At 38.6% G+C, this 288,358-nt stretch overlaps 2 protein-coding genes, 1 long non-coding RNA gene and 1 pseudogene across 4 annotated transcripts; 1 reads left to right on the top strand and 3 right to left on the bottom strand.

Annotated features, from left to right (window-relative positions):
• Positions 1–23,101: 23,101 nt before the first annotated feature.
• On the top strand, positions 23,102–93,377 carry LOC123609123. The gene is made up of 2 exons (XR_006717620.1): positions 23,102–23,612; positions 92,971–93,377. It is a non-coding gene; the product is annotated as an uncharacterized LOC123609123 (long non-coding RNA).
• A 22,992-nt stretch (positions 93,378–116,369) lies between these two features.
• EPM2A (EPM2A glucan phosphatase, laforin) lies at positions 116,370–224,188 on the bottom strand. Of its 2 annotated transcripts, XM_045499927.1 has the most exons (4): positions 223,777–224,188; positions 184,810–184,984; positions 126,832–127,073; positions 116,370–118,766 (listed from the first exon to the last, which is right to left on the bottom strand). In XM_045499927.1, exons 1-4 carry the CDS (start codon positions 224,075–224,077, stop codon positions 118,489–118,491), a joined length of 996 nt encoding a protein of 331 aa, XP_045355883.1. In that variant the 5' UTR covers positions 224,078–224,188; the 3' UTR covers positions 116,370–118,488. The 2 variants fall into 2 exon arrangements, with proteins under 2 accessions (XP_045355883.1, XP_045355884.1); XM_045499928.1 differs by lacking the exon at positions 126,832–127,073 and having other exon boundaries at positions 118,568–118,766.
• Positions 201,619–204,048, bottom strand: LOC123609122 (annotated as a pseudogene).
• Positions 224,189–260,296: 36,108 nt separating the features above from the next.
• Positions 260,297–282,076, bottom strand: FBXO30 (F-box protein 30). The gene is made up of 3 exons (XM_045499929.1): positions 281,970–282,076; positions 271,822–273,859; positions 260,297–267,147 (listed from the first exon to the last, which is right to left on the bottom strand). The coding sequence occupies exons 2-3, from the start codon at positions 273,841–273,843 to the stop codon at positions 266,944–266,946; spliced, it is 2,226 nt and encodes a 741-aa protein (XP_045355885.1). The 5' UTR covers positions 273,844–273,859; positions 281,970–282,076; the 3' UTR covers positions 260,297–266,943.
• Positions 282,077–288,358: the final 6,282 nt, after the last annotated feature.

Here is a 288,358-nt window from a genome sequence, read left to right on the forward strand (position 1 = left end):
TTTTCTAATTTGTATTTTGAAATAATTTTAGATTTATAAAAAATTTGCAAGAATAGTACAAAAACTCCTGTATATCCTGCACCCAGTTTCCCTAACTGTTCACATTTTAGTATATGTGCTTCACCTCTCCCTGTATACATGTACATATATACATACACATACAAATATGGATATATGTACAAATTACTGTTTTGCTAAGCCATGTAAGAGTAAGTTGCAACCATGATGCCTCTTTACCCTTAATGTAACCACTATAATTACCAAAATCGGGATATTAACAGAATATTAATCAATTGCTATTATCAAATCTTCAGACTTTATTTATATTTTACCAGTTGTCCCCATGACTATGTGTAAAGCAGAAAAAATTAATCCTTTCCTTCATTAAAAAAAAATCTCAGTTGTATATTATATCTCTGTCTGAAAGTAATGTATGAATTAAAAGAATGGGATTCAACATTTATCATTGTAGGACCATATCTGTGATTGAAACATTAAGCAATGTGATCATCTCCTTAATAAAAATCACAAAAATTATTATGATTGAGTCCCTTCCTCCATTGATATGTATGGTTGAAACAAATGAATGAATGACAAAGTGATTACAATTTGATGATTCTACTTTATTTTTAAACATTTAAAATTATCATATGCTTCTAAAGACAGAGTTACTTTCAAAAATCTAGTATAAATCCCTAGTGGGCTGAAGAGAAGTGAGAAAGAATTGCATACACAGACGCCCCCGGAAAGGGCACTGAAGGAGGAGTAGCTTGGCTTTGACCCCTGCCACGAAATGAGCTTCCTACCGGTGGTGTTATTACTTACAACGTGCAAACTTCTGTCATGAAGACTGATGGAAAGTGAGCCAGCCCCAGTGGCAGAGGACTTCACAGTAGGACAGTGAAATGCCTTTTAACACCAGCAACATGACCTGATTTGTGCTTTAGCAGAGCATGATATGTAATGTTTATTTTTGCTTTTTCATGAAATCTTTGTGGTATGAAAAGGGGACTCCAGTCACTGATTCTGGCATATATATATTATCAGATAACTTTCAGAAAGAATTTGCAATATTTACCCAGCAACCTTATCCCTTGATCCAGGAATCCCACTCCTGGCATTTCTTCACCCAAAACAGTCTTAGGTATACAACAAAGCTTTAGACACAAAGGTGTTCACTACATCATGACTAACAGTAGTAAAAATTAAATAAATAAGTAAATAAATAAATAAATAAATAAATAAATAAATAAAACAAAAACAGCAAAGGGGAAACAACCTTAGAAGTTTAAAAGTACAGGAAAGGCAAGGCGAATTATTATGTGTTCACAAGATAAAATGGGATACAGCCATCAATAAAGTGTATTAACTAAAAATGCAATAGCAATGGAAAGTATGTAGGCTGAGAAATTTCGTAAAAATTCATTTCCAAATTGAATATATAATATGATCTCAAGGATATGAAAAACAAAAAAGGCGTGGTTGGAAATAGGTCAACAGGGGTGGTAACTGGGTTGTACAAACCCTCTACTGGCAATGCGTGGGGATTAGATCCGGGGGCCTCACTAACCAGACCATTTCTGTTCTCATTTCAAACTGACCTACTCTCCAGTTCCTGGTTTTGTGAAACAGGATGAGAGGAAGCAAATCAGAAATAAGCAAGTAGGGTTCAGGCTGCTTGCCACAAGCACTGGGAAGTCTGTGAGCTATCATATCCTTAAGCAGTCAAGAAATGCCAGGTGGGTGAAATTGTTGACTTTGTGGATACAGAAACTTGATAGGTGGGATGGGTACTGCAAATGACTTTTTCTCTGTGTTCATTATGTTTCGGTTTTCAACACAGAACAATTATTAGCTTTATAATAATAATTTATAAAAGATTTAAGAAAATAAGACCTTTGCTAAATATCTTATAGGGCACATAAAATGATGCTGCAAATTATAAGAATAGAAGAAAAAGCTTATCTGTTGAGTTACTACACAGCTGGAACTGAGAAAAGTACTTTCACAAATGAAATACAAATATAATCTCAATTAACACCATATTATATTTCTGTATTTTTATTATATGCTCATGCATAGTTGCTCAAGCCTAACGTTGACAGCCATTTACATGCCTCCTTTTCCCTAATCCCTCAATTAAGTCAATTACAAATTGCTGCCAATCCTATAGTAATTTTTTTTTCCAGTTTTTCATCACTGCTTTGCATCCCTCATTATCTTATGAGTCAGTTGGTTCTAGGCTATATTGGGTAAGAAATGAAGTCTGAAATCTTAGTGGCATAACAGATTAAAGGCTTATTTCTCTCTCGCACAAGGGCCAGTGGGAGAAAGCTGGTTTTCTATTGTAGCTGTCCATTGTGTCATGACAACAGTTCAGGCTGCTTCCAACCTGTTAGGACATCGTCCCAAGAGTGCTATCCACTACTGCCTTGTAGAAAAGGAAGGGGCAGGATAGAGAAACCACACTCATTTTTCTCTGATTCAGCCTGGAAGTGACAAAGTTGACCCAAACTGGTCATGGTCACAGGGTCCTAACCTAAATAAAGGGGAGGCCAAGAAGCGAGGGGCACTCATGGGCATCTAGCGAGCATCAGATGCCTTGGCCACAGTCTCCTCTGTTTTCTGTCTTAAATCTCCCTTCCACGCTGCTGATAGACTTCTTCTCTCTAAAATGCAAGCTGACTAGTTAGGTCTTTTCTTGATTAGAAAGAAATCTTTTTAATAGTTGTGTACCATCAAGAGTAGCATTTTTGAAACCCCTATTATTTGGTAGTAGTAAATTTTCATTGATCTGAATACACACATGCATACATACATAAATTTAAAATATTTTAAACTGTAATAAACATGCACAAGTAAATATCTGATACACAATTACTCATATCATAGTTTCTATTTCATAAAAACACATTCTCACAGTCCTTTGTATTATATAAATGTCCAACATTTAAAATATACTGCAACATTTTACTTTTATTTGGTTTATTTAATTAGAGTTCTAAGTTAGATTTTATCATGGGGCTGAGGAAGAGGGTTATACAGTGAAATATAGTTGGGAAGCATGGACCAGGGCACTGAGCTACTATATGTGAGAACAGCCTCTACCTGCATCTTCAGCCTGGGTCCTTGCCATGTTCACCTTCCAACATTATTCTCCAAGAACTCTGAGCTGCATATCGTGTCTCTAGGGTGTCAGGCAATCTCCTCTTCCTAGAGCAATATTCTCTTTTCCCACCCCACTTGACCCAAAATATTCCTGCCAGTATTTCAAGACTCTGATCAGATATGTTGGGCTTCTTCTGTGGTCTGATAGCTCCTTGTATACAATGCATTAAAAATTTGTATTTATAACTTTCCCCCCTACTATCTTTCTGTAATTTCTTACGGTCTTCTTTATTTCCTAAATTATAGCCCAGAGCTGGCTTATAGTAGCCTCTCAGTACATGTTTTTTAAGATGCTGAAATGCACATTTTTTTTAGTCAGTCATCCAATAAGTTTTAGTGAACATATTATATTCCAGGCAATCTTCACTACACTCTACACTTGGAGTCCAACAAGGCAAGTCTGTTATCCTTGAGGAGAACTAACACAAGATGGCTACAATCTTAAGTATAAGGCATACTCTATATCAATCATTTTTATCACATACAGCAAGCATTTAAGCATTTAATATCTAAACTTTTTCATAGCCAATAAGATTTTAACGATGATTCCCACATTAATAGATGCAGAAAAGTAAACAACAGGTAGTCACAAGAAGCTTAGCACAGAATTTACAGAGAAATACTTGGTAAAGGCTGGATTTCTTTTGGCAAGTCAATATCATCTATGATCTAGAAAATTTCGGAAGTCTGGAAACCATTTATTTTCCCCAGAATTCCTTGCCCACAAGATTCCTCATATGAAGGTTGCTTTTCCTGGCCAAAAGTATTTGGTATTAGTAGGGATTCCAGGAAGCAGACCATCAAGTTTAGGTACCTACAATTTTCTATCTAACTTAGTTAGATTTGAAGGTAGTAATGACTTCATTGCCAGCAGAAATATGAATATTGATTGTTCATGGCATGCAAGTGGCAAAGTACTTAGTTGAATTATCAACCATGGTTTCCAGGAAGAAAATACCTACTAAACCTCCTTTGTCAGCAGGAGTTGGCCCTCTCCCCTATCTGATGAGGCTGCCATTCCCATAATTAAAAACTCTCTAATGACCTCACTTGATTAATAAGAATAGGATAGGCTATGATGTAGTAATAACAACCATAAGACCTCACTGCCTTAACATAACAAGAGTGCATTTCTCTCTCATATTATATGTCCAGTGCAGATAGGTAGGGACTTTGTTCCACATAGATGCTCATGGACCCAGACTGGTTGAAGTTCAATCAACTTGCAGCTAGTCTGGCAGAGGACATGGTAGCTATTGGTGGAGAAGAGACAAAGGGAGAGTCCCAAACAAGCTCTCAAAGACCATCAACCTAAAAGCATCACATATTACTCCTTGTTAGTTGACAACCTTGGGAAATCTAAAACCAGCTCCTTACAAGGAAGGCAAGGAAAGGCCAAAGGAAGAGTCAGACCACTTCATATTGGTAGGTGGCAGGTTTAATAAGCAAAGGAACTTATATATGAGGCTTGTCTTGGGTGGCCACAAGATGAGTAGATCTCCACACCCACCCACGAGAATCTCAAAAGTTTATATAGAGGCCTTAACTGGGTTTGGTTATATATGCTGTCCAGATGGTCCCAACAATACCTTACTATCTTAAGGCTGTGTCCTTGGGCAGCTCCCACTGTGGAACAGTAGGCAGAGGGTACACCCCAATGACAGGGGAGGAGATGAGGAGCATATGATTGCCCAGGTCCAGTTCGTGGGCCAACCAGAGGTCACGTCCTCTCAATGACTTCCTATAAAACTTTTGTTCATAGCACATTTACCAGAACTAAGAACCCATCATTGCAAGGAAACTATAAAATGTGGTGGAGCGTGGGGGGCTATTTGGTGAGAAGACAGTATCTCTTCCACATCACCAGAGGCAGTTTCCTTACAAGAGGATTATGGTGTTTCTCAGAACCTACCCATAGCGCTCCAGATTTCCTCTGGATTCCATAACTAGAGTCAGATATCAGAAAATCCCAAGGCCTTAATCATAAGTCTCAACTAAGGAGAAACAGGTTATAAGCAAAAATAATTGAAAGATTCTATCTACCTATATCAGGAAAAATATGGGGAATATGATAGGAATTAACTCTAAGGGTAGTAGGCTAGGCAAGAACAAACATAATATTGTACAATGTCACATTTATTGATATACACACATTTACTAAAAAATGTGGATTCGGTGTGTTAACTTTAACAGCCAGATATTTTTAACAATTTGCTGTAATGGTTCTCTTTGTCTGAAACCTGGACTCAACCACAATTTTCTTCAATAATATGGAGCAGTATTTCTCAACCAGGGAAAATTTTGCTCCGCTAGATCCTCCTCATGGGACATTTGTCAACATCTAGAGACATTTTGATTGTCATAAATAGAAGGGAGGAGCTACTGACCTCTATTGGGTAGAGGCCAGGGATGTTGTTAGATATCCTACAATGCATATGGAAGCCCCTCACAATAAAGAATTATTTGATCTAACATATCAGTCATGCCCAGGTTGAGAAATTCTGATTATAGAGTAATTTGGAAGCTTAGGTGATGAACAGGTTAGAGTAAATTTATAATGGGGAACACTTATGTATTTCTAACCATGTCACTTAGGATGGCCCAAAGGTCACTGCCTTCTCCAAGGCATTAAGGAATACATTGCCGGGAGCACTATGTATTTGTAAAGCTCTGCACTGGCTCTCTTCTGACAACCGGAGATGACAGAGGAACAGGTTGCCACTGGGAGGAGTTCCCTAATATCAGTGTGGATGATATGCTCTTATAGTGCAGATGCCACTTATATCCAGAGACAAAGAGGACATGGGTACTGAAGGGGCAGCAGAACTGAGGCAGTAATGAGGGATCCGCAGCCATAGCTGGTAGTGATTATAACTGATCATGGTGTCTGGGACTGAAACGGATGGGCAGCCTACCAAAATATTACTCAGTGTATACACCAAATGCTTGAGGTACCATAAACAGACATGAGATTGAGGCCCCACAATTTCTAGCCTTTCACTGAATTCTCACACTAGAGCCAGGTTCCCTTGAGGAAGGAACCAAAGACACTGCCACATGTTTATACAGTACATAGCTCCTCCTCCTAGCTTTCCCAAAGGAACCTGCATTCATTTACCGCAGTGACTATGTATAATGGGGAGGGGATATGCCAATATTTTTTGAGGATTATTGAGCATTGGCCTTGAGCTGACACTCAAACACCTAAAGATCCAATGCTATTTGGAGCTAGTCAGAGCAGAGATTTACAGAGCCCAGTTATAACTGTCTTTGCCTAATGGGATAGCCAATCAAATGTTACCATATTCCTGGGACAACTGCAGTGATTATTGCCACCATCAATGTCTCACAAGGTGAAGGGGTGGTGATTCCAAACTGAACATATGAATGGCTTTTTGATATTGATGGTGAAGTATCATAAACCCAATCAGGTGACGACTGTAAGTGTAGCTACTATTCTCTAGGCAGAGTCCTGGGGAAGGTGAAGGAATTTCCAAGAGAGGAACCAAACCTGTAACCAAGTAGAATATTTCAGAGACCCAACTAGAAACTGTCCCTGCCTTTCTGAGGACCTACAAGCTAAGAGAAGCTAAGAGCCCAGTCAATGCCTAGTGATAAAATTAAGGAGGAGTAGGGATGGTCAGAAAACAATAGAGATCCCTAAGATCATAAGGGATCCATAAGCCAGTAAGAGGACAGGATAATAGAAAGCATCAAAGAGATTAATGCCACTTGAAATTTGTGCCAGCACGACAGGACTATGATACCACGGGCCTAGCTTAAGTATATCTCATGTATGCCCAGACATTCTTTCACCTGCAAAAAGTAAATATATATGTATAGAGCCTCTGTGGTGCTCTAATAGGGAACGATGTGGCCAGATAAGAAAAAATAGGCAATCGACTTTCCTTCCAAAGGTCTGAGCTTCTGATAGCCTTGGTCTCCCAGGTGGGGACATAAAAGGGTTGCCTCAGGCAAGTGGCAATGTACACGTATTTAAAGGAACCTTGTGCTCGGGACTCTCCAAGGAATATCTCCTGTTATTACAAACAGAGCTGCCCAGAAGTGACATTTCCAAAGACTTTATAATTTTCGTATAACCCATTATCACAAGCAGAAGAGCTTCAAAAGGCACTAATGTAAGAACTCTTTAAATGGCAATAGATATAAATTATTTCTGTCATTGTAAAAAAAACTACCTAATTTATATGATTGGTAGGCAATATCTTTAATATGCTCACTTCAGCGGCATCTGTGGAAGGGAGACAATGAAACACTAAGTGGATAGTGTATTATCCCCGGGAGTCAGGCAGGCACTTAAAGATGCATATTAAAAAATCCCATGTCCTATTTGGACAGAAATATGGGTCTTCTAGGATTATGGTGGATTATCATAAACTCATTAGGTGGTGTCTCTCACAATATCATGTGCTACACTACCATGATTATATTTCTACATGTGGATCTATGAGATACAAAAATAAAACTCAGAATATTCAATTTATAGAAAAAGCCATGTTAGCAACCTACCGGGAAGTCCCTGAGGCCACTCCAATTGATAAGCCACTTAAAAGATTTGCCTACTATTATCATCATGTACATACAAAGCCCATAAACCATAACACTAACTCAATGCTTCTTTGAAGGCTTGACAGACTTTGTACATTGTATTAAAATCACAACTTTACTACTAGAGAATGACCTAATATGAAGGTGAATGCAGTTACTGTTGTACGTATAATGAATCATATATCATTTTTCCAATATCCCAGTTACTTACCTTAGAAGTTTTTGGTTAGGATAAAGGTCATTGTTTTGTGTTCTCAGCAAGAGAACTTTAGCTGATTCCAGAGAAGTGGAGAAATGTACTTTGTTATTGGTCTGATTTATTTTGGGCACCTTGATTTTTAGACTTCATTCCAAAATGGACTCATCTTGTCATTTAATAACATCCTACCATTCAAGCTGCCCAGCCAATTCTGAGAAAAGACTAATCCATTTCAGCATCAGCAGAAAGATGGACACTCTGGTAGAGCAGATGTGCACTCTTCTCTGTAATTACTTTCAGTTCTTGCTTTGCCCTTTACTGTCTGTTTGAAATTTAACCTTAATGGAATCAGAATGGCATTTACCCAGGGATCAGCTCCAGATTGTGTGAAACTCGCAGAAATAAAGGTTATGACATAGTAAGTCTACTAATCACTTTCTGTGACTAGAATTGACTACAGTCATCTTTGACTAGAAGAAATTATGAATAGCACATGTTTATCCTGAGGTGGGAGAAATTAATCATTCCTCTTCTCATTTTGCCCCCTGCCATCAACCACCATGTTAGCCTGTGCTAGGACCTCAGAGTAACAATCAGAACTCAGACACAAAAAACATAGAGAATGGCCCACTCTGTTGAAACATAAATGGTAAACTGTGAGATGCCAAACAGATATTCAGAAGTAGTGACTGAGTTGGCAGCTGGAAAGGCAGGGCTGGCGCCTCAGAGAACATTAAGGATGGAGTGTCCAAACACAGAAAAACTGGAATCAAGAAGTGCTCCAAATCTTCCATACTCTTCTGCCAGAGCCCAGCCTTGGATGAGGATTAAATTCTCACTTTCCTTATAACAATAATAGCTAGATTTGCTCACCCAAGTACATTACAAATGTTGCAGCATGAAGAAAATTTTATTATTTAAATAGTTGGCTCCTAAATTCCTCTGAAAACAATTGCTTTCCTCTGGAGGGATCTTAATAAGTGATTAGGGGGGAAAGCCCCTACTAGGGCTCTATTTTTCAGTGTTTTCCAGACTTCAGAAGAGAGAAAACTCCCCTGTATAATCAACCATGGAGATTTGACTTCTGAAAGCGAACAGGAGAGAGAAGAGACAAGAGGGAGCAGCAGCAGCATGAAAAGAAACTCAGGACTTGGAGAATGTGAAATACCACAGAGAAACGGTACAGGAAGGGTGCCGCTGAATGTTCCTTCCAGGGTTGTTGATATTGCTGATATGATCTCCCCTCTACTTCACTCTTCTCCCTACCAATTTTCCATAAGAATCATTGAATGATTTTTTGATGGTGGCTTTTAAATTGTATTTTACAATTTTTTTAAGGTTTTTTTTTAAGGATGCCACAGAAAGAAGAAAGGTCCTTATTAGAACAAGTACAGCATCAGTAGAAGCTGCTAAGGAGCACACAGAAGAGGGGAACCAAGTGACCCCATAATGTAAGATCTGAGGGGGTCAAAGAGATTTGGAGAAAGGCTTCAGACCTTTGAATATTGTAAAACCAGCAAAGATTTAAACCAATTTGCCCTAGATCTTGAGGGGCAGGTAGGTTTCGGGTTGACATCCAGGTAATGAAACCATCTCGTTCAAACCTCATAATATCTGTATAAGGAAGAATCTTTTGCAATTACATTCTACAGATGAGGAAATTTAGACCCAGAAGCATCCCCAATATCACATATCTAGTAAATTGCACAGCGGGATTACAGTACTAACTCTAACTACTGTGGGCATAATGTCATCCAGTATAATACAAACTTTTTGCCTCATATTTTGAGACTGAATCCTCACACAGCCAAATCCTACCCATTCCTTAAGATTACTTTCCTTCCCCAAACTACACGGATCTCTCCCACTCTGAATTCCACATCCCCCATTGACTATAAAGTTCTTTCCCTTCAGCATATAAACATCTTGCCCATCCTTACAACAAGGCAGCTTTTTCAACTATGTTTTCCTAATTCCTCTTCCTCCTAATCAGCTGTCTTGAGATACTCCTTGCACTTTCTGCTCTCTCTTTTCTATTCACTTTTCTGCCTATTATTCTCTACCTTACTAGGTGATTGCCTCTTAATCCCAACACTCAACAGTCACCATCAGCATTCTCCTCATTTGTTTCCTCTGTCGCAGCTGACACTGTTCACAAAGCCCCACTTCCCCCTCTGTGGCATCTTAGAATTGGTCTCGTACTTGCATCTCTAACCCTCCATTTATCTCCTCCCTATATTCCTTTTTTTCAGCCATTCTTAAAATACTTATGTGCCCATTGTCTTTCACTATTCTTAAATTCTACCTGGGCACTTATCCCAGGGTCAGTAGACAGGCCTCATATGGTAGTAAGGGAGTCTCCTGAAATTAATATAAATTATTTTGTATATGTACATTTTTTTTCTAGGCAAAGGGCTTTCTCATTCAATATTGTTTATTTCCACAAATACTTATGAAAGCTCTGCATTGTGTTAGGCACTCTTCTAAGTTCTTGAAATAAGGCAATTAAAAAAAAACCCACAGAAGGAAAGACCAAAAGTGACAAAGATTAGAAAGGAACAGAGAAAATGTCCAGAAACAACAAAACAAATAATAAAATGGCGCTAAATACATATTTATCAATAATTACTCAGAATGCAAATGGACTAAATGCTCCAATCAAAAGACACAGGTTGTCAAAATGGACAAAAAAACAAGACCCATTGAGGCACCTTGGTGGCTTAGTCAGTTAAGTGGCTGACTTCAGCTCAGGTCATGATCTCATGGTTTGTAGGTTTGAGCCCTACATCCAGCTCTGTGAGACAGCTCAGAGTCTGGAGCCTGCTTCAGATTCTGTGTCTCACTCTCTCTATGCTCCTCCCCCATTCATGCTCTATCTCTTAAAAGTAAATAAATGTTTAAAAATAAAATAAAATAAAATAAAATACCCCTCAATATGCTCTTTACAAGAGACTCCTTTTAGACCTAAAGACCCCTGCAGATTGAGTGTGAGGAGATGGAGAAGCACTTATCAGGCAAATAGACATCAAAAGAAAGCCAGAGTAGCAATACTTACATCAGACAAACTAGATTACAAACCAAAGACTGTAACAAGAGATGAAGAAAGACACTATATCATCATAAAGGGGACTATCCAACAAGAAAATCTAACAATTATAAAGATTTATGCTCTCAACTTGAGAGCACCCAAATATATAAATCAATTAATAAGAACCGCAAAGGAACTCATTGATGATAATACAATAATAGTAGGGGACTTTAACACCCCACTCAGAGCAATGGACAGATCATCTAAACAGAAAATCAACAAGGAAACAATGGCTTTGAATGATACACTGGACCAGATAGACTTAACAGATATATTCAGAACTTTTCATCCTAAAGCAGCAGAATACACATTCTTTTCAAGTGCACATGGAACATTCTCCAGAATAGATCACATATTAGGTCACAAATCAGACCTCAACAAATACAAAAAGATTGAGATCATTACCATGCATCTTTTCTGACCACAGTGCCATGAAGCTTGAAGTCAACCACAAGAAAAAACTTGGAAAGACCACAAATACATGGAGGTTAAAGAACATGCTAATAAAGAATGAATGAGTCAACCAGGAAATTAAAGAAGAAATTAAAAAATACATGGAAACAAATGAAAATGAAAACACAGCATTACAAACTTTGGGATGCAGCAAAAGAGTGAAATTCATAAGAGTGAAATGTATAGCAATACAGGTCTATCTCAACAAGCAAGAAAAATCTCAAACAACCTAACCTTATACCTAAAAGAGCTAGAAAAAAAGAGCAACAACAACAACAACAAATGAAACCTAGGGCCAGCAGAAGAAGGGAAATAATAAAGGCTAGAGTGGAAATAAATGATATAGAAACTAAACAAACAAACAACAACAAACTAGTAGAACAAATCTATGAAACCAGGAGTTAGTTCTTTGAAAAAATTAACAAAATTGATAAACCCCTAGCAAGACTCATGGAAAAGAAAAAAGAAAAGGACCCAAATAAGCAAAATCACAAATGAGAGAAGAGAAATGACAACCAACATCAAAGAAATACAAACAATTATAAAAGAATATTATGAAAAATTATATGTCAACAAATTGGACAACCTGGAAGAAATGGATAAATTCCTTGAAATATATGAACTATCAAAACTAATACATAAAGAAATAGGAAACTTGAACAGACTGATAACCATCAAACGAATTGAATCAGTAGTCAAAAATCTCCCAAGAAACATAAGTCCAGGGCCAGATGGCTTCACAGGACAATTTTACTAAACATTTAAAGACAAGTTAATACCTATTCTTCTCAAACTATTCCAAAAATATATAAATGGAAGGAAAACTTCCAAACTCATTCCATGAGGTCAGCATTACCCTGATTCCAAAACCAGACAAAGACTCCACTAAAAAAAAGAGAACTACAGGCCAAAATCCCTGATGAACATGGATGCAAAAATTCTCAACAAAATAATAGCAAATTGAATCTAACATTACATTAAAAGAATCATTCACCATGATGGAATAGGATTTATTCCTGGGCTGCAAGTGTGGTTCAATATTCACAAATCAATCAATGTGATCCACCACATTAATGAAAGAAAGGATAAGAGGCATATGATCCTCTCAATAGATGCAGAAAAAGCATTTGAAATGTACAACAACCATTCATGATAACAACCCTCAACAAAGTAGGTTTAGAGGAAACACACCTCAGCTTAATAATAATGGACATATATGAAAAACCCACAGCTAATATTATCTTCAATAGGGAAAAACTGACAGCTTTTCCTTTATGGTCAGGAAAAAGACAGGGATGTCAACTCTCACCTCTGTTATTTAATATAATATGGGAAGTCCTAGCCTCGTGATCAAAAAGAAATAAAAAGTCATCCAAATTGGTGAGGAAGAAGTCAAACTTTCACTATTTGTAAATGACATGATACTCTATATTGAAAACCCAAAGATTCCATGAAAAATTGCTAGAATTGATACACGAATTCAGTGAAGTCACAGGATACAAAACCAATGTACCAAATCTGTTGCATTTCTATACATCAATAATAAAGCATCGGAAAGAAAAATCAAGGAATCCCATTTACAATTGCACCAAAACCCCTAAGATAACCTAGGAATAAATGTGACCAAAGAGGTAGTCTGTACTCTGAAAAATATAAAACACTGATGAAAGAAATTAAACATGACAGAAAGAAACTGAAAAATATTCCATGCTCATGGATTGGAAGAACAAATACTCTTAAAATGTCTATCCTATCCAAAGCAATCCACACATTTAATGCAATCTATCAAACTATATGGTCAACTAATCTTCTACAAAGCAGGAAAGAATATCCAATGAACAGAAAAAGACAGTCTTTTCAACAAATCGTACTGGGAAAACTGAACAACAACATTCAAAAGAATAAAACTGGTATACTTTCTGATACCATACACAAAAATGAATTCAAAATGGAGGAAAGACCTAAATGTGAGATAGCAAACCATAAAAACTCTAGAGAACACAGGCAGTAACCTCTTTGACATCAGCTATTGCAACTTCTTACTAGATACATCTCCCGAGGTCAAGGAAACAAAAGCAAAATAAACTATTGGTACTTAATCCAAAAAAAAAAAAAACAAAAAAAAAAAAAAAAAAAACCTTCTGCACAGTGAAGGAAACAATCAATAAAACTAAAAGTCAGCCTATGGAATGGAAGAAGATATTTGTAAATGACATAAAGGATTAGTATACAAAATCTATGAAGAACTTATAAAACTTAATACCCAAAAAATAAATAATCCAGTTAAAAATGGGCAGAAGACATGAATAGTCATTTTTCCAAAGAAGACATACAGATGGCTAAGACACATGAAACAATGCTCAACATCACTTATCATGAGGGGAATACAAATTGAAACTACAATAAGATATCGCCTCACATGAGTAAAAATGGCTAAAATTCACAACACAGGAAACAACAGGCTTTGGAGAAGATGTGGAGAAAGGGGAACCCTTTTACACTGTTGGTGGGAGTGCAAACTGGTGCAGCCACCCTGGAAAACAGTGTGGAGGTTCCTCAAAAAATTAAAAATACAATTATCCTATGATCCAGGAATTGCACTACTAGGTATTTACCCAAAGTATACAAAAATACTGATTTCAAAGGGATACATGCACTCCGATGTTTATAGCAGCATTATCAACAACAGCAAATTTTGGAAAGAGCCCAAAATGATCATCAACAGATGAATGAATAAAGGTGTGGTATACACACACACACACATTTGCAAAGATGTGGATGGAGCTAGAGAGTATTATGCCAGGTGAAATAAGTCAGTCAGAGAAAGACAAATACCATATGATTTCACTCATGGGTGGAATTTAAGAAACAAAACAGATGAACATAGGGGATAGGAAAAATAAAGAGGGAGAGAGAGGCAAACCATAAAATAGATTCTTAACTATGGAGAACAAACTGAGGGTTGCTGGAGGAGAGGTCGGCAGGGGGATGGGCTAAATGGGTGATGGGTATTAAGGAGGGTACTTGTTTTGATGAACACTGGGTATTGTATGTAAGTGATGAATCACTAAATTCTACGCGTGAAACTAATATTATAGTGTAATGAATTGGAATTTAAGTAAAAACTTGGAAAAAGAGGGGCACCCGGGTGGCTCAGTTGGTTAAGCGTGCACCTTAGGTTCAGGTCATGATCTCATGATTCCTGAGTTCCAGACCTGCACTGGGTTCTGCGCTTATAGTGTGGGGCCTGCCTGGGATTCTCTCTCTCCCTCTTTCTGCCCCTCCCCAACTTGCATGCATGTGCATGCTCTCTCTCTCTCTCTCTCTCTCTCACTCTCTCTCTCAAAATAAACTCTAAAAAAATACTTTAAAAAAACTTAGAAAAATAAAATAACAAAAATCTCTGTGAATTTACATTAGGCAACAAGCTATGAACATAATAAATAAGTAAATTATATAGCATATTAAAAATTATAAGGGCTACATAAAAAGTAGAACAAGGTAAAGGGGATCACAAGGGCCAAGGGGCTGGGAGGGCAGCTGGTAAGCCTAACTATGGTAGTTAGGGTAGATTTCATTGAGAAGGTAACGGTTAATCAAAGACTTGACAGACATGAGGAGTTGGCCATGTTTATAACAAGTAAAGCAGAAGGAAGGCAAGTGTAAAGGTCTTGAGGCATGAACATGTTTGAAATATTCAAGGAACAACAAGGGAACAAGTCCTGCAGGGATTTTTAGATTATTGTAAGTACTTTTACTTTGAGTGAGATAAGCAGCCATTGTAGGGTTTTGAGCCTAGAAGGTATGCTATCTGGCTTACATTTTAAAACGATCACCTGGCTGGTATTTTCAGCATAGATGTAAAGAGGCAGGAGTAGAAGCAGAAGACCTATCAGGAGGCTATTGCAGTTATCCACACAAGAGATGGCAGTGGTCTACACAGGATGCAAATGGTGATATGTGAAAAGTGGTCAGTTCCTATTTATGTCTGAAAGTTATGTCCAACAGTATTTCCTAGTGGACCGGATATAGGATATGAGAGACAAAAAAGAGTTAAGGACAACTCAAGATTGTTGGCCTGAACATCTGGAAGAACGGAGTTGCCATCACCTGAGATGAGGAAAACTGTGGGTAGACAATGTCAAGGTGGCAGAGATGGCTGGAAGGTCACTTTGGGACCTGGAAAGCTTGGCATGTCTACTACACAACTAAGTGGAAATATTAAGCAAGCAGGGGGGAATTCAGGAGAACAGTCTAGACAGAAGTTCTAAATTTAGGAGTCATTAGCATATATACCCAGTATTTAAAGTTATGTAACAGGATGATATGACTAAGAAAATGAGTTATGATGGGAAATAAAAAGGACCAAAAACTGAGACCTAAGGCAGTCAAATATTAAGAAGGAAGAGATCAGCAAAGACAATTTAGAAGGAGTAACCAGCAATGGAGGAGAAAAGCAAAGAAGGCTGGGATGCTGAAATCCAAAGGAAATAACAAAGAGCAGGGAGTCATCAGCTATGTCAAGTGCTACAGAAAGGGATAATGAGAGCTGAAGTGGGTTCCACGGAGGCCCCTGGTCACTTTGACAAGAGCAGTTTTGGTGGAGCCCTGATTGGAGGATGAGTAAGAATGAACACAAGAAGGGGAGTTGGAATTTGGCAGCTAAGAGGAGCAAAAATGATGGTGAGAGAGAAGGTTATTTTCCAATGGAGAACATTTCAGTTTGTGTGTTAATGAGAATGGTTGAGCAGAGAGTGAAAAATTGATGAGATAGAGAAGGATTGCCACAGTGATGTCCCCGAGTAGGCGAGAAGACATGGGATCTAGTACATACATATTTGGAACGTCTGGTTTCCAATATGAATGTGCAGACATTATTTATGGCAATGGACAAGAAAGCAGAATATGTGTGCTAGATTCTGATGGGGAGAGAGAGGTGATGGAGGGATTCTATAGATGTTTTCATGTAAATTATCCAATTATCTAATTTTTTCAGTGAAATAGAAAGTAAATTCATCTCCTGGGAGTGAAGAAGGGATTAGGAGTTGTTTGGGGAAGGGGGCAAGGATTTGAAGAGATGACAGAAGATATAAAATAGCCATTTTATACAATAAGAGATAAGGATATATCATCTGATTGTCAGGTAGCACTTGAAGGACCCACCTGAAATCCAAGGTCAAGGATGTAAAAAGGAGACCAGTCAGTGTGATTGTGTGTTTTTCCCCAATCACAATCCGTTGCAGCCACAGGCACTAAAAGTAGGCAAAGGTTGGGACTTAATCAGGGTTATTGTTTGTCAAGTAAGTACAATGAAGCAAGAAGAAGAAAGAAAGTGATTAAAATGATTGACCACAAATTTAAGGTGCATAAGCAGTGATCATGAGCATTGAAGGGGTAGGGGATAGTGAAAAATTGGTGAAATACTATTTGATGAAAAAGATGTAAGCAGGGGATTGTTGGTCCTAGTGGGTGTAGGTACATCATTGGAGTTAGTACACTAGAGGGAGTGAGTTATAAATTTGGGAAGTAGTGGTCAGAGAGTGGGATGGATGAAATTAAGGTTGTGGAGGGGTTAGACGTATTAAAATGACAATGTCTAGAGTATGACCATGAGTGTAATCAGGTTGTCAAAGAAATACCTGCATTAATTTTTCTTTTCTGCGTTAACTGCCCTGGCTCTAAATATCGCATATTTTGAGATGATTTCCTGTCTGTACATTCCAGTCTCTACCTATTGGCTATCTCCAGTTGGATGCAGAACAAGTACCGGAAAGATAACATGCTCTAAGGTTCACTCATTATTTTCCCCTTCCCCTGCCTCCTCCACCAGCAGACCCAGACCACCATGTCTTTCATCCATTCCAGCTAAGGCAGAAATCACGACTTAATTAGACTCCTTCCCTAACCGGCAACATTAAAATAATTAACAATCTCTGATTTCATCTCCTACATCTACATTTTAAACTGTCTTATTTCTCCAGTCCAACTCCCACAAGCTGAAATTTATACCCTGAAAATTTCAAAACTGGATTATTGCAGCAATTTCCCAGCCTCTTCGCTATGGTTGTGTCTATTTTCAAAGCCATTATCTATACTCCTTCTGGAGTATTATTTCCTAAATGCAAACCTGCTTAAAGTCTCTCGGTGGAGGCTTTATATTGCCTTCAGGGTGAAATCCATACTCCTTAGCAAAACTAGGCAGCTGCTTATCTTGTGCCTGCCTGCCTCCAACTCACATTTCACTGCTGCCCAGCACACCACGTTCACCTAGTGCTCCAGCCACACGGAATTACAACCAACTCCTCGCCTCTTTACCATTGAAAATCCTCTTCTGTTTCCAGGAATGCTCATCCCCATTCCCTCGCCTTCTTCAACTGGCTAATTATTGCTCATTCTTTACAGCTAACTCAATCTTGCCTTCTTCCAAAAAGCCTTCTCAGGGGTCCTTAGTGGGCTTAGGATTTCCACCTATGTGTTCCCAAAGCATCCTGTTCCTCTCTACATCAAGTTATTTTCCATACTGTAAATTAGTCATCTTTATTTTTATGTTTTATTTTTTTTTACATTTATTTATTTTTGAGAAACAGAGTGAGACAAAGCGTGAGCGGGGGAGGAGCAGAGAGAGAAGGAGACACAGAATCTGAAGCAGGCTCCAGGCTCTGAGCTGTCAGCACAGAGCCCAACACAGGGCTCAAACATGGGACCAGTGAGATCATGACCTAGGCTGAAGTCAGATGCTTAACCGACTGAGCCACCCAGGCGCCCCTAAATTAGTCATTCTTAATTTGTCTGCTTTTCTTTTACATCTGAGCTCGTTGAGGGCAGAACACTGTTTTCTTAGTTAAACTTTCTGAAGTTCTTAACTCAATGTCTGGGTACATAACAGGTCAACAATATGGGCTTTTTTAATAAATGGTCGGGGCTCTTCACTGAATCCCACCACTGTGGTGGTTTAAACACCTGTTCAAATCCTGAGATCCCAATTACATGAAAATTCCTAAGGACAGTAATTCTTTTGTAGTTCCCAAAGTATGTAGAAAAATGTCAGCAACACAGAGCAGGCACCTGGTAAACACTGAACTGTGTGAATCCCATGGTAGTGTGACAGGGTCAGGACCTACAAGATCCCCGCTCAGGCCAGCTGACTTCAGGTGTATTAGAACAGAACACAAGTGAGTGCAGTGGGCTAACATAGCACAGATCAGGCGTAGTACATTGGTTTCATTCAGTTAGAGTAAATATTTGACTCTAGTGCCAGCAGCTACCATTCTGGCAACCGGTCAAAACTGTTTTGCTACCTCAAATTTAGGTGAAACTAACAAACAAGTCTACTTGAAGACTGTGACAAATACCAAAGATCCCCAAAAGAAATCTTGCAACTTTTTTGCAAACAAATTGCTTGAGGTTATCATCATAATGTGACAAATTTGACAATAGACTCCTGAGAAGGAAAGCTCCCGAACAAAAGGAAATATTCATTTTGATATTTTAAAAAAAAGAACTACATCCTCTGACTCTGTGTAGTTGCCTAATTGCAGCAAACCATGTTCACTTACTTAGCCAAACATTCTCCTCCTTCCACTGCTCCTTCTCCCCAGCCGGTTCCCAAGTGGAGCTTCAGCGGCTGCCAACAACTCAACTGATCCCCAGCACCAGCTCCCATCTTTTTGTCTTTCTCCTGATTAAGACATGCAGCGGGACTCCAATAGAAGGACTTGTGTGGGTTTGAACAATCTGGAATATTCCCCCTAACTCAACAAATGGGCTATATTATTAAAAACAAGAGAACGAGGGGCGCCTGGGTGGCTCAGTCGGTTGAGCGTCCGACTTTGGCTCGGGTCATGATCTCGCAGTCTGTGAGTTCCAGCCCCGCGTCGGGCTCTGTGCTGACAGCTCAGAGCCTGGAGCCTGCTCTGGATTCTGTGTCTCCCTCTCTCTCTGCCCCTCCCCCTCTCATGCTCTGTCTCTCTCTGTGTCAAAAATAAACATTAAAAAAAATTTAAAAAAAACACAAGAGAATGAGAGAGCAATTGAATTGCAGGTTTTTAAGGTTTCTTACTGTAGCTTTGTTTTTAGTGCTCACCATTGTTGAATTTCAGGTTAGTGTGTGCCTGATGGGTAGCTGGGCTAAGCAGGCACCAGGATACATGGCAGAACACATTGAAAAACAAGTGCAGCAAGGAAAAGCGTGTGGTTGAGAGGCAGGCAGATCTGTACTTGAATCTCAACTCTGCTTCCAACCCAGATTATGTCAGTTACTCTGTTCAGCCTCTTTGAGCCTGAAGTTTTCATCTGTAGACTAGAGAAGATTATGTCTTCCAGAAAGGGCTATTGTGAAGTGTAACTGAGATCACACACATCTTGTGCCTAAAAAAGGCTTGACATAGTTGACACCTGTTCTCCCAAGAGTTTACTGTCCACCTAGGAGACAGATATTTACATAACCTACCATAATAAAATATTTTAAATATTATTGAGCAAACCCTATGAGAGTAGAGACAAGGGAATAATTAATTCTGCTGGATGAGGTGGTAGGGAAGACTTTACAACCAGGCTTCCAGATTTTGCCGGTTGACACTAACATTGACCAATTCACCTCTGTAACCATCATTTAATGAACATGTTCTGGTAGCACTACTGTAAATGTAAATAAATCAGTCTTCTCTTGACCTCAAACCACCCCCGCCAGCTTATTGCTCATTTCTCTCAGATTATCTCATCTAGTCCCTTGACATTAAATACAGTTTATTCCCTGATGACTCCCAAATTTACATCTTCAGTCCCATCCTCCCTCTTAAGCACCAAATTTGAACATTCAACTGCCGATTCTACATGAGCACATTAGTAGCCTTCCCAAACTTAAAGGGTCTCACACAACTACTTATTTCACCAAGCACCACCCCCCCAACAAAACTAAACAAAAATATTTGCTCCTTATTTATTCTTCTCTGTCTTGTAAATGTTGCTACCACAGTCACCTTTGACCTTTGATTGTCCTTGTTCCTTTACCCCATTTCTGATCCATCAAGCCCCTGGATTCTACCTTCTTGTTCCTTTCCCTCCATCTCTACTGCATCCATCATCACACAAGTCACCTCCTGCCCCTCCCCTAGATCCTCCGTAGACTCCTAACCCACCTTACAGCTTTCAATGTGGGTTCTCTGCTCTGTTCACAATGTTCCATAGTTTGCACAAAGTAGTTGCAGTGATTTTCATAAAATTTTCATACCCCGTTTTAAAACCCTACATTGCCTCCCCATTTCACTTAGGGAAAAAAAAAATCAGTGCCTTACCATGACCCAGGAAGCCTTGTGCTGTCCAGCCCCACCTACCTCTCTGGCCCCATCCCCTGGTGCCCCCTCCCTTCTGCTCCTCTCCAGTTCACTCACTATGCCTCAGGCACAAAGGCCTTCTTTCCATTTCTCAAATTTACCAACTTATTCCTATCTGGGGGAAAACCTAAATTTGTTCTTTGCTCTATGCAACACTTCCCCCAATCTCTGCATGGCCCAGTCTTCCCCATATTTCAGATGTCAGCTCAGTGCTCCCATCTCAGAGAGGCGATTCTCCAACCATCCATTATGGAGGATCTCTGACTCTTCCCACACCAATCACTCTCTATTATGTCACCCATCTGTCTTCTCCACAACATTAATTCTTTTCTGAATTTGTGCTTGTTTGTTATTTATTTCTCTCCCTCTAAAGTATAAGACTCGGGAGACAACGGGTCTTGAGCTGCTTGTTTATTGCTGTATCTCCAGTGCCTAGATCAGTGTGTGGCACTTGATAAGCATTCACACAATAGGTGTTGAATAAATGAACATAGTTCTGGAACTGTTTAGTAATATATTAATTAAATTTAAATTTTAAGGGGAGGGGAAGGAGAAAGGGGAGGGGAAGGCAGAGCACAGAGGACTTTTAGTGCAGTGAAACTACTCTGTATGACACTCTAACAGGGGATATGTGTCGTTATAAATTTCTACAGACCCATAAAATGTACGACACCAAGAGTAAACCCCAATATAAACCTTGGACTTGGGGTGATAATAATGTGTTAATGTATGTTTATTAATTGCAACAAATGTACTAGTCTAGTAGGGGACACTGATCATGGGGAAGTTATGCGTGTGGGGGACAACAGGCATATGGGAAATCTTTGTACTTTCATTCAGTCTTGTTGTGAACCTAAAACTGCTCTAAAAATGTCTATTAAAAATTTTTTAATTAAAAATTTTTAACTATAATATTCTTTACGGCTTCTGATTCTACTTGCAAATGTCATCGAGAATCTGCTGAATGGTGGAAGCAGTGGTAATGTTGGAGTGATTTTACTAACAGATGAACTTTGTGCTCTTGAAAGAGTAGTCATCAGTTAAGGGAAGCAATAAAGACACAACCCAGCCCGCCAGCGCACCTCACCCAGATCTGAAAGGGATTGTGCCCAAACTGGTACCTTTGGCACACTTATTTCACCTGAGTGGGGGTGCATATTATTCTGTCCTCTTTTATTCTAGATCAACAAGAAGCTCAAAAACAATGAGGATATTTCTATCTCTCCAAATTCTAAAGAAAACCACGCTCATTAACAGGGGACGTGGCTCTAACAGTTGAATGGGTAGGAGAAATGAAGAAACAATCTAAAGCAGTCATTTCTACAAAAACATGTTCAAAGTAAATCGTGAATGCAGAGCCCTTTCTAAGTTATGCACCTGTCAGGAGGCATCAAATGTTGTCCCCAGACATATCTGTTGGAGGAAAGATCCAGTCAACAGAAGCTGGGAGGTCAGACCTCCGCTGCCGCAGGAGCAGACTGGCAACGGGGCCAGCACTCCTGCCATCCTCCTCTAATTGCCCAGGTATGGAGCGTTTTAACAGTTTGATCACACAGTTCTGATTTGCTCTGTCCTGAAAGAAATCGTACTTCGTTTGTGATCTCGTGAATTCTAAAAACCAAAATCCCTCATACAGAGTCGCCTGGTGTTAATTCTGCATTAAAATCTGTGACTGGGGGGCACAGATTCCATGCCTCCAAGTAAGTTTCTCAAGACTTTCTCCATTCATCAGTGCAAAGGTGCCTCCATACCTGTAGGTCCCATGTCCCCTGGGCGGTCACTGGCACTGGTGACAAGACACTGTACTACCTAACAGAGCCAGCATGTCACACTGTGTCATAACTGACTGTTCACACAACCAAGCTGACATGTGATCACTCCTCACCACTTTGCCTCCTATGCCAGCTAGCTAATCATTTCCATGCTGAAAAACTGAAGCAACAGAGAAGGAATAGATAAATGTGCCTTCTGTTGTCCCGTTACTCCAAGTCTGGTTACCACCACCGACAACCACTGCCCTTATCCTGGGACAGCAGCACTGGACACGCCAGGCAAGGCTCCAGGGAGTCAGTTTGTAACATCTGTGTTACCATCTCTTTAAAATGGACAAGGTAGAGGCGCCTGGGTGGCTCGGTCGGTTAAGCGTCCGACTTCGGCTCAGGTCATGATCTCACGGTCCGTGAGTTCAAGCCCCGCGTCGGGCTCTATGCTGACCGCTCGGAGCCTGGAGCCTGTTTCAGATTCTGTGTCTCCCTCTCTCTCTGCCCCTCCCCTGTTCATGCTCTGTCTCTCTCTGTCTCAAAAATAAATAAACATTAAAAAAAATTTTTTAAATAAAAAAAATAGAATAAAATGGACAAGGTAAATGTCGCTTTATTAAATTCTGACAACCCTCAGGCAAAGTGAATACAATTCAAGGTGACATTTACTGTCAAGGAAATCTTGCCCTTTCTAGGAGAGTGGTTTGTCAACACTCTGTGCATATTGGAATCACCTGGAGAGCTATTTTTAAAAACACACTGAGAGGTTATGATCTAATTGGCCTGAGATAGGATGGTTCTAATGAGCTACCACAGTTAAGAACTACCACCCTAAGTGGGTAAATAAAAGCCGCCAGATTCTTAAAAACCCAAGGAGGAACTCTCAGCATTGCAGTGATGACCTCTGTAACCAAGAGTACACAAATAAAGAATGATAAAGTAAATGAAGCTCCATTAGCACTGAAAACCAGTGAGGTGAGGAAGATCCATTCCACAGTTAGAAGGTCTTAATCACAACTGTGTCATGCCTACAGTTATTTTTGGTAAGTGAAACAGTAAAAATGCTATGTTGTTAGTAGTTTTAATTGGGCTTTGTTTCTTCTGATGATGCTTCTGGTAACTTCACTTTGACTTTGTGAGTTTACCTTTTCCAAATTGACTTTCATAGGAGTAAAACTCCGAGTTAGTTCTTTGCCTAAAGCCCTACTTTGATGTGTTTAAGGTAGGGGAAAAAATCCTTTTAAATGAATTTCAAGGCTATGTCAAAAGCAGTTTAAAAGTTAGAAAAATATTGTTATAAAATTGCCAAAGTCAATAATTTTTTGAAATTTCACTGCAGCACATTGGACAGTTGAAAGTACTGCTCGGTCTATATTTTATGGTTCTTTGCTATTGGCTAGCCACCTAGTCCTCTCAGACACCTTTGGGGGAGCTGCACTGCTCTGTTTTTGCCATTTCTATACCCATTCTCTCAGGTTCATTGCTAAGAGGTGAAGTCTGATTGCTTACATACACTCGTGTCTTTACGTTCACCTACTCACACACAAACCCACAGGGCTGTCCACCTAGAAGACAGACGCCATTGCCCAGTCTTGGCAGCCACCAAGTTTTCCCACAGGGAAGGGTTTGTATGGAGCCATCTGCACTCAGCCCTCTCATCCTTCTCAGTACTGTGGAAATAAACGAGCACTAACCAAATAAGGAAATCAAAGACTATTTATTCTGAACTTGCTGTAGCAAGGGAGTCACCATTATTACTTGTGTTTGGGTATAGACTCAAAGGCAGGCAGAGGAGTTGGAAATTTCCAGGTTAAGAAAAAAGGAGGGCTTCAAGTGTACCCTGATTGGAAGCTGTTGGCACAAGGAAGCTGCAGGCGGTCTAACTAGAAGTGCTCTGTGATTGGTTAGGAATACACATTTGGCTTTCTCTTGTTGGTCATAAACTGGACATGGGAAAAAACAGGGAAGGTGTCAGTTATTAATCAAGTTCTGGCTATTTGGAGCCAATTGCTACAGAGCTCATTATTTACCTTCTTGAATTGTCACTAGAGATAGAAATCTGGCTTCCTTCAAGTCTGAGTTATAGCTGGCTGTCTTCCTGGCTTGTTTATTGTAGATGAGGGGTTGGTTTCCTGAGCAGGTTGTTGCTGGTTGTTGGGCAAAGTTCTATATTTATATATGGTCTGGCCATTGTCCCTTTAGATATTCAGTCTCTCAGAACTAACAGAATATGGATTATGGGGGCTGTTTAATCCTCTGCTTTCCAGTCTGTCCCACACCCTGACTTCAGTGATTAGCCACAAATACACTGATAATTTTACCCATTAAATATAACTTAAATTTATAATGCAGAACACCTACGGAAAAGTACAGAAGGACACTATTAGCTACTCCTTTTATTATGATATCATATTTTTGAGTAATCCTAAACTTTGGTTTAAAAGATAGGAAAGGGTTGAAAAGCAGAAGCTGTCCTATGACAGGCCTTTATTTACTTGGTTTGAACCATGCATAGTGGGAGCTAAAGACCTGTTTAATAATTACTTGGAAATAAGGAGGAAGTAGCTATGGAAAAATCAAGGTACCTGGGCAGTGAATTCCTGATTTCTCTGGATGCAAATCAGCAAAAAATCTCTGGCAGCTCTTCATCGAGAGCTCTTCATGCTCCCATTCTGCGTTCTCTCTCTCTGGCTTCTGGAAGCCCCATTTACCTGTTGATGACAAAGCTAAAGCTACAGTTGGCAGCCCAGACCCCATACAAGGGGAGTATCTCACACCATATGACTTGATTACCCCTCCAGTTCAGCTCAAGAGGTTTGTAGCTGATAAGAACATGGGTGAATACATATTTAAAAAGTAAATTTCCGTCCAATTTCTTTTTTTAGAACATCTGAATATTGTAACAAATATCATGCCAATTAGTTTCAGGCAAATAAAAGTGCTTATTATGCTGAGATTTAGATTTCAATTGTACTTGAGATCAATTTAACCAGAGAATGGTAGCCACCAGCAGTACTAAACTCAAGGATAAATGTTAAAATACATCCTTTGGATTAATTTGCACAATAATATGATGCAGACATTATTCTCATTTTGTAGATGAGAAGATTGTATGCCCCAGGAAGATCCAAGGGAACACAGCAAACAAATTACACAGCTTTTATTTCATGTACCAGGAATCCTTGGTCCCAGTTACTCTTGTTGCATTAGTTTTCCAGAGAAACAACCAATAAGGAACCAGGAAAGCTGGGGGTGTAATTCAGTAGAAGTCCAAAGGGCCAAGAACCAGGAGCACCAATGTCCGAGGCAGGAGAGGATGAATGTCCCAACTCAAACAGAGAACACATTTGCCCTTCCTCTTCCTTTTTATTTCCTTCAGGCCCTCAGTGGAGTGCATCAATGCCTACTCATAAGGTGAAAGTGATCTCTATCCACTTCATTAAGTCAAATGCTATCTCTTCTAGAAACACCCTCACAGACATCCCCATGAATAATGTTTTACCAGATATCTGGATATCCCACAGTCCAACCTGGTTAACACGTAAAATTAACCATCACGCATGTCCTGTGAGAGGAGATATTTAAAGATGCTCCTAGGTCATTTTCACAGAAGAACCAAGGACATGTGTGGTATAGAGTCATAAAGACAGCTTTATCCCTCAGAGGCCAATGCTTTGTATACCCAGGAGCCCTTTCTTATGCTTTGTAGCAAACCATCCTTGTTCCCCCAAAGTGATAACACAAATTGCATTGTAATAATATAAGCATATATAATAAATTCCTTCTACACAAGCTTGCAGATCACATCCTGCCTCAGGGAGCAAAGTCTTGGTATGTTTATCAATGCTTCTGCCAAAACTGTCACTTAGGATTCAACAGTGCCACATTCTCCACATTCGCTTCAACTTTATGGTTAATTTAAAATCACTTTTTGCTTTGGTTATTTTCAGTTCTCTCTAGCCAGCTTATCAGTTTGATGGTTATATATGTTTATGATGGTATCAGTATGAGATAGGGAATTTTTATTTTCGTAGCAGTTGAGAGAAGGCCTTATCATAAGAAGAAGAGATCCACCAATGCTCAGAAAATCATTTGAAACTCCTGGTTGAGTAGAAGCTAAGACCTTGGAGGCACTAAATGTAAGAATTTTCCTGCCAGAGGCAAGGAGGGGAAATTGCATCAGACAGGGAATAAGAAGCTAGACAAAGGCAGAAAAAGAGATAAAGCCCACAGGTGTTTATAACTTCTTATAACTTTCCTATAACACTCCAAGACTAAGCTAATAAAATTCTTATTGTGATTAGAACTTTTGTGGACCCTGATGAAGAGCCTGTACTTTCGGTCTAGGTCTATAAGAAGAAGAACCAAGATAGAAAGTTAGAGTGAGTTGTATTACCATATGTCTTTTTAACCACGTATTCTGATGCTTTAACATCTGGGGTTTTGCTGACCCTCCCAGAGTTGGCCAAGTCCTAGGGATAGTAAGCCACTCACTTAGGAGCAAGCTCTTCAAATGCAAACCAAGCAATGCAAAGCCCACACCTCCAACCCCCTCCTTCATTGGCCTCACACTCTGGGCCACTATCCACCTGCTTCAACCACCCCAGACAATGAGAGACCGCTCCTATGCCCCAGAGCCTGATGAAATTGTTCATCTTGCCAGTTCCAAGTCTGCTTACCCTGCCTTGCCTGGTCCTTCTCACAGAAATCACAGTAAAGGCTCCTGCTCACATTCCCTCTGCCACCTCTGTCTCATGCTGACCCTCATGCTTCCCCGTGTGACCCCCCAAAGCTTGGCATGACTCCTTCTCTTGGAAACTGTAACTACTTTTTCAATGGCAATCACCTTCTGATCTGTTGACCTTATTCTACCCCAACTTTTCCATTAATGTACTCTGTCTTTATAACACTAGTGGAAAAAGTCCAGAGGAAACCACAAGGAAGAAATATGTCAGAAGTTACTGACATGGTGATAATTGCTCTGAATTTTCAGACACTGAGCCGGGGCTAAGCCAAAATTACTTTAGTCTCTGAGGGGCAGGAAGGCCTCCCTCCTGCTTCAGAAGGATATGACTTTGCTTTACCCTCAGCATCACCCACCTCCCTCCTCCTTTTACCTGGTATGAATTAGCAATTCAATAAATCAACCCTTAACTGTTTTCTCTCATGACACCAGGAATTCTCATAGATGTGTGAGAATCACATAGTAGGGAAAAATCTGAAAAGTACCTATTTTTAGCTCTGAATGAAAGCAAGAATCTCCAAACCTATGTCCCTGGTCAAGTTTGGTGTGAACTGAGTAGTAAGTAAAGAATAAAACATTTTTCTTTTCAGGGAAATTTCTCTTTCAAGTAATGAGGACACACTTGACAAAACAAACATACATGAGAGGAAGGGAAGAAACATGAAAAACCTATGTGAAAAAAATTCATTCTTTCAGATGACCTTTGGATACGTAGCTAACCTCAATGTTTAGGTTGTTAGAAATTTCCTTTAAGCATATCCTGAAGCTTTAAAAAGATGTAAACACTAAGATTTAATATTATGTGTATGGTCAATCCAGAGCCCTAAAGTCACCTAGAAATATGGATAACTTAGGAGACAGATGTATATGATATAAATTATTTTTAATTTAAAAAAAATGTCTATTCATTTATTTTGAGAGAGAGAGGCTTGGGGGGTTGGCAGAGCTAGAGAGAGAGAGAGAGAGAGAACTCCCAAGTAGGCTCTATGCTCAGTGTGGAGCCCGATGCAGGACTCGATCCCAAAGGCTGTGAGATCATGACTGCAGCCAATATCAAGAGTCAGATGCTTAACCAACTGAGTCACTCAGGTGCCCCGGAAATTATTTTTAATTTCTATTTAAAATGATGTATCAGGGCGCCTGGGTGGCGCAGTCGGTTAAGCGTCCGACTTCAGCCAGGTCACGATCTCGCGGTCCGTGAGTTCGAGCCCCGCGTCAGGCTCTGGGCTGATGGCTCGGAGCCTGGAGCCTGTTTCCGATTCTGTGTCTCCCTCTCTCTCTGCCCCTCCCCCGTTCACGCTCTGTCTCTCTCTGTCCCAAAAATAAATAAAAACGTTGAAAAAAAATTTAAAAAATAAAAAAATAAAAAAATAAAAAAATAAAATAATGTATCAAATTGTGGGAAAATTATAATTATGCAGAATCTGTTCTTATTTCTATTCCAGTACAAAATAAGAATAAGCAATTCGAAGTCAGATATAAATTTTGGCCTCCAGAAGACAGAACCGGCAGCCACTTTGGACTGTACATGAGGATGCCACACTCAACACATGCACACAGTCTATTTTTTTTTATTTCAAAGATGTGAGCAGATTCCTTGTGACCAAGAAATTAAGCATGTATGTGAAGAACTAAAAATAATTATTAACTGTATTTAGGAAAATATATATATTTGTTGTTGTTCTTTATTAGGATAGTCTTTAATGGTAAGCCATTCTAGAAAATAAAAATAGTTTGGATTATTTCTACTCAGTAAGCCAAAATTTTCTGGGGCCATTTTGCGTGCAAACCGTTTATGTAATTTAAGTAGTAAAAATTAAGATTCCATAAGTACTTGACCTAATTTTCAACAAAAGCCTCCATATATGCCAACTGAAGTAGTCCAAATGAGCTGAGCACTCTAGTATGTTCCTCTTTGTGTCCTCAGAACTGGCACAGTGTCTGTCATCTTGTAGGTTAAGTAGGATTTTTTAATAAATGAATGGGGGTGCCTGGTGGCTCAGTCAGTTGAGCATCCAACTCTTGATTTTGGCTTGGCTGATGATCCAAGCAAGGGTCATGGGATAGAGCCCTGTGCCAGGCTCCATGCTGAGCATGGAGTCTGCTTGGGATTCTCTCATTCATTCTCTCTCTCTCTCTCTCTCTTTCCTTCCATCTCTATGCCCCTCTCCCTCACTCATGCTCTCTCTCTCACTCAAATAAAAAAATTTAAAAAACTTAGAAAAATAAGTAAAAGAAGCAGAATTAAGAATACAACTGTAATGATGGCCATTAAATGCTGACGATCCTCCGGAAGTATGCGCTAGATAAATTAACATCAATTTCTCTAAGTTTGATACATTAGAGATTACTGTGCACAAAAATCCACCCAAGCCACATAGAATTCTGGTTTCTGTCCCTTGAAAGTCATAAAACATTATGTGGCAAAAGTATTGAACATTTCCAAGTAACATGCATCATGTTGTAGACTTCCTGCCTTTAAACACATTTATTTTTCTTTAAAAACTTAGCTTTATATTTGAAAGGCTGGCAGTAAATAAGGCTAAACCTTCATAGGTAAAACAGAGAGTTATTTCAAAGGGATCTAGGATAATTGACAGAAAACATTCTCAGGCTACAAATACGAAACACCTCACTGGAAGGAAAGAGTCAGAAAGTCAAGTCTATATCTTAACAAGAATGAAGTTCCAAAGGTTCTGACACTTTGCAACCGTGAAGAATATTAATGATTCTCTGCCAGCCAAATCCCATCTGAGATAAGGGTACCCCACCTTCCTGACCTCCTTTGCCATTACAACTGTGAGGGTTCACTCTTCTTCCTTTTTCAGTGAGGATTTGCTGGCACAGTATCTCCTGGCCTTCTCCTGGAAGATAAGTGGGTTTCAGGTGTATAGGGGGGAAAAAGAACCTCTTCTTCCCTCAAGTTCAGTGGCTGGGGCCTGTGAGTTAAATTAACAAAAGACAGACTAACAGTCTGACAGAAACAGTCTGATGGTCTAACAGAAAAGGCATACAAATTTTATCAATATTTAAAATTTTGTGTGCATGGAGACATCACAGAAAAGAAGTGAAAACCCAAAGGAGCTGTTAGACTCATGGGCTTATATACCATTTTAACAAAGGGCAATGAAGACTGGAGACACGACTAGAAAAGAAAGAGGTTGGGGCTGCCAAGGCTGATAAGCTGTGGGAAGTGACTAGAAAATACATAGGAGGCCTAATCCCAAAAGGTTCATCACACAGACCAGTCTCAGTGCCAGCTCTTCATCTCCAGTGATAGGCTCCTCTCCCATCATCCTCGTGTGAGGTGGGGGGGGTGGGGGGTGGGGGTGGAGATTTATACTGTCCTTTAAGACAGATGGGAGAGGGCAGAAAGCTCTTTCTGTGTTTGCTATTTCACAGTTGCCTTTAGCTCAAGATCATCAAATCTGCCAAAGTGGCATAATTTGGGATGGTATATTCTGGACCCCTTCCCAGGAATGGGTGAATAGTAACACATTCCGGGTGGGGGTTGCTCAAAAGTCACCTTCAGTTCTGTCTGAAATGTCCTTTGAGGTGCCCATTACAGGCAAGTCATCTTCAGAAACGAATCAAGTGGAAGCAGCCTGTGGAGGAGATGCTCAAGTAATGAAAGTCAACTGCTAAAGCAAAGAAATCTTACTGCAAATGCCAAAATGACCAGGAAATTAAATGCTTTTTACAAAGCCAGTTAGATCATATTCACCTGATGTCATTTTGTAGGTAATTTAAGCCAGAGTTCCTTGCTAGATCCCTCTGGATAGTTTAAATCTTGCTTTGGAGTTTTTTGGCCTCTAATATTTTGCTTCACTTTTCGTTGGTTTGTGTGCTTGATTTTGTCTTTGCATTTCATTTTATTTCTTGTGTTTGTACTTAACACTTGCCTTTGCTAGATTTAGATTTGTGAGATTAAAAAGATGAGAAATACCTTGAAAAAATATTAAATAGATTGGAGACAAAGGATGCTCTTTTTTCTTCCTCATGAAAAATGAATGGCACCTAGGGTAATCAATACAGTCAAAATAAATCATTATCAGGTCAAAGAATGATGAGTGAATTCTGAAAGGTGTCTACACCAACAAAAATATCATTGTAAAATAACAGATCCAGACTAGTGTCAACTCCCAACCCATAGAATGGAGAACATAAACTTTTGTCTAACAAGGTCTTCATGGAGGTCAACCAAGAAAATATTCTCAGTTTCCACAAGAGAATTCTGCAGCTCAGAAGTATTACATGACTAGCCCAAGGCCATATAATAAATATTGGCAGAGGCAGAACTAGAAAAAAACAAAGTTGGCTGGTTCCAAATCTCCTGTGTCTTTGATAATTGAAAGAGGGGGGAAAAAGTATTTGTTTTGTATTTGGTTTTACCTAAAAGAAGGAGCTTTTTTCTGGATATGGCTGGTAGAATTTTTAGACCACTTCCAACAATGATCTTTGTCATGTTCTTCCCCTTTATAGGGACATATTTCCCCTAGACTTCCAGAACTATGAAATGAAAAGGATAGAAATACACATTGATATGTTAGTCTTTATTAGCTGCTCCGTTGAAAATCTCAGAGGAATGTTGAATGTATGGAGGGAAAATGGGATATTATATATCTCAACTTTACTCACTTATTAAAACATTTATTTAAGAATTAACTGTAATTAATCTTCCTAATTCTGGCAACAAAATGTAAAAGATGATATTGCATTATTTTTTAGTATGATATTACATTATGTTTTTTAGTAATTTTCATCATGGCTGTGCCCCATGGTAAGGAGAAGACAGACAAACTAAGCTGAAGTTCAATCTAACAGAGACAAATGCAGCAAGCACAACCAAGAAAATCAGATCGAACAGGCTAAATTGCCTGATGAATGACTCACAAATGGTTCTGATTCCCTAACCTCCACAGCAAGCTTGCTGCTGGCGGACCCTTGAAGACGGCAAGCCCCGCCTGCTCAAAGACAGAATGAGTCACACTCTGCCTGGATTCTTGACTTTGTGGGGTTTGCAACCTCATTTTCCCAACAACTGAACTGCCAACCTTTATTTTCTCACTATGTTAATGAAATCCATGCTGCTTCCTGCTCACTAACGGACAGAAAATATTTTATTGCTTCTCTGGAAAAAACAACACAACACAAAATAACCAGCCATTAGAATTACCCAGAACTAATCGGGAAATTGTGTGGGGAAAGGGCAGGCTATAAAGCTGTGGATCCAAGTTCAGACATAAAGTGTGCCTCAGGCAGAAAGCCTGAAAAGCATCTTGCAGTAAAATACAATAAATTGGAGGGAGGGGCGTGCTGCCTTGTAAAAGTGATAGGTTTAGGGCTTCTTAAGAGTAAAAGTTGGCATGCCCATGACAACCCCAAAGCCTTAACAGGACATTAGGTGATCAATCATGACAAAAGTCAGGGTTTGTGCTCTGACTAGCCCCTGGCCACAGGTCCTCCAAAACCTGTGCTGGGATTACCTCCTTGAGAGGAATAGTAAATGCCCAGCGACCTGCAGCCTACCCCATGGGCTTCTAGGAGGAAGAGTCTTGACGACTGAAAATTTTCACCAAAATAATGATCTTCATAGTCACAAGTAAAACAACATAAAGCATTTGAAAGCTCGGGGCATATTCAATTATCTTTAGGATCATAAGGTTAGACAATACGGCAAGCATCTTTGGTTGAAATATCATCTTTTACATTTTCTTTCCCATTACCTCTGCATCCAGTTGGTCATCCCTTTTACTAACTTGAAAGCCTAAATACCTCTGGAATCTATTCAGTACTTTCCATCATCTCTGCACAGCCATTGTCCTAGTCTGATCTACCATTAACTCTTACCTACGCCCTTAATTCGTCCCCTTGCTTTCATTCTGATACCCTCCTGTATGTGTTTGCAAAACCTGCCATGAAATCTCAGTGGCTTATAGACCAAGTCATTCGTATTTCTCACTCGAGACTGGGAGGCTGTCTTAGCTTAGGTCTGCCTGTGTCTCATCCTGGGATCAGTGGAGCATGGGCGTGCTGTCTCATGACTGATGCAGAGGCAAGAGGCCAAGACAAACCATGGACACTGAGCGCCTCAGGCCACATCACATCCGCTAATATTCCTCTGACCAGTGTGCGTCACGTTGCCAAGACTAAATAAACTCTAGCAGGTGTGTACAATTACTCCCCAGTCTAGTGGGAAGGGGTACAAAGTCACAAGGTAAAAAGCAAAGATCTGATCTTCCAACTGTGGAGGGAATGCAGAATTAGAAAAGATAATGCGGTATACCTTACTACCTATTAATCTATTCTCCACATCAAGCCTGAGAGGCCTTTTAAGTAAACAAATTTAAATAAACATGTCACTTCCCTTCCCATACTCTTTAATTGGAGGAATTACCATTGCAAAACAGTGTCCTTCAGGACCCTGCAGGAAAGCACCCTGCTTGCTGCTTCCGCCTAATCTCTTGCCATTTTCCTCCTCCTGTGCTCTAGCCATTCTGAACCTCTGCCCTGCAGGCCTCTCTGCCACCTCAGAATTTTCTCAAGATATTCCCTCTGCCTGCCTGGAATAACTTTCTGCCCTTTCCCTCCATTCAAATTTATATCTGAAGGATGTCACTTCTTCTGAGAAATTTTCCCTGACCAGCAAGACTGGGTCAGGTCCCCTTATTAAACACTAATTCCTTCTAACTCTCTTTAACCACACTTATCCCAATTGAAATTAATGGATATTTTGTAATCTAATGATTGTCTCCCTTGCTAAAATGTAAGCTCCATGACTGTACAAAAATTTTTTTAGTGTGTGTGGGGGGGTGTTATTTTTTTAGTTTCAGGGTTCTGTCATAATGAACACTCAAAACACATAGACACACATACGCACACACACACATACACACACACAGATATATATATATATATATATATATATATATATATATATATTTCCATATGAAAAGCTCTATACTTTTTTCTTTAGTGATCTCCCCCACTCAGTTCTACCCCTTCAACACTTGTTTGTGTAGCAAACTGGAAGAGCTTAGCATTGGGAGCCATGTGTTGAAATCTCTGCTCAGCCGTTTAGTAGCTGTGTGGGTTAATGATTTAATCTTGTGGAGCATTTTCTCATCTATAAAATGGAGATGATAATTCCTACGTTGCAAGCATGAGGGATTTAAATGAGATGTGAATGAGCAAACATTCAACCACTATTCCTTTCTCTCTTCCTGTCCTCTAGCCTAGTTACCATGCCTGAATATTCCAATGCACACCAGACGTTTCTACCCAGATTCCTTAACAGCTACACATACCTCTCAAGCCAAACCTAGCAACTGCCTATCGAAACTGACAAACTGTTCCATCCTGACTCCCTGTTTTGCTTAACTTTTCAACAATTTCAGGTTCAAAATCTGGAACTCATTGACCCCTAAGCCCTTCTGTGCCTCTTATCTCCCCCAAAAGGCAGCCCACCAGCTCTCCTTGGCCTTTCCCAGCTTCTCCTTACTGACCCTGACTCTTCCCCTCCTGAGACCTCTCCTGGGCTCTGGTCACTACGATCCACGACCTCACAGGAACCACAGTCATTCACTTACAGTAGGTCTTGGATCACAAGTCTTCAATAAATAAAGTGCAGCAGCTGACAAAGCAGCATGATATGACAAAGCATCACAATGACATTTTTACTTTTTAAAGTCTGTGTCAACAAATTCTAGACAGAATATAACAAAACATAGGTGGTAAGTTTACCAGGATATCTATTTTCTTTTTTATGTTTTTTCTATATTACTTGGTTTTATATGATAAGAATGCATTATTTTTAGAAGTAATAAAAAATATTGTGTAAATCCAAATAACCACCCACAACAACTATTCTATGACTTTCTTTTCTTTTTTCTAATAAATAAGAACCAAATACTTAATCTTGGCATTCAAGGTCTTTCATACTTTGGCTCTAGATTATTTTTCCAGCCTTGTCTCCTACCACTTTCCTTCATACTCGCCCATATTGTAATTAAATAATGCTCTTCATTTCCTTCTCCATGTGGAGTTGAAATGGTCACCCATCCCTATGCCTCTTTGGCAAGAGCCCTCAATTTTAACAAAGACATGCCAAATTCACTCTGTCTCATGCCTTCTATAATATTTTAATAAGCTCCCAAGCAAGAATAAGTTTATTTGGACTTCAACACTTGCAAGAAAATATAGCCTCAAGTATCTGCTCTGTAACTTTCATTAAGAACCCAGATCAGAAAAAAATTAACATTCACTGCCATCATGATCCCACCCATTAGGAATCAGGGTGTGACTAGGGTCTCTGGTAATAGCCTTGAAGCAGGAAATTGGTAGGTCTAATTCCACAATACATTATAAGTGGATATTTTACAAAATATGTCACAGCAATATGGGAAAGAAGATTCACATGGTAGCAACACCTACCTAAAACCCAATGTGAGTTCCCATTGATCTCTCTTCTTCTTCCACTGAAAACCTCTTCCCTAAAGACACCTTGTTTGTTGTCTATCTATTGAATTCTGCTGCCTTCAAAATCCTCTTTATTCTTCCAAGAGTTAAATCAAGCTCACACTTAACTTTGCTTGCTCTACTCAGTAAACCAAAAAGTCTGGTGCATAGCTGGCACTTGAGTGGCCTCAAAACCCCACCCAAAATAGAATTGTCAGAATACTCATCAAATACAACAAGGTTCTTCCTAGAGGAAAATTCTACTGCTAAGAAAATATGGCTTCTCCACACTAGTATGCACCCTTGGAAGACCAGTTTAAATGCCATGTCCTTCAGAAACTTCCTCTAATGCAACTAAATGTGTAGACTTTCTTATATCCAAACCCCTATGTAATGGGTTGAATAATACACCCTGCAAACTTATATTACAAGTTTTTACTGTGTAAACCACATTGATGACTAGAGAAACCCTACTTGACAGGCAACTCCCAAAATATTACTCTTAGTTCTCTCTTGAAAAATATCAAATATGTGGGCAAAATTATACAGCAAGAGGCCATGGCCCTAACAAATGATGAAAACACACTGGCATTATGACTCATAGACACAAAGATTCTTCCCCACCCTTCTCAGTTCTTTAGATGTTATCATCCGTTACATTTAAAGAAGACAAAAGGCAATTTTATTTCAAATGCCATGTTTATTTTTGGCTTAAAATTTACAAGCCCGCTTGTCATTGCAAAACAGCATAAAGCACTATGACACTGTTGTGAAGAATCAGAATCCTAAAATTGTTTTTATGATTTAAACAAGGTATTTTATCTGCAGTGATGTAATTCCATGTCAGAATTTTACTTCTGTACAGTTGGTGTCAGACTCAAGTAATTGGAACAAGGTATTCATGAGGCAAAACTGAGCAAAGAGCTCAGAGCAAGGGAATATTTTACTCTTCAAATTCACTGACAATAAATTGTCACACTCCTTAGTTCACTGCCAAAAAAAAAATTCCTAACACTGTAAACACTGATATCACAAAATATTCCCAAGGAACAGATGATAGAAGTCTATCCATTATGGTAATGGAGCTGAGCATAGGAAAATTGCTAAGGGAAATTGCCTCTGGATAAGCTGTCCCAGATGGTGCCTTATTTGAAGCAGCCTGCCCTTCCTAGCACAAACTTATGGTCACAAGCCCTCCATCCCAGGGTGAGAGTATGTGTGGTATCATAGCGTTAGGGAAGTTTGCAAAGCCATATGGCCCTGTTTCTCTGCGGCTACCTCACATACCACATACTTCAGTACTCACCTGCCCTGACATGATCAATAATATCTAGGTGAAAGCTGATGGGAGTTGAAATGACTCCAGAAGCCTTCTAACCAGAGTTAATGTGAATTCCCCGTTATTCATACCATTGCAGAGTCCAGTACAACAAAAAGTACATACATTGGTATATGCAATAATAGATTTCAACCCCCAAATCTGAGAACTCCCTCAATACCCTCAATCAGTTCTCCTTTGTGATTCTGTAGGAATGAAGAGATTTCATGTCTTCAAGTCAAATGTCCCTAGCAGAATCTGAGAAAAATTTGGTCTTGACTTTTTCAGCTATATAATAGGTTCTACAACTCGAATGATTTTTCTGAATAAAACAGATAAACTATTTTGTTAGGAATCATTTTAAATGCACTGCTGAACTAGCACACACACAAAATAAGGAATCCAAAGATCCTAAAAATTAGGTATAATAGTGACTGTGGGAGATAAGTAAATACCAAGACTGGCTTTGCCCCAAGAATTTCTGCTAAACGATGGAAAGCTAAGCTTCTGATTTGTTAGCTTCTTGGTACATGAAGGACAGTAGTAAAAGTCTAGTGCCCACTGAATATGTGGAACCCATTAGGAGACCCATGGATTATACATAACCCATTATATATAAAGCAGGGGACCCTAATTACTCTAAAGGAGAAGGTAAGAATACTTGTCTGTCTTGATTATGACCCTGGATGAAGAGGAAAAAACCTACCCTGAGAACTTGAGAGCTCAACCTAGCCTTCAAATGGGTTTTGGCCCAAAGTGCTTTGTAGGCCAAAACTCTTAGGTTAGTTAAATTAAAAGTGAGTTTTGAGTTGGATGTGTCACACAAAAGAGAATGTCATAAATACAAGTAAGTCATCTTTTATGATATCAATTTCAACTCTGACCAAAGATGTGACACAGATATAGGCCAAGACAATAAATAGTTCACAGCACAAAATCCAAAGATTCACAAGAACAACCATAAGGGACCAACCATAGAACAGACTAAAAATAATGGCAGACATTAGAATTATCAAAGAATGCAAAATCACTGTGTTTAATATATTTAAATAATTTTTAAAAGATAACTAAACTTGAAAGTGCAAGCAAAGAACAAGACATGATACAGAATGACCAGATGTGAAGAACCAAATAAAACTATATTTAGATAATATATCTAAAATAAACCCCCAAATTATAATTATATAAAAAAACAAATAAAAATGTAATAATTAAATTTGAAATTTAAGAGAGATTAAACAGCAGACGAGATGCACGTTCACTGAAAATCAGAGAACTGAAACACAGCTAGGAAGAAATTAGATGCAAAATATGAAAGACAGATTGAAAGATATGGAGAACAGAGTGACAAGGGCTATAATAATGCCTGATTGGAAATTCAGAAAAGATAAGGAATTGGGAATAGATAATATTTGAAGATAAAAAGGCTGAGACTTTTTTAATATATACATTTTTTATTTTAGAGAGAGAGCATGCACACAATTGGGGGAGGAACAGAGGGAGAAAGAGACAGAGAGAGAGAGACAGACAGAATTTCAAGTAGGCTCCATGCTTAGCACAGACACCCATACAGGGTTCGATCCCACAACCCTGGGATAATGATCTGAGCCAAAATCAAGAGTCTGATGCTCAACCAACTGAGCCACCCAGGAACCTCAAAAAGGCTTAGAACTTTTCAGAAGTATTGAAAGATCTTCAGATCCAGGACCCCAGTACATCTCAAATAGGCTAAATAAAAACCAGTTGAATTTTAGACACATAATGGGGACACTGCAAAGTGACAAAAGTAAAATATATTTAAAATATTTTAAGGCATAAAAGCAAAAGGAAGATAACTGGAGTGATTGTTGACTACACATCAAAGAATGGAAACCAAAAGAATGCAAAAAAATAGACTGACGGAAAATCACTGCCAACCTAAATTTCCATACCAAACAAAAGTGTCTTTCAAGAACAAAGTGGGGTGCCTGGGTGGCTCAGTCGGTTGAGCGACTGACTTCAGCTCAGGTCATGATCTCACAGTGTGTGAGTTCGAGCCCCGCGTTGGGCTCTGTGCTGACAGCTCAGAGCCTGGGGCCTGCTTCCGATTCTGTGTCTCCCTCTTTCTCTGCCCCTCCCCCACTCATGCTCTGTCTCTCTCTGTCTCAGAAATAAATAAAAACATTTAAAAAAAATTTTTTAAAGAACGAAGAGGAAATAAAGACGTTTTTAGACAAAAGAAAAAGTTAAGTGAGTTTACCACCAAAAGATCCCTATTACCATGGATTCTAAACAATGCATAAATTTCAAACAGAAATAAAGTGATTCCAGGTGGAAGATTTGACATGCAAAAAGAATAGAGTGCAAAGACATTGATTAATATGTTAGTGAAAGTGACCAACCAGTAACTGTATAAAACTATGAAACTAATGGCTAGTTAATGGTGAAATGTAGGTGAAAACTAAAATACCCCCTAACAATAGCGTATATATTTCTGCTCTGCTGTCCTACCCTTTGGGCAGGGCCCTGGCAACTAATCCTTCTATTCCAGCAAACATGTCCCCCAAAATATTGGTTAATTTGATTTTATCTGATTTGGGTGATTACAGGAAAAAAGTGAGTAGAATATGCTCTATGTGAAAGACAGCACCAAGGAGATTAATCTTCACCTAGAAACTCAGAATGCTTTACCTGATTCAAGAAATTCATTCCAACTCCCTTTTAAATCGAACCTTTATTCCTGTCCTCCTTCCCAAAAGTAAGCCTATCTAATTCACAAAAACACTAACAGGACTATTGTATTGCTTAATTCAGGGCAGGAAACAAAATGGCACTCATGCTGCCCGCCCCCCAATCCTCTGCCCAGGGTGGACTTGCTAGTTAATCATGGCTCTCTTTTTTGAGGGGCCGACTGTGGTCACAGTCTTGTCAAGTGCTGCAGACAGCCCCTTCCAATCAATCAAAGCTAGCATTTGACATTGAACCTACTTGCCTTTTCCAGCTCAAGGGCTTCTGGCTTTATTCTATATGGAAAGCAGTCTGTGATTGCTATTTCTTTCTTTAGTTGTCACGAACAGAAATACAATTTTATTTTCTGTCCTGGAAATATTCCTTCACCCCTGGTTGCTGGTAAAGGGTAAAAATTATATCAAGTCATAATCCTGGCTTAGACATTCACACTAATTAGGCATACACAGTCTGACTTTTAGGTACACACATTCTATATATGCTTATAAATAATTGTACCAAAATTATGTGTTTGCTACATAACAGTAAAGTCTCATATTCCGATAGTGTTTTACAGCTATCAAAACACATTACCATAAATCTTTTGTCTCAAATTCTAAAATTAAATATGTATTGAACAATGCCATGTGACAGGTACTGTGCTAGATGTTGGGATATAAAAATTCTTGCCCTCTTGAGTTTAGAGCTTAGTAGAGGACATAAACACATAAACAAATGACAGGAACACAAGATGATACTTTCATAATGAAAAACAAGGAGGGTAGCATGATGGAGTGATTAAAAGTATGAACTTTGGGGGGCACCTGGGTGGCTCAGTCGTTTGGGCATCTGACTCTTGATATCAGCTCAGGTCTTGATCTCACAGTCATGGAATCGAGCCCTGCACTGGTTAAGCATCCAACTCTGGATTTTGGCTCAGGTCATGATCTCACAGTTGTGAGATCTAGCCCTATGTGGGGCTCTGTACTGGGTACGGAGCCTGCTTAGGATTTGCTCTGCCCCTCCCACACTCGTGTGGGTGTGTGGGTGTGTGTGTGCATGTGCAAGCACTCTCTCAAAATAAGTAAACCCTAAAAAACAGTATGAACCTTGGGAGCAGAAAAACCTTGAGTTCCTGTCCCTGCTCTATAATTTTCCAGCTCCCTGAATAAAATTCTGTATTTTAGGGTTCTCTAGAAAAACAGAACCAATAGGATATATATGTACATCTTATGTATATATTTCCTTATATAAGTTCATCTATACATATATGTGTATAAAAATATACACATATGTTTTTATTTTTTTAATGTTTATTTTTGAGAAAGAGAAAGAGAGATAGAGCATGAGTAGGAGAGGGACAGAGAGAGAGGAAGACACAGACAGGAGACACAGAATCCAAAGCAGGCTCCAGGCTCTGAGCTGTCAGCACAGAGCCCAATGCAGAGCTAGAACCCATGAACTGTGAGATCATGACCTGAGCCAAAGGCAGGCACTTAACCAACTGAGCCACCCAGGTGCCCCTAAAATATATAATATATAATATATACATATATATTATATATTTTAAACATACTTTGCACATAATATATATTATATGTATTACACACACACACACACACACACACACACACACATAGTATATACACATACAGGTGTATATTGGGGATATTACAGGGTCAGTTCCAGACCTTCGCAATAAAGTGACTATCACAGGAAAGCAAGCCAAATGATTTTATTTTTTAGTTTTCCAGTACATAAAAAAGTTATGCTTACATTTTACTATAGTCTATTAAGTATATAATAACATTCTGTCTAAAAAAAATAATGTGCACACCTTGATTAAAAAATACCTTATTTCCCAGATGATGAGTGATGTTGAGCATTTTTTCATGTGTCAGCTGGCCATCTGGATGTCTTCTTTGGGGAAGTGTCTATTCATGTATTTTGCCCATTTCTTCACTGTATTATTTGTTTTATGGGTGTTGAGTTTGATAAGTTCATTATAGATTTTGGATACTAACCCTTTATCTGATATGTCATTTGCAAATATCTTCTCCCATTCCATTGGTTGCCTTTTAGATTTGCTGATTGTTTCCTTCACTGTGCAGAAGCTTTTTATTTTGATGAGGTCCCAATAGTTCATTTTTACTTTTGTTTCCCTTGCCTCTGGAGACACGTTGAGTAAGAAGTTGCTGCAGCCAAGGTCAAAGAGGTATTTTCCTGCCTTCTCCTCAAGGATTTTGATGGCTTCCTATCTTATATTTAGGTCTTTCATCCATTTTGAGTTTATTTTTGTGTATGGTGTAAGAAAGTGGTCCAGGTTCATTCTTCTGCATGTCGCTGTCCAGTTTTCCCGTCACCACTTGCTGAAGAGACTGTCTTTATTCCATTGGATATTCTTTAATTTTTTTTTTCAACGTTTATTTATTTTTGGGACAGAGAGAGACAGAGCATGAATGGGGGAGGTGCAGAGAGAGAGGGAGACACAGAATCGGAAACAGGCTCCAGGCTCTGAGCCATCAGCCCAGGGCCCGACGCGGGGCTCGAACTCACGGACCGCGAGATCGCGACCTGGCTGAAGTCTGACGCTTAACCGACTGTGCCACCCAGGCGCCCCTCCATTGGATATTCTTTCCTGCTTTGCCAAAGATTAGTTGGCCATACGTTTGTGGGTCCATTTCTGGGTTCTCTATTCTGCTCCATTGATCTGACTCATCATCCGGGAAATACAAATCAAAACCACAATGAAATACCACCTCACACCTGTCAGAATGGCTAACATTAACAACTCAGCAACAACAGATGTTGGTGAGGATGTGGAGAAAGAGGATGTCTTTTGCACTGCTGGTGGGAATGCAAACTGGTGCAGCCACTCTGGAAAACAGTATGGAGGTTCCTCAAAAAAATAAAAATAGAACTACTCTATGACCCAGCAATTGCACTACTAGGTATTTATCCAATGGATACAGGTATGCTGTTTCAAAGGGGCACATGCACCCCGATATTTATAGCAGCACTATCAACAATAGCCGAAGTATGGAAACAGCCCAAATGTCCATCGGTGGATAAATGGATAAAGAAGATGTGGTGTGTGTGTGTGTGTGTGTGTGTGTGTGTGTGTGTGTGTATATTATATATATATTATTTATATATGTGTGTATATATATATATATTATATATATATTATTTATATATGTGTATATATAAATAATATATATAAATATTACTCGGCAATCAAAAAGAATGAAATCTTGCCATTTGCAACTACATGGATGGAACTGGAGGGTATTACACTAAACAAAATTAGTCAGTCAAAGAAAGACAATTATCATATGACTTCACTCATATGAGGACTTTAAGACACATAACAGATGAACATAAGGGAAGGGAAGCAAAAATAATATAAAAACAGGGAGGGGGACGAAACATGAGAGACTCTTAAATATGGAGAATAAACAGAGGGTTATCGGAGGGGTTGTGGGAGGGGGAATGGGCTAAATGGGTAAGGGACATTAAGGAATCTACTCCTGAAATCATTGTTGCACTATACGCTAACTAACTTGGATGTAAATTTAAAAAAACAAAATAAAATAATTAAAATGAAAAAAATAAAAAAATAAAAGATCTTGAACTCTTTAAAAAAAGGCACCTTATTTCTAGAAAATGCTACCCATCATCTGAGCCTTCAGCAAGTTATAATCACTGAAAACCATAACAAATAAAGTAATGATGAAAAACTTTGAAATATTAAGAGAAGTACCAAGATGTGACACAAAGACACAAAGTGAGCAAATGCTGTTAGAAAATGGTGCTGTAGACTTGCTCAATGCAGGCTTGCTACAAGCCTTCACTTTGTAAAATACAAGATCTGCAGAACCCAACCAAGCGGAGCACAATAAAACAAGGTATTCCTCTGTGTGTGTGTGTGTGTGTGTGTGTGTGTGTGTGTGTGTGTGTAGACAGAGAGAGAGACAGAGAGAGAGAGAGAGAGAGAGAATATTGCCGGAGTCCAGCTCCAGCAGGTCCAGGGGTTCCCGAGGGATGAACGGCATCAGCAAAAAAGTGAAATAAAAATAAAACAAAAATAAAAATGGACACAGACAACAGCAGTGTGTTGAACTGGCCACTTTATTGTGGCAAACGCGGCATTATGTTTGTTAGCAATTTCCTTGCAGTGTATGTCATCTATGTTTTCTGGAATTACCCAATTCTAAAAATGTTCCTATGTGTAATCACCCTTTAAGGAATAACATGGTTATTTTCTCATAATGTTCCCTCCTGCCCTTTGCTTATCGATTAATTTCTTACATGATTTTTTTATGTATCTATGTTTATCTATAATCTATAAAGCATTTGCTTTGTTGTTTTCATGAAAGGTCATCTATCTCTCAACACCTCAAGTGGAACAGTTACAGGGACATGACCTCTTAGTTGTTTCCCCGAACTATTTGTGGTTTGAGGAACAAAAGTGTTCGCCTTGGTCCGAGGTGCCAGGACGGGGCCAAGAGGGCCTTAGAAACCCACGCCTTATACATTCTCAGAGAGACAATGCACCTAGGAGCTAATGAACCATTCTGTACTTTAACCAACTAGGTCCAATCACCATCTGGAATGCCTCCTGAAGGCCAAGTGGGCCTAGGGGTCGGAGTAACTTATGCCCATAGATACACTCCTTTGTTGCCGGAGTGGGGCTTTTAAATCCATTTGTCCCTTCTTGGCTGGGAAATGCATGAGGCTATCCTTCCTTTAGGTAGAGGAGTCTTTATAGGGGGTGGCAAGGGCTAAATGTAGGGCCGCACAATATCCTTGTGGAATTTTATTTCTTTCCCAATGGTTCTTTACCCAGGGGGCCTGTTGAGGGAAATTCCTCAGCAGACAATTCCCCAGGTACTTTTATTAAGGCCAAATTACATAAAAGCGGGAGGACAAGAAGCTTCACTGTTGGTGGACCACCCGGCAGTCCCGATCCATCCACCGCCCGGGCCCTGCCATCAGGCTGGTTGGAGAGCTTGGCTTCTGGCAGAATATATATATATATATATATATATGGGGGCAGGGAAAAGAAGAGAGGGAGAAGGAGAGGGGAAGAAAGAGATTGACTCTAAGAAATTGGCTCACATGATTGTGGGGGGGCTGGCAGGTCTAAATTGAAATTCTGGTAGGAGTTGATGTTTTAGTCTCAAGTTCAAAGGCCATCTGGAGCCAGAATCCCCTCCTTATAAGGGGCCTTCGGTCTTTTCTCTTAATGCCTTCAAATGATTGGAGGAGGACCACCCAAGCTACGGAGGGTAATATGCTTCACGCAAAGTCTAATAGTTTCTATGCTAATCACATCAACTTAGCACTACAGCCTAGTCAAGCTGACACATAAAATTAAGCATCTCAGGCTCATTTCTTCATTAGTAAAATAATAATGAGAAGAACAGAAATTATTCACACCTGCTTCGTAGGATCTTTGTGAAGTTGTACTGGAATCTGTTCTATCAGTGCTTGGCACAGTGTCTGGGAAAGGTGCATGCTAGGGAACACCAGGTTAGTATCAGTGTTAGCTCATCAGCTGCTCCAGGTAATGGCCTCCCAACCACAGGGCAGAGTTCTGGGTGGTGCCTGGCCTTTCCTCCCCTGCCCGTCTTTGTGCATGTGACCTCCTCTGTCTGGAACACTTAAACCAGTCTTTGTGGATGAACTAGCTAACTCCAAATGTAAGGGTGGCCTGGGAAAAATCTGCAATATTTGACCATCCTTGATGAACAAAAATCAGCAATTTTATAGGTTCTGCTTACTAAAACTAAGCCGCTTTGTAGCACTATCAGTATAGTTTAAAAAGAAACCCCAGAACAGTATCTAAAAACAACTGAAAATAAATGAGGGCATTAAATATTTAATCCACAAATGAAATTTCTAAAATTCCTTTTCCTTCTCAAACACACACACACACACACACACACACACATACACAGACACACACAGTTGTGTGTACATGTGTATTTCTTTAAAGAGAATATATACATGTATCTGTATTCCTGTATTGCATGGAATTCTAGGCCAGTAGCCCAAATGTTCCTTTAACCTAGCCTTGCTTAACAATCTTATCTTCCTTTTTCTCCTCCTCTCACCTTCTAGATTTATTCTTCTGTGTTCCTATAAGTAGTTCACTGACCTTCTGATGTAAACAACTCAAGCTTGTGCTTCCTAACGAAGTGCAGTCTAGCAAAGACAAGACTCTGTAATGGAGAACATTAATTAAATTACACATTAACCTTTTTCTGCAGTCATAACATTTTGTGCATACATAATTTCCAGATTCCATTACTTTTGTATCTGCTTAATACAAAGTTTGTGTTCATACTGAATTCTGTGTTACACAGCTAAAGCCACTCAATTAAATGAAAAGAAAAACTCAGATTTTTACATATTACGGTTTTTTTCCCAATACTGTATCTTTAACAAACAATGCCTATTGTGCATAGAGCATATAAAAGCATGCCAAGATTGCCCAGGCCTCAGACTGCTCACTTGTGGAGATACCTTTAAAAAATATGTTTTTTTTACATTTATTTATTTTTGAGAGACAGAGAGAGACAGAGCACAAGTTGGGGAGGGGCAGAGAGAGAAGGAGACACAGAATCCAAAGCAGGCTCAGAGCCCGATGTGGGGCTCGAACCCACAAACCGTAAGATCATGACCTGAGCCAAAGTCAGACGCTTAACTGACTGAGCCGCCTAGGATATATCTTTAAATATATTGTGGAGATATCTTTAAATGAAAACTTGGTGAACACGCTCTTCCATTCCTCTGGGTGACTACCAGTGATGTATGTTTTTTCCCCTCATTTCTTCGTGCAAACCCAGAAGGTTCAAATGTGTTTCTGATGAGCAGAGATCCTGGAAGTTACTTGACCCTGATGTGATAGAATTTTCTGAGCTCAGAAGATGAATCGTCCTTCCAAATTCCCCTGCTGGCCTCGCCACAGCTTTAAGGTTAATAAGGGAGTATTTAGAAGGCAGAAAGTATTTAGAGCTCTGGGAAAATGAGGTAACAAGTGGAGGAGGAGAGGCACTTACAATTATAAGGTAATATTGTTAATACAGAAAGTAAGAGTCAGCCCATTTTCTAGAGAGCAGCCTTTGGCATCAGGCTCTGTGAAGGCCGTCTGAAAACCCTGAGAAGCAGAGCAATTTGAAGGGCTCAGTTTATCGTCCAGCAGTGCAGTTTCTCCCTGGAGTGACGGTCACCTGTTTGCTAAAGAAAGCTGACTCTCCTCTCCTTAAAAATAGATGTGGGCATGGGGCACCTAGTTGGCTCAGTCAGTTAAGTGTCTGACTTCAGTTCAGGTCATGATCTCATGGCTTGTGGGTTCAAGACCTGTGTCAGGCTCTGTGCTGACAGCTCAGAGCCTAGAGCCTGCTTCAGATTCTGTGTCTTCCTCTCTCTCTGCACCCCACCTCCCGCTTGTGCACTCTCTCTCTCTCTCTCTCTCCCCAATATACATAAATATTAAAAAAGAAATAGATGCAGGTATATCATATAACTGCTTATGTCTCTGGTTTCCATTCTTTCTTTGAACATATCTGCAGTATTTGTAATGAGTTTTATTGAGACATTTTGTGTTTGTAGTTACATTTGTTCACAGCAATCTAAGACACTCAGGTGGTATATATATGCAGATATAATCATAGTCATGTCATGCACACAGTCACGTAAAAAAAGCAAGAAAGACCTTTAGCTCACAGCAAATCATGGTATGCCTGTGTTCTAGTCTATCTCCAGTGTTATGATACATTCATATAAAAATAGAAAATAAAAGTATAGCAATTTTAACAGATTATCTGTGTGTACTTCACAGCACACACACAAAAAAGATGTCTCTAAATGTGCAAGCATGGCATCATTACAACAGTGTTTCATTAAATCTTTACATTTAGAAATGCTGTATTTTGAGAGTAATCTCTAAGTCCACTTTCTGGTAGGAATTCATAGAGCTGAAGGGGAAGAAAAAGTTTGCCTTGACTCTCTTAGGGTCCCTAACTGGATCTGAAAATTAAACTGGCAAAGACAGGTTAACAGAAGAAAAGCTTACAAATTGTACTGAATTTTTATGTATACATGGGAAACTTCACAAGAGAATGAGACCTTAAAAGGGATATCTTCGGCATTGGGCTCTCCATGGGCTCAGAGCAGGGAGCTTATATACCCTTTAGATGGAAAGACAATAAATTCGTGAAGAATTAGGAGAAAAGCGTTTGGACTCAGGGTAGTAAATAGTGAAGAAGTAACAAGGGTGATAAGGGTTAGTTCAATGAGGTTGGTTTACGGTGAAAAGAGTATCTTCCTCCTGATACAGCGAGGGCACCCGTCATATGGGAGATTTATCTCCTGCATTCAGGAAAGAAAGGTGAGGTGGCAGGCAAGTGTGACCTCTCTGCTTCTATTATTTTCTCAAACTTGATCTTCATCAGCTTAAGATATTCAATATACCAACGTGTCATATTTTGGGGGTAGCATATCCTGAACCCCATCAGAGCCACTGGCTGAACTACAAGCACAACTATCCGGACTGGCTGCAGAAAATAGAGAGAAGACAACAAGAAACATAAAATCTCAAGGTTAAAGGGTTACCTTAGCTTCCACTTTGCCAAATTGTGATTCTAAATGTCACTGAAGAAAAATAACTTACTAGGCTATAGTTTAGAATTTAGATTTAAATAAGAGATAAAGCTTGATAATGTTCCCAATTGCTAATATTATAGGCATAGTAACAGTCTAAAATGGATTGCTTTCTAACAGGATCAACCATATGCAGAAGCAAAGTCCCACGACTAGAGGTCCTAGGGCTCCCTGGACCCCTCACCCCTACCCCTCTATTATAATTTTATAGAACTACTGGGTGGTGCCTAAAGTTTCATCATTACAACACTATCTCTCTTAAAATGGACATATATACTATGGCAGAAAGAGGATATATGGTCATTATTTGCCCAATATATATGTCTGTGAGCCAGAAGCTCCCTGAGGGTAGGCATGTTGTACTGAATCAAGAGGCAGGCAAATTATGTGATAAAAAAAAGGTCCTCAACAATTTGTTATAGAATGTATAAATAAATCAATCCCCATTGAACACTGAACCTAGTGTGAATTAATTTATTGCAATTTGGACAAGCTATCTGGGAGCTGGTTGTGACGGGAAATAAGAAGGGGACATGAACAGGCAAAGCCCAGAGCTTAGGAAATTGTCCAAAATGACCAGAATTGAATAGATGGTCCTAGAAAGCCTATACACAATAGAGACAAAGAATTTGGAAACATAAATAAAGCTAGGGTTCATCTCAATTTCCCACTTCTTGACTATGTGATTTGGGCCAAGTCCCTTTGCTTTCTTAGTCTCAGTTTCTAAGATCAAAGTAACAGAGTTATGACATTTAAATATAGCATAAGCTTATAGGTGGGTAATAAGTAATGGATACAGACTAACTTGTAGGAGCTCTAAATTGTAATAGTTCCTACAGGTATCTAATACCATTAGTGTCAATTAAAAAAATAATCACCTCCAGGAAAGAGGAAGTATTTTAAAACAGATGGTAGAAGGGAGAGAGAAATTTACTCCTTCATACTTTGTCTGGGGATGGCCCCCTTTTCCAACTACACTTTCTTCCTTAAAAAGATGGCCTTTGGGGCGCCTGGGTGGCGCAGTCGGTTAAGCGTCCGACTTCAGCCAGGTCACGATCTCGCGGTCCGTGAGTTCGAGCCCCGCGTCGGGCTCTGGGCTGATGGCTCAGAGCCTGGAGCCTGTTTCCGATTCTGTGTCTCCCTCTCTCTCTGCCCCTCCCCCGTTCATGCTCTGTCTCTCTCTGTCCCAAAAATAAATAAACGTTGAAAAAAAAAATTTTAAAAAGATGGCCTTTAACAAGTAAACACCAAATTAATACAGTAAATTAATTGATCTTGACTTCATAAGAAGCAAATCTCTTCACCATAGTTAATCTGAGATTGATTGACACAATACCTACATTAAGATGACATTATCCACTCTACTCCCTGTGGTCATAACTCAAACTCTTCAGATATACAATTCACAAAGCCAGGATTCATTCTGCAGACCAAGTAGTTGTGCCAAAAGAAGCACTAGAAGTAGTTTGATCCAATCCCTCACTGAAATGTTAAAAGGCCCCCGCCCTGAACACAAGCCCAACATTAAACAAGTAATAAGAAGGCCACTTCTGGAACACCAATGTCCATCCAGCAGGTTTTTTCCACTTCAAGTACTTGGACAAACAGGTGCAAGGTGCTGTGGATAGACCCTAGTGTTGGAAATCAGCCCGGGGGGCAGCAGTGGCATCAGCAGTGAAATGCATCTAGAAAGATCAATTTGCCTCAATTGTGACTTTCCTCTCAGTAAATCATTTCTGTTTAGTATGTATTCCACCAACTAAGAATCTCCTGATGCAATCCATACTTTTCTACGAATTGAAATCATCAGAGATGTCTCACAACATAAAAGTTATGGAGCACTCATCATATAATAACATGGATCTCAATTTTCCAGTTATTCAGGGCACATTCAAATCAATGTTCTAATTTGGGGTGGGCAAACATTTTCTGAAAAAGAGGCAGACAACAAATATTTCAGGCTTCGTGAGTCATACAGATTCAACTCTCACCAAAGCAGCCATGGCCAATATGTAAATGAAAGGACCTGGCTGTGTGCTTACAAAACCAGGGAGGGGCGCCTGGGTGGCTCAGTCAGTTAAGCGCCCGACTTAGGCTCAGGTCATGATCTTGCGGTTCGTGAGTTCAAGCCCCGCGTTAGGCTCTGTGCTGACCGCTCAGAGCCTGGAGCCTGTTTCAGATTCTGTGTCTCCTTCTCTCTCTGACCCTCCCCCGTTCATGCTCTGTCTCTCTCTGTCTGAAAAATAAATAAACGTTAAAAAAATTTTTTTTAAAAACAGGGAGAGGGCAGGGTTTGGGCCACAGGCCATAGTTTACCAACCCTTGTAAACTCCATATCAACATCTAAATCATGCCGTAAAATTAAATACCTATTTATCATTCTCTCAGGTTTGAAACTTCATCAAACCACCCTGTGATTTTTCAGCAGCTTCAAGTAACTTCAGTAATTTAGAGCTAAGGCTAGCATGGGTGTTCATAGCAGATAATCAAAAACTATTTGTTGGGGTTGCTTGGGTGGCTCAGTCAGTTAAGCATCTGACTTTGGCTCAGGTCATGATCTCACAGTTCATCAGTTCAAGTCCCACATCTCTGCTGGTCTCTGATCTCTGCTGTCAGCACAGAACCCTCTTCAGATCCTCTGTTTCTTTCTCTCTCTGCCCCTCCCCTGCTTGCACTCTCTCTCTGTTTCTCTCGAAATAAATAAATAAACTTGAAAAAAACTACTTGTTGTATGAATAAAAGGATGTATCAAAATATAGGGATATAGTAGTTCAATCATGCTGTATCTCCAGATGCTGAAAATTTTTATTTTTTTAAAGTATATTTATTTATTTTGAGAGAGAGAGAGCATACAGGTGAGCAGGGGAGAGGCAGAGAGAGAATCCCAAGCAGGCTCCACGCTGTCAGCCCAGAGCCCAACACAGGGCCTGAACCCAGGTACCATGAGACCAGGACCTGAACCAAAATCAAGTCAGCCATTTAACCAACTGTGTGCTAGTTAGGTGACTTCAGGTTAGGAGATTGCCTGATGTTTATTTTAAAGCAAAGTCCTAAACCTTGGTGTCTTGGGTTTAGCGGGCTTTCATTGGTTGTAAATTTAAATGCTTGCAGGATCCAGGCAGATAAATGGATTATGTGAAACAAGGCAGGCAGGGACCGTGATATTTGGACAATGTCATGCCATGCAGGCAAGTGAGTTTGGTTTTACCAAAACTTTGATATTCGGGAGAAACTGGAAATCTAGTTCTTTTATGTAAAATTTCCTCGTTGCATTTCCTTTTTAAACAGTGTTTAAAAACCAAAACCAAAAACAGTTGGCAAATTAAGGCAGTTGGCAAAAAGCAAAACCAAAAACAGTTGGCAAATTAAATCAGATAATCTGCTGGATCCTGTCCCCCTGATACTCAGGTACTTACGTGGACTCCAGGTATACATAAGGCTACTGCCCGCCCTTGAGACGTGTTGACTAAAAGTTAGCTCCTTTTCCCTCAAGAACATGGACAAATGGAAGTGTTATTGAGGAACAAAAGGCATGGAGTAGTTCTACCACTGACTCTACTATTAATGCTTGCTCCATTCTCAAGCCGTATTTTTAATAAACACCTTTGTCAAATATTTTTAGTTGATCATAGGTTTCATTTTGAAATAATCACTTTGAATCTTGTCTTCATATGTTAGTTACAGAGCTATAAGCAAATCACTATGGATTCTGAACATTAAGGTGATTGATTTCTAAAACTGATTTTGGTAATACAACTCAGAAAATGTTCCACTAACATTATTCTGGAGAACATGGGTCATAGGATGACAACAATTTAACATGTAGAATCATGGTTCTTTTCCCAGATACATGTCAAGGGAATAAATACTGTGTTAACTCTGGTACAAATAAAGTATCGATCAAAAATAACGCATCGTGTCTCTCTATCCACTTGCCTTTTTGAAAAATTGAACCATTTACTTTTTTTCTGAGTATTAAAAAATATATGTTCATTATGGAAATTTTAGAAAATTATAAACAATAAGTCAAAGTCATCAGGAGTCTCACCATCTAGAGATAATCAGGATTAGGGTTTAGAGATGTAGATATAAATATAGAGAGATATATTTGCATGTATATCCATAAATATGTTTGTAGGGGTGTTTTCTCCAAATACATACACATACAGATATGTAAACAAAATCAGCGTAATACTCTATATACAATTTTGTCCTGCCTTATTTTATTAATGAGCACCTTTTTAGTTTTGATTTTGAAATGGCATTTCTCATTTTATGAACATAAGCACTGGAACAAAGCAAGGAGGGATTGCAGCACAGTCCTGCCCTAGTGAGAACACACAAATGGTGGTTATTATTATAAATGATAGCCCTGAGTCAGGCAAGCCCCAACAACTGACCTGTTTTTTCTCTCACTCCCTGACTCACATATCTTCTCTTATTTCTATAATAACTGTTGGGTTACTGAATGCATGTGAACTACTTCCCAGCACTTGGACCATTTATGAGGACAATGATTACCAAGAGGCTAATTAGAGTCTATGCCAGACGGTGTCCTCAGTTTTTCTGTACACGAAAAACTGATATTATTTATATGCATAAAATTCTACTAGAGTCTGAAATTACTCAGTTCTCCAGGAGTTTTTTATACAGCTGAAGAGATATAATACAAATACAAAAGAAGGATGACTATCACGCTAATTTAATGAATTAAATAAATCATTAGAGTAGTAATGATATAGTAAGTATAAAATAATAAATCCACAAATTCAGGTGTCCAAGAAATAGCACATATCTTTCTTTTCTAGATCAACCTATTTGTCCTAGATTGAAAGGCAATTCAACTCGAGTCAATGCCAAGGGCTTATCACCCTGAACTGATAGAACATCCAGGTCTAGGGAGGCCACCAGTCACCTCTCCACATGAGTTATTTTGAGACACCATTGTCCAGCCTGCATGATTCCTTCAGGTCCAAGGAGCCTGCCACTTTGATGGTCCACTTAGGGCTTGACAGTTTGGGGGGAGACTGAGTTCTGGCACCTTGGGTGCTGCCTTCCTTGGCACACCCCACAGCTACACGTCTGTTTGCCCCTGACCCTGGGATGCAGCCTGGGAACTACTATGCAGTCCCCACTCCCTTTTGAGCTTTAGAGTTCTCTCTCTCATGTCCCATTACAGAGGACACTCTTCATGCTCTCTGGCTTCCTCTCAAAGACATTCCCTTCTCTCTCTTGTGGCTCCAGCATACTAATATAATCAATTCAATGGATGAAGGTTTTGCAAAACACAGGAAAAGCTGTTGACTTCAGGCTTCTCCCACTTTCTCCCTTGGCAAAATTTCAGAGGGTCTGGCTACCTGCCTGAAACAGGGAAAGAGGAAAGTATGGGGAGAAACGATGGCAGCAAATATTTCTGTAAGAGTCTTGAGGTGGGAGTAATCACTGAGCTTTGAAGTTATTTAGCAGAGCTCATAGAAGTAATAGTCCCAATTCTGAGACTTGAGGGATGGATTAATCTTGAACACGTAGGGAAGAGTCAGGGCTTCCCAAGTAAGTGGAATTGCAAGGAGTAAGGAAGGAGAGAGGGAATGTTCATATCCTAGTCAGGAACCACAAAGACCAGTTAGTTAGGAGCTCACAGAGAAGGGAGAGACATGTTTGGAGATGTAGTGGTCACTTTGTGGAAGGCACTGAAATCCAGATTACCGCCACTTTACTTGTTTTGGAAACAACAGGAAGCATTGAAGACTTTTTTGAGGACTAGGACATGGAAAACATGATAAGATAGAGAATTACGGGCAAAGCCATCCTGGGATAATTGTTAGAGAAGGCCTCTCTGAGGAACTGTGTCTTGGGAGTGCACCATAAAGGGTGAGTCACACCCTCTGCTCAAAATTGGTTTCGAGATGGAGATGGATGCAGCTGCTCAGGCACTAAGAGTGTGTGAGAAGGTTTACTAATCACATAATGAGGCCTTTGAAGGAGAACACCACGGATACTCAAGCCAGTTCAAATGCCTTGAACAAAGAAAGGGGCATGTGGTTTTTTGTCGTGTTAGGGGCTAGGGCCAGGGCGGGGATTCCCATGAATGTGTTGGGGCTTACGTAGTTTAAATGCCCACCTGTACCAGTGCCAAGGGAGTGAGAGTATAGGTTTTCTCATAGGCTTTTCCAGAGGAGCAGGGCTTGAAGCTGTCTATGGCTAAGCATTAAAAATGAAGAGATATGGCACAAAAACAGACACATAGACCAATGGAATAGAATAGAAACCCCAGAACTAGACCCACAAACGTATGGCCAACTCATCTTCGACAAAGCAGGAAAGAACATCCAATGGAAAAAAGACAGCCTCTTTAACAAATGGTGCTGGGAGAACTGGACAGCAACATGCAGAAGGTTGAAACTAGACCACTTTCTCACAACATTCACAAAAATAAACTCAAAATGGATAAAGGACCTGAATGTGAGACAGGAAACCATCAAAATCCTAGAGGAGAAAGCAGGAAAAGACCTCTCTGACCTCAGCCGTAGCAATCTCTTACTCAACACATCCCCAAAGGCAAGGGAATTTAAAGCAGAAATGAATTACTGGGACCTTATGAAGATAAAAAGCTTCTGCACAGCAAAGGAAACAACCAACAAAACTAAAAGGCAACCAACGGAATGGGAAAAGATATTTGCAAATGACATATCGGACAAAGGGCTAGTATCCAAAATCTATAAAGAGCTCACCAAACTCCACACCCGAAAAACAAATAACCCAGTGAAGAAATGGGCAGAAAACATGAATAGACACTTCTCTAAAGAAGACATCCGGATGGCCAACAGGCACATGAAAAGATGTTCAGCGTCGCTCCTTATCAGGGAAATACAAATCAAAACCACACTCAGGTATCACCTCACGCCAGTCAGAGTGGCCAAAATGAACAAATCAGGAGACTATAGATGCTGGAGAGGATGTGGAGAAACGGGAACCCTCTTGCACTGTTGGTGGGAATGCAAATTGGTGCAGCCGCTCTGGAAAGCAGGGTGGAGGTTCCTCAGAAAATTAAAAATAGACCTACCTTATGACCCAGCAATAGCACTGCTAGGAATTTACCCAAGGGATAAAGGAGTACTTATGCATAGGGGCACTTGTACCCCAATGTTTATGGCAGCACTCTCAACAATAGCCAAATTATGGAAAGAGCCTAAATGTCCATCGACTGATGAATGGATAAAGAAATTGTGGTTTATATACACAATGGAATACTACGTGGCAATGAGAAAAAATGAAATATGGCCTTTTGTAGCAACGTGGATGGAACTGGAGAGTGTGATGCTAAGTGAAATAAGCCATACAGAGAAAGACAGATACCATATGGTTTCACTCTTATGTGGATCCTGAGAAACTTAACAGAAACCCATGGGGGAGGGGAAGGAAAAAAACAAAAAAGAGGTTAGAGTGGGAGAGAGCCAAAGCATAAGAGACTGTTAAAAACTGAGAACAAACTGAGGGTTGATGGGGGGGTGGGAGGGAGAGGAGGGTGGGTGATGGGTATTGAGGAGGGCACCTTTTGGGATGAGCATTGGGTGTTGTATGGAAACCAATTTGACAATAAATTTCATATATTAAAAAAAAAATAAAAATAAAAAAAATAAAAATAAAAATGAAGAGATAGACTCTATTACAAGGCAATATTTTGGTTGAGACCTAAAGACGGAAGGGCCATGGGAAGAGCTGGAGGAAGAGCATCCAAGAGAGAGGGAATGTATGCAAAAACCCCAAATTGTAAATGTTTGAGGAACAGAAAGAAGCCAATGTGCTTGGAACACAATGAGTAGAAGAAGGTGAGGGTAAAGAGGCCAAAAGAGGCCACATCATACAGGGCTTATTACTGGCTGTGAGTCTGGGGTTGATAGCAAGAGCCATGGGAAGTCATTAAAAGACGGTAGCTTGGTGAAATGAAGTCAGAATTTTATTGAAAGCCTGATAAAACCTGAAATCTGGATATGGAGAAAGAAGAAAAACAGAAAAATCAATAAAACATCTCTAACTTTTTTTTTTCATTTAGATGTTGTGTACCCTAATAAAACTAACCCTCTTGAATCAAAAAGGTTTAGCCTGAGGTTTAGGACAGGCTTTGAATCCCTGCACATATCTCTCCACCCACCCCTCCCCTTCCCATGGTGCTAAATAAATAATTAAACGTGAATGTAAAAACAAGAAAGAAAACAGGTGATATAGAGAAGTAACAAACACATAACCATCCCTTCTTTAATACTATTGAAAGCATGTGCAGCAACTTTCAGTACAGTGCCATTAGTGTTTCTTTCCTCCTCCATGGTTACATGCCTTAGCTCCAGTCTATCGAGTATCCCTTGGAGAAGAATGACTGGAAGTTAAAAGGAAGTTTCTGAAGCTCAAGATCATTAGCATGCACCTGCTAGACAAAATCATGTACCACTGCTTCAATAGGAATGCTTACAACAAAACTTGTATAATTTATTTTTAGCTAATATAGTTAGCTCTTGGTGATAGATTTGAAATAATTGCCCATTTGTTTTCAAAAGCAATTGTTCAAAACCACTATTCCTTTAATAAGAATATAATGTAGTATTTTCCTGTTCATTTAATTTCCCATTTGGAAAACAAAATATGACTAGAATGATTTCTGGAACCTTCAAAATGATTGCACTACATATTCCTTATTATCACAATATTACCTTTGCACTTATGACTTAAGCAGAGTGATAGGAAGCCACTGAACATCAGCATTACATTCTCCCATTTGTACCTGGAAATGGGAAGAAGCCTCTGATGGAGCATGCCCATGCCAATGTGTGTCCTCTGGGAATCCTGATAATTTTGCCTTGGAAGGTAATTAATCTATTTAAGAAATAAAGCTGTGTCTTTGACCTTGCAAACTTCATTTTTCCTGACTGTGTCTCATTTTATTCATCCTCTTAAATTCGTCCTTAATACCATACTGTTTCAGAATTTCTATTCTACTAAATTAAAACTAGGTCAGTGCCAAATTAGTATCATTTTATGCTCAACTTCCTCTGTTGATATTACCCAGAATCTTTTTTAGCTATGTTTCACAATTGTCAATCATCAAGGAACATCCTGACAAATTGGCATGTCTTATGTGGCATTTTATGCAATAACTTCTGAACTTAAGACCTAAGTTGACCCAGGCTTAATGCTTAGAGCAAGCAGATACATATGGAATGGCATTTGGGAGGTGACAAGAAGCATCTCTCTTCTTGCTGGCCACAGTGTTTTACCTAGCAGTCAGGGCCTGAAGAGGGTGTGGTAACACAAGCTCTGAAGGCACAAAATCTAAGGGGCACTCACTCTTCAAGCAGTGCAATCGCCTCCTTAAATTTTGCATCTTAGGCACCTGACTTACCCTCTTCTAGTCCCAGAGAGAAGCACATTTGGGATAAATCTCAGAAGGACTCAGGTAACATACAATTACATTATCCAAAGAGTACGACACAGCAAGTCATTAGTAACCACCACAGAGAACTAGTTTATTAGATTAGAACCAATGTCACCAAAAAGATTCTTAGCAAATGGGACACTGAACAGGTAAATTTTGAGAAATAGAGGGCATTTGAGGTTTCGAGCCAATGGCACTGCCCAAGGCACAGTATGTGACAGATGAACAGTGACGTAGGGGGTAGGGGGGTAGGGGGCAAGGCGGCGATAGCACAAGGAAGGAAAAGATCATCCAATCTCTGAAAAGGACACAGGGTCGTGCAAAATGTACGTGTGTGTGTGTGTGTGTATATGTGTGTATATCACTATGTTGTAATTCATGTTATATGTATATATATGTACGTATATATACATATATATGTACATATATATACATATATGTATTGCTACTCATATATAATACATAAAATAACTATAATGTCTTATATATGTGAAACTCATATAGTATATATATATATAAAGTATATAATACACATATATACATATACATATGCACATATATACACACACATATATGTGTTTGTGTGTGTGTGTGTGTGTGTGTGTGTGTGTGTGTGTGTGTGTTTGGGGGTGTTGGTGGGAAGTCTTATAATAAACCCTGACATAACCAACTAACATCAAAGTCAGTGTCACATTCACATGGAAGGTGGCCCAGCTAACCTGTAGTCCTTTAAATCTGCCTGGAGCTTATTTCTGTGTTCATGCCAAAGGAAGGGCTTAAATCACCACCGCTCCTATAATATAAGCTTCAGCAGTTTTCAGCCTTACCTCATCAGTGACCATCTCTGTCTTAAAGAGGGTTCCCTGATGGAGGCAGCATTGGAACCCCACACCTGGGCAGCTTACAGGAGACCCATGCTTCATGCTCGAGCTAGTCTGAACTTTGATTTTGCTGCCTGTCCTCAAGCTTCCCATCTGCCTCAGTGTCACCTTCCAGTGCTGGCCCTCCAGCACCCCTGACTTGGATTGTCTCCTCTCTCTCTCATCTTGGCATCCTCAAACTGGCCACCCTAGTGGAATGGCCATATAAGATCCCATGATTTTTGAACTTACCTGCTATATGACTCTGCCCCTGAAATGTCACATTCCTAACACATAGTACTAACAACTAGTGCTCAAGGCAACACGATTTTATTGGTGCACCAGATGCAAATGAAAGATTACAGTGGGGCCCCCAAGCAGCTGTAACCTCCTCTGAAAGCTCAGATCAGGTGGCTATTTATGAAGCGGTGGGGAGGAAACGCGTAGGTAAGAAAGAAGCGACATGAACTCAACTTTAGATTCAAATTGGGGTGCCTGGAAGGGGCGCCAGGGTGGCTCAGTCAGTCAAGTGCCCTACTTCAGCTCAGGTGATGATCTCACGGTCTGTGAGTTGGAGCCCTGCGTCGGACTCTGTCTGTGCTGACAGCTCAGAGCCTAAAGCCTGCTTTGGATTCTCTGTCTCCCTCTCTCTCTGCCCCTCCCCCAACTTGTGCTCACTCTGTCTCAAAATAAACAGTAAAAAACAAAAAAAAATAATTAAAAAGAAACACAAAACAAAACAAAAACCAAATTAGGGTGCCTGGAAAACTGTCATCTTACTACATGCATTGGCTCTGCATTGGCTCTCCTGCCCTCACGGTTCCAACCCCCTTCCCATGCAGGGTGACTGCCAGGATCTAGGTCAAGAGACTGTACACAAAATTGTATTTGCTCTCTGAGCCTGACAGATGCCCAGGGCCCCGGGAAGGAAAGCTGTGGGGTAAAAGTACTGCTTTTCTTGGAAGGAGGGTGGCCCTCTGAAATACACAATCCTAAAGAAGGGTGGGTGTCAACCTGCCTGAGTGGTCGTGGGAGGCCTTTCCATCTTCTCTGCCCCTGAGGAGCTCTGGAAGAGTAGAACAGGTGAGCTGAATTCTCTCTATTCATGAAGCAAAAAGAGAAGCATTAACTATTACACCTCGGGACACCGAAATCAGTAACGGGGCACACTGTGCATGATTCTTGCTTTCTTACGTGTTTTATGAGCCCCATGAAACACTGATGTGCTTAATAAGGAAAGGAATATGCAAATCTCTCCTCTAAGCCAATGTCTGGGTCAGTGAATATTATTTTCAAGTAAGAATAGAAGCTCCTTGAGGTTAGAAACAATAAATGAATGAATGAAAGAATGAATGAATGCCATAATAACTTCACATCCTGAGGCTATTTTTCCTTAGGTACGTGAGTTTTACCAAAAATTATCTGCATATTAATGTTGGTGGTATAATACAAAAGGCAATGAATGATTGGAAACTGGGAGACTTGAATGTTAGTCCTGGATCTGTCATGAACCCAGTACACTAAGCAAACCATATCTTTGCTGCTGGTTTTCAAACTCCTAAAATTTTGAGAATTTGGTCTAGAAGAGCTCAAAGCTTCTTCTATCACTAATATTACCAACTAACATTATTAACGTTACTTCTATCACTAATATTGCTGAAGAATTCTTTTGGCATAAAATAGAAATGCCAACCATCTTTCTGGACAGTTCCTGGTTTGTTGTGGCTGGCTCTCTTATTCACATATGTTCACACATGATTTGTTATCCTGAATTTCCTCTGCCTCACTGTGCAGCCCCCAAGCCTGATCTCTTGCCTACATAAAGCCCCTAACACCTTGTTCAAGGTGAGAACAGTAGTCTTAACTATCCGCTGAGCGGTGATCACCTTGACCACTATGTTCATTGCTTTCTCAAGCCTTAACCAGTGAAGGTTATTGAAGGGGCACTTCTTTTCCGTGGTCTGAGAGTAAGATAGTACAAAGCCATTACCCACACCTGAACCAGCAAAGAACATTCAGAAGGTACTACAGGCCACCTTTCAAAATGCTAGTCAATCTTTTGTTTTTCACTGGGGTCAAAAGAAACTATTAAAGTTTCTTAAAAGAAGAGTTTCTGTAAGGTTTTTTAGACCAGTGACTTTCAGCTGTTGCCTGGCAACAGTCCTAAAGGCAAAACTAGCCTACGGCCTGAAGAAATCTAGTAAATTAGGAAAGAAAAGTGTCTGTGCCCATGTCAAAGTCATTCTGGTTTAGTACTACTATAAAAGGACAGTGAAAATCCAATAAACAGAGTCTGGACTCTTCCTTAGAAATCACAAAAGAGTGAGTTGACTTTGGCAAAGTGGAAAACATGCTCAGTACTCTTTCCATAAGCCCATCATTTGTCAGTTAACGCTGTCTTACACTCATGCAGCCCTTCACAGCCGCCATCTTAGTGAGTCTACAGACTGTCAGGGGAACAGATACAGCAGGAGGATCTTGGGAGGCATTTAACGGCATCCTTTGTACACAAACACTCCTTATACGCTGTGGTGACCCAGAGAAGGCTAATTATCTCACTGGATAGGTCAGTATTTTTTTTCTTGACCCATCTATTTTTTTACAGCATCTTTTTTTAATGGTTATTTATTAATTTTTGAGAGACAGAGAGAGAGACAGCAAGAACAGGGGAGGGGCAGAGAGAAAGGTAGAGAGAGAATCCTAAGCAAGCTCTGTGCTTGAAACGGGCTCCATCTCACAAACCCATGAGTTCATGACCTGAGCCAAAATCAAGAGTCAGATGCTCAACCGACTGATTGAGCCACCGAGGCACCCCTTGACCAATCTGTTTTTGAAAAGTTTTCTTAGAATACTCTTCCTTAAGAATTGAAATTGTTTCTAGATAACTTTCATATACTTGTCCTCACCCTCTCATACCCTTTACCCTGTCTTAAATGGGAAAATGAACACTAACTACTGCAACAGACAACCCCCCCCCAATTTGGATGACTTTAAAACAACGAAGGTTTATTTCTTCTTCAGGTAAAGCCCAATCCAAATTGGCCACCTAGCTCCATCTTGGAGCCACACCATCTAGAACACGTTGCCAAGGCAGGATAAAAGAAATTTGGTGGAAGTAGACTGGCTCTTATTGCCTGTATCTGTAAGAGGGACCAAAACATTTGCTCCTACCTCATTGGTCAGAGCTGCGGGGGAGCCTGAGAAACGTAAGAAAGCATATGAGATTTAGAGGATGCTGTGTGTCCCATACCCTGTTTCCCCAACTAAGCACACTGACTGGAAGATGAGGCAGGTACCATGATTTGATCCATCACACTGAAGCTAGAACCCTGAAGCTAGATCATACCAAGGAACAGCTGGTTCTTCTATGATCATGCAGAAAGAGACCAATGGTCACTCCTCCAAAGTCTGACATCTGGCCCCCCTTTCTCTGTGCAGTGCCCAGAATATGTGACTTTCCCCCACTATAGGCCGGGTGGTTAGAGAGCCTAGTGGTAAACTGTGCCGCCATTCACCCTTATTGACTAAAAGCATTTTGTATTCGTATCTCCAGACTTAGAGATAAAAAATTTGACAGGATGAAGGAAGGCTGCCACATACCTAATGTCATTTTATGTCCATTAAGATCATGTTAATTACACTTGTTCTTATAGCTCTATAATAAATATATCTGTTCTGCATTTCAGATTTTCCCAGGGGACTAAGGATGAGATAATACCCAGGAAATGGACATAAGACTTCTCCAACAGGCTGAAAACTCCTGTTTGTATCTTACTCACAAATAGGAAACTGAGACTCAGAGAGACTGAGTGCCTTATCTGTGTTTACATGACCTGTAAACGCAAAGCCAAAATAGGAGCCCAGATCCGTGACTTCTAATCCAGTGCAAAGTGCTTTGCTAAGGGCATGCCAAGCACTAGATTCCAATCTCCTCTATGCCTTCTTTTTCTTTTCAAATGTCAGAATACCAACCTGACACTGCAGGGAAGAAGATCGACAGCCAGACCCTGGCTGATAACAGCACCTGTGGTGTCAGCACCAGGCAAATAATAGGCAGTGGCAAACGCACACTTAAATCATGCAGAAATTAGTGGCATGATGAGGACAATAAGAGTCCTCTGATGGAATAATTACTTCCCCCAGGGGTGTTCAAGCAGCTCCAGTGCACTGGTGCCCAGACTATAAATGAGTTTGCATGGGAGGTATCGACGTAGCCAATACAATGGAATTGAAGGGGGAGGAGGCAGCCATAGGCATGGAGTTTTCAAAACCAAGTGATATATGAGTTGCTGAAATGCTGTTCAGGAAAATTTACACCTCTTTAAATGCTTTACACTTTGAAAAAGAAAAGGCAAAATGGCACGTTAGCATTGACTCTGTTCTGACTCCTGCCAAGTTGGTATAGTCAACAACCACTTTTGTAATAATAGCTTAGACAGGTATTTAAAAAACTGGTTAATCAGCATGAATTTTACAAATATGTTTTACTCTATAGTGGTACTAGAATCATTCCATTATACTATCTGGGCAATCCATGATGAGGTGAAGAGACAGAACACTTGTGACAGAACATTCAAGGGACCTCATAACCCTCCCCCACCCCCGCCCTGCTCGCATACTACCCTATGGCAGAATCAAGCATCAGTTTATGGAAAGCTCCTGATGAAAACTCATGCACCCTTAGTGGCAAGGGCAAATGCATTATGGGAAACAAATGGATTGATTTTCATCTATGGTATGTGTATAGTACTCTTACAATCTCACAGAGCTTCTTGATCATTTTAGAAGGCAAAGTAGTCTCATTTGTCCCAACTCAAAGCATATATTCAAATGCATTGTCTAAAAAACCCCTTTGACTTAGGTAGTTCCTGTATTTTTTATGCAGAGTAATAATTACTTACATTTGATAGTTTTTACACGTACACAGCCAGATTTTAATCATGTCTTATTGAAGACTCCTACAGTGCTTACAAAGTAGACTGGACAGATATTGTTATCCCCATATTTTAAAATAAGTAAATGTGAGGTTCAGAGAATTTAGGTGCTTTGCCTGAAATCACACAGCTAACAGGAAATAAAACTAATATTCTGAGTCAAGGCTTACCTCCTGCTTCCTCTCCGAAGGCTACGAGGCCAGTACAAACTCATCGTCTTAATGTTTACGTCAGACTCATTTTTAAACATACTTCCAGAAGCACATGTTGTGTCTACAGTTCCTGATACATCCCTGAGGGCATCTGAAAACAGGATGATTGAAGATACAGGCTCTGATCCTGGAATCCACGTGCATTTGGGGGTCTGCTTCAGTGGGTCCCCTTGTACTTCTACAAAGCCATATGTGTGGATCCGTTTTCCTAGGGAAAGAAAAAGGGTCTATAGCTCTCAAAACTCCTCAAAAAAGTTAAGGGCCACCAAATAAAAAGTAATAGGAATATCCTAAAATAGTGTTTCTCAGTCTTTATAAAACTTCCTCTCTTTCATGAATATAAAAATTCATGCCCTTCTTTAAACTTATTTAAAAATCAAAATAAGTTAAAAATCAGCACACACACACACAAAAAGAAACCATAAATAGGACATAGATGTGCATTGTTTTTAAACTATATACATCATCCCATCCTCCAAAGATTTTTAATATACTCCGGCTTTCCATTCCCTCCCACCCCATAATTCCTTCCCTGGAAGATCGTCTCTCCAGGCTGATTAAAAATACTGTTTCAGGAGCACATGGATGGCTCAGTCAGTTGAGCAGGTGACTCTTGATTTCAGCCCAGGTGATGATCCCAGAGTCCTAGAATCAAGCCCTGCATCAACTTCTGTGCCAGGCTCCATGCCTACTGGGGGTTCTCGTTCTCTCTCTCTTTCTCTCTCTCTCTCTCTCTCTCTCTCTCTCTCCCCCTCCCTCCCTCTCGCTCTCTCTCTCTACCTCTGCCCCTCTCCCCTGCTCACACTCTCTCTCTAAAAATAAAAATTAATTAACTAATCAATTTTTTTAAATACCGTTCCAGACATCAGAAGCAATGCTACAAGGAGAATGGAAAGAATTCGTCCCTGGTGTTATGGATTTCTGGGGAAGGCTGCCCTCTTCTGTTCTATACTTCCTTCACCTTTTGTAGTCCAATTAATGAGAGATTTGTAGGAAAGAGTTTAGGGGTCAGATTTCAGGGGCAAGAAATATTGTCATTAAGACAACACAGCATCAGCTTACCCTAATTTATGTAGTATCCAAAAGTACAAATTTGGCAGTTTAAAAGCAACTCTTTCTTAAAAACAATTTTATTGCAGTATAATTGCCATAAACTGCACATATTTAAAGTGTACACTTTGATAAGTTTTGATACATGTAAATCCCATGAAATATCACCATAATCAAGATAGGGAACGTATATATCATCCCCCCAAATTTCCTCATTCTCCCTCATAATCTCTCCTACTCTGATCCCCATCCTCAGGCAATCACTCGTTTATTTTTTATTTGCATTTTCTAGGGTTTTATATAAATGAAATCAAACATATATTATGTACTTTTTTGTCTGGTTTCATCTGCTGAGCATAATAATTATTTTGAGTCATTGCCTATATCAATATTTCATTCTTTCATTTACCTGTTGATGGACATTTGAGTTATTTCCAATTTGGAGCTTTTATGAACTGCTATGAATGTTCATGTATAAGTCTTTGTATGGCTGCATGCTTTCATTTCTCTTGGGTAAACATGTGGGAGGGGAATGACTGGATCATATGGTGGGTGTTAGGTTTCAAATTTTAAAGCAGCGCCATATTGTTTTCTTAAGTGTGTGCACCATTTATATTCCCAGCAAGCATTGTATGAAGGTTCTAGTTCTTCCACATACTCTCCATTATTTGATCTGGTCAATAGTTTTAATTTTAGCCATTCTAATAGGTGTATAGCAGTATTTTATCATAGTCTTAATTTGCGTTTCCTTCATGGTAACTGATGTAGACCATCTTTTCATGTGTGATTTGCTCTCCTCTTTGGAAGATCTTTGATGAAATGACTTGCACATTTTTCTTATTGAATTGCTTATTATTAATGTTGAGTTCTTTAAATACCCTAGATGGAAGTCCTTTATCATATGTATCATTTGAAAAGATTTTCTCCCTTTCTAAGACAATGTCTTCATCCTCCTAAAAGTGTCTTTCAAAAGCAGAAGTTTTAAATCTTGATAAAGTCCAATTTATGGATCGTGCATTTCGTGTCATGTCTAAGGAATCTTTGTCTAGCCAAACATCACAATAATTGTTTCCCAATATTTTCTTCTAGTGAGTTTTACTTGTTTAGAATTTCTTTGGTATATTATTTATTTTGGGGTTAATTTCTTATAGGGGGTGAGATATGAATCAAAGATTTTTTATTATTATTTTGGGGCTTTTTTGCCCCTGGACACTCAACTGTTCCAGCACCATATGTGGCAAAGACCATACTTTCTCTCCTGAATCACCCATGTACATTGTTGAAGATCAGTGGTCATAGATATGTTAGTCTCTTCCTTGTCTACTATTCTGGTCCCTTGATTTATATGTCCTTTTCTATGCCAATGATACACAGTCTTGATAACTGTGGCTTTATAGTAAGCATTTTTTTGTAGAGAACAATTGTGAAGCCATCTGGCCCTGGAATTGCCTTATGGGAAAATTTCTAACTACAAAATTTGTTAATGGATAATGGGCTATTCAGATTACGTATTTCATACATGAACTTTGGTAGTCTGTGTCTTTTAAGAAACCCATCCTTTTTATTGGTCAACTTAAGTTGTTCATACTACTTTCTTATTATCCTTCTGGTATCAGTGGAATTTATAATTATGTCACCACCCTCATTCCCGATCTGACTCACTTTTCCTTCTTTTTTTTCCCCTGATCACTATGGCTAGGAATGTATCAATTTCATTGAACTTCTCAAGAAACAATTTTGGTTTAACTGATTTTTCTGTATATTTCTGCTTTCTATCTCCTTGATTTTCACCATAATACTATTATTTCCTTTCTTCTGTGTACTTCAGGCTTAATTTTCTCTTATTTTTTTAGTTTCTTAGAGTGGAAGCTGAAGTCACTGATTTGAGATCCTCTTTTCTAGTACTGGCATTTACTGCTATTCAGTTCCCATTAACTATGACTTTGGAGGCATTCTGCAAATTCTGGTATGCTGAATTTGATTTTCACTGAGTTTAAGTTGCTTTCAAATTTCTCTTTTGATTTCTTCTTTGACCTACAAGTTATTAGATGTGTAGTGTTAGTTCGTAAATATTTGGGAATCTCTCAAAGATTACTTACTGATTTCTAATTTAATTTCCCTTGTCATCAGAAAACATACTTTTCATGACCTAAATCTCTTAAAACATATCGAGACTCTTTTTATGGCCCAGAACATGGTCTGCCTTGGCAAATGATTTATGTGCATTTGAAAAGAATGTGAATTCTATTGTTGGGTGGAATGATCTATAAATGTTAATTAGCTCAAGTTGGTAATATGTTTTCTACATCCTTGTTGGTTTTTTTACTATTTATATGAATTATCAAGAGAGAGACTGAAACTTCCAACTATAATTATGGATTTGTCTGCTTCTTCTTGCAGTCCTATCCCCTTTCTCTTAATGTATTTTGAACCTCTATTTTTTTTAGATCCATAAACATTAAGGATTGTAAATGTCTTCTTGACCAATTTATACTTTTATAATTATAAAATGACCTTGTTTATGTCTCATAATATTCCTGGCTCTGTATCAATTTTAATAAAATACAGCCACTACAGCTTTCTTTCAGCTTTCTTTGATAGTTAGCATGGTATGTAGTTATCTTTTAACTTTTTACCTAATAGTGTCTTTCCACTTAAAGTGCTTTTATTCCAGGCTGCTTATAATTGGGTCTCACAAAGTTTGCCTTTTAAAGGGATATTTAGACCCTTTACATTTATTGTGCTTACTGATATGGCTAAGTTTACTATCGCTATTTGTTTCTTTATTTGCCACATTTGTTTCCCTTGTCTTTTTCTTCAGTCCTTTGGGTTAACTTAATTTTATTTTCAATTTATTTCATCTTGTTGGCTTTTTAGCTGTAATTCTCTGTATTGTTATTTTACTGGTTACTTTAGATTTACAGTAGAAATCCCAAAGTTATAACACCCCACATTTAAGTGATATCATACCTCTTTACATATAATAACCTTATAACAATAGTATACTTCCATTTTTCTTATCCTGGTCTTTGAAATTTGTATTTTGATTTAGATTATAAGCTCTAGACCACATTGTTATCATTTTTGTTTAAAGAGTCATTTTTTTCAAAAATATTTTGAATGGAAAGAAAAATGTCTTCTGAATTTTCCCATGTAGTTACCATTTTCATTTCTCTTTATTCCTAGTTAGATCCATTTTCATTTGGTATCATTGTCTGTCTAAAGGACTTCTTCAATATTTCACATAGTGTAAGTCTGCTATATGACTATAATATATATAGTCTTTTTTAATGTTTATATATTTATTATGGGGGGGGCTAGCAGGGGGAGGGGAGAAAGAGAGACAGAGAGATAGAGAGAGAGAGAGAGAGAGAGAGAGAGAGTATCCCAAGCAGGCTCCACTCTGTCAACACAGAGCCTGACATAGGGCTTGATCCTATGAACTGGAAGATCATGACCTGAACCAAAATGAAGAGTTGAATGCTTAACTGACTGAGCCACCCAGGTGCCCCTATATGATCATTTTTTACTTTTGTTTTGGCATACATTTAAGTTCCATGGAAACAGTTTGTTTTGTTTTGTTTTGTTTTGAGTCTTGTATTTAAAATATTTAAGCAGGACCAGAGTACACTTTAATCTAAGGCTAAATTTGCCTCACTACTGATGGAAAGCCCTTCTATGTACTTACAAAATTTTCCATTAATTAGGTTTTCCAGACTGGTTGGTAGGAACAGGTACAATTTCCAGGCCTGTGTGAATGCTGGGAACTTTCAAATCTCTCCTTTTTTCTCTGTCTAGTTTTCACCTCTCCAGGACTCTGTCCTGCAAACTCTAGCTACTCTGGTCAACCCATACCCTCAGTTCCTTCTCCTCAACTCAGGAAATCTGCTCAGGGGATCAGCTAGATCCCCCTCCCTGGGCACAGCCTGGAAGTTCTTGCTAGGCAGTAAGCTGGGGCAGTCACTGGGCTCAAGTCACTTGTCTCTCCTCACTTAGCATCTTTTATTGCTTGATGCAGTGTCTTAAAAATCATTGCTTTATATATTTTGTCTAGCGTTTTGCTGGCTTAATGTGGGATACTAAATCTGTTTTCCTGTTATATCATCTTCACAGTCCTTTCTTTTAAAAAAAATTTTAAGTCTTTTAAAAATTAATATAGAGATCTTATTCCTTCTACTATTTTTCTGAGCCAAACTTTGGCACTCAGGGAAGAAGCAAGCAGCACGCTGGTGTAATGGCGGGGTGCTCTCAAATACCAAAATATCCCTTCAGAATCGTTTATGCTTTCAAATTATCACTGCTCTGTGTCATTGAGTTGACGGCCCAGGCATCTGTTTTTTGAGCAGCGTTAATATGAATGAAGAGAACAGTGATTATCACTGCATTTGAAAATAAAGAGGTATGGTAAGTTATACACAAGATGTACCAAAGAGGCAGTCCTTTATTTAGATCTTTGTATAACGGGGAGAGAATCATGTGCCCCCCATTAAGATCTTTCCTATTCATTTATTTATTTTAAATTTGAAGACGTAATTGGCTTTATTCAAAGATCCATGAATTGGGCAGCATCCCATCCAGCAAGTAGAAAGGAGCTCCCCATTCCTGTTTGTTTAATGGTAATTTCTAAGTATCCTTCACAACCAAACCCAGCTTTCAAAGAAAAAAACTTTAGACATTAACAGAATAGAAATAATTCCAGATACATCCCCAACCCAAAGAAATGCATACTTCCCACTATATCTAAAACAAAACTCCAAATGAACTCTGATGGTCTATAATGCCAATCTTCTTAAAAGAGTAATCATGGGGCGCCTGGGTGGCTCAGCTGGTTGAGCATCTGACTTCAGCTCTTGTCACAATCTTGCAGTTTGTAAGTTTGAGCCCCGTGTCAGGCTCTGTGCTGACAGCTCAGAGCCTGGAACCTGCTTCGGATTCTGTGTCTCCCTCTCTGTCTGCCCCTCCCCCATTCATGCTCTGTCTCTCTGACTCTCAAAAATAAAATAAACATTAAAAAAATTATTTAGAAAGAAAGAGTAATCAACAATTAACTTTTATCTATTGTAGTATGGCTCTCAAGCTGACTGCAACATTACCAAGAGCCCCCTAATTGCCAAATCAATGAATGTTATTGGGTTGGATTTTTTTTTTTAATTTCCTTTTATACATGACCTCTTTCAAGTATTTGAAACCCTTGACAATTCTTATCTTCTTGGAATGTTCTTATTCCAATCATTTCTCTGCTTCACTCTCACAATGCCTCACCTAGACTCATGATAGCCATGTAATTATGGAAAGCATGCAGTAATTGATAATAGCATAATATAACAGAATATAGAAGCAGCCAAATAAGGGATGTCCCATTTGAAAGAAATATTCTCATCTTACTATGCTGTTCTTATGATTAATGAGAAAAGTACACACGATCCATGTTTCTATTTTGTACTCATTTTATTCAATAAAGAACTGCATTGCACATGGCTCAGAATATATGAATTACTAATATGCCTCAAAGTGTTATTCCTCATGCAGGGAGAAGAAGAGTGATTGCTTGATGTTTACTCTCACATACACACTTTATAATCCACAACACAGGACAAAATATTGAGAAACAAGTTGCGCAAGAGTGAAAAATATCCTCTGCCCAGACTGCTGTGTTTATTCTCCTGCTGTGATCCATTAGTAAACAGCTGTTCCTTGACTTCTGTAGATAAGAATTCTCTCAGCACGGCAAGTTGGGAAAGAAGGGACTCATTTTTTTTTCAAACAGGTGAAGCTAGGGACAAAAAATGATTTGCGATGCTGTGCAATGTGTCACAAAAATTGAGTACCTAATTCATACATTCTAATTGTCATTACTGAGCATCATTCTCACTTTACCCAAGTCTTATATCATCCCCAAGAGGAGAAAAAAAAACAACAACAACACAAGAATTTGGGTTAAAGGAATGAGGTATAAAACATAACAAAATATCCAGAACTTTGAAGAGTATGCCATTTTCTTAAACAAATCCATCCTATTCTCTACAATTCAGTGTATCAAAAGTTTCGAAATGAAAATTTTACACTGGTGAAATCTCATAAATAAAACCTCTGAATTAAATATACGTTATGTATGCACAAATCAGAGAGTAGTCTGTTTGGAAAACCACTTCCATATTTAGCTGTCATTCACTCAGCTGCAAAATGTAAGAAAAGCATGCTTATCCATTGCTGACAATGAACACTAAAGACCTCAGGATAAGTTTTCTGATGAACCATAATGAATTACATAGATGACTACAATGTCTTAATAATGTGTCTTCATTGCTAAATATAGGATTTGTAGACCTCATTGTGTATAGTATTGACATGTTTATCTTCTAGGAAAAAATATATAATCTCATAGTTTAACATTCTTTAATATTGGAAAGAAGCTAATAAAAACTATGAGGGCTGTAGGGAAATAAATTAATTTTACATTAGAGGCCTATTGATTATTCCTGTAATAAGAATGGAGAAATCATGCAATTCATGAATTAAACCCTTAGAGAACAGAATTAAAATTCTTCATGTGGAACATGCTTAACTTGGATAATTGAGTTATTTTTGAGAAAGCCCTTCAGGAAACTTTATTCTAGTTTCATTAGTAATCCCCAAGTTAATTCAAAAGTGATTCAAATTTGGGCAAAGTATTAAGGAAAATTTTAATGTATGAAAGTTTAGTGAAAATCATATTAATTAGCATTCATTGTTCTAAGTTGTTTTTCCTTTGGTATCATAAATGTATACAAAGATTCCCACTTTGTTGATAAAAAAAAAATCACCACGAATAAGTCATTCATTCACTTACCAAACTATTTTTGAGCACTTCCCACATGTCAGGAATAGTACAAGATGTTAAAGATTAAAAGATGACTAAAATATAGTCTATGACTTATGTTTTGTACTCTATAAACTTAAACTTCGTATCAGAGGGAAACAGATAAAGACTCAAGAACAATGTATGTGACAAATGGATGGGTCAGGTTCATCAGGATACAGGATACTGTGCTGTTCTGTAGAAATAACCCAAGTTTCTAGAGTTTGGAGGCAGTCTGGAGGGGGGTTATAAAAGCAGCCTACCACAGTAAAAGAGTGTAGTTGAATTAGAGCTACCCGGAAATGGCCGTTGATGAGGAAAGTAGAATCTAAGGTTCAGCTAGACAGAGCATTTCATTATCTCACTTCCCATTAACAATGTGCTTAGCTCCATAAAATAATAGGTACTCTATTTATGAATCCAACTTTTTTTTTAGAAATGGAAGCTGAGTACAATTGCTGGGGATGATGCAGGTTTCAGAGGAATATCTAAAGCAGAATATCTAAAGTGAAGTAGAATATCTAAAGCAGCAACAGGACAGAGGGACTTTGTAAGGGATGTGTTCAATGGGGCTTTGTCTGGGGTATGATGTGCAGCGTGTGACTGTCATCCTTTCCAGTGCCTCAGGTAGGGACTATAAAATTCAGAAAATTCAGAAAAAGAGAAGAATGATGATGAATGGTAAGTACAATTGGGGTTCACGTGAAAACCAGCAAAGGGTCTCAGTTTCAGGTACTGATTGATGTCAGGCCAAAAGAGGATCAGTTTGAATGGATGAGAAGACCACTAAGATCTCAGTTACTCACGCAATGCATGGTCACTGTACAATTCAAATTTCAAAAAGAAAGAAACGAGACAGAAGCAAAATAAAACTTATGAAAAATAAGCCCAATATCCAGTTTCAGTTCTGACATGTAAAGAGCTTGGAAATTGTCACTGCCATTCTTAACATAAGAAAAAACACTAAACAAATTAAAGATCAATGGCCTCCATCAGAGAATTGAGGTCATAGGGCAAACCAGAATGCTGAGTCTGGAAAGACCAGAGAATACAGAAAACCACAGCCAACATCTGTTTACCCAGAGCAGACACAGCAGGAGCCATGCACTATAGGTACAGAAAAATGACAATTCTGACAAATTGTTTGAGTCTGCACGTGGATTAGAATGAGGATGAGAAAGTCCTGGGGGCCACAGTCTCAGGGAAAGTCTGATTTCTGTGGGTTTTACTGCCAGGAATCTCACAAGGTTCGCACTTGGAACCAAGAACCGAGAGAGATTCCCTCGTGTCCAGGGTGGAAGGAAGGGAGAGTGGTCATATTGAAATGTGCCCACAATGTTCTCCATAACAAGGCGAAAAGACTTTATCAGAGCCTTATTCCCTTGGGAAAAGGGCACTTATCTTATTCCAGCCCCCTCTCCCTCTTCTGTTTCATCTAGGTGGAGGTAAAAAACCCTGAACGCTGATAAAATTCACAGCCCAAGGTCACAGGCCCACTAAAAGACTGAGATTTAATTTTAAGATTATAAAACACTTCCTCTCACTCACACCAAAACACTATGTCAAAACAGGGCTCCAATATAAGAACACTGGATGATAGCCAGCAGAGCTGCAAGGAACAGACCCTACTTTAGAAGGAGTTCTCAGAGAATCCTGAAAACAAAGGGGTGACCACAAGAAGGACACTGAAGAAACTTTAAGCCACTGGCACCTACAACAAACATTAAACACATCTGGTTTCCTAACAGATAACAACAGAGAAACTCACACCAGTGGCCATCTACCACAATTCTTATTATCCAACACATTATGTCAATCTCAAAAATAATAATAATAATAATAATAATAATAATACAAGGCATACTAAAATTCAGTAAAGAAAACAGTCTAAAGATTCAAAACAAGCATCAAAAGCAGACTCAGATATCACACAGGTGTTGGAATATCAGAATATTTAAAATAACTATGATTAATATGTTAAAGAATTTACTAGAAAATAGACAACATGCCAAAACAAATAGGCAATGTAGCACAGAGACGGAAACTCTAAACATTGAAAAGAAATGCAGGAAATTAAAAATACTGTAACAGAAATAAAGAATGTTTTTGATGGGCTCATTAGTAAACTGGACCCAGCTAAGGAAAGAATTAGAGAGCCAGAAGAGGTATGAATAGAAACTTCCAAACTGAAATGCAAAGAAGAAAAAAATTAATAAGAAAATAGGATATACAAGAACTATGGTAAATTCAAAGGCATAAAATGCACACATTTGGAATATAACAATTAAAAATAGAATGGAAATATTCTGGAATAAATATTGAAAGTAGCAATGTCTGAGAATTTTCCAAAATTAATGACAGATACCAAATCACAAATTAAAGAAAGTCAGAGACACCCAACAGGATAAATGTCAAAATACAGAGGCATTTCATTTTCAAACTGCAGAAAATCAAAGACAAACTACTAAAAGAAGCTGGGGGATGGGAACACCTTACTTATAGAAGAAGAAGAATTACAGCAGACTTCTCATCACAAACCATGCAAGTAAAAAAAAAAAATAAAAAAGAGTGCTGTGAAACATTTAAGGTGCCAAAAGAAAAATGTGCCATTCTAGAATTCTGCATGCAGCAAAATTATCCCTAAAAAGTGAAAGAGATACAATTTCTCAGATAAACAGGAACAGAGAATTCATCAGATGTGCCCTGCAAGAAATATTAAAAGAAGTTCTTTAGAGAGAAGGAAAATAAGATAGGTCAGAAATTCAGATCTATTAGGAATACACTAAGGTAAAATAAAATATTTTATTTTTATTTTTAATTGATTTAAAAGATAATTTGTTGTTTAAATTAAGAATAGTAACAATATATCAGATGATTATGACATATGGACAAGTAAAATGAACTTCATAAGAGATTGGAGGGAGGAACTGGGAATATTCTGTTACGAGGTACATGCACTTCACCTGAAGTGGTACAGTGTGATTTGCAGAAGAATTTAGCTTAGATTAAAATGCATATTTTGAGCTCTATGGCAAGCACAAAATGTTTCTAAAAAGAAGCCTAAATTATATGCTAAGAAAGGAGATAAAATGGACCATGAAAAAGGTCCCATCTAAACAGAGAAAGCACAAAAAGATGGTGAATGAAGCAACAAAGAAAAAGTACAACAAATAGGAAACAGTAATAAATATAGCAGATATTAATCCAGCCATATCAATAACCACTTTAAATGTGAATGGTCTGAATACACGAATTAAAAGAAAGGAATTGTCAAAGTGAATGAAAACAAATGAGCTATATGTTGTCTACAAGAAACTCATTTTAAATACAAAAACTCAGATTAAAGCAAAGGGACAGAGAAAGATATGCCATGCTAACAATAATCTAACCTAAAGTGGCTATATGAATTTAAGACAGAGTGGACTTCAGAACAAAGAAAATTATCAGGAATAAAAAGGGACATTACATAGCAATAAAGGACTATAATTCTTCAAGAAGGCATAGCCATCATTAATTTGTATGCACCTAATAACAGAGCATCAGCACAGGTAAGCCTAAACCTGATGGAGCTGCAGGAGAAAACACATAAACCCACTTCGACACACTTTTTCTCAGTAATTGATACATCAAGCAGGCAGAAAATCAGGAAAGATTTTGTGGATCTGAAAAGCACTGCCAATCAACTTGTTCTAGTTGACATTTACAAAATCCTCCACCCAATAACACTGGATGTACCCATTCTTGAGTACACAGTCTTCTCAAGTGTGCATGGAACATTCACCAAGACAGACCACAGACTGGGCCATAAAGCATGTATTATCAGATTTAAAAAAAAGAAGAAAGAAAGAAAGAGGAAGGAAGAGAAAGAAAGAAAGAAAGAAAGAAAGAAAGGAAGGAAGGAATAAGAAAGAAAGAAAGAAAGAAAGAAAGAAAGAAAGAAAGAAAGAAAGAAAGAAAGAAAGAAAGAAAGAAAAAGAAAGAAAGGAAGAAAGAAAGGAAGAAAAAAAGGAAGGAAGGAGGGGAAAGAAGGAAAGAAAGAAAGAAAGAAAGAAAGAAAGAAAGAAAGAAAGAGAAAGGAATGAAGGAAGGGAAAGAAAGAAAGAAAGAAAGAAAGAAAGAAAGAAAGAAAGAAAGAAAGAAAGAAAGAAAGAGAAAGAAAGACATTATACAAAGTATGTTCTCAGACTACAATGGAAGTAAGCTAGAAATTAACAACTTAAAGCTGAAAATCTCTAAACATTCTAAGTAACACATGGGTAAAGTAATCTCTAAGTAACACATGGGTAAAAGTGATCGTCTCAAGACAAATAAACAATTATTTTAATCTAAAACTTATCAGAATTTGTGGAAGTAGCACAAGCAGTGCTTAGAGGGAAACTTGTAGCATCATTAAATGCATATTTAAGAAAGGAAAAATATCTAAAATCAACAATCTAAATTTCTTCCTTAGTAAAGTAGAGACAGAAGAACAATTTAAGCCTAAAGGAATCAAAAGAAAATAATAAAAATTGGAGCAGAAATCAATGAAATGAAAACAGAAAAATAATACAGATAATCAATAAAAACAAAAGCTGTTTCTTTGAAAGATCAATAAAATAATGGGGGGGGGGAGGAGGGAAGGAGGACATAAATTACCAATACATGAAAGATAGATTCTTATTGCTGATCTCATGGATATTAAAAGGATAAGAAAGGGGAGCCTGGGTGGCTCAATTGGTTGAGCGACCGACTTTGGCTCAGGTCATGATCTCACGGTTTGTGAGTTCGAGCCCTGTGTCAGGCTATGTGCTGTCAGCTCAGAGCCTGGAGCCTGCTTCAGATTCTGTCTCCCTCTCTCTCTGCCCTTCCCCCACTCACCCTCTGTCTCTCTTTCTCAAAAAATGAATAAACATTAAAAAAAATTTTTAAAGGATAAGAAAGAAATGCTGAAAAATAACTCTATACCCACAAATCTGATAAGTTACATGAAATAGACCAACTTCTTAAAAGGTATAAATGACCAAAACTCACACAAGGAAAAATAGATATTCTGAATATATTTATTAATATGTAGCTATTAATGTATCTGTTAAAGGAATTAAGTCAATAATTAATAACCTTCAAAAAAGGAAATCACAATACCCAGATAGTTTCACTGGTGGATTCTATCAAATATTTAGGTAAGAACCGATACCAATTCTCCACAATTTCTTCCAATAAATACAAGCAGAGAAAACACTTACTAACTCAACCTATGATGCCAGTATCACCCCAATACCAAAACCAGATGGATATCACAAGAAAGGAAAACTACAGGCCACCATTGCTCATGAACATACATGAAAAATCTTTAATAAAATATTAGCAAACTGAATCCTAAAATATACAAAAAGAATTATCAGGACCAAGTTGGGTCAACATCTTCATACATACATTTTGCATACTTATTCAATTATTTCCTTAGGATAAATTCCTAGAAATAGAATTGCTAGATTGGAGAGTATGTACAACCTGAAGAATTTTAATGCATAGTTTAAAATTGCCTACAATAGAGCCAATTTAATTTTTATTTCCACCACAAGAATCTAAGCTATATGAGCCATTTATGTATCATCTGTAGTGATTTTGTTTTGTTTCCATTTGTTTTTTCCCCAGCTTCTTTTTTGTAGCGATTTATATATTAAAGATTTAATAATCTTTCACATTTCGTAACTGATTTTTATTGGTTTGTCACATGCTTTTAGCTCAATTTTTGGTGTTTTAGCCATAGGAAGTTATTTTTTTAAGACATACGTAATTAAAAATCTGAATCACAGTATGCTGTGGAATAATAATCCCTTTCCCCCACTGACTTTAGTTTTTAAATTTGTTACTCAATTATAAACTTGGGGTTTTTTTAATGTCTATTTATTTATTTTGAGCTAGAGAGAGAGTGCACGTGTGCACACTATCAGCGGAGAAGCAGAGGGAGAGGGAGAGAAAATCCCACGTAGGCTTTGCACTGTCAGCCCAGAGCCCAGCACAGGCTCGATCCCAGGAACCATGAGATCATAACCTGAGTCAAAATCAAGAGTTGGAAACTTAACTGACTGAGCCTCCCAGATGCCCCTGTGGGTCTTTTTTACATTTTGTTTCATTCTTTTGATATGTGTATCTTCTCTGACATCAGAACCATCAGGTTTTAGTTATGGAAACTGGATATTATCTTTTAACTTTAAAATTTTATTCTTTTAGATTAAATGTAAAATTAATAAGTTCTCAGAAAAAAGTTTCATAATGATTTCTTTTTTAAATATCATTAGAAATATGCTGGGGTTTTTTCTTTTTTCAAGTTTATTTGTTTTAGTAATCTCTACCCCAATGTGGGGCTCGAACTTACAACCCCAAGATCAAGAGTCACACACTCTTCTGACTTAGCCATGCAAGTGCCCCTATACTGATTTGGTTTAAGCTGAATTGCAATTTAGAGAGAACCAAGAGCTTTAAGTACACACTCTTTCCACAGATTGTCGCATTTGTTCCAATATATAGAGATGTAACAAGGGCATGATAGGTTTTTTATTTCACGTTTTTGTTACTTTTTAAAGTAACAAAAATATTTAAATTTTTGTTTATTAGCTACTTATTATTCTAGGCAGAGGGCAAAGCTATTGTTTTTTGCATATGGATTTTGAACCCAGACACATTTCAACTCATTCACTTCCAGATAATTTTTTTTAAGTAGGCAGTTATGTTATTGCAAATAACAATGATTTTTATGCTTACTTACAAAAGTCTTTATACCTCCCTTTTCTTCTTTTTTTAAATTTTTAGCTCCTTGAGTACCAGGTCCAGAACAGTGTGCAATAATAACCATTATCTGCATCCCTACCTGCATCTAATTTTAATGGAAAAGCCCACTGATGAATAATGATGCTGCTTAGTGGGATCTGGCCTCTCAGAACACAGTGCAGTAAAACTGGGCATTAATAACAAAATGTTAGCCCAAAACAACAACACTGGAAATGTAACTATTCCAAATAATAATATTCATTTGGGGTGCCAGTGTGTCTCATTTAAGCTCAGGTCTTGATCTCAGCTCAGGTCTTGATCTCAGGACCTTGAGTTCAAGCCCCACATTGGGCTCCATGTTGGGCGTGGAGCCTACTTAAAAAAAGAAAAGTCAAGGAAGTGTCCTTCTACTCCTAGTGTTCTAAAACAACACATCAATAATGTATATTGTGATTCATAAAATGCATTTACTACTATTTATTGGGATTAACAAATAATTATTATCCTTTGGACTTCTTGATGAAACATTCCTATATGGGTTGGTCATTATAAAATGTGTAATGTATTAGGGCTTTTTTATACTGTTGAATAAAATTTGCTAATATTTTACTTAGAATTTGACTCTGTATTTGCAAATAAAATTAAATTGGCCCGCAGGATCTGCATGTGTATGCTCATACCCTCCATTTTCATATTATTGTTATATGGAAATTTTCAATTCTTTTTATAAAATAGTTCCAGTGATGTAGAAATATTCATTCTTTGAAGGTTCCTAGAATTTCTAGAACTTCTATGTAATATAAGCTTTGAGTATATTTTTCTAAATGTGTGTGTTTGGTTTTTTGAAGGTAAATTTTGAGTACCTTATTTCTATGTTATTGTGCTAGGAAAATCATGTTTCATTAAAATTTTCAAATATGTTTGTATGATATGGTACTATATTCCCATTTTTTAAAAATATCCTCTTAATCTGAAGTTTATTTTCCATATAACATATAACTTATTTTCCATATAACATATTTGTAATTTATGAGGTTTTTTTTTTCTTGATTAACATTGCCAGAGATTTCTTAAGTCTTTTGATCTTTCCAAAGAGCCAGATCTTATATGTATCAAGTCTATTTTTTTTCTATTAGTTCATTCATTTGTTTAAATCTTACCTATTTTTCCTAATTTTCTTGGTTTTTATTTGTTTTTTTTCAAGTTTCTTGAAGTGAATGTTTAATTTGTTTCCACTTATATATTTCTTTATAATGAAATTATTTTAGCACTATGGATTTTCTTCTGAGTATACCTTTCTCTACATCCTACATGTTCTATTTATTTCTACAATTAGTTTTTCTCTTTATCAAAGAAATACAATAGTTCTCAGCTGCCAAGTGCCATTTTCCTTCAGAGGGCTTTAGGAAGAGTGTAGGAGTTTTTAGATTTGTCACAAATACCAGGAAGGGCTACTGGCATTATATACTCAAAGATTGGGTTTGCCAAATGTCCCACAATGCATAGGATGCCCCACAGAAAAAAGCACTAGCACCCAAAATACCAATAATGATCCTATTTGGAAACAGTACAATATGTGCGGTATACAGCATAGACAACAAATTCTCCCACATCCCCGTCCCCACTCCCACTACCCTAAAATAATCATTTTTTATTACTTTTGCTATTTATTTTGGGATTTTCTCTACATCGTGAAATAATAGACATCTAATGCATATTGTCAACTATGTTAGACTTCCTACTAATTATTCTGTTAGATGAAAATCTCTTACGTTTCCTCTTCCCCTCTTCCCATTTTCCTAGTATTGTTACAAGTTTTATGGTATAATATTCTTAATATAACTATGTAGATATTTTTTACTCTTGAGTATATTATGACTTAATTCCTTTTCTAGTGCTTCTTCTGGTTCTTCCTGGAATTACATAATACCTCTCTTTTATTTCATTTGCTTTGATGTCTTTAAATCTATGGATGCCTTCTACATCCTCCACAATCTTATAAAAACACTGCTCAATATAATTTTCTACACTGCCATACTGATGTTTTTGGTTCCACTTTTGAACTAGAAATACCTCCATTCCCCTTGGAACTCTCTTACCTTCTGGCTCTCATTTGGACTGGATTCTAAGCCTTCAACAGAGTTGTCATCCTGGGATTCCTCTTTACCTTCCTCTATGCTGTATCCTGTTTGTTGGATCTTAGGTCTTCCTCATTCTTGGTTTATGTATTTGTTTTGATAGGAACGCATTCTTCATTAGGTTCTGAAGAAGTGCTGCATGGGAGATAAATTTTTAAAGACTTAATGTGTCTGATAATATCTTATTCTGCACTTACACTGACTGATAGTTTGGCTAGGTGTAGAATTCACTATTTATTTTGAGTCACTCAGATCCTTTATACCTGACCTGTTTGCTTTTTTTAATATGAAATTTATTGTCAAATTGGTTTTCATACAACACCCAGTGCTCATCCCAACAGGTGCCCTCCTCAATGCCCATCACCCACCCCCCCACCCCCATCAACCCTCAGTTTATTCTCAGTTTTTAAGAGTCTCTTACGGTTTGGCTCCCTCCCTAACTTTTTTTTTCCTTCCCCTCCCCCATGGTCTTCTGTTAAGTTTCTTAGGACCCACATAAGAGTGAAAACATATGGTATCTGTCTTTCTCTTTATGACTTATTTAACTTAGCATAACATTCTCCAGTTCCATCCACGTTGCTACAAAAGGTCATATTTCATTCTTTTTCATTGTGGTAGCTTTTAGGACATTCTGGTATTCTAAAATATCATGATTAAAGGTCTTGATATGATATTTCTAATTATGTGTGCTGAATATTCAGCAAACTTTTTAACATCCCTCTCTTTTGGATAATTGCTTTTATTATGCCTTTGATAATTTCCTCCCCAATGTGTTATCTATGTTCTCTCAATGAAATCTCTACTCTTAGATGCTATACATTTGGAGTTAATTCTCTAATTTTCTTATCTTTCCTGTCTTATTGTCACTTTTTATGATTTTTTATCTTTCCTGTCTTATTGTCACTTTTTATGATTTTCTACTTAGTGGAAGATTTATCTTTTACTTTCAAACTCATTATTGAATTCTTAATTTCATTTATCATATCTTTATTTTTCAATAACTCTATTTTCCTGATTAATTTTTTTGTAGCATTCTCTTCTTTTTTCCATGGGCTCCATAATTTCTCTTATCTTTTAAAAACATAAGTTGTAATTTCTTTCAAATTTTCATTTGTTTTCTATATTATCAGTATCTGTTTCTGTATGGTTTTTTTTTTTAATTTTTACCTTCCAAGATTTATTTATAATCAAGTTAGTTAACATATAGTGTAATATTGGTTTCAGGAGTAGAATTTAGTGATTCATCCTTTACATACAACACCCAGTGCTCATCATAACAAGTGCCCTCCTTAATGTCCATCATCCATTTAGCCCATCTCCCTACCTACTTCCACTCCATCAACCCTCAGTTTGCTCTTTGTATTTAAGAGTCTCTTCTGGTTTGCCTCCCTCTCTGTTTTCATCTTATTTTGTTTTTCCTTCCCTTCCCCAATGTTCATCTGTTTTGTTTCTTAAATCCCATGTATGAGTGAAATCATATGATATTTATCTTTCTCTGATTGACTTATTTTGTTTAGCATAATACCTTCTACTTCCACCCACGTTGATGCCAATGGCAAGATTTCATTCTTTTTTATGGCTGAGCAATATTCCATTGTATGTATATACCACATCTTCTTTATCCATTCATCAGTCAATCACATTTGGGCTCTTTCTATAATCTGGCCATTGTTGATAGCGCTGTTATAAATATTGGGGTGAACGTGCCCCTTTGAATCAGTATTTCTGTATCCGTTGGATAAATACCTAGAAGTGCAATTGCTGAGTTGTAGGGTAGTTCTATATTTACTTTTTGAGGAACCTCCATACTGCTTTCCAGAGTGGCTGCACCAGTTTGCATTCCCACCAGCAGTGTCAGAGAGTTCTCCTTTCTCCACGTTCTCACCAACATATGTTGTTTCCTGAGTTGTTAATTTTAGCCATTCTGACAGGTATAGTTTTGATTTGTATTTCCTTCATGATGAGTGATGTTGAACATTTTTTCATGTATCTGTTAGCCATGTGTATGTCTTCTTTGGAGACATGTCTGTTCATGTCTTCTGCCCATTTCTTAACTGGATTATTTATTTTGGGGATGTTGAATTTGGTAAGTTCTTTATAGATTGTATCTAATATGCCCTTTATCCAATATGCCATTTGCAAATATCCTCTCCCATTCCATAAGCTGCCTTTACTTTGTTAATTACTTCCTTCACTGTGAAGAAGGTTTTTTTCCTGATGAAGTCCCAATAGTTCATGTTTGCTTTTGTTTCCTTGCCTCTGGAGACATGTCTCATAAGAAGTTGCTACAACCAAGGTTAAACAGGTTGCTGACTGTGTTCTCCTCTAGAATTTTGATGGCTTCCTGTCTCACATTTAGGTCTTTCATCCATTTTGAATTTATTTTAATGTATGGTGTAACAAAGTAGTCCAGTTTCATTCTTCTTCATGTCAGTGTTTAATTTTCCCAACACCATTTATTGAAGAGATTGTCTTTTTTCCATTGGATATTCTTTCTTACTTTGTCAAAGATTAATTGACAATATACTTGTGGGTCCATATCTGGGTTCTCTATTCTGTTCCACTGATCTATGTGTCTGTTTCGGTGCCAGTACCATACTGCCTTGATGATCATAGCTTTATAATACAGCTTGAAGTCCAGAATTGTGACACCTTCAGCTTTGGTTTTCTTTTTCGACATTACTTTGGGTATTCAGGGTCTTTTCTGGTTCCATACAAGTTTTAGAATTGTTCTAGTTTTGGGGCACCTGGGTGGCGCAGTCGGTTAAGCGTCCGACTTCAGCCAGGTCACAATCTCGCGGTCCGTGAGTTTGAGCCCGGCGTCAGGCTCTGGGCTGATGGCTCAGAGCCTGGAGCCTGTTTCCGATTCTGTGTCTCCCTCTCTCTCTGCCCCTCCCCCGTTCATGCTCTGTCTCTCTCTGTCCCAAAAATAAATAAACGTTGGAAAAAAAAAAAAAAAGAATTGTTCTAGTTCTGCGAAAATTGCTGGTGTTATTTTGATAGGGATTGCATTGAACGTATCGATTGCTTTTGGTACTATTGACACTTTAACAATATTTGTTCTTCCAATCCATAAGCATGGAATGTTTTTCCATTTTTTTTGTGTGTCTTCTTCAATTTCTTTCATAAGTGTTCTATAGTTTTCAAAGTACATATTTTACCTCTTTAATTAGGTTTATTCCTTGGTATCTTATGTTTTTTGGTGCAATTGCAAATAGGATTGATTCCTTGATTTCTCTTTCTGTTTCTTCATTATTGGTGTGTGGAAATGAAAAAGATTTCTGTATGTCGATTTTATATTTTGCAACTTTGCTAAATTCATGTATCAGTTCTAACAATTTTTTGGTGGAGTCTTTTTTAGTCTTTTCTACATAGAGTATTATTTCATCTGTGAAGAGTAAAAGTTTGATTTCTTCCTTGCTGATTTGGATGCTTTTTGTTTCTTTTTGTTGTCTGATTGCTGAAGCTAGGACTTCCAGTACTATGTTGAACAACCTAGTTGAACAACAGTGGTGAGGGTGGACATCCCTATCTTCTTCCTGACCTTAGGGGGAAAGCTCTCAGTTTTTCCCCATTGAGGATGGCATTAGCTGTGAGTCTTTTGTATATGGCCTTTAAGATGTTGAGATATGTTCCTTCTATCCCTACTTTCTTGAGGGTTTTTATCAAGAAAGGATGCTGATTTTATCAAATGCTTTTTCTGTATCTATTGAGAGGATCATATGGCTCTTATCCTTTCTTTTATTAATGTGGTGTATCACATTGATTGATTTGCAGATATTGAACCACCCCTGCACCACAGGAATAAATCCCATTTGATCATGGTGAATAATTCTTTTAATGTACTTTTGGATTCAATTTGCTAGTATCTTGTTGACAATTTTTGCATCCATGCTCATCAGGGATATTCGCCTGTAATTCTCTTTTTTTTAGTGGGGTCTTTGGTTTTTGAACCAAGGTAATACTGGCCTTATAGAATGAGTTTGGAAGTTTTCCTTCAATTTCTATTTTTTGGAACAGTTTCAAAAGAATAGTTATTAATTCTTCTTTAAATGTTTGGTAGAATTCCCCCTGGGAAGCCATCCAGCCCTGGACCCTTCCTTGTTAGGAGATAACTGATTCAATTTCTTTGCTGATTATGAGTCTGTTCGAATTTTCTATTTCTTCCTGTTTCAGTTTTGATAATTTATATGTTTCTAGGAATTTATCCATTTCTTCTAGATAACCTACTTTGTTAGCATATAATTTTTCATAGTATTCTCTTACAATTGTTTGTATTTCTATGATGTTGGTTGTGATCTCTCCTCTTTCATTCATGATTTTATTTATTTGGGTCCTTTCTCTTTTCTTTTTGATAAGTCTGGCTAGGGGGGGTTATCAATTTTGTTAATTCTTTCAAAGAACCGGCTCCTCGTTTCATTGACCTACTGATTTTTTTTTCTATACCATTTATTTCTGCTCTGTTCTTTATTACTTCCCTTCTTCTGCTGGTTTTAGGCTTTATTTGCTGTTCTTTTTCCAACTCCTTTAGGTAGAAGGTTAGGTTGTGTATTTGAGACTTTTCTTCTTTCTTGATTAAGGCCTATATTGTTATATACTTCCCTCGTAGGACCGCCTTGGCTGCATTCCATTATTTCACACTGCCATGTTTTCATTTTCATTTGTTTTCATGCATTTTTTTAAATTTCTTTTTTAATTTCCTGACTAACCCATGTTCTTTAACCTCCATGTATTTGAGGTCTTTCCAGTTTTTTTTTTCTTCTTGTGGGTGCCTTCAAGTTTCGTAGTGTCGTGGTCTGAAAATACACAAATATGAAAATAGTATGACCTCAATCTTTTTGTACTGGTTGAGGCCTGATTTGTGACCCAGTCAGTGATCTCTTCTGGTGAATGTTCCATATTTCAATACACTTGAAAAGAATGTGTATTCCACTGCTGTAGGATGAAAGGTTCTGATTATGTCTGCTAAGTTCATCTGGTTCAGTGTGTCATTCAAAGCCATTGTTTCCTTGTTGATCTTCCGCTTCAATGATCTGTCTGTTGCTATAAGTGGGGTGTTAAAGTCCCCCACTATTCCTATATTATTATCAATGACTTTCATTAAGTTTCTTATTAATTGATTTATATATTTGGCTTTCTCCAAGTTGGGGGCATAAATATTTACAAGTGTTAAGTCTTCTTATTGGATAGATACCTTTATTATGATAGAGTGCTCTTCTTGGTCTCTTATTACAGTCTTTGGTTTATTTTTTTTTTTTATAAATTTTTTTTTCAACGTTTATTTATTTTTGGGACAGAGAGAGACAGAGCATGAACGGGGGAGGGGCAGAGAGAGAGGGAGACACAGAATCGGAAACAGGCTCCAGGCTCCGAGCCATCAGCCCAGAGCCTGACGCGGGGCTCGAACTCACGGACCGCGAGATCGTGACCTGGCTGAAGTCGGACGCTTAACCGACTGCGCCACCCAGGCGCCCCTACAGTCTTTGGTTTAAAATACAGTTTGTCTGACATAAGTATGGCTATTTTCTTTTGATGTCCCTTAGTATGATAAATGGTTCTCCACCCACTCACTTCCAATTTGGAGGTGTCTTTGGGCCTAAAATGAGTATCTTGCAAGCAGCACATAAATGGGCCTTGTTTTGTTTTGTTTTATCCATTCTGATACCCTATGTCTTTTGATTGGAACATTTAGTCCATTTACATTCAGAGTAATTATTGATAGATATAAATTTAGTGTCATTGAATTACCTGTAAAATTGCTGTTCCTGTGTGCTGTCTCTGTTCCTTCCCAGTCTTTGTTGCTTTTGGTCTCTCTTTCCTGCTCAGAGTATCCTCTTTAATATTTCTTGCAGAGCCGATTTAGTGTTCACAAACTCCTTTAGTTTTTACTTATCTTGGAAACTCTTTATCTCTCCTTCTGTTATGAATTACAGCCTTACTAGATAGAGTATTCTTGGCTGCATTTTTTTCCCATTTAGCATGTTGAATATATCATGCCACTCCTTTCTGGCCTGCCAGATTTCTGTGCATAGGTCTGTTACTAACCTTCTTCATCTACCCTCATAGGTTAAGGACCTTTGTACATAGGTGGTCTCAGGATTCTCCCTTTATCTTTGTATTTTGCAAGTATCACTATGATACGTCTTGGTGTTGACTTGCTTGTTGACTTTAAGAGATCTCCCTGACTCTTGGACTTGAATGCCTGTTTCCTTCCCCATATTAGGGAAGTTCTCAGCTATAATTTGTTCAAATAAACCTTCTTCCCCTTTTCCCTGTTTTTCTTCTTCTGGGACTCCTATGATATGGATATTATTCTGCTTTATGGAATCTCTGAATTCCCTAAGTCTATATTTATGATCTAATGGTTTTCTTTACCTATTCTTTTCAGTTTCATTATTTTCCATAATTTCACCTTCTATATCACCTGTTCATTTCTCTGTTTCTTCCTTCTTCATTGTGATTACAACCAGTTGGTTTTGCATCTCAGTTATAGCATTTTTTATTAGGTCTCATCTCTGCAGCAAGTTTCTCTGGTGTCTTCTATGCTTTTTTCAAGTCCAGCTAGTATTCTTATGACTGTTTTCTAAATTCTTGTTCAGATAAATGTGGATGGAACTGGAGGGTATTATGCTCAGTGAAATAAGTCAGTCAGAGAAACTTAACAGAAGACCATGGGGGAAGGGAAGGGGAAAAAATAGTTTCAAACAGAGAGGGAGAAACCATAAGCAACTCTTAAATTCAGAGAACAAACTTAGGGTTGATGGAATGGCAAGGCAGAGGGGAGAATGGGTGATGGGCATTGAGGAGGGCACCTGTTGGGATGAGCACTGGGGTTGTATGTAAGCAATGAATCATGGGAATTTACTCCCAAAGACAAGAGCATACTGTATACACTCTATGTTAGCTAACTGGACAATAAGTTATACTTAAAAATAATAAAATAAAAAATAAATTCTTGTTCAGATATGTTGCTTATATCTGTTTTGAACAAATCCTGGCTGTGATTTCTTCTTGATCTTTCTTTTGGGGAGAATTCCTCTGTCTTGTCATTTTGTCTAGGTTTCTCTCTTTTGCATGTTATGAAAGCTTCTTATGCTTCTTGCTCCTGAGAGTAATGCTATATTAGAACGGGTCACATACTGTCCAAGACCTGGTGCTTCAGGAAGTGTTTCTGATATGTGCTGTGTGCACCGGCTGTTGTGTTTGGGCTGCTCTTCCCTACTGGTCAGTCCTCTGCAGAGTTCCTCCTTACTTGGAGTAGGGAGTGTTTAGACCTTTAACTAGGTATGCTTTGATTTGTTTGTTAAAATAAGTCTGATTTTTTAAAAAAGTGTGGGGGGGTCTGATCCAAAAGAGAAAAAGGAAAAGGAACAAAGAAAACAAACAGACAAACAAAAAGCTATAAGACTGATTCCAAAGAAAAAGAAAGGGAAAAAAAAAAAAACAGAAAAGGAAGCCTGATCCAAAAACCAAGAAAAGGAAACCAACAAAGAAAGAAAAGAACTATAAGCCCGATTCCAAAGAAAAAGAAAGGGGGGGGGGAGAAAGAAAGAAAAGGAAGCCTGATCCAAAAAAACCAAGAAAAGGAAACAAACAAACAAACAAAAGAACTGTAAGCCCTATTCCAAAGGCAAAAAAAAAAAAAAAGGAAAGTCTGGTCCTATTTCTACTGGAACTGAAGCCCTTTGAAGCACTGCATGATCAGTAGCGTTGGGTGCATGTGGGGGGGCCTGTGCTGGTCCCTGGGAGAGAGGCCTCCTCTGCTGGCTCACAGTCAGACCTGCCCTAGTAAAGGTGCCCCTGCAGAGCACAGGGGGGCAGGGTTTGGTAAGCGGCTCCTGCCCCCCTGGGGGGGAACTGTGTTGCTCTGTGAAGTCAGACCATGCTGGTAGGTGCGATGGGGGGACAGGGATGGGGGAAGATGGCAACACCCCACGCTCTCATCCCCCGGGGAGGGTAGTTTGCACCAGTAGCTGTTCAGCAAGTCCTCACAGAAAAGCAAAAATCTCCCCTCCTGTGTCCCAGGCGGATTCAAAACTCCAGATCTTCCAGGACCAGGCAAGGCACTGACCTGCTCCCCTCCTCCGGAGGACAGACTCACAGCACTTTGCCTGGTGCCATTCTGTCCAGAAAAGCAGCTGCAGGGCCACACAGGTGCCTAGGGTTTGTGGTGAAGCTCAGTGAAAGGCTGCCACAAGGTTATCTGCCCTCTGCGCATGCCTCTGTCCCCTGCTGTTGACGGCCACTCAGTGGCTCCCGCCGGTCTTTTGTCCTTGAAGAGGCAATATACCCTCTTCCAAACCTACTCCAGAGAGAGGAAAGTTCTCTCCCAGTGCGACCCAGAGGATCCCCACACCACACTGTCAGCAAATGGCGCAGGCTTCTAAAACCTCAGAATTTGAGGGGCGCCTGGGTGGCGCAGTCGGTTAAGCGTCCGACTTCAGCCAGGTCACGATCTCGTGGTCCGTGAGTTCGAGCCCCGCGTCAGGCTCTGGGCTGATGGCTCAGAGCCTGGAGCCTGTTTCGGATTCTGTGTCTCCCTCTCTCTCTGCCCCTCCCCCGTTCATGCTCTGTCTCTCTCTGTCCCAAAAATGGATAAAGGTTGAAAAAAAAATTTAAAAAAAAAAAAAAAAAAAAAAAAAAACCTCAGAATTTGAGCTCCACTGTATGCAAAAACTTGCAATAATCCATTCCTCTCCATTAGCCAGTCAATGGTTTTGGAGGAGTGTTCTTCTTGTGTGAAACTGACACTCTGCTCTCTCTCCCCCTCTCTCCTTCTCTGTCTTCTCTCCACAAAAAGGGCTCCCTCCCCTCCACAGCACCATGGCTTTTCTCTCCCACAATTCATGTCTCCACCTCTCCTACCTGCCACATTCTCTCCCTCTGATTAGGCAGATTGTTCTCTTAATCCTCAAATTGATTTCCTAGGTGTTCTAAATGATTTGATGTTGATCTAGCTGTGTTCAAGGGACCAGGGTTCACTGACTACTTTGCTATCTTAACTCCTCCCCATTGTTTCTGTATGTTTTGATATCTTTCTTATATATTGGAAACTTTCCTATATACATGGTAATCCTTAGCTTTTCTTACACATTTAAGAGTGAAACACTAAAAGTCTCATTAGACTCTGCCTTATATATATGATCATAGTTTTTTTGTGTCTAGACGCCATTCTAGACCATTCTAGGCTAACTTTCTTTTTTAACGAATAACAAGTATTTACAGCAAACTTTGTCATCGGTATACATGGTATATCCCTCTATTTGTACAAATTTCCTTTTACTTTCTTCAACAAAGTACAGTATTATAATTCTCTTCAGAAATTACATATATATCCTTTTTGGTAGATAATCTAAGTAAATAATGTTTTTTTATGTTACAAAAGTTATATTTTTTCCTTTTAAATTACATTTTCTAATTTACTATTTCTGAAATGTAGAAAAATGATCAAGTTTTATCTTTTGATCTTATGATTGGCATCCTTGCTAACCTCTTAATTGTTCTAAGTTTCTGTATATTCTATTCTATATTTTAGCCATCAGATCATCTGAGAAAACAACGTTATCTCCTTATTTTCATTCTTAAACTTGTTTGCATTTTTATCTTATCATATTGGTTGTAACACTACTGTCTCTTCATATTTATTGTTTCATGAAACATATTTGAGGCCACATCGATTTTTATCCCTTTATACATAATTTTCTCTTGTTTTGTAACACTTTATAAAATGCATGTTGTTTTACTCTCCTTACTTATCTATGAGCAAGACAAGCTCTGTTCTACTTGGAGTTGTTCACCTAACAGTAATCAATGAATTCAGTTCAGTTCTATGAAACTAAATAAAGGAAACCTCATTTAAAATGGAGTTGGGAAGGGGCTCCTGAGTGGTGCAGTCTAAGCATCTGACTTCAGTTCAGGTCATGATCTCACAGCTCATGAGTTCGAGCCCCACATCAGGCTCCAAGCCTGCTTCAGATTCTGGGTCTCCCTCTCTCTCTCTGCCCTCCCCTGATTGCACTCTCTCTCTCTCTCTCTCTCTCACTCTCTCTCTCTCTCTCTCTCTCAAAAATAAATAAGCATTTAAATTTTTTTTGAAAATAAAAATAAAAATAAAATGGAATTGGGAAGCCAGAAGGGGGAACTCTTACATGATACCACTCACAGCCCTTTGCAGCCTCAACAAGAAAAGGCATACCCTTCATTCCCACCAGGAAGAAGCCTACTTGATTACCCAGCAGGAGGAAGGCAGCTTTTCTCCTTGCCTCGCAAGGAGCCAAGCCACTGAGAGACTGTTGGAACTCAGCCAATGAAAAGCCACTACACTTCAAACTTCCAGTTTACTCCAATGGACTTTTGTTTATAACACTCCTTCCCAACTCCCCTCTTCCTCTATATAAGAGCAATCCTCTCCTTTGTTCTCTGGATCTGCCTACGGCTTTTGCTATAGCTTACTTGTCACAAATTGCAATTCCTCTTCTATTCCCAAATAAAGCCATTTCGCCAGTAAAATGATTGGCTGTTTTCTTCTTCAGGTCAACAGCTCTGCTCTCTGTGTACGGATACCTACAGTGAACAGACTGATAGCAACAAGGCAGGTTGTGTGGCCAGATCTCAATCCACTGAAGTTTCTAGTAAAACTCTTCTCTCATCTCTGCCTAGTTTTGTCATTTCTCACAACAGAAAGCTGGTGTTCCTTACATGCAACAATAACAGGGTTCTTCACTGGCCACCTGCTACTCCATTTCCCAACCTCCCAATCCCACCCTGACCCTTAGGGCACTTTCCTCTCAACATATGCTTATTATATTGTGACTTATAGTAAGAAATAGATATTAGGTCTTTGTTCATGGTTCCTGGCTCATAACTCCTAGAACCCTTGCCATTACCTATATAAGGGCCAAAGGAACTTCTTTTGTTATAATATTTAATTTTCTTCCCTAATTCTGAAATAGGTCCTGAGTGATAAAGGTAAAATGAATTTGTTTTATTGTTCATAATAAGCCCCTTTCAAGCATAGCTGAGTTTATGTTAATGAAACAAGTTTTGGGAAGCCCACAGGACGAAGACCTGGGTTGTAAAGAGGACCAATCTTGTGATTAAACGGTTGGAACTTCCCACACCCCCACCTCCTCCAGGGAGGGGAGAGGGGCTGGAGGTTGAATCAGTCACCAAAGGCCAATAATTTAATCAATTATGTCTATGTAATGAAGCTGCCAAAAAAATCCCAAAGGACAGCGCCTGGGTGGCTCAGTCGGTTGAGCGACTGACTTCAGCTCAGGTCATGATCTCATGGTTTGTGAGTTCGAGCCCCGCGTCAGGCTCTGTGCCGACAGCTCAGAGCCTGGAGCCTGCTTTGGATTCTGTGTCTCCCTCTCTCTCTGCCCCTCTCCCACTCATGCTCTGTCTCTCTGTCTCAGAAATAAATAAACATTAAAAAGATTGTTTTTAAATCCCAAAGGACAGCTTTTGGAGAGCTTTCAGACTGGTGTACACGAAGAGGTGCTGGGGGAGGAGCACACCTGTGGAGGACATGGAAGTTCCGTGCCTTCCCCACATATCTTGCCCTCTGCATCTCTTCCATCCAGTTGTTCCTGGGTTAAATCTTTTTATAACAAACTAGGAATCCAGTAAGTAAACTGCTGCTCTGAGTTCTGTGAACTGTCCTAGCAAATTAATCAAACCCAAGAAGAAGTTGTGGGAATTTCCAATTTATAGCCAGGTGGTCAGAAGCGCAGGTGACAACCAGGACATGGGGTTGGCATTTGAAGTTGGAGGGAGGCAGTCTTGTGGGACTGAGCCCTTAACTTGTGGGATCTCATGGTATCTCCAAGCCAACAGTGTCAAAATTGAGTTAAGTTGTAGGACACCTAACAAGTGTCACAGAATTGCTGGGTATGGGGGGATAAAAGCATACATTTGATGACCAGAAGTGTGAGAAGCAATGCAGTGTTATAGTAGAGTATGGAGAGTAGAAGAGACATACAAGAGGAGCGATTTTCCTTATTTTTCAGTTTCCCCCCCTGGGTTTTGCAGTATCTACCTGATTTGTAGGTTACTGGCAATGATCATTGTTTAGGGGTGTGTTCTGTCATCATCTTATTGCTTCTCAGTTCCAAACCCACCCTTCATTGCCCGTTTGTGATACTAGAAGAGTTTTCCCTTGCCAGTTGGCTTGATGTTAAGCTTGGTCAATGGAGGGACAATGAAAGACAATGGAAGGACAATGGAAGGACAATGAAGGAAGAAAGGGCTTTTCTTCTGGTACCTGGTTATGTTCTTCTCTTTTGGCTCCTACAGCAAGATGCGGCACAGGACACCCTATGGGCAGCTTATGCTGGCACCCTAGAGGGCAATATCCCGGCAGATGGCTTCTCAACGAATTCTTCAGCATGGCGTCTTCTCAGGGATGGCTTCCCTACACCAGAGGACAGAGTCTTCACAGCACTACTGCAAGGTCTCCACCATCCAGTGGGTCATGGCTGCAGAGTCTCCAGTGAAGTCTGAATCTCATGGGCAGGGGAGAGGAGGGTAGGGTCTTCCAAATGTGTTTCTTCCTTGGACGCTCCACCTCAGCCCTAGATGGGGGGCTGCTCCCCACGTCTGCTATTACTCTTCCTTTCCTTATGTTTTCTTTACTCTTTAGTAGGTTATAGTTAATACTGTTATAGTTAATACTTCTTTATATTAAACTTCCTTTGTTTCCATTTCTGTGTGACACTCGTATCTCCAATTGAACTCTAACATAGAATGTGATAAAGTCTTCTTGGTATCACTTTACCTATGCTGTCTACAGCTCTCAGAATTCACCTTCCGTTTTCCTCATTTAGTTTAATTTGGTGCATCGATAAGTATATTTGCAACATTATCAGGTTATACCCAGCAAGGGATGGCTTTCCTTTTGGTATGACATCAATGATAACCCGGTTGTCTGTTTGCAGTATTACAGATCTGATCGTTGGAAGGATTTTCCACAGACTAGCTTCAAGACTCTGTACCTTCCACATCTTGTTTCTCCTCCAAAACCCACAAATATGTGGTGGTGGCCACCAAAAGCCACATTCATATAATGATAGGATTTCTGGCCCTATACCTTCATGTTATAATGCCAGGTGAATCAGCACAGTGAGCAAGAGAAGTATTTGGGGAAGCCATTCCTATATCAGATGGTTGATAGTTTAACTTTACCCAACAGTGGCTGAAAACTATACAAACATGTGCCATTCAATGCAAGTTAAATACCCTGATTCCATTTTCTCTTAGATGAGTCTCATAAATTCTTGGAATCACTTCAAAACTACCTGATACAGAGGAGGGAAAGCTAGGGTAGAGGAATACAGTCTTAACTTGAGATTGAAATTGTCTACTTTTCCAAATTTTAACACACACACACACACACACACACACAAAATTGTTAACCAAATGAATGAAACATCCTGGGTCCACACACAAAAAATTGTTAACCAGATGAATGAAACATCCTGGGTCCAGAGACAGAGCAAAAGAAGTCTTCATGCTGGCATCCATGCCCTGTTTTGCCAAGATTCTCTGTGGCATCTGTACTTGGCCATGGAGAAAACAGCCACTGAAGGCACCCAATGGTACAACCAGGGGCTTCATTTGTGTCTATGACTCCCCCAAGCCTGTGAAGTTGTAAATACCCTTAGTGTATGCCTTTTCTGCACAAACTACACTGGCTAGAAAAGGATTTGTTATTTCTAATTTTTTTTTCATAATTTTTTTCTTTAAAACCTGACTGCTAAAATCAGTGAGTCTGTTCCCTTCGACTTGTGGGTTGTCCCAGTGACCAGATGGAAGGGAAACCTTTCCCAAACCCCAAGTCCAGTCAGGTTCTTTTGTTATGTGCCCTCCTAGAACTTCAGTCAAGGCACTATTTTAGTTTTTACTGTACCTTTTATGTGATTAATTCACTGACTTCTCTGCCCACCCCACCCACCCACTCCCACCAAAGACTAAGAATACTGACATCAGGGACTGTGTCTATTTTAGTTCACTAGTACTTATCACTTGACATTGAGTAAGTTCCCGATGAATGTTCACCGAAGAAAAATAAAAGCGCTTATCCAGTGAGTCAATTCTTTCTTTTATATGTTTCTCCTGTACTTGCCGTTATTACTGTATTTAATAATTACCACATTCTATTGATATTAGCTATGAACATGTCTGCACACCCTACTTGATTATAAGCTCCCAGAAGTTTGACATTATTTCTCAATTGTTTGAAAGTACCCAGTAAGTAATAAATGTTTATTGAACCAACCTGTGCCCTGAACTGGGAATTAGTATATCTGCCATATATCTCAGATGCATTATGTAGCTTCTTTGAGATTCAATTTTTTTTTTATCTGTAGACTGAAAAAGTTATTCTAGAAATGATCTCCTAGGATCCCTTCCAGTTAAAAAAGCTAAAAGTTATGTGATTCTAAATACCAAAGACATTCTCCTATCTCAAACCACTAACAAGATCTTAAGTAATTTAAATGAGGGGGAAAAGGCCTTCAGGTGTATTTAAAGATGTGGGGAGAATTTTCATTAAAATATATGGGATGGAAATTTGTTGATTCATTTTTACCTGGCGGAATTATAAACAATAAAATGTTTATTTACAAAAGCTAAACTGGATAACCATAAAGAGCTTATGCTCTTTGGGGGCATGCAGAAAAATCTCTAAAATGTGTGTATATTTTTAAAAACTTACCATTTTAGGAAAAACGGTAGTTTATACTTCTTGGGAATTTGAGAAATGTTGTATGCTTGCTGGATAATATTACCGTATACAAACATTTGAAAGTTTCCTTTAGGAATCTACTGTCATACTCAAGAAAAATATATTAGATGTTTGGGCCATCGGACCATTTAGGATGATTCTCTTTTAACAAATTTGATTTCTAGTAAAGAATAAAACTTACGTATATTTGAATTCAGTTTTAGCTTCACCCTGCTCTTACAAATGTAAATTTTATATCGACTCTACAAAAAAGCTGCTATCAGAAAATCCATTCAATACTCTATTCAACATGAAATAATGTTTCTCCCATGAAGACAATTTTCCCCATTTAGCTGTATTAAAATCTTCGAAATATATAATTAAAGAACACTAATTTACTTTAAAAATGCACAGTATTTAGTGTCATTTGCTTTGGAGTATGAGAATAATTTTCATAAATCAAATAGTTTATTAAGATCTTTCAAAGAAACAGAAGAGAAAAGGAAGATAATTTAGAGAAAATAGGTAAATGAGAATAGATGCTTTATTTCTCATATTCTCATGCAAAATACATCCTTTAGTCAATAATATTATTACCTCCTTTTAGAAAAATAGAATAAAGCATATCACCTCCAACTCCTCCCAATCTTTCCTTTCAGATAATCATGAGAGTCTTAAATATATGTATGTAGATGGTTTGCTAAAAGGTCTACATTTGAAAAACACTAATAAGGACGACTGGCCTCTAAAGATCACAGAGACTGTCACAGTGCAGCTATTTCACTACTTAGGATCCCATCAGGGATTTTCACAGTGTAAGCAGGTCTCTTTTTGGTGTCTAATTTTGGGGGGAGCATTAAATATATCAAACTTCTACTATTTAATCATGTTGCATCTGGAATTTAGAATGCAGTCTTAGCTCAATCTTGACAGTAAGTCACAAGCCAGAAGGAACATCAGATAACGCGGGAAGAGAGGGGACCTGACCTATACCTGAGGACGGCGGGTTGGGGAACCAGATTGAAGCACTCCTGGCACTCACACGGTGGCTTATTGCCACCACTGGGGGTAGGGAGAGGGAAGGAAGGAATGGAGAAGAGTACCATGCCAAAAGAGTCAGCAAGATGACAGCAAAAATTACATGTACAGTTTTGCCAGGACAGTTTATATTTCTTATGGTTTACTTACCACAGAAAAATTGGTCCTGATAATCAAAAAGTGGCTTTAACTGACAACCTGTACCTTTTTTTTTTTTTTGAGAGAAACCTGTACCTTTTTTGAGAGAGAGAGAGAGAGAGAGAGAGGCTGCTCAGAATTTCCGACAATAATAATTATTCAACAATTACAATTAAAACCACATGCTATATACTTGGTAAGTAAAATACCCGTTGGTATTTTATCTAGAATACCAAATTTCATCATCGATAGAAACATAAAAAAACATACTCTGAACAGCTCAAACACTTGCCCCAACTTTGATATCACTAATGCCTGGAACCTGGCCCTATACTATGATGTGTGTATCTCATCAACTCAGGCTGCTCCATTAGCCTTTCTCTTGTCTGAAACAGGATGGCATACAGGAATTCATTTTGAAGTTCAACCACAGAGAAAGGCAGGGGTGTGACTATGCTGACTGCAAACCCCAAAAAGGAATATATGTGCCTCAGAGGAAGACCAACGTTGCTGTAATTCAAGAAAACTTATACTCAGAATGTTTTCAGGCAGGGAAAGACACATTGCTTATAATGCTGCTCTCCAGAGACAAGGGAGCGGTGGGGGCGGGGGGGAGGGGGGAGAAGGGTAGTTCTTGGCATCAAATTTTTATATTACGTTTTAATATTTAGGTCCATTACAATTAAAAAGATTAAAAATTAAAAGAAAAAACTCCATGGTCAAGAAAAAACATGGTCAAATGAGCAAGTTGTACACCTGAAACTAATGTAGCACTGTGTGGCAATTATACTTAAATTAAAAAAAACAAAAAAGAAGAAACAAAAAAAATCTTTCAAAGTCAGAAGAAATGACTCAAAAAGTGATACATCAAAGAACGGCACATTTAACATGCATGGTTAGGGAGAAATTCTGGAAAAAAACAAAACAAAACAAAACAAAAACGCAGGAAACTCACTGCACTTCGGATGTATTGATAAAGAAGCCCTGTATAATCCTACCTGTTCATCCTACAGCTTTTTATCTTATTCCAGGATACTTCTCGAACCACATGACTAGCTGTGGAAATTTACTTCTGCCAACTGATCATCCCTTTACCAACAGGCTAGATTCTTATTTAATTTCACTTCCAACAAAAAGAAAAAGAAGAAAATGAAAACCAAATCCGAAGTAATTCCAGAAAATTTTGACTCCGGCTGAAAAGAAACCAACTGTTTACGGTTCTTGCCTCCCTATTCAGTTATTTCAGTGCCCTGCATGAACAGCTGTATGCAGCACACACGTATCATTTAATCTGACATATCTTAACTGCATAATTTATTTAATTTCTTAGACATCGTCATTTTTTTCCCCGCTTGTATTTTGTACATATAGACAAAATAACCTCAACACCCTGGTGTAGATAAAAAATGTATGCTCTTAAAAGCATGTATTTACATTTTATATTAATTTTTAATACTTAAATATTTATATATTGCATTAAAATTTCATGTGGAAAACATTTCTAAATTACTAACCAGAATCTATTTGAGCTCTGCCAAGACATAAGTATTTGCTTTGTAATTTTTTGCTCAATATTTTAAATAATATTTTTCTATTTTAAAAACCATGAATATAGTTTGGATTGCCTTAATATAGATTGAAAAGTAAATCAGCGGTAAGGCAACATGGCATAGCGGTGAAGAGCAGGGTTTATGGTATCAGACAGCCTGATTTCATCTGCCTCTAACACTTACAAGCTGTGTGACCTTACAAAAGGTAGTAACCTCTCTGTACTTCAGTTTCCTCATCAGTAAATAAGAGTAATCATAGCACCTACATCACAGAATTGTCAGAAAACCCAATTCATTTTAAACCATCACTGCTACTATCATGTCTAATACCAAAAGGATATTTTGATATTGCTTTTATCCTCATCCCAAAGAATCAATTATATACACGTAACACATGATATTTTGCTAGACCCTTATTTACATGAATCCATTGATTGACTCCTCTTAAAATTTGCAAACTCACATGTGCACAAACAGCCTGTAACAAAGTGGCCAATATATAGCTCTATGATATCCAATTAAGAACATCACCTATGAATGTGCTGTGCTGATTATAAAAAAAAATGTGGTGATTGCTGAGAAATTCATTGATGTTGCTGGGGATCCCGTATTCTACAACACAAAGTGCAGGTCCCCTCTGGTTAATCTAGAAAGATTTCATGGAAGAGCAATGATAGTGACAGTTTCATGACAACAGAGACACAACTAGGTGGGTTTAAAAGAAGCCACTGCTCTAGACTCATGAGGCTGTTTTCTTCAAGGTTTGGCATTTGGACTGGAATGACTGTATCATGGGAATTTGGTACAGGTTTGTCTAACATGAGTCAAGTCCCACGAACCAAAGAATAGAAACTAAGGAAATGAAGTTCAAGGCTTGTTCCTGGCATGCTGTGATGTACAGTCTGTAGATCTTAGAATTCTGGACAACATAATTAATGACAACACACTACAAGTCTTTGAGGGAAGACTGGAAAGGGTGTTTCTGGAAGAACATTAGGAGGCTAAGAGATGGGAGAAGACAACAATGCTAACTGCAAGGAGGACAATGATACATGCACAACAGGTGCAGGCAGGGAGTCCAGAAGAGATTGAAACTGATCAAGATACAACATTTAAAAGTACCTGGGCCAGGTAAAAAATAATAATAATAATAACAATAAGAAAATAAAAGGATGGGGCGCCTGGGTGGCTCAGTCGGTTAAGCGGCCGACTTCAGCTCAGGTCACGATCTCGCGGTCCGTGAGTTCGAGCCCCACGTCGGGCTCTGGGCTGATGGCTCAGAGCCTGGAGCCTGTTTCCGATTCTGTGTCTCCCTCTCTCTCTGCCCCTGCCCCGTTCATGCTCTGTCTCTCTCTGTCTCAAAAATAAATAAAACGTTAAAAAAAAATTAAAAAAAATAAATAAATAAAAGGAAAAAGTACCTGGGACAGGTGTTAGCCATCGGGAGTGAAAAACAGGTGAAACAGATATAAGGGGGGAAAGCATGAGATGAAATGAAATTTAATTTAGCAATAACGTGCGTGAACAGAATGAGGAAGGCAGAGGAAGTGAATGTGACACCAGTTTGTGCTTGGAAAGAGCTGACACAGCTGCTCTGATTGACAGTGAGGCAGAATAGAGGAGGGAGAGACACGACACTGTCCTTTAATCTTCAACGGACATGTGATCTCCATCCCAACTTGTCCAGTGGTCAGGGTAATATAAATCAAGGGAAAGAGCAGGTTAAAGGAAAACTACATACGCACTTCAAAGCTCTTGCTTTCTTGTGAGGTCAGCACTTACCATCATAACTCTCTGCTGCTTCTCTCCTATCCTTGACGTCTGTCACTCCCAGTGGCTGGACACTTGGCCTGTTGGACACTTGGCAGACCATACCCAGGATTCAGAAAGAGTTTTACGTACACACATAGTAAGGCACGCACACACACACACACACACACACACACACACACACACACACACCTTCCAAAGCTAGAACAAGTATTAGGATTAAACTGCTTCATTAACGCGCTTTTCGTGTAGTTTTCTTTCATAAAGTGACTTTACTTTCTGCATTTACTCCTGTGAAAACTCTCTTTGCTAACCCCTTGCATTTGTTTTATGCGTATCCCCTCATAAGCAGTTCAAGATCTTGTTAAATTAGAGAGGAAATGTTCATTTTACCTCCTTAGCTGGTCATCTCTTTTTCTCCAGAGGTACAAGAGAATATAAGAGCATAATCAACACATTTTTAAACAACAGACAGTACAAAAGAAGTACTTCTTTGAGGACTCATTTAAGGTTTGATGTATTTTCAGAGAGTCGTACACAGCTGAAGAAATAGATACGAGTGTGCCACAGAGCAAACAGCAAAATAGTTACTCTTAGAATAAGCATCTAAGAGCCAGCTCACCTCATAAGTTAAGCACATCCACTTCGGGATAGACAACAAGTATCTAATTAACACAAATATCTAATTGCTTTAACCAAACAGGCAGCAAATTATGTCAAAGGGAAGGAATTAAACAGCAGGGAAAACAGAGAAAACAACTCAGGGGATTATTTATTTGAGAATATGATCACATTCACAAGTATCCTTCTCTTTAATGTACTTGGCTGAGACATCATCACAGCAAACGGCTCTTGTTTCACAAAACAGTAAAAGCAGTCAAGTTCTTCCACTGGGAGGGCAGGGATGGTATTTACCCAGAAGACTTGGTAACCAGTAAAATCCTGCCATGTCTAAATATACTTGCCTCAAGTAGTGCTCTGACTCAATTAAATCTTTTTTAATTTTTTTTAACATTTTATTTATTTTTTGATAGAGACAGAGCACAAGCAGGGGAGGGGCAGAGAGAGAGGGAGACACAGAGTCCGAAGCAGGCTCCAGGCTCTGAGCTGTCAGCACAGAGCCTGATGCAGGGCTCGAACCCATGAACCATGAGATCATGACCTGAGCCAAAGTCGGTCGCTTAACCGACTGAGCCACCCAGGCGCCCCATCTGAGTCAATTAATTTGATCTGACTCCATACTTGGCTCAAAGTTAAAATAATACATGGATAGGCAGGCAGGATTTGACCAATCCATATATCGAACCCAACACAGCCCAAGAACTGTCAGCCAATAAGCTAGAACTGGGTCCAAGAATGATCAAATATAAAACTGTTTTACTGACACTGGACCGAATTTTTGTCAGACATGTTTTAAAGTGAAATCTTCATGAAGAATTCTGAATAAAAATCTTACACAGAGGTACATGGAAATGATGACTGACACCCAATCAAGCCAGCTACGTGAACTCTACATGATTTCAGGGGCTGACTCCTGTAGCAAAGATTCTCTCTTGCAGACTCTGACCCTTTGTCCTTTAAAGTTCTTCTTTAGAAGAAGCTACCCTCAGCTCACTCCATTTGGCCCCACACAAGTTATTCCAGTATTCCCTACACACATAATGTGAAACCCTCTGCAGAGCTACAGAATGTTCTCACTTATTTAGGCTGTACATTTTCTTTACCCTGTTTACTCCAACATCACTTGGAAGTGGCAAGAGCCAATGAGTACTGTTTGCTCTTTGAGCATCGTAGAACATTTGTACTTTGCTCCCATGTCCTTCGGTTGCCTTGGTAAATGTTAATTTGTAATGTCTAATGTTTAGGGGAAAAGAGGAAATTGAAAGTTGACATAAATCAATAATTTGAAGCATAGATTGTTAACTATGAAAAGGACCTCAGAAGTCATATGATCAAATCTTCCATCCAGTAATCAATCCTCTTTAAAATATTTTTGGAGGGAAAGGTTTCAACTTCTGGTTTAAACTAACATAGTGATGGGAAGCTCTTTACCTCACAATGCAATCTATTTCTCATCTTCCAATTCTGCTTAGAAAGTCCTTTGCTAAAGGAAGTGAAAAGCTATCTCTCTATAACTCCTGACCGTGGAGCTTACTTCTGCTCTCTGGGGCAGCAAGCACAAGGTAATTGCCTTATTTATATACCAATCCTTCAAACATTTAAAGAATGTTATTTCTTTCCATTGTCTTCCTTTCTCCAAGTGAGTCTTCCTAAGCTCCTTTCCTTCTATTTTGATACTTACGTCCACTGGACAAAGTCACTGTGACAGCTAAGTGAGTGAAGTCCCACACAACACTTAGAAGATAGGAAACATTTGCATGATTGTTCAAAAGGTGAAAGTACTAATGCAAAAAGATCTCGGGGGCTTCTTTTCTTCATCTGTACTTCTGAAGACATCAGAAGTCCCTTTTGGAAAACTGTCTACTCTGTAAATGTCAATATCCTACTTCAAATATGCTGACAGTACTGAACATAATCCTTTAATTGATTAGTGATCAGAGCAAAATTTTTGTGTTTTGTGTGGTCAGGACCTTGATTGTACATTTTTGTGTATCATAAATCAGCCCATCATTTTGTTAGCCTTTTTAGCAGCAAAAACAAATGGCTGGCTCATTTAAATAACCTCGATTGTGTTTACTTGAACTACTACTAACCCAGGCTTCTCCCTTTTGTCTTTTTGCAAAGTATCTTATTGATAATATTTCTACCATGAGTTGTGGGAAGATGGGCTCCTGACTAAAATGTGGATTTCATTTATGTATCCTTTATTTCTGTCATTAAAAATGACAATCAAAAACGAAATAGGTCACAGAGTCCTTCTTTTTGATCTGAAAGAAAAGAGACCACTAAGAGGTAAGATACACTCTGTACTAACTACAAATACCTTTGTGAAAGTAATGCTTGGAGAAAGAAAATTGGCAAATTCTTCAAACTAAACTAGGACATTTGCTTAGGACATTTTAAAATCACCTTGCAAAACAAACATGTTTCATATCACTTGTTATTCCTTATGCACATCCAGAACAATTTTCTAAATAATAAAATAAATTTTCTTTGCACGCAACTCCAATCTTTGCTTGCCAGTGACTATATACAGGGTTTGTTTCTCAGTTTGGTTTGTATATGTAATGATTCAGTATCATCCAAAGAGTGTCACCTCCATTTTCTAATCATCAGCTTAATATATTAAAAATATACAAAACTTGGGGCACCTGGGTGGCGCAGTCGGTTAAGCATCCGACTTCAGCCAGGTCACGATCTCGCGGTCCGTGAGTTCGAGCCCCGCGTCGGGCTCTGGGCTGATGGCTCAGAGCCTGGAGCCTGTTTCCGATTCTGTGTCTCCCTCTCTCTCTGCCCCTCCCCCGTTCATGCTCTGTCTCTCTCTGTCCCAAAAATAAATAAACGTTGAAAAAAATATATATATACAAAACTTTTCTGTGTACATAAATCTTTTTTAAGTAACGAGTTAACAAATTTTGATTACCCTTGGAGCAAATAATATACTATGAATAGGAAAAAAAATTACAACTTGGTGCTAACTTTAAAAGTGACTACTGACAATGCAATAACACTGACTATAAAGTCTGCAGTTTTCTCTGGAAGACAGAATTCCACTACTCAGACATCTGAAATGTAGCGGGTCACCAGGTCTGCCTAATCTTTTAGTCATGAGTTTTATTTATGACTTTCTGAGGCCTGCAGCTGTTTCTATGCTCAACAGAATATATGGAGGAAGAACAGGTGGTCACAACAGATTATTTACTCCACTGATTATAAGAGTAATTATAGATACTAGACAAATTGTTGGGTTAGAAAACGAAAAGGAAAATGGAAACTTAAAACAATGACATAAATTCTAGTTCATTCTAGCTTAATCATGACAATGCATCTATCAATCAAATTAACACATAAGCATGGAGACCTTCTGTAGGTTTTAGACAATCCTCTGATGTTTGTGTCCATAAGGTGAAGGGTAAAGGACTATACTATTTTGAGAGTACCTTCATTTCCAAAAGTTAGAATTTTACCCTGAAACATGTATGACATTTCACCTTTTTTTTACATATATACCAATAGTATTCATGATGTCAGTCTGTATGTGGTGCAACCGCTTCAACATGGCACTATTTTTCTACAAAATATGATTTTATATGTATATTGCAAAATACACACATATCCACACCCACATATGGAAACAAAGGGTTAGACAGAATATGACAAAATGTTAACAGTGTTTCTCTGTTATTTCCTTTTGTTTCTTTTATTTTTTTAATTTTTTTTTAATTTTTTTTAATTTTTATTTATTTTTTTTGAGACAGAGAGAGACAGAGCATGAACGGGGGAGAGGCAGAGAGAGAGGGAGACACAGAATCGGAAACAGGCTCCAGGCTCTGAGCCATCAGCCCAGAGCCTGACGCCGGGCTCAAACTCACGGACCGCGAGATCATGACCTGAGCTGAAGTCGGCCGCTTAACCGACTGAGCCACCCAGGCGCCCCTATTTTTTTAATTTTTTTAATGTTTATTTATTTTTGACAGAGAGAGAGACAGAGCATAAGCAGGGGAGGGGCAGAGAGAGAGAGAGAGGGAGACAAAGAATCTGAAGCAGGCTCCAGGCTCTGAGCTGTCAGCACAGAGCCCGATGCAGGGTTCGAACTCACAGACCGAGAGATCATGACCTGAGCCGAAGTCGGACGCTCAACCGACTGAGCCACCCCTCTGTTTCTTTGATTTTTTAAATATTTACAATTGAAATATAGTTGACATACCATGTTATATTAGTTTCAGGTACACAACCTAGTGATTTGACAATTCCAAACATCACAGAGTACTCACCACGGAAGCGTAATTACTGTCACCATACAACATTATCACATTATTGACTATCTTAACTATGCTGTACTTTCCATTTTCATGACTTATTTTATGACTGTAAATTTGCAATCTTAATCTCCTTTACCTATTCTACCCTTCCCTTGTCCTCCTCCCTTCTTTTTTTTAATGATTTGTATTTAAGTTCCAGTTAATTAACATACAGTGTAATATTAGTTTCAGAGATTCCCCCTCCTTATTGGCAACCATCAGTTTGTTCTCTGTATTTATGAGTCTGTTTCTTTGTTCGTTTTGTTTTTTAGATTCCACTTATAAGTGAAATCATATGGTATTTGTCTTTCTCTGACTTATTTCACTGAATATAATACCCCCTAGGCCCATCCATGCTGTCATAAATAGCAAGATCTCATTCTTTTTTGTTATTCAATAATATTCCATTCTGTACATATATTACATCTTCTTTATCCATACATGTATCAATGGACACTTAGGTCACTTTTATATCTTGGCTATTGTAAATAATGCTACAATAAACACAGGGATGCATATATTTTTTTGAATTAGTGTTTTGGGGTTTTTTGGGTAAATACACAGTAGTAACATTACGCGATCATATGGTACTTCTATTTTTAGTTTTTGAGGAACCACCATACTGTTTTCCACAGTGGCTGCACTAATTTACATTCCCACCAACAGGGCACAAGGATTTCCTTTTCTCTACATCCCTGCTAATGCTTGTTGTTTCTTGTCACTTTGATTCTAGCCATTCTGATCAGTGTGAGGTAATATCTCATTGTGGTTTTGATTTGCATTTCCCTTATGATTAGTGATGTTGAGCATCTTCTCACGTGACTATTGGCCACCTGTATTTCTTCTTTGGAAGAATGTCTCTTTAGGTCATCTGCCCATTTTTAAAATTGGATTATTTTGGAAGAATCAATATTGTTAAAATGTCAATACTACCCAAAGCTATCTACACATTCAATGCAATCCCAATCAAAATTACACCAGCATTCTTCTCGAAGCTAGAACAAGCAATCCTAAAATTTGTGTGGAACCACAAAAGACCCTGAATAGCCAAAGTAATATTGAAGAAGAAAACCAAAGCGGGAGGCATCACAATCCCAGACTTTAGCCTCGACTACAAAGCTGTAATCATCAAGACAGCATGGTATTGGCACAAAAAACAGACACATAGACCAATGGAATAGAATAGAGACTCCAGAATTGGACCCACAAAAGTATGGCCAACTAATCTTTGACAAAGCAGGAAAGAATATCCAATGGAAAGGAGACAGTCTCTTTAACAAATGGTGCTGGGAGAACTGGACAGCAACATGCAGAAGAATGAAACTAGACCACTTTCTTACACCAGTCACAAAAATAAACTCAAAATGAATGAAGGACCTGAATGTGAGACAGGAAACCATCAAAACCCTAGAAGAGAAAGCAGGAAGAAACCTCTCTGACTTCAGCTGCAGCAATTTCCTACTTGACACATCTCCAAATGTAAGGGAATTAAAAGCAAAAATGAACTATTGGGACCTCATGAAGATAAAAAGCTTCTGCACTGCAAAGGAAACAATCAACAAAACTAAAAGGCAACCAACAGAATTGGAAAAGATATTTGCAAATGACATATCAGACAAAATAAAGAGCTCACCAAACTCCACACCCAAAGAACAAATAATCCGGTGAAGAAATGGGCAGAAGACATGAATAGACACTTCTCTAAAGAAGACATCCAGATGGCCAACAGGCACATGAAAAGATGCTCAATGTCACTCCTCATCAGGGAAACACAAATCAAAACCACACTCAGATATCACCTCACGCCAGTCAGAGTAGCCAAAATGAACAAATCAGGAGACTATAGATGCTGGCGAGGATGTGGAGAAACGGGAACCCTCTTGCACTGTTGGTGGGAATGCAAACTGGTGCAGCTGCTCTGGAAACAGCATGGAGGTTCCTCAAAAAATTAAAAATAGATCTACCCTATGACCCAGCAATAGCACTGCTAGGAACTTACCCAAGGGATACAGGAGTGCTGATGCATAGGGGCACTTGTACCCCAATGTTTATAGCAGCACCTTCAACAATAGCCAAATTATGGAAAGAGCTTAAATGTCCATCAACTGGTGAATGGATAAAGAAGTTGTGGTTTACATACACAATGGAATACTAGGTAGCAATGAGAAAAAATGAAGTATAGCCTTTTGTAGCAACATAGATGGAACTGGAGAGTGTTATGCTAAGTGAAATAAGTCATACAGAGAAAGACGGATACCATATGTTTTCACTATTATGTGGGTCCTGAGAAACTTAACAGAAGACCATGGGGGAGGGGAAGGAAAAAAAAAGTTAGAGAGGGAGGGATCCAAAGCATAAGAGACTCTTAAAAACTGAGAACAATCTGAGGGTTGATGGGGGGTGGGAGGGAGGGGAGGGTGGGTGATGGGTATTGAGGAGGGCACCTGTTGGGATGAGCACTGGGTGTTGTATGGAAACCAATTTGACAATAAATTTCATATTAAAAAATAAATAAAATAAATAAAATTGGATTATTTGGGGTTTTGGTGTTGAGTTGGGTAAGTTGTATAGGTTGTATTTGGGGTATTAACCCCTTCTCAGATATATCATTTGCACATATCTTCTCCCATTCAATAGGTTGTCTTTTCATTTTGTTGGCGGTTTCCTTTGCTGTGTAAAAGCTTTTCATTTTGTTGTAGTTCCAACAGTTTATTTTTGCTTTTGTTTCTCTTGCCTGAGGAGACATCTAGAAAGATGTTGCCACAGCCAATGTCAAAGAAATTACTGCCTGTGCTTTCTTTTAGGAGTTTTATGGTTCAGGTCTCACATTTAGGTCTTCAACCCATTTTAAGTTTATTATAGTGTTAGAAAGTGGTTTGGTTTCTTCCTTTAACATAGCAACCCAGTTTTCCCAGCACTATTTATTTGGAAAGACTGTTTTCCACCCTTGTATATTCTCGCCTCCTTTGTCATAGATTAGTTGACCATAAAAACATGGATTCATTTCTGGGGTCTCTATACTGTTCCATTAATCTATATGCCTATTTTTGTGCCAGTACCATACTGTTTTGATTACTACAGCTTTGCATATATCTTAATATCTGGGATTGTGATGCTTCCAGTTTTGTTGTTCCTTCTCAAGATTACTTTGGCTATTTAGAGTCTTTTGTGGTTCCATGCAAACTTTAGGATTATTTATTCTAGCTCTGTGAAAAATACTATTGGTATTTTTTAAGTGGGATCTAAGTCCACTTAGATGTTCTACTTAGAGCATCATGGGGCTCTAACTCACAACACTGAGATCAAGACCTGAGCTGAGATCAAGAGTCAGACACTTAACCAACTGAGGCACCCAGGTGCCCCACTATTGGTATTTTGATAGAGATTACACTGAATGTATCAATTGCAGGGCAACTATTTTACGTGTGTATTTATAGGTACCTCTCTTCCTTCAAAAGGAATTATTTAAATACGACATTTATAATGGATAAGGCAATGTGGTAAAAATGGGTGGAAATACAAAGCAGGCCAAGGAGTAAAGTTAATTCAAAAAAATATCCTACATAATCCTAATTGTTACTGAGAAGAGGAAAACATAATTATTAGTAAGCTTCACAGTTGCATAAAGTATTATTTTTTTATTGCTCAGGGAAATAACAACTGTGCTTAACTCCCTGGCCAGAAGAAAATTTCTTTCATGAGATCACTTACTGGGAGAATACTGTGCCATGTAATACAATCAAAAATATTCTTAGTGCACATAGCAGTGTATTTCATAAGGCTATTCTTTCGGGAAGGTCATCAGTGTTAGCCCATGATGACAAACCATAAAGGAACTGAATACATGCAATTGTCAGCAAGAGACTGGGTTGAAAATGCAAAATAATATTTTATAGGATCATGGCTTTCTGTAGCATATATAGAAATAGTTGTTAAAATGCTTAAAACAAAAAAAAGAACAAAAGCAAACCTTTGATAGTATTTTCATTAAGTAATTTACCCCAATCATTAACTTACATTTTAAAAAAGCTTTCATGAAATATATTCCTCACATGTCTCTTAGATAAAATATAAATTAGATCTGGGCACAGGATTCAAAGAAGTATTTGGCTTACATAACATGGGAGTGCGCACGAGCCTATGTTGTTAAGTGCTATTTTTAAGTCCTAAAGATGTTATAGTGCAGGGTGCTAAGTGCTTCAAGAGCAACAAACATGGGGTCTCATGAAAATGTCTGACAGGAGTAACCTTGAAGACTCATGAGAGTCTTGAAGATATCTCAAAGAGGGTCACTTTGGAGACCCAAAGGATGAGTTGATGTTGGCCACACATAGATGGGAGGAAAGAGGACGCCAGGCAGAGGAAAGAGGATGTGCAAAAACCAGAAGGCACAAAGGTCTTAGAACATTTAAGTAACTCACTGTCACTGAAGAGTACTCTTGGGGGACTTAGGAATAACAAGAGAAACTAGAGGCAAAGGCGTGGTCTAGATCATAAAGTGCCTTATATGTCACAATTGGAACTCTTTACTTTTTCCCAAGAACAATGGGGAGGCATTGGGAAATGTTGAACGAGAAAGAGACAGTATCAGACTTGAGTTTGAGAATGGTTTCTCTGGTAGCAATGTAAAGAATGGACCAGAAAGGAGTAAGAATGGCAGAAGAAAGATAAGTCAGGATCCTTTATTAAATTATGTCAGAGTTGATAGTTGGGAGTGGACATTGCTAAGAGATATGTGGGAGGTATAATTGAAAGAACTTGTTGAGTGGTTATAAGAGGGCTAAATGGAAAGGACATGACAAAAATGACATTCAGTTTTCTGACTTGAGCAACTGGAGAGAAGGTGTTGCCACAGTCTGCCCAACAACAACAACAACAAAATGGGAGACTTGGCAAAAGAAAGAAAACTTTGGTTTGTGGCATATTTACTGGGAGATGTCCAAGTAAAAATGTTTAGGAAAAATTTTTGATATAGAGCCCTAGACCTCAAGAAAGGGCTTTAGAGCCGAGATTGAGATTTGGGTGTCACTGGTACCGATAATGATCGAGAAAACTCTGATTTAAAGTGGCAAACATACTCTACCTCCTGGCATCTGAATGGAAATTACAATGTAAAATTTGAAGGCAGAATTCCACCTGCCACAATGAAGAGAAAGGTAGGAAGGATTACCCAGCAGATAAGCTACTTCAGCACGAAACAACGCTTTTGGAAACGTGCCAGTGGATGAAGCAAAGGAAAGAAAGCTGTGGCGATGAGGAGATGGAGAACATCAGGGGAGGTGGATAATAATATGTTCATCTTCCAGTAACTTGAGAGTCACTGGGCTTCATGTTCTCGATTTTAATGGAAGTTGAGAGAACATAAGAAAGTAAAAATGGGATGGTGTGGTAATTTTAAGTCTAGCATGTGCCCTCACAAATATTTTCTTTGCCATATCTAACAGATTTTTTTAAGCTAAGATAGAAAAGAGAAAGTATATCAAAAACATCTTATAATTGGGGCGCCTGGGTGGTGCAGTCGGTTAAGCGTCCGACTTCAGCCAGGTCACGATCTCGCGGTCCGTGAGTTCGAGCCCCACGTCGGGCTCTGGGCTGATGGCTCAGAGCCTGGAGCCTGTTTCCGATTCTGTGTCTCCCTCTCTCTCTGCCCCTCCCCCGTTCATGCTCTGTCTCTCTCTGTCCCAAAAATAAATAAACGTTGAAAAAAAAATTAAAAAAAAAAACATCTTATAATTATAATAATTTCAACATGAAGGAAGGCAAAGACCAGTGGATATAAGTCAATGTCAAAGTTCTTTCCTTGTAAGGGAGAAGAAATCATTAAAGTCAAAAATAAAAACAAGACAGGAGAAAATAAAACAAAAAAAAAGCAAAAACAATTTTTAAATAAAAGCTAAGCAAATAGAAATAAGCTCAAATACATCAGTAATCACTATATACAGAAATGGCTTACGTCCCGGAACTTGTGAGGTACTGGGCAGATATAAGCTTTGTTTGAACACCATTCTGTAAGAAATAGAGGATGGTTACCTTGTTTGTCCACAATACAAAATCTTCACTGAAATTGTCTGGAACATAAATCCACTTTGGGATTTGTCATTTAACTTTAGAGGGCAAGAAGAGGATCTCTACTGAATGAAAATATATTTCATTTTACTAAACAACCATATAAAGCCAACCAAATTGCATTCCGTGAATTCTGAGTTTTCTCTAAGAATTAATGGAAGCTTTGATAGGTGTGACAATGACAGTTACGTATTCTGTGCTGTTCTAGGTCCAGCTCTCTATTCTATCACTGTCCAGTTTCTTCCGAATTTCTCCTTTATAATCCATACCATTCGGATGCTATGCCAGATCATTTAATACTAATTGGTTACAGTTCAGGTTCTAAATGACAGCCATCCTATTCACTGAATGCTAAGTATTATTTCCTTTAGTAATACTGGTATAGTGCCTGATACAATTATGGGACAGGAATTCATCCTTTTATTTGAATGACCCCACATTTTCTGACTTATGGCTGTCTGGAATTTATTCGTGAGTTTCTGTCCTTTGGTCTAATGATAACTTTCAGGTTGCATTAAGCTTAAAGGTTTTTCCCCATGGACAGATTCTTGGAAATCCTATCATACCCTCTAGTTACAGGAGCCCAACGCTTAACTTTTTAACTATTCCACTCCTACTAGACTGTATGTTAACCACATATTTTATGTCCACACTACATTAATGCTAAGAAATCAAAGATAAACAAATAAAAATGATTACGAGAACATCTTTAAAAAGTGATCAAAGAGCTTCTTGGTACAAGACCAATGATATGAAACATACAAATACATTTTTACCATACTCTCGATGACCTTACCTGAGGGAAAAAACAGCTCATTATTCAACCAAAGAATGTTTTGAATGTGAGTTGTACTAGATTTGTGAATATGTTTTATTAGATAAGAACTTGTTCTAAGTTTATAATGTAAGTGTATAACTGGAAACACTAAACATTGTCATGTGAATCGTCTAAAGTTTCTCTCATTTAAATTTCTACTTGAGAGTTCTACTTTTAAATGAGAAAACCCAATTCATATGTTCAGGGGCTAATGATTCCATTTGTAAAAAAATCTCTTGTTTTTATTGCTTCTTCCTCTGCTTGCTTCTCCTCCTTCTCTTCCTCCTCCCCCTCGCTTTCTTCTTCTTCTTTCTTAACCTTTATACTCAGTATAATTTATTTCTAAAGGTAGGAAGAAGAAGTCAGAAACCTCAAGCCACCTCCATCCATTTCACTTTTTTCTAGCTACTTGGGTAGATATTACGATTACCTGTTTCATATAAGGCTTGGAGACTATCTGAAGGTGTAATTCTATGGAGCATATTTGTCTACTGTCCAAAAAATGGAGAACTTTCAATATCTTCCATTTGGAGTTGGCTTTCAGCTAGCTACATAAGAACCATTGCTTAAAGGACAAGAACTACAAATCCCAAATATACACATGTCCTGAAGTCTAATAAATCCACCTCAAATGGCTTTTCTCCATCACAAGATTTCAAATTGCAGGTCATAATTCAAGAGTTTCCATCTTCCTTTTAAGAACTATCCTCTGAAACCCACTTTTGGGCGCTGCCCCCAGGAGAAGCAAAATGTAAAACATAAGCTGTTCAAATTATATCAGGATCAAAATGTGTTTTCATGCCACAAGTTATGACAAAAATAACTACTACTTTAAAACTAGAATGCATGTATTGGTAGCGTACCAATTACAATGCCTTCTGCTATAAACAACAGAAAACACAACTCTAACTAACTCAAACACAAAGAAGAACACCATCATACACAACAGGAAGCCAAGGAGGTGGGTAGATTTCAGGGGTAACTTAGCAGGTACCTCCAGCTTCGTCAGTCTCTCTCCTCTGTCCTTTTATGACGGCTTATTCCCGGGCTGGTAGGAGCATGATTCTATGAGCTGGGATCACACATCCACACACCAAAGGAAGAAAGAGCGTCTCTGCCTGTAGTTCTTTCTTTCTCCAGGATGAGAGAACTTTATCCAGAAGCCCTCAGAAATTCTTCCAGTATCGCAGGGGCCCGTGGTAAAGCACGTTTTTTTTCCGGTACTAATCTCTGTCACCTGGGAAAGGCTTATTATTATTTTTTTTTTTTTTTTTTTGCTCAAGTCTGGATCCCTGAACCAAAAATGAGAAGGTTTTCTGTCAGTGTTTAGCTGTCTTAGCAATGCTATAAATGTGGCCTGACATCAGGTTAATACCTATAAAAAGGAAAACTTGGCCATTCGGGTCCCTCCTTCCAAATTGCCACTCTCCTCCAACCTACTTGGGGTTTTTTCACTTTCCACAGACTTCAGGTAGCTGTTTACTGTAGTTTTATGGTTTGACTTATGTCCCTCCCCCCCAAAAATTCATATGTTGAAGTCCTAACCTCTAATAGCTCAGAATGTGACATCATTTGGATATAACTAGTTAAGACAAGGTCATACTGGAGTTGGGGATGGGGGGGGACCACTATCCCAAAGTGACTTGTACCCTTATAAAAAGGGGAAATTTGAACACAGACATATGCCCAGGGACAAGACCATGTGAAGATGAAGGCAGAGGCCAGCAAGATGCTTTTACCAACCAAGGACCTGACAGCAAACTCAGAGACAGTCTGGGAACAGATCCTCCCTTACATCCCGCAGAAGGAACCAGCCCTGCTGATACCTTGTTCTCAGACCTGTAGCCTCCAAGATGGTAAAACAGTAAATGTCTGCTGTTTCAGCCACCCAATTTGTGGTACTTCTTAAAGGCCGCCCTAGCAAAGCAACACACATACTATGCCCAGTGTTTATACAGGGAGGTCATCAGATTACTCCCCCAGACCAGGGATGAAACTGTCTTACTTAGAACAAGTTAATGTTTTCTCTACGCTTCTAGTTTTCTTATCTGCAAAATAGGGGCTATGACAATATGTGCCTCATAGCAGTGGTGGGAAACTGAAATAAGCTGATATGCATAAAGCATAGAGAGCAGTACATGAAACACGGATGCTCTCAACAGTTACTAGCTATTCTTGGTCTGCAACCATTGGACCATAATCCAGGCTCTGACAGAGGCACTCCAGGTGAGTCACCAAACAAAACAATCTAAACTGTGGCCCTTCTGAGGCTGACATTGTAGCGAAAGGATGCAGACAATAAAACAAATAAGCAAATTATGTAATGTATGGGCCAGTACTAAGTTCCACATGCAGAAAGGACGCAGAGAATGAGAGGGAGGGAGGGCTGGGGTTGGACATGGCAGCTGTTGATAGGCTGGCCCAGAGAGGCATCCCTGGAGGAGGGAAGAGCCTGAGCCAGCACACCAGGCAGACAGAGAAGCAAGTGCAATTGCCCTGTGGTAGGAGCCAGCCTGGAGTACCCAAAGAGCAAGAAGGCCTGTGCGGCTACAGCAGGATGAGCTGGGAGGCCGTGGGAGAGGAGGTCACAGATGTAACAGAGGACTGGTGTACGTGTCCCAGGAGGGCTTTTGCTTGCACCTTGAATAACATGGCAAGTCATTGGAGGTTTTGAGCACAGGAATGACATGATCTGACATACATTTTATAGGATCACCCTGGCCACTAGATGAGAGTAGATTTGAGGAAGAAGAGATCAGAGAGACTAGTAAGGATGCTGTTTCCAGAGTCCAGTCTAGAGATCACACTGGCTCTGACCAGAGTTGGTCAGTGGAGGAGGTAAAACGTAGATAGTCTCTAGATGCTTTGACAAGAGAAGTGCCAAGTTATCCTGATGGATTGAATGTGATATTTGAATGAAAGAGAGGAGTGAAGAATGGCTCTGAGGTTCAGTCCTGAGCAACATTAACCGAATAAGGAACAGACTCTGGAGCAATGGGTTGGGGAAGGAGAGAGTGAAGTTGTTATTACCATTGTCTTATCTCTTACCTTTAGCAATTTTGCCATTATTATTGTTAGAATGACCAAAGTAGTTGCTACTATTGTCCCTCCTCTTCCTGTTACTATTATTGCTGTTGTTATTGTTAGAATTTGTTACTTTTTGCTGTTATCCTTCCTCTTCCTGTTACTCTTATTGCCATTTTTATTGTTAGAATGAATGAAGTTGTTACTGTGGTCCTTCCTCGTCCCCTTACTATTACTTCAGTTATTGTTATTAAAGTGAGAGGTGGCTTAACCCATGCTGTCCTGTTTAGTCTCAGTCCCATCTCCAATGGCACCTTCTTTTTTCCTTATAGGTAACAAGCCACTTTGGGGTCAGCACATCACATCCAGCTGCCCCTTTTTCCTGCTGAAATCTGGTCCCAAAGGGAAGTCAGTGGACACAGAGTGTGCCCCCCTCTCCTGGGAACATGACCTCATCTCACCCCTGTTCCTCCCATCACACCTTCCCTCTCAATCTCCCAGGACAGTCTTTGTGAAAGGAAATCCCTGCCTTTTCTTCCTTTGGAAATTCCATTGCCCTTTGCTTTTTCTCATTTTAGCCATTTTTCTTCCACTTGCTCCATTTTCCATTAATCCTTCCCCACACACGGTCCTGGCTGTTCTCGCTCATGAATTCTGCTGTAACCCCTCAGTAAATCTGAATAAATTCTGCGATTCATCTTCCCAGCTTTTCCCTTCCCTCTGGCTGTCAATTCGAGCTCTTGCCCCAGGAACTGTTGCTTGGTGTCTCTGAGTGATAGTTTGCTCCTGTGTCAAATAAAGGAATTAACTAGGTCATCTGTAAAGAACCTCTCGGTTGTAACTTCTGAACACCCCGACTCGGTGTTTTTCCTGTGTGGCAAGTTCTCCTTTCTAACTCATCTTCACAGCCTGCCTTTCATACTCTGTTTCCAAGGTCCTAACCACATTTTTTTTTTCATCGTTATTTCACCCACACCTTAAGTTGGTCAAAAAAGGTTTATTTTTCTAGATATTTCCTAATAATACACACAAAATATTTGAGGGACAATGATTCAAGCTTAAAGACGCAAACTTATTTGGACATTTCTTAACCATGAGTGAGATATTGCTTTTCTTTAAGAAATCTGTGACTGGAAAGTTTGGTTAATGCCAGTGACAAGCAGTTAATGGCACGGTTTCTGCTTTGATTTTCTGTGACACACTTTTGAGGTTTTCATCCTCACTTCTTTGCGGTGCCCTCACCTTTGTCTTCCTTTTGTCCTGTAACTGCTGATTTTCATCAACGACCGAAAAAATAAGAGTGACAAGGAAAAAACAATTTAGCTCAGCTGACTGTTTCTTCTACAAATAGGGAAACACAGTGTGTTCTCCTGGATTTCAGATTAAATTAATAAAAAAGTTTAATCCTATAAACAGAGGTCAAAGCTTATTATTTTGAGAGAGAGAGACAGAAAGACAAAGAGAGGGAGAGAGAGAATCCCAAGCAGGCTCTGCACTCTCAGCACGGAACCTGATGTGAGGGTCAAACTCATGAACCATGAGATCATGACCTGATCTGAACTCACGAACTGTGATATCATGACCTGAGCTGAAATCAAGAATCTGACGCTTAACCGACTGAGCCACCCACGTGCTCCAATCAGAGGTCATTTTTAATGCTTTTATTTAGCAAAATTCCAGGTGATTTTGAAATACATCAGACATCCATTTATTGAGGACAAGAGAGGTTATTCTAAAACATTCTTTAATAGCACTAAACTGATTTTTCCTATCAGGAGAAAAAGGAGAAAATCCATCCATAGGGGTCTTTCTATAGTGGTGGTTACATAGCCGAACTTCTTAGGCATTAAAGAAATTCTCACACACATGTACACACACACATAATTAGAAATATTCCATTTTTAAGACTGAGTTTTACACAACACATTATGATCATAAATGGGTCACTTGGATACAATAGTTATCTCTAGTTATTTTTAGCAACGGAGCTAGATTTCATAATACTCAATCCTGCCTTATAAATTTAACTTTGTAAACTTGCAGGAGAAATGTGAGCTGTCTGGCCTTCTCTGACAAATCAAAAGTCATCCCGCGAGTCCCACAGTGAGGACACCCCTCCCTCCTCTGAACTCCAGGGAACTTACCCATGTGTCCCCCATACGTCCTAATTCACAGTCTCTCATATCTATCAATAAATAATTATGGAAGAAAAAAAGGAGCAGAAAAATAAACAGGCATTGTAACTTAATAGAAAAAGCATAGGCATTGAATCAGACAAACCAAGCTTTGTATTTCATTTCCTCTATTTATTCACCGTGTGATGCTGGGCAGTTGATTTAACTATCTGAGCCTTCGTTTCCTCATCTATGTATCAGAAGTAACGAACCGCCCTCATAGGGTACTGTGAAGGTTAAATTAAAATTGTAAAGCACCTGGCACACACGAGGCACCCAATAAAAGTTACTTCTCCTTTCCCCTATTCTGGCATATCATTCGTGGTTCGACCCTGCAGTGTGGTTGACTGAACACACGGCTGTTTCTGTGCTGCGACCTTTTCGAAGGCAAAGTCTTGTTCATCTTTGTATTTCCTACAGAACCTAGGGTAGTGAGCTAGATATCCTGGAGGCACAGTTAACTACGTATTGTTTTAAACTGAGGGCTGAAACAGGATCGCTCCTAAACTGTGCAACAATTATTCATGGACTGGGGCTCTTTTGGTAGGATAGGACAGCTCCCCTCTTGAGCGATGGCTCCGGCCACTTGGGTGTTGAGACAGCCCATCATATTTCAAATTAGGTTGCCCAAAACATAACCACTTTCCTAAATTCTCTGGCAACTAATCAGAATGATGTTCCATTTCTCACTGTAGACACTGCTGCAGAAAAACTGACCCTATTCTGAGAGAAACAGAATCCACTATACTGTGCCGAAAAGACAAGTTGTGTTGAAAGCACTGAGTCACCTCAACATGGGTTTTAAACACCAGCTGGCCCCCGACTAGCCCTCAGACCTCGGGTAAGCCGTCAATGCTCCTTGAACCTCAACTAAAACAAGGAGACAGACAATAACTCTCCTTTGGTTGTCACACAGGGTTGTGGGTAGAGAAGAAAGGTGATTCCCCGGAACCAACTTGAACAACTGTGAAGCAGGATGCCAACACGAAGTCTAGAAAGCCATCACTTTTCAGTCAGTGTGAGCTCTTCCTTCGTCACAGCCCAGGCCTCTCTCCCTATTCCCTTCTCTGGCAACTGACCAGCTCTCATTTTATCATTTCGATTCAGTTGAGCAGGAAAGCGATGCACCTGTGTGTGTGTATGTGTGTATGTGTGTGTATGTATGTATCAACACACAAGTGATCAAATCTACACTCCTGCCTGTCACATTACAATGCAGCAAGAAGATGTCATTAATTCGCACAACAAATCCAGCAACTGTAAAGCAAAGGGCTGGTCTGCAGCCAGGCAGCAGGAACTTGATGCATTACTTTTCTGTCTGATGCTAGAATACTGCACAGCGCAATTGCTTGTGGCTTTTTCTCATGTATCAGTCACAATTTCCACTGTAAAACATTTCAAAGAAAATACAGTCCAACCAAAGCATAATAGAAAGTCAGCCCCAGACTAGAGGGGGCGGGTCGTGGGAAAAGCCAAGTGACCAGTCTTGTTAGTTCTGATGGAATCTTCGTTTCTAGGTCTTTCCACTGACGTCACCTAAGGAAACTGGGTTCCTAAGGACATCGGGAGGGTGGGGAGGCAGATGGGCCATCTACACACTACACACGGAAGAACGAACCTTCCCAAATTTCTGAAAAAAATCTTCTTCTGCCCGGGCCAATGCGTCTTCATCAATGTACACAGCCGGCCTTTTGGCCATGAGGAAGTACTGCACCTTCCTCAGATTCCAGCCCAGCACGTACTGGAGCCAGCCGCACACGGCCGCGGTGGACCGGCCGACGCCGGCGTTGCAGTGAACGTACACGGTGTGTCCATTCTCGAGCAGTGCGTGGAGGAGACAGACAGCCTGAGGCAGCATCTGTACTCGGCCTGGGATTGAGAAAGCACAGCACATACACATGAATGACGAACCCCAATATCGCCACTCGTAATAAGTCCTGCAGCGCCTGGTGAAATGAGTGCCATGCAGACAGAGGCGGGGACGCTAGAGCTGGCTCCATTCCTTTGTTTTGACGGAGAAGGTGGGACGATATCAAAGCCCGCTAATGATAAAGCAGAAAGAGCCCTCCAGAGGCAACGGATCAGCTCTGAACCGTCACTTGCTTTTGCTTTGAGTGATTCTGCATCGGCGCAACTTTCCTTTCAAAGAACAGTTAACCACTGTCTATGGTCAGAAGAACGGATTTTTACATCTATCAGATTGGCTTGTACAGATTGGGCAGAGATTTAGAGGATTTCACCTGGACTTTCTTTAATCCAAATGGATCTTCGGGATAAATGCAAAACACAGAATTAATCCATGTTCGCCAAAGGAGTCAATCTTCTTCACTCAATATATGCTAATTTTCATTTGGCCAATGAGATGCTAACATTAATTGATACACATGTGATAAACGATCATTCATTTGTTCCCTCATGAACCAGTGAGTATTGAAATGATTCCATTTCTCCTTTGCTGTGCAACTGTGATTATAGTTATTATCACCTCGTGACTATTATTTTGATTATCAGGTGATCAAATGTCTTCTCTTTTACACACTGAAAGGATAGGCAATGGTCTGCTCAGGCCTGCTGGACTCTTATCTCATGAGAGGCAGGAGCCCCCTAAAGTCATCAAACTCCTACATGCCTGGAGTTTCTTTTGCACACAGGTTCTCAGAGCAAAGACAGTAAATTTGTGGCAGGGGGAGTGGGGGTGGATGACGGTCACTATAAATTATTTCAAAGGGGAATGAAAGAAGGAAACTATACAGATTACCTAACCTGGATTATGTGCCTGTGACTTGGCACCCTCTAGCTACTCTGTGTTCTCGAATTCACAGGGGCACAATGGTGCTTCACGTTGCTACCCCCCTGGATAACTGGAAAGGTGGGGGAAACTCCTCCCTCAAATGATTTCAATGCAGATCCTCACGGAGGCCTGGAATTCCATGGTGGAGTGGAGCCGCGAGGTCATGAGAACCACTGAAGTAAGTTCAGACTTCCCTCTTTAGATGTCCTCTTTTAAAATGCAAGTGCCCCTTAAGAGGCCAACACAACACATGGGAATCAGGGGTCAGCATCTCAGAAGAACAGATAGATGTTACAAGACCCCATCATGGTTTGAAGGCCCTCTCACTTGCCCCTCCGTCTGGGGTGGGTCCACCTTAGCCTCAGGCTCACCTTGCTCTGAGACAGGAGCAGAAACATCTACATGGAAGCCAGTACAATATTCTACGTTTGCTGCTGGCATTCTATTCATCGCTTTCCAAGGCATCTAAAGCTACAGGTCCCACACAGCAGTTTAGGGCCATTTCTGACTGGAATGTCTTTAGTCAGGGCACCCTTCGCAGTTCCTCAGGCTCCATCTCCTCCTACTGCCTGTTGCCATACGTTCGTGCTCCCTGCCTGATCGCCGAGGGCGTCTGAGGTGGGGACACACCAGCTCCTCTGTGCCACTTGAGTTTGCAGGCTCAAACCCAGCCATCAACTGTAACCGATTTGCACTTCCTCACTAGGCTGTGGGGTACTCTGAGGTTAGAGCTGGGGGGGCATCCCATACAGGCAGCTGCTCATGGCACTTCCCCAGAGGCAGTCACATATCACTGGAGATGGAAAGATGCAAAATGTCATATGCACCAGAGAGCTGTCTCATTGCGTGCCTCAGGGAGAGTACTGTGTACTTGACTTACCATGTGAGCTGGGAGATCAGAAGAGGCAAAACTTCCAAAATATGCTTGAGCAGCCCTGCCAACAAGGGTGAGGCCTGCCCACGTGCAAGGCTTTTGTTCTGCGGAAGGGCTGTTAGAGGTGTAGCCCAAGTAATACTGGCTGGGAAGGGAATGACCATACAGCAAACTGTGAAGCCGGGCTCTTCCTGCTCCTGCCACAGCTGGCATCACGTGCCAAGCTCCCTGTCACAGCCGCCTCTCCAGCTACCGTGTACTTTGCCAGGAGATGAGCTGAAAACAAACTTATTTTCTTGAAACACAGCTGACATACGATGTTAGTTTCAGGGGTACAACCCAGTAATTGGACAATTCTATACTACATGCTAAGCTCAGCACAATAGGTGTAGTTACCATCTGTCACCACACAATATTATAAGATTACTGACTAGGGGAGCCTGGGGTGGCTCAGTCGGTTAAGCATCCGACTTTGGCTCAGGTTCTGAACTCACAGTTCGTGAGTTCGAGCCCTGCATTGCGCTCTGTGCTGACAGCTCAGAGCCTGGAGCCTGCTTCAGATTCTGTGTCTCCCTCTCTCTCTGCCCCTCCCCTGCTCACACTATCTCTCTCTCTCTCTCTCTCTTTCTTTCTCTTTCTCTCTTTCTTTCTCTCTCTCTTTCCCTCTCAAAAATAGATTTAAAAAAAATAATAAAAAAATATAGCCTTGAGAATCATTATTAACATGGATTTTCATTAAGTGTCCAGTGTCCAAATAGTGACCATGTGCTGTAGGAGCTTCTGGAGTCAGAGCCCCAGCCCCTGTGTTCAGCTTACACAGCATCCATGCCACCAACCTGCCCAAGCCCAGGTTCACATGGACCCATCAGGATCCCTTCCCTCAGCGCACTCTCTGGCCAGAGATTCCCGGAGGAAGGGTCTTCATCAAACGGCCCAAATGGGGCAATATCTCTCCCTTTCCTTTTTATCTGTAAAAGGTTCTTCAAGAGGCATGCATACAGCTTAGAAGCTGAAAAGGGAAATGTGTGAGTTTAGAATTTTGTGACCTCGGACATGTAGTCCTGGAAAGTAAGTGGCAGCTGCCATCGGGAAGCTCCAGAAGGCCCCCCGTTTAATTGCCGGTATCACCCTGCAGCGGTCTTCTCCTAGAATCACTTAGCCACCTCACTTAAGAACTGCCACACAAATATTTCAATAACATAACAAAAAACTAAATAAGAAGAAAGGACAGCAGACAAGGACCTGGTCCAGGATGTCCACCTGTCTCGGCCTGGCCTCCACTGGAGCTCTCACTTATTTGTATGTCTAAGGACTACAAATCAGTCTACTTTGATTAATGACAGCTAACATCTACCTGCCCCTTCTACCTGCCAAGTGCTGTTCTAAGCACTGTGCATGCAATAGTTCATTTACAATCACCTTTTAACAACTATGAGGTTGGTGCTATTATTATCCTCCGTTTATACCTGAGGGAACTGAGACGAGGAGATTTGCCCAAGGTGACCATTCAAACCCAGCCAGCACAACTCCAGAGCCTCTGGTCTTAACCACTATACTACTGCCCTTCCCTAACCTGCCTGGTCTGTGGTACTTGCTGGCCCCCATGCTGTCAGTCTGAATCCTCAGCCTCTGACCCCGACCTACCTGGTTACACTGTTGCTCCTAACCCAGGTGAGAGCAACATCCTCGCTGGGGGTTAGGCCTTCTGCCCTACAGGAGCTTTCTGTGCCCAATGGGCCATATCCCTCGATTACAAAACCCATTCTAGGGAGACTGAGCTAATGCAAAACCCACCAAGGAATAAAAAGAGGGTGTCCATAATCAGAGCTTGCACAATAAACCGGTGTCAACAAGGGCCTCTAATTTTTCATGTTTCATATACTTCGGTTCCATATAGAAGTTAATTAGATAAGAAGTTTCCATGCATACAAATGATAATACCTAAAGGCAAGAGAGAAATCCAGATTTTTTATAACAAGTATTCCAAATTTTAACTGTTGGCAACTAAGTTGAAAATTTTAAACCCTGTGCAGGTCTAACAAAACATTTAACTGTCTGTGGTTCTTACTTTGGAATTTAAAACAGGCCTTGGCTCTCAGTGGATGCTCAAGAAGCATTCATTAAGTGCATGAATAAAAAATAAAATGAAACAAAATCCAATAATACTAATTAGATCTGAGACACTACCAGACCCCTCTAATCTAACTTGTGGTCCACACCTCCTCTAGGCTAATCCGACTCTGTAATGATTAAAAGCTTCTTGAAAGCATGCAGTGAGCAAACAAAGATTGGGAGAAAGGGGACAAGGACTTGAAATCAGGGAGAAGAGTGGAAAAGGCCCTGAAGATGCCCTTTACCTAAGGTTGACCTTGAAAGAAATTACTTCTGGAACATCTCTCAGCCTTTCCAACACACACACACACACACACACACACACACACACAAACACACACACACATGCTCACTCCCTCCCTTCCTTTTTTACTCCAGGCAGATTTATGGCAGGATATATGATTATTTTATTTGAGCATATCTCCTTTTTCACCTTTGCAGTGTAATATAGATAAGGTCCATACTGTCTAGTACATCCTCTGGTAGAAAACTAAGAACTTGGGACTAAAAAATATAGTCCCAACTTTGTGATTTTCAAAGCACTTTCATATCAATCATCTTATTCTATTGTTATAAACCTATGAGGCAGAAATAATTACCCCATTTTCCAAATGCAGGAGCTAGCCTGTTTGATATCACAAAGCTCCGTGGTGGCAACAAGGCCCAAGCCCAACGTGTTGTGGCCCCAAGGTCAGTGACCGCCTCATGGCAGGGCTGCACGCACAGGGTAGCGTTGGACAGAACTGTCCAAACAAAGGGGCAGCTGGGGACTCTGGGAAGCACATTAAGTCGTTTGGGAGGCAAGGGCAGACCATTTGTTATCACCAGCACTGCACTGATAGAGGTCAAAACACAATCGGAGTACTTCCTATGTGAAAGAAAACTGAATTTTAATGAACAGACTTGGGTTTTTTTTCAGGTGACTGCTAGATTTGGGAGCTTTTCATGTCTCAGGTGAAAGACACAAACCAATTTTTTTTAAGAAAAGAAAAGAAAAATCCTAACTAACTCCTCTACATATGACAAAATGTACAAGAGTAAGGATCGATAGTACAGTTGATTGTAACAGGCCTGTGACAACCAGTGGTGACAGTCAGGCCTAACACACTGTCTTCTTTCTCAGACTTTATCTGACAGCATTATGCTACAGCTCAAAACACTTCCAGATGGATTTTTCTCTAGAGTTCTAAAAATATTCAGCTAAATTAACCTATATGTTCATTGTGCTAATATTGTGAGCCACACAGATTAATCTATTGGTCCAAACCTCCCCTGCGACTCTGGAATGGTCATTAACCCTTTGATTACTCCCCCAGTTATGCTGAGCCAAAGAAAGCCTTCATTTAACCTTCAGAGTTTGCCAAGTAGGAGCTTTCATTCGCTATCATTGGTGTTGCCAAACTGCCTCAGTGTAGAAGGTGTTCTCCTGTTGTGGTGGGGATGGGGACCTGGTGACCCTGTGACCCCCCAAAAGAATTTAACACAACTACAGTGGGCCTTTGGGGGTGGAGTTTTCCCTCAGGCTTCTGCATACCCCAAACTATCGAGCAAACACCTATTAGTCACCAGGGCCCTCGGGTAATCAATGCCTGGAATGGAACGGGACGCGGCTACAGTTAGCAGCTCAGCTACTCCAAGCTTGTCTCACGTTACACTCCCAACGGGTAACGATGCTATGAAATCAGAATCAAAGCAGCAAGAATCAGAACGCTCTCTGGAAGCTACAGGCACGTGGTCCTTACAATCTTCTCTGTTTTGAAACCAGAAACACAAAGCACTTTCGTATCAATCATCTTATTCTATTGTTATCATCTTGTAAGGCAGAAACTATTACCCTATTTTCCAAATGCAGGAACTAGCTTGCTCGATATCACACAGCTACTCAGGGGCCTTCATTCTGCTGTCACCAGTGTTTGTCAAACTGCTCCGGGGTGGAAGGCACTCCACTGTTGTGGCAGGGATGGGGGCCTGGTGACTGCGTGACCCCCACAAAAGATTTTAACACAACTATAGTGGGCCTAGATTCAACCGATGGTCTTATGTGCAACCAAAGTTATTTTGTTTCCTTGAAAAACAGCACAGCTCTAATGGCTCAATCAAGTTTCTTTGGACCAGCATTACCACCAAGAGTAACGAAACAATCTCCTCTTCAGGAAGAAAAATTACACCTCATCCCGAGTGATGGTTCAGTCCAGCCCGGCCATGAGAACCACCTGAGATTCATAAAGAGCCAAGGCAGGCAACAGCCAGGTTCCCAAGGATCCTCAAGGTCTTCTGTCCCCACCTACATCCTGGACTGTTGACTCTGGGGAGACAAGCCATCTCCCTGGCAAATGGTCTTTGTCTAACTCCAGGTCATCATGAGCACAGGGGACTGAAAGTCCACATGAGCACGCAGGGAGTAGCTCCGTAGCGCTGTGTCTGCAGCCATGATCCAAGTCTGAATGCCTGTGTTGAAATCCAGGCTGTGTGTCTTTCCCTATGACCTTGGCCACATTACTTAACATTTCCGTACCTGTCTCTTCCTCTGCAAAATGGAGATAACTACATGTGCCTGGAGTCTTGTCGGAATTATATGAGTTGGGCATGAAACTGCTTAGGAGAGTGTCTGATACGTTATGTACTTTGTGGGGGGAAGAGGACTGAGGGTGGAGACATTTCTTGGCTAGGCATCCCTGCCTTCCTTCTTTCCCCCAGAATAGCAGTTCACCAAAGTCCCTTGCCAATGCCATTCCCACAGCCCTCTGCTGCCCCCTGCTGACAGCCGGTTGAACTAGTAGTGTAACTTGATTCTCTCAGCTTCACTTCCCCTCATTCCTTTCCCAGAGAGAACCTTACTCTACCGCCGTGCTGAAATACAGAGCATTCCTGTAAAATGCCATGCCTTAGGCCTTGACTTACACTGTTTCATCCACCTGGCATGCCCTTCCTCCCTCTCCATCAACGTGTCAAAGCCACGCCCACCTCAAATGCCATGACATTAATATAGCCTCCCTGTGCTTTTCTCCCCACCTCATAACCCATGAGGAACACGTGACTCGTTACTCACACCACATTCTTCTCTGCATTGTAATTAGTTTTGAGCTTGTCTTATCACCTCTTGCCATTAGATCAAAACTATGCCTTCTGTCTCTCTCATTTTCCCAGCAGCACGCATGTCCTGACCCCTCTTCACAAAGACATGCTCAGCCAGTACTTGTGCAGTAACTACAGCCTCACCATTGCCACCCTGCCCCCAACTGTGTCATCCCTCATTATCTCTCACTTCAACTATCGCAGTAACCTCCTAACTGGTGTCCCCAGATCCACTGAGAGCCCACCTCCATCTTTTGTCCACAGGGCAAACCGCACTTCTGAAGGGGAAAAAAAAAAAAAAAAAAAGGTGATCTTGGCACTAGCCCAGTCTCCCACCCTTTCAACTGCTTCTTACTGCTTTTAGGAGACAGTCTAAAATCCTTATTGTGGCCCAAATCTGCAAGATCCTCTTCCTTCATTCCCTGACCTGCAGCCATACTGGGCTTCTTTTAGAACATTCTATGTTTTCCTGCAGCAGAGACTTCCTAAGCTGCCCCCTCACCCCCAGCAACCCCATCCTTTGATCTAGCTCAAACATACCTAGGAAAACCTTCCTTGACCCTCTTCCTACATCTGATTTGCCTGTGCATATGCTCTCACAGCAGTATCTTTCTAACACAAGTTTCATCGTATTTGTGAATTTCTGTTCGTGGTTATTTGATTAATGTGTGTCTTCCCTTTAGGACTATAAGGTCTATGGGGACAGGAGCTATGCCTGCTTTTCCTCACCACTGTGTTCCCAGCTGCCGGCATAATGCCACACATACATCAGGCACACAACAGACATATAGTTAATGAATAAACAAATCAAAGGAGCCATGTTAAACAGAATCTTGGCCAAATTATCAAAATATGTCAAATCTATTAAACCTAAATACCTTATAGTTATTCCATTTCTATCACTCATATTTAAGTCACTCAATTATAGACATAAAGGTAGGTGGGTAGGTAGATAGGTAGGTAGATAGATGATAGATAGATAGATAGATAGATAGATAGATAGATAAAGACAGACAGACAGACAGCGATGGCTTCTCTGAAACACTTCAACAAGAAGCCAGAAAGATTTTTCTGATGCTTACCTTCAGTGCTCATATCTGGGGTCGGCATCCAGATGTAGACCAAGCCTTCTTCCTTATATAGCTTAATCATGGTGTCTGGAGTCATGGGTTCTGGGTAGCGGTTACAGCCTGAGGAATTCTGTACAATATCCCATTCAGTCTGGAAATTCATTACAGCTGTAATCCCCAATTCGTGCTTCAGTTTGATGGTTACATGCTCCACTTGACGAGGGCAGCTACCCAGCCAGATATTTGGGAGAATTCTAATGAGAATACATAGAGGCAACTATTATTATTGTTACTGTTATGGTTTGAGGTCTGAGGAGCTACAGAAAATATGTGGTAATAAAATGCAATTAACCTTTAAATCTGACACAGGAAAAGCTGCATTAACAATATTAGATGTTGTAACAATATTATTGATATAATATTATTATTGAAAGAAAAAATACCGTAATGTTGTTTTTAAGGAAACAAACAATTCAATTAACTAAAATGCTAGGAAATAGGCAATAGCAAGACAAATCCAGCAACATATTAAAATAAGTCCACCAAGTTGTATTTATTCCTTGATTGTGTATGTGGTTCAACATTTGGAAACTCATCCACATATTTCAAACACTAATAAGTTAAAGGCAAAACTCCCATGATTATGGGAGTAAATCCTGTAAAACATTTACAAAAATCAGTCATCATTCCTGTTTAAAACTCTGCGTAAAAATTTCAAATAGTAAGAGAACTTTTAAACACCAGAAACTAACAAACAATAGTCTTCTTTTAAACAAAATCAAAGTCAAGATTATATCTATTAGTACCCAACGCTGTCTTACATGTTTCACCTAATGCTACAAGTTAAGAAGAAATATAACTATCTGTAAAAAATCAAAAAAGAAAAAGAAAATGTTGTCATTATTTTTCAACTATGTTTCCATATCTAAATATCCCAAAGTCTAGATTCTACCCTCAAAGTTTCTGAGTCAGTAGATCTGGGTTAAGAGTCCAAGAATTTGGACTTCTCTAACACGTTCCCAAGCAATCCTGATGCTTCTAGTTCAGGGCAAAACTTTGAGAATCACTCCTTAAAAGACTGAACTACAAAGCTATACAAAATATTACAGGTATTAGGATATATGGATTAAGGAAAATGTACCAAAATCAAACAGCTTTTCTGTGTGCCAGCAGTAGCCAGGTAGAAATGGGGAGGTGGAGGGGCGCCTGGGTGGCTGTGGCTCAGTCGTCTGACTTCAGCTCAGGTCATGATCGCTCAGTTTGAGAGTCTGAGCCCCATTTTGGACTGGCTGCTATCAGCACAAAGCCCACTTGGGACCCTCTATCCCACACTCTCTCTGTGCCTCAAAAATAAATAGACATTAAAAAAACAGAGGGGTGCCTGGGTGGCTCAGTCGGTTAAGTGGCTGACTTCAGCTCAGGACATGACCTCACGTTTTGTGGGTTTGAATCCCACACTGGGCTCTGTGCTGACAGCTCAAAGCCTGGAGCCTGCTTCGGATTCTGTGTCTTCCTGTCTCTCTGCCCTTCCCCCTACTCGCACTCTCTCTCTCTCTCTCTCTTTCTCAAGAAACAATTTTAGGGGCGCCTGGGTGGCGCAGTCGGTTAAGCGTCCGACTTCAGCCAGGTCACAATCTCGTGGTCCGTGAGTTCGAGCCCCGCGTCAGGCTCTGGGCTGATGGCTCAGAGCCTGGAGCCTGTTTCCGATTCTGTGTCTCCCTCTCTCTCTGCCCCTCCCCCGTTCATGCTCTGTCTCAAAAATAAATAAACGTTGAAAAAAAAAATTAAAAAAAAAAAAAAAGAAACAATTTTACGTTCATTTGTTAATAAACAATAAAAAAAAGAAATGGGGAGGCAGAGGTGAATCTCATTCAAAAATAAAAGCAAAATTATAAACAACTAGGAAGACATTTAACCAGAAAGATTTATGAAACTTTATTGGACATTAAGAAAAAAGACAATGAATAAATAGATATACTGTGATATTATAATAATATATATTTGGTCTTCATCGCAGTTTCTGGCACAGTTTCCTGAGTGATGAGAGCCATAAGGTCTTTCGCTGTGTTAATGAAGTAACTTCTGGATAGCACCTAAGGATGGCCTGGTTGACCAGGGGAACCAACTTTGTGATTAGAGGGACTGAACCTGAAGTCCCACCCCTCGGCTTCCAGGAAGAGAGAGGGCTGGAGGTTGAGCCAATCATCAGTGGCCAATGATTTAATCAATTATCCCTAAATAATGAAGCTTCCATAAAACCCACAAGGTCAGGATTCCAAGAACTTCCAGGTTGGTGACACAGAAAGAGTGGGGCTCCCAGAGAAGGTCTGGAAGCTCCAAGCCATCTCCCACATTCCTTGCCCTGTGCGTCTATTCCATCCGTCTGTTCCTGAATTATATCCTCTTAAAGTAAGCCAGTAACCTAGTGAAACATTTGCTGAGTCTGTGAACTGCTCTAGAAAATTAATCAAACCCAAAAAAAGGAAGGGGTCATAGTGCCTGTGATTTATAACCAGTCAGAAGCACAGGTAACAACCTGGGCTTGCAACTGACATCTGAAGTGGAGAGTGGGGGACAGTCTTCTAGGATTGAAAGCTTAACTTGGGAATCTGATGATACTTCCAGGTAGATAGTATCAGAGTCAGGTCGAATTGTAGGACCCCAAGTTGGTGCCCAGAAAATTGATGACTATATGGGGAAATCTCCTCACCTCACACACATTGAAATTGGGTCCCAGAACCCAAAAGAAATGCCATGCAAATATCATAAAAATGCAAATATTTTCCAAATCAATATATAACTTTAATGAACACTATTATAATTTATTGTGTGTGGTATATATTGTCTTCCACACTGATTATTTCACACGTGTACATTCTCTCCTGAAATAATGGGTAAATACTCTATTTAAACTTTATTTGAATCACGTCACCTAGAACTTTACTAGGTTCAATACGAAGCATTCAGACAACAGTTTATAAATGATGATGGTAGATATCACTTGATGCTCACCAGTGCCCCCAGTTATCCTCTTTCAAGCATGGAGGACTAAATTTCTTCTCTGCCTGCAAATTAGAGCCATCTGACTTGCTTTTGTCAATAATAAGTGAGCTGAAGTAACATGTGTACCTTCTAGAAGGACATATGTAGAACCCCATGCACAGGTCTCCATGCTCTATCTTTCCCTGCAGCAATGGTCATGAAAACATGTGTGGATAGTGAACTGCTAGAAGACTGAAGTGGTCTAGAATGCTAACTAAGCTCAGGAGGCCAGCTGCCCTGGAAAGCCAGTGGCTTGTTGATTTAAGCCAATTTTGCCATTGTTTGTTACCACAGCATAACCTGACTTGTTCTAACTCGATGCCTAAATAATTAATCCCTTAAAGCCCCTGATGTGCAGGAAAGAAACAGAGCAGAGGGACTACACTTTTATTTAGCTACTTTCAGACTGAGCTTAAAGCAATCCTTCTCTGTTGGGGAAAATTTTGTTTCCCAAGGGATATTTGGCCACAATTATGGAGACATTTTAGATTATGACACTGGGTGGTGTTAATGGTACCTATTAGATTGAGAGTGGGGATGTTGCCAAACATCCTATAATGCATAGGGTAGCCCACACAACAAAGAACTATCAAATCCAAAACATCGATAATGCTGTGATTAAGAAGCCTTGGGCTGGGGGAATAAAAATGAAACAGATCTCCTTACTATGGGAGGGAAGAAAGGGAACCTGGGACAGGGAATAAGACCAACATATCTGACACAGAGTTTGTGGCTCATCAGTTATGCCATTCTGATAATATGATATTCCACGTCATATTTTAAAATATGTATGTATGTGCATAAAGAGAGAGAGTTAGAGAATGAGCAAAAGTCTAATAGTACAGAGTCAAACAGCACTAAACATTTTAAGTGTAATGTTTTTACACTTTACAGCACTAAACATTTAAGTGTAATGGAAAGGGCATAAAACATAAGCCAGAAACAATGCCAATCATAGCATGATATTTTTTTTAATGTTATTTATTTTTGAGAGAAAGAGAGCAAGCAGAGGAGGGGCAGAGAGAGTGGGGGTAGACAGAAGATCCGAAGCAGGCTCTATGCTGACAGCAGCGAGCCCAATGTGGGGCTCGAACTCGTGAACCGTGAGATCATGACCTGAGCCAAAGTTGGATACTTAACCAACTGAGCCACCCAGGTGACCCCATAGCAAGATAATTTTAAAAGCACTTGGTAATAACTGTGTGACATCAGGGAAAGTTATTTCTCATCTCTAAGCCTTTGACTGATCATCTTTAAAATGAGTCTAAAAATAACTAATTCATGGGAAGAAAATTCAATGTAATAAGGTATTTGAACAGGACTGATACTAGTGTATGTGCAATAAATCAAGTGGCATTAAAGTCTAGTTGTTATAATTTACTTATTTTAGTAATTTACTTTGTATTGTAATGACTATTCAGATAATTTCCCATTGTTCTGTGTATCCTTCACTTGAATGCTGCAGAGTTTGGAATATTCACTCTATTTTCTTAGATGAAATCCAGCTTGTTTTTGTGGGGTTTTTTCCTTATGGCTGTTGTTATTGTAATTGTTAATGTTAATGTAAGAAGCCAATTGACTAATCCTCAAATATGGGTATTATCCATCCTCACTGAAAATATCTCACAATATCTAGCATCATCTAAAACTTGAATCCTACTTACACTCCAGAAGATAAACCAATTTCTTATTGCTACTTGAGCTCTAACAGGATCTATTCAAGAGATAGTCATAAAGTGGCTGTGGAGTGAGCCCTATGAGTCTGTGGAATTTTTTTTTCAAGAAATTGACTAGGTTATATATATTACATATACAGCCAGATTCCAAAACCACTAGCCTGGCAGATAGCAATAAACATGCAGAAGTTTAGTACAGAGATCTCAATACCTTTTAATAGCAGCAAAAAATATGGCAATGAGAGGGAATGAGTGCTCAGCCCTACACATGCATATGAAAATTAAGTCTGTGCCTTTCTCCAAAAATACTTTCAAAACTATGGGGCTCCTGGGTGACTCAATCGGTTAAGCATCTGACTGTTGGTTTGGGCTCAAGTCATGATCTCAAAGTTCATGAGATCAAGACCCACATTGGGCTTCAAGCTGACAGAGCAGAGCCTGTTTGGGATTCTCTCCCTCTCTCTCTGCCCCTCTCTTGCTCATTCTCTCTGTCTCTCTCTAAAAATAAATAAATAAAAACTTGAAAAATTAAAAAAAATACTTCCAAAACTAAAAATGATTCCTAGACAGATTGAGGAATGGGAAACTGTTAGGAGAGTATAGCTACAAGGATATGTGTCTATGTTTAATGTGTAGTATCTTCTAAAAAGTCAAAACTAAATCTTCTTCTGAGTCATGACAAGTATTTAATATAGTTATATTCACTAAGAATAAACTTTTGCAGAAAAAAAAGTTTTATTAATGGGAGTCTTGACTATTGCCACCCTTACTCAACCAAACTGTATTTAAATAAAATCCATCCCATTAATAATATTGCAACTTAACTAAAGACCAGAGGTGGGGGAACAGGGGATGGATGGATGGATGGATGGATGGCTGACATTCTGGAACCTTACTTTGTTGGACTGCAAATCAAAATCAATTTCATTCATTTGGGTGAATGTGGACCTGTGGTTCCGGGTAATCACATCACAAAACTACACCGTTCGCTTCACCTGTCAGGCTGGGGCCTGTGTTACAACAGCAACTGAAGCGTATGAATGAACCAGTGCCCGCTTGCTGTACCTCAGCTGTCAGTGAACGGAGGCCTTGTTGGCAATGATGAGTGCATCAGACAGAATGAGCATCCAAGCACTCTGCAAAATAAATACTGCCGGGAGTATTGACAGGAGGAGGGGGCGTGGGATAAACAGAAGATATCAGCAAAAAAAAAAAAAAAAAAAAAAAAGCCAGTTATATGGACACCACATCACAAGTTCCATCACTAATGGCCTTGAAAAATGGCAGAATAACCTTTTCCTGAAGGTGAAAATTAGCATTATATTTTGTCCGTAAGAAAAAAAAAGTTAGGAAACACAGAAATCATGCATTCAATGAATGAACATAGGATTTGTTTATCTCTTATCACACTAAGAGACCACCACTGTTGAAGACAGTGCCCCGTTCCTAGCCGTACAAACACAACACCATTTTAAAGAGGAAGAAAATGGATTTTGCTGAGGTTCTTTATAAAACCCAGCTAAGGATTTAAAAGCAAAAAAAAAAAAAATAATAATAAGATTAGCACATTTCCTAAGTTGGATAATTTTGCTGCATTTACCTTATTTAATATTTTATGGGCAATTCAATGTTAAATTAAAATGTGATCTGGCTTTTAAATAATACTTGAGGAAAAAAAAAAAAAAGTCTATCAGTCCTATCATTTAGATCTCATTAGTGGGAAAGCAAGAGAAACGTTAAAATCAACCTCCAGTAAGCTCCAAGCTTCATTAGCACATGTAACTCCTGCTGAAAATCTGTCCTCTGTGTCAACTGCTATGTTATTAATACCAAACTTCTACCCAAAAAAGGGTGCTTCTAATACACTCCAGTTAAGGCTAAATGACTGCGCAAAGACAAGTTTCAACTTAGAGAGTGATACTAATTAATTTCTTTATTAAAATAGTTTTATTATAGTTTGCTTACAGGTTATAGACTACAGTATGTAGACAGCACATTCTAATTTCTACAGGTAGTTAGTTTCTTAGATTTGGGGGGGGGGGTGTGCTTGAGTTTAAAGCCACATGAAGCAAATATTTTTGACATATGTTCTTTTTATTTTCTATATTAAAAATGACATATAATTAATTATTAAGGTCTGTTATGGGTTGAATTGTATTTCCTCTAAATTTCTAACCCCAGCACTTCTTTTTACTTGGAGATAGGATCTCTACAGGGCAATCAAGTTAAAATGAAGCCCTTAGGGTGGGCTCTAATCCAACATGACTGTTGTTCGTATAAGAAGGGGAGATTTGGACACAGACACGTACAGAGGGAAGATGATGTGAACATAAAAGAAGACAGTCATCTACAAGGCAAGGAGAGAGGCCTGGAACACAGCCTTCCCTTGCAGCCCTCAGAATGAGTCAGCCCTGTAGATACCTTGATCCTGAACTCCTGGCCTCCAGAACTGAGATAGTAATTTTCCGTTGTTCAAAAGCCACCCAGTTTGTGGCACTTTGTCAGACCAGCCCCGGGAAACTAATACAAAGTCTGAACATTCCAATTTAAAATACATACGTTCAATCATCCAGATTCTTCAAATATCCATATATCAAGTATGCTTAAAGTAAAATATTTTAATAGATTTTCTCAGCTTTCATCCTGATCTCTGAAAGTCTAAATTAACTTTTGATTGTGGCATTCCAATCGTCCTCTCATACACAATACTACTCATCCACATTCCTTAACTCATGTCCTTCAGTCCATCACTTGAGCACCTCCAGCATGGCAGACAAGATCAGCAGGCCCCTGGTTGGGCTATTTTGGCTTACTTCTTTCATGAATTCATTCTGTTTGTTTGTTTGCTTGTTCTCATTTTCAGAGAGAGAGAGACAGAGAGAACACACATGTACATGCAAGTGGGAAAGGGGCAGAAGGAGGAGAGAGAGAATCTTAAACAGGCTCTGTGAACCCAACGTGGGGCTCAGTCTCACAACCATGAGATCGTAACCTGAGCCAAAATCAAGAGTCAGATGCCTGACCAACTGAGTCACCCTGGCGCCCTTGGGTTTCCTTCTTGATCTAATAACTCACTTCTGAAGTTCTGAGATATCCAGTTTTGGTAACTACAATATAGTCTTGGGCCACTTTGCTTGGCTTTCAGAAACTGGACCTCAATGGAGACTCACCTGAAATATGTAAGAGCACAGTCTTCAGACTCACAAATTCTTAACCCTGAGTCCAAGAGACTTTGGCTTTCTGAGTTTTGAGAATTTGTCGCCCTGAAATTTGGTTTATAGACCATATCAATAGATTACAGTGGTAAATAAGACAACTGGCATACTTCATTTTCATAAAGTCAGTCACAGGGTAACACAAAGATTGAGACAAATAACTAGGCTAAGTAGCCTCAGTTAGTTACTGTGATACAAATCTCAACAAAATGTTCTACTAAAACATCCTCTTGGCATGTTAATTTTGTTTCCAATATTGAGCACTCCTTGAAAGAGTAAAGTGTCACATTTAATACTTTTTCACATAATGAACTTGAAGGGATTTGTTTAAAATTAATCACTTGCAAAATGAACGAGGAACCACTGAAGATCAAAGAAGTAATTAAAAATTAAACATAAGATTTTTTTTAAGATTGTTCTAAAGTCATTCTATCTATTCGACAAATATGTAATGATGCTTGCTTTTTTCTGGGAACTTAATAAATTGTGAGCAAGACAGTACACCCTCATCTGAGCCTACATTCTTTGAGAAAGATAGGCAATTAGCAAATAAATACACAAAATGTATACAATTAATCTGTAATGCGCTACTGAGGACATAAACAGGGAGTTAAAATAGAGGATCATGGGAAAGTTAGACAGTCAGGAAGGCCCTCCCTGAAAAGGTGGCATTAAAACCGAGACCTGATGTGGAAAAAGGAGTGAGACATTTAATGGTCTTATGGTGAGAAGGAGGTACACCTTAGGAACTGACAAGAATCTGGAGACATGGAGTGAGGTGAACAAGAAGGGACTATGGCATGAGATACACTGAGAAGACCGTGCCAGGACTTACTGCTGTGCTAGGGAATTTGTATAACAAAACAAAAGCAATAGAAAAGCAGTGAAGGATTTTTAAGTAGAGGAGTTACACGGACTTACGTCAGCATTTTTAAAGGATGACTCCACCTGTTATGGAGAAAATGGATTGGGCAGAAGATAGAGCAGAAACTATAGAGGAAGAGGGAGGACTTTTGGGATAGTGATGGCCTGGAACACAGCGGTACAGATAGAGAAAAGTGGATTAATTCAAAATGTACTTTAGCAGTGGAACCAGCAGAACTTGCACATTAACCAGATGAAATAGTTGAGGGGAAGGAAAAATTCAAAAATGACTCCAAATTGACTAATGTGATATCCTAAGCTACAGTTGCTTTACCAGGTCTGCCTTCAGTGAAGCCTACAGCTCTCAGTTTGTGTATTATGTATTTTTACAAGTTTCAGATTAACCAACATTTCACCAGGCATCATGCTAATGGCATCCACATGCCTAAAAGCTTGATGATATCAAACTATTCAAACTTCCTTTCAGTGTTCTACTCAAATCTTTATTCCCATTATAAAAGTGTTAATAACATAGGGTTTTTATTGATGTGAGAACTTTGTACACAGAATAAGTTAAATCAACTAGATTTAACTCATATGAAAGAAATATCCATGTACACAAAGTGGTACACAGGAAACTGATGTATCTACTCAATCAATTCACTAAAGATATTTTTAAAATTTATTTTTTATACCTGTGGGTCTTTATTTCAGCTCTAGAACAAATAAAAATGAATTTAGGAAACATGACAATCAAAAAATGAAAAAAAAATCATGATTTTTCTTTTTTTATGGTAATTCTTCTTCATTGCCAACCAGTCATTTGAGTGATTAAAATAGGAGTTTCTAGTGAGAAAAACAATTCTGTTCAGTACTGTCAGCACAACAGATGTTTCCATTGTAAATTTCTTTTTTCTTTAAGATTTTATTTTTAAATATCCTCTATACCCTGTATGGAAACCAATTTGACAATAAATTTCATATTTAAAAAAATAATAATAAAATAAAATATAAATAAGTAAATATCCTCTACACCCAACATGGGGCTCAAACTTATAACCCCAAGATCAAGAGTTGCACACTCTACTGACTGAGCCAGCCAGGCGCCTCTCATTATAAATCTCTTGACAAAAAAATAAAAAAATTAAAAGATGGGATTATTCATGTAGACCAGTGATTTTCAAATATTAATGTGGAGACAAATCACCTAGGGATCACCTTAAGAGGCAGATAATGATTCAGTCAAATCTGGGTTAGAGCCTAATATTATGCACTTTCACAGACTCCCCTGTAGTACCAAGGCTGTTGGCCCTTGGAACACACTTTGAGTAGCCAGGAGTACTCTAACAATGGTGTTGACTCTAAAAGTATTATTTTATTAAACGTCACAACAGTTCACTACATTTCAGTACTCAGTACTTCAGTACTTAGGAACTCTGTTAAGTAAATGAAGTAAGATCCTTGTGCTAGAGCAAACAGAAAGACAAGCATTTTATCTCTATTACTGATGCTAATATTAGAGGCCTGATATCAACCATGCAGGGAGGCTGCTATTTTTAAAAAATTTCTCCTAATTACAGAACATTTTAAAATCTCTTTAGCCCTTTTTCTTGATTTTCCAGTGAAGAACCTGCAGGAAGCCAAATGACTATCTTACATAACAATCTTGCTTGGCTCTAAGACATTCCTCCTTTCTACAGCACTCATTGGCTTCTTGAGAGTGACCTAAAATTCCCTTTTGTGTTATCTTTTAAAAATGCAGTTGGAGATTTTTTACATATAGATGCTGAAAACTGGGGAAATTTCACATAAGGCTTGAATATTACGGGGGAACGAAGGGATTTAAATGGTGGAAAACTCTAATGCAATTAGCAGTGTTGCAGCCAAGGGTGTCAGAAACTAGATAAGGTTCCAGAAAGACAAACAATGAACATCTCCCCTTCCCTATTTGATGTGAATTCTTACGATGGTAAGAACAGAGGAGAGATGTCAAACTATTAATATTCCAATATTGAGACCTACAAAATCCCTGAGAAGCTTTGCTTCTTTCTTTCAGCCTGGAGTCAGGGCACATGGTATATTTCCCAGTGTATAGAGAGAAGACATGATAGGCAATAAACCCTCCTAAGGATGAGCAGATCAAAAAGCCCTCTGTTTTTAGTTACCTGCGGGTCCTGAGGCTCCACAGATATGGGAAAAGAGGCCAGGTATCAGTGATACTTCATCTCCTTATGTTATTCCTAAGAAGGGTCTTAAAGAGTCAGACATGCAGTCTAATACAATTCTCAAGGAGGAGAAGTACCACTTATACCCAAACCAAAATTGTCATATTTAAATTGGTAATCTTTAATAACTCTACTCGTTATGAGAGTGCATTCAGTTACGTGGTGCTCTTACTTGCAGCTAATTTGTTCTGGCAAGACCTTCACAATACAGTTTTATTTAAGACCATCCATTCCACTGAGCATTTTATTAATTGAAGTGCTTAATTGGTAGAAATTGGCCTTAATTTTCCATGTTTCATAGCCCAGGACATTGTCGTCTCCACCTTGTGCTATGCAAGCACTTAGGTTTCTTTCAAGACTTTTGAAGATATTTATTCTGCATTCACAACTGGACTTAAGCGTGTGGAGAAATGTTTGGATCTCCAACTTTTGAAATATATCTGATATCTAAAGCGTATGTCCCTTAAACAATATGAACCCATAGACTCCTATTAATAATATTCAGTCTGGTGTCAAAGAGCCAATTCCTATCAAGTCCCATCTAGCACAACTGATATTCACAGAGAGAGTTTAGTGTGTTTCTATCTCAGTTCTATCGCTGTTCAAGATTACATCCCTAGGTGGTCCCATGTATCCTTTTAATCACTTCCATTACCACACATACTCTCAGTGTATTCTTACTATGCTTCTGTCTCCTTCACAAACTCTGTATCCTCTACAAGACTTTCAAGTGTAAATGTTTCTCAGAGTTTCAGAATGTAACTCATCTCCCTAATATACATTGCCATCTATAACTGACATCTACATGCTGGTAAATTCCAAAACCATTGCCTCCAGCTCAGACCTCAATGCTCTGCTGAAATTCTTCAGTCAATGTCCCATAACTATCAACTGAACTCGTCTTCACTATCTTCCACTCTTTGCTCCCTACCCACAAACCTAATTTTCCATTGTCATTCTTCATCTCTGTAAAGTATCCCACAGCTTCCCAGTCATCTAAGCCAGGTAACTTTACTTAATTCTTCTCTCTTCCCCTTCTTATAGTCATTAATCCATATAAGTCAATCTCTTAAACAGCTGTAGAATCTGTCCCCTATTCTACATTATTAATTGCTTCCCTTCAGATCTTAACACTTAAGAAGTGAATTATACCAACAGCCTCCCACGTGACCTCCCAGCCTCTTTCCTTCCACAACGTAGCTAGAGTCATCTTTATAAAACACAAATCTGATCATGTGACTCCCCTGCCTAAAATAGGGAAGTGACTACCCATCATTTTCATGCAGTCTATAAGTCTTTGGCCTGATCTTTGGAATCTGATCCCCACACATATCTCTGATTCCACATCCCCATGTGAACCCCACCCTCCAACTTAGGAGAGACATTTGCAATTTTCCTGACTGCTCAGTACTCTTCCCTGCTGCTTAACCTGCTACTCTTCCTCTGGAAATGCGTTTTCACGGCTCATCTTAAGCCTATTCAGTCTTCTCTGATCTCCCACGGTCTCACTTAGGTCTACCTTCTTTGTGTCCCCAAAACATAAACAATCACACACCTTCATTTTGAGCTCTGTCCTCTCTCACTCTGAGATGTTGGTTTTACTGAGCATTTCCTCCTCTGTACCGTGAGCTCCTTGAGAACAAGAACAATCTTATCGATACCATATTCCCATAACTGAACAGTGTATCCAGTACATTGTTGGCACTTAAAGCAAATAGGTGACTGAACAAATAAATGAATAAGTGAATGAACAACTATAGAAATGTCTACCTTTTCATGATATTTGGTTCACTCAACTACGTGAGGATTCATTCAACTATCATAAACTGAACATCATTTCTATGACTTGCAAAACTGTGGTGAAGATATTTTCAGCTGTATTATCCCAAAGATATATGTATTAAATTATTGGTTGAAATTAGTCCAAAAATAACAATTTTCTCTGCGAGTGTGGAAGCTGTTTTTATCCAGAATATAAAATTATGTCCTTAGCATGTTTTACTTTTTTGCCTTAACTGCCAGAAAACTTAAAGATAAATTTAATGTTTCACAGTAGTAATTCGACCATCTCAAATCCTGGGAATTTCAACCCCATCACTTTCATACAGTCTGTAAGTCTGAATTTTGATCTCCAGATGGTCCACTGCTATGCTAAATTCCTCTAATATACATGCTTTCTTTTCTGAAGTCTTCTATCATAAACAATTATAATATATTTAAGTTGCTGAAGAAGAGTGGCAAAACGTAATCCTCCGAAATACAGGATTCTTCTACAATAAGTCCCAGGCATTAAACAAACACATAAAAGGTAGAGATCAGCCTCTATTTGAGCCATACTGACTTACAGCAACCTATCAGAGTCAGTCTATCCTGCAGCTATGCATGTCAAACCAAAGGCTCCACTCACATAAAACTGATTGAATATTATAGCTGCCAGCACAATCTATCTGCAATAATAAAGTTCCACTCATGCTTGCAATGTGGTCACATTTTTATTAATTATAACCCATGGCCCACATAAGTTTTATTTCATTCCATGTAGTATTTTAAATGTTAGCTGTTAATGTAGGTGTACAATTTATCAGACAATAACAAATGTGACTCTAGACCAGTGATTTGCAACCCTGGATACAGACATCTTTAGAAATACTTAAGCCAGATCCGTAATCAAAACAGAATTTCTAAAGCAGTGGAGTGGGGCTCAGCATCATTTTTTCCAAGCAGCCCAAGTGATTCTGATGTGCCTTGAGTCTTGGGAACACTGATTTAGAGCCCGAGAGAGAGATGTGAGTTGGAGATAAAGGTCTGTCATCTTCCCCTTGATAGAGGATTGCCTATCCCATTTTTTTAAAGTGACAATAATTCTATCCTTTAAAAATCAAACTGTAAATTCACCCCACTGAAATGGGACTAGTTATAAAAACCTGAATTAGAAAAAGGAAATTAGAGATGATTACTCATTTTCAAAAGGATTTTTTTATCTTTATAAAGGATTAATTTAAACATTTCTTCCAGTGAAGGGCAGTGATTTAACTGATCTGTAGACTTATCCCAGCTACTAATTATGCTTGTGACCCTTGCAAAGTCACTGAATCTCTCCAGACTTCATTGAGAGAACTGGATTAAAGAAGCACCTTCCCAGCTCACACGGTACCTCACACAGGTGTCTACATGTTATGTAGAGGCACAGGGTGGCCCAGGCCACAGACCCTGGAGCCAGGCTGCCTAACTTTGAATCCCAGCTCCACTAATTATGGCACCTTTGGCAGATTATTAACCTTCCAGTGCCTCAGTTTCATCGACTATAACATGACATTAATAATAACTCTACATCTCACAGGGAGATTAAATGAAATAATATATGTAAGAGCACTGGTAAAGCATTAGTTATCATTCCTGTTACTAATGTTACACTCCTGAAAAAAGTCAGGACCTTTAGTATACTAATGTACTGGAGTCCTTCTAAGAAGGGAAAATATCATATAGAATTTCAAAAATACATTTGACCACTTAACCTTTGATTGTGGGGCTACAGCTCTCCATGGAGCGCCTTTTCAGGAAAGCCATACTATGTGATGATGGTTGTGACCCTTTCAAGGTGTGATTCATCTCTATGTCTTGGAGACCCAGAAAACTAGGGCCCATGAACCAAAGCCAGCTCACCATCTGTTTTTGTAAATAAAGATTTAATGGAACACTGTCGTGTTTGATTACATATTATCTACATCTACTTTCACGTTACAACAAAAGAGTTAAGTACCTACAACAAAAACCATAGAACCTAGCAAGCCTAAAATAGATACTGCCCAACCCTTTACAGAAAAGCTTGCCAATCCCTGCCTTACATATGTAATATATGGGGAAGCCTGTAGCTCTACCCAGGGTAACTTAATCACCAAACAAATTATATTTTATGAATGGGCATTTCTAGTCCATCAATGTGCTTGGCTGATGGAACGAAAGAAACACTCATCAATGTGGGATGAAAAGAGATGATGGGAGGCTCTCAATAATTGGCTGGACAGGATAAACAGCGAGGACCACAGAGGAAGAGCTGCTGATGGGGAACAAACAGAAGGCAACTGGAAAAACAGAAAGTGACCTGAAGCCCTTGACCCTGGTTGAAGGTGCTAATGTATGATGGGCACTTTGTCCTATCATCTCCCCAAAAGTCTACACACCCTCCCCAAAATATTACATTTCATTTATAATTACTACTATTAATCAATTACAATCATAACAAAATGTTTTTGTTATTCTACTTGATTCTTATGTATTATTATCCTAATTTTATAATGAATAAACGAAGCCATGCAAAGTTAAAGCAACTTCTGCATATCTAATCAATGGTTGAGCTTGTAGTCACACTGGGATTTTTTTTTTTTTTTTTTTTTTGGTCTCAGATTTTCCATCATGCCTCAATTGAAGATTTTCAATTCTAGAACTGCTCTTAAATGCAGAGAAATGCTATCTAAAATTCTGATGACCAGGATTTCTTAGGCACGGTGCTAGATAGTTGTTTATCATTGGGCAAAGTTTTACTAGGTCTACCCATACTAACAATCTGTTGCTCTCCACATGTTTGGCTCTTGGGTGAGGGTGAGAAATAATGGGAGATGAAGGGGCAAGGTGATATAAGGCATCTGCCTACATCCTGCATAGATAGCAACCCTGATGAAATTTATCTTACCAAGAAATATAAAGAAGGGGATTCATTCAATATGAGTAAAAACACAGGAAGTTATTAAAGAACAGACAAAAAAATGCAGTGTTTGAAATGGCAGCTGCAAACCTTATCTTTTATATTCCATTGCTACAAAAACTAGCCAGCTTTTCTTAGCCAAATGTGAATTAGAAGAAACATAATTTAGTGTTTAGAAAATATGCCTAATTTTCCACCAAAGCTATACAATTTGTCTTGAAGTAAGGAATTCAACATCAGCTTTTTAAAATGATGGTGATTAAGTAGACTACAATATACTTCCAATGTTCTGTTCTTTTCATTATTTGTGGCACCCTGATGGAAAGTAATTATGCTTGAGCGAATTTTCCTCTTAGATGTAATTTGGACCACTTATCTGAGATTCTCAGAAGGGAGCTGAGTTGACAACTAAAAGAGAACACCTGTTTCTATCAACGTAAAGGAAGCTTTCCTGAGAGACCTTACCGCTGCCTACCAATGCATAGCATGGCTGCAATGAGAAATAGTGAGTGATGTGTTAATGAATTGCCTTCTCTATCCAACAAACAGAATCAGGAATTAAGTGGTGTATTTTTTATGTTTGCGTAAGGAAAGGAAGAAGAATGGTCATGAATATAAAATAACCAAAAGAGAAGAGGGAGTGTGGTGCTGATTGAGAGCCCTGAGTAATATTGATGCCCATGCTAGTGACCAACACACCTGCCATCGTATGCCCCTCAGCTACTCAGAGCATTTTTTTTAATTTTCATAACTTAGGATTCTGTCACTTTATTAAATAAGTCAAAGGGATCTGCAGAAAATGTTGGTAAATGTTTTATTGTTTCCAACACAAATTATGGATGTGAAAATTCTATCTATCGTCTTCTCGTTGATATAAAAAGTAGGCAGCTGGCATGATACTTACGGTGCATAAAAGGAGGATGGTCCCATGGCTTTACTGAAACACTAAATAATTCCATTTTCTGACTAGGACCCATGAAGCTTCCAATATACTTTTAAGAGGCGTTGTTTCTTTTATGATCTATAAAAAGCTATCGTGCTATTATGTTGGCTTTTCCAATGTGTTTTAGCAAACAGCAGAAAGCACTTTCACAAATACAACCATTTGGCCTATCACATTCGTGAGATAAACATCAACAAATAAAATTAGTACAGTACAAAAGATCTAAAACACAATTTAAGTGGATCTATTGAAAATCAGTTAATGGATTTCAAAAAAAAATTTATTTTCCTCTACCCTCTATTTTACCATCCTTACTTGTTTGTTTTTAATGGGAACCTAATTTTCTAATGGAAACTACTGAAGAGAAATGTTACAACCAGTCATTTTGGTTGTTTATCTTTGTAATACATTAGGATTTTTTCACTCTGTCAATTTTTTTTAAGTATTTGCAAGACTGGGTACCTGAGTTTTAAAAACTTTCTATTAAAATAATATACATTAAAAATACACATAAGTAGACTGCTCAATACATCTTTTTACAAACTGAACATAACTGTACAGCCAACACCCAAATCCAGAAACAATTGCTACAAACCCTAGAAGTCTCTCCTCCTATTCCTTTCTAATCATGACAAGGATAGCCACTATCTTATCATTCAGAATAGAAGGAGAAATCCAAGAATTTCCCAGACAGACAAAGCTAAAGGAGTGCACAACCACTAAACCAACCCTACCAGAAATGTTAAGGGGGGGGGGGGTGGAGGGGACTCTTTGAGTGGAAAGAAACGACTATAATAAGAGTATGAATCAAAAAAGCAGACAAAAGGAATTCCTACTCAAAAAGTAGGAATCAAAAAAGCAACCAAAATAAGTACACATGTAAAAACCAGTCAAAGAACTCACAAAATAAAAGGAGGTAAATTATAACACCATGTACCTAAAATGTGGAGGGGGGAGGGGTAAAGAGTAGGCTCAAACTTAAGTGACCATCAATTTAATATGGACTGCTATATGCAGATGTTATACACAAACCTACTAGTAACCACAAATCAAAAACCAATAATAGACACACACAAAATACAAAGAAAGGAATACAAGTATATCACTAAAGAAAGCCAGCAAATGATGCAAGAAGAAGAGAAGAAAGGATGACAGAAGAACTACAAAAATTACCACAAAACAAGTAACAAAATAGCAATAACTAAATGCCTACCAATAATTGCTTTGAAAGTAAATTAACTAAATTCTCTAATAAAAAGACATAGGGTGATGGAATGGATACCAAAAAAGACCCATCTAGGGGCACCTGATTGGCTCAGTTGGTTAAGCATCTGACTTTGGCTCTGGTCATGATCACATGGTTCATGAGTTCAAGCCCTGAATCAGCTAGGCACTGATGGTTCAGAGCTTGCTTGGGATTCTCTCTCCCTCTCTCTCTGCCTCTCCTCCACTTGCTCTCTTTCTCACACTCTCTCAAAATAAAGAAATAAACTTTTTTAAAAAAACAAAGACTCGGGGCGCCTGGGTGGCTTGGTCAGTTAAGTGTCCGACTTCGTCTCAGGTCATGATCTCACGGTCCGTGAGTTCGAGCCCTGTGTCAGGCTCTGTGCTGACAGCTCGGAGCCTGGAGCCTGTTTCAGATTCTGTGTCTCCCTCTCTCTCTGCCCCTCCCCTGTTCATGCTCTGCCTGTCTGTCTCAAAAAAATAAATAAACGTTAAAAAAATTTTTTTAAAAACAAAAAAACAAGACTGTAACAAAGAAGGACACTATAAAATAATAAAACAGACAATCCAACAAGAAGATATAGCAATTGTAAATCTTTATCCACACAATATGAGAGTACCCAAGTACATAAAACAGTTAATAACAAACATAAAGGAACTAATTGATAGTAATACAATAATAGTAAGGAACTTTAACACACATTTACATCAATGGACAGATCATCCAAACAGAAAATCAGCAAGGAACCAGTAGCTTTTAATGACACACTGGATCAGATGGATTTAGCAGATATATTCAGAGCATTCTACCATAAAACCGCAGAATACAAATTCTTTTTAAGTACACATAGAACATCCTTGAAAATACATCACATATTAGGCCACAAAACAAGTCTTCAAAAAGATCAATGTCATACCATGCATCTTTTCTGACCACAATGCTATGAAACTCAAAATCAACCACAATAAAAAATCTAGAAAGAACACAAAATACTTGGGGGGTAAATAACATCCTACTAGACAGTGAACGAGTCAACCAATAAATCAAAGAGGAAATCAAAAACACATGGAAATAAATGAAAATGAAAACACAATGATCCAAAATATTTGGGATGCAGCCAATGCAGTTGTAAGAGGGAAGTTTATAGCAGTTCAGGCTTACCTCAAGAAGCCAGAAAAAATGTCAAACAATCTAACCTTACACGTAAAGGAGAGAAAAGGAAAAACACACAAAACCCCAAACCAGCAGAAGAAAGGAAAAAATAAAAATTAGAGCTGAAATAAATGATACAGAAACTGAAAAAAAACAATAGAACATATCAATGAAACCAGGAGCTGGTGTTTGAAAAAAAATCAACAAAATTAATAAACTTCTAGCCACATGCATCAAAAAACATAAAAAAAAGAGACAGGACTCAAATAAACAAAATCATATACGAAAGAGAAGAAATAACAACCAACACCATAGACATACAAATAATTGTAAAACATTATGAAAAATTACATTCCAACAGGTTGGACAACCTAAAAAAATAGATAAGTTCCTATAAACATATAACTTATCAAAACTAAATCAGTAAGAAATAGAAAATGTGAACAGACCAATTACCAACAATGAAACTGAATTCGTGATCAAAACACTTCTAGGACCAGATGGCTACACAGGTAAATTCTACCAAATTCTTCCAAAGAGTAGAAGAGGAAGGAAAACTTCCAAATTCATTCCATGAGGCCAGCATTACCCTGTTTCCAAAGTCAAACAAAAACACAACAAAAAAAGAGATATCTTTTTTTCTGTTTCCAAAGTCAAACAAAAACACAACAAAAAAGTCAATATCTCTGATGAACATAGACGCAAAATCCTCAAGAATACATTAGCAAACTAAATCCAACAATAAATTCAAAAAATTGTTCACCATGATCAAGTGGGTTTATTTGTGGGATGCAAGGGTAGTTCAACATTCACAAATCAATGTGATACATCACATAAATAAGATAAAGGATAAAAACCATAAGATCATTTCAATAGATGCAGAAAAAGCATTTGACAACGTACAACATCCATTTGTGATAAAAACCCTCAACACAGTAGATTTACAGGGACCATACCTCAACATAATAAAGGCCATATATGAAAAACCCACAGCTAACATCATATGCAATAGTAAAACACACACACACACACACACACACACACACACACACACGAGAGCTTTTTCCCTAAAGTCAAGAACAAAACAAGGATATCTACCCTCACCATTTTTATTCAACATAAAATTGGAAGTCCTAGCCACAGCAATCAGGCAAGGTAAAGGAATAAAAGGCATCCAAACTGGTAAGAAAGAAGTAAAACTTTCACTATTTACAGATGACATGATACTATATATAGAAAACACTGAAGTTTTTCTAGTGCCTGGGTGGCTCAGATGGTTGAGCATCTGACTTCAGCTCACATCATGATCTCACGGTTCATGGGTTCAAGCCCTGCATCGGGCTCTGTGCTAACAGCTCAAAGCCTGGAGCCTGCTTCAGATTCTGTGTCTCCATCTCTCTCTGCCCCTCCCCTGCTCATGCTCTCTCTGTCTCTGTCTCTCAACAATAAATAAAAGTTAAAAAAAAAAGAAAACACTAAAGACTCCACCCCAAAACTGCTAGAACTGATAAACAAATTCAGTAAAGTCACAGGATACAAAATCAATATATAAAAACCCATTGTATCTCTATACACCAATAATTAAGCAGCAAAAAGAAAAATTAAGAAATCAATCCCATTTACAATTGCACCAAAAATAATAAAATTCCTAGGAATAAACTTAACCTAAGAGGTGAAAGACCTATGCTCTGAAAACTGTAAAACACTGATGAAAGAAATTGAAGATGATACAAAGAAACAAAAAGGAATTCCATGCTTAAGCGTTGGAAGTATGAACACTGTTAAAAATGTCTATGCCAGCCAAAGCAATCTACACATTTAATTCAGTCCCTACCAAAATACCAACAGCATTTTCACAGAACGAGAACAAACAACGCTAAAATTTGCATGGAGCCACAAAAGACCCTGCATAGCCAAAGTAATCCTGAAAAAGAAAAAGCTGGAGGTATCACAATTCCAAACTTCAAGTTATATTACAAAGCTATAGTAATCAGAACAGTATGGTACTGTCACAGAAACAGACACATAGATCAATAGAACAGAACAGAAAGCCCAGAAATAAATCCATAATTATATGGTCAATTAATCTTTGACAAAGGAGGCAAGAACATGCAATGGGAAAAAGATAGTCTCTTCAACAAACAACAATAGGAAAACTGGGCAGCTCCGTGCAAAACAATGAAACTGGACCACTTTCTTTAATCACACACACACAAAAATAAACTCAAAACGGACTAAGGACCTAAAAGACCTGAAACCATAAAAATCCTAGAAGAGAGCACAAGAAGTAATTTCTCTGATATCAGCCATAACATCTTTCTAGATATGTTTCCTGAGGCAAAGGAAATGAAAGCAAAAATAAACTATTAAGGCTACATCAAAATAAAAAGTTACTACACAGCAAAGGAAACAATCAACAAAACTAAAAAGACAACCTACTGGATGGGAGAAGATATTTGTAAATGACATATCCAATAAAGGGTTAATACCCAAACTATTTAAGAACTTATACAGCTCACTCAACACCAAGAAACCCCAAATAATTCAATTTAAAAATGGGCAGAAGACATGAACAGACATTTCTCCAAGGAAGACAGGACAGATGGCCAATAGATACATGAAAAGAGGCTCAACATCAGTCATCATCAGGGAAATGCAAATCAAAACCACAGTAAGATATTACCTCACAACTGTCAGAATAGATAAAGTCAAAAATGCAAAAAACAACAAGTGTTGGCAAGGATCTGGAGAAAAAGGAACCCTCGTGCACTGTTAGTGGAAATGTAGACTGATGTAGCCACTGTGGAAGGCAGTACAGAGTTTCCTCAAAAAGTTAAAAATAGAACTACCTTACGATCCAGTAAGTGCACTACCGGACACTTATGCCAAGAATATGAAAACACTAATTCAAGGGGTGCCTGGGCGGCTCAGTCAGTTAAGTGCCCAACTCTTGGTTTGGGCTCAGGTCATGATCCTATGGTCTCGTGAGTTCAAGGCCTGCATCAGGCTCTGTGCTGACCGCAGGGAGCCTGATTGGGATTCTCTCTCCCTCTCTCTCTCTGTCCCTCCCCCACTCATGCTCTCTCTCAAATATAAATAAACTTAAAAAAAAACATTAATTCAAAAGGCATATGCACTTCTATGTTTACTGCAGCCAAATTATAGAAGCAGTCCAAGTGTCCATCAATAGAGAAATGGATAAAAAGTGTGGTGTGTGTATACACACACACACACACACACACACACACACACACACACAGATATGTAAAATGGAATATTATTTGGCCATAAAAAAGAATGAAATTTTGCCATTTGTAACACACAGATGGATCTAGAGAATATAATGCTAAGCAAAATAAGCCAGGGAAAGGCAAATACCATATGATTTGAGTCATATATAGAATTTAAGAAACAAACAAATGGACAAAGGGAAAGAGACACAAACCAAAAACCAAACTCTTAAAAATAGAGAACAGATAGTTACCAGAGGGGAAGGTGGGGGGGAATGGGTGAAATAGTTGAAGGGTATTAAGACATTTATCTTGATGAGCACTGACTAGTGTATAGAATTGTGGAATCACTATATTGTACACCATAAATTAATATAATACTGTATGTTAACTACACTGGAATTAAAGTTTTTAAAAAAAAAAAAATTGAGGGGTGCCTGGCTGGCCCAGTCAATAGAGTGTACGACTCTTGATGTCAGGTTATAAGTTCAAGCCCCATGTTGGGAGAAGAGACTTAAAAATAAAATACTTACAAAAAAATTTTTTTGAAGACTAACCACTATTTGGACTTTTAACACAAAGATTACTTTTGCCTTTCTGGTGAGTTCATGAACTTCTATTATCTTGGTTAATCTACAGACAGAAACAGAGGCAAGAACACCTAGGGCAGTTTGTATAATGCCATGCAGAATTTGAAGAGTGAAGTTGAGACTTCTCATCTAATGGTTTCCACAGGACTGCCTGTTCTCTAAAAGCCTCCTAACAACCAATGGAGAGTGAAATCCATATGAGAAGTGTAGCCTTTTTGTACATTAATTTCTGACTGCTTTAAATACAGGAATTAAAGGGCACTTTCTCAGCGTAATTTATCCCTACTAGCCCTTTGATCTTGTTTGCACTGATCTCTAGGAGCTCATCATCTAGGAAGAAAGATTAAGTATGGGAAAAGGAAGTAAGATATATATGGCACTCAGTCTTTCAGCTCAAGTGACAGTGCTCACCTTCCACTGGTACTGTTATTAGTTGCCAGTCTACAGAGAAACAGAACTATATACATGCAGAGAGAGAAACAGATTTATTCTATGGAATTGGCACAAGCGACTAGAGACTGGCAAGTCCAAAATCGTCAGGGTAGACCAGCAGGCTGGAGACCCAGAGACCAGCCAATATTGCAACCAAACTCCAAAGTCACCTGCTGGCAGAATTCCCTCTTCGGGGAAGGTCAGTCTTTTTCTATAAGACCTTCAACTGATTAGAATAGGCCCACCCACATTATGAAAAGTAATATACTTTACTAAAGTCTACTTATTTAAATGTTAATCCCATCTAAGAAATACCTTCACAGAAACCTCGAGAATAACATTTGACCAGGTATCTGCATAGTGTGGCCCAACCAAGCTGACACCTAAGATTAGCAATCACAGCAATTGCTGCCTCTAGAAGCAAGTCTACTGTTCTTTAAACTTGTTTAATTTATACATTATTACTAATATGTTCATGCATTTAATGCTGTACCATTCCAAACAGACAGTGAGTTCTAAAAAGTCAGGGAGCTGTTCCTGCATTTCTTTGATCCTCCACTGTCCTGATCTCAGAATCCATTATATTTGTTGATCAAATGGTGTGTTTTTAAAGTGTCAGTTTTACCATTTTCTGCATAGGCCATGCAATTCTAATATTGCATAAAAGCATAGACAAGCAGAAAATTATTTCAGGACCAGGAAGCAGAAACCAAAAAATAATTAACTCTCTATGTTACTGAAAATTTTGATTGCGGGAAATACAGAAAAGGTTTTGATATGCCATACTCAGAGTTCAACAAAAATTCCCAGTTGCCTTAAGCGCTTTACAAAGTCTATCAAGCTTATTACCATCTGACCTAGATTCCAACTCACTTCTTTATTTCCCTAGCATGGGAAGGTATGAGTAATCTGTTCTCACTGATATCACTTCCTGGTTACTCAAAGTTTAAAGTGAAGCAGAGGATTTAGTTTACAGTTTGATAACTAGCTCCTGGGTGGCTAATATTGAACCCAGTTTCTGCTTAGTTTGAGTCTCCTGTGCCAACAGAATGATTTTCTAAAGTTCCTGAAGTTTTGGGCAGTCTTCCTGTTTCCAGAATCCCTTGCTTTACTCGTATAATGTTACACCTTTGCCACTAGTAATTGGATCTGTTTATAAGTCTATTTCCTGCTCTACACTGTCAGCTCCGTGAGGATAACATTTGTACTTACCTTTGTGAGTTGCTTTGTCTCGGCCCAAGATTGTACGGCTGGTCTGGTTTATTTGGTTTGGTTGTGTGTATCTGTGTGTATGTGTGTGTGCATGCACACAAGCAAAAACATACATGCCATGTTGACACTAAAGCAAATCTGGACTTTTGGAAGTTCCAAGAACCTGGTATTCCAAACAGCAATATTTCAGCGTGAAATGAAAACAGGACTGGTCTTCCTAATGGTTTATTACCATTATATTCTATCATATGGTATGTATTTAAGGGCCTAAACATCTGTTATTATACATCTTAGAAACCATCCAAAGTTGTTACAGAACTGCAAAACCGCTATCAAGTAAAAGCTACTCGTGTATGGTTACAACGATCAAGGAAAAAACGATCCGAGGAACTGTGTAGTGACTTTGGACTATGTAGCCCGCACCCAGTCATTGAAATAAGTTACAAGAATATAGACATAAATAAGATAAATTCCTTAACAACAACAACAAAAAAAACACTTCCAAAACAGAGATCCAAGTCCTCTAAAATAATATTTGAGAGGTAGAAGACATCATTTATTTTCAAGTTTGCAAGCATAATTACTTTAAAAATAATAACTTAAAATCTGAAGGACACAAATTTGCAAGAAATGTGCTACTTGATGAAGATGTTGCTTTTAAGGCTTTAGAGCTTCCTAAATCTTTTTAAAAGAGAATTTCTTCAGAGACTGGCATACGTAAAAATTTTTTGGTTGGTACATCTGTTGAAATGGTTCTGATGAGGGGCACCTGGGTGGCTCAGTCGGTTGGGCAGCCAACTTCGGCTCAGGTCATGATCTCGCGGTCCGTGAGTTCGAGCCCCATGTCGGGCTCTGTGCTGACCTGCTCAGAGCCTGGAGCCTGTTTCGGATTCTGTGTTTCCCTCTCTCTCTGACCCTCCCCCGTTCATGCTCTGTCTCTCTCTGTCTCAAAAATAAATAAACGTTAAAAAAATTTTTTTTTAAATAAAAAAAAAGAAATGGTTCTGATGAAACAAAAAACTACTTTAAAAAAAAAGGAAAAGAACATTGGCATTTACTAATTCAAAAATTGATATTTAAATTGCAAATATAAAAATTTACCTCATTAAAATGTACTACATCATAACACAGGAAACAAGCTTAGTCCTTAGTGTTGGGAAGAAGTTTTTAAGAGTTGCTACTGCTGAATATCTTTAAGGTTTTGACCCAAAAACGCAGTCTGAGGGCATAGCTAAGACCTATTTTTCCTGCAATAATTGAAAAGGAAATGCTCAGAGCAAATCTAGAAATCTATTAATATGCAAAAAGGTAGGGAAGTTATCAGCTAAGATGTTGGATTTCAAAAGTCTATGATGATGATAAAAATGAAGCCACAGAGGGGTGCCTAGGTGGCTCAGTGGGTTAAGCGTCTGACTTTGGCTCAGGTCATGACCTCATGGTCCATGGGTTTGAGCCCTGCATTGGGCTCTGTGCTGACAGCTCAGAGCCTGGAGCCTGCTTCGGATTCTGTGTCTCCCTCTCTCTCTGCCCTTCCCCTGCTCACACTGTCTCTCTCTCTCTCTCTCAAAAATAAATAAACATTTAAAAACTTTTTTAAAAACAAATCCATAGAAAACACAACAAATTCTGCCACAAAAAAATCTCAAAAAGTATGACTAATTTGGCCATGTTCACGTAGCTAAATACACTTTTAAAGAAGCATATACATAGTAAACATAGGAGTCTTCTTCCTCATCCCCTAATTTTCATTTCTGATAATGAGTATTTATTTTCACTACATTTTTTTATAACAGGACAGGATAATTCTTGGACAGTAGTCCTTAAAACCAAGAGTCCTGTGTTTGAATCCCAGTTCTACAACTTAATGGCTACATTAATGTGGTTAACAGATTTAACTTCTCTATGTTTTAGGGCCCTCATCATTAAATGTGGATATTAACACCCATATTATAAAGGGTTGAAAGAATAAACTGAATTAGTGCAGGTAGTTACCCACCATAATACTCAGTAGGTAGGAAATGGCTCAGGAAATTTTTATTTACTTTCTTACTCTTACTGTTGGTTTTTTCTACTGTTTTCAAGTGTTCTCCTGCTACTTGTGATTTATAAAAAAAAAAATACACAAGGAATAGAAGACTAATTAAATCTCAGCAAAAGGCAGCATTGACATAGACTTCCAAAATCTGCCTCCCAGAACACACCTAACCCAAAGTCAACATAGTGAAGAAGAATATATCACCAGGTCTGCAACAAATAGAAGAGACCAACCCTATACTACCAACCTCAAGAAATGGTCAAGCTGTACCACGGAACCAAGTCCAAAGAATCAGCACATTACTTTATCTCATTTAAGCCTGGAAACAGTCTATTAAAGTAAGTTGTACTGCTATCATTATCTTAAGATGATGCACAACAGTAAAGTAATGTACCCACAGTCCTACTGTTAGGGAGTGGCAAAGCTGGAATTCAAACCTTGGCAGCCCAACTCAGAGAATATGTTTGTTTTTTTGTTTTTATCTTTTAAAAATTTTTATTTTAAGTAGGCTCCACACCCAGTGTGGGACTTGAACTCATGACCCTGAGATCAGGAGTCACCTGCTTTACTGACTGAGCCAGCCAAGCACCGCTCAGAGCATATATGTTTAATGACCACATTACATGAGCAGAAATTAACTTTAGAATATAATGAAAAAACCTGCCCACACATTATAGGCACATATGTACCTTGGATTCATACCAGCTGAACAGACACTGGTCTAAGAGAAAAAGGCTTCCTTCACCCCTACTGATTGGTGACGATGAGCCTTCTGATGGTCTGCAGTCCTGGCTAGGACTGACTCAAGATATTAGCTGGACTGAGTCCTATAGAGTGGATGTGCCATGCAAGACCATCCCAGTTCTATGATTTGCTTGAAGCCCTCTTAGGAATAAGCATATAGTTGTACTCATGGCTGAGATTTCTTACAATGAAAGGACAGAAAGCAAAATCAGCAAAGGGAAAAAGTGCATGGGAGAAGCTGGGATTTTAAACCAGTTGCAAGACTCAGAGTCCCCTCCCAGGATGTGCCGAATTCTTCAAGCAGCAAGTTGTGACAATAAATAAGAAGTGTTATCTACCAGAGTGGCTCATTAGAGACACTGTCAATGCTTTTCACTTGGGGCTACCTGAGTAGCATGCACCAAAACTCTGGACTCCCAGAAGGAAGGCAGATTTCTGAAGCATAAATACATTCTTTGCATATTTTAAGCACAGTGAGCCACCCTTACTAGTTAGGGAAAGTTTTCAATCGGTACAGGGTACCATTTACTAGCCAAATTCCCAGACAACACCAGAAGGGCCAATCTTGCAAGCAGGCTTTTCTAAGAAGAGGCAATCTCAGGCTGCTCTACTTTGTGCTGCACAGGAGACATGATCTGAGTTTCCCTCTATGACCCTGTAACACTTCCCTTTTAACATTCTACAATTCTTTATTCATAATTTTCTTATAATTTTGAATTCTTCACCTTTCTCTATGCCCACCTGCACACTTGTCCACTGAAATTTTTACTCATCATAATTAGTTACTTCAGAAAAACATCCCCTCTGAATTGCCAATGACACACGAGCAGACTCTCTGGCACTTTAGAGGATCAAAGAGGGGAGAATGCATTGTGTCTGATGGTGGCCAAGCTATGACTTCGTAGCAATCCAGTTAGTTGTTTTCCCCTCTACCCCACCCTGTGGCACCACACAAGGCCTACCCATGAGTTCCCAAAGTTTTGGGTAAGTTCTAGATGGCAAATACTAATGATCCATGAAAGTTTATGAAGTTCATCATTCAATCCACACATATAACCATCATTTATCTGCAAGGAATTATGTTCAAAGCAGCCAATAAATGTGAAGCTAAATTCAGACATATCCTGCACTGAAAGAATATACTGTCTTCTTGTTAGGATGCATTAGTAAATAACTTTCCCATAAAATAAGAAGTGATCAATAAGCATACATAAGCAAAGGGTAGGGAATACAAGCAAGGCTGGGAATACAACCGTGGATGAAGTAGATACACTATTACACCACACTAACACTACACTCATTACCAGAGAAGGATCCACAGGAAGTGGCATCAGAGAAGAGAACTGGTCAATACCAGGATATGTCAGTACGATTACATAATGTCAGTATGATGGAAAAATTAACATGGTTACAGTGCTGTTATCAAAGGAGCCACATGAAGCTGGATGGGATAATTTCCTGACCCACCATGACTATTTATTTTCTTATTCACAAAATGCCATGCACAGTATTTGATGTCTCAAAAAAAAAGCTCCTGCTCTACAGAGCTCTTTATCATTCCTTTGATAGCCTGGCAGCATGAAATTTTCCCAGTCTTGTAAATAAAAATGAACACAATTCAATATTGCATGGATAGGGGTAAAAGATCTTCTTGGGTCTTACGTTTATTACCTTATTTATTAGGAAATGCTAGAATTTTTTTCCATGTCTACTAATAAAGGCAGAATTCATTTTAATGTGAGTAACAGGTTTAGAATCAAGAATAAAATTGAAGAGTGATAAATTACAATAAACAAAAGAATATGCTCCATTTTTTTTTTATTTGAGAAATTGAATCCTTCTGATTCTAATTTTCCAGACATGTAGAGTAGTTTTGTTTCTTGGGGTTTTTTTTGCTTGGTTTTGTTGGTTTTGTTTTGCTGTTTTTTGTTTGTTTGTTTGTTTGTTTGTTTGTTTGCTTGTATGGAAGCTGTACTTCCTATCTGACAAGATGTAGTCTCATCATTAGGATATATTCAGTTTTTCTTGCTGACCTTTGCTTTTTCTCATTTACATTCTTCTCTATTCCCTTTCTTCTGTTTGCCCCTTCTCCCCCTATGCTAGCTTCTTTAAAACACTTGATCCATAATCAGGAATCTGTTTCAACATCAGTGGCATTTTTGTAAGAACTTGTTTGGTCAGCTGGGTTCTCAGGCTGCTACAGAGCGGGTTTTTATTAGAAGTTTAGGAACATAAGGCAGCCTTTGTTGAGTTTTTCAAATTCATTTTAAGGACTACTTTCATGTTCTAATCAAAAGACTGTCATTTGACTCTTAAAACATCTGAAGATTTACAATCTCTGTGCCCAGAGTCTGCTGAACTCAAGACATATGGGCACACAGGTAACGCATCTCATTGAACTGCGCTTTAACTTTCTCCAAAACTGATAATACCAAATTCCCACCTGCTTCATATATCCTACAACTGTGATTGTTTCCTCAACTGTGTTTCATTTCCTTTACTTTTCTCAGTACCCTAGCTGCCTTTATGTACACTCTGTATTTACTATTTTGATTTTCCAAACAAACAAAAAAATCTATTTGCATTAGCAAGAAAGCAGCCCAAGACAAACATCTTTAAATAAGTTGAAGAAATTAGTCAAGTCACCAAGATGAAATACTTTAAGCCAAAACTGGATAGTAAATACTGTCTGCATCTGTCCGAGCATGCAGCCATATTTTACTCTTCTCTTTATTTTGCATTTTATTTATAGATATGTTCCATTAAATGACTGACCTGTTCTGCACTCCACAGCATTTTAAAATTTTACTGCCTTCTTATTTTTCATGAAGATCTGTAGTTTGGAGTCACCATTTACAACACAAGAGATGACTTTTGCTCCTAAACTCATTATTTCTCCTTATTACAATTACTAGAACTCTGAGACAGTTTCAATCAGATGTAGTTGTTTCTTACTTTTATTTCTAAAAGCAGAAATCCCAGTAGATGCTGTTCCTATTCTTTTCATTTAAAATACAACTGAAAGATCTTATTTCAGTCTCATTCTGTGATGGCACAGTTCACTGAATTCCAGATGACAGTTATGTTGTTTCCATTAAAAGTCAATTCTTATTTAAGAATAAAAAATTTTCTCTGGGATGACACACACATTATAAGGCTATTTCAAAAACCTAAATAGGTAGAAAAATCTATTTTGCCTTTTATAAGTTAAAGTAGTGAAAAGCTATAACTGCTTTCTAAATTCAAAACCCAGAAGTGGTTTTCATTATTTTACGAAATTAATGCTGTTAATCTTGCCAATAGATTGGGGTCTTAATTTAATTTTTTAATCCCCATTGTCCTACTGTATTTAGAAATATTTTCTAAATATTTTCTAGATGTTTCTAGGCTTAGATACTTTTCCCTATACAAGCTCCAGAAAGATCTTTCAGACTGCTGTAGTGGAAGAAAAATTATTTTTCCTACTACCCTTCTAGGTTCTCTGGCTGAGGCTCTGTAAATTAGGCTGACAAAAGGCAGATGCATAAGAAAAAAGCATACAAATTTATTTATATTAATATATAACTTTATATATTTAATATTATATAACATTTAATATGTTTTTCATGACATAGAAGGCTTTAAAAGGAAATGAGGACCTAAAGAAGAGGTTAAACCTGAGAATTTTTATACAAGGTTTGATGAAGAGTCGGAAGTTGTGGGAAAATGTCATGGGGCAAAAGGATATGAGCTATGGGCAGTAAACTGGGAGAAACTTAACAAGGCCTGTCCATTTGGAGCCTTCTCAGTCTTCAGGGATAAGGATGCTCCTTTCCTCCAGGTATAAGGAAGGTGCCTCTCACACAAGGGTCTCAATATCTGCTTTGGAGGGAGGTCAGAAAGTCCTTTATATACATGCTATTTCTCAAATTCTTTCAGCCTACTATATTCAATATCCCAAGGTGCCATATTTTGGGATAGTGTGTTCTAAACCCCATCAATGTGAAGTTGGATATGCTTGAAGATTAAATAACAGAAGAGGCCTAACTCAATCAGAGTCCCAAAACAGATGTGATGCAGTATCAATCATTTGACTTACAAACTAAAAAAAAATGATCAATAGAGGTAATTTCTTAGAACTCATAACATCTTGGACCACAAGTCTACTATAAAACTTTAAAGTATATATCAACCCAAAAAATTACAATGCCAACAACCAGATTTCTATGTGGTGTCTAAAATTATTACCCAACCAAGCTCTCTACATACAGCAAAGTAGTCTTTGTACTGCACAGAGCAAGTGGGGGTGGGGAAAGGATGTCATATAAAATGCCGTAAGAATCATATGTTCTGGAGTTGTGCAAAGCCATGGTCCTCTACCCAACCCTCTATGAAGTTTTATTTTTAACCAATGGTAAGAATCTAAAGCACAATTTTAAGACAGTGTGCTTTACCCAGAAGGCATTTGCTGTAACTCAACAGTGCAATTATTGAAAAGATTTTATTATGATGAGAAAATAAGAATATAAGGTAAATAAAACTTGTACTAATTTCCTTAATTCATAAAATGTTAAATACCATGGACTCTCCTTTATTAAAAAATTTAAGTTTTTGTAAGCCAGGTCACATTTTATTTTCCTTAAGTTTACTTATTTATTTATTTGAGAAAAAGAGAGAGAGGGCATGAGGAGGGGAGGGGCAGAGAGACAAGACAAGAGAGAATCCCAAGAGGGCTTGGAACCAAGAACCATGAGATCATGGCCTGACCCAAAACCAAGAGTCGGACACTTAACCAACCGAGCCACCAGGCTCCCCAAGTCACATTTTGAATGTAGAGAGATTTTAACAGGAATTCAAGACCTTACTTCAGTCAGGGACACCTAAAGGAAATAAGTTGAAAAATCACAGAGAAGTAAAAGTAATTTAACTGGATTAATATCTTCATAGTAACATATTTAATTTGTCTCTACCTTGGAGCTATTTATATTTGAAAGACAGACACAAGATCGTGTTTAACATTATTCCCCCAGTGTCTAGCTTCTGGCAAAAAAAAAAAAAGTGGGGGTGCTTAAAAAATAGTTGAATGCATGAATGGAACAAAAACAGACCAAAGTTACCTGATTACCCATATGAAGAACAGGATACAGAAAGTGATTTAAATATGTGTTTAAATATGGACTTCAACCCCATGTTGTGTATGACCAGTTAATAAAGTATCAAGAAGAAAATGAAAAAAACAGGAAGGATGATAAATAGGAGAAGACAGAGGAAGGATAAGAGAAAAACAGGGAAACAGAGGCACAGCAGAAGAGACAGTGGAAGACAAAGTGAGTGGGGAGCAGGAGAGAAGCAGACTGGAAATACAGAAGATGGAAGAGAAATAGAAAACACGGCAAAAAACAAGGGCAAAATCTGATCAAAAAGGCGCATTCGTACATTAAGTTTTATAAATGCCATCCCACAATCTGTTCACCCAAGCATGAATTTCAGTTTAAACTTCTCATTACTCATCTTTGAAATGTGAAATAGCTGGTTAATTACTGTTTATAGTTTTAAGAATTTTTTTTCTTTCTTAATTTGTTCCAGTCATAGTGACAGTGACCAGGACATAAACATTCCTTGGAGTATTATTAATTCAGGCCAGGGACTGATCATGCCTCTCAGCTCTATCCTCAAAATGCTGATTCCTCTAAATGTAAGGACATCTCTTCACGAAGCGAAGAACGCTTCTGTGATATAAGTAAATGCCATAGAACTTCATTATTATTTAAGTACAAAATTTTTAACATCACACAACACAATACAGGGTACATGGTTTAGAATCAACATGACACTTCTAAATTAAGCTTTTTAGGTTGTATTTTTTTCATGTAGGAAATGATGGTAAGCTCATGGAAAAGGTTTTGAAACTTGGGTGTTCTGATGTTCAAATCTAGTTCTATAATCAACCACAGGAATTTCTAACTTCTGTGATACCATTTTTATTGCCCTTTTTATTCTCTCCTGACTTAACCATATCTGATTTGAATATCCCCAATTAAAGAATAGCTCTCAAAACCCCAGCAACTGCAAATAGTGATTATTCTGGCTGAGGACCATTGACTAAAGCATGGAGAATGCTCCTTTCTCTTTCACTGCATCCCTAGGCTTTGCTTTCTTTGAAAAGATCTGAAGTAGTAAAAAGTCGTCGTCATGGCTGTAAGCAATGAGACCCGTGAAGCCCTACTCCCAAATCCCTGGTAACACCAGAAACAACAGATAATTCAGAGTGAACTTTCAAGGGACAGAGCATGCTTCAGAAGGAAATGGCATCGAAAAATATAATCCATGTGACCACCTGCTATCCCAGAAAAACTGAATGACAAGTACCCCACCACCCACCACCCAAAAAACTCTATATTCCTTCCTCCTTCCCACTATCTTTTCTGCCCTTCCTTCTTTTTTCTTCTTTTCTAATCTTTCTAGGCTATAGTAAACAGACAAGTAGCTTTCCAAATATAGACAAACTCCACTTTGCACAACAAAATGCTCCTCATGATGTGTGTAAACCTTTTATAACAATTTAACAATGCTTCTCATCGATTTGTTGTTTTTGAGATGCTTAAGTTTCACTCCTGATTGATCATTAATTTTAGCTTTAGGTTTCTCTTCCCTCCTAAAACTAGACCCTCCCCGCCTAAAAATGTCTGGAAATAAACCCTTAAATCCTTGGGGAGGTCACCATTTAAACAAATTTTCCAGTGACTTCCTATTGAATGCAAATATGTCTCTTTGAGCTTTGGGACTTTACATACTCAGCAACCATAAAACTAAGCATGAGGAATCAGACCTCAGTAATTAAGCTGGAGTAGCGGTAGAAAACCAATGTGACATAGTTTATACTAAGAAGATCCTCTCATAAAATGCCTTCCTCTAAAACCAATATGCCTATTCATAATGGCAAGTGCAAGAAACATTGTGAGGAAAGGGTGTAGCAATGGAAATGCCAGCGACTAACTTAAGAAGATTAAAAGTAATTGTTAGAGAAAAACAAAACAGGCCTAACAAAGGGATCTTATGGAAGAAAGCATTGTTGGGATAAGATCTACAATCTAGGAAATGAGGAAATGAGACAAGCAACTGGTACAATAGTTCAAATTTATAAGGTGGGAAAGGATAAGCAAGTGAGTTAACTGCAAGGCAAATAACTGAGTAAGTAATGCTTTTCAAAAAAATGGCATGAAGGTCTGGGAGAAAGGAAAAGGTTTCAGGTTCTTACAATTAATTGAACTTATCGAGATTTATGTGGATTATATAAACTTTAAAATTTGACTAGAAAAAATAAGTTGGCTCTTTTTGGTCATTTGTTTGTATTCAGAAATGTATTTGGATCAGAAGTTGGCAGTAAAATACTCTGCTACAAGAAATAGCTCTCCTTGTCTTATGAGGAGAAAACAGAGGCACATGAGGAGAATCTGGCAATGACATCAGCTGTTATGTAGCTCTAGTTTTCACTGTGCCCTCTAGAACAGGAGAGGATACTTTGTAAGATTCCTTTTCTCCCACACTCAGAAGTAGCAAAGGGTTATGGAGCATTATGTTGGTTTTACTAGCCCAGTACAATCTTGTTCAACATCTAAAATTTGCTCTCATTACCCTGGGTCCTGGAGTAGTCCTGCCCCAGCACTCTGTCAAACACAAGTGGCCTGCGGGTAGAAAACAACCCTTTCATTATAAATGGAGAGCCTTTACAAGTACATGGTGTGTGTGTGTGTGTGTGTGTGTGTGTGTGTGTGTGTGTGTGTGTTGATACTCCATGTATTTTTTCAGAGTAATGTTTACACATGCTAATCAATTAAGTTAATATGTTTATTGCTATTGATTCACTTATCAAGAACAATAAATCTACATGACATTCAAAGAAAAAACTTCAAAGAACTTAGGAAAAAAAGGATGAGGAAGGCGTTTTATAATTTATCCAAGCATGAAAATGAAGATCTCATTTTTCAAAAAAAAAAAAAAGTCTGTGAACAGAAAAGTCACAATAGACTTATGATATAAAAATAACCAATAGCAAAACTGATCTTCATATACAGTAACATATGCATTTTAACTACTATTTCTGAATTGATCCCTCCTCATGGGTTTAATACTTCTATACTGTTCAGCAAAGATGAGGCTATGATCTGAGAAACTCATCAGTTATGGTCATAATCAATGATTGGCAACATGATCTAAATATTCCAACCCTCTGAAAACAAAACAGAATTCCCTGATGTATTCACTGATTCTAATATAAATACATTCACTGGTCTTCCTGAAGTGGACCTTCCATAATGGCTAAGAATAAGAAATTTAATTCTAGCTCTGAAAAACTTGTTATATAATCCCCACCCTACCAAGACTCTATTTTAATGTGCTACATAGACTCCTTTCTGATCAGGCTAGAGTCACACAGAAGAACATAGAAAAAGGCTATCTCAGATTGTCAAAAATATTCTGTCTGTCTCCTGTACTCATTTATTATGAGAGAATAACTCTTCTTTGGTTGTCATGGCCACTACATATTGGAATTGAGAAAGTCTTGTAAAAATTCATGAGTCAGTACATTTACATTCCATTAGTTACCCAGTCTATATATCTCACTCAAAGCCAAAATTCCTCTCTTGTTACTGTCATCTGATGACCTTGCTTCCTATTTCTGTAAGAAAATAGAAGCAATGAAAAACTGAACTTCCACACTTCTCACTATCACACTGACCTACCTGTAACCATGCCCAAATATTCTGCCTTCCTCCCATGACCTTGGATGAACTGTTTGTTCCGGATTCAGTTCACTCCTGCTTACACAAAGATTTTGCTCCTACAACTCTCCTTTTTCTTAATCATTAATTTTTCTCAACTCTACGTGATGTTCTTCAACATCAAAACATTCTATAGCAGCATCCATCTTACAAACTACCCTCCACTACCCTATAGATCCTTATTTCTCTGCTCTCTTTGGTAGTAAAAATCCATATTTATAGAATAATATTTTCACATTTTACCCACATGATGACTTAGGGGTCCAATTTGCTTAATTTATATGATAGAATACCCCCTCTTTTATACTAAGATTTGGACATAACCTGAGATCTGATCATCAATTTTCCTCCTTCAATCAAGCTTCTCTCTCAATCAGCAGTGACCAAGACATTTCAATCATAATTTAAATAACATGCTGTTGACATTCAAAGCAGCACAGAATCTAGCTAATTTTTTTTATACTTGTATGATTCCACAACAGCACGCAAGCAAACACTTATTTCTCCATGAATTTTAGCAGATATTTTAAAGGACTCTTAAGAAACAAGAATTAAGGGGTATGTCTGCATTAGTCCATACTACCATTAGAACGCTGTTATCTATCATTAATAGTTTTGGATATGATATTGAAAATAAATCATCCCAATATAATTATGTATAGAATATATAATCTACTTAACATATTTAGATATGTTTCATATGGAATATATTTTAATCATATGCAAAAGAGGATATCCATCAATTAATCTGCCTTATAAAATATGAACAACTTTATTTATAGAAGAAAAAGGAATTCTTTGAGGAATCTCACACATTCAGTTAAAACTCAATAAAAATCACTGCCTAACCAAAAGAATTCAACAAGAAGGAGGATTATGCTGTTTTCTGCTACTAGGATGAACAATTATAATCTTGGCTTCAATGTTTAAAAAAGTCTCAAATCATTCAATCAGATGTAAATGCCAACTGAAATTAGATTCTTCCTTTAACCAATGATATCTTGAATGTAAACTACTGAAGCAGGACAATGTGATTGATTCCTACTGCACACAAAATTTTGTAGCTATTCTTTATTTACTCCAAAAGAGATTTCTTGTCAAAATTTGATTATAAATATGAGCAGTGTAAAAATATTATTATATAAGCATACACATACTTACTAAGGCTTATTTGTATACTGGCTATAAAATATGTGTATTTCCAAATATAGCTTCTGGAATTGGACTGAATGTATGTCCTTGGCTACAAAAATGAGAGAAAGTACCATCTAGAGGCAGCACTATGTGGAAGGCATTTAGTCCCTGGATCTGAAACCAGAGAAGCATATATAGAATGTAGTCATTGTTCGGCCAATGTAACATGCCTGCAAAATGTTGCATAAGCCTTTGTTTTTTAAATTAATTTTAATGCTTCATTATTTCCAGAACTGCCTTTAATAGTCATCAAATTCAACCAGCTCACTTTCGCTAATCAGGAAACTGAAATCCAGAATTGTTGTTCTAAGGCTACCCAGCAATAAATGAAAGAGTTGGTTGGTACCCAAAGTCCTTACTCTCTCTCCAAAGTAATTAATTTCATTCATGTTAGAAAATGTGCTAGATACAACAGGATTTATTAATGTGCAAAATCATTGTTCTACAGTCTTTAAAACAATTTTGAGTTTTGAAAATTATTGTATATTGTATTGAAAATATTGTTAATCTTTATAAGCCAAAGGGGCTACAAAGTAAAAGAATGCTTTCATAATACTTTTTATGAACTATAACTTTTTAAAAAGCATATAAAGTGTGATTTTCATGAAGTCTAATTTATGTCTTTTGAAATGTGTTTAGTTAGCAATAGGCCTTCTCAAGATACAGAAATTACAGGGGCACCTGGGTGGCTCAGTCGGTTAAGCGTCCAACTTCGGCTCAGGTCATGATCTCGCGGTCCGTGGGTTCAAGCCCAGCGTTGGGCTCTGTGCTGACAGCTCAGAGCCTGGAGCCTGTTTCAGATTCTGTGTCTCCCTCTTTCTCTGACCCTCCCCTGTTCATGCTCTCTCTCTGTCTCAAAAATAAATAAATGTTAAAAAAAAAATTTTTTAAAGATACAGAAATTATAATCCCTTTCCACTAAAGCTTCATTGAATTAGTTATCAGTTTTTAGCAAACATTTATTCTTTTGCATTAAAAAGCAATTAGGGCACTTGGGTGGCTCAGTTGGTTGAGCGTCAGACCCTTGATTGCGGCTCAGGTCATGATCCTAGGGTCATGGTTGGAATTGAGCCCTGTGTCAGGCTCCATGCTGAGTGTGCAACCTCTTAAGATTCTCTCTCTCTCTCTCTCTCTCTCTCTCTCTCTCTCTCTCTCTCTCCCCCTCTCTCCCTCCCTCCCTCTCTCTCTCTGCCATTCTAGCCTACTAGCACTCTCTCTCCCTTTTTCTCTCTCTCAAAAAAAAAGGGAGAGAGAGAGAAAAGAGTCTGTTCAAAAAATATATATTGAAGAGGGAGATGTAGCTTGGTTCCAAGTGTAGCCTGAATGTGGCTGATTTTTAAAATCTTATTCTAGCATGGTAGAATCTGATCTGGGTCAGAAGAATAGAATACAAGCTAAATGTGAGAAATAAAGAATGAACTGAATATTTACTGAGCTACTATTTACCAAGTTTTATGTTAGACGAATTGATTCCACATATTTAATATGAGACTTTCACTAAATCCCTTTTAAAAAACAACCTAAAGAGATTTTGTGAAAAACTAAACACACAAAGCCACAAGAAAGAAGAGAACAAGAGGAAAAATGACAAGATCAAAATTCTGGAAGCTGCAAAGCAAATGACTGATTCCTGAACAATTTAGCAGACCTGAAAAACCAAATCCTAAGGCCAGGAGTGGAAAACACTACAAACAGATGGGAATTACATTACAGAATCCCCACCAGGCTCAGACATTGGGTTCACCAGGCAGTAAGTGAAAGGAATAAAGGGAACTGTTTTCAAGTTGTTTAAGAAGCAGCCAGACCCTCAGATTCATTTTCCCACTTTCCTCAGCTGGAAAACCCTTCCCTCCCCAGTCCTGAATAAGACTGGGAGTTTATTCTATGGAGAAAGTTAAACAAGTTTCTGGACTGGGGAATACTCCAATAATTAAATGAAGGGCTCCTAAAAAAAAAAATAAAGGATGATAACAGAAATAAAAACTAAATAGCAACTGGGGTGCGTAGCTGGCTCAGCAGGTTAAGCATGCAACTTCGGTTCAGGTCATCATCTCACGGTCCATGAATTCGAGCTCTGCATCAGGCTCTGTGCTGACAGCTCAGAGCCTAAAGCCTACTTCAGATTCTGTGTCTCCTTCTTTCTCTGCCCATCTCCCACTCACACTCTGCCTCTCTCTCTCTTTCTCTCTCAAAAATAAACATTAAAAAACCCAGTAAAACTCAATAGCAGATGATAAAATGGGTTAAAAAAATATGTTAGAGGGAAAAAAGCAAAGATGTCCAAAACAGAAGAGACTGCTAGGAGTTCCAGAAAGAAAGGAGAAAAAATCATCAAAGAAATAATTCAAGAAATTTACATTCAAAGAAGTATCTGGGTTTATAGAATTTAAAATTCTACTCACTGAGAGCCCAGAAAAATAGACAAAAATACACCCACATCAAGACATACCATCATGAAATTTCATAATATTAGAAATGAAAAGATTCTCCAGGCTTCTCTAGAGGGGGGAAAAAAGCAGTTCAAATATAAAGGATCAAGAACCATAATGACTTTGACTTCTCAGTAGCAACCCTGGAAACTTTACATTCTTCAAAGGAGATTTAGACATTTGTGAAGAGTTAGGGATATTAAATAGCATTTACACAGGCATACAAATAAACATGAAAAATACTGATCTCATCAAAATTACTGTATAACTATGTCAGGAAGACTGAACAACAGAAAGGATATCACAGAATTGAAAGGATATCAATGAATTGAATATTTTTTGAGCTACTATTTACCAAGTTATGTTAGACAAGTTGATTCCACATATTTAATGTGAGACTCTCACCAAATCCCTTTTAAAAAACAATTTAGGGGGGCCTGGGTGGTTCAGTCAGTTGAGTGTCCAACTTCGGCTCAGGTCATGATCTCGCAGTCTGTGAGTTTGAGCCCCGAGTGAGGCTCTGTGCTGACAGCTCGGAGCCCGGAGCCTGCTTTGGATTCTGTGTCTCCCTCTCTCTCTGCCCCTCCCCTGCTCATGCTCTGTCCCTCTCTCTGTCAAAAATAAACAAAGGTTAAAAAAAATAAAATAAAATAAACAATTTAAAGAGATTTTGTGAAATCTCTTTCAGAAAAAAAAAACCAAAAAAAAAAGAGCTAAATCTTCATACTTTGCAGTGTGAGATCAATAGGTAATACCTAAAACTAAAACAAAGAAGCAGGAATATATTCACATTATTTATCTTTGAAGGTAATTAGCAAATAATCTGCTTAAGATGTGAAAATGGTTGCCCGTGGAAAGACCAAATTAGGGGAGATGTAGGGATGTAGGTAGTCGTCTTCTTTTCATTACAAGCCTTGTAGATAAACTAAATGTGTTAAATATGTGTATAACTTGACTAAATTTTAAGACTAAAATATACCACACAAACTCTCTAAACACAGTTATATTACCTAATGGGTCTGAATTTCTATAAAAGAATATCCATAAGCCCAGAGTGTTTATCAGCATCTCTCTCTGGATCTGAATCTTAAGAGGGCACCAGAAGATTCTCTTCTGGACATGGTCTCTAGGTTGCCCTATGTACTGTTGTGTTATTGTAATGCGTTGTGCAGGTTAATTATTAAGAGTATCTCTTTTCACTCTCAAAATAATCCTGATTGAACAAAATTACTTGCTCAGCTAAATATTACTTTCCTACCTCTGTACATTCGCACTTGCTATCTTCCTTACTTGACGTCCCTCTCCCAAATGTCCTCCCTCACGTTTCCATTCAAGTTCTATTCATAAAGATTTCCTTGAACTAAACACTTCTCCTCCCAACCCTCATTACACTGCATATACAACTTGAGCATAACAATTTTCACACTGTGTTGCAGCTGCATATGTTTTCATACGAACATGAGTTTCTGAGAGCAGGGATCATTGGTCTCCATCTTCAACCGTCTAGCACTGAAAATGGGGGCTACACGCAGCGATCCACACGATTGTCACTGAGTGACTGAATTTGCCACATTATATAAAATTTAATTGTTGGACATTTGTAGTCTTGAAAGACTTGTCATCATGAAAGATACTGACAGCTCAATTCTGATAAGATTTATCCCAACCATAAAAAAAAAAAAAGTGCAGGCATAATTCCACTCCCATATTCAAAGTTAAAGATGATAGTTTGACATTACAAATTATTGGGTGAGTTTGAAGATCTCTATTTTTACATATGTGCAAACATATATATGTATGCATCTATTTCAACAGCTACAGTAAATTCACAACTTATTTTAGCATTATACATAGTCAGATGAATATAGCAAGCAGATAATTAGATGTTTTCAAGTTAATAACGAAATATATGAATGTCTTTACAATTCTTTTCTTAGAAACTTAACTCGCATTTTTATCTGGTCCAGTTCACATGAGGGTGAATTGTTGCTGGAATTAATTCATAAGGGGGGGTTAGACTAAAATGGCTGAAAGCACATAAGACCTTCCTCTTCCAAATTCTAAGTTACTGTCTTTATTGGAGTAAGCACACATATTCTCAAACTTGTATGCCCAAAAGAATCATATGGAGAGGTTGGAAAACAAGATTCCCAGGAGGCAGTTTCAGGATGGCAGTGTAGGAAGACACTGAGGTCACTTCTTCCTGCAGACACATCAAATCTACAGCTACATATACAACAACTCTCTCTGAAAAGGACCTGAACACTAGCTGAGAAGCTCTTCTACCACAAAGGATAAAAAAGCCAAACTGAAATGGGTAGGAGGGGCAGAGACACGGTCTCATGGGAACCACACCCTGCACAGCAACCCACAAGCAGATGGGGTCTCACAAATACCAAGCACATACCTGAGAACTGAGGGGTTCAAGACCCACCTCAGCCACCCCAACCCTTGGGATCTTCACTAACATCTTCACCCCCAAACATCTGACTTTGAAACTGAGAGTTACATCCAGGAGACCCAAAGGCTGTTGTAAAAAGAGACTCTTAGGGGCGCCTGGGTGGCGCAGTCGGTTAAGCGTCCGACTTCAGCCAGGTCACGATCTCGCGGTCCGTGAGTTCGAGCCCCGCGTCGGGCTCTGGGCTGATGGCTCAGAGCCTGGAGCCTGTTTCCGATTCTGTGTCTCCCTCTCTCTCTGCCCCTCCCCCGTTCATGCTCTGTCTCTCTCTGTCCCAAAAATAAATAAACGTTGAAAAAAAAAATTAAAAAAAAAAAAAAGAGACTCTTAAAGGGGTCATGCACAGACTCACTCACTCTGAGCCCCTAGTGCAAAAGCATCAGGTTGAAACACATCTAGACATATGCGAAGGAGATTCATTGGCTAATCTTAAAAGCATCTGCCAGAGGGGTGAGGGTCTGATAGAGCTGTCTCCGGGGACAGAGGTGCTAGAAGGCACAATTTTTACACTCTCTCTCTACCTCGCTGGCACCACTTGGCAGACCCCTACACTCTCCTGTGACCCTGTCCCTGTGACCCTGGTGGGTTTGCCTTGGCCCAATGCTCCCCTACAACTCTGCCCTGCTAAACCTGGCAGGTGGGCAACCCCAACCCAGTGCTCTCCCACAGCCCTGCCAAAGCCAGCAGGTGCATGCAGTCCACACAGAGGACTCCCCCGGAATGCCTGGCACTGGTGGCAAGGGGGCTTGTGTCTCTGCGCCCCAGAGAACTGAAACATCAGGGAGATAGTACTTGGCAGATTGCCACCTATAGGTCACTGCACAGACAGCAGACTGAAGCACATCACCAGTCTTCCTGTGACCAATCCTTCAAGACTGAAGAAGATATTCGTTTTACCTACTACATAAAAATGAAACAGCTAAGCAAAATGAAGAAACACAGGAATATGTTCCAAACAAAAGGACAAGATAAAAACCCCAGAAAAAAAAAAACATCTTCATGAAACAAAGATAAGTAAACTAACTGATAAAGAGGTCACAAAAATGCTCATCAGTCTTGGAAGAAGAATGGATAAACACAGACATAGAACATAAGAAAGTACCAAACATGGGGCGCCTGGGTGGCGCAGTCGGTTAAGCGTCCGACTTCAGCCAGGTCACGATCTCGCGGTCCGTGAGTTCGAACCCCGCGTCAGGCTCTGGGCTGATGGCTCGGAGCCTGGAGCCTGTTTCTGATTCTGTGTCTCCCTCTCTCTCTGCCCCTCTCTCTGCTCTGTCTCTCTCTGTCCCAAAAATAAATAAACGTTGAAAAAAAAAATTAAAAAAAAAAAAAAAAAAAAAGAAAGTACCAAACAAAAGTCACAGAGCTGCAGAATATAGTAAGTAAAGTGAAAAATACATGAGCATGGTTCAACAGCAAACTAGATGAAACAAAAGAAAGGATCACCAACATGGAAAACAGGGCAGTGGAACTCACACAAACAGAGCAGCAAAAAGAAAAAAAGAATTTTAAAAAAGTAAAGACAGCTGAAGGTACCTATAGGACACATCAAGAGGAACAACATTCTTCTTAGAGTGCTCCCAGAAGGAGAAGGGAGAAAGGGTCAAAAATTTATCTGAAAAAATTGTGGCTGAAAGCTGCCTTAACCTGGGGAAGGAAACAAACATCCAGATCCAGGAAGTCCAGAAATTTCCAATTAAGAAGAACCCAAAGAGATCCATACCAAGATACATTATGATTAAAATGTCAACATTTAAAGATAAAAATAGAATCTTAAAAGCAATGAGGGAAAAATAACTTGTGACATACAAGGGTACCCTCCTGACAACACACACACACACACACACACACACACACACACACACACACGACTATCAGCAGATTTTTCAGCAGAAACTGAAGGCCAGAAGAAAGTGGAGTAACATATTTAAAATGCTAAAAGAAAAATACTTCCAACTAAGAATACCCTAGGCAAGATTATCATTCAGAATTAAAGGAAAGAGAAGTTTTTCAGACAAGCAAAAACTAAACCAGCCTTACAGTAAATGTTAAAGGGACTTCTTTAAGCTAAAAATAAAGGCCACTGATCAATAATAAGAAAACATATGAAAGTAAAAATTTCACAGTTAAAAATAAGTATAGTAGAAAAAGAAGTGGACTAATCACTTAAAAAGGTAGCATAAAGTTAAAAAGACAAAGATAATAATAGTGATAAAAAATTAGTTAAGGGTTACACAAAATAAAAAGATGTCAAATGTGACATCAAAAACATAAAACATGGTGGGGGTAGTAAAAATGTAGAGTTTTAGAACGCATTCAAACTTAACTTGCTATCAACTTAAAACAGACTGGTACAGATACAGATATAGAAATAGAGAAATATAGATTTGGATATAGATACATATGTAGATAGATTGATATATACAAGCTTCATGGTAACCACAAAGCAAAAACCAATAGCAAATACAGGAAAGACAATAAGACAGGTATCTAAACATAACACTACAGAAAGTCATCACACCACAAGGGAGGAGAGCAAGAAAAGAAAAGGATAGGAAGAAAAAAAACTATCAAACAGCCAGAAAACAATTAAGAAAAGACAACAAATACATACTTATCTATAATTACTTTAAAGGAAATTCTCTAATTAAAAGATATAGCGTGGCTGAAGGAAAAAAGAAAAACAAGACCCATATATTTGCTGCCCACAAGTGACCCACCTCAGACATAAGGACACACAAACACTGAAACTGAAAGGTGGAAAAAGAGATTTCACGCAAATGGAAACCACATGAAACCTGTGATAGCTCTCCTGATAGCAGATAAAATGAACTTTAAAACAAATAAATAGCTTATTTATTAAATAAATCAAATAAATTTTATTAAATAAAAATAAAAGAAATAAACAAAAATGGGCATTACATAACGATAAAGGAACAAATCTGGCAAGCATATATAACACTCATAAATATGTATGCACTCAACACAGAAGCACCTAAATATGTAAAGCAAATATTAACAGACCTATGGAGAAATTGAAAGCAATACAATAATAATGAGGGGATTTAATATCCTACTATATACAGAATATTCTCTTCAAAAGCAGCAAAATACATATTCTTCTCAAGTGCACATGAAACATTCTCCAGGATAGATCATAATTCAGCCACAAAACAAGTCTCAATAAATTTAAGAAGACTGAAATCATACAAAACATTTTTTCAGACCACAGTGATATGAAAGTAGAAATCATAAAAAGAAAAATGAAATAAGTCACAAATATATGAAGAACCTGGGGCGCCTGGGTGGCGCAGTCGGTTAGGCATCTGACTTCAGCCAGGTCACGATCTCGCGGTCCGTGAGTTCGAGCCCCGCATCAGGCTCTGGGCTGATGGCTCAGAGCCTGGAGCCTGTTTCCGATTCTGTGTCTCCCTCTCTCTCTGCCCCTCCCCCGTTCATGCTCTGTCTCTCTCTGTCCCAAAAATGAATAAACGTTGAAAAATAAAATTAAAAAAAAAAAAATATATGAAGAACCAAACTACTACTGAACAAATGAGTCAACAAAGAAATCAAAAGAGAAATAAAAGAATACCTTGAGACAAATGAAAACTTATAATACAACATACCAAAATCTATTAGATGTAGAAAAAGTAATACTAAGAGGAAAATTCATACTGAGATAGGCCAACCTCAAGAAATGAGAATAATAATCTAGGGGTGTCTGGCTGACTGAGTTGAAGAAGCATGCATCTCCTGACCTCAGGGTCGTGAGTTCAAACCCCACATGTGGTGTAAAAGAAGTACTTAAATAAATTAACTAAATTTTTAAAAAACAAACAAGAAAAATCTCAAGTAAGCAAACATTACACCTAAATGACTAGAAAAGGAGGAAAAAATGAAGCCCCAAGTTAATAGAAGGAAGGAAATAATAAAGCTCAGAACAAAGATAAAGTGAAATAAAAACTGAAATGACAATAGAAAAAATAAAGACACTAAGAGCTGATTCTTTGAAAACATAAAAAAATGGTAAACCTTTAGCTAGACTCACTTTAAAAGAGAGAATATTAACAAATATATAACATCAGAAATGGAAAAGGAGAAGTTACAACTGATACCAAAGAAATATAAAAAATCATAAAAGACTATTATGATAAATTATATGCCAAGCACAACCTAGGAAAAATGGGTAATTTCCTAGAAACATAGAATCTTTTAAGACTTAATCATGAAGAAACAGAAAATCTGAATAGACTGATTATTGGCAAGGAGAGTGAATCAGTAATCAAAAACCTCCTAACAAATAAAATCCAGGACGAGAGACTTCACTGGTGAATTCTACCAAACATTCAAATAAAACTTGATATCTATCATTTTCAAACTCCTCTAAAATTTTGAATATGAATGAATGCCACCAAAAGCAATTTACAAGGCCAGTATGATTCTAATACCAAATCAAATAAGAACAACAAAAAGGGAGAATTATGGGCCAATATTTCTGATGAACACACATGCAAAAATCCTCAACAAGGGGCGCCTGGGTAGCTCAGTTGGTTGAGCTTCCGACTCTGGCTCAGGTCATGATCTCACAGTCTGTGAGTTCAAGCCCCGCATCGGGCTCTGTGCTGACAGCTCAGAGCCTGGAGCCTGCTTCAGATTCTGTGTCTCCCTCTCTGACCCTCCCCCGTTCATGCTCTGTCTCTCTGTCTCAGAAATAAATAAACATTAAAAAAAAAATAAAAAAAATCCTCAACAAAATATTAACACACCGAACCCAACAATACATTAAAAAAGTCATACACCATGATCAATTGATATTTGTTCTAGGCATGAAAGGATGGTTCAATATCTGCAAATCAATCAATCTGATATTAACAAAATTTAACAAAAACCTGTTATTAACAAAAAAATAAATACCATATGATCATCTCAATAGACATATGAAAAGAATTTGACTAAGTTCAACATCTGTTTATGATAATAACTCTCACCAAAGTAGATAATAAAGGGAATGTACCTCAACATTATAAAGGCCATATATTACAAGCTTATAGCTAACATCATACTCAACAGTGAAAAGCTGAAAGCTTTTCCTCTAAGATCAAGAACAAGACAAGGGTTTCCAACTCTTGCCACCTTTATTAAACATCGTATTGAAAATCCTAACCAGGGGCGCCTGGGTGGCGCAGTCGGTTAAGCGTCCGACTTCAGCCAGGTCACGATCTCGCGGTCCGTGAGTTCGAGCCCCGCGTCGGGCTCTGGGCGATGGCTCAGAGCCTGGAGCCTGTTTCCAATTCTGTGTCTCCCTCTCTCTCTGCCCCTCCCCCGTTCATGCTCTCTCTCTGTCCCAAAAATAAATAAACGTTGAAAAAAAAAAAAATTAAAAAAAAAAAAAAAAAAAAGAAAATCCTAACCAGGAAATTAGGCAAGAAAAAGAAATAAAAAGTATCCAAATTAGAAAGGACAAAGTAAAACTGTCACTATTTGCAAACAACATGACTTTATATGGAAAAAACTCTAAAGACTCTACTAAAAAAAAGTTAGAACTGATAAACAAATTCAGTAAAGCTGCAGGATGCAAAATCAGCACACAGATATCCATTGTTTTTATACACTAACAACAAACTATCAGAAAGAAAAGTTAAGAAAACAATCCCATTTACAGTTGTGTCAAAAAGAATAAAATACCCAGGAATAAGTTTAACTAAGGAGGTGAAAGACCTGTACACTAAAAACTACATGACACTGATAAAAGAAATTGAAGAAGACACAAATAAATGGAAAAATATTCTGTACTCATGGATTAAAAACTTAATATTATGAAAATCTCCATATTATCCAAAGCAATCCCATGGATCCAATGTGATCTCTTAAAAATCCCAATAGCAATATAACAATCCTAAAATTTTTATGGAACCACAAAACATCCCAAATAGCCAAAGCAATCTTGAGAAAGAACAAAGCAAAATCACACTCCTTGATTTCAAACTACATCACAAAGCTCTAGTAATCAAAACAGTAGGGTATTGGCATAAAGACAGACACATAGATCAATAGAAGAAAACACAGAGTTCAGAAATAAACTTTTGCATATATAGCCAATTAATTTATGATAAAGAAGTCAAGCATACACAATGGGGATAGGAGAGTCTTTTCAATAAATGATATTGGGAGAACTGGACAGTCTCATGCAAAATAATGAAACTGGAACACTATCTTACACCATACACAAAAATTAACTCGAAATGGATTTAAGACTTGAATGTAAGACCTGGTACCATAAAACTCCTACAGGGAAATATAGGTAGTAAGCTCCTTGACCCTGCTCTTGGCAATATTTTTTTGGATCTGACTCCAAAGATAATGTCAACAAAAGCAAAAGTAAACAAATGTGATTACATCAAACTAAAAACCTCTGCACAACAAAGGAAATTATCAACAAAATAAAAAGGCAACTTACTGAATGGGAGAAGATGTTTGCAAATCATATTTTTGACAAGGAGTTAATATCCAAAATATATAAAGAACTCATACAATAAAATTCAAAAATGGACAGAAGATCTGAATAGACATTTTTCCAAATAAGACACGTAGATGACCAAAGGTACATGAAAAGATGCTCAGCATCACTAATCATTGGGGAAATGCAAATCAAAACCACAATGAGATATCATGCTAACATGTGTCAGAATGGTTGCTATCAAAATGACAAGAAGTAACAAGTGTTGGTGAGAATGTGGAGAAAAGGGAATCCTCATTCACTGTTGGTGGGAATCCAAATTTACGTCACCACTCTTGAAAACAGTGGAAATTACTCAAAAAACTAAAAATAGGGGTACCTGGGTGGCTCAGTTGGTTGAGCATCTGACTCTCCATTTCAGCTTAGGTCATGATCCTAGGGTGGTAAGACTGAGCCCCACAGCAGGCTCCATGCTGAGTAAATTAAATTTTAAATATAAAATTTAAGGGGCGCCTGAGTGGCGCAGTCGGTTAAGCGTCCGACTTCAGCCAGGTCACGATCTCGCGGTCCGTGAGTTTGAGCCCCGCGTCAGGCTCTGGGCTGATGGCTCAGAGCCTGGAGCCTGTTTCCGATTCTGTGTCTCCCTCTCTCTCTGCCCCCCCCCCATTCATGCTCTGTCTCTCTCTGTCCCAAAAATAAATAAACGTTGAAAAAAAATTAAAAAAAAATTAAAAAAAAAACTAAAAATAGAACCACCATGTGGTCCAGAAATTCCACTTCTGGTTATTTATCTGCAGAAAAATGAAAACATGAATTCAAAAACACATATGTATCCCTATGTTCATTGCAGTATTATTCACAACAGCCAAGATATGGAAACAGCCAGTGTCTGTTGATGGATGAATGGATAAAGATGTGATATCACACACACACAAATACACACACAATGGAATACCACTCAGCCATACGAAAATAATCAAATATTCATTTGCAACAAGGATGGAACATAACAGTATGCTGAGTGAAATAAGTAAGACAGAGGAAAGGACAAACACCATATGATTTTACTTAGATGTGGAATCTAAAAAACAAAACAAACAAATAAAATATAACATAACACATAGATGAAGAGAATAGATTGATAGTTGCCAGATAGGAGAGGGCTGGGAGGTGGGGTGAAATGGGAGAAAATTGTTAAAAGTGCAAACTTACAGTCATAAAATAAATAAGCCATAGGGACATCATGTACAGCATGGTGACTACAGTCAATAATATTGTATGTATGCTATGTAACTTTATATAGTGACAAGGGAAGCAAGATTTATTGTGGTGATCATTTCCCAGTGTATATAAATATTAAATCATTATGTTGTACACATGAAAGTCATGTAATGTCATATGTCAAATATGCCTCAATTTAAATTTTTCTTTTAAATCATACCACTCAACTGATTTTCAAGTAGATGACTGGAACTGAAATGTGAGAAATCTTGGCAGTTAAGAGGATGCTTGAAAAGTAAAGATATGGCTCCAGGTCCATTATAAACAATTATTATTTATTCCCAAGTTTCCAGTTATCTATGTTACAGAGATAAATAAATAGAGGAAAAAAGAATACCATTATTTAGTTCTAAACTATGATAATTCTGAAATTTTATCCCATTTATATATGTATCTAGCTATGTGTTTCTGTGTGTATTATATATTACATATATACCTCATGTATAAATATATGTTCTATATTGTATGTGTTACTTATATGTTTTATATTTTCATATATATAATATGTTTTTTCAACCTATTATTATCCTTCTCAGATGTAAATGTATACATGTAAAATGCAGGAAAAGCATGATTAAATTCAATATCAATTTATGATAAACAACTCTCAACAGATGGGTATTATATATATGTATATATATATATATATATACACACACATATATACACATACAAATATATATGTATATATCTGAACATATATACATATATACACAAATATGTATATATATTATATACATATAAATTCTATGTAATATATATACATACATATATATATACACACACACCTAAGAAGGATAATAACAAGTGCAATCATCTGAGAATTCAGTAGAATAGAGACTTAGATGTAAAACTAAGTTGCTTTAAAGAAATATTTTGGGGGGCAACTGGGTGGCTCGGTCAGTTAACTGTCAGATTTCAGCTCAGGTCATGATCTCACAGTTCGTGGGTTCATGCTCCACATTGGGCTCTGTGCTAACAGCTCAGAGCCTGGAGCTTGTTTCGGATTCTGTGTCTCCCTCTCTCTCTGCCCCTCGCTCGCCTTCTGTCTCTCTCACTCTCTAAAATAAATAAACATTAAAAAATTTAATAAATAAAAATTTTTAGATGTTTACTTATTTTTGAGAAAGAGAAGTGCAGTGGGGCAGAGAGACAGAGAGAGAGAGAGAGAGACAGAGGATATGAAGCAAGCTTGTGCTGAGAGTGAGAGCCCAATGTGGAGCTCAAATCCACGAACCTGAGAACATGACCTGAGCCAAAGTCAAACAACTGAATGAGCCAACCAGGCGCCCCTAAAGAAAATTTTTTAATTTACCTTTTTTGCATGAACTGTGAATGAACTGTGAGAATATGATTCATACGTATCCCCCATACAGCTATGATACTATATGTGAAGAAATACCTTTTTTAAATGCTGAAACATCCGGGACTCCTGGGTGGCTCAGCTGGTTAAGCATCTGACTCTTGATTTCTGCTCAGGTCATGATCTCACATTTCATGAGATCACCCCTGCATCAGGCTCTGTGCTGACAGCAGTGAGACTCCTTGGGATTCTCTCTCTCCCTTTCTCTCTTCCTCTCTCCCACTCTCCCTCTTCCCCTCTCTCTCTCTCTCTCTCTCAAAAAAAAAATTGAAACATCTATATGGGGAGCAAAGACTCTCAGAGTGAGAGGTGTGTCCCACACAGGTCCTCCTCATCTTTTCATGCAGAGTAGGGTAGCCATAGTGCCCAAGCTGATTGTCTGCTTCTGTTCTACTCAGGGAGACATGATCTACCCACATGCACACAGTTTGTGCCAATACTGTTATAGGATTAGAAGCTAGTAATGGCAGAGGAAACTCATACCCATCAAATTGAATAATCAACCTACTCTTTCCATTAATAAATGTGAACAACTAAAAATTTCCAGTTATATTTAAAACCAACAACAAAAGGGGCACCTGGGTGACTTAGGCAGTTAAGGGTCTGACTTCAGTTCAGGTCATGATCTTGTGGTCTGTGACTTCAAGCCCCATGTCAGGCTCTGTGCTGACATCTCAGAGCCTGGAGTGTGTTTCAGATTCTGTGTCTCCTTATCTCTCTGTCTCTCTGAGGTTTGGGCTCTGTCTCTCTCTCAGGAAAAAACACAACAAACAACCAAACAAACAAACAAAAAACAATGTTTTAAAACTAATGACAAAAAAGAGAAAGGTCAAACGAGAAGAGAACAACTGATTCTGAAGGAAACAAGATAATTCCAGTAAGATAGGAGGACTTCAAATCATTCTTAATAGTATTATAAGAAAAACTCAAGAAGATATCCATTCACAAACTAGAATAAACGAATATGCAATAAGGGAATAACAAAATAAGAGTCCATGAAAATTAAGAATACAACTATCAAAATTAAGGAAAAAAGTTAGTTGAGTTGGAAGAAATAAAATAAAGTCTCCAAAATTTAAATCAATAAAACCAAGAGGTGAAAATATTTTTAAAAAGTCCAGAATAAGATATAAATCCAAGACGCAGCAAAGGCAGTCCTAAGGGGAAAATACATTGCAATCCAGGCCTAGCTCAAGAAACAAGAAAAGTCCCAAATACAAAACCTAACCGCACACCTAAAGGACCTAGAAGCAGAACAGCAAAGAAACCACAAAGCCAGTGAAGAAGAGAAATAATAAAGATTAGAGCAGAATAAACAATATAGAATCCAATAAAACAGTAGAACAGATCAATGAAACTAAGAGCTGTTTTTTTGAAAAAATAAACAAAATTGATAAACTCCTAGCCAGACGTCTCGAAAAGAAAAGAAAGAGAACCCAAATAGATAAAATCACAAATGAAAGAGGAGGCATCACAACCAAAACCATAGATATACAAACAGTAATTAGAGAATACTATGAAAAATTATACACCAACAAACTGGACAACCTGCAAGAAATGGACAAATTCCAAGATACTCACATACAACAAAAACTCAAACAGGAAGAAATAGAAAATTTGAACAGACCCATCACCAGCAAAGAAATTGAATCGGTTATCAAAAATCTCTGAATAAATAAGAGTCCTGGGCCAGATGGCTTCCCAGCGGAATTCTACCAGACATTTAAAAAAGAGTTGATACCTATCCTTCTCAAGCTGTTCCAAAAAATAGAAATGGAAGGAAAGCTTCCAGACTCATTCTGTGAAGCCACCATTACCTTGATTCCCAAACCAGACAGAGACCCCACATAAAAAGAGAATTAGAGGCCAATATCCCTGATGAACACAGATGTAAAATTCTCAACAAGATACTAGCAAACTGAATTCAACAGTATATTAAAAGAATTACTCACCATGATCAAGTGGGATTCATTCCTGGAATGCAGGGCTGGTTCAATATTTGCAAATCAATCAATGTGATACATCACATTAATAGAAACATATAATCCTCTCAATAGATGCAGAAAAAGCATTCGACAAAATACAGCATCCTTTCTTTTTTTTTTTTTCTCCCTTTATTTTTTTTTTTTAATTTTTTTTTCCACGTTTTTATTTATTTTTGGGACAGAGAGAGACAGAGCATGAACGGGGGAGGGGCAGAGAGAGAGAGACACAGAATCGTAAACAGGCTCCAGGCTCTGAGCCATCAGCCCAGAGCCCGACGCGGGGCTCGAACTCCCGGACCGCGAGATCGTGACCTGGCTGAAGTCGGACGCTTAACCAACTGCGCCACCCAGGCGCCCCTACAGCATCCTTTCTTAATAAAAACCCTCAAGAAAGTCAGGATAGAAGGAATATACCTTCCTTCTATCTAAAAACCTTCTATATAAAAACCATATATGAAAACCCCACAGTTAATATCATGCTCAACTAAGAGCTTTCCTCCTAAGATCAGGAACACAACAGGGGTGTCTACTCTCACCACTGTTGTTTAACATAGTATTGGAAGTCCTAGCTTCAGCAAAGCAATCAGACAACAAAATGAAATAAAAGAAATCCGAATTGGCAAAGAAGAAATCAAACTTTCACTTTTTGCAGATGACATGATACTCTACATGGAAAACCGAAAAGACTCCCATGAGCTGCTAGAACTGATACATGGATTCAGCAGAGTTGCAGGATACAAAATCAATGTACAGAAATCAGTTGCATTTCTTAACACCAATAATGAAGCAAAAGAAAGAGAAATCAATAAATGGACTCCATTTACAATTGCACCGAGACCATAAAATACCTAGAAATAAACCTAACCAAAGATGTAAAAGATCTGAATGCTGAAAACTTATGAAAAAACTTGAAGAAGACACAAAGAAATGGAAAAACATTCCATGCTCATGGATTGGAAAAACAAATATTGTTAAAATGTCAATACTACCCAAAGCAATCTATACATTCAATGCAATCCCAATCAAAATTGCATGAGCATTCTTCTCAAAGCTAGAACAAACAATCCTAAAATTTATATGGAACCACCAAAGACTCCAAATAACCAAAGTAATGTTGAAAAAGAAAAACAAATCAGGAGACATCACAATCCCGGACTTTAGGCTCTACTACAAAGCTGTAATCATCAAGACAGTGTGGTATCGGCACAAAAACAGACACATAGACCAATGGAATAGAATAGAGAACCCAGAATTGGACCCACAAATTGCATGGCTAACTAACTACTCTTTGGCAAAGCAGGAAAGAGCATCCAAGGGAAAAAGTCTCTTTAGTAAATGGTGCTGGGAGAACTGGACAGCAACACGCAGATGAATGAAACTGGACCACTTTCTTACACCATACACAAAAATAAACTCAAAACGGATGAGAGACCTAAACGTGAGACAGGAAACCATCAAAACCCTAGAGGAGAAAACAGACAACAACTGTTTGACCTCAGCCACAGCAACCTCTTACTCAAGGTGTCCCCAAAGGCAAGGGAAATAAAAGCAAAAATGAACTATTGGGACCTCATCAAGATAAAAAGCTTCTGCACTGCAAAGGAAACAATCAACAGAACTAAAAGGCAACTGACAGAAAGGGAGAAGATATTTGCAAATGACATATCGGATACAGAGTTAGCATCCAAAACCTATAAAGAACTTACAAACTCAACACCCGAAAAACATATAATCCACTGAAGAAATGGGTAGAAGACATGAACAGACACTTTTCCAAAGATGACATCCAGACGGCCAACAGACATATGAAAAGATGCTCAACATCACTCCTCATCAGGGAAATACAAATAAAAACCACCCTGAGACACTACCTCACACTGGTCAGAGTGGCTAAAATTAACAACTCAGGAAACAACAGATGTTGGCGAGGATGTAGAGAAACAGGAACCCTCTTGCACTGCTGGTAGGAATGCAAACTGGTGCAGCCACTCTGGAAAACAGTGTGGTGGTTCTTCAAAAAATTAAAAATAGAACTACCCTATGACCCAGCAATAGCACTACTAGGAATTTATCCAAAGGATACAGGAGTGCTGATTCATAGAGCTACATGTATCCCAATGTTTATAGCAGCACTTTCAACAATAGCCAAATTATGGAAAGAGCCTAAATGTCCATCAAATGATGAATGGATAAAGAAGATGTGGTTTAAATATACAATGGAATACTACTTGGCAATGAGAAAGAATGAAACCGTGCCATTTGCAGCAACATGGATGTAACTGGAGGGTATTATGCTAAGTGAAATAAGTCAATCAGAGAAAGACAGATGTGATATATTTTTACTCATATGTGGAACTTGAGAAACTTAACAGAAGATCATGGGGGAAGGGAAGGAAAAAATAGTTACAAACAGAGAGAAAGGGAAGCAAACCATAAGAGACTCTTAAATACAGAGAACAAACTGAGGGTTGATGGGGAGGGAGAAGGGGAAAATGGATGATGGGCATTGAGGGTTGCATGTAAGTAATGAATCACGGGAATCTGCTCCTGAAACCAAGAGTACAATGTATACACTGTATGTTAGCTAACTTGACAATAATTGAAAAAAAATTTCCTATCTAGTTCTGAGATGTTAAATTTAAACAGAAAATGTGATATTCAACAAAAACAACAAAAGATATAAGTCCAAGAGGTCCAAAATCTATCTAGGGAAGGTTTTTAATGATACAACAAAAACAATGAAGGAAGAGGAATAATCAAATAGTAGAAGAAAATCCCTAGAGCCTAAGACACGACTCTTCAGCAATTGTGGTCCAGGAAAAATGAAAAATAACTCATAAACACATCCTCATTAAAGGTCAGAACACCTCAACAGATGCTTCTTTTCAGTTCTCTTCTCTGGATCCTCTTCTCTTTGATCTCCAAATTGTATGGATCCACAGGCTTATTATTTTCCCTTATTTTCTTTTTCTCTGCTATATTTCACTCATTCACTAAATGATTCCATCTAAACTCATTACTTAGAAGTCACCCAGATAATGATAACCCCAATTTTATCTGTCCACTCCCAACCTCTCCATAAACATCCAGATATCAAATTGATTTCCTTTCTGCAATCTAACCTACATTTCAAATGTAATATGCCAATAACAGAATTGTTATCTCAATCCATACTCTAGTCTTCTCATCTCGTCTTCCTCATCTCAATACACAGCAATACCATTAATCCAGTTCTTCAGACCATAACGCCATAAGTCATGCTTAACTCCTCTCTTCCTCATGCTCTGCCTCCAATCCATCAGCAAGGCCAACATCTAGCATGGATTTACAAGAATGGTGTGTCCAAGAAGAACATGAATTCCCTAATATCATGAAGAAATGTTATACTCATATTACCACTCACAACCCTGTTTGTATTAATTATATCTCTCATTCAAAGCAATACAGTTTTTTTATGTTTTTTTATTAATTTTTGAGAGAGAGAAAGAGAGAAGAGAGTGAACAGGGGAGGGGCACAGAGAGAGGAAGACACAGAATCTGAAGCAGGGTCCAGGCTCTGAGCTGTCAGCACAGAGCCCAATGTGGGGCTCAAACTCATTAACTGTGAGATCATGACCCAAGCTGAAGTTGGACGCTTAACCAACTGAGCCACCCAGGAGCCCCAAAGCAATAGTTTTTAAGAAGATGAGAATGTCTCTCTTTGTCTATGATACAAACACTGCATGATCCACAGTTAATAGTATTTACATGATATTTTAAATGTTGAATATTGGTTTCCATTTTTAAATCATCAAACTATAAAAGACTTACTTATATTTAGTAAATGAAGTGTAAATTCTATAAACCTCGAGAAGGTGAAAGTAATGCACAGTAGGAGTTACCAGGCGGAAGAAGATGTGGAGGAAAATATGGGGACAATAAATCCCTGACTTACCCAGTAGGAAGTCAAGAGGCACTGTCAAAAATGTATGGGTCGAGAAACAGAATTTTTATGAAGTCAAATAACAAAGGAATTTTTTAATGAGCTGGTAGGGATTGGCAGTGGGGAAAGAGAACAAATAGAAGTGAGCTAAATCTCTCTCATGCCACAGATAGGAAATAATAGCTATTTTTAAATTGATACATCATATGAATTGATAACACGATAGGAATATTATTTAAGACTTGGATTTAACCTCCAGAAAAACTAACCATAAAATCATTGGAAATAATTACTTCTGATGAGTGGAAACGAAGAAAAGTGTACTGAACCTTACTTTTTAGTTAGCAGCCTCATTAGTGTTTCAATTTTTATTATGGCAAATATTGCTGGCCTAACAATTACATACACAAAAAATAAATATATTATTAAATAGTATAGCAAATGATCACATCTGATCTAGTTTTATGTCTGTATTTACACATGTTCATCTGAATAAAACTTTATAAAGAGACACCAGTTTTTGTTTCACTGTTGGTCAGTAGCATAAAAGATATACATGCTGGTCTAGGATCCACTATGTAAGCACAAAGATTGGCCAAATAACAGTCTGGTCAAAATACGTTGATGCCAGTTTATGTAATTAATAAAAGAATTCTATAAAAAGGATCCTTCACATCTAGAACCAGAAAAGCTCACACAATGATTCACTATAATTTATCTCCTTAAAGTATTGCAGGCCCACATGCCTCCCCAAAGGGAGACACTGCTGCTTTGAACACAGTAAACACTTCCATTGTCCTAATACTACCTCTCGTCCTACTTCTATGCTTATAAACATGGCACTATTTTTACCTTGAATAATGCATGGCTTGGTGGCCTGCAATATTAAAATAGAAGTCAGTTGTGTGCTTCATCTCATTGGTGTGCCCAGTGGCCTCAATCCAGTGTCCTATTGGGAGACAATAAACACCATCCACCAAGTTGTTTTCATTATAAGTACAGCAACGGTCGTGGTGAGGTCCATTGCCTGGAACAAGAAGAAATGACAAACAGAGAAATTAAATCAATGTTTTGCTTAAACAGCCACAAAGTAGCTGATGCAAAATTAATAGGAAGAAGAAAATAAATATAAAGCTGCTTAATCTACACATTTCAGTATCAACAAAAATAGGCTACAGTGAGGGGAGAAACAGAAAAAAAATTTGTAGAGTTACATATAAATTTCACAGAGTTCTGTGCTCCCTTTGAATAAATGCAGATTTCCAGAAGCATATTAACTCTCAGACTTTTATGGTTACCTCTCACTGCCCTAACTGCCCATTGTGAGTCATTTTACAGCCTTTTTATCTTTTGGTATGCAAATTCATAACTAAAATCAGCAATAAAGCATTTTAGTATCATCTCAAACAAATTAATTTTTTTAATAAATACATTAATAAATAATAAAACAAATGATCACATCCAGCCTACTTTGCATGTAAATCAGTGGTTAGTACTATTTTCAGATGGGACACATAGTATCATAGAGATTAGCTACCTTGCCCAAGGTCATAAAACTAGTAAATGCAGCACCAGTAGCAAACTGATGCTCCTAGTCCCCCATCTTTCAGGCCCCTGTTCAGGACCTTCATCCTGTTTTCTACCTACTTCACAAGCACCAGCACCGCCACCTTCCTTCCATTGAGTAAACCAAAAGAGACAGAGGTGGAAGAGCATGTCTCTGAAAACACTATTTGTCTATATCACATTCTGCCCAGTATCTACTACACTAGTAAACAGACCCTTTATTTCTATGAAAATTACAATTCATACATTACTTCTATTCACCCTTCTTATGTGACCACCCTATTTCAAATCATGCCTTTCCTTAAACAACCTAGTTTCCATATATTGTCTTTAATAAGAAAAACATGTAAGCAAAATAAACATAGGAATAAGTCACATTTGTTACAAATATGAAAATCTGACTCATTTGTTCTTTTCTCTCTCTTACAAAACATTTTACCTAAAGTTATTTGGCATAAAATGTCAAAAACAAAAAGTCCTTAAGTCATTGGGCAATTCTTTGGGATACAATTTCCCCCCCACAAATCCAATAGAAGGTACAAGACAGCTCCTTTAATAAATCATCACTGATCTTCTTAGATCAGACTTCTCTTTTTCTCTTGATGACTACAAGGCACTACACCAATTTCTCCTTTACCCCTGATATTTAATAGATGAGAAACAAACCATACTAGCAGCCCCATTTCTAAAAATATATCAAATAGAAATATAACAAGAGTAAAAAATGATATATAGAGATACATATATTAACAATACTATTTTAATAGCAAACACTCTAAACTATGTAAGTTCATCTATTCATTTTTCCACAAATACTTACTGATTGTCAAGTACACAATCCACACTATGCTAAGTCATGTTAAGGATTTGGGTATTTACTGTAAGAGCAATAAAAAAAATGAAACATTTTAAGTAGGCTGGTAACATGACCAAATTTTTATTTTGAAAGTATCTCTCTTGTTACAGAGTAAAAAATTAATTCAAACGCAATGAGATTAAAGCAGAAAAAGTCCATTTAGGAAAGGACTTCATTAGCCCAGGCAGGAGATGATGAAAGCCTGGAGGTAGAAAAGGGAAGGAGTGGGCAGATTCAGGAAGGAAAAGCCACAGGAATGGTGGATTAACTGGGGATGGGAAGTGAAGGAAAAAGGGAAGCAACAATGACTCTAGGCTTCTGGCAAATATAACTCAATATATAGTTGTACCACTCATTAAGATGTGAAATCTGTAAGAGGTTGGAAGGGAAGATCACTAGTCTGGTTTTTGTATGGGCTTGAAGTGCCATTTAGATACCAAAGAAGCTGTCACATGAAGAGTTGGCATAATTGGTTTGACACTCAGACCAGAGATCTGAACTAGAAAAATAAGCTTATGAGTCATCGAAGTGGCAACTGAGGCAAGGAGATAGATGAGTGACAAAGAAAAACAATACTGATGTAGAAGAAAAGGTTTCTAGAACAAAGTATGAAAGCATCCCAACATTTAATAGCTAGATAGAGAAGAATAAGCTTACAAAGGATGTACAGAAATAAGTTGGAGAGAAAGACCAGGAGTGAGTAAATGAGGTGGAAAAACATGAATAAAACTGTAAATAGAGACTAAAAACTGGGTGAAACTGGGTCTGACTGTTAAAGGTAGTTACATCTGGAGAATGGAGTTGGGATGGGGAGGACCATTTTACTCTAAATTATTGTGAATTCACTGGATTTGTCACAGAGCACAAGTATTACTTTTTGGTTTAATAAAGGAATAATACCTCTGGCTCCCACTGTTCAGTACAGTAGACTTACAACAATTTAAATATTACAAATTAAATAAATACAATTATTCAGGAGCTCAAATATACATAAATTAAAATATTCAAGAAAAATTATTTACATAACATCAACCACCTCATCCCTATAATTAATTTTTGGAAATACTCATTTTTACACACACGTTTCGGAAGTAACAAAACATTTCTATTTCTTTCACCAAGAAGGTATCAGTGGAGGCCACTAGAAAGCTGGGACTCCCACCATACTCAGTAATAATAAGGTCAATCCCTTCAGTTGTCAATGGATGGGGAATCTGGGTAACAAGGCAGCACCCCCACCCTCCTAATGGAGAGTGTTAAAGGAATCCAGTTAAACCCAAAGATTTTAATAAAATCCAGAGTCACATTACATAATTCTCAAAATGGCCACATTTCAACAGAAAGTCATTCCTTACATCAAATATCACAAAGATCTCAAGCTAAATAAAAATTTTAAATGCTTGAAAGATGCCAACATCAAAATGACAGAGATGTGAGAATTATCTGAAAAGGATTTTAAATTTCAACAACCCATTAGAAAACATTTGAAACAAATGAAAATATTAGAAAGTCTCTGCACACACACACACACACACACACACACACACACACACAAAATAGATGACGTAAAGAAGAACCAAATGGAAATTTTAGAACTGAAAAATATAACAATTGAAATAATAACCTCAGTGGATAAGCTCAAGAACACAATGGAGCAGACAAAAGAAAGAATCAGCAAGCTGCAAGACAACAGAAATTAATCAATCAAAGCACCAGAGAGAAAATAGACTGAAAAAAAGAACAGATTTAGAGACCTGTGGGACAGCTGGGTTGTTTCTAGGTTTTGACTATAATAAATAAAACTACTGTAAAATAAATAAAATTGCTGTATACATCTAACATTCATGCAGTTGAATCCTGAAAAGAGAGGAAAGTGTGTGGCTGAAAAATTCTTGAGAAAATAAGGTCTAAAATCTTTCCAAGCTTGCCAATAAACATAAACTACAGATTCAAGAAGCTAAGCAAATTCCAAACAGGAAAAACAAAGAAATCCATGCCACTACATATCATAATTAAATTTCTGAAAACTAAAAACAAAGAAAAAATCTTGAAAGTAGCCAGAGAAACATAACAATTTAGGAGAACAATTCAAATGTGAGTAGGCTTCTCAAAAGAATGGCTAATAGACGATATATAAACAGAAAAGAAATCACTGAACATCAGGAAGGATGAACAGAATAAGCAAATATAGGAGTAAAAACAATAGACTTCCCTTCTCCTCTTGAGTTTCTAACAAAAATTATAATGCTACCTGATATGGTTCTACATGTATAGAGAGGAAATATTTAAGACAATTCTATGAAGAAGGGGAAAAGGATAAAAAGGAAGGTAAGATTTCTCCACTTTATTCAAACTTGCAAAATAATGACACCATCAACTACAATAAGTTATGTATGTATGATGTATGTAAATAAAAATAAAATTCTAAAAAATGTTCAAATATGTACTATACATGGCATATAAAGGTAGGAAAAACACATGGGGAGAAAAAAAACAGAGAAAACTAAAATGAAAAAAATAAAATGACAAACTTAAGTCCTAACATAACCAATAATTACATTAAAGTTAAATAGGCTAAATACACCAATTAAAATAGAGTGGCAGAGTGGACTTTAAAAAAAAAGAACCAATTGTATGATATCTAGAAGAAACTCACTTCAAATTATATACAAGATGGAAAGTAAAAGTGTTGCAAAAGATATACCATGTAAATACTAATCAAAAGAAGGCAGAAGTGATTATGTTAATATCATATAAAGTAGAACCTTCACAGCAAAGAAAATAACTAGAGATAGAGAAGGAAATTATCTGATGTTAAAAAAAACAATACTATACTGTTTAACTAACTTGAATTTAAATGAATAAAAACAAATCTTAAGTATCAACCTATCAAGAAGCTATAAGAATTCTAACGTGTATGTACCAAAAAATAGAGTTGCAAAATATGTGAAACAAAAACTAAGACCATTAAATGGAGAACAGACAAGTTGGGAATTATATTGGAAATTTCAACACTCTCTCTCAACAATTGATAGAAAAACTAGGAAGAACATCAGCAAGGAATAAAATAACTCAACAACACCATCAACTAATGGAATTTAATTGACATTTATAGAACATACCACACAATAATAGCAGAATGCACATTTTCAAGTGTGCACAGAACATATACCAAGCTAAATCATATCCTGGACCATAAGATAATCTCAAAAATTTAGAATTAAATCACACAAAGTGTTTTCTCTGACCTCAATAGAATCAAACTGGAAATCAATAATAGATAATGGGAAAATATTCAAATACTTGAAAACTAATCAACATATTTCTAAATAATCTATGGGTCAAAAAGGAAATCTCAAAGGAATTAAAAATACATTGCAATGAATGAAAATTAAAATAGTATGTATCAAAATACTCTGTGTGACATAGCTAAAGCAGTGCTGTGAGGAAAATTTATAGTCCGAAAATGCATACAGTAAAAATAGGAAAAGTTTCAAATCAATTATGTAAGCTCCCCCTCAAGAAATTATGAAAAAAAAGAGCAAAATAAATCCAAAGCAAATGGAAGTAAAGAAATAATAAAGATAAGAATGGAAATCAATGAAATTAAAAACAGAAAAACATTAGAGAAAATCAATGAAACAAAGAGCTGGTTTGTTGAAAAGATCATTAAGACTGGCAAACCTCTAACAAGACTGGCAAAGAAAAGTGAGAAAAGGCACAAATTACAAAAGAAAGAAAAGGGAGAAAAAGAAAGAAAGAAAGAAAGAAAGAAAGAGAAAGAAAAAGGGGACAGGAAGGAAAGGGAAGGGAAGGAAAGGGAAAGGAAAAGGGAGAGATGTCACTACAGACTTTGCAGGTGTCAAAAGTGTAAGAGAATACTATAAAAACTAAAACACACATAAATTTGACAACTTAGATGAATTGGACCATCCTCAAAACACAAATTACCACAACTCACTGAATATGAAATAGGTAATTTGAATATTCCTATAACTCTTAAGGATATTGGATGCATAATTTAAACCCCCCAAAAAGAAGTTTCAAAGCCCAAGTAAGTGGTTTCAATGAGTAATTCTACCAAATGTCTAAAGAAGAATCAATACCAATTCTATGCAATCTCAACATAGGCATGAAGAGAAAGAAAGAAAGAAAGAAAGAAAGAAAGAAAGAAAGAAAGAAAGAAAGAAAGAAAGAAAGAACGAACGAACTGTCCTTATTTGCAGATGACATAACTGTCTAGAAGAAAACCCCAAGGAAACAATAATACTAATTACAAAAAAAAAAACCTCCTAGAATAAGAGAATTTAGCAAGGTCACATGATATAAGGCAATTATGCAAAATAAACTTTATTTCTATATAATAGCAATGACCATTTGACAATTAAAATTAAATACAATACCATGCACTTAGGTATAAATCTAAGAAAAACATGTACACAATTTATATGCTTAAAACCACAAAATGTTAGAAAAGAAATCAAAGCAGATCTAATAAGTGGAGAAGCATACCATGTTCATGGATTGGATAACTCAACCTCTATATCTGATACAAAATTAATTCAAAATGGATCGTAGACTTAAATGTAAACTTTCAGAAAAAATTAGGGGAAAATGCAATATTTAGGGCTGGACAGAGTTCTAAGATTTCAAACTAAACACAATCCAAAAAGGAAAAATTTATAAATTTGATTTCATCAAAATTATATACTTTTGTTCTGCAAAAGACCTTGTTGAGAGAAAAATAAGACAAGTCCAGATTAGAATAAAATACTTGCAAACGATATACCCAACAAAGGACTAATATCTAAAATATTAGAGAACTCTCAAAACTCAACAATTAAGTAACAATCTAATTAGAATATGAGGAAAAGACAAGAAGTGGCAGTTCACCAAAAAAGATATACAGATGGCAAATAAGTACTTGAAAAGATGTTCAACATCACTAGCCTTAAGGAAAATTCAAATTAAAGCCACAATGAGATATCACTACACACCTATAAGAATTTTTTTTATTTTTATAAAAGAAAAAATAGGACATCAACTTCTATATACAAAGCTGGGAGAAATTGGATAACTCATACACTGCTAATGGGAATGTAAAATGGTACAATCACTCTGAGAAAATGTTGGCAGTTTCTTTTAAAAATTAAACTTGCAAGTACTATACTACCCACCTGTACTCCTGGCATTTATCTCAGAGAAACTAAACTTTCATTCACACAAAAACCTGTAGAAGAATTTTTACAGTAGTTTTATTTATTATGGTCAAAACCTAGAAATAACACAGATGTTCTTTAGTGTGTGAATGCTTTAACAAATTTGTGATACATCTATACCATAATTATCCATAAAAAGGAATGATCTATTGATATGTGAAACAACCTAGGTGAATTTCCAAAGAATTATGTTAAGTGGAAAAAATGCCAATCTCAAAAAGTTATACATACTCTAGGATTTCATGTATTTAACATTCCTGAAATGAAAACATTTATAGAGACAGAGAACAGATTAGTGGTTGCCAAGGATTGGGGGGGTTGGAAGGTTGGGGGGGAGGGGGAATGTGGGCATGGCTATAAAAGAGTAACATGAAGATCCTCGTGGTAATGAAAATATTACCACTGAGGGAAACAATAAAAGTTACACGGGATCTTTCCCTATTACTTCTAACCATCGCATGTGAATATACAATTACCTCAAAATAAAAGTGAATTATCTTTCCAGATTGGAGCTGGTCATTGCCAGTTATTCATTAGCATTAATTTAGTGTAAGTAAACATACAAATAGCTCACTAAAGTAGGATAAACTAATATGTTATTGGCAGAAAAGTGGGAAAGGATTGATTTAATGAACAATAAACACCTATTTCCTGGGACCAAATTTGGCTATCATGTTATTTGTTCATCAAGGCAAATTTGGTAAGTTAACATAAAGTGAATAAATGTGAAGGAGTAAGATGCCTGCTTTCTGACACTCCAGTAAAAACCAGAGAAGAAACCTCAGAATTTAAAATCATAACACATTACTTCAAATAGTTCTACCAGTTTGAAGTGCAGGTTAAAAGAAGTTTATTCTTTACAAAGTCAAAAGTTTTGAAGTTATATTAGATAAGCGAAAACTATTTGGATAGTGTAGTCTACTTAAAATTAAAATTATAATTATTATGCACATGTTATTTTATGTGAATCTATCCTCTTTGGAATTTGACTACTTTGAAGTTTTTATTTCTAGCACATGAAAATAAATTCTGAACCTAACACATTAATCTCTAATTTTAGCTAGTAATTCACCCAAATCAAATCTCTCTCATGCCCCATATGTTACTACCTCAAAAGTTATTGGTGCATAAAGTTGTACAAACATGGTATAACCATTACCAACTCTTCAGCATTTTGATATTCTGTTCTTATGGCACAAGTAAAACAAAATAAAACATAAAAAGTCTTTTTGTTCAGCGAATTGCCTCTTTAAGAGTGGATCCTGTTCCAGTTGAGCCCTTTGATAAATTGCAATATGCAATGGTAGAAAATAGCTGAGTTGGGGGCCAGTGGTGGGAGACAGCTGAACTGCCTCATAGACTAGAGGACTCAGAGGCAATTAAAGGAGAGGATGGGGGCGGGGGATGTAAAGGTTAAGAAGGAAAGGTAAAATGGAGAAAGAGGAAAGAGAAGAGACAGTTCAGGGGTAAGCTACGTAAGGTAAAGTGGATAGTCAAAACAAGCTGGTCGTGAAAACACCAAAGGGCAGTTAAAGGCAAGCATTTTAATATTATTTTGAAGTCGTTTGCCCTCCTGTAACATCCCTCTCTTCTCTTCTTCCTCAACCCTCAAAATTATCTACTACATTCACACATGAATTTCTTATGTGGACAGAAAGAAGACAGTCCACTAAGAAAAATTTACTTAAAAACTGGATTCCTCGCCTACACTGAGTTCATGTAAAACAGGGCAACATAAGCAAGGCCACAAGAAGGTGCATCTGCTAAGCAGAGCAGAAGCAGGAAAGCAAACTCAAGGATGACCACGAGGATATAAACCTTCCCTGCTTCCACAGGCATCTTAGAGAGGTTCCAACCTCCCAAATTCACACAACAGGGCCTGGATAGAATCTGTAGTATATATGGGGGTGCCTGGGTGGCTCAGTCAGTTGAATGCCCAACTCTTGATTTCAGCTCAGGTCATGATCCCAGGGTCATGGGATCGAGCCCCATGTTGGGCTCCATGCTGAGCATAGAGCCTGCTTAAGATTCTCTCTCTCTCTCCCTCTGCCCCTCTCCCCGGCTCACGCTCTCTCTCTCTCTCTCTCAAATAGACTAAATAATTAAATAAATAAATAAATATCAGCACCCACACACACACACAACAGAATAAAGTGTTAAGATATAAAACAATAAGATCTAATAAGAAAATGATACATAATACAACACATAGAACATTTTTACTTACAAGATTTTTGTCTTAGTTCATTAAAGAAATGCACAAATCTTAAGTGAAAAATATAAGTAGACAACATTTCATGCTACTGGCAAAAATAATGTTATTTGGCTAATGAAAGCTAGGAAATCAATGACTACCTGGGGATATGAAGAAATTTCTATACTAACTCAGGCACACAGACAAAACCTCATTCCTGTAGAACAATACTGCATTAAAATAATAGGAAGTTCATACAGTTAAGAGTGCCATACCTATAGTTAGAGCTGAAATAACATCTAAGAAAAATCCAGTAAAAAGCAATCCAACAAATTCGGGAAAGAGTTCCAAGGGTTTTGATTAAAAATGATAATAACTCCAAACACAAAAAAGTTGCCCCTTAGCCATGATAAAAAACAGGAGTTAGACTTAGAGATATGAAAATGCTATTTGTTAAGGAGGCTAGAGTTTGGAGAACCAAGAAAGAAAATATCAAATGTGACAGGATGATTATGGTAATGAGTCAAACATCTGGCTCAGGTATGTATGTATGTATGTGTGTGTGTGCACACGTGGGCACATGTGCATGTATGCACTTGTGTGTGTGACTGTCTTTCAAAGTAGAAAACTGAGGATTAATTATGATTCCTATTTTTATGGCAAATAGTAAGTTGAAATGTGGGGTACATCAATATCATCCTTTCTGTATATCTGGACATACAAACCTGTCCATTCCTTTTAGTCAAAAATGAGCCACTCACACTTAGACATTTACTTGAGGGAACTACAAGTCAGCAGGCTCATCCCTAACCTCTGCACATAATAGATCTGGCCTCACTAATAATCAGACTTAAGACCATTCATATATGCTTCCAATCCTATGAGATCATCAACAAAAGTCCTTGAGACAGTTGTTTAGCAGGTGGGTATGATGTGTTGGTCCCTTCAAGGTGAACTTGAGGTATACAGAAAAGGGGAGCAGCAGGAGTGATTAATAAAGCTCAGCCTTGGGCCCACTCTCTGCCAAGCCTCCAGGCAGGGACCTTTTAGGTAAAACTCCCAGAAGAGTCTTGACCAGTTCCAGCTAAGACTTTAAGGAAAAAAGTTAACACCTGCCAAGCCACAGAAAGCTGAAAACATTACAAGGGAAAACTTCCATGATTATAGAAAAATATAGGTGAAATGGAGGCTTACATCAAGCTAGGTTGAAGAAATATAACAGAAAAAAAAAGAACTTACAGAAAAAGAAAAATTCAGTAGTTATTTTCTTAAAATATTTACTAATAATTTAAGAGCTCCTTGTTATGAACTAAATTATGTTTCCCCCAAATTTGTATGTGGAAGTTCTAAAACCCCAATGCGGGCTGTATCTAGATACAGAGCCTTTAAGGAGGTAATTAAGGTTAAATGAGGTCATAAGGGTGAGATCCTAAACCAATAGGACTCGTGTCTTTACAAAAAGGGGAAGAGACACCCGAGATCTCTCTCCATGCACATATAGAGGAAAGGCAGTGTGAGGATACAGTGACAAGGCAGCCAACTGCAAGCCAGAAAAAGAGTTCTCACCAGAAACCGAATTTGATGGCTCTCTGATCTGGGACTTTCAGCTTCCAGAACCGTGACAAAATAAACCTCTGTCATTTAAGCCACCAATCTAGAATATTTTGCAATAGCAGCATGAGCAGACTAATGCATTCATACCCAAGAAATATCCTAGAGTTTAATACATATCCAAGTATTATTGAGAGCTTATGTATCCAGCTCTGTGGTAAACTGAGGTTGAAAAATGAAATTTAAAACATGATTCCCGATTAATGGACCCTTGTTAGTTACACAAAAGTTACACAAAGCAATTAGTGAATGAAACAAAGCTACCTTAAATTATGAAAATAATTGTAAAACCATATGACAAAATAGTAACACATAAACGAAATATTCAAGAATGGCAAACAGGCTTCCTTTCCAATGCGATTTTCAATGTATGGTGACTGAAATGTTATGTTAAGATATATTTTAATGGGCAACTGGCCCACTGGGAAAGAAAACTATGATAGATTTATGATGTGTACATGGATGTGGAAGACTGAAAAGTGGAGACGGCTGTATCCGTGTGGGCCAGAATTACCAAGAAAGGATTTGCAATGGAGGGGATGGCTCTCAAGTTGTGACTGACAACAGGGTATGTTCTGGATACATAACAGAGAGGACAGCAATGTATGAATGAGTATGATTCAAAGCAGGAAGTAGATAACAGCAACAAATCTGTTTATTCCAGTGGGTAGAGTGACAACACAATATAGACTCAGGGGGTTGATCCTACTTACCAAATTCTAAAGTAAGCACAGTAAAACAACTGACTTGAAAAAGCAGAGAACAGAACTACCACTTCTCTAGCCATTAGTTAAGAACTCAGATTTTTTTTCTAATGCAGAAGATTTATACTAATTAGGGATTCATGATGGTACACACATCTGAAATGGGAAGCATCTCAAGGATTGAAGCCTCTCTTGAAAAGTATCCCAAACAATGGCATAACCAGGCAATTATACTTCCATTTAAATTTAAATATAATAACAGAGCTCTCCTTCTTATAAAATTTTTAGGGAAAATCTAAAACTAAGATTGTTATTAATAGGCTTGACTCAAAGCACCAAGACTGAATTATTAATAATCCATTCAATGTGATGATAGTCTAGAGCAAAGCCAAAAGATTTGACCATCTGATTTGAAGTGATCAAATCTTTTGGTAGCTAATTATGCCTTGACTCAAGGGATTAAACAAGCAGATCAGCATATTAAAATGCTCCATCTCTGCATAATTGGACATATTTTCTGGATATTGCATTTATTTTCTGTGTCACATGCAGAGATGCTTATTCATGTGTTTAATAAAATTTTTCTTAATTGCTCTAATAATTTTTAATGTTGATTTCCCCACTGTCATTTAAACAATTTTTATGGTAGTGTCTAGACTTTTGCTGTTTGTAAATTGGCAGGTCAATTTTTCTCACCATAGCACTCCCAGAATTGAGTAGAAATTTTATCGTGTTTCATCATCTGAACACAAATCCAAGTCACTCTAAAAATAGAGGAAGCATCTATATTAGTATTAGACTCCCTATATAGAAGAATATGCTTCCGACCAGATTTCACCCCTTTGTTTTTCATAGCTCCATGCCCACTACAAAAGCTCCTGGGCCACCTCGTGTACTTTAAGACAAATAATGTTGAGGCAGAAGGTGATAACCTTCCCTAGAAGGCACATCTCAAGACTGTGAACATTTAGATGCAAAGAACACAAAATAATCATATTCACCCCAGGACTCTGAAGAACATTGAGGATTATTTTACATTTAACCTCCTCCTAACCAAGCAGACATGCATTTTAGCGGTTCCATAGTAAGTAAATGTTTGGCATAAAAATCTCTCTTCAATTAAGATTTTCTAGAGTGTCAATCAAATGGTTTAATAAAGTATTCCCTGATCTAGTTCTGAAGTGAGAACCATCTCTAGTGGCTTTGTGTTTTGCTTTCCTCCACAGAAAAAGTATTTTTTGATATTACGGAGTTGATGCAAACATCATGCAGGCATGACTCTAGTTACTGGAAAGAAACTAGACATGTACAGCTAACAGAAATAGCAAATAGAGTGGTCAAATATAATTTTTAAAGACGAAATTGTTTCTGAAATTGATAAGCCACAGTGTTTTCAATGTGATATTAGTGAGACATTACAGGCTGTGAAAAATAAAAGAGGGCCAATCAGAGACATTATCTTAGAAGTTACCATAGCTATAAACATAAACTACGTCTGTATTAACAAATAGTTGAAGAAGGGTTTTGCTGGTCTCCGGACTTTGTCTGGTTCCAAGCAACAGAAAATCTGACCAACAGGGACTTCAACAAATACAGGTCTATCTCTCTCATAAGAGGCATAAAGCCAGGCAGCCCAGAACTGATGTAATACCAAGTGCTTTTTGACTGTCCGCTTTGCCACCCTTCACACATTGATCTTGTTGTCATACTTGTCACCTCATGTTCAAAGGCTGACCCCTAGGCATCACGTCTGGCCGGACACTCCACTTCCCAGTCATAAAAAGGGGGAGGGACCTAGGTTCCTTTTCATGGGAAAAGTGAGAGCTCTCCTGGGAGCCACACCTAAAAAACTTTTTGCATCTCATTCACCAGAACTAGATGACACAGCTCTCCTGAGACCAACTGCTAGCCCTGGGGGGATAAGAGAACCACACAGATTAAAGCACTAATGATTCATCCCAGTGCGCTCAAGACAAATCAGACAAAGCATGGGGGGACAAATGCTAATTAGGCCACTGATAGTGGCTGTGATGGGCTTGAGCATGTATGTCATCTTTTCCCAGCAAACCATTTTGGAAAAGGAACCACGTTGGTTTAGGTATCACGTGTCTCTACTTGATTTTATTCAAAAGTACCCAATGCATTACATTTGAATTGTAAAGTATTTTTAAATAAATCAACAGTAAAACTGAAAGCATTTTAATGCACTTTACAAACTTGAAAATTGCCCAAAAGACAGAGAGGAACAGACTGTTTGTCCAGTTCTTGATATGTTTGGTTCGTAGAACCTCTTTGCTGTAACACAAAATCTCCTCCTGCTTCTAGCCATACACCTTCCCCATCCCTCCTCTTCCAGCTTTTCTGTGGGCTGCCCTGCCATCATCTCTTATAACCTTCTCTTTCCCCTAACTAGCCCTGTCCTCACCAAATACACCCTTCTTCAATATTCAATCTTCAGGGCACTACAATTTGACATCTGCCCTCAACACTCCACTAAAAAGACTTGAAATGAAGTCATCTCCTGTCAGATTCATTTTTTATCTTTCTTTACCTGCCTATAGCATTTAAAGGTAGTGACCACTCTCTGTTTAATCTTTCCCCTGTTGGCTCCATAATACTCCTCTTCTGGAAGGCAGTATATTAGAACAGTTAAATGCGTGGGCTCATGATCCAGACGGGGACTCCATTCCAAGTTACATGAATTTACCATCTGTAAACAGGAATGAGAAATCCCTTTAAGCAATCTGTGCCTCCATCGTCTCATTTGTGAAAAAGGAATCCTGGTACCAGCTCCTTCACAGGGTTGTTATGAGAGAATTCCATTAGATAACCCATTCAAAGGATGTAACATAGGACCCACCACAGCTGGTGTTCAGTAAGAATTCTTAACTACTATTCCTCTCATATCCCTTCCAGTCCTTCTTGTCAGTTTGCAAACTGTAGGCTGACTTACAAAACACATGTGCCCCGAAAAGAAGCTCGTATCGTTTTAACAACAGCTTTGTCCAGACCTATATGTTTCAAGACAAAACTATAGTAACAGTGACTCCACATGGGCTCATGTGTTCCAAAGACGGGACCACTGAGTTTTTCAACAACCCACCTAGTTTATAAATGCTGACCAATTTCTGCCCAAATCATGCCAGCTTCTCCCTAAAACTAAAACTAATTGAAACATCCAAATCTTTTCACTTTGAATTGTTCTCAAGGCAAATTTCTCTTAGTTCTCTCTGTTTAAAAATAGCTCATTGGTGCAAATATAAGACTTGACTTTTATTTTCTTCTTGTTGGTTTATTCCTACTTTGGGGGCTTCAAATTTTGAATATTGCTTCTCTCAAACAAAATAGCTACTATCTCGCCCAGTTCATCTCTTACCAGGAAACTCAGTAAGCATGCGTCCTAAATTGCTGATAAAAAGATTTAGCAGGAAAGGATCTAGAATAAAGTGACTTGTAAAAAGCCACTTGCACTCACCCTCATGTTCTACTGGTTCATCAGTCAGCTGTTCAACTAGCGTGAATCCACCTAACTTGTCTATTAGCCAGCCAGTCATTTTCCAATTTGCGGACAAAAAAATTGGGAAATTTTTCTAAAATTCTTTACTGAAACTAAGATGCAACGTTCCTCCATTTTTCCCCTTGTATAAATGAGGATTATTATTTGATGAGGTAAGACTTCTAAAGCAATTTTAAAGCTCCTTAAAAATATGTAATGATGGCGAAATACCAAGATGGGGTTGTTTTTTTTTTATCTTTTTGTGAGTCATAAGTCCCTTTGAGAATCAGTGAAAAGCTATGAATAATCTTCCTCAAAATTAAAAAAAAATAATGTTTATTTTTGAGAGACAGACAGAGAGACAGAGAGACAGAGAGAGAGCATGAGCAGGGGAGAGGCACAGAATCGGAAGCAGGCTCCAGGCTCTGAGTTGTCAGCACAGATCCTGACGCGGGGCTCGAACTCATGAGCTGTGAGATCTGACCTAAGCCGAAGTCAGATGCCTAACTGAGCTACCAGGTGCCCCTCAAAAAATGTTTTAAATGCTCATGCACACAGTGCATACAGCTTATCATTATTATGTATAGTGGAAAAAGGAACTGTGCTTTATAATTATAGCCATCAGAGAAAGAGATGAAATTTTCATTAACATATCAATTCAACTTTAGACATAAATATTTTTTTAACTTATTCTTTTATTTTTCCTCCCTGAAAAGAGAAAAGATCTATTTGGCACAAAATTTAAATTAAACATCAAGAATCACCATTTAAAAATGAAGATTTCTCTATCTACATCAAGTTTTATAAACAGCTTTTCAACAGCCTAGTTTTTCCAAAGCACCTAGCTGCTTTCTCATGTACATACAGAATGTAGTCTTTGCGGACATATAAAAATCATATGGACGGTCTCTTTACAAGTGAAAACTAGCATTCCACCACGTTGCTAAAGAATTTTTACTTTTTCCATGCTACAGAACAAGACTACTCCAGGAGACCTAGCCTGCCACTTACATTGAAGCCTCAATATTAACAGAAGTCAGCAAGGAATCACTTACCAAGATTTATAAGGGTACTTGTCTTATTTAACTTATCTTGTAGAATTGATTCTCTAAGAAATTCTGACACAAAGTTAACTGATATGGAACCATGATAAAGTGTTTCTCAAACACGTCATAGACATCAAAGGAATCTGCACAACAACTTTATGATCTTATGATACACAGGATAAAATAAGCAAGCATTCATGATAATATCAGTCAAAAATGTCCAAATGAATTTAAAAAAAAAAAATCATTGTTAAAGCATTCACAAAAAAGCCAGTGGCAAGATTTTTATAGGTGATTTTCAACTGGTTTTAATTACCTACATCAAAGTAATTTGCTTACATCTGAACAAAATTAAGCTATCTAACACTTCCTCCCAAATGAAGCAGAAGTTCTGGACAAACCTCTCTCTTACGGTGACTGTCCTCACATTTATGTCATTAAATCTTTTTTAAATGAATGGTGACTGTTTCTCAGAATTCTTTTGGGAGATAGGGAGTACACAGGAGGAGAAAGTGGAAAGATAAGTTGGGGAGATAATGAGATTGTGATTAAATTCTTTTTTTTTTCCTGAGATTATATACAAACTATAGAATTATAGTAGAGTACAAGTGAAATACTGCCACCCAGTGGAATTATAGCATAAATAAAATCTTGAAATTTGAAAAGACTGCAAAAATTCCCTATCAATTTTTAATTGGAATGATAAAGCTTAGTGATTTTCAAAGTACTTTCAAATATATTATTCCTCAAAAATAAAAGTCCAGTGGGACAGACAGCAACTGTGCAAGCACATCTTTTCCTGAGTCTGAGGTTCTAGTGGATTAAGTGACTTGACAGAGCCCTATGTTCACTGGAGCCCAAGGATGCGGCTCCCAGGTCAAGGCTGCTTACACCACGGAGCCCCCCTGAAAGACCCTCTGCCTACTCTTGTCCAAACAAGAGTTTTGTTTTCTTTTGTTTTGTTTTTTCTCTGTGTCCCAGTTTTTATGGTTTTGCAGGAGAATGCTGGACATGAAACATAATTGCAAACATTCGGCTGTGCAAAAGAGAACAGTGCTTAAGTACAAACGGAGACAGGATTCTTAAATTAAGTGCTTAAACACAACTAAGGTCCCACAAGCACCTGGACTCTAGGGTCAGTGTGGCGGAACTGCCTGTGGACTCACGAAGAGGTCCTCAATCCCCTTCCCACCCCCAGCCTCCACAACCAATACATGGAATCTGGTGCCAATGGTCCATCGCAAAGAGCTCCTTTTACAACCTTCCCCAGTCCTCTATACGTGATCTGGCCGGGACAAGGACACTGGAATTTCTCGAATACCAGTGGTCCCTAACAGAAGTATTCTACGTGATGGCCTTGGTCCCCGTGTCTGGGAAGCACACCGCTATGACTTTCTTCAGCTCGCGTACAGAACCAGCACAAAGGCGCACCCTGGCCCCCAGGACATTGGACCATGTGCCCTTGAATAAGGTTTTGCCCCCTTCGTCATGGAAGGTTTCCACCAGCAGTCGAGGGTCCCCTCGTATGTAACGTCAGTTCCTTTGTGCCCCCACCGCATCATCACCCGCAGCTGCACGGTGTCGAAGGGGCAGGAGAGCCCGCCTGCCGCGGCTGTCACGGTCTGGGGGTGTTCCTGGGGCCCGGGAGCATGCCTTCGGCTGGGTCGTACACGCCGAAGTAGGCCGCCGGGTGGACGATGGTGATGCCCTGCCCTGAGACACTGAAGCCGTGGTCCAGGCCCCGGTGCCTGGTCATCTTTACCAGACAGTCCCCCAGGCCTTTGAACTCCTGCTCGGACTTCCCCATGTCGGCTGCCACTTGGGTTCTGACAAAATCCAGCGGGGGGGGGGGGGGGGGGGGGGGATGAAGCAGAGGGAGGTGGCTCCAGGTGCCCCACCTGAGGCCAGATCACCGGCAAAATAACTCCAGAAGTGCGTGCGCTTGTCCACGCCCCTCCCCCCTCCAGGAAGATCTGGTTGTATTTATCCCGGAAGGCCAGGTTGAGGGCGTGTGTGGGGAAGTAGCGGATGATGTTGGCCAGGTCAGGGCAGCACGCCCTGCTCCTTGGGGATGCGCACGATGCAGTCTGCGATGCCCTTGCACCGCTGGTTGGCGGCAATCTGCTCGCACCTGCAGCAGCCACTGAGCCCGCTGATCAGGGTCACGGCCGTCTTAGAGATGGTGGCAGTGAGGTCTCCAGCCAGAAAGTATTTCAGAGAAGAGAAAACAGAGACTTGGCGATTATCAAAGCTTCTCAAACATCTCCAAGGGGTCTTGGGAACATAGCTTGAAGCAGTACCCCATACTGTCATGAAAATTCTTGGAAGACTTGTATTTTTCCCTTAAAAATTCCTGTGAGATTTGTGCTCTATTCCATATCATATGCATGTCTCCTTCAACTTGAAATAATGTTTTTGTCCCCCTGAAATGTCTTTTAGACACTGTTGCTTTAAGACAATAGTGTATTTCTATTATTCACTAGTCCAGGACCACACTGAAGATGAGAAGACAGTTTTAGTATACCAGTTTGAGACACCTGGAAAGTACCTTGCTCAAGTATTTAATGAACACCCGCCAAATGCTAGCCATTGTTTTAGATCGTAAGGCATGCTATGATAATAAACACCTAAGTTATCAGGTCTCCTAGAAGAGCAAAGGTTTATTTCTTGCCTGGGCTGGAGTTCACTGTGGATTGGCTAAGCAAGGGCCATTCTTCACATTTCATCATCTTCAGGCTGGGATCATCAGACAGAGCAGTCACTATTTGGAACATCAATAGTAATCTCTTGGCAGAGAGAAAAGAGTGCAGCAAAGCAATAGGAAGTGACACACATCATTTCCTCTTATATTTTATTAGCCAAAGCAAGCCATATGACAAAGATATTCTTCTTCAACAGAGCAAAGAAGAATAATTCACCCAGAAGGAGAGGATGTGAACACTGGCAAACAATTAACAGTATGCCTTACCCCACCTTTTCCAAATATGCTGAGGAAAGGTGGTTCTGGGTAACATAAAGGACAGAGGTCAGATCTCTCAGTCTGCCAGATGGGAATTCAAGCAGTTAAAAGAAAGGGTTATCATAGAAGGCCAGAGGACTTGGAGTATGTAGATGTCAGACACATGAGATCTACACGAGTATGTATTAGACAAGTAGAAACGTATTTCGAATGTTTATAACTCTGATTTATGGTACCAAATCCCAGTACTGACACAGTACTTTATCAGCACAAAGTCCTGAAAGCTGCCTGTTTCTACTGCAGGATACCACATCTGATCAGAAGCAATATGGCAGGGTTGCTCAATGTACCTATAAATAAAACCATAGCCATGGAGGTGGGAGTGGTACACAAATTCTATCCAGGATCAACAAGTCAGGGCTGCCTAACTCAAATGTATGTCAAACCCACCACCAGTTGAGTGGGGCAACAGAGCCAGTACAGGCACTAATCGTATACAGTAAAACCTTGGTTTTCGAGCGTAACTCATTCCAGAAACATGCTTGTAATCCAAAACACTTCTATATCAAGGCAAATTTCCCCATAAGAAATAATGGAAACTCAGATGATTCGTTCCACAACCCAAAAATATTCATATAAAAATGGTTACAATAGGGATACCTGGGTGGCTCAGTCAGTTGATCGTCCAATTTTGAGTCAGGTCATGATCTCATAGTTCATGAGTTCAAGCCCCACATTGGGCTTGCTACTGTCAGCTTGTCAGCACCAGGTCTGCTTTGGATCTTCCGTCCCCCTCTCTCCCTGACACTCCCCACTCATGCTCTCTCAAAAAAGTAAGAAAAAAACACTTAAAAATGATTACAATACTGTAATATAATACAAAATAATAAAAAATACAAAATATAAAGAAAAATAAACAAATTAACCTGCACTTAACTTTGAAAACCTTCGTGGCTGCTGTGAGGGAGACAAGACAGAGGAGGGTTACTGTGTAGGACAACTTTATCACTCACAGAAATCACTGCTGTCTATTGGCCCAGTGGAATCTTTTTCTTTTCTTGCAACGTTAACAAGGAATCTACCCAACGACATTTGTTTTTGCCTCCTTTCGAGGATTTTGTGAAAATGTAACATTGCGTTGTTGTTGAATAGATTCATCGCTCACACTACTATGGCCTTATTCAGGTGGTGCTTTTCTACAAAATTTGGCACTGTTTCCCACATTTTATATATCTCCCTAATCTCATTTGAAGTAAGGGATTCGTTCGCTTTTTTCTCCTCCTCCTCTGCAGACAAGATGCAGATGTGGATTTCTTATAATATCTTGCAATTTCAGCCACTTGCATACCTCATTCGTACTTCTTGATTTCTTTCTTTCTTAACTTCCACTGTAATCATCTCCTTCTTCTTACTGCCTTTCTTTTCAACCTTTTTCTGCATGAGGGCCATTGTACACGCTCTCATGGATGTTGACTACAGTACAGTATTAATAAACTCTTGTCATATACTGTGTTTAATGTAACTGGCAATAAGGCAGCGAAGGGTCTGTATCTGCAGGCAGCCTGACATAGAAGGAAGCAAAGCACTCCTAGCTTACTCTTGTCTGGAAAAGCAAAGGACAGTCCATGGGTGCTTTTTAGTGACAGAAAATACACTAGTGCCAGTTGTGGGCACCTTCCAATGTTCTGAAAAATCACTTATTTCTGCCTAACACCGCAGCCTGAGACCAAACATCTGAGCATAGGAGATGATCACTCACAATCCCACAGAGAGAGAAAGAGAGAGAGAAGGAGAGAAGGAGAGAGAGAGAATGAGAACCAGTGGCTCAGTTGTGATCATGTGACATTCAGCATCACATACTACTCATATTGCAGGACATCGCTCATTTATCAAGTTAAAATTTATTAGAAATGTTTGCTCGTCTTGCAGAACACTCACAGGACAAATTACTTGCAATCCAAAGTTTTACTGTATATGACTAAAACTATGTGAGTTCACTAAACTGTGTGCTACTATTTTCATAGCTCCATAAGATCTCCAGTTGGAAGAGTGCATAGTATTCCTTCCCGTTGCTAATGCTGGAAGGTTGAGCCTCTGACCAGAAGCTCTAATGAAAGCCTTCATACTGAATCCAACCAACACGGATGGCCTCGGCAGCTGCCAGAGAAAAAGAAAGCAGTCTGGCATACAATGCCACCAATGGACCATGGCAGACACCCCATAGAGATTAAGATACTAATCCCCTGTATCCCTAATCCAAGGAAATAAGTATATGTCTGTATGGGTGTTGTACCTTAACCAGAAGGTTTGGTTTAGATAGATTCAATAATTTTACATCATATAATCATTTGTATTTAAGAACTGTATCTTAAGTATAAATTATTTGAAGAAGCCGCCTCTGATTTTCATATTATTCCACCAAAGCCAATGGAATAATGTAGCATGGCTCATTGCAGATCTCAGACTGCCACAACTGTGACAGAAATCCAAGAAAAGCGATAGCATTATCAAAGAGTTGCATGAAATGTTGGGGGGAAATAAAGAGTCCGGGTGGCTGGAACTCTCGATTGTTTTCAGCAAGTGGCAGGAGTGCAGACAAAAGTAGATAATTGACAGATTGTGAGGAGCCTCAAAGGTCATAGTAAGAAGTTTGGATTCATTTTGTAGGAAATAAGAAATCATCAAAGAATTTTTAATCATAGATGTGACACTACCCAATTTGTATTTTAGGAAGATAATCCTGGTAGCAGCGTGGAGGAAGGACTGAATAGAGAAGGGACACAAAGGAGTTAGATCTTGTAAAAGGCCACTGAAATGCCAAGAAACCAAACCATAACAGAAGCAGTAGGATGAAAATAAAAAGAGGTGGCTGGGGGTGGGGTATGGGTTGAATGGAACTATTGCAACTGGCAATTGTAAGATCCCTTACAGTGGTCTCCCAAACCACCTGGTTTTCAAAAGTACCTTGGGAAACTGTAAAATTCTTATTCCCTGGCCAGTCTCAGAACTATTAAATCAAAATCTCTTAAGGATGTAGACTAGGAAATGCTGGTCACACCCCAGGGGTTCATGATGTAATCAGCCCAGCCTAAGAAGTTATGCTTCTACAAACTTACTTAAGTGACTGAGCTAGTGTCTTTAAATCACGAAAGTACAAATGAAGAATGTATAATCAGTTTCAAAGAGCCCCATATTGTATGGTTCCATTTATATGAAATATTCAGAATAGGCAAATGAACAGAGACAGAAAATATATTACTGCATTTGCCAGAGGATGGAGTAAGGAGAAATGGGGATTGATTTGTTGTGAAAATGTTGGAGAATTAATGTTAATTACACAACGTTGTAAATATACTAAAAACCACTGAATTTTACGCTTAAAGGGGTGAATTTTATGACATGTAACTTAGATCTCAATAAAACTCCTTTTAATAAATGAATTTCTAGATTCCACCTTTGGAGATTCCATAAATCTGCAATTGACCCAAGAATCTGTATGTTTAAAAAGCTCACCAGGTTGGGGCACCTGGGTGGCTCAGGTCATGATCTCATGGTTCATGGGTTCGAGCCCTGCATTGGGCTCACTGCTATCAGCACAAAGCCCACTTCAGATCCTCTGTTCCCCTCTCTGTCTGCCCCTCCCCCGCTCACTCTCTTGCGCTCTCTCTCTCTCTCAAAAATAAATAAATAAATAAATAAATAAATAAATAAATAAATAAATAAAAACATTTTTTAAATGTTTTTAACATTTTAAAAGCTCACTAGGTCAATGAAAACAATCAACAAAACTAAAAGGCAACCAACAAAATGGGAAAAGAAATTTGCATTAACATATATGATTTTAGTATCCAAAATCTATAATGAACTTATCAAACTCAACGCCCAAAAAATGAACAACCCAGTTAAGAAATGGGCAGAAGATGTGAAAGACATTTTTCCAAAGAAGACATCCAGATGGCTAACAGACACACGAAAAGATGCTCAACACTACTCATCATCAGGGAAATACAAATCAAAACCATGATGAGATACGACCTCACACCTGTCAGAATGGCTGAAATTAACAACACAAGAAAAATAGATGTTGGCAAGGATGCGAAGAAAGGGAAACCCTCTTGCACTGTTGGTGGGAATGCAAACTGGTACAGCCACTCTGGAAAACAAAATGGAGTTTCCTCAAAAAACTAAAAGTAGGGGTGCCTGGGTGGCTCAGTTGGTTAAGCATCTGTCTTCAGCTCAAGTCATGATCTCCTGGTTCATGGGTTCGAGCCCTGTGTTGGGTCCTGTGCTGACAGCTCAAAGCCTGGAGCCTGCTTCGGATTCTGTGTGTCTCTCACTCTCTGCTCCTCTCCTGCTCATGCTCTGTCTCTGTGTCTCAAAAATAAAGAAATGTAAAAAAAAAATAGAACAACGCTATGATCCAGCAGTTGCACTATTAGGTATTTACCCAAAGGATACAAAAATACAGATTTGAAGGCACACATGCAGCCCAATGTTTATAGCAGCATTATCAACAATAGCCATACTATGGAGAGAGTACAGATGTCCATCGACTGCTGAATGGATAAAGAAGATGCGTGTGTGTGTGTGTGTGTGTGTGTGTGTGTGTGTGTGTATACACACACACATATACATACTGGAAATTATCCATCAAAAGGAATGAAATCTTGCCATTTGCAATGACATGGATGGAGCTAGAATGTATTAAGCTAAGTGAAATAAGTCAATCAGATAAAGACAAATATCATATGATTTCACTCATATGTGGAATTTATTTTTTAATGTTTATATTTGAGAGAGAGAGAGAGAGAAAATGTGAGCGGGGAGGGGTAAAGAGAGAGGGGAACAGAAGATCTGAAGTGGACTTTGTGCTGACAGCAGAGAGCCCAATGCAGGCCTCAAACTCAGGAACCATGAGATCATGACCTGAGCTGAAGTCAGACACTTAACTGACCGAGCCACCCAGGTATCCCTCCTCATATGTGGAATTTAAACATTTTTTTTTCAACGTTTATTTATTTTTGGGACAGAGAGAGACAGAGCATGAATGGGGGAGGGGCAGAGAGAGAGAGGGAGACACAGAATCGGAAACAGGCTCCAGGCTCCGAGCCATCAGCCCAGAGCCTGACGCGGGGCTCGAACTCACGGACCGCGAGATCATGACCTGGCTGAAGTCGGACGCTTAACCGACTGCGCCACCGAGGCGCCCCCATATGTGGAATTTAAAAAACAAAACAGATGAACAGATGGGAAGCGTGGGGGCGGGGGAGGGGGGGAGAAGAGAAGGAAACAAACCACAAGAGACTCAATGATAGAAAACAAACTGAGGGTTGATGGAGGGAAGTAGGTGAGGAATGGGTTAGATGGGTGATGGGTACTAAAAAGGGCACCTGTTGTGATGAGCACTGGGTGTTGTATATAAATAAGGAATCACTGAATTCTACTTCTGAAATCAATATTGCACTGTATATTAACTAATTAATGCACCAGGTGATCCTAATGCTCAGTCAGGTTAGGGAATCACTGATGCATCTAGAAAATTCACTACAGAGTTCCCTGAATTACACTTGCAGAAAAAGAAAAGATGCCAACAGCAGTGGCTCAAAATGAACAAAGCAGAGAGAAAGGCTGTCCCTGCCTCAGTCCTCCAGGCCTCAGGAAAGAAGGCCCTACTCACCCCCCCCACAGAGGATGCCCCCCTCCCTCCTGCAGTCCCCATTCCCACCTCCCTCACCAGCTGCCCCCAAAGCACTCTCCCCTGTACAGCTCAGCCACCCATCACAGGCCTTCCAGGGAGTCCTATCACAAAAGGCCTAACCACTTAAATGCCTTTGAACCCCAGACTTCGGCTTTTCCCTTGTCACTCTAATAAAACCATGATTCTCACATCTGGCTGATTTCTAAAATAATTCTGATGCTTTTACTTTCACAATTACAGAAAAAAATAATGAGGGAAGATCCTATCTTTCTTTAAATACCAGGTTTGTTTAAAACACTATCCCTTCTATAAAGACTTCCCTAACCCCTCTCCCATTCCTGAATTCTTACTGGGATGGACTTCATCCGCATCACTCATATAGATTTTCAGATTTCTGTCACGGTCCCTCCTTGATTATAAATCTTTGTCTTCTCAGCTAGAATATAAATCTGTTAAGTTCAAGAGCTGTGAATTTTTCACTGTTGTTTCCAAGCACCTATTACAATTCCAGGTGGATAACTGAGCCTCAAAATTGTGTTGAGTTGAATATGTGAATCAAACACCTATTCTGATTTGTTAGGATTTTTTTCTAATTGAGGAAGGGAAAGTTATATACATCCTTTCTCAATGGCTAATACCAAAATAAGGTTTTAAACAAGACTAAAATGTGAAGTTTAGTGAAATTAATACATTTTTATTTTCATAGTATTTTTTTTCATCTTTGTAATAGCAGAGTACCTAAAAGAGTTCCCTGTTTTAAGTCTGATTTGGATTATGTCTCTCTACATTCCTCACACCTAATCAGATCGATTCACTAATGAATTCTAAGTGCATCTCTCTGAAAAATAATAAAACCTCTTCAACTACAATCAAAAGACATCATCAAGTAAAAATTGCAGATTCAAATTTCCAAACAGAATAAGTAAAGACTGAAGCTTTTGCAAAAATGTATACACAGTTTGGGGGTAAAGTGCTTTTCTAAGAAAATTTTTATAGGATACTCCCTCATTGCAAATAAATGCGAAATATCACTAAAAAACGATAAATATAAATAAGCCAGTGATAAAATCCTGTCAATATTTTAATATAAAATAATTACTACTTCCATTTACAAAGCATATTCATATGTATTAGCTCAATACTTCTTCATAATTATTCTGAACTAGTGTTAAAGCGATGCTTTAAGCCAATATGTTTCTGTATTCAACATTCAGAATCCGCACAACCTCAGAACTTAATAGAGTATATTGAGATTAGCTCTGAATATAAGATCATGGAAATAACAGTGTAACCTCCAAATACAATCTTCGGTGAATGGGAGTCCAAAATTTCTCCAGCTCTGGAATTGTTCTAGGTAACGGTTGTCACACTCCTCAAATAGATTTTTTAGTGATTTCAGTCAATGATGAAGGTAATAAATTGGTACTTTATAGCAAAAGACATGAATCTAAATGCTATAGTAACTTTTTCCAAAGGCACAAATAGTTCATAAAATCTACAAATATAGCATCTAGAAATTTTGGCAATCATAAGTGAAATGTTGATAAAAATCTTCTTTGCTCATGGACATAATATAGAATTATGACAACATAATATAATATAATGTATTACATCATTATAATATAATTATAATATAATATAATATAATATAATATAATAACTATAATATAAAACTATACTAAGCTGAAAAGAAAATGATTTCACAGTAACCGTTTATCTAATTCTCTATGGTTTAATTAGCTAAAATTCAGGATAAAGTTCTATGTTATGTTAACGTGACATTATGATTTAACAGTTAAAAACATGAAGGTCATAGAACTGAAAATGTTAAGCTTCTCACTCGGTGCATACTGGCTGTACTACAGACCAACTCTAGCTGGACGCAGCCCAGGATCCCACCATCGGAGCAAAAAACAGAGAACTGTCCAGATAACAATATCCAAGTTGAGGATCTCGGAATAACAGAACGTTTTAATGAGCCTTTCTGTGCAGAAGCCGATAGCAAGACCTAAGAGACGCCCAGCGAGGGGGACCTGACCTGCCAGCAGAGCCTGAGTCTTTTGCAGAAAGTTGAAATCTCCTCTGACGTTTCTCATCTCATTAAGTCCAACTGTAAATCTTTTCCTCACTCCTTCTCGCATCCCAAATACTCATGAGCATTATTTTTACACAAAGAAACACAGTGAAATATAAAATCTCCACTATATGCATTTTATTTTCCCAAATTAAACAACATAAAGTATGTTATACTTGTTTAAAATTTTTAAATTATTTTCTTATTATTTTTTATTTTGAGAGAGAGAGAGCAAGCAAGGGAAGGGCAGAGAGATAGGGAGAGAGAGAAAATCCCAAGCAGGCTCCACACTGCCCATGCAGATCCCAACACGGGGCTCAAACTCACAAACCATGAGATCATGACCTGAGCCAAAATCGAGTCGGATGCTTAACCCTATACTTGCGCCCCTACACTTGTTTAAATTAATGCTTTATCCAACTGATTATTTTGTTTCTTTAGGAGCAGCAAAGAACATTTTTAAGATTGTAGTTGATGTACCACCTTTAAAAAGAAAAAGTTCATAACTTTTCTCCCTCCACACTGTGTGAGCATGCGACAATATTTTTTCTTTAACCTACCCTAAAACTAGAACCTCATTCTGCTTCTAGGGGACGTGAACAAATCGTATAAAAGCAGCAAGAATTTTCATTTCAGCTCTCATTAACTCTCTGGCAAATGATAGAGGATCAGGTACTGGGGGAGATGGAATAAGAAAACTGCAATAATATCTACTCCTGGATTATTTTCCTCCTGTCTAGTACAACTGGTTTGGATCCACAAGGCAAGGAAATGCTTGCCATTTTGGTTTGAAGATTCTTCTTGATGTTGTTAAAAATTCGGGTCATTTTGGCTGATACAACACAAAAAAGAATGCTCTCAAGAAAAAGGAGTTGGGGAGCCACCGAGACAATGTCAAGAGAAGGATCGTTTGGAGTAAGTAGAGTATCAACTCACTTCCCCATTCTTTCTCATTCTCTGTCAATTCCCTTCTCGCCGATAATACAGAGACATCCCAGATCTTACACAGCCAGCAGGAACTCTTTCTCATCTGTGAAGTCCCATAGTTAAGAGTTTGTAGACGGGATATTAAAATTCATTCACCAAATTCCCATGCCCTGCTTAGTGCTGAATCATGCCTAAAAGAAGCTGTTTCCCACAGCCAGCGTTTCCCATAGGTTAGCACCGTGTGAGCTTAGATTATCCACTAAACCTCTTTGGACCCCACTTTCTCCATCATAAAATGAAATAATCGTACAGTAATTTCAGGTGACCAAGAAACAGTAAAGTTTCGTTATAATTTTTAGGTGGAATTTTTCATTCAACAGTAATAAACTATTACCAAAATAAATCTTTCTTGACCATGTCATAGGTCACTCTTCAAAAGTTTCCTTATCCTTGTCATTCATATCTCATTACACTATTCTCCTGTAATGCTCTACCAGGCCCCTCTGTGTGTACTGCCTTTTTAATGACTCCTTAAGTTTGATTCCTTCCTTTTTGATGGTTCCTTTGAGTGTAGTAAGCAAAACTATGTTCTTGAAAGACTCTCACCTCATAATGGATGAAACAAAGGACGAAGGTCATACTTAGGAGATTGTTCTTCTACTCAAAGTTTATCCAATTAAAATTGAGTGCACTGTATCCACAAAACTCAGCTGCAGTGTGGATGATATCCCTTATTCAGTACATGTCCATCTATCCTCCACTCAAACCAAGTCTTCCCCAAGGTATAGCATAGCTGGAGTAGAAGCAGAAGTAGAAATAGGAAAGGCAAGTAATATTGGGAAGATGTAGCATAATCTAGAATATAATCCATTGTATGGATTAGTCAAATATTACACAAAACTGCTGCTTCTGTGAACATAAACTTTCTTCAAGATCAATGAATTTTTTATTGAAAATGGAAAGACCAAGGTAATTCAGCTGCTATAAATTGTTGGCTATCTTAAAGTGATAGCTACTACTTTCTTCTAGGCACTTTATGAACTAGTCCTCATAACAACCCTAGTACAGTTTTTAATCATCCCTTTTTAGAAAGGAAGCAAACAAACTTATGGGGTTAAGTAGTTTATATAAGGTTATACAAGTCTGTGGCAGAATCTGATGTCTGATCAGAGTTTATCCTATTCCAAACACTTGTTCTTTCCACTGTGCTATGGTATCCCTTCATATTACCTTCTAAATGCATGTCTTTTATCTAGAATATAGAAAACAGTGAAGTAGGCATAGGGCAAGTTTTCCCACCCAAAGACAACTGATAACCTTCTTTAATAATTTAGAATGTCAATAATAATGAATTAGATATTAGAAAAAATTTACTACATGTTGTGGGTTGAATTGTGTCCCCAAAAATTCGTATGTTGAGATCCTACCCTTCAGTTCTTCTGAATATTATCTTATTTCAAAACAGTATCTTTATAGTAGTAGTCAACTTTAAAATGAAGTCACTGGGATAGGCATTAATGCAATGTGACTGGTGTCCTCATAAAGAGCGAAAATTTGGACAGAGAGATGCACAGAGAGAAGATCAAGTAAGGATTAGGGAAAAGATGACCATCTACAAGCCACGGAGAAAGGCCTTGGACAGATCTTTCCCTCACACACCTCAGAAGAAACCAATCCTGCTGAAACTCTGATTTGGGACTTCTAGCCTCCAGAACTATGAGAAAATAAATCTGTTGTTTAAGTCATCCAGTCTGTGGTAATTTGTTATGGTACCCCTAGAAAACTAATACGTTATCTTAAAATATAAAGTTATGCATGTTGATTTGTTTAATCTCCTTAAATTATAATAGATTATTTAAAAATTAGAAATGTTCATGTCATTCCTACTTTAATGTTTATTTATTTTGGGGACAGAGAGAGACAGAGCATGAATGGGGGAGGGGCAGAGAGAGAGGGAGACACAGAATCAGAAGCAGGCTCCAGGCTCTGAGCCATCAGCCCAGAGCCTGACGCGGGGCTCGAACTCACAGACCGCGAGATCGTGACCCGAGCTGAAGTCGGACGCTTAACCGACTGAGCCACCCAGGAGCCCCATGTCATTCCTACTTTAACATAATCATTGTTGTGGCACAAAAAGTAATATGAAATGAAGATAAATTAATTTTTGAAGAGAAAAAAAGAGTGGAGTAAAAATAGTGATAATTTGAATGTTGAACTTACGGCCATTAACATCTGAAACTGTAAACTGAGACAGAGTGTTACTGAGTAGGGACAAAATTTAATGCCAGGTTCTAAGTAAAGAGTTAAGGATCTTCAGCATTAAAGAAAACAAGGAGGGGTGCCTGGGTGGCTCAGTCGGTTGGGCGGCTGAATTCAGCTCAGGTCGTGATCTTGCAGTCTGTGAGTTCGAGCCCTGCATTGGGCTCCATGCTGACAGCTTGCAGCCCGGAGCCTGCTTCGGATTCTGTGTCTCCCTCTCTCTCTGCCCCTTCCCCATTCGCACTCTGTCTCTCTCTGTCTTTCAAAGGTGAAGAAATGTTAAAAAAAAAAATTTTTTTTGATTAAAAAAAAAAAAGAAAACCAGGAAAACAACCTAATTTTAACAAGAAAAATACATATATTAGACTCTGTATGTGTGTGAATCCATGTACATATAAATACACACACACATAAATACATTAGAAATAAACCACAAAATCAAGAATTATTTTGTGGGGCATCTGGGTGGCTCAGTTGGTTAAGCATCTAATTCTTGATTTCAGCTCAGGTCATGATCTCACAGTTCGTGAGTTTGAGCCCCAAGTCGGGCTCTGTGCTGGCTCTTTCTCTCTCTTTCTCAAAAATAAATAAACATATTTTAAAAAAGAATTGTTCTGCAAAATTTTTAAAAATATGCTAGAAAAATATCTACCTGCAAACTTTTAAAAATCAGTCCAAGACTTCTTCTCTTTCCTGTTAAAGTAACAACTAAAACAATGGCACAATATACGAAACAACGGCTTTCAAATGCTGAACAAAAGGCAGCACAGGACTATAATTTCTGAGAGAAGAGAAAGAAACAAGGCGAACAACATGAATGCCATGGATTTCTACTTATAGAGAATTTCTGAACCATGACACAGGGACAGGATTCCAAATAGAACTTAATGGTACCTGTAATTGAGAAAACAGAAATACAAATATGGGGAGAACAGGGTGAGTAGAATTTGTAAGAACAAATTCCAGAAATGAGAAAGCAATGAAGAGAAAGAGTTCGATAAATCTTCACAAAAGTCTCCTAGATTCTTCGGCTTCGTGCCAATCTGTGGATGCATAAAATGAAATTTGATAGAGCCATACAAAGGACAAATGGCAAGCCATACAAAAAACAGAGTACATTTCTGAATATTGTATGCTAAAGACTTGGCAGAGCTAATACAGAACCGAGAAACATTTGCATTTCCATCAGGGTGAGGAGATCTTATTTAATACATGGGGCATTCAAAAGAGAATATAGAAGGGTCATTGTTTAGTAGTGGGGCTAAATTAGCCCTACACTAAAAACTACTATATATCTATATAAACCTTATAAACCTTCAAGATAAACTTCAAAGGTAACAAACTAATTCACAAATAACTGCCAGAAAAAAATCTGAAATTCTAAAACAATGTAAAACCACAATGTCCAGCATCCAAACAAGCATCAATAGATATGGAAGTCAATTTCCTTCTATGTATCAGCAATGAACAATTGAAATTTAAAATTGAAAAGTGTTTTGGGGTGCCTGGGTGGCTCGGTCGGTTGAGCGACCAACTTCAGCTCAGGTCATGATCTCATGGTTCATGGGTTCGAGCCCCACTTTGGGCTCTGTGCTGACAGCTCAGAGCCTGGAGCTTGCTTCTGATTCTGTGTCTCCCTCTCTCTCTGCCCCTCCTCCACTCATGCTCTGTCTCTCTGTCTCAGAAATAAATAAACATTAAAAAAAATTTTTTTAATAAAAAAAATAAAATAAAATGGAAAAGTTTTTAAATACACCCTTTAAAATAACAAAACAATGCATAAATCTAACAAAACACGTACAGGATCTGTATGTGAACAACTACAAAACACTAATGAAAGAAATCAAAGAAGACCTAATTAAATGGAGACGTATTCCAGGTTCATAGATTAAAAGACGCAGTACTGTTAAGATGTCAGTTTTTCTGAATTTGATATATAGTCAATGCGATCCCAACCAAATCACAGCAAGCTATTTTGTAATAACAACAAATTGATTCTAAAATGTAAGTGAAAAGGCAAAACATCAAAAAGACTCAACACAATACTGAAGAAAACAAAGATGGAGGGCCCATACTATTGATATTTCAAGATTAGCCTAAAACTACCGTAACCAACCCAATGTGATGTGGGTGGAAGAATGGGCACATAGAGTAGTGCAAATACAGTCAACTGAGTTTTAAAAGGCACATCAAAAAAGGAAAGACAAAGTTTTCAACAAATAGGGCTGGAACAATTGGATGCCCACATGAAAACCAAAAAAGAACCTAGACACAGGCTTTGTATCATAAATAAAAATTAACACAAAATGGATTATACACCTACATGGAACATGCCAAACTACAGAAAGCTTCTAGAAGATAACACTGAAGGAAATCTAGGTAACCTGGACTTAGAAATGAGTTTTTTATTCAAAACCAAAAGCACAATCCATAAAAGAAAAAAAAAAAAAAAAAGATAAGTTGGACTGCATTAAAGTTTAAAGGTTTACATTGTATACAATACTGTTAAGAAAATGAAAAGACAGGTGACAGGGAGGAAATATTTGCAAATCACCTATCACTTTAGAATTGTATCCAAATAGTCAGAGAACTGTTAAAAGTCAGCAATAAGAAAACAAACAACCTACCCAAAAAGTGGAGAAGAGATCTGAGCAGACACCCAATTAAAGACATTACAGATGACAAATAAGCATATAAAAAGATGCTTCACATCATTTATTACCAGGGAATTGCTAATTTAAAAAATCAGAGGGGTGACTGGGTGGCTCAATTGGTTAAGCGTCCGACTTTGGCTCAGGTCATGATCTCATGGTTCATGAGTTTGAGCCCTGCATGGGACAGCACAGAGCCTGGAGCCTGCTTCAGATTCTATGTCTCCCTCTCTCTCTCTGCCCCTCCCCTGCTCACGCTCTGTCTCTCTCAAAAATAATAAATAAACATTTTTTAAAAATTTAAAAATCAGGGGAGCCTGGGTGGCTCAGTCGGTTAAGCCTCTGACTTCAGCTCAGGTCATGTTCTCGCAGTTTGTGAGTTCGAGCCCCACATGGGGCTCTGTGCCGATGGCTCAGAGCCTGGAGCCTGCTTCAGACTCTGTGTCTCCCTCTTTCTCTCTATGCCCCTCCCCCACTCACGCTCTCTCCCTTTCAAAAATAAACAGTAAAAATTTAAAACTCAGAGACTACTGCACACCTGTGAGAATAGTTAAAATCCAAAAAATTAACAAAATCAGTTGCCAATGAGGATGTGTAGCAATAGGAAGTCTCATTCATTGCTGGTAGAAATGAAAAATGCTAGAATCACTCTGGAAGATGGTTTGGCAGTTTCTTCTAAAGCTCATTCTAGCTTTATATGATTGGCAAACCCATTCTTAAATATTTTTCAAAATCTTTATTATGTGTATATAAAAACTTGCACATCACTGTTTACGGCGGCTTTACTCACAATCACCAAGTCAAAAGAAGTGTGTGTTTTGGACAGGAGAGGACTGAGCTGAAGTTACAGCTTTCTAGATAAAAGGGATACTCATGGCTGACACTTCCACTCTTCTCTCTCCTCCCATATTCCACTGGATGCAGAGGTGGTGATAAGAGCGGCAGCTGGTGTCTTGAGGAAAAAGCCAAGGAAATATGATGACCCCTCTCCTGACATCCATGAGCTGTGGACCATCACCACCTCCATCTATCTATGTACTTTCTGTAGCGGAAAATGTAACTCTTATTTGTTTAAGCAACTGCTGTGTTTTCCTGATAACCTCCCGTTAACCACCGTATTCTAAACTGTCCCTGAAACACTACACACTTTTGGGGGGGACGTGTTCCTCCTCAACTCCAAGAAGGGTTTGCTGTTGACAGTGCTCATTGTACTCCCACCTCCTTGGCAAGAAGGATTGGTTCAAGAAAGGTGAATTCCAGTTTTCTCCCCACACAGTTTTCTTTTTTTTCTTTTTAACATTTATTCGTTTTTTTGAGAGAGCTTGAGCCGGGGAGGGGCAGAGAAAGAAGGAGACCCAGAATCCAAAGCAGCTTCAGGCTCTGAGCTGTCAGCACAGAGCCCGACACAGGCTCCAACTCACGGACTGTGAGATCTTGACCTGAGCCAAAGTCCGACATTTAACCCACTGAGCCACCCAGGCGCCCCTCCCACACATTTTACGAACTAGAGCTGTCAGGGAAGAACATTTTTTTCTTCTCTGGCTTTGAGTATGTAAGCCTGGAGCTCCCTGTGGGGAAGTCTAGCTTGGTAGAGTTTGCTTGAGAGAATGAAGTCCAAACCAGGGTAAAGCAAACCCAAGGGGGAAGAGAGAGAGCTGGAGAGCAAGTGAGGAGACCTGTGTCTGGTTAAATTCCATGCTTCTTTTAGTTTGGTTAAATGAGTTAATGATGATTTCTTTTTTTTTTTTTTTTTTTAGGCTCATTTACACTCAGTTTTCTATTCCTTGCAATCAAAGAGTCTAGGCCAATATAACTAGTGTGATTTTAAATTATAAGATGAAGTATGAGGAAAGGAAGAGGTACTGTGAGAAAGATTTAGAGAGGAGTTAGGGAAGATTTCTAAAATAAAGCAACAGGTAAGAAGAGATCTAACAAATAAACAGATGCAAACCTGGAGAAGACTGGAAGGAAAGAAGGTTTCCCACATGGCTCCTCCCAGCCCACCCTATCAGCAACATGAATTCAGTATGCCCTAAACATAGAAAGGAGAGGTTTTTCTGGAAAGATCTTGAGACATCTATGGATCCACCCAGTAGAGGTAAAGGTAAAAACAAAACAAAACAAAACCAAAAAAAAAAACAAAAAAACAAAAACAAACAAACAAAAGCAATTCCATTTAGGAATAAATAAGCTAAAATATCTTTCCACATAGTAAAGTTTGGTTTGCTTGTTTGTATGTTTTTACTTGCTAATTGTAAGGACCTGGAGCTGGCTGGCTCCCCAGCCTCACACCCTAAGGAAGGAAACCTCTCTGTGCAAAATCTGTCAAATTACACAGTATCCCATGCATGACCTCCCATGTAGAGGGGATCTGGGGTAAGCATAAGCAACTTCAAAACAAAACCAGCCCAACTATCTATACTAATCCACATAGCCTTTATTCATAAAAATGAATGGTCATCCAAGGATTACCAGATATTTGAGAAAAACCTGTAGTATGAAAAAACAATTGCCTATAGAGAAAAATAAATGCAAGACAGAAACAACTTTCAATCAATTCTATCTAATGTCATCATCGGAAAGATTCGGTTATTAATTGTATCCATATAGGAAGAAAAGCAGTTCCTAAAAAAGAAATCAGAGAATAACAGAAAAAATGTGGAAGATTAAAAATATGATTGCCAAAAAAAAAAAAAAAAAATTCCAGTGTAAGGACTAAATCATGGAATGGCTACTATTAAAAACCAAACACTGAGGGGCGCCTGGGTGGCTCAGTGGGTTAAGTGTCTGACTTCAGCTCAGGTCATGACCTTGCAGTTCTTGAGTTCAAACCCCACCTAGGGCTCTATGCTGACAGCTCAGACCCTGGAGCCTGTTTTGAATTCTGTGTCCCTCTCTCTGCCCCTCCCTCCCCTCTCAAAAATAAATAAACATTAAAAAAAAATTAAAAACCAGGGGCGCCTGGGTGGCTCAGTCAGTTAAGCGTCCAACTTTGGCTCAGGTCATGATCTCGCGGTCCGTGAGTTCAAGCCCCACGTCAGGCTCTGTGCTGACTGCTCAGAGCCTGGAGCCTGCTTCAGATTCTGTGTCTCCCTCTCTCTCTGACCCTCTCCTGTTCATGCTCTGTCTCTCTCTGTCTCAAAAATAAATAAACGTTAAAAAAAAATTTTTTTTTAATTAAAAACCAAACAGTGATCTGAGAAACACTGTCAGGAAAATCCATCCAAACACAAAACATAGAAAATACAAGACAAGGGGCGCCTGGGTGGCGCAGTCGGTTAAGCGTCCGACTTCAGCCAGGTCACGATCTCGCGGTCCGTGAGTTCAAGCCCCACGTCAGGCTCTGTGCTGACTGCTCAGAGCCTGGAGCCTGCTTCAGATTCTGTGTCTCCCTCTCTCTCTGACCCTCTCCTGTTCATGCTCTGTCTCTCTCTGTCCCAAAATAAATAAACGTTGAAAAAAAAATTTTTTTAAAAAAAAAAGAAAATACAAGACAAAACTTAAGAGATACGTACATATATGCAGAAGGTACAATATATGGGTAACAGATACTTCAGAGGGAAGAACAAAGAAAACAGGGGAGGAAATGAAAAAATAAAAAATTTCCCTGAGTTCAAAGAAAGAATTCCTGAAGCTGAAACAGCCAACCAATTAACTGTCAAGGAATATAAACAAAAGAGACTCAGATAAATCCTGGTAAAATAACTTAAGGAAAGCTTGTAAAGCTTCAAAAGGGGAGGAAAAAAATAAACAGACTGCCTACAAAGGAACGGGCTTAGTTTGGCATCACAATTGTCAATTACAATGGGTGCTAGAAGGCGCTGAGGCAACGGCTTCTAAGGGAAAATTAATTTGAGACTAGAAAACTCTACCTAATAATCAAGTGTGAGGGCAAAATAAAGATATCCTCAGGCATTTAAGTATTCAGGTATGTAACCTCTCAGATGGGTTATCTCTCATTTACTGTTTCTTCAAAATTATTTTAGGATACAATCCAACAAAATGAGTAAGATATTTAAGAAAGAGGAAGACACGGAATCCCAAACAATGTAACTAACACAGGGGTTCAACTAAGAAAAAAAAAAGAAAAAAGTCCCAGATAGCTGTGCTCAGAAAGCTATGTATCAGTGAAAATTAGAATAACCCCAATTTTTCAAGGAAAAATATTTTCAAAGAGTGAGAAATCTGTATCCATCAAATACTTAATCAAGCTGGGAAATTCTGAAATGATCAGTGTGGGTCTTCTGTTAAAAAAAATTAACTAGAAATTTTAAAACAAGTTGTAGAAGAACATTACCACCCAAATACAAAGTTTAAGTAAACTCTAATCGTAATTTATAGCAGAAGAGCAGAGAATTTTTCCTTCCGGTGGCACAGGTTCCGTGTCACAAAATTATATTTCCTTTTTAATGAGACTAATTGCACTACTTGGTTCTGCAGTAATTATTTCCCAATCATAACAGTAAAGGTAATAATCACTAACACTTACTTAACACTTCATGTAAGTCCTATTCTAATTCCTTTAGATTTTAGTCAGCTTGGTTCTTTCAACAACAGAACAGTAAGGTTTAGTAACTTGCCCAAGGTCACACACAGGTCAGTGAGCCCAGGCATTCTGGCTCCAGAATCCTACAACACGTCTCATAATGCTGTTTGTTAATTTACCATTCTTAGAATCAAGTTACCAATCTAAAACAAGAAGGAATAGTAACAATTATAAAACAAAATATAAATTATACAAAACTTACCAGTGTAGAGAAAATAATTAACCAAAGTAAGGAGAGAGAGGAGCATGTGTAAGTCAGTTATTTTTCTTATCCTCTTACACAGGAGTAACTTTCCATATAATAGAATTCTAACACAGAAATTTCTATGTAATAGAAAGACAACAATGATATAAATATATAATTTTTATATCAAAGAATAATATAAAAATCAGCAAAGATGAGAAAGATAATGAACTTAAATTCTTCATATTTCACAGTATGATGGCTAAATTTATGGGTATACAGTGGCTGTCGATTTCTAATTTTAAAATATTACATACGATTTACCTAGTAACTCAGAAAATCTAAGCTCGGAAAAGTTAAACTTAATACATTAAGAAATAGCAATAATAAGCAAATTATTTCGAACTCTGAAAGGAATATCAGAAGAGCTAAAAACAGAAAAGGAGAGGGACTAGGGAAGGGTAAGTTTAATTTTTAATAAAATGACCAGATATTTTATTGTGAAAAATTATTATATAATATCATTAATAAAAGTAGTATCCTACTAAAGTAGTATCCTACTGAAGTGTCCTATAAAGAAGGGCATATAAACTGGTGAGGCTACCTTTCAATTCTGGCATGGTAATACAAAGTAACAATAAATGCCACCGGGCCATAAAACCCAGTGGGACAAGGATAATATATAAACGTATTACAGAATACTCAAGCTCTTTACTGATTCTTTGTTTCCACACCATTATGACTAAATGGCCCATTTTTGTCATATAAACTTCTACAGAGACATTCATTTCATCATCGTTAGACAACTCCTGAATCGCACATACTCCAATCCTGTACTTTGCACACCACACTTGAGAGAAATTGCCATCTGAATTCACACATCGCTGGCGGGAGTCCACATTGGTAGAACCTTTTCAGGGTATAATTTGGCAGTCCTTTTTGAAACGTAAAATATGGCCACACTTTGACCCAACAATTTCCCTTGGCAGAATCCACCCCACCCGCAACACTCCCAAACACTCAAAGACAGCTGCACACATTAAGCTATTACTGTTTATAGCAAAGGAGAAAGAGACAACGCAAATGCACCCAAGTTAGATGCAGACTATCTTGTTGCCGTTTAAAAAACCAAATACATCTCTATGGAGTGACGCTAAAAAGCATCCGCAACATATCGTTAGGCGAGAAAAGGCAAGGCGTAGAATCCTCTATTACACGATCTGCGCTTGAGATAGATACATGATAGGTTGACAGACGCATATACTGGGCAGTTGGCAGTGGGCTTAAGGTGTGCGGAGGAAACAGTAAGTTTTTACCTTGAAAGTTGGCTGTTTTTACAACTACGTATACTGTGTGTATAGCCTAAGAAATGAGAGTCTGGCCGAAAAGAGAAACCCTCAACGTGTTTGCAACTCGCTCACTCTCAGATCTAAGAGGGGAAGGAAGCGCGAGGATGAGCCAGCAGGCCAGCTCCTCCGGTTGGGTGATGTCTCGGCGAACGAGGCGGGAAAGCGAGGACACAGAAACCACTAAGGCGGAGCTGACGAGCGAACCCGGGAGCGGCCGGGGCGCGGGGGACACACACTGGGCACTGGGTGCTGGGTGTGCGGGGAAGAGGGCGGAGGGTCGGGGAGCAAAGGCGAAAGGGGCGCGCCGGGCCCCGCTCCGCCGGGCGGCCGCGAAGGGTCAGCCCGGGGCACCCGGGGAGTTCGGGGCGGCTTTCGAAGGCCGGGAGGGGGCGCGCAGCGGGCCCCGGCCGAACGCCCCAGGCCGAGGCGGAGCCCCGAGCCCCCGGTCCGCGCTCGGGGACGGCCGCCGACTTCCAGTACCTTCCCAGGAGAGCTCTCCTCCCGGCTCGCGCTTCAGGAACTTGTACCAGAACGTGTCCACGCGGCCCGGCTCCGCCCCGTCCTGCGCCGCCTCCTCGGGCGCCAGCTCCACCTCCCCGAGCCACAGGCCCGGCTCCTGCAGCGCCAGCGCCCCGGCGCCCGCAGCCGTGCCCGCCGGCCTCAGGCGCACGGCCCCGCGCGGCTCCCAGCCCCCCAGCTCGGGCCGCGAGCCCACGACCAGCAGCTCCGGCCCCCGCCCGGCCACCGCGGGCGGCACCACCACCCCGAACCGGAACCGCATGGCGGCGGGCGGCGCGGCTGCGGTCCCCGAGTCCCCGCGGCCGGCGGACGTGGCCCGAGCGCGAGGCGGCCGCGGCGATTGGGCGGCGGCGCGGGGGGCCTGGTCGCCAGGGGCCGGGGCGCCGGCGGGGACACGTGCGAGGATGCACCTTTTTTGGGCTGCATCACGCGGCCCAGGAGCCGTGGCCTGCTCCAGCCTGGCCTGTGGCGGCGGGAGAAGTGGGCTCCGCCGGGGAAGGACGCTTGCCCTGGCCGGCCGCCTGGTCCTGCAGCGCGGCTCCGCGGGGCGGCTGGGGACGCGGCGGAGGGAAGGCAGGGGAGGCCAACCCGGGTTAGGAAACGTATCAGAAGCCCCGGGAGTTTCCAGTCGTCTTTCCCCAGGCCCCAAAATTATCTTTGTGCGGGTCGCAAAGAACAAAGGAGTGGCCGGTAGTGAAGTTAGGGGACGATCCCGGACCAGGTATCTGGAGAGCTCCGTCCCTTAAACTCGCCCTGCGCCTCTGCTTATTTGTAAATCGAAGGTATAAAATAACCTATGTTGAAAGACGCTGCTAGCTCTTGAAGGTTGATCTGATTGCTGGAAGAGGCGCCATTCGACCCATATAATACCCTCTAGTTCACTTTTTTACCAGCTTTTTATTTGAAAGCTTGTGAATGGGGGGGGGGGGGGGAGCCAAAATTTCACGTGTTCATAATATCCTTAGTAAAACAAAAAAAGTACAAAAATGTTAATCATACAAACTCGGTGTCTTAGTGGAACATCTAGTAAACGAATATGCTTGACTCTTCAATATTGATGTATTCCACTGAGTGTTTGGTTGGTTGCTAAGCTTAACGGTAAACACAAAGAAAAACGTGAAGACAGCCAGGCTGGCCAAACATGGCTGACTCGGTAGCAAAACAGACACTAAATCACAGTGGCATGTGAGTCAGTTTATTCAAATTGCTGTTACAAAATATTCTTACGCTCATTTTAGGAAATTGAGAGTCATTGGGCCATGCAAGGACCCTGGGAGCTGACAGTTGAGGACTTTCTTGTGTTCTCCTGGGCAGCTTGTGTTGTACACTGTCCAAATGGCATTATTCCTACCAGCTCTTCCAAAGTACTGCCCATTCCGGTATATAAAACAAGGAGAGGAAGAAAAGGAAGGGAGGAAAGAAGGAGAAAGAAAGGAACGAAGGAAGGAAGACGAAACAACATATTTAAGAAGCATTATTTCCTTTTCTCTTATGGTAAAGAAGTTGAGTAATTTTAACAGTTGAAAGTACTCCTTTAATCCCCTGAACAAAATCTGTTCTAGCCTATTTTATGGCATGGATTGAAATATAATACAAATATTATGGCTACACTGTGCACTGAGTAAAATGCAGTCGGAAATAACAAGATCAAAAGGACATACACCAAAGCCTCAGTCGTACTTTGTCAATCATTTGAATGTATTAACCATGAAAATTATAACGGCCATTGCACCATTATTATGAACCAGGCACGTGGTTTTCAAACTCTTACTATCTCATTTAATTCTCTCACCAATCCTATGAGGTAACTAACCTTGTTCTCTCCATTTTTATGTGTGAGTAAAAAGGCACAGAAAGTTTCAGTAAGCAGCCCACAGCAAGGAAGGGACAGAGACATTGCTAAAATTCATCCATTTACAGTTAAAGATGTGTATACACACACACACACACACACACACATACATATATAATTTGATTTCTAGGAGAATCATTTACAGAATGCCTTCAAATCCCAGCGTATTTAAAGGAGTTATTCACCACTAGCTCTGAATGAAAAATGAACTTCCTATAATTATTTCCAATAACCAGTTTCATCCTTAGGAATGATGAAACAGATGAAGCTAAACCAATCAATGAGTCTATAAAGGCATAAATGTCTTGGTACTTAGAGTGGATTTGACCTCAGGCCCCAGAAAATGGTCACTGTTAATGCCTTTATACACCTATCTTGTTGACACTGAAATACAAATTTAAAAAGTCAAGGTGAAGAATTTTACCAGGCATTAAGCTGTGTCATTCCCAGCTTTTTTTTCCTGGTTGAGTTCTCCATGTGAGATTTCTTTTTGCATTTCAAAGAATCATGGTATTTATTGGAAGGGATTATTTATGGGATCCATTTGAGGTCAGATTCTTGAAGCTATTAAGACCAGCTGAATTTAGAGCAAGAATCAGCTCAGTAAAGAAACATAATTCTGATAATAATTTTTGAAAGACCAAACTAATTTGTTGTCATTGAATTTCATTTGTATAGTGCTATCTCATATATAACCGCAATATTTCTTGAAGAATGGGTGATAAATTCACATTTAGAGTTTCAGGATCCAATTCAAATGTAAATTCTTTGAAAGCTCCCTCAGGGAAAGCTATTATTTGGAACTATGGTAATTTATGTTTTCTGAAACAATCTTTCACTAGTCAGTGAGTTATCATAAATCTTCCCTCATAATATTGTATATGTACAGACACACTCACTGCTGCAAATCATATTTCATTGAAATAGTTCAGGGACCGTTATGAGCATTAGTTTATTGCTTGTCAGAACACACTAAGAATTACACGTGCCACATATACTATTCCCAATTTTGTGGCTTCAAAAACAAAATAAAAACAAACCCTTCCAGAGAGAATTTGATGATCGCTTAGAAATTTTGCATACTGCAACTGACTTTTCTCTGGGTTGGAAAATTGTACATTAAGCTACTTGAAATCCCTTGGAGGCTCTGGAACAACAGACTGATTTGATCCACACCAGAGCTTCGTCCCAAAATTCCACATCTCTCAACTATTTTAAAAATGCATGTCCCTTTATGATACATGTAAAAATCTCCTATCTGCAGAAGATTCCAGTAATTCCTCTTCCCACCCCATCCCACCGCAGACAAGTACTGCACTTGTAGTGCGTCACCAACAGTCAGTTTAGTCAAGCATTTTTTCCTGTAATTTATGCCATAGAAAGATTGATTTTTTTAAATGATCCGAGTATAATATTAAAAGTAAAATATTAAAAGAAGCATACGCCTTTTCAAAAGAAATTGCCCTACCCCTTCCCTGACACAGCCCATTCCCACCTGCCATCAGCATTACAAAACCCACACCCTCTCTCCACACCTCTCAAAGGAGAGACTCTTCCCGACTGGTCAACCAAGCCTGGGTTCTGTCAGGCAATGACCTCAGCTCACTTTTCCTAGGGACAGTAGAGAGCCAAACCAGGTGACTGGACCTTGAGGGTAGAGACACCAGCTCAGAGCTTCCTTCAGATGTAAGAAGATCCTCCTAGGTCTGGGGGAATTCGAATGGCAGGCCAGTTGAACCCCTTCTCAAAAGGGGTAGAGGGCTTGATAACTCAACCCCTAGGAATAAAAGAGTGGTGGCTGGAAGGGATGATTTGAAACTCCCAAGGGAACTTGCAAAGCGTTTGAGAAAGGGGAAAGAGGTTAGCTGAAAGCCGAGCTGGTTCATTTAGACTTAAATGGGGAATGGAGACTGAGGTGGGGGAGAAGGGGGACACTGGGGGTGGGACAGGGGGCTGGCAAACGTCACAAGTACTTTTTAAGAATTTGAACAATCTTGGGGTGCCTGGGTGGCTCAGTCAGTTAAGCATCTGACTTCGGCTCAGGTCATGATCTTACCAGTTCATGGGTTCGAACCCCGCGTTGGGCTCTGTGCTGACAGCTCAGAGCCGGGATCCTGCTTGGGATTCTGTCTCCCTCTCTCTCTGCCCTTCCCCAGCTCGCTCGCTCTCTCTGTCTCTGTCTCTGTCTCTGTCTCTCTCTCTTTCCCTTAAAAATAAACATTAAATACTACGTGGCAATGAGAAAGAATGAAATATGGCCTTTTGTAGCAACGTGGATGGAACTGGAGAGTGTTCTGCCAAGTGAAATAAGTCATACACAGAAAGACAGATACCATATGTTTTCACTCTTATGTGGATCCTGAGAAACTTAACAGAAGACCATGGGGGAGGGGAAGGAAAAAAAAAAAAAGGTTAGAGAGGGAGGGAGCCAAAACATAAGAGACTCTTAAAAACTGAGAACAAACTGAGGGTTGATGGGCGGTAGGAGGGAGGAGAGGGTGGGTGATGGGTATTGAGGAGGGCACCAGTTGAGATGGGCACTGGGTGTTGTATGGAAACCAATTTGACAATAAATCTCATATTGAAAAATAATAAAATAAATATTAAAAAACTTTTTTAAAGAATTTGAACAATCTGTAATTCACTCTTTGCTTATTTTTCCTAACCCTTGTATGTGTTTATATCAAGAATAAAAGTATTTTAGGAGTGCCTGGGTGGCTCAGTGGATTGAGCATCCGACTCTTGGGATCAGCTCAGGTCATGGGGTTTGTGGATATCAGCTCACGGTTTGTGGGATCAGGCCTGTGTCGATCTCTGTGCTGACCCCATGGAGCCTGCTTGGGATTCTCTCTCTCCCTCTCTTTCTCCCTCTCTGCCCCTCCTCTGTTCATGCGAGCTCTCCCTCTCCTTCTATCTCTCTCTTTCAAAATAAATAAACTTTTGGGGTGCCTTGGTGGCTCAGTTGGTTAAGTGGCTGACTTCAGCTCAGGTCATGATCTCACAGTTGGTGGGTTCAGGCCTCGTGTCAGGCTCTGTGCTGACGGCTCGGAGCTTGGAGCCTGCTTTGGATTCTGTGTCTCCCTCTCTCTCTGCCCCTCCCCCATTCACGCTGTATCTCTGTCTCTCTCAAAAATAAATAAACATTAAAAAAAAAATTTTTTAATTAGTGGAACTAGCCACTTATACAAAAATATATACTTGTCCAAGCATGCACTATGGACATTGTCAAAGTCTAATTTTCCAAAATGACTGTCGTATAAATTAATGAGGGAACCAGCAGGATGGTAAAGATGGTTCAAAAAGAACTCAAGATCTAATGTATACAGACTCTGAAAGACTCCTAGAAGATTACTAGGTTAGATACAAAATGGATTCATTTACTACTGGGCAATGAAAGACTTGGTTTGTCTATCCTACCACACAGAAATCACTGGCATCCTAAATGGATAAAATCTACAATATTGAATTTATAACTTTAGTAGGAGGGTCTGAACCAATAGGAAATAGTAACATCAACTGGGCACGAATATCCTGTAGAGAATGAAATAACTCTGGAATGAACCTGGAGTGCACTGCTCCAGCCTGCAGGACAGGTAGTCACCCTTCCAACCTCAGTTCTAGGTTTTGGATACTTTTTCTTAACAGTGTATGACAATAATTAATAATAATAATATCCCCATTATTGAGCTCCTGTCTATCACGGGCTGGGCACTGTGCTGAGTGTCAAACACACCTTATTTAATCCTGTCCACATTTCCATGAGGTAGTCATGATCTCCATTATCCAGAAGAAGGACACAAATTGTCTGAACATTACCTGATTTGCCTAAAGCCATACAGAGCTAATAAATGACAGAGCCAAGAATTGCACACGGAAATGCCAGACCTAGTAACGTCTCCAGGCAGGGATTCAGCACATGGTTGTGCAGCTCAATACTACGCAGAAGCACCAGGCTGAAGGGATGAACGGAGGGGGCTGCTGAAACTCCATCCATGCTCCACTTGCAAAGCCTTTTGTTCTGGGTGCCTTTTTCCTCCCATAAAATATCTGCTCCTAGGTAAGCTTCGTGCTGCATGGCAAATCTACGTACAAAGCCATAAGGGCTGTGATTGCTCAAGGGTAACACATTTCACTATTTCCTTCTCCCAGGAGAAAATTTTGCCAGTTCTCACAAAGGCATATATAAGCTAAAGCCCTGACTCCAATAGTGTAAGAAAAAAAAATTGATAGCTGTTTAGATACAGTTGGCAAACTTCAATATTTTTACTCATTGGGACAGATCCTTAGTAAAATTACAGCTGTAAACAGATTGTATGCATCAGCCTGGACAAATACAGATGCATCTGGCTAGACTTAAAACAGTAACTTAGATTTTATATACAGTCACTGTGTGGATATTGTCTGTCTTTGGCGTCTGCCATGTGGGAGATTCTGCACTAAGACTTAGTTCTGCAGGAACTTCACCAGAAACTCCACAGCCTTTCTTTAGCTCAAGGATCTCCAAGAGATGAATGAAACAGGAAACAAAAATATATACTTCCTTAGAAGGAGGCCAGAGACTGCTACTATGAAACAGTTTTTGTAACCTGACTTAGCACATTTCCCTTCAATTTCAGCCAGAAATGTGACCAAATGGATTGCAGTGTCCTTGTCTCTATGCCTCTACACAGAAAAGGGCTTGCAGAATTTCCAAAGTCACCCTGGGGTGGGGAGAAAGGGATAAGGGTGGGAGGAGCTCCTTCCCATAAAGAAATTGTAACAATAGCACCTGTTGTTCCCTCTGAGGGAAGTAACATGGTTGTTGCAATCTCATTGGTCTGTGACCTTAGAAGCCTCTGGTACTGTCTATAGCAAAGGACGCAAAACAGCAGACCATACCTGACAGACAGACAGACATGAACTTTTATTTAGTTTGCCAAAATATAAATATTGGAAATTTCACAGGAATATCCAAATTTTTGTCTTCTCTTGGAAAAACAAGATTTGGCAAGAAGGTGCCCCAGGCTCCAAGGCATAAAGGGCTGGAACCGAGTAGGGACTGCCGCCCCTTTGATGGGCTTGAACTCCTGACACTAGGTCTCCACCACACCCACAAAGTCTCCCTGAAACTGGGGCCAAGTTGCTGTTTACCCATGCACTCCAAGAGTTTCTGTTTGTTAGTCTTTATGATAGCATTAAAAACAAAGTAGCAAGTATGTGGAGATGCTGGAAACTTCATTTATTGTTGATGCAAAGGTAAAATAGTGCAGCCACTTTGGAGAACAATTTGACAGCTCCTCCAAAGGTTAAACATCATGCTACCATATGACCTAGCAATGCCACTCCTTGAAACATATGAAAACATACGTCCATTTAAAAATCTGTAAACGAATGTGCATGGCAACATTATTCCTAGTAGCCCAAAATTGAAAACAACCCAAATGTCTATTAAGTGATGGCCAGATCAACAAAATGCAATGGAATATAATTTGGCCATAAAAAGGAATGAAGTACTGAGGTATGTTATAACTTGGCCTGACTTTGAAAATATTATTCTAAGTCAAAGGGCCAGTCACAAAAGACCACCTATTGTATGATTCCATTTATATGAAATGTCCAGAACACAGGCAAGTCTACAAGATGGAAAGGAGTGGTTGTCTCAGGTTGAAAGAAATCGGGAAAATGAGGACAAATGAAGAGTGGCGGTAAAAGGTATGGAGTTTGGGAGAGGGAGTGTTAAAAATATTCTAAAACTGGGGTGGCTCGTTGACTCAGACTGTGGGCATGTGACTCTTGATCTTGGGGCTGTGAGTTCAAGCCCCATGTTAGCTGTAGAGATTGCTTAAAAATACAATCTTTAAAAAATATATTCTAGAGGCGCCTGGGTGGCTCAGTCAGTTGAGCGTCAGACTTTGGCTCAGGTCATGATCTCACGGTTCCCAAGTTCGAGCCCTACGTTGGGTTCTGTGCTGACAGCTCAGAGCCTGAAGCCTGTTTTGGATTCTGTGTCTCCCTCTCTCTCTGTGTCTCCCTCTCTCTGTGCCTCCCCCACTTGTGCTCTGTCTCTCAAAAATAAATAAACATTAAAAAAAAAATTTAAGGGGCATCTGGGTGGCTCAGTCGGTTAGGCGTCTGACTTCGGCTCAGGTCATGATGTTGCCATCTGGGAGTTCGAGCCCCCTGTTGGGCTCTGTGCTGACAGCTCAGAGCCTGGAACCTATTTCGGATTCTGTGTCTGCCTCTCTCTCTGCCCCTCCCCTGCTCACACTCTGTCTCTCTCTCTCTTTCAAAATAATAAATAAACATAAATTTTTTTTTCAATTTAAAAATAAATAATATATTCTAAAAGTGATTGTGGGGGTGCCTGGGTGGCTCAGTCGGTTGGGCGGCTGACTCCGGCTCAGGTCATGATTTCGCAGTCCATGAGTTCGAGCCCCGTGTCGGGCTCTGTGCTGACAGCTCGGAGCCTGGAGCCTGTTTCAGATTCTGTGTCTCCCTCTCTCTGACCCTCCCCCGTTCATGCTCTGTCTCTCTCTGTCTCAAAAATAAATAAATGTTAAAATTTTTTTTTTTAAGAAATAAATAAATAAATAAATAAAAATAAATAAAAGTGATTGTGGTCATGGTTGCCTGAATCTGTGAATATACTAAACACCATTGAATTGTACACTTTAAATGATTACTTTTATGAATAATATCTCAATGAAACTGTTACCAAACAGAGCAAGTCAACTATTACACCAGCCGTGGGCCTCTTTAAGTCATTTGAATTTTCAGATTCACAGAGGATAAGGACCCCAGAAATTGTGTTTCTAAGATAACTATATGACAAACATGTTATATATTAATAAATTACATGTTAGACTAGTAATATGCTCTCATGTATATGTTTCACAGTTTTTAATAAAAACAATAAATAAAGTAACAAGCGTATTATGGTAGTTCTATAATTAAAAAATGGAAAATAGAGAAAAGAAAATATCTTGGGTGTTTACTCTCCAAAGAGAGAATATCAAACTTATTTAAAATCAAAAGGTGAACTATTTCATACACTTTAGTTCAGTATGAAGGAACGAACGAGTGCAATTATGCCATTTCATAACAGCAAAACTTAGTATATTATAAATTGTTACAATCTGTTTGTTTTACCTTTGGCAGTGAGTATGTGAGTGCACCACCCACAAGCTTACCAGGCAAAGAGTATTAATCATGGCAAGGCTAATATATATTTAATAATCTCATTTAGTTATCAAACTCTTTGAAGTATTATGTTAGGTACGTGAGATTGCTTTTTTTAAGTAAATATCTTTGGGATGCAGTAACATTCTTTTGAGAAAGTGTGATTTATTATCACTGGGAGGAAAGAATTGATTTTCCAGAATCTTTAATTTTCACTAAATGTCCAGGCCCAGCACAGTCACTGCAGGACCAGTAAATTCACCTGGAAAACATACTGTGGTTTCATTAAGTGTGTATGTCCCAGGTGGGGTAGCCATTGATTCAATGATCAATTTAGAAATTCCTCCATAGAATAAATGAAAACATAATTTATTTCGCCAGATTAAAGCCTTCAACAGTCTTTATTAATAGTTTAATATAGTCTGCTCACCGTATTGCCCTTAGAAAATCCAAAGAAAGAACAATTGCATTTGAAACATCAGAGTTTCAACCGCCAGAAGGAACTCTCTATTTCAGCCTCTTTGTTTGATGTATGAGGAAACTGATACTCTTAAGTTTCTCGTTTATTTGTTTTCACCTACAAATCTAAATTTCTAAAACATAAAGGATTATGAAAGAGACACACTTCCCCTTGTTTCCATGCTCTTCCTCCTCCCTCCACGTGGTAACCTCTAGTGTCAATGATACATCCACCAGAACATACACAATCCAAGATTGGTAAAAGTGATTTTCTTTAAGAAAATAGCTATATTAGTGCTATTTTGGTTTTGTGGCCAATATAATTGTAGAACTTTTTAGGAGCATCTTCTACTACTCTTCCAAGAGAACATTTCCCTATATCATCTGCATTTTAAACCCACGCCATGCCTTGAGATATTCCAAGAAGCTGTGCCATTCTGGGTTATGTTCAAGAGCCATCTTAAAATTTTTTAGAGTAGAGATATTTATTACACTGCTTTCTTTCCAAGTTAACCCATCTAAAAAAAGGAAAAGTATCTTTGACACTTCGCAATAAAATACAATGTTCTCTGTGCTCAGGAGTTGAAGGTGTATCATTCTCAATATATGTTCCTTTACCTCCCAGGTGGACAACCCCCTCACCCCCAAGCACCTCATGGTAAATGGGGATTGATCTTATCTCCTCAGCCAGGAGACAACTAGCACACACCCTTAACTTGAGAGCAATTTATTGCTCTCCTAACTTCTAACCTATGAAATATTCCCTATTGTTTTCTCTTTGTCTACATTCCCTTCAAATGTCCTTTTGGGAAAGGCTGAGGCAGTAGGTGTCCAGTCGGGATTAGGTAACGCTTTGGTAACAAATGTCCTCAAAGTATCCATGACCAGAGTTTCTGTGTCCATCTCACATGTCCTTCTTGGGTTGGCTGTGTATCTGCCCTACATCATGTTCACTGCAAGACCTCCCACAAAAATTAACAGAAAATGATGTATAAATATCTTAATTTGTTTGCCCCCCTCCCCCAAATAAGTTAATTCTGGTGTTTCCAGAATTCTGGCTCCTTTGAGTTTCCTTAATGGCAGTAAACTCTAGTCATCCACACTGGTAATTGGCTGGAAAATACACCCTATTTTGTCTGCTTTTGTTCCTTGTCTATTTCCCCATCTCTACTGCTATTTTTCTTTCCTTCCCAGATAAACGATTCCACCGAACCATATTTGCCATTTGTGTAGGTCACAAACTATGGAGTATCAGTAGTTTCATATGTTTCAACTTAATACTTGAACTTGAATCCTTGATTTAGGGTTTGCTTCTGGGACATTTGTACAAAGAAACTTAGTTTCACCTATTTTTTGAATTTTGTGTAAATAAAACCACGCTGGGGCGCCTGGGTGGCGCAGTCGGTTAAGCATCTGACTTCAGCCAGGTCACGATCTCGCGGTCCGTGAGTTCGAGCCCTGCGTCGGGCTCTGGGCTGATGGCTCAGAGCCTGGAGCCTGTTTCCGATTCTGTGTCTCCCTTTCTCTCTCTGCCCCTCCCCCGTTCATGCTCTGTCTCTCTCTGTCCCAAAAATAAATAAACGTTGAAAAAAAATTTTTTTTAAAGAAAAAATAAATAAATAAATAAATAAATAAATAAATAAAACCACGCTGCATGTTTTCTTTTGTAACAAGTCTTTTGCTCAAGACTATGTTTTTGAAACACATACATGTGGCATGTAAGTATAGCTCAATTATTTTTGTTGATGTGCAGCATTTTGCATTGTTTGAATATCCCATACCTTATAAATCTTACTGTTAATAGTTGGATGAATTATTTTCAGTATGGCCCTATTACAAACATAAAGCTATGAAGAGCCTGGTTTGTACAACCTGATGTACACTTGCACAAGTTTCTCTGGGATCTGTAACTAAAAGTAGAATTGCGAAACCATAGAGTATGTTCATATTCTATTTGGTTTTTAAATAATATTCAAGATAGGAAACAATAACCTTTACTGGGTTGCAATCCAGTATGCACATCTTCCCAGTCCCTCCCTATTTTCTGCACAGTATACCTTCAGTGTAAGAGTTTTAATTCTATGCAGACCTGAGTTGGAAAGAAGGCAGAGGCTTTTGATTCCTCCTAGAGTACCTCCTACATTTTCTTCTTGAAGACTGTAATCTCCCTAATCTTTCCTTTTTCTTCAACAGATAAATAAATCCAATTCCTTTAGTCATTGCTTCATAGAAGCTTTCCCTATGCCTTCCATTATTTCCATTACCTTCAACTGAACTGCCTCCAAATATTTCAGATGCAGGATGACCATGTAATTTATTGTCCAAAGCAGATCAATTTTGAGAATGAAAAGGGGTGTTAAAATAATTAACAGTGTTAATTGATTCACAACAGACGTAAACTAGATTCATCCCAGGCAAGCCAGAATGTACTGTTACCTTACTCATATTAGACTTTATTAATGTGTTCTCAAAGCAAATAAGGAAGGCTTCTGGAGGACTGACACATAGTAAGTATTAAAGAGGCGTGCTTGACTACATGACACATTCCCAATTACAGTCCCAGTCTCAGAGACTTTATTATTAATTTATTATGCGTAAGTAACAATACACATGATATTTCTAAACAGGAAGGGTAAAACATTGATCTCTTCGTGGCAGTAAGGTAATATTAGCTATGTTTTCAACCGTGTCCTTCAGGGAAATTGTGATTGCATATTTGATCTTCAGTCTGGCAATAGACACAAATCTCAATGGCAATTTAGTACAAAAAGGAGATTTTTCAAAAGCATTAACTGTTTGCTAAGCAGCATTGGAAAAAAGGTAAAATTGGGAAAATTTTACTAATTTCCCGTATATTTACTGGCTTCACAAAACAGCTGTCTTTTAGATAGAAACTGTTTGACAATTTGTTCTTGGAAAATGTAGTGTGACATTTTTCTACAAGCAGAAATAGGCAAAACACAGCTATTTTAGCCATTCTTTATTGTGAAATAAAGAAATCTCACAGGGTTAGTATATTTGTTTATATAGAACAGTCTATAACGCACCTCGTTGTTCAGATAAGCAAAACGTTTGAATAAAAATGCAAAATATTTAGGAAAAAGCTTAATTGCCTCAAAAATACTTGAATGTTCTCCAATAGTTTGGTAATAATAATAGAAATGACTGTTTAATGGGAGCTATGCTGTGGCAGTCACTGAGCTTTAGGCTTTGGTCAGATTATCTAATAAAATCCCCTGAACTAAAAATTATGATTCCATTTTGCCGGTTAAAATACTGAAACTTAACTTGTTACTTAAATGTTTTCTCCATCGCAAGTTAGCAAGTGGCTGAGTTGACTTTTGAATCCAAAGCTTTTTGACTCCAAGTCCTTGTGCTTTTCATAAAATATTTAGAGACTTTGATTTTGTTACCACCTCATTAAAAAATGTTACAGTTCAAATTACATTAAATTAATTGAGACAGCAAATACAGTACTGAGACGTGAGGGTATTAGGTTTTCAAAGCAATTCAAAATGATATATGAGTAGAGATTTGGGGTCCCACTTTAAAAAGTAGAAACTATACCTTCCTTAAAAGTGTATTTCTTTTTTTTTAATTTTTAAAAATGTTTTACTTATTTTTGAAGAGAGACACAGAGTACAAGTGGGGAAAGGGCAGAGGGAGAAGGAGACACAGAATCCGAAGCAGGTTCCAGAGCTGCTGTCAGCACAGAGCCCGATGTGGGGCTCGAACTGGTAAACCACAAGATCATGACCTGAGCCAAAGTCGGACACTTAACAACCGAGTCACTTAGGTGCCCCAAAAATGTATTTCTAAATAAAAACAAAGTAATTATTAATATTTAAACACTAAAAAGAGTTTGACTTAATCTAAAAAAAATAGAAAAAAAATAGATACTGTTTTTTAAAAACGTTGAATTTCACATTCTCAGAAAGCCAATTTAAACATTGTACATTTAGGAAAAAATATGTATTAATTAGTATGATAGTGTAGGTAATCCAGTAGGAGGAATTTAACCCCCAAATTCACAGAGGTAAGATATTTTCTGGTTGCCTCTCAACTCTATCCAACTTTTGCTATGATAAAAGTTCACTGTAGTGGAGAAATTTTTAACCCATTTTGTATGAGTATGATATTATTCTGAAGCAGAAAACTTGAAATCTTTGGAGTAGTGTTCCTGTGCAACCTAACCTTTCCAAGATGCACAGAAAGTAGAAGCTTTAAAAGTATTCTTGCGGGACGCCTGGGTGGCGCAATCAGTTAAGCGTCCGACTTCAGCCAGGTCACGATCTCGCTGTCCGTGAGTTCGAGCCCCGCGTCGGGCTCTGGGCTGATGGCCCAGAGCCTGGAGCCTGTTTCGGATTCTGTGTCTCCCTCTCTCTCTGCCCTTCCCCCGTTCATGCTCTGTCTCTCTCTGTCCCAAAAATAAATAAACGTTGAAAAAAAATTGAAAAAAAAAAAAAAGTATTCTTGCTGATTGTTTTCATTGCCCATCACACACAGGAATTCTTTTGTTTTCTATTTCACTCTTCCATCTAATTTCCATAAGGGAATCACTATTTTCCTCTACTCTTCTTGCCCTCTGGCCTACCTTCTTTTATTTATCTTAGTTTTTAACTTCTAGCAAATTCTTTTGAAATGCCTGAGCCATGTTAGCTATGTTTCTCCTTTCACAGTACATTAAAAGTGATCCTTTATTAGAAAAAAAATCATACTCTATGGGTCGCATGGGTGGCTCAGTTGGTTGGCGGCTGACTTTGGCTCAGGTCATGATCTCGTGGTTCATGAGTTCAAGCCCCTCATCGGGCTCTTTTGCTGACAGCTCAGAGCCTGAAACTTGCTTCTGATTCTGTGTCTCCCTCTCTCTCTTCCCCTCCCCCCACTCACATTCTGTGTCTCTTTCTCAAAAATAAACTTAAAAAAAAGAAAAGTCATACTTTAAAGATCTCTACGTATTGTGAACTTTAGCCTTAATGAGAATAAATATAAAATTAATTAGTATGGTATGAGGAAAAAAGTTTTCAATTGTCAAATTACATCTAAGTTCCTAAACAGGTATGAGCCACATCTTCAGTGGAAAATATTAAAAATGTCAAGATAACTTTTCTACTCACTATCTAGATATGGTTATTTTGTTGCTAGCTAAGCTAAAGATAACATATGAATAAAACTCTGGACGATATTACTAACTTAGTGTCTCAAAATCAAGAAAGGTATATTTCTAAGAAACTTAACGACTTTAAGAAGAGATGAATGGTAGCATTTTTCTTTATTTCTGAAAACTGTGAAGTAATAAAGTAAATTTAATTTAATTGTATAGTTCTGTAAGGAATATCATTCCAATGCCTGATCAGTGAACATTTGATTTTGAATGACTTAAAGATGTGGTTAAACTATAATATCATGAAGTTTGGGATTGACAAATCCTAAAGAGAATTAGTAAGTCTTTTTCAATAAAATGAAAAACTGTATCTATTTAGTATGTGTGAGTGGAAGAAAAAGAAACCATGAGATGAGTAATGAAGTCAGTAATAATTACCTTTCAATGTAGTTTGGCTGTGTGTGTGTGCGTGTGTGTGTGCGTGTGTGTGTGTGTGTGTGTCTGTGCGTGTGTGTGTGTGTGCGTGTGTGTGTGTGCGTGTGTGTGCGTGTGTGTGTGTGCGTGTGTGTGTGATCACGAGGAGTGGGTAGGAGCAGTGGCTACTAGATCATCTCAGGGAAATGATGATAGGAAGATATTTAAAGTCTGAAATAAAAAAAATAGGTGACTCACTGACTTACAGTTATTTATCTGGATTTAAAATATTTGCTAAGCACCAACTAAGTACATAGCCAACGTATCAAAGCACCAATATTCATCAGGATTGCGGAGTCTTTAATCACGGTTGCCAACTACGATTAGTTCAAACTCTGCTTCTATGCTTTAGGTGTTTGCAGACAATGGAAAGGTTTCTGCTAGATCATGGGTCAGGAAACTGGTCAATGGGCTGCTCACTTGTTGTTGTAAATGATGTTTATTGGAACGCGGGAAGGCTCACTCATTTGCATATTGTCTTTGGCTACTTTCACACGCCAATGGCAGAGTTGAGTAGATGCAACAGAAAACAAAGTGTCTCTAAGCCTAAAATGTTTACTATCTTACCCTTGACAAAAAAGCTGGCTTACCAGGGCTCTCCACCAGGGTCTGCCAGCCAGGGCACTACTGACATTTGGGTCACATAATTCTTTATTTTGCGGGGCTTTTCTGTGCATTGGAGAATATGTAACAGCGTCTGTGCCCTCCACCCACCAGATGCCAGTAGCACTTCTGCAGTTATGCCAACCAAAACGTCTCCAGATGTCACCAAATATTCCCTAGGGGGTAATAGCACCCCTGATTGAGAACCACTGCTCTAGACAAGTTTTTCCAAACTCCCTATAGATTTCTGGCACAAATTGCTCTTTCACGTTGGCTTATATGGCAACATACGAAAAGCCAATTTGAAGAAATTTTTCTTGAAAATACAGAAATAATCAAAAAGGAATTACAAGCTCTTGCCTCTACCTCTTCTACCCAATAAAACATACGTGGACCCATACACTCTGCCTTCCCTCTCTCAGAGGACATGCCAGTCATCCTGTCTAAGGCTAACTCCACCATTGCATGATCCCAGCCCCTCTCATCTACTCAAGGGCGTGAGACTACGGCCCCTCCCCACGGTGTCACCAGTTTTTTTCTTTCTTTACTAGATCAGTTACATCAGTAACATTTATGTTACTATTTCTCTCATCTTGAAACAAACCAGCTCAACCTCTCTCTTTCTCTCACCTCCTTCTGTTTACTGTTCACATGTCTTTGGTAACCATTTACAGTACATCTTCTGGAGAGATACAAATCTTCAGATTCAAGAATTATGATGAATCCCAAATAGGACACGTAAATAATCTGTACCCAGATCTATCATAATGCAAACAAAGGACACCGGGGATAAAGAGTTCATCTTAAAAGCAGGCAGGAAAATAAAAGGTAATGTACAGAGGAAAGATAACTAGACTGACAGCTGCTTTCCCGTAGCCAAAATGAAAGCCAGAAGATGGTTGAATATCTTTAAAGTACTTTGTGGGGTACTGCCTACTCATGAGACTTCCTACTAAAGAATTCGCACCTTCTGTCACGTTGATTCAGTTGTATCATCTTTAAAATAAGGACAATGACAGTGTACCGTACCTCCCCTGCCTACCTCACAGCATAATGAGTAGATACTGATTCCCAGCACTCATTGTCATAAGACTAATTTTGTTCTTTGCTGATCTTGACTTCCTAATTACACAACCACTTTCTGCATTATTATAGATATATTTCACATTAAATAAATGTGTTTGTATAATTACTGATCTTTTAATTTTTAACACTTTGATAGGTTAGTATCAAAGCAAAAAAACCACTGAATAAACAAAAATGTTGTAACTAGTAAAATATCCTAGAACCAATGATATATTAAACTGTTCCTTGTACAAATCTATAAACTGCAAACAAATTTACTTTTTACTGAAAGAAGTAAATGGTAAAACTTTGGGTATATTAGTATTAAACCAGTGGTTATTTATAATCAATGTCTAAGGTGGGGCACCTGGGTGGCTCAGTGGGTTAAGCATCCAACTTCAGCTCAGGTCTTGATCTCACGGCTCGTGACTTCAAGCCCCACATCGGGCTCTGTGCTGACAGCTCATAACCTGGAGTCTGTTTCAGATTCTGTGTCTCCTTCTCTCTCTCTGCCCCTCCTCTGCTCACACTCTGTCTCTCTTTCTCTCAAAACTAGATAAACATTAAAAAAAAATTATAATCAATATTTAAGGCGATTCTAGACAAGCAGATAGGTCAATGACATGAAGCTGAATATGTTGCAGAAAGTGAAATTATTAGCAACTGCCAATTATTAGGAGCTAGCAATGTGATTGTAACATAAACTTATTACATTTGTGCTTGATAAATTTAAACATTTTTTGATGCTCAATATCTGTGTCTTTTGATAAATAAAAAGATTTTTTAATATTTATTTTATGTTATATATGTGGCAAAATGGAATGTTTTCTCTCTTTTGTCTTATCAAATTTGTTCACGTAATGGGACTCATACACACACGTGCACATGCACACACACACACCCTTTTCCCACTGATTCCTTCAAGCTCTAGTTCATCCCAACTAGAATAATCAAAGAGAGAATCTCAGGCTTTGGCAAAGGAAAGATTCAGAGGCTCCATGTAGGTTATGCTATAAAAAAGGCAGTCTATTGGTAAGAAAAAGGTTTGTCTGTCTCCTGAATGTTTTTCTTTGAGAACTAAAGTAACTAAAGCACCCCCACCTAGGGAGCAAGTAAATGAAACAGAAGTAGTCTGACCTCAGCATCTATGTTGCTAACAACTGATCAAAACTCATAGACATAAAGGAGTGCTTTGGGCAGAAGAGACGAAGAAGGCTTTGTGTTGAACTGTGTTGAACTGTGTTGAACCGGTACTGGCAGGCCACCCAGGAGACACTTGGGTCAATCACCGTGGAATTTAGAAGAGGTTTAGATCTGGAGGTCACCAAATCTGATGTGCCTGAATGTGAGAAGTAAATGGGATTGTCTGGTTAAATGGTCAGAATGAGTGAAGAAGAGGAACAAGGATGAAGCTCTGGTGTCCTCTGGTATCGAAAGAAGAGCCCTGAGACTGAGAAGAAGCCTTTTTCATTCATTTGACAAATATCTGTGTGTCTGCTCGGTCTGATGCACGGAGCTTAGTAATGGGAAAACAAATAAGATGTGGTCCATGCCCTTAAGAAGTCCGCCTAAGAGCAGCGGAAATCAACACAAGGAAAAGTAGGAGGATGTAGTCTAAGGGAAGATACAGGAGCAAGAGTTTCAAGTGTCACAGAGAGTTTGAGTAAGATAAGAACAGAAAAATACCCTAATGGAACTGGAAATTCAAAAGGTCTTTGCTGAGAATGATTTCTTTGCCATTGTTGAAGGGAAATCAAATGGCTTAAGATGGCTAATGAACAGACATGAGCTAATACAGAGTGAGAGCAAACTCCTCTTTCAAGAGGCTTGACCTGAAGAGCAGAGAGATAGGATGGGCTGGAGGGGAGTGAGGACGGCAGTGAAGCACATACGGAAGTTTCTGCTTTCAAATAAAATGGAGGAGATGATCATATTTACGCGCTGAGGGGAAGTTAGGATGGGGAAAGAATTTGAATGTACAGAGTAACAAACGCTGATGGATGGAGCACCTTTCCACCAAGGGGTAGGAGAGAAAGACGGAATCCCAGTCACAAGCTACAGGGGATTAGCTCTGTGATCAAGTAGGAATAAGTATTTTAAGGAGAAAATAAAAAGGGAGGAGGAGTAAAGATGAGTAGACACGCAGAAAAAGTTGCAGTAAATATGGGTAGGAAAACGCTGGGTAGTCTTATCGAGTCTTCTGTTTTCTGTGTCGTGAGAACCAAGTGTCCCCGCAAGGAAGGAAATGCTGGAGAGACGCTCCAGACAGCTCAGGAATGCAGAGTGGCTGGGTGGATCCACACTCCTACAGTGTTTTGTCTAGAAAATATGTTTTTGGCATTCAGTCTTATCGGCACCCTGGCAGCGTTCGCGGAGGACCGTGAGCTGCACGCTCAGACCTTCCTAGAGCCTGCCTTTACCTCCCCAAGGTGGTGACTGCAACTCCAAAACACTGATTAAAGGTAAAGCAGAGCTGAATAATGGTAGAGTGGCGATATGAATACAACAATCCAATAAAGAGATACTACTTGGGGGAGGTTATTTTAGGAGGTATATATTTCACTAACCTAAGACTTGCCTTGTTCCCAAGTTCCCAGCTCCAGCATCTCTGACGACTAATTTGCTCTTAGTGTCAAAGACCCGAATTTTGACAGGAACACACTGTTTAAAGTTCATCCCTGTACAAACATCATTTCCACTCACTGGCTTTCCAAAAATGTTTGCTTGAGTGGGCAAGAAAGGAGAGGAAGTTGCAGTCAACATGAAGAGAATGGTAAATAACCCGTCTATTTCTATGCTGTTCTCATTAATGGATGGCTATTTGCTGCTGAAACATTTACATCGCAGGATTAACGAATTATTGAAAGTGCTTATGAGTTGTGATGTTGTAATCAGTTTTGTTTTATTTTTAATTTTACACATGGATAAATTTTTAATGCAGACAAAAGTAAAGATAAATGAGGAAATTATGAGTGGTAGATCTACCCTACAGCACACACATGAGTGAGATTAATGCTCCGAACATTTCTGTTTGTAACAGCAGTGTTGATGATCAAATTAAAAGCAGACAACAAGGCACAGGTGAAATTTTTGAAAACTATCTTTAGGTTAATGATATTAAACTCTGTGAATTTTGCATATTGGATATTTTAAATTGAGAGGTATATGTAAATGTATGCCATAGAGTTCATTCTTTTTAAATGTAAAATTCACTGCTTTATAGTAGATTCACAAAGGGGGCACCTGGGTGGCTTAGTCGGGCAAAATATTTTCGCCATCCCTAAAACCCTATGCCCACAAATAGTAATTCCCCACACCCATTTTTAACTTCAGCCCTTGGAAACCACTAACAAACTTTCCTTCTCTATGGATAGGCCTCTTCTGGATACTTCATATAAATGGAATAATGCAACACAGTAAAACCTTGGATTGCAAATAACTTGTTCTATGAGTGTTCCTCAAGACAAGCAAACATTTCTAATAAATTTTAACTTGATAACCAAGCGATGTCTTGGAATGCGAGTAGTACGTGACACTGAATGTCACATGATCACAACTGAGCCATTGGTTCTTCTCTCTCTCTCTCTCTCTCTCCCCCTGAGGATTGTGGGTGATCATCTCCCATGCTCAGATGCTCGGTCTCAGGCTGCGGTGTTTGGCAGAAAGCAGTGATTTTTCAGAACATTGGAAAGTGCCCACAACTGGAACTAATATATTTTTTGTCACTTCAAAGCACCTGTGGACAGTCCTTTGCTTTTCCATACAAGAGTAAGCTTAGGAATGCTTTGCTTCATTCTAGGTCAGGCTGCCTGCAGACATAGACCCTCTCCTCTGCTACCTTACTGCCAGTTAAATTAAATACAGTATATGACAAGAGTTTATTAATACTGTACTGTAGTCAACATCCGTTAGTGATAGTGAAAGTCGTCCTACACAATAACCTTCTCTCTCGTCTCCTTCACACCAGCCACGAAGGTTTTCAAAGGTAAGTGTAGGTTAATTTTTCTTTCTATCTTGTATTTTTTTTATTATTTTGCATTATAATAATTTTGTGATAAGTTTTATATGCATATTTTTGGGTTGTGGAACAAATCATCAGAGTTTACATTATGTCTTATGGGGAAATTCGCTTTGATATACAAGTGCTTTGGATTACAAGCATGTTTCCAGAACAAATTATGCTTGTAAACCAAGGTTTTACTGTATGTATATTTTTAAGACTTCTCTTTTACTGATAACATTGATGACACAGTATTCTCTCTGGGATTTGCTTCCAGATAATTTACAATGAAGTTGGGGGTAGAGGTGAAACAGAATTGGCCATGATTTGATAATTATTGAAGTGGGTAATGGATACATATTGGCTTACTCATGTTCTTACTACCATTGTATATGTTTTAAAATTCTTAATAAAATGTTTTTAAAAATAATAATAAAAATAAATGGAATAATGCAGTATATGGCCTTTTGTGTGTGGCTTCTTTCACATAACACAATGTTTCAAGGTTCAGCCAAGTTATAGAATGTATTAGTAACTCGTCCCTTTTTATTGCCAAATAACATTTCGTTGTATGGATATACCATATTTTTTATATAATTTATTGTCAAATTGATTTCCATACAACACCCAGTGCTCATCCCAACAGGTGCCCTCTTCAGTGCCCATCGCCCACTTTCCCCTCTCCCAAACCCCCCAGTCAACCCTCAGTTTGTTCTCAGTATTTAAGAGTCTCTCATGGTTTGCCTCCTTCCCTCTCTGTAAGTTTTTTTCCACCCTTCCCCTCCCCCCTGGTCTTCTGTTAAATTTCTCAGGATCCACATATGAGTGAAAACATATGATATCTGTCTTTCTCTGCCTGACTTATTTCACTTAGCGTAACACTCTCCAGTTCCATCCCCGTTGCTACAAATGGCCAGATTTCATTCTTTCTCATTGCCAAGTAATATTCCATTGTATATATAAACCACATCTTCTTTTTTTTTTTTATTTTTTTAAGGTTTTATTATCCATGTTTGAGACAGAGGGAGACAGAGTGTGATCAGGGGAGGGGCAGAGAGAGAGAGAGGGAGACACAGAATCTGAAGCAGGCTCCAGGCTCCAAGCTGTCAGCACAGACCCTGTCAGCACAACGCGGGGTTCGAACCCATGAACTGTGGGATCATGACCTGAGCCAAAGTTGGACACTTAACCGACTGAGCCACCCAGGCGCCCTAATAAACCACATCTTCTTTATCCATTCATCAGTTGATGGACATTTAAGGTCTTTCCATAATTTGGCTATTGTTGAAAATGCTGCTATAAACATTGGGGTACAAGTGCCCCTGTGCATCAGCACTCCTGTATTCCTTGGGTAAATTGCTAGCAGTGCTATTGCTGTGTCATAGGGTAGATCTATTTTTAATTTTTTGAGGAACCTCCACACTGTTTTCCAGAGTGGCTGTACCAGTTTGCATTCCCACCAACAGCGCAAGAGGGCTCCTGTTTCTCCACATCCTCTCCAGCATCTATAGTCTCCTGATTTGTTCATTTTAGCCACTCTGACCGGTGTGAGGTGTATCTCAGTGTGGTTTTGATTTGTATTTCCCTGTTGAGGAGTGACGTTGAGCATCTTTTCATGTGCCTGTTGGCCATCTGGATGTCTTCTTTAGAGAAGTGTCTATTCATGTCTTCTGCCCATTTCTTCACTGGATTATTTGTTTTTTTGGGTGTGGAGTTTGGTGAGTTCTTTTTTTTTTTTTTTAATCGTTTATTTATTTTTGAGAGAGAGAGACAGAGACAGAGCATGAGCAGGGGAGAGGCAGAGAGAGGGAGACACAGAATCCAAAGTGGGCTCCGGGCTCTGAGCTGTCAGCACAGAGCCCGACGCGGGGCTCGAACCCACAAGCCGTGAGATCATGACCTGAGCTGAAGTCAGACGCTTAACCGACCGAGCCACCCAGGCACCCCTGGTGAGTTCTTTATAGATTTTTGGACAAACCATGTTTTGTCTATCCATCTATCACTGACAGACATTTGTGTTGATCCCTTTTTGGCAAATATAAATAAAGCTCCCACTAACATCTGTGTACAAGTTTTTGTGTAACCATAAGTCTCTCAAGTGTGTGCTAGGAGTGGAATTATTGGGCCATAGAGTGGTTCTATTTTTCAACCTTTTAAAATTAAAAACTTTAAAAAATTAAAATTAAAACAATTTTATTATTTGTGAGGTGGCTGCAGCATTTTCCATTCTCATCAGCAGTGTATGAGGCTTCCAATTTCTCCACATCCTTACCAACACTTTTTATTTTTCTACTTTTTTTTTTTAATTTTAGAGGGAGAGAGAGTGTGAGCAGGGGACAGGGGCAGAGGGAGAGAAAGAGAGAGAGAGAGAGAGAGAGAGAGAGAGAGAATCATAAGCAGGCTCTGTGCTCAGCACAGAGCCCAACATAGGGCTCGATCCCATGACCCTGGGAATATGACCTGAGCTGAAATCAAGAGTTGTATGCTCAACCGACTGAGCCCCCCGCAGACCCCCGCTCTACTTTTTAATTATAGCCGGCACTTGTTATTTTTCTACTTTTAAGTATAATTTTCAATTAATTATATATTAACTTTTCATTAATTATAGGTGTGAAGTGCCATCTCATTGTGGTTTTGATTTGCATTTCCCTAATGGCTAATGACATTAAACAGCTTTTCGTATGCTACTGGCTATTTGTATATGATCTTTGCAGAAGTGTCTATTCAAACCCATTGCCCAGTTTTTTATTTGAGTTGTCTTTTTATAGTTGAGTTTTGAGTTTTTAATACATTCTTTTTAAAATTTTTTTAACGTTTAGGGGGCGCCTGGGTGGCGCAGTCGGTTAAGCGTCCGACTTCAGCCAGGTCCCGATCTCGCGGTCCGTGAGTTCGAGCCCCGCGTCGGGCTCTGGGCTGATGGCTCAGAGCCTGGAGCCTGTTTCCGATTCTGTGTCTCCCTCTCTCTCTGCCCCTCCCCCGTTCATGCTCTGTCTCTCTCTGTCCCAAAAATAAATAAACGTTGAAAAAAAAAATTTAAAAAAAAAAAATTTTTTTTAACGTTTATTTATTTTTGAGAGAGCACTAGTGGGGGAGGGACAGAGGAAGAGACACACAGAATCTGAGGCAGGCTCCAGGCCCTGAGCTGTCAGGACACAGCCTGATGCTGGGCTCAAACCCATGAACCACGAGATCATGACCTAAGCTGAAGTCGGAAGCTTAACTGAGCCACCCAGGTGCCCCAAGTTTTTTAACATTCTTGATAGTGCAGATATCAGATATATAATATGCAAATATTTTCTCCCATTCTGTAGATTGTCTTTTCTCTCTCATGATAGTATACTTTCACATGACTCTTCAATTTTGGTGAAATTCAATTTTTCTGTTTCTAATGGTATTGCTTGAGTTTTTAATGTCATATGCAAGAAACATTGCCTAATCCAAAATCACAAATATTTGTGCCTGTGTTATTTTTTTCTTCTCAAAGCTTTATAGTTTAGCTCTTTCATTTAGATTGTTGGTCCATTTTGCGTGAATTTTTAGGTGTAGTAAGAGGAAGGTGTTTAACTTCCTTCTATACTACGTGAATATCCAGTTGTCCCAAAACCCTTTATTGAAATAAACTATCTTTATTCCCATTGAATTGTCTTACCATGCTTGTTGAAAATGTGTAAATGTAAGAGTTGGTTTCTGGACTCTCAGTTGTACTCTGTTGGTCTATATGTCTATTCTTATGACAGCACCATAGTGTCTTGGTTAATGTAAGACTGGTTAATAGTAAGCTTCAAAATTGGAAAAGGTGAGAAAAAAGCTGCTCTTTTTCAAGATGGTCTTGGCTATTCTATTTTGGCATTTCCATGTGAATTTTAGGATCCTAGCTTGTCCATTTCTATACAAAAAAAGACATTTTGGAGATTTGATAAGATTGAATTGAATGTACATTGAATACATAGATCAATTTGGGGAGTACTGCCATCTGAACAATATTAAGTCTTTTGAGATATTTTCTCTTTATTTAGATCTTCTTTCATTTCTTTTTACAATATTTTGTAGTTTTTAGCATACAGGCCAAACTTCTTTGGTTAAATTTATTCTTAAGTATTTTATTGTTTTGATGCCACTATAAATTAAACTGATTTCATATTTTATTTTCAGATTTGTCATTTTTACTTATAGAAATACAATTGATTTTTTAAAAATATTTATTTTGAAAGAGAGAGGGAGAGAGAGAGAGAGAGAGAGAGCGCACACAAATGAAGAAGGGGCAGAGACAGGGAGAGAATTCCAGGCATTGACGTTGCGGAGCCCAATGTGGGCTCCAAACCATGAGATCATGACTTGAGCCAAAATGAAGAGTCTTGGATGCTTAATTGACTGAGCCACTCAGGCACCCCTAGAAACACAATGGACTTTTTAAGTTTTTATTCAATTTATTTAAACTTGATCATGTATTCTGCACACTTGGTGAACACAGGTCATTAGTCCTAATAGTTCTGCAGTGTACTTCTTAGAATTTTTTATATACTAGATCATATCAGCCTATAAATGGAGAGTTTCACTTTTTCCTTTCAAATTTGGATTTTTTTAACGTGTGTTGTTTTGTTTTGTTTGCCTAATTGCTCTGGTTAGAACCTTTGATATGATGTTGAAGAGAAATGGTGAGAAGAGTCATCCTCATCTTGTTGCTGAACTTAGGAAAAGTTTCGGTCTTTGCCATTAAGTATAATTGTAGATGTGGATTTTCTGTATACACCCTTTGTCAGGTTGAGAGAGCTCCCTTCAATTCTTTGTTTGATGAGTGGTTTTATCATGAAAGAGTGCTGGAGTTTGTCAAATGCTTTTTCTGTGGCTATTGAGTTAATCATGCGGGTTTTGTCCTTTATTCTACTAATATGGCGTATCACATAAAATAATTTTTTGATGTTGAAAGAACCTTGTATTCCTGGGATAAATTTCACATGATGTGGTGCGTGTTTTTTATATATTGCTGGAGTTGATTTGCTGGTACTTTCCTGAGGATTTTTGCATTTATATTCATAAAGGATATTGGGCTATAGTTTTCTTATGATGTCTTTATTTGGTTTTGGTGTCAGAGTAATGGTAGCCTCATGATGTTCTCCCCTCTTCTATTTTTTGGAAGAGTTTGTGAAGGATTATTGTCAGTTCTTCTCTATACACTTTATAGAATTCAACAGCATGGCCATATAGTACTGGGTTTTTCCTTGTGGCAAGTTTGAAAATAACTGAGTCAATCCCTTATACTTGTTATAGGTCTGCTCAGATATCCAATTTGTTCTTGAGTCATTTTTAACTTGTGTCTGTCTAGGAGTTTATCCATATCATTTAGGCTATCTAACTTGTTGCCATAAAATTGTTCACAGTGTTCCCAATATAATTGTTTTTATTTCTGTAAGGTGGGTAGCAATGTCCTTTCTTCCACCCCTTGTTCTGGGAATTTGACTCATCTCTCTCTCTCTCTTTTTTTTTTTTTTTTTCACTTGGTCACTCTAGCTAAAGGTTTGTCAATTTTGTTGATCCTTTTAAAGAACTAACTTTTGGGTTGCTTGATATTTCCTACTTTCTTCTATTTGACATTTCACTTATTTTCCCTCTAGTCTTTATTATTTCCTCCTTTTGTTTGCTTTTAGTCTGCTCTTTTTTTGAGTGTGGTTCTTAAGGTAGATTACATTACTAATTTGAGATATTTCTTCTTTTTTAATGTAGACATTTACAGCTATGCATTTCTTTGTAGCACTGCTTTAGCTGCATCCCATATGGTTTAGTATTTTGTGTTTTCATTTTTATTCATCGCAAATATTTTCTAATTTCTTTGTGACTTCTTTCATCCATTGGTTATTTAGTAGTGTGATGTTTGGGGTACCTGGGTGGCTCAGTCAGTTGAGCGTCTGACTTCAGCTCAGGTCATGATCTCACCATTTGTGAGTTCGAGCCCCACATCAGGCTTATGCTGTCAGCACAGAGCATGCTTCGAATCCTCTGTCTCCTTCTCTTTCTGCCCCTCCCCCACTCATGCTTTCTCTCACTCTCTCAAACATAGACATTAAAAAAAAGAAGGGTGATGCTTGATTTCCATATATTTGTGAATTTTCCAAATCTCCTTCTATTATTGATTTCTAAGTCTATTCCATTGTGGTTAGAGAATATATTATGTATGCTCAGTGACTTAAAATGTATTGCTTGATGTCTAAGATGTCATCTATATTGGAGCATGCTCCTGTGCACTTGAGAAAAGGGGGTATTCTGCTATTGCCAGGGGGAATAGTCTATAAATATCTGTTAGGTCTAATTGATTAATAGCGTCAATCAAGTTTTCTATATCCTTGATTTTCTGATACTTGTTCTGTCCATTATTGTAAAAGGATTATTGAAGGTTTAACTATTATTGTTGAATTGTAAATTTCTCCCTTCAATTCTTACAGTTTTTGCTTCATGTATTTTTTCCATCCCTTGTTAAATGCATATATATTTATAGCTATTACATCTTCTTGATGCACTGCCAATTTTATCATTACAAAATTTCCCTCTTTGTATCTCTTAACAATTTTTTTTAAATTTAAGTCTATTTTGTCCGATATTAGTATAGCAACTCAGCTCTCTTTTGGTTACTGTTTCCATGGTATATCTTTTTTTGTACTCTTACCTTTAATCTATGTATTCCTTTAACCTAATAGTGTTTCTTGTAAAGAGCGTATCACTGGATTATATTGATTTTGTTAATTTCTTTCTTCTCTTTATGTCTGCCATTTCACTATTTGTTTTGTAAATGTCTTACATCTTTTATGTTTCTCTATTCCTCCATTATTGCCTTTGTTTATAGTGAATATTTTCAGTGTACCATTTCTATTCCATTTTGATCTCTTTTATCATTTTTTTAGCTTTTTTTTTTCCCAACTAAAAGGTTACCTGGCAGATTACAATTAGCATTAGGTTGAATGTCTATCCCGACATTCATGTCTACACAGAATCTCAGAAAATAGAGTCTTTGCAGATGCAATTAGTTTAGTTAAGATGATGTCAGACTAGATTGGGATGGGCCCTAAATTGAATGACTGGTGCCTTTGTAAGAAGAGAAGACCCAAGAGATAGAGACAGCGAAGAAGACCATGCGATGGCAGAGGCAGGTCTTGAAGTGATGCAGCCATAAGGCAAAGAATTCCAAGGACTCTCAAAAATCACTAGAAGCTATGATGAGGCAAGGAAGCGTTGTTCTCTATAGCCTTCAAGGGAGCATGGCCCTCCTGACACCTTCTAGACTACAGAACTATGAGAGAATAAATTTCTACTGTCTTAAGCCACTCAGTTTGTGGTGATTTGATAAGAAAGCCCTAGGAAACTAATACAACATCATAACTTATAATAGTCTAGTTCAGATTAATACCAATATAATATCAAGAGTATTAAAAACTGTGTTCCCATATATCTCCTTTCTTTCCCCTTCCATTGTGCTGTTATTTTATATAAATCACATTTTATACATTGTATGCCCATAAACACAGATTTCTAATTATTAATTTATATGGTTGTCTTTAGGATAAAAAAAAGTTACAAGCAAGAACTGCATTTATATTGGTTTTTTTTTTTTATATTTACCTAGATAGTTACTTTTACTAGTGCTCTTTATTTCCTCATGTGAATTTGATTTACTATCTAGGTTCTTCCTCAGAAGTCCACTCTTTCTCAAAGGTCCCCATATGGGTGTTGGGACGTGAGTTCAATATTCAGCCTTCCATGTAAAGCCTCAAAGGCAAAGGTAAGGGTTTATGGCCTTCTTGGGTCTTTATGGAGCATGCACACAGACCTACATGTGCACATACAAATTCCCAACAATATATCAGAGCTCTGCAACACCCTCTATGAACATAACATTTCTCAGCCTTTCCTTTTAAATTTTTTCATTAGACTACAGTTTGCACCAGCTATTATCACTGCCTCACGTAGCTACAAAGTTAAGCTACCACTGGTTATTTCCAACAAATGCCCCTGGATGAAGTTTGTTCACCTGGTTGATCTCTCCATCAGATCAAATAAAGATATGCATTGCAAGTGGAGTTTGCCAGGGAACAGCCAGATAGGTTAAATAATTACATTTCTCTGCAAATGGGACTTTGAAGTACCTCCAAACTGATTCTGACCCCTCCCGGTGCTGCTAGGCTGTCAGTTTTTCACCAGGATTAAAAGCTGTTGGTTTCCAAGATTTCCATGGCGCTTAGGAGAGGAAGATGGGATTGGGGTAGGCCAAAATGCTACAAAGCTTGTTGTTCTTAGTGAGATTCAGCCATTCTTCTTGAATAAATATTCCCTGGATTGTTGCAACTCTTTGGTTAATCTCCTGAGTTCTGAAAGAAGTTTATTTTGACAATATTTGCCAGTATTTTCATTATTCTTATGGAAAAGAGGATATTTGAGGTCCTTATTCTGGCATTCTCAATAATGTCAGTCTCATATTTTGAAATTTTAAATAATGAAATAAATTCATGTGTGCTTATTACTCTAATGGTACCTATTACCTAATTTATAAATGACAAGATCTCTTACTTTCGTCTCTCTTTCCTAATGCTCTTCAATTTTACCATTTCATTGCTCATGTGCACCTCCACTAGAAACAGAGAAAATAAAAGCAAAGGATATAAAACTTAACTTGACCTTTGACTTTTCCTGGCTGGCTGTGGTAAAGAATTTCATAATGATGGAATTGAGTCTGATGACTAAATGAAAGAGTTGAATTTTCTTGATGTATATTTTTTTTATGTTAATGGTATCCTCTGTCATCATATGTTTTTAAAAAAGGATCAGAGGTATCATAAGTACAATATCTACTATGATAGAGTCTAGTCAAAAATGGTTAATTCAATTTAACTTTCGGTTTCCAGGTAAAACAAGGGATACAGGAAAAGGCAAAATGAGGAAGCAGTCAGAGGCAGGAGATGACTCTCACAGAAATCTGGTCTGGATTTTTCAATAAGTCAGTGTCACAAAAAAGGATTGTTAGTTTAAAAAGACACTCATAATATATAACAACCAAATGTAATATGCAGGCTTAGATAAGATACTGCACTGGACAAACCAACTATAAAGCACATTTTGCAGAATTGGATAAAATTGAATATGGCTTGGGTGGTAGGCAGAACAAAAATTTACTGAACTAGAAAATAGAAATCTTTAATTGGAAAAAGTAAATCACAAAATATTTATAGTATAGTATCATTTGGGTAAAAAAAATACATGTAGGAAAAATCTAGAAATATAAAAACTAAAATGTTAAGTGCGGTCATTGTTGGGTGATAGAAATTTGATGGTAACATTTCTCATGTTTATCTGTATTATATATTTTCCTATATTTCACATGTACTATTATAGTCCATTATCCTTTGGGTAGTATAATCTGTATGGATTTTAAGGCAATATTACAAATAATAGCATGCATCTTTGTTACTAATGAAAGAATGCACTTAATTTGTAAGCAATTTTGTTCACATTATGAAATGTTTCCTTTTAAGCATGCCTCTCAGTGCTTCTATCACATTTGACCAAAGACACCCAGTGCCCTTTCCTGGCTGGGAGCCCCAGACACAGCCACCACAACAGCTATTCAAGTTTTTATTTAAATTCCAGTTAAGCAACGACGAATGGATAAAGAAATTGTGGTTTATATACACAATGGAATACTACATGGCAATGAAAAAGAATGAAATATGGCCTTTTGTAGCAACGTGGATGGAACTAGAGAGTGTTATGCTAAGTGAGATAAGCCATACAGAGAAAGACAGATACCATATGTTTTCACTCTTATGTGGATCTTGAGAAACTTAACAGAAGACCATGGGGGAGGGGAAGGAAAAAAAAATGGTTAGAGAGGGAGGGAGCCAAAATATAAGAGACTCCTAAAAACTGAGAACAAACTGAGGGTTTATGGGAGGTGGGAGGGAGGGGTGGGTGAGTGATGGGCATTGAGGAGGACACCTGTTGGGATGAGCACTGGGTGTTGTATGGAAACCAGTTTGACAATAAATTTCATAATATAAATAAATAAATAAATAAATAAATTCCAGTTAAGCAACAGTACAACATGAATTTCAGGAGTAAAATCTAACAACTCATCACTTACATACAACACCCAGTGCTCATTCTAACAAGTGCCCTCACCTATCTAGCCTCCCCACCCCCCGCTTCCCCTCCAGGAACTCTTTAGTTTGTTCTCTACAGTTAATAGTCTGTTTTCTGGGGCGCCTGGGTGGCTCAGTCGGTTGAGCGCCTGACTTTGGCTCAGGTCATGATCTCACAGCTCTGTGGGTTCGTGCCCCACATCGGGCTCTGTGCTGACGGCTCGGAGCCTGGAGCCTGCTTCAGATTCTGTGTCTTCCTCTCTCTGCCCCTAACCCACTTGCATTCTGTCTCTGTCTCTCTCAAAAATAAATAAACATTAAAAAAATTTTTTTTAAAAAATAGTCTGTTTTCTGGTTTGCCTCTCTCTTTCCCCTCCCCCATGTTCATCTGTTTTATTTCTTAAATTCCACAGATGAGTGAGATCATATGGTATTTGTCTTTCTCTGACTGACTTATTTTGCTTAGCAGTATTCTCTCTAGCCCCATCCATACAACAGCTATTCTAACAGAAGCCTCACTAAATGTTAACTGCCCCATTACCCATTTTCTGTAGAGTTACTAATGAATCGAGGTAGAGCTTAGTTTCCAACTTGTACAATGGGGATGATAGTTTTATTTATTCAGTCCCAAGACTTGAACTTAACCTTGATCCCTCCTTTCTCTTACACTTCATCGTCCCCACTGCTGACAGCCTGGCCCACATCATCTCCTTCCTTTGCCTGCATTACAATAGGCTGCAAACAGGTTGCCTTGCTTCTCTTCCTTGCTCCACTACAACCTAGACTCAGCACAGTAGCCAGAATGATCTGCACATCTGCACACCAGTAAGAGTACATCGGAGCATGGAGTAAGTCAGACTCAAAGCCATGTAATGACTTCCCATTTCACAAAAAGCCAAAGTCTCCCAAAAACCTTCAAGGTTCTTGATCTGGTCTCCCATTACCTCTCTCATTGTCTGTCCTGCTATCCTCCCCCACCCCCCACCACTCCCCACTACTCATTCCTCCCAAGTCACACTGGCTTTCTGCTGTCTCTTGAAAATACTCAGCACATTGGTCTCAGGTCCTTTGTACTTGCCACGACCGCCTGGCTGGAACACTCTTCCCCTGGATAACCTCTCTGCTAACTTATTCAAGTCTTTGCTTAAATATTGTCTTCTTGGGGCGCCTGGGTGGCGCAGTCGGTTAAGCGTCCAACTTCAGCCAGGTCACGATCTCGCGGTCCGTGAGTTCGAGCCCCGCGTCAGGCTCTGGGCTGATGGCTCAGAGCCTGGAGCCTGTTTCTGATTCTGTGTCTCCCTCTCTCTCTGCCCCTCCCCCGTTCATGCTCTGTCTCTCTCTGTCCCAAAAATAAATAAACGTTGAAAAAAAATTAAAAAAAAAAATATTGTCTTCTTAAGGAAGCTTACTCTGATTTTTTTTTTTTAACTGCAGGCTGCCTCTCATCCCCTCCTTCCTGATTTCTCTTTCTCCTATTTTTATTTATTTTTCACAGTGTTTCCTTTCTATAGCCTATCTTTTACCAGAGATCAAGCATAATATTTCATAAAGACAAAAGGGTCAATTCATCAGGAAGACCTAATAATAAAAAGTATACACCTTTTACAAGCTTCAAAATACCTGAAACAAAAACAGAACCGAAAACAGAAACAAATCCACCCTCACAGTTGGAAATTTAAACATCCTTCTCGCAATCATTGTTAGAGCAATGCAAAAGAATCAGTTAAGAAAATATAACATCTGCATGGTATTTACAAATGCTATAGTCCGAACTGTAGAACACACATTCTGTCCAAGTGCACACGGATTTTCATCAACATTGGCTACATGCCAGGCCATCAAATCAAAGTCATGAAAAATTTCAAAAGTTTGAAGTCTGAACACAATGGAATTAGAAATCAGTACCAACAATATCAATAAAATTCCCCCATTTGGAAATGTAATATAACATAGTTCTAAATAAATAAAATAAGGAATCATAGGAGAAACCAGAAGGTGTTTTGAGCTAAGTGATCATGGAATGACATCAAAATGTATGGGATACAACAGGAGTAGTGATTAGAGGGAATCTGATGTCTTTCAGTGCCTGTATTAAAAAAAGAAAAAGGTTACATCAATGATCTAAGTTTCCACGATGAGAAGCTGGTAGAAAGCAAATTAAACACAGGTAAAAATAAGGGAAATAACAAACAGAAGAAGCAAAAGTCAGTGGCATGTAACAGACAAACAAGGGAGAAAAATTAAAAAGGCAAAATTGGTTCTTTGAAAAAATTAATAAATTCTTAATCTCCTATCAAAAGCGGTAAAGTAAAACGAGAAAAGGATACACAAATTACTAATATCAGCCATGAAAGATGAGCCATGACTGCAGATCTTGGAAACCCAAACATAAGAAGGTGTCCCTTTCCGGCTCGGTGCTCCCCCACCACCCACCCACCCCCCCCCCCCGCCCCCGCCTCCGCCTCCGCCTCCGCCTCTGCCCCTCGGTCCGGGCAGCTGCCCTCGAGAATGAAGTCCCCTTGAGCCGCACACTACATTGCTGTTCAGAATTAGCCCCACACATGAATTTTGGTCATAAAATTCTCCAACCCATAACATCCCTCTGAAGCCTACTAATCTATCAACGTTATATCCTCAGGACTATTATTCTAATTTTGTAAACCGAAAGTAATTGGTGTTCTATGTGGCTCAGTCATTACACTGAGTTACATTCAAGGAAGCATGATTCATAAGTCAAAGTGGTTTTAGAGTAAGAATTCCAAGCGGTTTTTGTCTCTGCCAAAGAACATAAAAACATGTCACACATAAGCTACATTAATATTTCTCAAAACAACCTGGGGCTCTCCTACCATTCTGATACCCTGGACCCTAAACTTTCCCAAACTTTTCTCCACTCTCTTTTCTCCATGCCTTGCATGTTTACCCCATACTACTCCAGCCTTCCTGATAGAAAATCTCCCCACTGTTTCTGCATCACACTGGACCAGTATGGGGAAAATACAGGATGTGGTAACTTCCCGGTCCTCCCTTGAGCCCAGAGGAGTGAAACATAGAGGCCTTTCAAAAATATGATTCTTCTATTCTCTCTCTCAAGAAAGTCTTCTGAAATTTTTTTTTTTTTATTTTTATTTTTAAATTTTTTTTTTCAACCTTTATTTATTTTTGGGACAGAGAGAGACAGAGCATGAACGGGAGAGGGGCAGAGAGAGAGGGAGACACAGAATCGGAAACAGGCTCCAGGTTCTGAGCCATCAGCCCAGAGCCTGATGCAGGGCTCGAAACCACGGACCGCGAGATCGTGACCTGGCTGAAGTCGGACGCTTAACCGACTGTGCCACCCAGGCGCCCCTGAAATTTTTCTTAAGACCAGAATTCAATACTTTCTTACTCTCTTTCCAGTTTTCAAGAAAGAAAAAACCAGAAGATAATTCTGGTTTTTAATTGTCCCTGGTTTTAAATAGCCAGGGTTTTTTTAATAAGAAAAATCTAATGTGGGAAGGAGGGACTACCAAATTGGGAAATTTGCATTTGTGGTAGGCTTCAGGGGACACGATTCTCCCCATTCCCATATACATGCTCATTTGCAACATGACTTTGCTGCTCTTCCCATTGAGGTAGAGTCTATTTCTTCATCCCTTGAATGTGGGCTTGGACGTGTAATTGCTTTGGAAAATGGGACTTTAACAAATATGGCAAGCAGTGACTTGGAAAGGGTTTGCACAATGGGACGTACTCTCTCGCTGTTCTTGCCACTGTCATGGAAATAAGCCTGGGCTAGCCTGATGTATGATGAGAGACATACGGCCTAATCATCCCCATGACCCCAGCCAACAGCCCGCCAACTGCCAGACATGTCAGTAAGGCTGTCTTAGATCATCTAACCTCCAGCTGACCCATCAGCTGACCATGGATGTGTGAGCCAACCGGACAGAGATCAGCCAAGTCAAGCCAGTCTAGAATAGCCCAGCCAAGTAATCATGAGGTAATTAAACATGTTTCAAGTCATGAAGTTTTGGGGTGGCATGTTATGCAGCAAAAGCTAACTGAAACAGCATTAAAAAGTATTCAATCATTTTTCATGATTAGTTCAACAGGCATCTAGGTGTGTAAGCCCCTCTGCTAAGCACAGGGACCCAAAGCCAAGTAAGACGTGGTTTCTAGCCAGAGGGATCCGCAAGTTGTAAGTGTACAGATACCAGCAAATAGATAATGGCAGTGCGGTATGATAAATACTGAAAAGAGGTATGAACAACAACAACAAAAAAGTGGGGTGGGGGGTCATAGAGTGACTCAGTGGCTTGGGATAGTTCAGGAATTAACAGGTGGTATCAGAATTGGATCCTCACCAATGAACCAAAGTTTTACCAAAGAAGTTGGGGAGAGGGCATTCTAGACAAAAGAAAAGCATAAGGCTGAGAGACATGAAAGCGTATAAGGTGTTCGGGAAATACAGAAATGTAACCTGCAAGGAGATGGAATAAGAAGTGAGGATTAAGGAAATACGGGTCAAATAATGTATTTGGTAATAAGCCCCCAACTATTATAGAAATATCAAATTAAGTAAACAAGAAATCATTAAGTGAAAAATCACAACAAAGTTATGAACATACAACAAAGAGTATGAATCATCACAATTATTTTCTTCCTCCCATTCTCTTCGACTTCAGACTCCGTTGCAGTGAGAAAAGCTATTACAGCGCAAGTCGCCCTGTGTCATTCGGTTAATTCAATTATACTTGTTCAGCTTGGAGCATATACACACTTCAAGGCATATGTATCCCCAATTATGTCAGAGGCACAGTTATCTGCAAAGCAATTTAATTTTTTTTTTAATTTCTTTTATGTTTATTTTTGAGATAGAGAGAGAGACAGAGTGCGAGTGGGGAAGGGGCAAAGAAAGAGGGAGACACAGAATCGGAAGCAGGCTCCAGGCTTGAGTGGTCAGAACAGAGCCCGACATGGGCTTAAACCCACCAACAGCGAGATCACGACCTGAGCTGAAGTCAGATGCTCAACTGACCGAACCACCCAGGCACACCACAATTTAATTTTTTTAACATAGAATATAATCAATTATTTTCTAAATTCAGCTCCTTAGAAAACAGTGGAAAATAATTGTAATAATTTAAAGGAATATGAAAATAACTTCTTCCCAAAGTCATGAAAGCAAATTTGTTAATAAGGGTGTTCCTAAATACATAAATAAATGTATTGTGATCATGTGTATTTTACTGCACTAAAGAATATCTCTTTAAACTATTTGGGGAAGATTTATGTAAAGAACCATCTAAAGTGAATCTCTGCCTAAACCCTTTCCTTCTTTGGAACTTGTCCATGCGTCCATGTGTCTGGCATAATTACTAGGTATTAGGAGGAGAAGGAAGGGGAGGAGGAGAAAGAGGAGATGAAATGGAAGAAGTAGCAATTCCCTGTGTAACCTTAAGCACATCACAACCTTCCCAAATCTAGCCTCCACTGTGCATGGCATGAGTGTTCAATAAATGTGTGTTGAATGAACAAACACGTTGACAATCTCAGCTTTGATTTCTCCAAACAGAAAAGGAGACACTACCTGATCATTCAAGTACCTACCAATCCCAAGACTCAAATGTTTTCCCCATGAGATAATACGAAAGAATACAAAATATATACAAGGGTTCAATTTATTAATTTAGTCTTATGTAATACATCAATGTATTTGCTCTTTAAAAGGAACACAAAGTATAAAACTATAAAAAGATGATCCTGAAAATTATACAAATTGTTTTCAAAGCATGATTTTAAAAACAGACCTTTAAAAAATGTGATTGAGATGTTCCCCAAGGAATCATAAGAAAAGGTAAAAGATGAAAGATGAACATTGACATGGAAGCCAATTTTTCACTGTCCAAATTCTATGAAAATAACGAAATCGTGATGAATTACAACTTCACTTCTGTGCTGTTACCAGGACTTCTGTGATGGGATTCATGAATTTCATTAGGACTTTAAGCTGAATAAATCTGTCAGATTACTAATGCTGTAAATTAATTCTAAACCATAACTTGAGCATTTTATAAACCTTGAGAACAAGGTACTTTTTGGCTTTGGTAAAAATTACTCCTACCCTTCATAATTGTGGTTAAATACATATAAAATTTTAAAGTGTACATTTCAGTGTCGTTTAGTACATTCACAATGTTGTACAATCAACACTATCTTCTAGAATATTTTCATCACTAAAACAAAACCAGTACCCATTAAGCAGTCACTTCCCACTACTCCCACCCCTCCCTGCCCGCCCCTCACAAACTGATTCCTGTCTCAATGGATTTACCTATTCTGGATATTTCATGTAAATGGAATCACATAATTTGTGGCCTTTTGTATCTAGCTTCTTTCATTTAGCATATTTTTCAAGAAATACCATATCCTTTAGCACTTAAGGAGAAACTATTAATGTAAACCATGGGGGAAAAGGATATACTGGAAAACTAAATGACACCTGAGGTAAGTGAATGAGTCAGTGCAATTATCTTTCAGAATGCATTCAAGTTTCCAGGACTGACTGGTGTTTAAACACTGATCAAATGAACAATACAATTTTAACATTTTATATGCAGCATTAAAATCTTAAGAATTCATTTCCACTGAATTATTAACCATTGAAAGCAATTTATTTCATGTCAGTTTTTCTCACGAGGCTATTGGAATGTTGTAGGGAATGAATACCATTCTCTATTTCAAATCCCTTTCTAATATAAGTCCTAGTTTTTTAAAGTTATCAATTAATATAAAAGACACCCACTTGACATCATTAAATATTCACTGGGTAATTCTATTCTTGAATAGATGTTATACTTGTGATCACTTCTATTTCTATGGTTTGATTTCTTTTAATCAAATAATGTAGTTAAAACTGAATGCTGATACTTCAGTTTTTCGATACTACAAACTTGTCAACTGAGACTTTAAAAGAAGCTAAATATGTTACTTAATCAAATCTAAACTTACTGGCCCAAACTACTAAACATGTGCTGATTAGAAGAAGTTTTTAAAAACTCTATATACTTCATCTAGGTTATTTTGATCTCCTGGTCAGAAAATTGAAGCATTAATGACAATTAACATGGAAAAGGGGATTTCAATGAAAAAAAAAATTGCAGGACAGCAAAGGGCAATATCTCCGATCTTCAACTTCAATCTTTTGAGCAATAACACATTATTGCTACTGTTTTTATATCATTACATCACTGAATATTAATGCAACAATTAATTTTACTCTTTGAAAGGGGTATGGAAAGCTACCTCTAACCTTTGCCAAAGAACGAACCAACATGTACACCAACCTATGTACCTCTTTAAGGATCTTGTCTGAGAAAAAGATACTTCTGGCAATTTATAATAGAAAATGGTAAAAAGTAATGAATTTGCTTTTAGTGGGAAAAGATAATTCGATGAGTTGGTGGGTCTTAAGAGTTCAATGGAAATGCAGTTTTAGGACTTTCAAACACATGCACTATTAGCAGCACTAGAACTAGCTACGTACTGAAGAACCACTTCCTATCACAATACTTGCATGCAAATAGATTCATAAAGTGATTTGGAGGATGCCCAAAATTTTATCGGTGAAAAGAAACACTTATGTTGTCGGTTTGCTTCAAAAATACTTTTCTTCACAGTAAACAATACTCAGACCAGAAAATGTCAAAAAGAGAAAAAATTATAGGAGATTCATATCAATGACTTTTTACTGTATTTCCTTAGAGTACATTCATGAGACATCCTGGTAGCCCATTTCTTTGCAGTTATTAATGAAAAGTCACTCCCCAAATAACATATTTGAATGTCAAACATTCTGAATACAAAATGTCAGTTTTGAAATGTTCTAAGGTAAAAAAAAAGTACCTCAAGGTGTATCATCAATATCAAAAAGTACCATCAATATAGGTCAAGATGTATTAAAATCTACTTGGCCAATTCGTGAAGATTATACGTGCAAATAAATATACATATATATATAAACAATAAGCCTATATAGAATTTTACCAATCACAGATGCGAAAAAATACTTGGCAAAAACTCAGCAAAAAACCTAGTTTTTGCAAAGGACTTTCTGAAAAACACACATACTTAGTTTCTTTCTAGTTTTTTTCCTCTTGGTATTGCCCAATATTTCTTTCTAAAACACTTATTAGGAATCAAATATGCCAGGCAACAACATTTTCCAAAGTAATTTCCTTATATCTAAATGTCCCTTCTTTCTGAATTAGTAAAGTAGAAAAGTAAACCTGGTGAGGACACATTTCTCTGAAATATCCCCATACAATCATATCCCCATACAATCATCAGTACCTGAACTTTGAGTACCTCAATTTTGTCATCATTAGAACAGAAACTTGAAAGGACTTATCTTTTGAACTTACTTTGATCTTTTAAATCAAAGAAAATAATTACATAAAAAGTGACATTAAAACAAAACCATCCTTCCTCTCCCTTATTTTATTTAGAAAGAAGTTTACAAGAATTGGTCTTTACTTACACAGCTCAAAACTTGTTTGGAAATCAGATTTAGGTCAAATCCTAACAAAACCCATCACTGAATTAAATTAAATACAATGGATGAGTCACTCATGAGTTGATTTTCTTTAAAGGGATAACTAACATTCCCTTACTTTCTAGGCCTCATGAACCTGTTAGGTAAGACTACTTAGAGGAGTATTTAGATAATCAAACACATATGAGAGAAATCCTTCCCAGGGGAGACTTTGTCCTTTGGCCAGTCTACTAAGAGACTGAGGGCTAGCTGCTTTCTTCTACTGCAACCCTAAACCTCCACCTGCAGGGGACCCAATCCTGTCACCTTCTGACATGGTGTGTCATGCATGAAACAATTTTTAAATGTCTGCATAACTATTCCTTAGAAAATTTTTACAATTAATAAATCCTAGATCTTTTTAGGTTGGGATACAAAATATGAAGAAATCTATTTTGCTTCTAAATGCCAAAAACTGCAAATTGCTAGAGGTTAACAATATGCTATCAATATAGTAATGGAAACTACCATATCGTCAAGGGATACGGAAGTTTTGTTGAAAACCTCATTATCTGTGAAGTTACTAAGATCCTAATATCCACTGTCAATAACAGCAACTACATTGATGGGATATGTAGCACAGGCTCAAAGACTAAAAAAAGATTACCAGATTATCAACCTTTAATATCTCTAAATGATAGGGTTGAAAGGATTCCTACAAATATTTTTGTAGGATTTAATCCAGTATATCTACGTCTACTCTTTTTGTTTATCCTAGAAATCTAATATGTTCACATGACTCTGCAACCACTAAACAAGAATGGATGATGACAAGGCTAAAGGTTAATGCTAATGAACTGTAAGTTGCACTGCAATTTACTTTGAACAGAAGAAACACAAGTGAAATACTAGTAATAACACCAGTAAAACTGAAACACTAGTAAGTCCTAGTTTTTTAAAAAAATGTCCAACCACCATGGCACCCAATGTATTTTGTCATACAGCTATAAGATTGACACAACATACATCACTTAATTTAACCATTAATAACAAATTACCATTACTCTTAATTTTGGATTACACGTGTGTATATACTCAAACATACTGACTCCAATAGTACATCATTCAGGAGAATAGCTGGCATGTCCCAGGCTCTTCTCTAAGTTCTCAGACTTACAGTGCATCAGAATCACCTGAAGGCTTTTGTTAAAGCAGACTGCTGTTTCCTTCATAGAGTTTCTGATTAAGTCTACAGAGAGACCCAAGAATCTGCATTTCTAACACATTCCCAGATGATCCTAGGAACCCCTACTGTTAAGTGACCTGTGAGTCTCAAAAGGCAATTACAGAGACAGAAAAGATAGAGAATGAGAAAAACAGAGACATGCAGTTCTAGGGAAGGAGGCAGCAGATAAAATTTAATACAGGTATTTCCTTCCATCCTGACACCTGCCCTTTATCTTGGTCAGAACAAACTAAGAAATCAACAGACTCTCAAATGACAACTGACACACAAACCTTTTCACGCTTAAACACCTAGATAGATTGTTCCCATTACAAGTTTTAGAAAAACAATATAGCCAGAAACTCTTCAGCCTTTCAATACCCCTAGATGAGACTAATTTCAGGAAGACACTGAAAAGGCACAGAAAGTCAATGAGTTTTCCATATTAAAAAAAAAAAAAAAATGCCCACCAGTAAAACAAAGGTGAGCAATGATAATCAACAAACTTTTACAACATGCACAAAATGTACACTTATTAGAAACACTGTGTTTGGAATTTCTCAAACAAGTATTAAAAGTTTATTTCAAAGAAAGTTTTTCTTTTTAAGTTACTGAGCCACATAAAGGGAAAATATTAATTTTATTAGAATTTGAACAAATGCTGCACAAAGAAAACATTTTAACAAAATCATATGGTGGCATAACAAACAAAAAAGAAAACAGCCAAAGATGTGTAAAAGAAATATAAGGTGGAAAACTGTTAAATATCTCATGATCCAGTGTGGAAACAAAAAGTCTAAACTTAAAAACCAAACAAGCACAACCATAAAACAAAAAGTTAATGTTTGTGCTATCCTAACCAGACACATTCTTCAGCAAAACTTTAAGAGGCAGAGTTATATTTTACAGTATTTGATATCTTATTTCCGACTTTTTTCACAGAAATAGTATAGAATTCAATCTCACAGTTGAAGTTTCAACATGGAGAAATAATTATGCTATTAATTAAAATGACAGGTGAGGCAAAACAACTGATTAGCCTTTAATGCTAGATTTCCAACTGTAATAAGGATGTGATCCAACCAAAAGAAGTCTTAAGTAGTTGAGAGTTTTTTTGCTACTGCCCAAGGAACACCTCTGCCCAGTCTGATTGCCGTATATGGTAATCAAGACCCTAATAACAATAGAGCATTCTCAGGGACAAATGTAAGAAAACATAAGAGAAGTTTGATGTTTTATAGCAAAGTAACTTGTCACCATTTCAGACTACTAAATGCCAGGAGTTACTTAAAACAAATTATTTAAGTATATGTCCCCATCTTTGCAATTTATTTCTAAATACTGACACCGTATATTCATTTTTTTAAACTGATTAATTAACATCAGGTGAATTATGGTGTATATCAGTTTGAAAACTATAATAAAGTACCTCAACAATAAGACTTTGAGTATTTTTCTGTTATACCTTGATCTTTACACAAAGATGCAATTCTTACTATTTTGGTAGAGAAGTCTACGGGAAATAAACTTGGAAATGTGTTAAAGAGATTGTCAACCAAGACAGGTTTCTCCATTTCATGATTGTCATCTTACAAAGACACCGAATTTCACATTGTTAAACGTCTTAAAACAATATAGTTGTGATTTATAAAAAGGCAAAATTTTAAATGCTTAGTTAAGCCCTTTGCATTCTGAATATCTGAAATTTATTCACACAATGTGCCCAACCCAAACTTTAAATGAGGTATATTTTCTTCTCTCCAAATATCAGAAACCTAGCAAATGCAGAATATGATGAACAGTTTCAAATTAAAATAAATTCACAGGCTTTTTGTTTTCACTTTAACCTGTCATAAAACACACTGCCATGAGTCTTTGGATGCGGTGTCTAACAAAAACGAAAAGTTGCATATGGTCATTCTCTGTATGAGAGCTGCAAATATATAAGGTGAAAATATTTTTGTGAGTCTTTTTAAAACATGATAAATGCATTACCAAACATCTGTCATGATTTTAAATATTACCTAAATATATATTAAAGATCATCTGTGTATCAACAATTGTATAAGGGGAGCACTAGAAAATAAAAATCTTATAATGATCTTATGGCAGTCCTTAAGCAATTGAATGTTTTCATCTGAAAAACAAATGCTGAAAAAATTTGATTCAAAGTTTTGCTTTTTGAATGCATGGGCTATAACCCACAGAAAACATGAGGAATAAATTGTTTGGTCAGGATCTTGTTAGTTTAAGAAGCAAAAAATTTAAAAACCAAAATATGCACACCATTAAAAATACTAGTTCTGAAAATTATGTAGCTAAAAATTAAATCACCCTGTCCAGCAAGTTCCAAAAATTTCACACATTTCAAACATTAAGGCAACTTTTTTCCAACTAAACAGGACTTTATAAAAATATATGTCACTTCAAAACATTATATACATAGTGGCAATAAATTTAGCTAGTTGTAATCTTTAATACAATGAAGTGTCACATATGACAAACAAATTATACTAGGTGCTTGCATGTATGTGCAAGTGGAGTTACAGTCTCTAAAGTACAGGTTTTAAAACTGAGCGAAGTGAACGTCCTTCTTTAGTGAGTTCTCGTGTCACACACATACACGGCAGTGGGATTGCTTCCTCCCGTTTCTCTACAACATTGTAACTGCATTTCTTCAAGTGGTCAGCCATGCTTAGGATGTCAGCAAATTTCCATTCATTTACAGAACAAAATGCAGTACTGAATCGCCATACCTAAAAGAAAATTCTACTTCAGATTTAAACAAGTCAATTTACAAGAATCAAAATACATTTCTTGGTCCAACTGCAGGCATTTGTACTGTTAGAGAAATAGCCAATATAATGTTTCAAGCAGTTAGCTACAAAACTGTAAATGAGTAAATCCATTTGGAGGCAAATCTGTTTACCAAATACCTGTAAATCACTTCTATGACATCATGATCTCAATAAATGCAGTAACCAAAAATAATAAAAGAAAAAACTCAACATTAAAAACTACATCCAACTAGACTTATTAAGCAATTTTTAAAAAATCATAACCTTGTTAATTCAGAGCTACTTCCTAAAATAATATATTGTACATTCTTTCATCCTATCCAATTGGCCACAGAGAACTATTCAGAGTCTGCAGATGCTGACAACACACATTATTATTTTTTCCCCCAAGTGTTTCTCCCATTCCTATTACACTATATGAAATATGCCAAAAAATACACTATTTAGAAGTACCCAAGGTACTTCGTAATATTCATGAATACAGGTACTTCAATTTATTCAAAATGTTTCTTAAAAATTTACATAAAAAAGCTTTTGTAAAATGAGTCAAATTTTATTCCAGATCATTGTAAAATGCATTTCTAGGCAAAATATCCACTTGCTATCCCTATTCATGTGTCTATTGGCAAAAATATGGGCTACTTCCCCTTTTGCTCACTCAACATCTCCAAGCCCTGAACAATGTTACCTTATTGGTCTAGCAATGACAGTTGTGACCCCTTCTCATCTTTACAGTTCTAAATATAAAGCTACCTGAACATAGGTGACAAGCAAGAATGGAGGACAGACTCGGGTAACAAGCATGAATGGGACAGATCAGGCCTAGGCATTCTAGCTAAGCTCATCAACAGGCACATGTGAAAGAACACTGAATACAATATAAACAGCAGATAACTCTAGAAAGTAACAGATTTCAGAAAAGACCTCAGCACTCACTCATTAGAGCTTCTCAGGTAAGGAGGGCAATGTCTTCCAGGGTGGCCAGATGCCTTCAAATTCTGTGGGAACACTTAGTTGTCAGCTGGCAATAGAGGTCACCGCTGTTCAGCACAGAGGGTACTTACTCCCTGTATCCCTTGGGGTTATACCAACCATTCCTCCTGCATGGAGTTATTTCCTATGAGTCTGAGAGAGCAGCTACCAACAGACATTACAGATGTCATCAGCATCCCTTACAATCCCCTATAGCTATGAAACTAGAGGAAGAATTAGGAGTTTTGTTAAACTTCAGCAGAACAAATTCGTTTAAGATTCAATGGTGGCAGACAGCCTCCCTACTTCCACACAATTAATTAAGAGTCTGGGGAAACAAACTCAGGAAAAACTGGATGATTCCCACCTCCTGATGACAAGGTTTCTTAGTCATGGGCCAATTGTTCTTTCAAAAGTATTCCTCAAGTACATTAGTGCCTGCTATATGGCGGTGCTGTGCTAGGCAGTAGATATTTTAGTTCCTAGAGTCTCACTTCTCAAGGAACTTACAGTCTGATGAAAAAAAACCTGACAATTCATCAGTTAATTACAAAACAGCAGAGTGCTCTAGTAGGGGAACATAACCAGGCGCCACACAAACACAGAGCAGCGCACCTCCCTGAAGGCTTCAGTGTGGGGTGGGGATTCCAAAAGGCTTTCCTGAGGAAGTAAGATCTGTAGAGTAAGCAGGAAATATAGTGAGAAGATGAAGAACGCAAGTTCCAGAGACAGGTTCCCTAGGTCTGAATGCATTAATTAGTTGGACAAGTTACTTAACTTCTCTGAATTTCAGTTTCTTCATCCATAAAATAGGGACAGTAGATTAAATAAATTAACAGAAGTAAAATGCTTATTAGCATACTGTCAGGCATATTGCAAATGTTCAAATGTAGGTATTGTGTTAGGGACAACATACTCGAAGGCTGTAAGTGAAGAACGCAAGAAAGAAAACATCAGGAAACTGTAAGTAAATCAACATAGGTGGAATATAAGAACAAGTGGAAACTGAAGACATAAGATTTATAATATGAATCTTACAATTTGAGATTATAAAAAAGTCTTAACTGTTTCATTAAGGAATCTTTCTCTATCCTGGAACAATAAACAAACATGGAAGTTTTTTGTTTTTTAAATTTTTTCTCAATGTTGATCTATTTTTGAGAGACACAGAAAGAGAGAACATGAGCAGGGGAGGGGCAGAGAGAGAGGGGGACACAGAACCCGAAGCAGGCTCCAGGCTCTGGACATTCAGCACAGAACCTGATGCAGGGCTTGACTCACGAATGGTGAGATCATGACCTGAGCCAAAGTCAGACACTCAACTGACTGAGCCACCCAGGTGTCCCAAAGTATCTTGTTTTTTTAAAAAAAATTTTTTAATGTTTATTTATTTTTGAGAGACAGACTGTGAGCGGGGGAGGGGCAGAGACAGATCAAGTCATGATGCCACCGTGAGTTCGAGCCCCACGTCGGGCTCTGTGCTGACAGCTCAGAGCCTGGAGCCTGCTTCGGGTCCTGTGTCTCCCTCTCAACCTGCCCTCGCGCCCTGCTCATGCTTTCTCTTTCTCTCTCAAAAATTAATAAACATTTGAAAAAATACATATATATTTCTAAGGTGCCTGGGTGGCTCAGCCGATTGAGCGTCTGACTTCAGCTCAGGTCATAATCTCGCCATTTGTGAGTTTGATCCCCACACTGGACTTGCTCCTGTCAACCTGTCAGCTCAGAGCCCAATTTGGATCTTCTGTCCACCCCCCTCTGCCCTTCCCCCCCACCTCTCTCTCTCTCTCAAACAATGAAACATTAAAAAATATACTTAAAACAAGAAAATATTTCTCACTCTAGTCCTTATGGAGAGAATACGCTGGAGAAGGACCCAATTAGGAACAGAAACCCAGTTAGGCTCTCTTGCGGTAAGCAAGAGAGAGCTGAAGGGGACAGATCTAAGGAAATGGCAGTGCAAACAATAAAACAAACCGGAGTGGTATGAAGAAGGGAGACTCAGGAAGACTTTGTGATTACGTAGACGTGGAAATAAAGGGGGGAAAAAGAAGTCAACCCTACCTCCCAAACTCCTAGTTTAGGCAATCTGATAGATGATAAGGCCACCTGCTGAGATTAGGGGGGATAGAGATATAGATGTAGAGTAGGTTGGACATGCTGAGTTTGATGGCCCTGTGAGACAGTCAAGTGGAAATGTCCAGGAGATGCTTGTCCAGTCTAGAGTTCAGGAGAAAGCAGCCAGGATACAGATGTGTGAGTACTCTGCGTAAATGATGGCAATTTAAACTCCAAGAGTAGATGAGATTTTCTGCAGGAACAGAATTCCCAGAAAGTATGTTACCTCATAGGTCAATACTAATGAGCAAGGACAAAAAGAGACCACGCTCAGAGTATCCCATCCCGAATGGGAGAAAGACACCACGTCACCTGTATGTGTATGCAGGTACACAGCAAGTATGAAACCTTCTGCCACTAGAATTCCCATTTGGGAAAAAAATGATAAAATAGTGTATTCATTTGTTGGTCAAAGCTTCACGAGAGCACAAAAGATGTAGAATTCTATCCTGAAAAACTGGAGCAAATGAATAAAAGTCAGAGAAAACCTAAGGGTGATAAGAACAAAGTAGCTAGAGATTTGAAACCTGTGCAACCAAGGTGAAGATTCTTCCACTTTATAAAATGCAAAATGTCACATTATAAATGTTCTAAAATGAAAATCTGCAATAGAAGATACTTGTAATGCCTTCTAGTTTCTCTTAGATGGTACCTCAGAAAGTGGGCAAAAGTAGGGGCCCCAGGGTGGCTCAGTCAGTAGAGCATGCGACTCTTGATCTCAACGTTGTGAGTTTGAGCCCCATGATGGGCATAAAAATTACTTTAAAAAATAATTAAAAAATTATAAAGATAAAAAGAAGGTGGATGAAAGTAGACTTTTCACAAGAGAAAATGGTGGAGCCAGGATTCGTTCCCAGGTCGGCCTCAATCCCCAGCACAAGTCTCCAATATGCAACACTCTCTTGTACAGTCCTACATCCAGAGCCCCCACCCCTAGTATCAAGTCCAACTACCCTACTCTTACCTCACTTCAACCTAACACATTTCCACATCTATCCATTTATGCTCTCTATCCCCCCAAATACTCCACTGATCACTTACTAATAGAAGCACTTGTAACTTTTTTCATCTCTCCCTATTTAAGTTCTACCTGAAATAACCAAATTCTAAGAAAGAAATTGCTAGGAATGGAGAGAAACTGCCAATTGTAAGCAGTGAAAAACCTTGTCCTCGCTTCCTTCATCGTCCTATAGTGAAAATGTTTCAGATGGAACTCAAAATAGAAGGTGGTTAACATGGATTCAAAAGGAGTTGTTACGGAAGAATTGAATAAGGACAGAACTGCTCAACTAAAACAACACAAGTGGCCTCTTACACATCAGAATGCCAAATTAGAACTCAATACTGGGATGTCTGCAGTAAATATGTGATTATGACAAACAATTCTAGCCTAGTTTTCTATTAACTATCATTATGTTTAAAAAGTCTGTCAGATTGAAGAATGGTCAATTTTTCAACAAGATCTTAATTTTATTAATTCTGCAACATTAAGTGTCTACCATATGTCAATTAAGGAGATGATACAGTTGAGATTAAACTAACCTTTTCTTTTATTTGCCATGATGAATTTCCTTCTGGATACTTCTTTTTCCCCCACTGCAATATGACCATTCCACGCGACTGAAGCAGGCTGCCACATACATCCCTCATTAACTTGGATACACATGAGAGCTGGCATAAACTGAAGCCATCAAGAAAGCCTGCAATATGTTGTAGGACCTCAAAAGGAAGACTACTTAGATGGTCACTATGTAATCCCAACACACAGTTTCTAGCAGGCTCCACTAATACTGTAGATACACAAGGCTGAACTCCAAATGACCTCAAATGGCGGTCATGTATAATCTTTGCTCCTTGGGTTGATGGACAAAATCTACGCTGAGAGTAGGTACAACCATAATATGCTAAAGGACACCTCTGTTCCATCCAGCCATTGAGTCCAGCATGAATGTCACCATGCACATTCTTAAAATGGGAAGAAAATTCTTTTCTTCTAAATAACTGTCCACAAACAAATGTAAACATTGAACGCTGCTTGGGTTGATACCTAGCGACACATTCCAATACTAAATCCAGCCCAAGTGTCTGAAAAGGACTTGGATTTGAAAGCTGTGGATTGGCATGATCACAAGCAGAAGCTGAAGCTATCTCCCCAACCATTGTATTTGTAGCTAATATTGCAGATGGAAGTGAAAAAGTCTGAGTCCCAAAATCAATGTGATATACATCAACCATGCGACTATCAGATATACCCCTCCCACCTGGAGAATCTCCTAGACAAAACAGTAATGCTGCTGTGATTAGATCTATTCCTTGGAGGCCCATTGGATCTTCTGCAACTTCCAAATCTGATGTATCTACTGCTTTATCTTCTTTTGGTTTGGACCAACATGAATTAGAAAGAAATTTGAATGAAGGAGGATGACTGAAAGATAAGACATCCACATTCCTTAAGTCCCCTAAGTCTACTTTTCTCCAACACAATTCTCCTTCATCCTCACCATCTGGCATGAGGATGTGCTGAACTGTGCCATTAGGCAAAGCATTAAGTTGTGCTGCTACTGAAAGTGAACTGGAAGGATCTGAAGTGCCATCTGATGCTATACATTCTCCATTTGTTAAGTTACTTTGTTTTGAATCACCATGTAATTTCTGACTTTGGTCTATGGCCTGTGTACATATATTTTCCAAAGAAAAGCCATTACAAAGAGCAGAAGCGCCATAAGAACTGGTGTTCGAGTCATACAATAAATCACTTGAGCCATTTTGTTCAGACTGGAAATTCAGACTTGTATCATTATGATCAATTCCACCTACTGCTCCTATCTCCTCCTCATAAAGATGGTCCTGGTCTTTCAAGTGTCTATTCTGCAAGCTTTCTCTGGCATTTTGCTCTTCATTCACTTCATTTGGGGAAGCACAAAGACTTGTACTTAACATGCCAATGTCTCTTGTGGCGGTATTCAGGATATCTAAGGCAGCAGCCAAACTTCTGGTTGTTTCTACAGTAGCTTGATAAAGTGCACCATAAGATTCTTCATCAACAGATACCAAACCATTAGTATGTGGTATTTCCGGGACACTTGATTTAACTGAGATTTGTTCTCTAGGTTCTGCCACTTTATCAGTTGCTTTTGACATCATGGTGGCTACTTTGAGAGACTCTAAGAGCATCCTTTGGTCTTGAAGGGCCAAGGCCATATCTAATTGTGCCACTTCATCGACATCTCTGCTTAGATTTTCATACGATTTCCGATCTGCGTAACTAACTGGCCATCGGTTCCACTCCATAGTACAGCACACCACACTTGCAGGACACATTTCCAGATGTTCAGCAACTTTATTTCGAGCCATTGTAAACGGACATCCGAAATCACTATTTAAGCAAGGCACTCGTTCAAATGGACATAAAAGTCGATGCTCATCAGCTTTACAAGAATGGAAAACTGCTCCACAAACCAGTGGACAACCAATCAAGTCACAGGAAATCCCAGGCTCCGGTCTGATCATACACCGTCTACTGACACAAGTCACACAGTGTGAATGCTGCAGCTCCTCCTCCATAATGGCCAGTCCAGCTCTAGTTGTTGAGATGGAAAAAAGATAAGAAGTTAGGCAAAAAGTGGTCGATTTTTAAAAATTGTTGAATAATATAAATCAAGTCATAAAGGTGTACTGACTTACTGCAGGATGAAATACATAAAATAAACATATTTAACAAGTTTACTTTACATACAATCAGTCCATCTTGAAACAACTTAAGCACTTCAAAGAACCGCAGTTCATTTTCATATATCATATAACAATATGCCTAAAGAGGTCAAGTGTTTCAAAATACTTGAATTCTAGTATACTGTGTAGTATAAATTGATGCCAAAAACAAATTAATGTATGTCTAACTTCTAAATTCCAAGATGTTTTAGCTTTTATTTTTTTAAGACTGATTCTGAAGCACCCAGACTGCAGAAATCTCATCATTTCTTAAAAGGGAATGATCTGAATTTCATGAATATACTTAACTAAAAGTATTAGAAGCTTTTGTTTTATTCCCTCTAAATATACGAATTCATTTAGGATTTCGTCTATTGATCACTCCTTCTACATAGTGATCACCATAGTGAGCCTTAATTAGAACACAGAGGGAATTTACCCACAAAACCTAAGTTCCAGTTCAGTTGGTGGTTATGGGCAAATCACTTACTTCTGAGGGTCACAGTTTCCATTCATTCATCAAACATCTATTTATTGTTTAACTAGTATGCACCAGGCACTGTGTTTGGTGTGGCAATATAAAGATTATTAGTAAGACGTGGTGCCTCCTCTCAATGAACTACAGCAGGTCAGAGACACAACAGTAAAAATCATGTCACATCATTATGTGACCGATTTGACAGAAGTAGAATGATAACATGGAGAACGTAATTATCAGCATGGTAGGGGCTAGAGAATTCACAGTAGTCTTGAAAGACGGGAAATCTTAAGCATAGGAGGGGAGACTTGGAAAGGTAGGGAAGTATTCAATGTTGAAATAATGACATGTAAATACAGAAAAGTAAGAATTGGCAAAACATATTCAGGAACTTCAAGTTTCCTAGTGTTGCTGGATCATAAGGTGAAACACTACATAGCTGTGGGAGATGAGGCAGGATACTAGAAATAAAGCAAATCATTAAGACTGCGCTATATGCTACTCTCAGGAGGTCAAACTTGAAGTAATAGGAAGTCACTGAGGATCTGAGCAAAGAAATAGTATCTATAAAATATTAGGAGGGGTTTACAGATACCTAATGGTCTTTCCTGCCTTTATCAAGAAAAATTTTATACAAAAATAAGAGAAAACATCAGCAAAATATACTGATATAAGTACTGACACTATGCACTGTTTTTTTTTTCTCTAATCTTCAACATCTTTATTGATTTGTTCCTATGAGCAGTAAAAACTTAAAAAACTATTTCATCTTTAAAAACCTAAGTAATAAAACAATATCCTCCTTCTACTACTATTCTTTTTTCCTAGTCAAGCTTTCAGAAGGGAAGAAAACAAAAACAAACCTTCAACTCTCCCATGTACTCTTCTGCCCTCTAATCAGTCTTTATTTTTACCACCAGTCATTAAAATGGCTCTGAGATCCTCAATGCTAAATCCAAAGGGCATTTTTTCCAGACCTCACCTTCCTTGGCCATTTCCTTTATTATGCTGACTATTCCCTCCCTTTTGACATATTTATCTTTCCTATAGTTTTCAAGATGTCACATTTCCCTGATTTTGTGCGCCCCCCCCACCCCCATCTCTTTGATTATTCTTTAATCTTTTCTTCTAAAATATTTCTCTTCTTCAGGGAGCATGTCATTTCTTGCTCATTCTATACATTCCCCTTGGGTGCTCTCAATTTCTCAAAAGCTTCAATTACCACCCATATGCTGAAAACTAATCTATACCACTTGCCCGGATGCCTCTTCCAAACTTTAGATCTGTACAGCCGATTGCTTATTATACATCTCTACTTCTACATGCACAAGCAACTCATCTCAACATTTCCCAAATTAAATTACATTGTCATAGATAATAATTTTCTGGGTAAGAAGTCGATTCTTAGCCTATTTTCTTCACTTCAGGGCATAAAAGATTACTAGCTCTCTGACATATTTTTCCACAAATTCTACCTGAGTTCCAGGTGGCTAATGTAAACTAACTACTCCCAAATTTGCTTTTTATTTTTCTCCAGTCCAGGGTTGATTTTTGCCAAACAATAACAAAAGTCTACCTAATACTGACAGAGCTCTTGATTAAGTGGAAAAATTTCTGAGTTGGTATTATGGCACTTACTGATGCCTGAAGGGTAAAAACCAAAGCACACATTTAACAAGAAAACTGTATCTTTAAATTGTGTTTAAAAATTACAAATTATGAGTTAAATACTTCTGCATGTTTATCCCCATAAGTTTTACAGGTTAAGACAGAACCTGTATGTTAAACACACACATGCTCACAGAGTCATAATAGAAGAAATGACAAGACTAATGATGACAAACATTTGTAAATTGAGCAGAGGTTCAAAGAGAAATGTTAGTAAGAATTAAGACAAATTTTACTGAGTGATTAGATTGTGAAAACAGCCGTAGCTTTCTTATTTTGCAATAAGACTGAGTTCTTCTCACGTGCTGAGGGGTTATAAGCCTGACTGTTACTAAGAGAGAACCTAAAAATACACGCAGTTCTAAAGAAGTGACCACTGCTCTCATAACTTGTAGAAACACTTTATGTTATGTGCACATCACATGACCACACAGGCAGAACACATCTCAAAAACATCACTTAATTCTAAAATAGCAACTGCTACAAACAACTAAGTTAAATGCAAAACAGCGACAACTTTGAAAGGAAGATGTAGAAGGGCTCTCAAGCTTCACAATAGTTTGTTCCACACTACTCCCCTCGAAATAAGAAAAACGTTTTAAAAAAAATAAAAAGGAATAAAAGCATCCACAGCAATGAGTCTACAATATTTATTTACTGAAGTAGACTTCGAAGGAAAAAAAAAACCACTAATTATGTATGTACCAATTTTATCCCTGATGTATATCATTTCATGTAATGTCCCTTAATACTCACAACAACCCACAGGAAACTGAGGTTCAAAAAGGTTTAAGTGACTTGCCCAAGGTCATCCACCTAGTAAGTGGCAGAGCTAGGATTTACGTCTGCATCTGATCAATGCACACGGACAACAACAGATATGTTTACTCATAAAAGCTTAAGAAAATAGGCAGTACACTTCAGTAACTGGTGATCCAATTTTAAGATGTTATTTGAGGAATGGAGATTACACAACTTTGCTTGTAGTTTATTCCAACACTTAGTCACCCCTGTGGTCAAGAAAGTCTTTTTGGTCCTTTGTAATTACAATAGCACATAACTTCACTTTGAATATAAGTGTTTAAAACTACTTTTAAAATAACCTACATTTGTAATACTCAGTATAAACTTATGGAACAAGAATACAAATTTAACAATTCTCAAAACGGCCATATAAAGTAGGAATCAAGTTTAATTCCATTTTACAAGTGAATATATTGAAAAATAAGTTAAGAAAATGCACTAGATAATACCCAAAGTGTATTCTGGGGTAGAATCCTCAGCTTAAAAATTTTAAACTTCCAGATCCATTCTTTTTCTAATCAAGATCATCACCAAATTAAATACACCTTCATAAAGTATTTTATAATTGGTCATAAACCCTGTGAAATGGGTTTAAAGCATCCGTCCCTGACTTATCAGTTGAACAGTGACACAGCAGACTCAGTAGAAAACAAGTTGCTAAAACTGAGCCTTCAAATTAAAGATAAGCTTAATTGAAAACTCAGTATTAAGTTTTCTTAAACTCTCTTTAAAAAGAATCTTAACATTCCATATAACATCTCTTTTAATTTACACTTAAAATTGAATGACTGGGAAAAGTCTCATTAGACTACAAAATGTTTGTAAATGATTAAATGCTTTACAATAGTGTCAATTTTCTCCCAACAGAAATTCTTGGCCAACTCATACTCTCTGACTGACAAGCAATCCATAAAAATAGTTTTTAAGACATGCCATTTTCCCATACAGTGAAATGAGGCCTTGTCATTTAAGGCTATTTGTAGACATAAAAATAACTGCCCTCAAAAACCCATTTCTTTATTTTTCCAAATTCATCAAAGTAAGTAAGGAGATAAATAAATACACCATTGCAAGTTAGCATGGCGTTACAACACTAAGTCAAGTCGCCCAAAGCACTCACCGCAGCTTGTTGCTACGTATGTCTCTGCTGGCAAGACCCATGCACACACGCACACCTCCCCTCCAACTCCCGCCTCGAATCTTAAGTCGCAGGGTAAATGTTACTTTCCACACACCAAAGACAAGGTATGGATCTCACATTATGCTGTGGACTCAGGACACTCTGCATTCTTCCTTGGTAATACCAGTCGCAATTCTTTAAGTAAATCGTTATCCTTTAATAACTACCCGCACAGGAAAACTTCAAGCTTCCTGAAGGAGACAGAACCATCTCTGTCTCATCCATTCTTGTGTTCCCTTATTCCAGACTGTGCCTAATTGGAGCTTCACTTATTTTAGAAACATGAATAAATGAAAGAATTATACTACAAGAAAGAGCCAAATGGATTCCAAAACAAAATGAGATTCCTGATGTCATGGGAGTCTAGATACTTCACAAAAAAATACAACCTTACAGACCTAGTATTAGACAATCAGACTGAGCCAAAATTACCTCACTGTACCAGCTATAAAAAGTCAGTAATGCTCAAACATTTACTGAGGACCTAAGTTATATGTTCCAAGCATTATATACAGAGTAAACTGACTATGAAAAAAGCAAATCAAAGGGAAAAGGAAGTCAAAGAAAGTTGATTTCAACCTCTCATTATTTTAAAATCTTAAAAAATAATAGTCATTAAAAGGTACAGGCGTAAATGTTTGCCTGTATATTGTCCCACTATTTTAACTCCCTAATCGACTCTGTGCCGTTTCAAAAAGAAAAGCAGAGAGAGGTGGAGGTGTGTGCACATGTGCACGTGCCTGAGTAGCTATATGGTTAAGAAGCTCCAAAAAGGAAGTGGCATCAGCCTACTGCTTAATGTTACAGCTACTATGGTACTAGATGAAACAGAATTCCACTTAAACAATAAAATGTTGTTTCAATGTAAGGCTGAAAAGGAACAATAGACAGACATGTTCAATTAGTTAACACAAGCAAGTTTACAACTGAAATCTGACATTTAGCAATCAGTTATAAGCGGCTCCAAGCAAGTCTCATGCTATAGTTGGAGGCACTGGTCATAGTAATACAATTAACTGTACAAGTAATACTAAATAGAAACACCTGCTGGGTGATTTGCAGATCAAGCGCAATCAGTATTAAAGACCATAATAAATCTATAACCTCAGTTGGACATGTTATTTCACTGGTTTAAAAAGGAGCGGGAGGGGGGGTGGCAGTGACTAGGCAAGATTGAAAATCCACTATCATTAAACTTCCAACTCAAAGCACATGCCCTCCTGATGAGTCCAAAATGGCTAAATGGGTTACACTGTATACATTCTTTGTATTCGATTTTGGTTCAGCCTTTTTATTTATAGAATCATGACTTAATTATATGGAATTTCTTTTCAAATTTTTAACTATTCCCCTTTTGATATAATCAAAACATATATCTTCTAGTCTAAATATGGTCATGAGTAGTTTATTCCAAAGTGAAGTTCTAACTGCTTGCAATGTTCTCCACTAAATAAGCAAATGAAACTATTACAGACTTAAATTAAAATAATATTAACAAATACTTAATACTCAGACCAGACCTATTTGAGCAGATACTCAGATAAAAATAATCCACCCAAATGGTGGTACTCAGCTTAGTGAAATGAGCATCATGGCAGAGGGGAATGGGCTTCTAAGGAATCTCAGCTTTGTGACCTTGAGGCTATTACTCTATTGTTAAAACAACCTGGAACTCTATAAAGGTTAGTTATAATTATATGCGCCCAACAGGATACAATGTATTGCTCAGAAAAAGATGTACTTCACTTTACACAACAGCCACATTTACATACACAAAGCTTAATGTAAAATAATGTTTTATATCAAGTCATTTGTAATTATAAAGCTTACCAAAAGCAACCGTATGAGGAAACAACCTATGTTAACATTATCCACACACACACAACAAGACCTATCCTTTTTATAAAAGATTTCTGGACTGGGTTTTAATTGGGGTATGTCTGTAATTATCTAACTGCCTACAGCATAAAAACCATTAGTCTAATGGTTCACATAGTTCTCACAAAGTTCAATCAAACTGAACATAGTTCATAGTTCATCTCGCATAGTTCATCAAACTGAAATTGAAATTAAATATCTTATATAGCCTTTTCATTGAAGACTTTGTCAAAGAATTCTACAAATACAATGTCCTTTTAATGAAACAGGCATAGGAACTCAGTTAAAAGATGTATCCAAAATCATACAAAATAGCACAGGGCTTACCCCACTGAAAGTCACATTTCTGTAATATACTACTAGATCAAAGAGTAAACACGCTTATGTGGTGACCTTAAAGTACCCCTCTAACTATATACATTATCTCAAAGTATTACCACTCTTTCATAGGTATTGTATTAGGATACTTTGTATTTTTTAAAAGTCTCCAATGGCAGACAGGGAGAAATACTGGGTTGAAATTAAACACCTAGCACACTTGGAATGCATAAAAGTTTGCCTATACCAGAAACTTCAGCTCTCTGGTAACACTCACAGAACTCCACCCGCTAACAAGTCCAGAACCACAAAAAAAGCTTATGTCACTGCATTAAAGTACTAGGTAAAAACAAGTTGGCAATGTAAAAGTTGCCAAAACACCATGTTATCCTCAATTAGGCTTCTGGAGTAAGAAACAGTGACTAAGCATAAAGAACAGTGATTCAGCGAAAACTGCATACTGGAAAATTAAACCCTTAGAAAAATCCTAAACATACATTTTATGCTATTCTTTTCCCTTTGCTGCGTCGAAAACTAGAGTGCTACTTTGTAAAACCTTAGCAAATATGAGCAAAGGCAAAAATCTGCTCATGTAACTTACTAGGTCTCTAAAGGATACAACACAGTATTGAAATGCAGCAAAATAAATAAATAAATAAATAAATAAATAAATAAATAAATAAATAAATAAAATTAAGTTTAAAAAGTTTGGGAGGTTTGTATTTAAAGAGTTTTAAATTAATCTACACGGATATCAGAATGCCCATAAATAGCTTCCTCTTGGATCATAGTCAACAAAGTAATTACGGAATAAAAGGTCAATTCCTTCCCAACCATCTTTTATCTGGGACTTACGACAGAGCTCAGGAGAAAAACAAGAGAGGGGAACGGAGTGCAAGAACCATGGTAAACAACATACTGTTCTGCCCGTCTCTCTATCCTCCCAAATACACACGTTAAAAACATACTCAAAGGAGGTTACTTTGAATTCAACGTGCACTCCGTGGCCTCCTTCCAAGCACTGTTCCACGGACAGGACACAAATAACTTGGAAATGGTCATACCCCTCAGATCCAGAAAATCAGGAAGTTTCTCTTTAATAAGGGCTCTCAGAGGCTAAGACTAAGATCCGCTCACTACCATGAATGGAAAAGTTACCAACTTCACTCATCCCGTGAAGACAGTAAATAATGCCTCCCAATCTTCCTTTAACCCGTCTGTCCCCAAACAACCCAAGTTTCCCAACGGCAAAAGGAAAGAGAAGCCGGGTTTTCAAGGTTCGGAGGGCTTCCCAAGTTCACCCCCCGCTTCACCCCTCCCTCCCCGGCACACGGACGGACACGCCAGCCAGGTGACACGGGGGTCGCGGCTCGCGCGTGGGTCGCCATTGCTGACCGCCTGCCTCCCCCGCGGGCCGGGCAGGACGACCTGCGCGGACGCCCACGCCGCGGACGCCCTGTGGGCGCGCCAGGCCAGGCCGGCCGGGGACCCGCGGGGCCGGCGCGGGCCGTGTTTACTCCGCCCAGGCCCGGCCCGCCGCCCCCCGAGGCCGCCGCCGCCCCGGCCGCGGGCCTCGCACTGCCCGGCCGCCGCCTCCGTCCTCGGGGCAGCCCGCGCCGCGCCGGCCTCCCCCGCCGGCCTCCCGACACTCACCGCCCCGCGCGGCCGAACCGCGGCCCAGGCCCTGGCTGCCGAGGCCGCCGTGCCCGGCTGCTCCGCGCGGTCCCGGCCGCTCGGCGCCCCACACCCCCCGTGCAGTCCTCCTTCTCCGGGCCTCTCAGCCCCGCAGGGCCGCCGCCTTTTCTCCTCTTCTCCAGCTCCTCCGCCTCCTCCCCTGGCGGCAGCCCTCCTCGCGCGCCCCGCCCCGCCCCGCCCCGCTCGGCCCCGCCCACCCGACCGGGCCCGGCCTCGGCGGCGGCTGCAGTCCCGGCGGAGACGCGCACGCTGAGCCCGGCGGGGACGCGCACGCTGAGTCCGACGGGGACGCGCACACCGCCCACGGATGCTCCAAGCGTAGCGGGGGAGTCTTGCAAGTCTCTGCAGTCTTGGGCTTCGAGCGCCCAGCCAGGGGATTCCCACTGGGCCCCACGTGGCTCCGCCGTGATGGTGCTCGTTCAAATCCTGTTGGACTTTGGAATCTTGTATTCCTGCAGGGAATCCTAGACCTGTACTGTTGGAATTGAGGAAGCAGGCCCAAGTACGGTGTTTTGTTTCCCTCCCTACATTGTAGGATAAGCTGCCAGATCCCTTAATTATCGGTGCGGTGCTCTTCCCCTTTTACGTCATATTCAGGAAGAAGCCAGCAGCTCTCGCTGAATCTTTGACGATGCTGCCGCAAACCTTTGTGCCTGCTAACTTTGTGCACCTGAGTCCTGTAGCTTAGTGACCCTTGTAGTGTTCCACCTACCCCCGGGACTGAGCTCAGCCCAGGATTCAGGCGTTGCGAAGCTTCACTGGAGCCCAGGCAGGTCTATTTCTGTAAGGGACAGAGGCATTCTACACACACAGACCACAGCAGCAAGGTTGTCTGCATGGAAAAGTGACAATCTAGCTGGAAGGATGCCTTGAAGCCACTTCTGCTGGAGACTTTACAAATGATTGAGGATTAAAGAAATATCAGATGGCCATATCAAAGAAATGGGGTTCATTATCCCGGTACTACCACTAAGCCTTGGTCTAGGCCAGGAAACGGATTCAGAATCCTGGGTTGGCGGTGGGGGTACCTCTCATTCCCTCACCCGTACACCTGTGTCCATTCCGTGGGCTCCTGCCCACTCCCAGCGCAAGAGAACTGTGATAAGGAGAAAATGGCTCTAATCCTGGCCTCCTGGGTGGGGGCAGGGACCTGAAAACACTGTTTTGTAATGCTTTTTGTGGCTACATTTTTACCCCTAACTGGGTATATCTTGGAAAATATAGATCACTCCCAATTTGCCCTCCTGCGGAGAAGTGACTCTCAGACTTAGATTTTAAAGGGCACTATAAAAAAAAAAAATGAAGAAAGAACTTAGATTACTAGCTTTTTATTTTTTATTTTTGAGACAGAGAAAGACAGAGCATGAACGGGGGAGGGGCAGAGAGAGAGGGAGACACAGAATCGGAAGCAGGCTCCAGGCTCTGAGCCATCAGCCCAGAGCCTGACGTGGGGCTCGAACTCACAGAGGGCAAGATAGTGACCTGAGCTGAAGTCAGACGCTTAACCGACTGAGCCACCCAGGCGCCCCTAGATTACTAGCTTCTTAAAAAATATTTATTTGTTCTTGACAGAGAGAGAGCAGAGGCAGAGAATCCCAAGCAGGCTCTGCGCTGTCAGCACAGAGTCCAAAGTGAGGCTGAACCCAGAACTGTGAGATTATGACCTGAGCAAAAGCAAGAGTCAGACCCTTAACACACTGGGCCACCCGGGCACCCTGATTAGTAGCTTTTTACTATGCTAAGACAGTAAAAATTGCACCCCTTGTATCAATTCCTCATTTCATAAATGACCATTAGCCAGGACACAGTCGCAGAGTAAAGGTCAGTTCTTTAAATGAATAAATTTAGCGTTTTGAAAAATTCAGTCTGTTTTTTTCTTATTTGGTCATATTTGGCTGCGGATGGACTCTGGTCCTCAGTCCAGAGTTGAAGAGACAGAGAACTGGACAGAAAGGATAGTGGAACAGACAGGATGACCTGGTAAGAGAAGATACAGATGTGGCTACACTCTTATGCTGCCCTGTTTGCTATCCTGGATTGAGTCAAGTCGATGCCCTTTGCCTCAGTTGCTTTCTTGCAAAATGAAGGGGCTAGAATAGATGCCCTTTCTAGCTTTAAAGCCTCATGATTCTGTGGCACCTAGGTAGCTCAGTCAGTTGAGTGTCGGACTCTTGATTTCAGCCCAACTCACGACCCTAGGGTTGTGGAATCAAGCCCCGTGTTGGACTCTGTGTTGAGTGTGGAACCCGCTTAAGATTCTCTCTCTTTCTCTCTCTCTCGCCCTTTGCCCCTCCCCAGCTCACATTCTCTGTCTTTAAAAATAAAAAAATCTTAAAAAACAAAAACAAAAACAAAACCACCTCATGACTCCATGATTGTGCTTGTTAAAATTCTGGGGCTTTCCCCTTTACTAAATCATCTAACTGATACTGACTGGGTCACCCCCACAAGCTGAGTCATTCAGGCTGTAAACTTCAGTCTTCTTTGCCCCTTCCATCTCAGTAATTTTCCATGTCCAGGCAACCAAAAAAAAAAAAAAAAAAAATCCTTTCTTCCTGTCTTTCCCATTCATTCCTAGTTATCATCCTAGGCAAATTTGGCTTTCTGCTGTTCCCTAACTCATCTTTCCTCCTCCAGTGTTTCTGGGTTATGTGTCTATTCAGATATCTATAAAGACTAGTGTCCATGGCTAAAGTCTCAACTCCTGCCTTCAGTTGCTCAGGGAAAATTATTCTAGCCTGATTAGTTTCTTCTTTTCTCCACCAAATACCATACATAGCCCAATTCTAAGTCACCTGTGCCCATGTAAGGATAGTGCCTGAACTTCTTTGCTCTTAGGCTCTCACCCCATGTCCTCTATGAGAGACTTCTGTAGCACATACCATTTATTTTCAGCACTTTGACTTGTGCCTCATGCCGTTGTTAACTGTTTCACAAATAAATGTCAGCTTGCAGATCATCTCGAGCCCCTGGAAACATGTTTTGTGTTGTTTTTAGATCTCCCCTCAGTGTTCAATATCCTACCATGCATAATGTAAACACTTAATGAATATTTGCTACTTCAAAAACCAAATATGTACTTCTGTCATTTCATCCTATCCCCACTTTCATTTTCTGTCCTATGTTCTAACCCCTCAGGTAGCTTTCTCTAAGTTTTCTTTCAAGGAAATTTATCTAAAACTTCAGGGGCCAGCAGAGAGAAATGCCAGGAATCACAGGTTTCCTCAACTATGCTCTCCTCTCTAGTATACATGTAGTTGACATAGACTTCTACAGCAAAGCTATTATCTTTGTGGCTTAATCACCCAGGGGAGTGAAAGGGACCCTGGAAATTTAAAGTAAAAAAAGAGGTCTTGCTATAGGACATTGTTGAAATTATCTATCACATGTATTTTAATGTTTATTTATCTATTTAAAATGTTTATTTATTTTTGAGAGACAGAGAGAGAGAGAGAGAGAGAGAGAGAAGGAGAGAGAGAGCAGGAGAGGGACAGAGAGAGAGGGATAGAGGGTCTGAAGTGGGCTTTAGGCTGGCAGCAGTGACCCTGATGCAGAGCTCACATCCACAAACCGTGAGATCATGACCTGAGCCAAAGTTGAACACTCAACCAACTGAGCCACCCACCCCCTATCACGTGCATTTTAATGTTTTACAATTGAGTAGGCTTGACCTACATACTGCCTCAAAAAAAGGAGGGCCCTACAGCTCCTTAAACCACAGTCTGCAGGCTGTTTCACACTGGCTTAGATGAAGCACAGCGCCTGGTGGTTTTTTCTTTTCTTTTTTTTTTTACGTATGAAATTTAATGTCAAATTGGTTTCCATACAACACCCAATGATCACCTCACGCCAGTCGGAGTGGCTAAAATGAACAAAGAGACTATAGATGATACTATAGATGCTGGAGAGGATGTGGAGAAACGGGAACCCTCTTGCACTGTTGGTGGGAATGCAAACTGGTGCAGCCTCGTGATTTTTTCTAGAGGCCATTCTCAGGATGGGGGAGATAAAAGAACTATAAGAATATAATAACACCACAAATAGAAGAACAAAGCCTAGACACCAGACTAGATTATAAGAGAGAGAAGTTGCCAGAGGATGCAAATTCAGTTGATAAAGCAAATTCAACAGCCAGACGAATCGTTCTTCCCTTTGTTCAATGTCGGGTAAATAACATCAATGTACAAGAAAGTATTATTTCCCAGTTAGACCAGCCCACACTCAGGTAGCCCAGGGACCAAGGCAACAGATAAGTCAGGACTGAAGTTAAGTCATGTACTAATTAAAGAAAGCATCATTGGCCAGAGACAAGTGTAAGAGGGTGGGGGCTGATTTGCAGCTGTGAAATCATGGGACAATCAGAATTCCCAGCTGGGACTGCGGTGAGAAATACCATTCCTCTTTTGTGATATGCTCCTAAGGAATTGTAAGAGGGAAAGAGCCAGTTTGAATCACCTAATTGCCAGAGTTTAGAATCTAATAGCTGTAATTATAATTTCTATATAAGTTTCTTTCAAGGATAAAGAATATGACAATTAACATGCAATTATATGGTAATTTAGAAAGAGCCTGCCAAGGAGACTATTCATAACCCCAAATCAACCTTGCAGTTTTATGTACATAATCAAGGGAATTTGAACCAAGGAAGCATGGAATGTTGGAAAATGTAGAAGACCCAGGTAGTGTTCCTGTATGCCACAGGACTCACTCTAGGACGTTATTGAAATTATTTATCATGTACATTTCAATGGTTCATAATTTCAGTTATTATACTTAGGTTTATTAATATAATTCCTAGCATACAGAATATATGCCCATTGTCCAAATAAAGGAACACATAAATAATTCTATTTCCAGGAAGGCTGTTGAGTGCCTCCAAGGTGTTGCATTTATATTTCAGTCAGCTGCCACTAGATGGAACTAGATGGTACACCAGCAGATAAGCAGGTAGCCTTCTCTCAAGTGGGGGTAGCGAAGAAGTAATCTTAATCAATTGTCTACAAATATAAATGTAATTTTGTGAAGCTAACCTCGCATTTTGGAGGTGATCTTTAATGTCTATGTATAAATTTCACATTATTCAAAGCAATTTCAGACGTGTTAGATATCTGGGAGAAACCACTTTAAATTTGCCCACAAATGAGTTCACGATCCAGTGCTCATACCGCATTCTCTGTTCAATTGCACTAGTAGCAAAGTTGAATGCCTACAGCTAAATGGCATGCTAGTAACAACAATTGGGCTCAAAGGGAGTTGTTGGAATCAGAGCAGCACAGCATTACTAAGTTTTTACTTAGTTCTAGCCCATCGTTGTTGCTGCCTGAAAATGGAGGAAGTCGTGGTACCGTATCTTCTGATAATTTTTGTAAAAGCTCCAGGAAATTTAGATAGTTGTGCCAAAGCCACCTAATGTTTTTTTCACATTTTTTGGAAAACCTGTGTGGGGTAAAATATCAACGACAAAAAAGCCTACATCTTCAGCAACCCCTGTTTTAGTGACTCATCCAAAAGATGACAAACTAGAAGTACAAACTTACTTCTGCGGGTAGCCAATTCCCAAACCACTTGAGTCTCACTTTCCTCTGGAACTGCACTTCCTGTGCTCAAATGCTGGCTTGTCTATTAGTAGCGAATGTGGTCACGTGCTATGGATTGAATGTTTGTGTTCCCCCTAAAAGTCATATGTTGCAACCTAATCTCCAAGGTTATAGTATTAGGAGGCAGGGCCTTTGGAAGGTGACTAGGTAGTGAGGGCAGAGCCCTCGTGAATGGGATTAGTGTTTTTATAAAGAGACCCCACAGAGCTCCTTGGCCCCTTCTGCCACGTGAGATTATAGTGAAGTGGGTTCTTACCAGACGCTAAATCTGCCAGTGTCATGATCTTCCACTTCCCAGCCTCTCGAATTGTGAGCGGGGGAAGAAATGTCTGTGCTTTATAAGCCACTCGGTCAGTGGTGCTTTGTAACATTAGCCCGAAAGGGTTAAGACTAAGTAAGTTGCTTACCCTCTCCTTACTGCCACACAGACTCTGAGATGGCCCCAAATGACCCATGTCTCCTAGTATGTATACATCTGTATAATCTCCACCTTGAGTGGGGGCAGGAGATGTGACTTGCTTCTAAGCAGTAGACTATGTCAAAGGCATCGCGCTATCACTTCCATAATTAGGTTACAAAAGATTGTGACGTTTGCCTCACTGGAAGACTCTCCCCTTGCGGGCTTTGATGAAACTAGTCATCATGCTGGGGAGGCCCATGTGACATGGAACTGAGGGTGTCCACTGGACAACAGCCGGCTAGGAATCAAGGCCCTCGATTCAACATACCAAAGGAACTGAATCTTGCCAA

The sequence above is a fragment of the Leopardus geoffroyi genome, chromosome B2 (assembly GCF_018350155.1).
Source record: "Leopardus geoffroyi isolate Oge1 chromosome B2, O.geoffroyi_Oge1_pat1.0, whole genome shotgun sequence".
Lineage (NCBI taxonomy): Eukaryota > Metazoa > Chordata > Mammalia > Carnivora > Felidae > Leopardus > Leopardus geoffroyi.

Coding starts and splice junctions, on each gene's coding strand:
- EPM2A (XM_045499927.1), bottom strand. CDS start 224,077: ATGCGGTTCCGGTTCGGGGTGGTGGTGCCGCCCGCGGTGGCCGGGCGG. Junction 184,985..223,776: donor AGGAGAGCTCTCCTGGGAAG/GTACTGGAAGTC, acceptor TTCTTGTTCCAG/GCAATGGACCTCACCACGAC. Junction 127,074..184,809: donor CAAGCCATGCATTATTCAAG/GTAAAAATAGTG, acceptor TATTCTCATTAG/AATTCTCCCAAATATCTGGC.
- FBXO30 (XM_045499929.1), bottom strand. CDS start 273,843: ATGGAGGAGGAGCTGCAGCATTCACACTGTGTGACTTGTGTCAGTAGA. Junction 267,148..271,821: donor CATGGCAAATAAAAGAAAAG/GTTAGTTTAATC, acceptor ATTTTCTTTTAG/GTATGGCGATTCAGTACTGC.